This window comes from Hemiscyllium ocellatum, chromosome 10 (assembly GCF_020745735.1).
Source record: "Hemiscyllium ocellatum isolate sHemOce1 chromosome 10, sHemOce1.pat.X.cur, whole genome shotgun sequence".
Taxonomy (NCBI): Eukaryota; Metazoa; Chordata; class Chondrichthyes; order Orectolobiformes; family Hemiscylliidae; genus Hemiscyllium; species Hemiscyllium ocellatum.
The window spans coordinates 48,118,080-48,392,195 of NC_083410.1; the positions used below are offsets into that span (position 1 = coordinate 48,118,080).

A 274,116-nucleotide genomic window follows, 5' to 3' on the forward strand; every position below is an offset into this window, starting at 1 on the left:
TTCTATCAAAATTAAGAAGCAGAACATTCAAGTTACTTGTTGACTGCTCTATTTCCAAACTTTATTTAACAATATGACACTAAGATTAGATTCCCTACAGAATGGAAACAGGCCATTTGGCCCAACATTCCACACCAACCCTATGAACAGCAACCCAACCAGACCCATTCCCTTACCCTATATTTACTCCTGACTAATGCACCTAACACAATGGGCAACTTAGTGTTGCCAATTCACTTGACCTGCACATCTTTGGATTTTGGGAGGAAACCGGAGCACCCGGAAGAATCCCACGCAGACACTGGGAGAATGTGCAAACTTCACACAGTCGCCCAAGGGTGGAATTGAACCCAGGTCCCTGGCACTGTGAGGCAGCAATGCTAGCCACTGAGCCACCATGCCACCCAAAAACCCTGAATTATACCAATATTAAAACTTTAATCCTTTTCCATTTTGATTTTAGGATTGGTGAAGTGCACACAGCAGATCCATTTGCAATGTGATAAAATTTAAAGTTTGCACTTGTGTCCCTCAGAGGTACAGTAGAATTTATGTTATCTAGCACACTCTGAGTTCAATGGTGCTGAGAAATTTAAAATGGTCATTTGTGAAAAACACCGTAAGAGAGTGCAATATATGCTGCTTTCTCCAGTTCAGTTACAGAATGATAGAGTAATACAGCACGGAAACAGACCCTTCAGTGCAACCCGTCTGTGCTGACCAGACATGCCAATCTGACCTAGTGCTATTTTCCAGCATCAGGCCCATATCCCTCTAAAAGCCTCCTACTCACATACTCATCCAGATGCTTTTTAAATATTTTAATTGTACCAGGCTCCACTGGCAGCTCATTCCATTCATGCACCAGCTTCTGCATGAAACGTTACCCCCTAGGTCCCTTTTAAATCTTTTCCCTCTCACCTTAAACCTATGCCCTCTAGGTTTGGACTCCCCTACCCTGGGATTCACTCTACCCCTGCCCCTCTAAAACCCCTCTACAAGTGATAAAACCATCTCTCCATGATGGATATATACGCTGACCCAAATCTACTTTTATGGTGGCAGCATAACAATAACCTCCACTCATTCCCACACCTGGCATCCTTGCTTTATGTGGTGGATATCACTGGTTCTTCATATATACTTGTCATGGTGGGATGGAAGTACAGAATAGTTATTCAAGAGCAATCAAGGTGTTAAGTACTACCATAAGGCTATGCCCTATCAAAGAAAGTTAGACCACAAGGACAACCAGCACTTCAAACAACACCTCAAAATATCCTGTGTTTCATACATTGTCCCAATTTATGACGTTTCATGGAGGACTTTGCTCAGTGAAGCCTAGCAACTTCTCTTACAGCATCTTATCAAGTGGACCTTACTAAATACTGAACCCATCACTGTGTCTGAGCCCATTTGACTTATATGGAATAACTCACCGCTGCTGGGATAGCTCAGAATGGAATGAATCTCTGGTACCAGTGCCATCTTTAAGAGACCATTCTGCACCTTGCCCACTGCCTTTGAATTGGAGCTGCCCTGCCCTGCACTATTCCTGACATTAGCCCCAAAGGTGGCAGACAAAGGAAAATTAGTGCCTCACTTTGCGGACAGGGAGCTAAAGTCCTGTAGGTGGGACGGTGCAGATTTAAGACACCCTCAGGAGCAGTAAAGGAGGCCACAGCAACATTTCAGTCTGATCTGGAGTTACCATCCAGATCACTGCACTCTCAGTGTCTGGAAGAATGCCCAGCAATGTAAGAATAAGGTCAGTGATTTCCTCCACTCTGCCAGCTTAAATATCACCATATTGTCTCTAATGTCCCACTCTATCACTGCTACAGCACCCATGTCCCAAGGCTCATGTTCTACCACTCTCACTTTTAATGGCAACATCTTCCCTCACTCACTCTGAACCACTCTAACGCCCAAAAGCACATGCCCTACATGCCTTCTACGCTGCCTACTTGCTCGCTTGGGGCACCTGCCCACCTACACCAACAGCTAACAGTAGTGCCAACCATTTTCGTCTCTTGTAATATCTGCCTCTCTCTCATTAGATGAGGAAAGCAGACTGCAATAGAGCAGAAAGAGTCAGGATGGGTGGTTGGCTGCCCAACAGTGGGCTCCTCACCCCCTAAGAGGAGGAGGTCCTGCCTCTGGCCTTCACCTCATGTGCTGGGTCCCACTCAGACTATTTCCCTTGATCTGACTGAGGCCTGCTGACAACTTTGACAAGCTTCCTGGCTTTGTGTCTGCACTAAGCAGCACAGTGATATCAGTCTGTTATCACTGGCTACAGTGGGCAAGGCACAAACTGGCAAGGCAAAGCAATGTACTGCAGGGAAGCAGACAGCATCCAGGGAGGCTCTGAGTGAATGAGTGCAAAGCGAGTAAGGAAACAGAATGGAGGTGTAGCCTGGTCCAGTCCAGGAGTTGGATTTGTGTTCCTGAGCACAAAGTGTCCTTGTAACAGCATTATGATGGAAGTCGATGCTGCAGCATTCAAGTACAGAAACATACTGTGAATGGATCGGAGATGTACCATGAGGATTCTTTGACACTGCTACATGTCAGATAACAATGTCTGTGAACAGGGGACTGCATGTGCCATGGAAATGCTATTGCAACCATCAAGGACGCTTTTCATAACCAGTGATAAGCTGATGTCTCCAGGCACCTGCTCTGATTTTCATATCCAGATCTTTTGGTATTCTAGTTTGTTCAAGGCAGATGGTAAGATTGTCCAAAGATGTGGAGGTTAGGTGGATTGGTTGTGCTAAATTACCTTGTAGTGTCCAGGGATGTGTAGGCTAGGTGTATTGGCCATGGGAAATGTGAAATTATGGGAATAAGGTGTTCGGAGGGTCTGTGCAGACTTGATGGGCTGAATGGCCTCTTTCAACACATAGGGATTCTTTGATTCTGTGGTTCTGTGATATTAATGAAGTGGGATCTCCAGTTAATAAGGTCATTAACTAGCAATAATCTCCCTTAATAGACAACTTGCTGATTTCTGGTGAGAATCTCACCTTAAACTTAGTGACAAGATGCAGTGAGTTGTCCCTGACATTGAGATAGACCTCACTGAATTGCTCACATGATTCTGTCACATTTCTCACCACATTGTTCAGCAGCATATAAAATCCCCCCCGAAAATGTGGATCCCACAGGAATAACAGAGTTCACTGTTCCATGTGACCATCAAAAGAAAGAATACAATGAAGTTGGTAAACTAGAGGTATACAGAGCAAAGACATTAGACAACACTGAAGTCCCAACTACTTCTTTCTCTCCTGCAATCTTCCAATGTCACAAAATCCAGATTTTCATTTCTGTCTGGATAAAAATAAAACAAAAATGCAGAATAAGCAGGGCTATTGGCATTGAACAGTCAGCATTTCCCATCATGCCCTCTCTGAATCAGACCACAACGTCAGGATTGAGCGCGAGTGCAGGAATCTGAGGTTGCTGCCTGACATTCACTGCTTCGCCACAGGATACACTGTCTGCATTATGATTAATTACCAGATTTTTTTTAGAAAAGAGTCCCTTATAGAATTTTAAAATTAAGTTTTTCTATGATGTTTCAGCTTTTGACTTAATTCCATAGGTTGGATTTTACAAGACGCTGAGATGACAGGCAAGGAAACGGGGGCAAAGTTGTCCATAAGAAAAAGGTATGCCCCACTGCAATGTAACAGCAGACTGGAAGCAGGATTTCTGCCCCTTAGTGACTGGAAGCTGCCTCAGAGAGTTGCCAGCAGTTTAGACAGCTGGCAACTCTATGGTCCCTGCAGTTACAGACACCAGGCAGCCATTGCTGGGATCAGACACAGACTCTATTGGAGGTGGTTACTGGATAATAAGTGGGCAGAGGGTGCTTTGTTTGCTATGGTCAGGCTGGCAATCCCTGGCAAGGCCAGTGGAAGTTGGGTTTGATAGGTTGGGTTGGTAAATGGAGATGTGAGATCTTGGTGGGATTTGCCTCAAGGGGAACAGGCAGTCTCAAAAGGTTGACACCAACCTGTCTATCTAAACATGCCAACTCCCCTCCTGGTGTATGCCTCCAGCTGCTGTATGTAAAATAGTGGCGGAGGTGGCATGACCTCTTTAATTGGTTATGATATGGCCATAGCATGTTGGGATCTGTAATATTCATATGTCCCAAACGTAGTAAAAGCAGATTCAATACTTAACTATTTTAAGGATAATACGTTTGCAGGGATATTGAAGGGGATCATGGGACTAATTGGACTCTTTCAAACAACCAGCACAGATCCGAAGGGCCAGACACCCGCCTACATTTTTGTATTCAATTATTTATGATACCAGGGGAAATGTAGCAAACATTTAATAATTGGCCATATAAGGGTCTTCATAGACCCATGGCAGTGTGGGCTTTCACTATCCTTTGCAAAATTTCATCCAGGACACCATTACACCTGGTCAGTATTATACTTAGTCAGTGATATACCTGGTTAGTATTATATATGGTCAGTGTTAAACCTGGGCAGTATTATATCTGGTCAGTATTACACCCGGTCAGTGATACACATGATAAGTACTATACTTGGTCAATATTATGCCTGATCAGTAGTCACAGAGTCTCAGAGTCATTGAGTCATTCAACGTGGAAACAGACCATTCAGCCCAGCTTGTCTACACCAACCAATTTTCCCAAACTAATCTAATCACATTTGCCTATGTTTGGCCCACATCCCTCTAAACTTTTCCTATTCACGTACCTGTCCAAATGTCTGATGTTGTGGCTGTATCTGCATTGACCACTTCCTGTGGCAGTTCATTAGACACATGAACCACCCTCTAAGTGAGAAAATTGCCCCTCGGGTCACTACTAAATCTTTCTTCGCTCACCTTAAAATTATGCCATCTGGTCTTGAACTCCCCACCTAGGGAAAAGGCCTTTCCTATTCACCTCACCTATATCCTTCATTATTTAATAAACCTCTATAAGGTCACCCCGTAGCCTCATACTCCAGGGAAAAAAAGTCTCCGTCTATCTAGCCTCTCGTTATAACTCCAGTCCCATAATATCCATGTCAAATTTTTCTGCACTCTCTCCAATTTAACAATATCCTTCCTCTAGCAGGGCAACCCTGTACTCCATTAGTATACCTGGTCCATAGTATACCTCTCAGTGCTATGCCTAGACTCCAGTAGTATACCTGGCCAGTAGTTTACCTGGGCTCCAATAGTATACCTAGCTAGTCGTATATCTGGACTCCAGTGGTATACCTGGCTAGTAGTATACCTGGACTCCAGTAGAATACATGACCAGATGTATACCTGGGCTCCAATACTATACCTGGACTCTAATAGTACACATGGCCAGTAGTATACTTTCCCAGTAGTATACCTGAACCCTCAGAAGGCATTTGATAAGGTGCTGCACAAAAGGTTAAAACACATAGTAAGATCACAAGGGTTGAGGGGTAATTTATTAGCCTGGATAGAGGATTAGCCAACCAACAGAAAGCATAGATTCAGGATAAATGGGTCTTTTTCTTGTCCGCTGGCTGTACCTAGTGGGGTGCCATAGGGTTTAGGGATCGAGCCTCAACTATTTACAACCTGTATTAATGGCTCAGATGCAGGGGTAATAGGTACTGCAACCACATTTGCAGATGACATTAAAATAAGTAGGAAAGTAAATTACAATTTAAAAAAAAGGAATTTGCAAATGGGGTATGGATAAGTTGGATGAATAGGTGAAAATTTGGCAGTTAAAGTTTAACAGAGGGCAAGGGTGAGGTTATCCATTTTGACTGGAGGAATAGAAAGGGAATATTGTCTAACTGGAGAGAGACTTCAGAGTGCTCAGTGCAGAGAGATCTGTGTGTCTTCATGCATGAGTCCTGGAAAGTCAGTATGCAGATATAGCAGGTAATTGGGAAGGCAAATGGAATTTTGGCATTTGTTGCAAAAGGAATAGAGTATGAAAATAAGGAAATGTAACTGAAACTTTACAAGTCATTCCTGAGACTGCCTGGAGTTTTATGTACAATTGTGGTCTCCTTACTTGAGGAGGGATGTAGTTGTATTGGGGACAGTTCAGAGGAAGTTCACGAGATTGCATCCAGAGATGAGAGGTTTGTCTTATGAAGTGAGATTGAGCAGTTTAAACCTGTACTCTCTGGAGTTCAGAAGGATAAGCAAAGATTTATTTGAGATAAACAAGATGCTGAAAGTGATTGACACAGTAGACATTAAAAGGATGTTTCATCACGTGAGGCAATCTGGAATGAGAGGTTATAATTTTAGGATAAGGGGTAGCAGATTTAAAACAGAGATGAGGAGAAATTACTTCTCTCAAAGTGTCCTAAATCTGTGGAATCCATTAGCCCAGAGTGTAATGGATGCTGGGAAATTGAGTCAATTTAAGGAGCAAATTTAATTTGTCATGGATGAAAGGGTAATGGAGAATGGACAGGAAAGTGAAGCTGAGGCCAAGATGAGATCAGCCATGATCACGTTGAATAGTGGAGCAGGCTGAAGGGGCTGAATTGTCTATCCTGCTCATAATTCTTTTGTTCCAAATCAGGGCTGCAGGGTTGGCAGTGGGAAGGCCATATTCTAGATTTTACAAGTTCTTCACCTCAAGTTCAAATCTGCCAGTGAGAAAGGGTAAAATCGAACTCTATTTGTCAGCCCCAATTTCACTCTCAGCAGAATAGTTTAAAGTGGTTTGAGTGCTTTCCACCCTCTGGTTGGCTGTCTGCGAGAAATTTTTAATGTGATTGGCTGTTTCGACGGCTTAACAACATCACCACTGGGTATTTCCATGAAACATTGCAACAATCAATTTCTGGGGTGAGTTAAAATTCACGGCACGATGACAGATCTCGCAGCAACACTTCCTTCGAGGTCAGCAGTGAGCTCACAACTTCACTTTTGACCAAAACCTCAAGGAAAAATTCCTAGTCCTTGGAGATGATGTGGGAACCACATTGTGAAAGACAGAAGTAAACAGAGCGGGAAACAGAAAGAAGAAGGCTGCTGCTTTTTTTTAAATCAGTAGCGTCAATTCTCGGATTACTACCTACAATTTTGTTTTACAACCGCAGTGCCTGAATTGCACTGCTTGGCTGCAATTCTGACTGTCAGATCCAGAGTGGAGTTCTACACAAGCATCTTTATACATATGTGCAGAGCTCAACTCCCAACCGTTTAAAAATTTAAATGTATTGACACTGTTGGCAGGAGTGTCTGCACTGAATAGGTTTGAGTCAGCTCTATGTAAGATTTTAAAAGGATAAATTTTAGGAATCTGCTTCCCTGGCACAGCCTGAATTCTTGATATATACTCCTGATGGGCAAAGCCCATTGCCAATTCATAAAATTGCTTCTAAAGTATCACATTGGCACTATGAATGCTTTATAAATCTGGTGTGATACAGCGCTGCAGTTTCAATGCTTTTTAGTTTAGGAGCTACAGATACCTAAAATAAGATGGTTATAGCCAATTTTAATATTGTTCGATAAGTTTATTAAAAACAACAGTTAGGATATTTAGCAATGGCTAAATAGAAAGAATAAAAACATTACGATGGCAGGAGAGAGCAGTTCACTGATCCCCGAGAACATACAAACCATTGGCACAGAGCGTGTTAATCTTAATAACTTGAGGAGGCAGCATTCTGCTCTCTAGCTGAACTCTTCCACTGTTTTACTCCAAATTGCCAGGTCCATATTCCATCTTATGAAAGCAGCTGCCTGGCGAGCACAGCCCCCTATCTCTGAGCACTCGTTTCATATTTTATCTCCAGCAGCTGGTAGTTTACATTATGTCAATCACTTGTTTATGTCTCTCTGACTCATGAATACAAGAAGCAGACCCAAGATGAGAGTGGTGCTGGAAAAGCACAGCAGGTCAGGCAGCATCCGAGGAACAGGAAAATCGATGAAGGGCTTTTGCTCCAAACTTCAATTTTCCTGCTCCACAGTTGCTGCCTGACCTGCTGTGCTTTTCCAGCACTACTCTAAGCTTGACTCTAATCAGCATCTGCAGTACCCATTTCTGCCTAGCTCCTCTGTTCGCCACTTTACTTAGAGGTCTCTTACTCATGCTGTGGACCATTTGCTAGTTCTTACTGGACACCAGACAAGAGGGTGCAAGACACCACCTGCGGCCCTCACGGTTTTGTCCATCTTAATCAGCAGCTCTTCAGCTTTCCTTAGAGTAGAGAAATCTGAAGAACTGCTGAGTAAGGCGGACAAAATCATGAGGGCCACGGGTGGTGTCTTATACCCTCTTTTCTGGTGTCCAATAAGAACTCGCTTTCTCTGCTCTAAAGAAAGCAACCCCAACCTATCTCGTCTCTGTTCATAGCTATATTGCTTCAGGTCTAGTAGACATAAATGCCTCAACCAATAACGACAATTATCTCAATCTTAACCACCTTAAGGACCCAATCTGTTGCTTTCAAGGACATGTATGCCAAGGTCTCTCTGATTCCTCGTATTTATTTGAGTCCTACCATTCTCCGTATATTCCATTGCCTTGTTGGGTCTCCTACGATGTATCACCTCACACTTTTCAGGATTAAATTCCATTTCCTATTTTTTCTGCCCATCTGACCAGCCCACCTATAATCTAAGGCTTTCTTTTTCACTATGTACCACACCACCAATTTTCATGTCATCTGTGAACCTATCAATCAAATTTCCTGCATTCATATTGAGATCAATAACTCACTGCAAACAGAAAGGGACCCAGCACTGAACCCTGTGGTATGCCACTGACACAGACTTCCAGTCACAAAAACAACCTTTGACCTTCAGTCACTGCCTCCTGCCACTAAGGTAATTTTGAATCCAATTTGCAAAATTTGCCTGGATTCATTAGGGCCTTCCCTTCTTGATCAGTCTCCCATGCAAAACTTTGTAGAAGCCTTACTAAAGTCTAGGTAGACTAGATCTACTGTACTACCCTCATTCACATTTACTGAAGTCGATGTTGACTAGATGCACTACTCTAACTTCATTTACACATCTAATCACCTCCTTGAAAAACACAATCAAATCTATCAGGCATGAACTCACCAGGACAAAGCTACGCTACCTACTTTTAATTAATTCTTGCCTCTCCAAGAGGAGATTAAGTCAGTCCCTCTAAGATTTTTTTCTATAGTTTCCAAGAGTTCACTGGTCTATCTCTACCATCCTTCTTGAGTAACGGTCCCGTATTAGTTATCTACAATCCTCTTGCATCTCTACGATGTCCAGAGAGGAGTGGAAAATTAAAATCAGGACCCCTGCAAACTTTTCCCTTGCCTCCCACAGCAGCCTTCTCAACTGGGCCTGAGAACTTTTCCAATTGTAAGTCCTCAAAACCATTAATACCTGCTTGCTGCCAATGGAATTTGTTCATGTTTTTCATGTCCTGTATGCTGATTTCCACACCAATGTCATTCTTCCCTGTTGTGAATATGGATACAAAGTAATCAATAAAAACCTCACCTACATCTTCCAACTTCACATACAGATTCCCATGTTGGAGCCTAATGGGCCTTTCTTTTTTTCCCTGGTTAACCTCTTGCCCCTAATATTAAATGCCTTTGGATTTTGTTCCGTTTTACCTGCCAGTGTTGTTCTTTGCAACCCCTTCAATTTCTCAATTTATTATTTCTAAACTTTCTCAACTCCCCTGGGGCTTTTGGTGTTCTGAGACCTGTTAACTATCATAAACTTCCCTTTTTTCTCTGTATCCACGTCCGTACATTGCACAATAGTCAGGATGCTTTGGAAGTTTTGATCCCACTCTTCACCTTTACAGGAACACGTTGGCACTGCACTTCCACTATTTGCTTCTTGAAGACTCCCACTGCTTTGAGTTAGTTAAAAATCACACAACACCAGGTTATAGTCCAACAGGTTTATTTGGAAGCACTAGCTTTCAGAGTGCTGCTCCAATCACCTGATGCACTTCAGACTTATAAATTTTCTCCCCATTTAGAAAATAGTCCATGTTTCTACTCTTTCTACAACTTGACCTCACACTTTCCCATGTTGTACTCTATCTGCCACTTCTTTGCTCACACTCCTAACCTGTCCAAATCCTTCTGCAGCCTCCCCGCTGCCTGAGTGCTACCGATCCTTCTACCTATCTTTGTAATGTCTGTAAACTTAGCCAGAATACCCTCAGTTCCTTCATATAGATTGTTAATGTATAAAGTGAAAAGTTATGGTCCCAACACTGAGCCTTGTGGAATATCACTTCTCACCAGCTGCCATCCTGAGAAGGACCCTTTTATCCCCACTCTCTGCTTTCTGCCAGACAGCCAAGCTTCTATCCATGCTAGCACCTTGCCTCTAACACCATGGGCCCTTAACTTACTCAGTGGCATTCTCTGTGGCACCTTGCCCAAGGCATTCTTGAAGTCCAGGTAGATAATGTCCATTGGGTCTCCTTGGTCTAACCTGCTCATTACTACCTCAAAGAATTCTAATAAATTTGTCAGGCATGACCCCCGCTTGATGAAACAATGCTGACCTTGCCCTATTTTACCAACATACTACCAAATATTCAGAAATCTCATCCTTCACACGACTGAGGTTAGCCTAACCTGTCTGTAACTTTCCGTCTTTTGCCTTACTCCCTCATTAAATAGGGGTGTCATGTTAGTGATTTTCCAATCCTCTAGGACATTCCCTGATTTTGACGATTTCTGAAAGATCATCACTAATACCTCCACTATCTCTTCGGCCATCTCCCTTAGAACTCTGGGGTGTAGTTCATCTAGTCCAGGTCATTTATCCACCTTCAGGCCATTCAGTTTTTCTAGCACCTTCTCCTTGGAGATGGCCACCATACACAGCTCTGCTCCCCTCACTCTCTTGAATTTTTGGGATATTACTTGTGTCTTCCACTGTGAAGACTGAGACAAAGTAATCAGTTCCTCAGCCACTTTCTTATTCCCCATTGCTATCTCTCCAGAATGATTTCCCAGCAGCCCAATGTCCACTTTCACCTCTCTTTTGCCTTTTATATATCTAAAAAAACTCTTACAGTCTTCCTTTATATTACTGGTTAGTTTATCTTCATATTTAATCTTCTCCTTTATTTCTTTTTTTGGTGCCCTCCCTTGGACTTTGTAAGCTTCCTAATCCTCTGGTTTCCCACTGCCCTTCACTACATTATATGCTTTCTCTTTTGCTTTTATGCTTTCCCTGACTTCCCTATTCAGCCATGGTTGCCCCATCCTCCCTGTACAATGCTTCCTTTTCCTCAGGATGAATTGCTGTTGTGTATCCTGATTTACTCCCAGAAACTCCTGCTATTGCTGTTCCACTGTTTTTCCTTCTAGGCTCCCCTCCCAGTCAATTCTACCCAGCTCCCCACTCATGCCTCTGTAGTTGCCTTCATTAAGCTGTTACCTCTGATTCTATCTTCTACCTCTCAAATTGCGGAGTAAATTTAGTCATATTATGTCATTGCCTCCTAAGGGTTCCTTCGCCTTAAGCTCCCTTATCAAGTCTGCCACATTGCACAACACCAGTATTATCTGTTCCCCAATGAGTTCCACCACAAGCTGCTCCAAAAAGCCATCACATTGACATTCCACAAATTCCTTTTCTTGCAATCCACTACCAACCTGATTTTCCCAATCTACCTGCATTTTGAAATCCCCCTTTATCACTGTAACTTTGCCCTTCCTGCACATCGTTTCTATCTACCGATGTATCTTGTGCATAAACTGTTGAGCGAGTAGTTAATAAAGTATACAGCATCCTAGACTTTAAATAGAGACTAGGAATTCTGTGGTGAGTAACTCACCTTGTGTTTCCTCAAGAGATTTTCACCATCTACATGGTGTGCATCAGGAATGTGACAGAATACTCCCCACTTGCCTGGTTGTGTGCAGCTTTGGCAACACTTGAGAAGCTTGACACCATCCAGCACAAAGCAGCTCACTTAACTGGCTGCCAATCTAGCATCTACAACAGTCACACCCTTCACTGCCAATGGACAGGGGCAGCCATGTGTGCTATCTACAAGATGCACTGCAGCAAATCATCCAAACTCCTTAGACAGCACTTTCCGAACTCATGATGCCTATGTAGAAGGGAAAGGGCAGCAGGTATGGGAACCTGCAAGGTTCCTCTCCAAGCCAAACACTATCCTCACTTGGAACTGTATTAACATTCCTTCGTTGTCACTGGGTCAAAATCCTGGAACTGTCTCCATAACAACACTGTGGGCATACCTGCACCTCATGGACTGCAGTGGTTCAAGATGACAGCTCCTTGGGCAATTAAGGTAGTGCATTAAATTAATTGATGGAAGGAAATTTGTAAAACAGTAATCACTTTGACAGTACTTCTGTGCTTAGAATCCCAAGGAAGGAAAGAGAGAGTTTAAGTGTTATCTCATTTGCCCAAGTCAGCACATCTAACTTTTCTTCTGTCAATCTCAGCACAGCTCTTCTGCTGTTAAACTCATCAGCTTCTAAGGTAACTAACCCTAAATTAACCTCACTAATCTAATTTACTAATTTCTGCCGTGAATCAGCAAGTGGTTAATACTGAATTATTGAAAGGTACCTGAAGCTACTTCTGTTGTTTATGTCATTAAATCATTTGCATAGTCAATGTTTACATATAAGTGCTACTAACTATGATTTGAGAGTTAATATTATATTGCTAATTCATTACTTTATCTGACCTTTGCGATAATTGGCAAAAAAGGTTAATTAATGCAGTCACTGCATGTGCAGATCCTAAAGGGAGAGCAGTATTGTAAATGCTAATATAACGTGACCCTGTTTCATGTAAGACAGTTCAGCAAGCCAATTTTAGCTATCACCAACTCCTGAGCATACACAAGTAAGCCCTGGACAGTTCTTTGACAAGGAGTCAAGGTGAAGGGGCAATGGATTCATATGGTGGCCAAGATCAATATTCATGTCAGGGTATTAATCTCAGCATTCTTACATTCACCTCTCTCTGCATGTCATGAGTGACCTTCTTTGGCAAGTTTCCTACCATAGACATACAGTACTTGATTTCTTCTGTGTGGCGTTTCATCATACAGGTCAGAGTCAATGAAATCACGGCACTTTCTTTTTGCCTCTGTGTCACATCCTGCTGCTTTCATTGCCTGCCTCTGGCAGATTCTGCTCAGTTAGCCATTCTTGTAGATACACAAAAACAGGGTCATGGGGCACCTCATCCATCTGGCTCATAGGCAGGTGAGTAAGCCAAACTCCATTCCTCACTCATCTGTTGCTTCTCCAGCCAGAACTGCTTTTAAAAACGGATTCTCAAAATCTCCAGCAGATTAGTTCCTGTTTACACTCCTCCAGTGAATGTGGAAGTTGACGGCCATATAAATTTTAGTGCAATATGACCAGGGTGACTCATTTTCTATTGGTGTAAAAACAGTACAACTTACCATTTGGAATTCATAGGCCACCCTCATTTTCTGCGTCTGTTCATACATATACTTAAAAAAAAGTAGAAAGTCTTCAATCTCTCTACTTTATTCTCAAGGCAATTAGTCTGTTGACAAAGAAGAGCCAAAGAAAATGTGGGCTCCCTCCTTCACCTGGAAGACTGAAGAAGCAGTGCAAACCAGGGAACAGGGGACAAGAGGATGCTAGCTGCCCATTTAGTCATACAGCGTGGAAACAGACCCTTCGGTCCAACCAGTCTATGCTGACCATTTTCTAAACTGGTCCCAAATGCCTGCCTTTAGCTCATATCCCTCCAAACCTTTCCAATTCATGTACCTATCCAAATGTCTTTTGAACGTAACTGTACCTGCATCCATCACTTCGTCTGGTAGTCTGTTCCATAACCGAACCAAAGGTTGCTCATGTCCTTTATAAATCTTTCTCCTCTCAACTTTCCCACACTTCAGGGAAAAGATCTTTGCTTTTCACCCTATCTATGTCCCTCATGATTTTATAAGCCTCGAGGAGGTCACCCCTCAACCTCCTATGTACCAGTGAGAAAAGTCCCAGTCATTTGAGTGGCACTGAGAAATAAGAAAGGGGGATGATCACCTTATTGGGATTGTATTATAGACCCCCCAATAGTCAGAGGGAAATTGAGAAACAAACTTGTAAGGAGATCTCAGCTATCTGTAAGAATAATAGGGTAGTTATGGTAGGGGATTTTAACTTTCCAAACATCGACTGGGCCTGCCATTGTGTTAAAGGTTTAGATGGAGATGAATTTCTTGAGTGAGTACAAGAGCATTTTCTGATTCAGTATGTGGATGTACCTACTAGTGAAGGTGCAAAACTTGACCTACTCTTGGGAAATAAGGCAGGGCAGGTGACTGAGGTGTCAGTGGGGGAGCACTTTGGGGCCAGCAACTATAATTCTATTCGTTTTAAAATAGTGATGGAAAAGGATAGACCAGATCTAAAAGTTGAAGTTCTAAATTGGAGAAAGGTCAAATTTGACAGCATTAGGCAAGAACCTTCGAAAGCTGATAGGAGGCAGATGTTCACAGGTAAAGGGACGGCTGGAAAATGGGAAGCCTTCAGAAATGAGATAACAAGAATCCAGAGAAAGTATATTCCTGTCAGGGTGAAAGGGAAGGCTGGTAGGTATAGGGAATGCTGGATGACTAAAGAAATTGAGGGTTTGGTTAAGAAAAAGAAGGAAGCATATGTCAGGTCTATACAGGATAGATCGAGTGAATCCTTAGAAGAGTATAAAGGAAGTAGGAGTATACTTAAGAGGGAAATCAGGAGGGCAAAATGGGGACATGAGATAGCTTTGGCAAATAGAATTAAGAAGAATCCAAAGGGTTTTTACAAATATATTAAGGACAAAAGGATAACTAGGGAGAGAATAGGGCCCCTCAAAGATCAGCAAGGCGGCTTTGTGTTAAGCCACAGAAAATGGGGGAGATACTAAATGAATATTTAGCAACAGTATTTAGAGTCATAGATAGAGTCATAGAGATGTACAGCATGGAAACAGACTCTTCAGTCCAACTTGTCCATGTCGACCAGATATCCCAACCCAATCTAGTCCCACCTGCCAGCACCCGGCCCATATCCCTCCAAACCCTTCCTATTCAAATACTTATCCAAATGCCTCTTAAATCTTGCAATTGTACCAGCCTCCACCACATCCTCTGGCAGCTCATTCCATACATGTACCACCCTCTGCATGTAAAAGTTGCCCCTTAAGTCTCTTTTATATCTTTCCCCTCTCATCCTAAACCTATGCCCTCTAGTTCTGGAGTCTCCCACCCCAGGGAAGAGACTTTGTCTACTTATCCTATCCATGCCCCTCATAATTTTGTAAACCTCTATAAGGTCACCCCTCAGCCTCCGACGCTCCAGGGAAAACAGCCCCAGCCTGTTCAGCCTCTCGCTATAGCTCAGATCCTCCAACCCTGGCAATATCCTTGTAAATCTTTTCTGAACCCTTTGAAGTTTCACCACATCTTTCCAACAGGAAGGAGACCAGAATTGCACGCAATATTCCAACAGTGGCCTTACTAATGTCCTGTACAGCCGAAACATGACCTCCCAACTCCTGTACTCAATACTCTGACCAATAAAGAAAAGCATACCAAACGCCTTCTTCACTTTCCTATCTACCTGCGACTCCACTTTCAAGGAGCTATGAACTTGCACTCCAAGGTCTCTTTATTCAGCAACACTCCCTAGGACCTTACCATTAAGTGTATAATTCTGCTAAGATTTGCTTTCCCAAGATGCAGCATCTCACATTTATCTGAATTAAATGCCCTCTGCCACTTCTTAGCCCATTGGCCCATCTGGTCCAGATCCTGTTGTAATCTGAGGTAACCCTCTTCGCTGTCCACTACACCTCCAATTTTGGTGTCATCTGCAAACTTACTAACTGTACCTCTTACGCTCACATCCAAATCATTTATATAAATGACAAAAAGTAGAGGACCCAGCACCGATCCTTGTGGTACTCCACTGGTCACAGGCCTCCAGTCTGGCAAACAACCCTCTATCACCACCCTCTGTCTTCTACCTTTGAGCCAGTTCTGTATCCAGATGGCCAATTCTCCCTGTATTCCATGAGATCTTTCTTTGTTATTTCTTCAAAAAACTCAATCAAGTTTGTGAGACATGATTTCCCACGCACAAAGCCATGTTGACTATCCCAAATCAGTCCTTGCCTTTCCAAATACATGTACATCCTGTCCCTCAGGATTCCCTCCAACACCTTGCCCACCACCGAGGTCAGGCTCACCGGTCTATAGTTCCCTGGCTTGTCTTTACCGTCCTTCTTAAACAGTGACACCACGTTTGCCAACCTCCAGTCTTCTGGCTCCTTACCTGTGACTATCGATGATAAAAATATCTCAGCAAGAGGCTCAGCAATCACTTCTCTAGCTTCCCACAGACAAATAGACAAAGTCTTTTCCCTGGGGTGGGGGAGTCCAGAACTAGAGGACATAGGTTTAGGGTGAGAGGGGAAAGATTAAAAGAGACCTAATGGGCAACTTTTACACACAGAGGGTGGTACGTGAATGGAATGAGCTGCTAGAGGATGTGGTGGAGGCTAGTACAATTGCAACATTTAAGAGGCATTTGGATGAGTATTTGAATAGGAAGGGTTTGGAGGGATATGGGCCGGGTGCTGGCAGGTGGGACTAGATTGGGTTGGGATATCTGGTCGACATGGACAGGTTGGACCGAAGGGTCTGTTTCCATCCTGTGCACCTCTATGAATCTATCCAGCCTGTTTTTATAGCTCAAACTCTCCATTCCCAGCAGCATCCCAGTCAACATTTACTGAACCTTGTCTTGTTTAATAATCTCCTTCCTATAACAGAGCAACCAGAACCACACACAGTACTCCAGCGGAAGCTTCACCAATACCCTCAACAACCTCAACATGATGTCCCAACTCCTTCACTCAAAGGTCTGCGCAATAAAGACAAGTATGATAAACACCTTAACCAACCTGTCTGTGACATAAATTTCAAAGAGTTATGTACCTGATCCCCTCGGCCCCTCTGTTCTTCAACACTATCCAGGGCCCTACCATAAATTGTACAAGTCCAGCCCTTGTTTGTTTTACCAAAATGTATTGTTTGCTACAACAAACAATGGCAGGACTTAAGCAATTAATGGTAAGGACCTGGGTAGTGTTGTAGAACAGAGAGACCTAGGGGTTCAGGTCCTTGCATTTATCCAAATTAAACTCAATCTACCATTCCTCAGCCCATTGACCCAATTGATCAAGATCTTTTTCTCCAAAGTTCAAGTCTCATGGCTCTTCTGGCTCTCTGGTGCAGATGTCTTGCTTATTGCACACACTACTCATGCTTGAAATGAAACAGTGGATGGAAAGTGCTCTGACTATATTACTGTTTAACTCACCCAGCTTATTCTTTTATCTACCCTCTCAGATGTACCTCAGCAATAAGCTGATGTACAGCCCTGGCCTCGTTGCTACTGGAATACTGTATTGAGCTCCTCTGTACAAATCAAGTACCCATTGAAACACACTCTCCCCCTAGTGGAAGCAAGAATCAATAAATAGGATGAATGTACAACAAGGGATGTTCAGAAAACAAGCAGTACAATTGATTTGGAAGCTCTCTGCAGTCCTAAGAGACTTAATGGAATCAGAAGAAAGATGTCTACTCTTGCTTCAGAAAGCTGAGGACTCAGATGTTAAGAATCCTGCATGTAAATGAATAATCAGAGATAAATGGCTAATAGGTTCAAAGGAATCAAGGCACAAGTCAGGAGTATGATGGAATTCTTTCCACTTGCCAGGACAAATGTGAGCTTTTACCTCTAGCAGGGTATTTGTACCTAATGAGTCAATACTTCATTTAGATCCCATGAACTAGACATGGGTAAAGTAGTACTAAAAGATTCAATAGAAGCTAATTGCAATCTATTATATACATAAATTACAGTCACAGGCAAGCAGACCAATTGCAAACAGTTGCACAATTGCATCAGCATATCCTGCTTCAAGTGGTCCCAGTTAATATGAAGTCTGAGACCTTTATACCCTCAGGTTACATGTTGTAACATTTGATGATATCATGACTATGTCTCTTAAATGTATATGCATACAATAACACAACACCCTTGCTTCCAAAGGAAAAATATAAACACAGATATACATGACTATACATAGACATGTTTTGTCAATTTGATAATTATACAAATAGGTTAAAACTGAGTTAACAAGATTACCAGTTCAAACGTCAATGCAAGACATTGGAGGTTTGACAACTCTCCCTGACCTGGTGACTATAAAGTCGTCTGGAGATATATATTTTCTTCTCATTGGCTTTTGATTGATAACTTGTTTGTCTTGCTGCCAGTTGTCGTGCTGTGACATTGAGTGACAATCTTCATTGTCAGAGTTTTCTTCCTCCCTGTCTAATTGGTGTGTTGCATCTTGGTCTAAGTTGGCTTCTGTACCTTTGCAATTTTGCACAATAATCAATAAAGACTTCAGACAATCTGGGCGAGTTGCATTTTTTTGAAACCCTTGTTAATATCCAAATATTTGTATTTGTATTTCAGACTCATACTCTCTGTCTAATACACAGTTCTCTATATGCTCATTGGTCATTCAACTCTTTCATTCCATCATTGGAAAAGAGTGGTCCTATCAAGGTTACTCACATTTCTCCTTCGATCATAAGTTGTCCTGGAGTTAGTGGTCTCTTCTCCATTGGTGTTCACTCGTACAATGTGAAAATCTTGTGTTGATAATTGATATTTGATGATTAATAAATTGACTTGAAATACCATACACTGATAGATCTTTTGAGCAAGGATAATGGTGTGATATGGGTCACACCTCCATTTAGCACACATTGAACTGGTTTCTATGTGAATTAAAGTCCATTGTCAGACATTAGCTAATCCAGCACACCAAATTAACTGGAAAATCATTCATTGTGTCAGTAAAGGCTGCACCTGTTGCCTTACTTAGTTAACAAGAATGGAAAATTTGGAGAAGTGGTCTGTCTTAAGGATGTAATCTTCCCTATTCATTGTGAATAGACCTGTTGCCATTTTCACTAGGGAGTGGATGGAACATCATGCGGATGTAAAGGCTTCCTCCACTGTTGAGGTTGGTATTTTGGGTTTACCACATACATTCATGAGTCATTATATATCCCAGTGCAATCTTGATCTATGCATAGATTCGTGTGCTAACTTTCTTGTGCATGCTGTATTCATGTTCAGGTGGGTCCTTCCTAAGGGCTTTAATTGATGCCGATGTGATCATCAATTGATGAGTCTCTCTGAGAGCTCTTCAGAGAAATTGCACTCATGCCCTGTGCCTGCGACAAACTCATCAATAGACTCTTGGGCATCCATGTATATAGCATGGTTTGGAGTCTGTTAATCCTGAAATTAATTCATACCTTGAGCAGGTCTTTAAGTCCTTGTTAGGTCCACAGAAAGACTGGATATATTCATTCTGTGAAGCCTCCTCTTGCTGAGTACAAGCAAGATTTTCAGAGATTTATGCTTAAAAATATTTATTGCTTAATCTGTAAAATAATCTCAAAAGTTGCTTAAACAGCTGTAATTCAGAAATGATGACATTTGCTACCCAATCTATAACTGTTAACCTTTAATTTCTCATGAAGATTTTAAAAATAAGATGTAGAGAGCAGAAATTGTTTCCTTCTTTGTTTACTTTCCATCTTTTTCTCTTTTTCTCACATGTTTTTCCACTGTTGCAGCCTCTTTACTGAGTTTTCGTAAAATATAAGCTATTCCTTTAAGAAATATAGGGCTAGGTAACAGGTTCCTACCATCAGCTGGTACTCATGCTGAATATGCAATGATATAATCATTAGGCTTCCCTATGTTGTGCTATCAAATTGGAGAGGAGAAATAGCAGAACCAACTAACCTCTGCACACAGGTAAGCTGTATTATGCTTTGCAATACTGTCTGAGCTCAATATTCATTCAGAAGGGCTCTGTGTTTATGTTAAGACACGTCTTTGACTGCTGCCCTTTACTTAAATTATAAAATAGTCTGATTTTTTTTTAAATACAGAGACAGGATTTTAAGCCTGTTAAAATTTAAATTTCAAACAAAATGTAGGTAAGTTTGTTCTCTGCCTGCTAAATCTACAGATCTCTGCTCCTAGAATTTGATTTTGTTATTTTTTTTGAGTGCTTTGAATTGCAGGGCTGTCACCTAGCTGATCTTCAGTGCGGTCTTGCCACTGAGAAATTGGTTTGTTATAAGAGCAGCTACAGCTGGTTGCCATTGTCCTGTCATCATGATCTGTCACCTATCTTGTGGGCTTTTGCCTTCAACAAGGTATTTGTGCCTGAATAGGTAATACTTATGCTTGATCCATTAACATAAGAACCAGACATGGGCAAAGTGGTGCTGAAAGATTTAGTAGACATATCTTACAGTTCCTGATATCAACATATATTACAGTCACAGACACTTCAGTCCCATGCTATTCAGCTACAAAGAGTAGTATGCTTTCATAAGCGTGCCATGCTTCAAGTGACCCCAGTTCATATGGTGTTCAAGACCGTTATCCCTCAAGTCACATGCTGTCATAAGCATGTATCTTAAAGATATACTGCAAAGTAGCTGGGAGACAGAAACAACAGAATGAAACTCCAATAACATTCAAGAAGCTCAACGCCTTCAGACCAAAGCAACTTGTTTGATTGGCACTCTTTCCACAACATTAAAATTTCATTCCCCTCCCCTCCCACCCCACCACCAGCATACAGTGGCATCAGTGTGTACAGTATACAAGATACACTGCAGCAACTCAATGAACTTTCTTTGACAACATCTTCCAAACCTGAAACCTTTATCACTTACAAGGATAAAAGCCAGCTTATAGGAATGCCACCTATTCCACGATCCCCTCCCAGTCACCGACCTGACTATTTCACCACTCCATTCATTGTCTTGGGTCAAAAGCCCAGACCTCCCTTCCGTCCAGCACTGTGGGTGTAACTACACCACATTGGATACAGCAGAGAAGCAGTCAGCTCACCATTATCTTATCAAAGCATTTGGGAATGAGCAACAGTTGTTGGTCAAGTGAATCCCACAATCCAGAAAAGGGTTTCAGGGCTTTAGCATTCTGATAGCATTCTAACTGTTCAGTGAAGCCTGTCCAGCTGCTGGCTGTGCACTTGTAATGATTGTACTCAGGCCAGACTGACATGTGTGTTTTCTCCACCGCCATCCCTCTTCAATTCTACCCCTATGCTTTACAATCCTTGTATTTACTGGCCAGTAGCAAAGACTCAACCTGCAGCCAATTCAGCTGAAAGTTTTCAGAAGAAATCATTTAAGTTTGACAAGACTTAGAAGAGGTAACATGGTAGAATCAGAGGAGAAAGTCATGTACTTATTTCAGAAAATAATGCTTGCAGTTTCAGATCAGAAGTAAACACTTTTGCAGCTAGTTGAGATCTTGGCTTAGAGAGTGTCTTGGTAAATTTTCCAGAATCAGCTGTTAAAGGGGCAGCTGGAAAGGTAGCAAAATCTTTTTTTAAAATAAGTTACATTTCTGTGGAGCCAGGAGAAGTCTTCACTTCAAGCTGCCCCCTTCCCAGTAGGTTGGCTTTGACAAATTCCATCAAGCCTAAACTGGCAAGCTTCAGTGCAATGCTCAATTGGTTCCCCTCACTTGGCACATTTATCCAATTGAGTCCTGATCCCAAGTTTGTTTCAGGTCTCAGGATGGCATAGGGGTCAGCAGATGCAGGAATCAGTTTGCTGACTTGTCCCTCATTTTTTGGTAAAATCCATTTTCTGCGCTTTGTGTCGTCTTATCTCATTATGTTTTGTGGTATTTTACTGAGCACAAGTTCCCTGTTGTTTTCTCCTACACTGTGAAACACATTGAGAGGGACTGCAGTCATTAAAGGTGCAATAGATACTCATGTTATTTCTTTCTTTCTTGTGTCAGTTATGTACGATCTTATTGTTCCAGAAATAACATAATGCCATGTAATTCAGTGCATCCTCTTTGATTCATCTTCCTTCCCACTTTTTCCTGAAGACGATATCTTTAATACAATAAAAAGGAAGTGGAAGTACATAATGAACAATAGATAAAGGTACAGTTTGAACCAAAATATGGAACTTACTTGTCATTAGCAATAAAACTTACTTAAACCTACAGAAGTCTGGAAGACACAAAACTCATTTGTTGCTTCTTCTAAACAGTACTAAAACAGAACTAGCAATTGTGGTAATTCTTCCTAGTTTTATTTATTTCTTCTACATATATAAAGAACATGACATTTATGAAATTGTAATCTCTTACATGGATCTAATAAATGGTTAATGTGAAAGAATTTTGTACTTTTCAGATGACATATCTCATGTAAACAGTGACAAGTAATGAGATGCTCATTGTTAGCTAATTAACATGCACATTGAAAGACAGACAAGAAGGGAGATATTTATTAATAGTTTTGCTGAGGGCAGAATGAAGATGAGTTCTGAATATTCAAGACTTGTTATTGAAGGACAGTAAAGTCTCAAGGCTTTAGCCATCTTTTGAATAAAAATGGCAGTAAGCAGGAGAAATGAATTCAGAATTTAAGAAGAATAGAAATGGATTTCAGTGCTGAAGTTTCAGCTTTAAAACCTCTGGACCTAGATAATTCTGAGAGTCACTTCCACTTTATGGTTTAAATAAACCATAATTGTTGTTTATGGTGAATAAAATATGACTCAATGAGTCATTTTGGTTCAGTATTACATCATCTTTTTTTTTCAAAATCTTGTGTGGTTGTCCGAGCACAATAGCTTGGGTTTGTGTTACCATGTCGGGTGCACAGAATTCCCGGTTCCCTGAACACGACTTGTAAAATTGTCTGAACATCAGATTCTCATTCCAAGGTGCTGGGATTTCTTAAGAGTCAGACTGAGGAGCCCCAGAACAAACACAGAGTTGTCAGAGACATAAAAGGACTGAGCAGGGTACTGCTTCCAAATGATGGTACTGCTTTGTCATTTCAAAAGCAGCTCTCATCCCTCCACACCCTTACCATGTACCATTCATGCCAGCCACTACATAGCTTCTCCCACACACCATCCTTTCCCCTTAAACCTACCATGCAATTTCACCCAGAATTCACCATGAGTGGGCCACAGACCTTTACAAAGATTAAGCAGATAAGGTTGTAAATATCTATTGCAGACTTCACTCTATAGAATAAAATGTTCTCAGTCATAAAATTACTACATTAATTTTCTTTTAATTTATTACAACAAGCATTTCATTCCAGTGCATAATCCTTGATAACAATGAGCATTAAAATTTGTAGTCCCACTTCAAAGACTCTATAACTATTTGTACCTGTCAACCAGATGCAATGGCACTCAGTCTGCTATGACAATGGTTGTTGTGAACTGTGTCACAGTAATGGAAACATTCAGATTTATCTCAAAGCCAGAGTGAAATAGCAAGCAATGATTCTTTTGAACTCTCCAGACATATTTTTTTCAAAGATTTAAATGCATTTTAAATGTATGACACTTCTACAGGTCTTTTGATACTTTCGATAAATTGCCTTTGGCAGACTTGTTGACAGTTCCATTGGATGTGACAATTAATGAATTTACACAGCTTTTACAAACATTCCTGACTACTTTTAACAATTCCAAAAGGCATCTTAACTCTCCCAAAAGGCAGCTTATCTTTCCCAAACGTGTCTCAATTCAAACGGGTACCTTGTCTCTCCAACAAAGTACCTGGCTATCCAATGAATCCACAAGCTTCAACCTGTCCTTACCTGGTCAAATCCATACACTTTGCGATTCAGATACCCAAATCACGACTGATTTCTATAGGCACCTACCTCTGACAAAATGTGACCCGATCCCATTCTTTTTCCTTGCAAAAGTGGTAGATGCCATGTTTGGGGAGGAGACAGCTGATATTTGAGTGCTTCCATCATTGTCACCTCTTCTTCCTGGCAAATATCCAGGTCAGAGTGTCAAATCCAATACCCAGCGCGTTCTGTTATTTCCCATCTATTAACACAAGGCAAACTATGGCACTGAACCTTCTTCAGACATACTAATCAAATTGTTAGTGCAGGTATGATTATGGTTTCCAGGGTTCCTGTGGGAAAGTGCTGATGAAATGAATGTCGAAATATCTCTGTCCTGTAGTGCAGAGGTCTCCCAGACATCTTGGAGTATAGTATTACACTGATCCCTCAGCATTCTGACTGAAATCTGTAATTCCATACAGTCAGGCTGGAGTCATCATCACCTGACAATAGGGAGTAATTTTGAGTTTTTGCAATTGTGGAAAGCGGACATCGTCAAATCAGCTGCCCATTGTACATCTCTCCTAATTTACATTCCATTGAAATTTTTATGCTCTTGCCAAATTTGAATTTTACCCCTCTTAGGAATCAGAAAAGAATCTGTATGAGTAGAGTTGAGGAACTGCAAAAAAAATGTGAAGTCCTCCCAGCAATAGTCAGGATGTGGGACAGAAAATAAATCAGGAGATGGAAAAGGCATGTAAGGAAGGCAGTATTAGGTTATTCATGGGGTCTTCAATATGCAGGTAGATTGGGAAAATCAAGAAAAAGAATGTGTTGAATATCTAGCAGATGGTAGTTTTGTAACAGCCTCTGATAGACCCCACAAGGAAACAGGTAATTCTGCATTTGGTGATGTGTAATGAAGCAGATTTGATCAGGAAGTTTAAGGTGAGGGAACCCCTAGGCAGGCACTGACCATAATATGATAGAATTCATCTTGCAGGTTGAGAAAGAGAAGCTGGAATCAGATGTAAAAGGTATTAGAATTGAGTGAAGGTAACTGTAAAGACATGAGGCAGCTGGCCAGACTTGATTGGAAGGGAAGCCTAACAGGGAAGATGGTGGAGCAGTAAGGCAGGAGTTTCTAGGGGCAATTCAAGAGGCACAACAAAAATTCATCCCAAGGAGGAAGAAATGTACTCAGGGGAGGACAAGGCTACCATGGCTGATGAAGGAAGTCAGGGACAGCGTAAAGCTAAAGGGAAAGCATGCAATGTGGTGAGGATTAGTGGGAAGCCTTCAAAAATCAGCAGAGGATAACTAAATAAGCAATAAGGGGGAGAAGATGAAATATGAGTGTAAGCTAGCTAGTAATATAAAAGAACGTTTTGAGAGATATTTAGAGATATAAAAGATAAGAGAAAGGCAAGAGTGAACTTTGGACGACAGGAAAATGATCAATAAGGGGATCAAAATGATAGGGAGACTGCAGGAGAATGGGATTGTGAAACACATCAGCCATAATAAAAATGGCAGAACATACTCAATGGGGCAACTGGCCTAAATCTACACTTATGATCTTATGGATTGATCTGTGGATAAAATTATTAGAAAAACCTCTTCAAAAGAACAATAAACCAAGCTCAATACGATAAATAGACGAAGTCTTTTCCCTGGGATGGGGGAGTCCATAACTAGAGGACATAGGTTTAGGGTGAGAGGGGGAAGATATAAAAGAGACCTAAGGGGCAACTTTTTCACACAGAGAGTGGTATGTGTATGGAATGAACTGCCAGAGGAAGTGGTGGAGCCTGGTACAATTGCAACATTTAAAAGGCATCTGGATGGGTATATGAATAAGAAGGGTTTAGAGGGATATGGGCTAGGTGCCGGCAGGTGGGACTAGATTGGGTTGGGATATCTGGTCGGCATGGATAAGTTGGACCGAAGGGTCTGTTTCCGTGCTGTACATCTCTATGACTCTATAATACACTGTACTTTGGAGAGGCAAGAGTCTGGAAAAAGGTAATTATACATGAGGCTTACATCAGTCAACAGGAAATTAGTTCGGTGAGGCAATGTCTCTCAATCTTAAACTTTTTTTTTCAAATATAAGCTTAGTAAATAAAACCAGAAAGACCTGAAAATAATAACTGTCTCTTAATTGAAATCAAAAAATTCCTCTGACAAAGGCCTTAACTAGCCTCAGGAATAAACTCTAAGATCTATCAACCAGAGAAAGATTCTGTTATCAAGAAATTATGCATGGTGCTATTGACCAAGTTTTATTCTTTAGCTTTGGAGTATTACAATGTAGATCCACAAGCCAATTATGAGCTAAGCTCTTGTTCAAATGGAACCAAGTTGAGCATTTTACCATGGAGAATTAATGCCAGAAATCCTGGACAGATTCTGAAATCTGAGTTAATATGAAGTTGTAGCCATAATATGTGGACAGAGCTGAAAATATGTTGCTAGAAAAGCGTAGCAGGTCAGGCAGCATCCAACGAACAGGAGATTCGACGTTTCGGGCATAAGCCCTTCTTCAGGAACGTCGAAACGTCGAAACTTATGCCCGAAACGTCGAATCTCCTGTTCGTTGGATGCTGCCTGACCTGCTGCGCTTTTCCAGCAACACATTTTCAGCTCTGATCTCCAGCATCTGCAGTCCTCACTTTTTCCTCGATAATATGTGGACAGTAGCACATATAAAGGCCAAGAGGGTAATCAAATAATTAAGCAACAATTTAAATTGAATTGACATATTCCACGAAAAAATGGTCTTGGTTTTAGATTAGATTCCCTACAGTGTGGAAACAGGCCCTTCGGCCCAACAAGGCCACACCAACCCTCCAAAGAGTAACCCACCCAGACCATTTCCCTCTGACGAATGCATCTAGCACTATGGGCAATTTAGAACAGCAAATTGACCTGGCCTGCACATCTTTGGATTGTGGGACAAAACCAGAGCACCTGGAAGAAACCCACGCAGAGACTGCACAAACTCCACACAGACAGTTGCCCAAGGCTGGAATCAAACCTGGGAAATCGAAGTTTTTGTTGCTCCTTGGATGCTGCCTGAACTGCTGTGCTCTTCCAGCACTGGTTTCCAGCATCTGCAGTCATTGTTTTTATCTCGTTGATCAAACCTGGGACCCTGGTGCTGTGAAGCAGCAGTGCTAACTGCTGAGCCACATTGCTGTCCTTAACAGGTGAGTTTTTGCACTGCACTAGCTTTTTTTAAAAATTCCAGATTTTTATTTTAACTGATTTCAAATTTCACCTCCTGCCATTGTGAGGTTTGAATCCATAGCTGATCGCAGGAAAAGAACATTAGTTAAAATGCCACACTGAACTCATGCAAAGCACAAATACAGGGGCCCCTGATTCACCGAAGTCCAAATTACAAACACTCGTACTTACAAACATCATCAGGTATGAGGATGGACTAATATTAATTTTAAAGATCCCACACACAAACATTTCCTTGTACTTTCTGTATTGTCATGTATTGAGTTCTGACTTGGTACAAATTGACTTGCAAACAGACTCGAGATGAACCCATTTCCAACCCAGAGGCTGCCTGTGCAAAGGTACTTTGCAATTCTTAAACATATTAGTGTGGAGAGACTTTAGAGATGAGGGGATGTAATGCTTCTTTGGATTATTTTACTGCCTTAAAGGTGTGAGATAAATGGATGTTGTTGAAGTCAGGGCAAGTTAGCATTGTAAGTTCTGAATCACATTATTTACAAAATCAAGAAACAGGTGCCTGTGGTGTAATTTGTAGCGTTAACATGCACGTTAGGTCAGAACAATTTCTTTCTACTTAGGATAGAAAAATGGTTTTGTTTTCAAAAATGGTGCAGGTCAGGTCACTGAACATTTTAGCATTAACTGTGTCGTTGGTAGCAAGAGTCAGCAGTGCAATGAAACCACAGCTACAGCCTGAATGAATAAACTGAATGGTGCAGCTATCATCATGGAAATGGCTACTTTGCATGCCAGCATGACTCACATCATCTTTGTCCTCAGTTTTGCATCTGAGCAGAACAAAGGAAAACAAGCAGCCAATACTTAATAAAAGGATGCATACTTTTTGGCTACCTAACATTAATTGTAATATTAATGTCACTCGTGCCTTTTAATATCGTCCAAAAGACTTTTTCTACGTGATTGAATGAGTGATTTAGTTTGGACAAATATTAAGCAGATTGTTGTTTGTCGTTCAAATGGGTTCCATTGCTTTTGCATGAAATATTCCTTTTAAAAGATTTCTCACTCTTCACTGAATTGAGTCTCTAAGCCGCATCTGTCTTACCACTGGCAACAAAGTCAAGAGGCATGAGGCTTTTTGTAAGTTCTCCAATCCCAAAAGACTTTTTATTACTTTGCATACTGTGAAATGTCACCTTTTGAGCAAGCTGTTGCAATGTTTTCTCTGCGCCAAAATGTGAAACCTCAGAGGACATGAATTAATCCACTGTTCTCAGTGACAGCATTTTAAAGGCATTAGAAGCCTCAGGCATATCTGACACACACAGTGCAATGCAGAACAGAAACTGCTAGTTACAAAGAACTTTTTTCTGAATAGCAAAGTGAACAAAATAACACCTTCTTTTAGATGATTGCTGTGAACATTTCAACCTAATGTAGATCGCATTTTATGCTCTGCTATTGATGTTCATCTGAAGCACACAGAACCATAAGAAGTAATTGACACGGATTTCGCATTATCATAGAATGGTGCAGCACAGAAAAATTCAGTCAAACCCAATCTGCACCACTGCCCTTCTCCTTCAGCCTTTCAGTCTGACCCCAGACTCTCAGTCAATGAGAGGTATTTAATATCCTTTATCATGTAACTATTAAACTGTCTTATAATAGAACTTTATGAATTCTGTTTTAAAAATATCTTGCACCACATTCTAGCCTTTCCTTTCACTCTTTTCCTGGTTATTTTAAAAGTGTCTTCTTTTCACAATGGTTTATAATTATTTATATATTATCAAAGTCTTCAGAATTTGGAAGATGTTTATTAAGTCTTCTCAGTTGTAGGGAAAAACTTAGTTAAAGTGAATTAGAAACAATGACAACCTCTATTCATAACTCGATACAGGATCCTTGTACCTTTCCTGTTACATCTTTCCCATTGGATAAGCAACAAGGGAACAATAGATATTTAGTAAAAGAGACAGTGGGAATGTGACCTAAAATTCGCTTTTTTGTAAGTGATCAAATTGGGAGAAAGTGGGGGCTGTCCAAGGTTATTGGGAAAAGAATTCCAGATGGCAGGGTAGGTAAACCACTGAAATAAGAGTGTCAGCAATGGAACAAATGGAGATGGGATACACAGAACAGCAGAGCCCAAGCACCAATGAATTCAAACAGGAGTTGTGGAAGAAGGCGACATCGTATTGAAAGGGAGGAGTGAAGTGAAAAGCAAATTCAAAATAGAGATTCTGAGGAATTGAGGATTTAAAGATGAGAATTGTATATTTGGCACTTGGGACCTCAGAGTCAATGCAGGTAGTTAGGGCAGAGATGGTGGATGAATGGAAATGCGTGTGGGATAGGTTAAGGACAGAGTGACCTCAAGTTAAAGAAAGGTGAAGGACAATCAGAAGAGTTTTGGAATAACTGAACCTGGAACTGATAATTGCATTTTGAGAGTTTCAGTGGAAGATGAGCTATCAAAGCTGGAGTGAGATTACTTTATAGAGGGAAACATTTGGAACAAAGGGCATGAATTCTAAAATCACCTCAAAATTAAATAGGACAAACCTGGTTCAACCTGATACCGTGGCAGTGAGGAGGAATGGGCTCATTTGGAAGGGGTTTGTGATCAGGGCTTTGGTCTTTCCAACCTTTAGCTGGAGAAATCTTTGACTTGTCCAAGGTGGAGGAGTAATGGTGTGCAGCAGCACCAGGGGCCTCATTATATTAATTAAATGTAAGATGGGCAGGGCCACTACCTTTGCAAGGACTATTACCCCATCCTCCACCATCCATCAAGAGCAGTGGCCCAATCATAGTGGCCTCAGCAGTGCCTCTACTAACAATGGCTATTGCTGGAACTGCGCCTGGAGGATGAGAGCATTGGACGATTGCCATCAAAAAATTCAGGTACGTGGAAGGGAGGGTGAGGAAGCAGTGGAGCACTGAACATAAGCAACATGAATGTCTCAGATGAGCATTCCCATTGGCAGCCCTTATTTGAGCCAAAGAGTGCCCAAAAGGTGCAACACAATGACCATTTCAAATGAAAGAGAATCTGTCATCCCCTAGATGTTCAACACATCAATGAAACTCTTATTTTAAACATCCTGTTGCTGCCACTGACCAAAAGATGAACTAAGTCAGCTGTATGAGTACTGTGGCTTCAAGAATGAGAGAGAGAGAGAGACTGGGAATGCTTAGAGTGAGTAATTCACCTCCTGACTCCTCAAGGCTGTCTATCATCTGTAAGGCACATCAGGAGTGTGATGAAATACTTTCCACTTGTTTGGATGTGTGTGGCTCTACCAACACTTAAGAAACTCAATATAATCCAGGACATAGCACTCTCTCCATGGGAAAGAGAAGGTGGTTGGAGCCCACAAACTGGAAATTCTGAAACTGCCATACAGGGTCAAAGGAATCACGGTAAATGGGAAGGGACAGGATAAGAGATAAAAAATCAAGTCCAGGCAGGAGGCGATAGGTCTGCCTGAACTGTCCTATTTGTGGATTTCGAGAAGGAGATAGAAATGGGCAGAGCGGGGTTGGAGGACCATGAGCTTGGAAGGAGTGGGGGCAGAGATGACTGGATGAAATGAGACGAGTGACCGTTGTGGCCACAATGGCCTGGTGTTCCATGTGGGGACATAGTCCATGGAGAAATAGGAGGAGGTATCTGAGAGCTGGCACTCAGCCTCTACAATGTAAAGGTCAGTCGTGCACTCAGTTCAGAGGGACAAAGGTTTCAATGGATGAAGGGAGCAAAGAAATTCAGGTGACAGATGTCACGTTGACAGTTCTCGATGAACAGGCCAAGTGCAGGCAAATGGTTGGGTCCAGGTGGAGGAAGAGTGTTGGAGGTGGACGAAGGGGTCTGTGGGACGTGGAAGGGACTCTTGCCAAAAGACATGGACATGAAGACAATGGAAGAAGAGTTCAACATCATGTACCAGAAAATTCTCTGAGCTGGGGCATATGAGGCTACGTACTAGATACTAATGCATACCTTGGAGTGGATAGGCCAGATGGGAAGAAGAAGCAGCTATGATTGCTACTTATGAGGAGGTAGTGTTGATGTTGTAAAGAACAACAAGAGAGATGCAGATCAAGTAGTTGTGTATTTATTCAAAATGATTCAAGTTGGGGAATAGTAGGACACGCAAAGTAATCATGTATGTTTGGGTTATGACAGAGAGGGAAGAGTATCTGAACTGAAGGTCTAGGTTACAGGAAAGGGATAAGAAAACAGACAATGCAAAAGAACCTAAAACTAAAAGAAGGGAATTTTTTTTTAAATGGTCATGGTGCAGGAGAGATATCCAAAATGGTAGAGGTGCCTATTGCTGTCCTCAGTCAGCATTTCGGCCCCTAGTCCAGCTCCTGGGGCTGAGCGAGACATCGTGCCAATGGAGGCCCCATTTATGCTGGGACCTGTCACAGAATGTGCCCGATGTTAAAGTGGGCCTGGAGGGCTGCAGGACTGTCCCAGTGCCTGTGATGGGGAGCTCTATGGAGTGGTGAGAGATTGGGGCTGTATGTGCAAGGGAGAATCAGCCATTGCCAGTTATATGCATGAACATTGTGGCTTTCTGACTACTATGCCAGTTTCCTCATTTCCCCTCCCCCCACCTTGTCTCAGTCGATTCCCTCGAACTCAGCACCGCCCTCCTAACCTGCAATCTTCTTCCTGACCTCTCCGCCCCCACCCCACTCCAGCCTATCACCCTCACCTTGACCTCCTTCCACCTATCACATCTCCATCACCCCTCCCCCAAGTCCCTCCTCCCTACCTTTTATCTTAGCCTGCTGGACACACTTTCCTCATTCCTGATGAAGGGCTTATGCCCGAAACGTCGAATTTCATGTTCCTTGGATGCTGCCTGACCTGCTGCGCTTTTCCAGCAACACATTTTCAGCCATGATGTGGAGGGGCAACACTGGATTGACATTGCTTGTCCAGATGCATCTGGCCTTTTAGAGATGGCAGTGCCAGGGAAGGAGGTGGCTTGGCGGATATCTGCTGAGTGGCGAATCCTTCGGGGACAGTGTGTATTAGAATGGGGTTAACATTGAGCAAAAGGGGCATCGTGAGGCAAGATAGGTAGTTAATGACGCAAGTCAGGTATGAAGAAACAAAATCTCCCTCAGCCTTGTGGTGAGTAATCTTCCAGAAAATCCGATGAAACTGCACTTGGCCAAAAAAATCGTAAGATCCAACTCAGTGTGTCATGAAATGCCACAGAGTGAAATGAAGGACATTAGTAAACCAGATGGGTTTTCCAAAAAATCAACAGTGGATTCATGGTCATCATTAGGCTGTTAATCCCAGAATTTATTTTTCATTGAATTTAAATTCCCTTGTTGGCTGTGGTGGGATTCAAAGGAGAAAGTGAGGACTGCAGATGCTGCAGATCTGAGCTGAAAATGTGTTGCTGGAAAAGCGCAGGAGGTCAAGCAGCATCCAAGGAACAGGAGAGTTGACATTTCGGGCATGAGCCCTTCTTCAGGAATGAGGAGAGTGTGTCCAGCAGGCTAAGATAAAAGGTAGGGAGGAGGGACTTGGGGGAGGGTCATTGGAAATGCGATAGGTGGAAGGAGGTCAAGGTGAGGGTGATAGGCCAGAGTGGGGCAGAGAGGTCAGGAAGAAGATTGCAGGTTAGGAGGGCGGTGCTGAGTTTGAGGGATTTGACTGAGACAAGGTGGGGGAGGGGAAATGAGGAAACTGGAGAAATCTAGGTTCATCCCTTGTGGTTGGAGGGTTCCTATGCGGAAGATGAGGCGCTCTTCCTCCAACCGTCATGTTGCTATGGTCTGGCGATGGAGGAGTCCAAGGACCTGCATGTCCTTGGTGGAGTGGGAGGGAGAGTTGAAGTGTTGAGCCACGGATTGGGTTGGTTGGTCCGGATGTCCCAGAGGTGTTCCCTGAAATGTTCCGCAAGTAGGCGGCCTGTCTCCCCAATATAGAGGAGGCCACATTGGGTGCAGCGGATGCAGTAAATGATGTGTGTGGAGGTGCAGGTGAATTTGTGGCAGATATGGAAGGATCCCTTGGGGCCTTGGAGGGAGGTGAGGGGGGAGGTGTGGGCGTAAGTTTTGCATTTCTTGCGGTTGCAGGGGAAGGTGCTGGGAGTGGAGGTTGGGTTGGTGGGGGGTGTGGACCTGACGAGGGAGTCACGGAGGGAGTGGTCTTTTCGGAATGCTGATGGGGAGGGGAGGGAAATATATCTCTGGTGGTGGGGTCCGTTTGGAGTTGGCAGAAATGACGACGGATGATACGATGTATGTGGAGGTTGGTGGAGTGGTAGGTGAGGACCTAGTGGCGATTGGAGGGGCGGGACTCAAGGATAGAGGAGCGGGAAGTGGAGGAGATGCGGTGGAGGGCATTGTCGATCACGTCTGGGGGGAAGTTGCGGTCTTTGAAGAAGGAGGCCATCTGGGTTTTACGGTATTGGAACTGGTCCTCCTGGGAGCAGATGCGGCAGAGACAAAGGAATTGGGAGTATGGGATGGCGTTTTTACAGGAGGCAGGGTGGGAGGAGGTGTAGTCTAGGTAGCTGTGGGAGTCGGTTGGTTTGTAGTAAATGTCCGTGTTGATTCGGTCACCCGAGATGGAAATGGAGAGGTCAAGGAAGGGGAGGGAGGAGTCTGTGACGGTCCAGGTAAATTTGAGGTCGGGGTGGAAGGTGGAAGGTGGGATTCAGACCCAGGTTCCCAAAACATTACTTGGGTATCTGAATTAACAGTCCAGTGAAAATACCATTGGGCCATTGCCTACTTGCTGAGATGGGGACAGCTGTGGATTGGCCAGTGGAAGAAAAGTGTAGCACTTAACAGCAACTCCACGAGTGTTTAGCAGCATGCAGAGCAGGAAGGGATCACTGTTCATCCAGCAAACCAGAGAGATCGGAATAGGTTAAGTACAGCCAGGATTACAAGCTCTATGGAATTTCGGAGTCAAAGCATGGGAGAGTGGTGGAGAAACAGGATTTATCCCTGAAGAAGTCAGGGAATCTGCACAGCATCCAGAACAGCAATCCTGGCAGGAGAAGCCAGTACTGCACGGGTACAATGAATGCAGAAGGTAACATGTGATGGGCTGGGCACTGAATGCTGGTGATGTTAAATCTGACATGATTGAATGGAACAGCAGCCGAGGCACACAGTATCCTCCATCTGAGCAGTGTTGACCTGCTGGCTCAGGAAAATAATCAAACAGGAGTAGAATGCCAGCAATAGTAAAGAGCACAGTCAGAAACATGGAACAAACTGGGGCGAGGAGGATGGGCTGCATTTCAATTGTAGACTGAGCTAAAATGTACCCAAAATGGATCAGGAACACACAGAGTGCAGTCAGGGAGTAGAAACCTCCAAAACTCTCACCTCCAAAACACTACCTGGCCTGCACATGGTACAGGCTGCAATCTGCACATCTCAACCCAGCCTGAGGAAGAGTTACACCAGACTCAAACTCTATCTCTGTTTCTCTCTCCACAAATGCTGCCAGACCTGCTGTGTTTCCATGTTTTCATGTTTGTTTCAAAACTCATCAAACTGGAATAAGTCATCCTCAGTCCAGAGGAGCAACCTCAGCTAGCTGACTCAATGTTAGGAATAAGCACCTTAGAAAGAATAAGAGACTGGATGAGAGGAGAAATAGAAATGGATGAATTCGCAAGTAGAAGAATTCAGGGGACACCTTGAAAGTGGAGTCGCAGGTAGATAGGATAGTGAAGGCGGCGTTTGGTATGCTTTCCTTTATTAGTCAGAGTATTGAGTACAGGAATTGGGAGGTCATGTTGCGGCTGTACAGAGCACTGTTGGAATATTGTGTGCAATTCTGGTTTCCTTCCTATCGGAAAGATGTGAAACTTGAAAGGGTTCAGAAAAGATTTACAAGGATGTTGCCAGGGTTGGACGATTTGAGCTATAGGGAGAGGTTGATTAGACTCAGACTGTTATCCAAGGAGCATTGGAGGCTGAAGGGTGACCCTATAGAGGTCGATAAAATCATGAGGGGCATGGTTAGGATAAATAGACAAAGTTTTTTTTCCCTGGAGTGGGACATAGGTTTAGGGTGAGAGGGGAATTAAAAGAGACCCAAGAGGCAACGTTTTTCATGCAGAGGGCGGTATGTGTACAGAATGAGCTGCCAGAGGAAGGGGTGGAGGCTGGTACTATTGCAACATTTAAAAGGCATTTGGATGGGTATATGAATAGGAAGGGTTTGGAGTCATATGGGCCGGGTGCGGGCAGGTGGGACTAGGTTGGGTTGGGATATCTGGTCAGCATGGATGAATTGGACTGAAGGTCCGTCTCTATGACTATGACTTTATCATCATCTTAAGTTAGCTGCTTTGTCCTGAGACTATAGAGGCGAATAAAAAAAGTGTTACTGCTCACATGATCCAAAAGTAAATAAAGGATACTTGACTGCAATTGACATGCCAATGACTGATGTTAAGGTAAGTTGTAATAGAGAAAGGGATTAGGACAAGGGCTAAGGAATAGCAAATGACTATTGGACGATTAAAAACGAACTAATGCATAGTGAAACAGAAACAGCAAAGAGCATTTTTAATGGGACAAAATGGGTTTGTCACACTGGCTAGAGAATCAGATATCTAAAAGTTTATTAACATTTAACAATGAACACTGATAGGACACCCCAGACTTGTATACAGCCTGGATTATACACTTAGGAGAAAGTGAGGACTACAAATGCTGGAGATCAGGGTCGAGAGAGTGGTGCTGGATAAGCACAGCAGGTCAGGCAGCATCCGTGGAGCAGGAGAATCGACGTTTCAGGCATAAGGCCTTCATCAGGAATGCATTATACACTTACTTTGATGACTACTATATTTTCTATGTTGCTGACTAGCTGTGTAAGTTGGAGACCTTCTATACTACCGCAACACATGTCATGATGTCATCTAGCTATCTTATGCGTATAATGCCTTCCTGAGATCTGCGCAATAATATAATAATTGGAAGGTACAAATACAATGCTAATAGGTCCTATATGCCATCATAGTGCAAGCAATCTCCCCACTCGGTACAGATGTTTGGAATATGTGCATTTTCTAAAAAAAACACAAATGCCATGGTAAATTTTAAAGATCAGCTTAAAAAAATACTAGTTATAGGAAAAGGAAAAGTGTAAAATAGATGATCAAATACTCTATGGAGTAAATTTATTCTGAGACTAGACCATGAAAATGTCATTGTACAAATGCAGTTTTTAAAAAATAGTTTGTAAGTGTCCCTGGTAATTTACCATTTACTATCCAACAAATTTTCTAGATCAGTTAAGAGTCAACCACCTTATGGGTCTGTGAGTTATCTGCAGGTCATACCAAGTAGGAAAGGAAGTTTCTTACCCAGGAGGGCATAAATAAATCAGCTGAGGCTTTACAACAATTTTATTTCCAGGTTTTTTAAATGGAATTTCAGTTCCACAAAATGGTGTGGTGAGATTTGAACCCATGCCCCACTGAATTAGTCAAGGGCTCTGGATTAGAGAGAGAGTCCAGTGATCCAACCACTACATAACCAGCTCACCATTTAAAATAAATGAGACAGAAATCAGGCTTACCTGCCCCAATTTTCTCATTTCTGATCTCACACTCAATGAGCTTTAAATTCTGCCAGATATATTCTATCCCATTCACCAATCACTGTTTCATATTTGCCTCCAAACTATCCCTAAACACCTTAACTTTTAAAGTTTTATCCTTTTATCTTTTATGTGTATGCGTTTGGGGACAGGTATCAGAGAGGTCAACAGCTCCTGGTGACGAAAATCCTCCCTCTGAGATACGGAGGTCCCACTGTTCACCAAACTAGCACAGCGACAGCATGTTATGGCTGAATGCCAGGCACACCCAGAGCAGCACAGCTTCCAACTGGCTCTTCTTCTGGGATGGGGGTGCAACAGCAGTCCACTCCCACTCACCAAACGGAACCTATGCTGTACCTCAAGCATCAACTTTCCCAAGCAACTCCCTCTCTTGGTCCCAAAATCCCAACTCGAGAATATCTTTCCAGACCTAACTCCTCCTAGCCTCTACTCAGATCCTCAAAAATGTTTCCATCAAGCTTCTGAGCACTCTTCCTGCACTTTCCTTTCTTGGTTCAAAAGCTATGGTTTGTAATCCTATCTCCAAAGAAACTTGCGGCATTATTGTATTGAACATTCTTTACGAGTTAAAGCTGCTTTTGATGGTAGGGTCAATTGTTCTTAGTCCATGGCAAGGACAGGCTTTATTGGAAAAGTGGCCTTTTCTTATTTCATTGTTTATGCATGGATGGGTTGGACCGAAGGGTCTGTTTCCATGCTGTACATCTCTATGACTCTATAACTGCAGATCCTAACGTGAAGAAAAGTACAGGTGTAGTCAAGCCATGGTTTTTACCAGCTCAGTCTTCTCCACATTGTATTAGTAAATGGAGTCTCGTCAATGATAGAGGACCCCTGGAGGCATATTCTCCTTTAGTTCAGCATCAAAATTCAGCTCAGCATTGTATTTGACTGTTGCCTTAAGAGACAATTCTTGACCATAAAACTCGGAAGTTATTCGAAATGAGATATTTCAGGTATGACAATTTATTTTGACAATTTTGAAATAGGATTGCCATTCCTATTTTAAAAAGAGCTTACACATAAAAACATAGCTTCAATCAAAAATCACAAAAAGTACTCTGCTGCTGTCAGTGGCAAAAAAAATATGCACAAGATTTGTAATTATCTGTTTTAGTGGAGAGGAAATACCTTAAACGTTCATTGCACTTGATAATTTAAAGAGCTGAGTTTACATCTAATAACCTTTGTTGCAAATATGCTTCTACTTCCCCTGTAGAATACATTCATGTCCCTTGTTGCCGAGGGAAACTTGAATGACACCTGGCAAGATCAGCCGAAACTGTGAAAATACCTAGATTTTGCAGTATCTGAAACAAAGATGTGGGGAATCAAAATCCTTTGCACCTTCATCCATTCCCTTTATCTGTGAGTCAAATATACAGTGATGGGAGCAGTGTGACTGATAGTCAATCTACCCAATTGCATCAGTAATTGTGAAATCAATTTTATTGTCTATTCAGAATATGGAAACTGGTTCTCAAGGTAGTGTCCATTGGGTGTTCTTTCCAGTTGCTTCATCAGGGACCTTCATTCCAACACCAGGTCAGAATGAGGATATTTGCTGACGATTGCAAAATGTTCAACACCATTCACAACTCCTCAGATACTGACTAAATGCTGCAAGACTTGGACAGTATCCAGGTGTGGACTGGTAGATGGAAAATAACATTCATGCCATTGAAGTGCCAGGCAATGACCATCTCCAACAAGAGAAAATCTAACCATCGCTTCTTGACATTCAATGACATTACTATCACTAAATTCCACACTGTCCATATATCAGTGTTACCACACACCAGAAACTGAATTAGACTAGCCATATAAATACAGTGGCCATGAGGCCAGTTCAAAGGCTTGGAATTCTACAGTACATAAGCCACCTCCTGGCTCTCCAAAGTCAAGAATGTAGTGCTGGAAAAGTACAGCAAGTCAGGCAGCATCCGAGGAGCAGGAAAAACAATATTTTGGTCAAAAGCCCTACATCATTCCTAATGGAGGGTTATGCCAAAAACGTATTTTTCTAGCACCTGTTGTGTTTTTCCAGCACCACACTCTTGATTGTAATCTCCCTCCTGACTTTCCAAAGCCTGTCCACCATCTACAAGGCACAAATCAGGACAGCGATGGAATACTCTACACTTGATTGATGAGAGCAGCTCCAGCAATACTCAAGAAGCTTGACACCATTCAGGATAAAAGCAGCCCTCTTGATTGGCACAGCATCCACTCCCTCCACTCCCTCCACTACCAACACTCAGTAGCAGCAGTGTGTACCATCTATAAGATGCGCTGCAGAAATTCACCACAAAGATCCTTACACCACATCTTACATGACCACTTCCATCTAGAAGGACAACAGCAGCAAATACATGAGAACACCACCACCTGCAATTCCCCTCCAAGCCACTCACCATCCTGACTTCGAAGTATATCACCCTCCCTTCAGTGTTACTGGGTCAAAATCCTGGAACTCCCTCCTGATTGGCATTGTGGGTCAATCTACAGCACGTGGACTGAAACAGTTCAAGAAAGCAGCTCACCATCACTGTCTCAAGGGTGACTAGGGGTGGGCAATAAATTGATGCCTCCCTCAGCAAAGTCCACATCCCATGAATAAATTTGAAAAAGGCACAGTGCTCACAAAAGACGCTTTGGAGTCAAAGAATTGTCTACTTCAGAGGCAGCACAAAAAGAATGATTAGTCTAAAGTTAATCTAGGATCCAGTTATTATTTTGCTTTTTCACATCCACTGACCTGAACTTGTGCAGCTAAAATTAACTCACACTCTTATACCCAGTTATATGAAAAATAATCAGCATCCCATTCTAATAGAGACTACACTTAAAATGTATTTTACTGGCTGCTAAACGCTTTGGGACATCCTAAAGACAAGACAGGACCAACAAAAATTCAATTTGTTTTTCTCTTTCTGCCTCCAAACCATTGAATGCTCTTCCAAACCACATCTTTTTTTTTCAAAAGCCATTAACTATTTAGTACATTTTAAATCCACCAAAAATATCCTTGACTACTAATTGCCGATTTCTTCACTATGCAAGTGCTGGTGACTTTACACTCTGTGGCTATTACAGTCAGCTTAAACAGTAGATGATACACATTAAATAAGTGTTCGTATATCATGCACAATAAAAATTAGCTCTACACAAAATAAATTTTGTCATATATTTTCAAAAACAAAGCATAGACAATGTAAACAATATTGAAAATTGCCAATTTCATCATGGTAAATTTGTCAGTAAAAGGATCAGCCAGTTATGTTCACATAGAGCTAAACTTTTCTCACTGACGATTTAAATAGTTAAGTGGGTTGCATAAAAAGTGCAGCAGCCTTCAGGTAGAAAGCACTAACAGCCAGTTTGTCTCTTTTCAGGATTACTCAATTCAGAAATTACAATTACAGAAACATCAATACAAGAGAGTTAGTACAAAATGAAAAAAAGGGCTTTCTTAAATAACAATCAAGAAGAATTTGAACCAAATTAAAAACAAAATATTTTAAATTCTGGAAATGACAAGCAAAAACTGAAAGAACTGGAGATGCTCAGTGTGTCAGGCAGAGCATCTGTGGAAAGAAGCAACCAGATGAAGGGTTATGCCTGAAACGTTAACTGGTCACTTCTCCACAGATGCTCTGCCTGATTCACTGAATGTTTCCAGCATTTTTGTTTTGTTCTGAATTACATGGGGGAGGCATAACAGAAGTGGTCAGATGCAGCATCAATGCTTAAGAAAGAGGAAAGATCTTGAAATATCACAACTGTAGAGGCACTACATTAAAACATGAGACAGAAGACAATAAATTTTATCCTAATTACCGAAAGCAGTATAAAGGAGCAACAATGCTTGTATTTATATACAATGTCCTTATAAATGTGAGTGACTGGGGATGATATTCTTCACATTTCACTTGTTAATCATTTTATTAATAAATTGGCTTCTTCCTAGTCCCTTTGTTAAATACAAAGACAATGCTTTAAAGTAAGCCAACAGTGATTTTTTTTAAAATTTCAGCTTTGGTATAATCAAATAGAAAACCTACATCAGGTTTAATTTTATAAATTAATGGACAACAAAGAATTCTCATTTATTTTTATTGAAATAATAAATGCACTTGCAACACTAACTGGCTACAGTTCTCGTTTTGACATATTTAAACCTTCTGTTTTAAAATACATGAAACTTTTAATTCAAAAAAAGTGGTTTTGATGTTTGATAAGAATCACTTAGCTGCCCTACACTGTAAAGCATTCCCATAACACCTGAGGTGAGAAAGAACCGTTTCTTGAATGGGATTGTTGAGGTTTACAGTGCTGCCTTCACAATTACTCATCCCACACTGACATCTTCCCAAGGTTTGCATCTTCTCCCTTCTTCCCCCATCGTGTTACACATCTACTTACTCGAACATCATCTTCATCACCTTGCTCTGCATTCTACATTGAGAAAAGGCTAAGTCACATAATTACTACACCCATACATGTACAGAAAGTGATCAAGATCATAGAATCATAGACTTCCTACAGTTTGAAGCAGGCCATTTGGCTCATCAAGTCCGCACTGAACCTCAGAAATGCAACAAACCCAGACAGACCTCCCTACCCTAACAATGCATACGCCATGGCTAATCCACCTAACCTACACATCCCTGGACACTACAGGCAATTTAGCATGGCCAATCCATGTGACCTGCACATCTTTGGACGGCTTAAATGTTATGGACATTTGTTGGGATGCATCAATGGTTTGTTTGTCCTTCTTCTCTACAACATTAGCAGAAGTACAACAGAAATCTCACTCAAAACTGTCAGAACAGGAGAAAATTCTTGAGAAAATTCCATGACTGGCACCTAAATTGAACCTGAAAATGACAAAGAGTGTCATTATTTCATTTTCTATTTAATTTGGGGTGTGCTCAAAAACCCATGTTCTCAATTTCACTTTCCAGAGTACGTTCTAATTGCTTTAAAGTTAGTGATGGAAGCTATGGCACGACAAATAGCATTACAAATCAAGCAATTATACTAGTAACATATCCTTCAATGTAATGGAACTCTACAGTACAATTCACATAAACAATATAAAACCACATCAAGGAAATATTAGTTTGGATGACCAAAACCTTCGACAAAAGCATAGGTTTATCCGGAATATCTTAAGGAGAATGGTAAGGAAGAGACAAAAAGGTGTAGGGAAGTTATTCCACAGCTTGGGATTTGAAGGCAAGGCCACCAATGATGAGAAAAGTAATATCCAAGCCTGACTTAGGGTAGTATAGACACCATGGAGGGTTGTTGGGTTGGAAGAGATTATAGGGAGAAAAATGTGGAACTCTGGAGGGATTTGAAAAATAATGTTAGGAATTGCAAAGCAAGATAACCAGACATATAGCTACAGAGACAGCAGTGTAAACTGCCACAGGACTAAAATTTTCTGGACATTGCCGTTAAACAAATGTTCAGCTTGCCACATTGGTGGATAATTTTACCTTTATCTTCTGGGTTAAACTGGACTTTGGTGCTCACTGAAGTGAAACCGATGGCAAATACAATGTGAACATTTCATTGATTAGAGACGTTAAGTCAGTGTTAAGCTCAGTGGCAATGGTGCCAAGTGTTTTCTTAATCATCTCAATATTAAACTCGAAACACAAAAGAGAAAGGGTCATCCTGATGCTGCAGCACAGTACTTTCCATTATCAACCATGACCATCTGGCACCAAAATTGGCAAACATGTGGTGCAGATTTTGTTGTGGATTCCTGCTCACTGAACTGATGCTGAGTCTGGCAGCAGCCGGCTCTGAATGTAAACCAGAACAACAAGCAATGAGATGTGCCGGATTTAAACTCTATACAATACAAACGGTAATTTCACTCCTCCTGACAGGATAGGCTTTGGAGTTGATTTTGACTTTTCAAACATATTTTTAGTAACATCACTACTCATAACAATTACTGCAATTCATTTATCTTGATGGACAATCCCAAGATCAAGCAAGATTGTCCAACAAGTAAATGTTTATGCCAATCATCCTTTAATCGATGATGCGGAATACATTGATTCGAGAGTGTGTTGCTGGAAAAGCACAGCAGGTCAGGCTGCATCTGAGGAGCAGTAGAATCAACGTTTCGGGTATAAGCCCTTCATCAGGAATGAGACTTGTGGGCGGGGCACGGAGTGATGAATGGGAGAGTGGGTGGGCATCGGTGGGGGGGAGAGGTAGCTGAGGAAGCGATAGGTGGATAAAGGTGAGGGAGAAGGTGATTGGCCAGAGGGTGGAGTGATGGACAGGTCAAAGATCAGTTCCAATTGGAGGCTTGAGACTGGGATAATGTGGGGGGAGGGGAACTAGGGAAACTGTTGAAATCCACATTTATCTCATGTGGTTGCAGGTTCCCAAGGTGAAATATGAGGCGTTCTTCCTCCAGGCATCAGGTGGGAACGGTTTGGCAGTGGAGGAGGCCCAGGACCTGCATGGCCTCCTTCTTCCCAAAAGAGTGGAAGGAGGAGTTGAAGTGTTCAGCCATGGGGTGGTAGGGTTGGTGGGTGCCAGTGTCCCAGAGATATTCTCTGAAATGATCCGCAAGCAGGTGTCCTGTCTCCTCGATGTAGGGGAGGTCACATCTGGTGCGACGGATTCAGTACATGACATTGGTAGAGGGACGGTTAAATTTCTGCTGGATGTGGAAGGGTGCCTTAGGACCTTAGACTGAGGTGAGGTGAGTGGTGTGGACGGGTTTTGCACTTCCTGTGGTGGCAGGGAAAGGTGCCAGGAATGGGGTGTGGGGCTGGTGGGGGGGGCATGGACCTGACAAGGGACTCATGGAGGAAATAGTCTCTCTGGAATGCTGACAGGAGTGGGGAGGGAAATATATCTCTGGTGGTGGGGTCTGTTTGGAGGTGGCAGAAGTGGCGGAGGATGATGTGATGTATGCAGAGGTTGGAAGATGAGGACTGGGGGGTTCTGTCCTTGTTGCGTTGGGAGGAGTGGGGTTCAAGGCTAGTGGTACATGCAGTGGAAGAGATGTGTTGGAGGGCATCATCAACCACATGGGAAGGGAAATTGTGATTTGGGAAGAAGGAGGCCATCTGGGACTTTCTGAGGTGGAATTGGTCATCCTGCAAACAGATGTAGTGGAGGCAGAGGAATTGGGAATAAGAGATGGCATTTTTACAGGAGGCAGGGTGGGAGGAGATGTAGTCTATGTAGGTGTGGGAGTCAGTGGGCTTGTAGTATATGCCTGTGGTTAGTCAGTCACTGGAGATGGTGATGGAGAGGTCCAGGAAGGGGAGGGAGATGTCCAAGATGGTCCAGATGAATTTGAGGTCGGGGGTGGGAGGGGTTGGTAAAGTTGATGAACTGTTCAACCTCCCCATGGGAGCACAAGGTAGCACTGATACAGTTACCAATGTAGCGGAGGACCAGGTGGGGGTGGTGCCAGTGTAACTGCGGAAGACGGACTGTTCCATGTACCCAACCAACTCGCAGGCATAGCTGGGGCTCATGCAGATCCCCATGTACATTGATTGTCTACACCCAGTTGCCCTACAATGGGTGGTTTTTGAACTGCCGTATAGTTTATTGGCGAAATCCTCAATGTCCTGCACCTTTTACCTGTCGTTGCTCCACATTTGAGGACCCAAACGTGCCTCACCCATAACTAGAATAAAACCCCACAGGCAGGTATGTGGGACTCCAGCAGGGTCCTCTATGGTCCAGAACATATCTTCATATTGATATATGATCAAGCACATTCCATCCAATCTTTGCCCTTCTCTCATCATCAGTTTGTGGACAATTCGAGACTAAGTTTCCACTATGCGATAGCAATCCCCAGTGTGGAACAACACTAGAGAGACAAGGTTTCTCCTCGGACACCGGATTCAATGTCCTTATGGTTAGTGATTAAAAGACGAGCCAGAAAGAGATGGCACCAACTGGTGGGCCAATGCATGAACTCAATGATGCTTTGTCCAGTGAAGGAGAGAGACCATTCAGATGGCCAGTGTTGGAGATGGTGAATCTGCCATGGTTGAATTAGTATAAGAAATGGCTATTCAGTATAGGAAAGATGGAACAAACATTATGGGAATTTGGTGCATTGTTGAGTATAAAGGAACAGTTACAGATAAGGATAGTTGTTGAAACTTACTTGTGACTGCCTGCATGTTCACAGTGAGCAAGGATTATATGGGTTAGCTGTTCTCATTCCTCCCATAAAATAGCTGCATGCACACCAACCAGAGCTTAATGTTCATCAGGCATCAGGAGGAGGAGGAAGAGATGTTCCAATGAAGAACAATTCCATCTTACAAACCCATAACCCACCAGCACAGATACTGTGGAGTCACTGCGGAAGGATGTCGTGGACATTTAGAATTGACTCTAGATTGGAAAGGACACAGAAAATTTGTTGGACTCAAAGTCACCTGTATATAGACTCCTTGGAGGAAGCAGAGCATTGACAATGATGCTCCGACTGCCAATGAGGTCATGGATCATGAGTGACTTTGTGAAGCACAGGACGTGCAGCAACAGATGTATGGACATCTGGCTGGGCTCTCCGAGGCCAGGGAAGCTCAGGCACTGTCAGTAGAGGCCTCCATCATGGTAATGAGCTCTGGCTTGTCTCAGGGGCTCAGTTGCTTGAGCTCCAAACATGACAGAACTGCCAATCACATGGAGAGACACACACATAGACTGCATGCAAAACCAGCATGGTCTATGGCTAGAAGAGTGGTCTGGAACAATCCATTCAGGGTATAAAATATTGCAGGAGCTACATTTCCATGTCAGGATATTCTCATCAGTTACAGTTATTTCCTGGAATAAATAACTGCTAGCCCCACCCCCCACAGCCCTCTCCATCCTATCCTGCAGAAAGTTAACAGAGGACTGAGGGGATTTGCAGAGGAAGATGAAGGTAAAGTACTGTGAGTAGTTCCATGTTTTCATTCTCCACCATTTCCCCAGCACCTCCTTCAGAACCTTGATCTTTGAGACATGTCCTAGTGACCTCAACGGCCAGAGCAGGTCACTGTCTCAGGTGCTAGGGACAGGTTCTGGTTGAGGTCAACCAAGACACTCCTCAATGCTTTATGTTCCGAGAGGTGAGTGATCTGCTTCCATCAGTTCCGTGGCAACAATGGGCACCACAATGTAGTACTGCCCACAAGCACAAGGAACCCCAGCAACTTGATCACTGATCAGTGTCATGCAAATTCTCAATTTTTAGTGGAAGTCCCAAGGGGTCAGTGTTGGGACCTCTGCTTTTCCTGATATATATTCACAATCTCGACTTTATAGGGAAAAGGCAGGAGAATGGTGCTAGGCGAGATGCTCATTTGGAAAGCCAGCACGCACAGAATAACCTTTCTACACTGCGACAATTCTATCATTCTGTGGTAATTACAATTTCTCTGCAAGAACCAAGAGAAATGCCCACAAATTTTGCGTCTTCAAATGTGTCAATAATGGAATGCCAAACATGACTGCATCTAATAACATGGCAAACTTTGACTCAATGGATGTTCTGTGTAGTTTTTATGTCTTAGAATCTACAATCAGCACAGTTTCTCTATTGTCAACTTTTTGTGGATTGTGTCAGTTTAATTGAAATGATTGCTAAGCTTCTCCTAGTTAATGGGAATAACAACATACCCTTCAAGGGGAATTTACGCTCAGGAGTGAAACATCAGGACTGAAAAGTATTTACTTCCAAATAAGTTATTAGTAACCAATCTGAGTTACAACAACAATCAAACATACCTGACCAGTTTGATATATAATCCGGCTGTTACTCAAAAGCAGAACAAAGCGAGTGCTAAATTGTTAAGGGATGCTAGTATTTGTTCTGCCTAGAACTCACAATTCTTCTGCTCTGGTGACAGCCGTAAACATGCTTGCTTACACAGAGTCAGAAAACTACTCCTGCAGTAATTAAATATTACATGTTTGAACAGTGTTGAAGGGAGCATTTGCAGTGTCTAAACATTTAAATTAATTGCAGATACTTTTTAAACCAGGTTTGAGATTGCAATGGATTTAGTTTCGATGCTCTATCAATTCAAAGCATTGTCAGAGGATCTCAGACGGTGAGGTGTTGAGTTGGGATTGAATTTCCAGCTTGCACAGCCAGCATTTGGGCCTCTTTTCCATTCAGACCTTATGATTCCTAAGCAGAGAACTTTGGGTAAATAAAAAGAAGGAGCTTTGAAGCAAACTGACTTCTCTGTGGAATCATTTTGCTTTTCAAAACCCTACCTCTTATCTGTGATCACAACAGTTGTTGAACAATACTGAGTGAGCTTGCTACAACCCCTGCTTCTGGACTCCAAATGTATACATTTTGGGTTCGTACACTCAATTTCAAGCCAAATAACTTTCTTTTACTGCAAAGCAGAAACGGGTCTACCCTTTCAGTGGTTTAGAGTATTGTGGCACTATTAAAGAGATTTTCTAGAGATCTGATTAACATAGTAAAACCAGAAAATGCTAGAAATACTCCACAGTAATTACTCAGAACTAATTTGATAGCTCAAAATCACCCAGTTGCTTTCTCCACAGTGCTATGTGCATATACTTTTAATTCCATCATCTGCAGTATTTCTTTTTAGATTTTTGTGCTCATTAACAGTCTTCTCTCCATCAATGTCACCAGTAGGCAGTTGTATTATTCATGGAGGTTCATGAACAATCATGAACTTGTGAAATGTCACTCATGTAAAATGGTGATCTTTGTCCATAAAGTAGCAGTCCTTCATGCAAGATATCATGCATTGTTTCAGCACGATACATATTATTTTAGAATTAGAATTAGAATCCCTACAGTGTGGAAACAGGCCCTTCGGCCCAACAAATCCACACTGACCCTCCAAAGAGTAACTCACCCAGGCCCATTCCCCTACCCTATATTTACCCCTGACCAATGCACTTAACCTACACATCTCCGAACACTATGGGCAATTTAGCATCGCCAACTCACCTAACCTACACATCTGTGAACAAGAGCACCCGGAGGAAAGCCAAGCAGACACAGGGAGAAAATGAAAACTCCTTACAGACAGTTGCTAGAAGCTGGAATCGAACCCGGATCCTTGGTGTTGTGAGGCAGCAGTGCTAACCACTGAGCTACCGTGCTGCCCTAATTCACATTTTTACTGCATGAAAAATTAATAAGATTCATTGCAAACTAAATAATTGCCTTTACAAATTTCTGCAGCTTTATAAGGTTTTGTCTTCAAGGTGTCAGATGTTGTTGGGAAAATTAATTATTTTTACCCCGACTCCTTCCGATGCTAAGATTGCGTGTTCTCAAGTAAAGTGCACGTCAAAGCTGCAGTAAAGCTTGCCCTCTGCTTTGCTCTGACAATTTATTCTAATGTCAAACACAGAAGAGTACTTCCCATCATTTATGATTCCCTTCATCCCCTCCATTTCTGATCCTTGTAACACTGAGATTCACTCACCATTACTGAAAACTAAATTGAACATCAAATTTCTGGGACTGCACATACTCAGTCACATGGAAATGCTTTCCACCTGCTCCTCCGAAACGTGTACAGTAGCAGCATTCCCATTCAGGGACTTAGCACTGAAACCCATGGAAAGAATGTCAAGTTGCCAAACTGACCAGGAGAAATCAGGGATAGTACTTTTGAAAATGAACATTTTCAAAAGATGTCGAGAGTGTGGTGCTGGAAAAGCACAGCACGTCAGGCAGCATCTGAGGACTAGGAGAGTAGACGTTTCGGGCAAAAGTCCTTCATCAGGAATGAGGCTGAGAGCTGAGGGGGTGGTGAGATAAATGGGAGGGGAGTGGGGCTTGGGGAATGGTAGCTGAGAGTGCAATAGATAGATGAAGATGGGGGTGAAGGTGATAGGTCAGAGAGGAGGGTGGAGCGGATAGATGGGAAGGAAGATGGACAGGCAGGACAGGTCGTGAGGGCAGTGCTGAGTTGGAAGGTTGGATCTGGGATAGGTGGGGGGTGGGAAACGAGGAAACTGGTGAAATCCATATTGATGCTGTGGGGTTGGAGGTCCATGGTGAAGGTGAGGCATTGGGGGCCAGGGAAACAAAAGGACCCCAATACCTAATACCTCATCTTCACCATGGACATCCGGTCCCTGTACATCTCCATGACCACAGCCTCCCAGCCCTCCATTTCTTCCTCTCCTGGTGTCCCCAATAGTATCCTTCCACCGACACTCATTTTTTTGGCCGAACTGGTTCTCACCCTCAATAACTTCTTCTTCGAATCCTCCCACTTCCTCTAGACGACCTGCATGGGCCCCAGCTATGCCTACCTCTTTGTTGGTTACATGGAATGGACCATCTTCCAGAGTTACATCAGTACCATTCCCCACCTCTTCCTCTGCTACATTAATGACTGCATCGGCGCCACCTCATGTTCCTGTGAGGAGGTTGAACAGTTCATCAACTTCACCAACACATTCCACCCTGACCTTAAATTCACCTGGACCATCTCAGACACCTCCCTCCCCTTCCTAGACCTCTCCACCTCCAACAACAGAGACCGACTCAACACTAACATTTTCTACAAACCCACCAACTCCCATAGCTACCTGGATCACACCACCTCCCACCCTGCATCCTGTAAAAATGCTATCCCTTATTCCCAATTCCTCCGCCTCTGCCGCATCTGCTCCCAAGAGGACCAGTTCCACCACAGAACACACCAGATGGCCTCCTTCTTTATAAAAATCACACAACACCAGGTTATAGTCCAACAGGTTTAATTGGAAGCACACTAGCTTTAATTGGAAGCCTTCTTTATAGGCTGCAATTTCCCCTCCAGTGCATCTCATCCACTTCCCATACCTTCACCCTCAGACCTCACTCCTCCAACCGTAACAAGGTCAGAACCCCCTGGTCCTCACCTTCCACCTCCGTATTCATCACATCATCCTCTGCCACTTCCATGACCTACAAACGGACAACACCAGAGATATATTTCCTTCCCCACCCTATCCACTTTCTGTAAAGACCGTTCCCTCCGCAACTATCTGGTCAGGTACATGCCCCCTAACAAGTCACCCTCCCGTCCTGGCACCTTTCCCTGCCACCACAAGAATTACAAAATTGTACCCACACCTCCTCCCTCACCACCATCCAAGGCCCCAAAGGAGCCCTCCACATCCAAAGTTTTACCTGCATTTCCACCCATGTCATTTACTGCATCTGTTGCTCCCGATGCAGTCTCCTTTATATTGGGGAGGCAGGACGCCTACTACAGAGTGTTTCAGAGAATATCTCCAGAACACCCGCACCAATCACCCCCACCATCCCGTGGCCGAACTTTAACTCCCCCTCCCATTCCACCAAGGACATGCAGGTCCTGGGCCTTCTCTATTGCCACTCCCTAACTACCCAACGCCTGGAGGAAGAATGTCTCATCTTCTGCCTCAGGACCCTCCAACCTCACAGCATGTAAGTGGATTTCACCAGTGTCCTCATTTCCTCTGCCCCCACCTTATCCCAGGTCCAACCTTCCAGCTCAGCATCACCCTCATGACCTGTCCAGGCTGTCCATCTTCCTTTCCACCTATCTGCTCCACCCTCCTCTCTGATCTATCACCTTCACCCTCACATTCATCCACATATTGCACTCTGTTATCTTTCCCCCAGCCCTAACCCCCTCAGCTGACAGCCTCATTCCCGATGAAGGGGGCTTTTACCTGAAACATCCACTCTCCTGCTCCTGATGCTGCCTGACCTGCTGTGTTTTTCCAGCAGCTCACTCTTTACTCTAATCTCCAGCATCTGCACATCTCACTTTCACCCAGTTGATTTTTTAAAAATGCATTGTGTGAGTTACTGCCAAATAATCTTCCTAACCTTGGAATTTTACTTTTCTAAGCAATCCCACGCCTTCAAGTATTACTTTTTAAAGCTTTCCTTCATAGCTGGTAGGCAACGATACCTAGTCTGGAACTTTTTCTCCACCTATAATTGCCTTTGAGAGAGCAACAAGCAGTGTTCATGAACTAACGTAGGTACATACAAATTGTGTGTCGGAAAAGGAGCTGCAAGATATTGATCTAGTGACAGCGAATGAACAACAAAGTTAGGGTGATATGTGGCTTGAAGTTCAACTTGCAGGTTCGGATGTTTCTCTATATCCAATGTGCTTGTCCTAACGGGTGTCAGGAGTGTGGATTTGAATGGTGCTGGCTAAAGTACATTGGTAACTTGCTGCAGTTACCAATGTGCATTGGTGGTAGAGAGAGTGAATGTTGGAGGTGGTAGATGGGATGCTAACTAGGAAGATTGCTTTATCCTGGATGGTGTGAAGCATACGGAGTGTCGTTCGACCTACACTCATCCAGGCAAACTGGGAGTTATCCATCATCTCCTGAGTTGTGCCTTCTTCATGGTGGACAGCCTTTGGAAACACAGGAGCTTCAGACTTGCTCTTCTAGCTACTGTATTTCCATGGCTAGTTAAATTCAGTTTCTCATTAACAGTAACCAACAGCACATTGATAGTTGGGGATTTGATAATGGTAATGTCACTATCTTCTCATAATATTCAGTTAAATTCACTCTTGTTGGAAATGGTCACCATCTGGCACATTTGTGGTGGTAACATTTGTTACCAGATATCAGACCAGCCTGAACACTGTCTACACGCAGCAAGATGTGTCCAGTGACTGTCTCAGTATCTGAGGAGTCACAAATGGTACTTAACATTGTAGATTCAGTGATTATCTTCAATTCTGACCTTACGGTAGAAAGCTCTCGATGGAGCCGATGGAACCGCGGTACGAGGATATTAAATGGAGGTCCTTAAACTGAAGTGATCGACTTGCTACGACCACAGTGATCATCTTCCCACCTCATCACCCACATTTCCTATTCATTTATGTTAGAGCTGCTTGATGCAACTCCCCCCACTAAGACTATATTTTAAACCCTCTACCAGCTGGTTTCTTCCAACTGGTGTTCAACATGGAGGAGTACTGATTCATCAGCTGAAGGTAGGAGAGGTGAATGATGGAGGTAGGTAGCAATCAGCAGGTGGACTTATTACCCAGAGTGGACCTAATGTTACCAGAGTCCATGGGCTACACAGTGAATGTGGATAGCTGCCAAGGTAACACCCTCCCAGCTCGACACCAACTATACTCTGTACTGGCCTGCTGCTGGGAAAAAACAAGGATGGTGATGGTGGTGCTCAGGGAATTATTTGTAAAGTACGATTATCGGGCAATATGATTAATGTTTGGTACCTTTTAAACAAAGGTAAAACATTCAAATTTGTTTTGTCTCCTTTTTCTCTCTCATTCTTTCCCTCACTTTCTGTATCAGATTAGAAATTATATTAAATTATTCGAACTGACATGTCCTACTTCAGACTCTGTGCTGCTCATTAATCATCCTTCAATCTAATTGGTTAAGATCCTTTGTCCTGGTTACACATTTCCCAAAACAACTGCAAAAGATGCCAAGCCCAATTGGTTTCTGGGTTCTCCTCAAAAGACCTTAGGAATCCTGTGGCATGTGCAAGTATAACAAATAATGTTTGCTGCTGACCATAAATGTTGGCTTTTTGTCTTCTTTTGGAATTAAATTGCTGAGTAACCCCCTCCTCTGCACTAAAAGGAGGATTGGCATTGCTAACCTAGTGGATGTAGCCCTCAAACAGACTAAAAGGAAGGAAACCTTTAACCCATCACTCCAGTCTGGATTAAATTTCGACCCTTAAAATGGATTAATCTACTGTACTCTCCTAATATCTTCCACAGCTAGTTTTCTGAGGTCGGGAAAAATCGACAGCCCGTGAAATCTTGGTACTTCCCTCATTACCAGTATTTGTCAAACTTTTTTTTAAAAAAATCATGGGTATCTTACTGTGGGGATTCCCAGCAAATATCAACTCTCTCGAGAGAACCATCCAGTCAAGACAGTTTCAGTTTCCCAAAGATAAATAGTTATTGTTGTTAATTATCCATTAGTGTAATTAAAAAACATGGCATTTAATGAAAAACAATAAAAACTAACAGAAGATGAACAATGGCCGAACATCCACAAATTCCTTTTGCAAACTCCCGCTGGAGTACCTCAGCTTGATACTAAAGTTCTGCCTAGCTTCCATAGTATTCAAATCAAATTGTGAACATTGTGGTTAATCATTGATAACTGGACTAGTTATAATTGTTGAAACTTGGAAAAGTTAAGTTGGCTTGTAATTTAGATGTGTATTTTCATTAGCCACATAATTTTATTGGCAGAAGTACCTTTATACAATTACACATTGGCCAGATACACGTTAATATTAGACAATTAACATGTTCACCCAATCTGAGACGGTCACCTGACTATGTTCATTAATAGGGTAATTACTGACGCTGGCTCGGAAACATAAAATGTGAGGCTCCCTAAGATGACAGAGGGTAATGAAATTGGAGAAGACAGCACGTTTCTAAGTGACCCAGCTTGCTGAAATCAACAATATAGAAATGGAGGAGGAAGTAATCTGCAGATGGACCACATTTGATGTTAAAGGTGGTGAATCGGACTAAGGATTGTATATCGAATTTGAACTTCTTGTGGAGATTTGGCTCTTTTGGTAGTCAAAAACATTGGTCAAATTGCAAAAGCACTGCTGATGAGGCATTTAAAATATTGGAATTGCAGAATCATTTAACTGCATTTCCGTTTCCAAACAACTGATCTGTTAATTCTTTCATTTAAGATAAATTTGGTGATAATACCTGGAGTGTACAATTATTACAAGTGCTAAAGTAATGATGCTTCGTCTGGTCCAACATTTGAATTGTTTTGCAAAACAATCTCCACCACTAATTTTACTTGCAGAAATGCTATTTATATCAGGATAGTAAAAATATTTATCTTTTTAAGAGGTCAGTTAAAAAATGTATGAATACTCTTATATGTTAAGGCAACAAAGAGTTAATCACAAATACGATATATGCCTGAACATGCCTTTACATCAAAGTCATAACTGCAGAATTCCTAAGGGAAGCAATACATGTTGCTTCTGTGCAAATAAATGACTACTCAAAATCATTTAGAAATGGCCCATTATTCTCTGGTTCTGGAAGAGGTTATAAACACTTGAGTGTGCAAGTGAATGACAATGTCAAGGAGAGGAACATTTGACATGGAATGTGATGATCAGTCTGTGAGAGAAGATGGTTTTCTTGGAAATGTTGCTAGTTAAATTTGCGTTTTGGAAGTGACCGAATTGAAACATTAATTTCTGTAGTCTCTTCTCCAGCTCATGTTACAAATCTTAAGAAAAAAGTTTGATCCACCAAGCACCAGGGTTAGTTGGAGCTCCACCAACTGCAGCTGTGGAAATGATGATTCCAGGAAAAGGGTCCAACCAAAGGCTGCAGCTGAAACCAAGACGAATACTGTGTTTTACACTGGTAACTGCTCCCACTTTTACTATGACTGTACCATTTCAATTGACATAGGGATTTGCAACTTTTGGTTACACAACTCTGCTTCAGAGAGTGTAATTTTTAAAATGCCACATCATTACCAATAAATATTGGAACTATTTTTCAGTAGGGCTTTTGATAGTTCTGCAGGAAGTTAGATAGGTTTTTGTTAAAATGAGATTCAGATCCAGGACTGATAGGCCGAGACTCCCTTCTACATTATAAAGGTACTGAAAATGCACTTGAAAACAATTCATAATATGACAGCACCAATTAGTAACCTTACCCAGACAGGACAGAGAATCCAGAAAAATGCTACTGATGTTTAATTTTAGGAGTTAGCATCAAAATACATTTTTAGATCAGAGCAGAACAAGGTTTACATCTTCCACCTCAATGGGTACAAATTTAGAAAAAAAAAGCCTCATTTTCTCGATACTATAAAGATGCATGCAAACATAAAATGATAAAGGTTTGATAGCAAATAAAAGTCTGTATTACACAGAAACCTGATTAAATAAACCACATCTCATTCTATAACTTTATAGACTTCACAGAAGTAGGATTTCTGAGAGGTGCTGACAATATATTACGATGGATTCCTCCTCCACAGGTAGCTTGGATTTCAGCCTGAAAGCTTTGCATTAACTGCTGTAGATCCATGGATGGTGATATCTCCTCAACATGGCTGCTAATCTAAGAGTGAAAACTACTTTTGTCTTGTCATGGTCTGGTTTACATAATGTAGACATTTGATTTTATATGTATTTTTATCAATAATTCATTCTAATTATAACAGAAAAGTGCATTAGATTATTTAGAAAGAAATATAAATTTCCATTCCAGGTAATTTGTAAACCATTTTATTTAGTTGGTTCTAATCCATACCCTGCAATTAATTGGTTCATGTAATAAGAACAGTAATTAGTAACAATAGTCAGCAGAAATTATCCTCATTAGTGACAGGCTAAATCCAATATGTTACTGCACCACAAACTATGTTTTATAAATAAATAGGAATTATGTACATAAAGAATACAATGTTTTGTCTAGAACTGTTGGACTTTGCTATCTTATATACATTTATTCACAGAATGGAGTAATTCCAGACGTAGCAACATGATCAAGAATGCAGTAATTCAAGTGCCTATAACGCAGACATAAACCCAATAAAATAATCCTTCAAAATTCAAGTTGTTCGATTGCAGTTATAAAGTCCACTACTGGAATGGTGGAATCATTCCTGGGATTTGGCATTGCGTGTGCACCCTGAAGTACAATCCTGATTCGTGCAGTAATGGAAGGCATTTCTTTTCCATGAGTTCTTTACCTCTTTACTGTGGACCAGTCCAATGTTGAGAAGAATGGATGTGATTTGATATCTTCAAAACCTGACGCACCAGCACCGAGCCTCTCACTGGGATTATACTGCAAAAGCTAAAGATAAGGAAAGCAAAACTATCACACACATCCTGTAGTGGAAATGATTCTGTTACAGATGCTGCTGAATATATGTTTTCTATATTTGTACTGACAGTAGTCACCCGCTTCACGAGATAACAATTAAAGAATACCCTTTTCTTCCTTTCGCTGAATAACTCCAAAATTAATCTGATTTAAAACTCACCATCATCCTTATTCTCTATCACTGATCAAACAGTAAGCAATATACTCCAAGTTTACTGATTTATTATGCCCATTTAGTCTCCTTGGGTTTATTCTGTAAGGATCTATCTTCGCATATGGTCATTTACATCAGAGTGAAAACAGTTCACAATTGGACAATTCAATGATAAATGTGTTTTAATGAACTTTAATACATCACATTCTGCCTACTTTGTAAAACAAATACCATATAGATGAATTTATTCACATTTTCAATTTTACATGCTCCACCTGTCGATTTCTTTCTGAGCAGCATCTATCTGCTTGAACGGTTTTCTTCAGGCAATTAGATAGCCAGCTTTAATACTGCTGTTGAGGTCCTTTTCAACAATCAGAAGTGATTGGCAAGGGTTCGAAAACTAATTCTTCAGGCCCCTTGCTTGTCACTGTTCCAAATGGAATTACTGCAACTGATATCTAGGAACACTGCTTGTCTAGTGACTACTAATTCAATCGATATCTATCATCTTGGATCCCAGGAGTTTTCACTCAACAGGAAGATTCCTGTGACAGATTCTTTACTTCCTAATGATAAGAAATATAATAATCACCAGCTTACTGCCATTCACCCATGCTGTTGAGTCGTTAGATAGATCCAATTTTTTTTACAGCATGACCTACCTTTCATAAAAGGGTATTGATTTGGATTAATTGCCCTTACACTTGCTAAGTGCTGCTTTTGATCACTTTTCTCCCGAGCGGCCTTCAGTATAAACATCAGAATACCCAGGATTATGCGTTTGACCCATTTAAAAAGTATAGTCATTTAATTCAAACTTTGCAGCCAGCACTTTTACAAAAGATTCTACAATTTTGCACTTTCTAATTCTACCTATTTTGATCTGTATTCTCATCATTACTTCTTCCCCAGGTATCACATTCCAGTGCAGGGAAATCCAGTCATCACTACATATCTGATCTATTTTCCTTAATATAATTATCAACACTTCAAATCAAGCCACAGTAAATCCACCTTCAATACTCTAATATATATGCACTATTAAACAAAAAGGATTTACAGCTTTTCCATGCATAGTGCATCATTTTATAACCAATTCCACTTAGGGCCAAGGAGGAATTTACGCCAGTACAAAGGTTGCTCTTAACACCAACAGTCTTCATTGGGGTTAGACATTTCAGTCTTGCTGTTATGCTGAATCATGCCGATAGTAGCAAATGATTCTTAATTAGTTTACTTTTCTGACAAGTTGAAAATAGAAAACGTTGCTAATCAGCTGATATACACTTAAGCATTTAGAGGCCACAGCAGTGTTTTCCAACTAAGAGCTGTCTAGAAGGAGAACATTATTCTGAATAGGAAAATAAAAGCCAGAAATTAATGGTGCTAAATCCCTACATTGAACATGATCATTTTAAGTGAAGTAGTCTGTAAAGAGAAACACAAGCACCAGAACAAAATAGGTGGCATATCCGATTCTTTCCTGCATCTTTATAAGTGTCCTTTAGCAGCTGGGTCAAGTGCAACTTCCTTTCCTTGCTGTCAAGAGTTTGGAAACATGAGTTCTGTCATTTATTATTAGTCTTCAATCACCAGGATACAGGAGCTCAGATAGCCTTATTTGTAAATTACCTGAAACTACTATCAAATAAATGCATTTGTTGACTGTACAATTATTTATTCTAACGGAGTGAACATTTCTGGTTAACCCAATTTTGCTGAAGATATTGTTCCTTCACACAGCTGTGCTTACTTTAAGTGCATGGCATTACAATTTTAATTTTCCTATGACCATAAAATTTGCAAATGAAGAAACATTTAGGATTCACCAAAACCATTTTAAGAAAAATATTTACCTTCTCTTGAAAGTTGGATAATAAATCAGAAAATTAGAGCTAAATAGCATGCTGAGAAAAATGAACTTTATTTAGAACTGTCATACCTAAGGTTTATAAATTGATAAATTAAATGTTTCATTGTAGCACCAGCCATAATACAGCACTCTAATCTTTGGTTTAATCCCAAGCTAAGATTTCAATACATAAATCAAGTTAACAATCCAGTCCAGTCCTGAAGAAGCATTACACTGTCAGAGTTGCTTTTTTTTCCCCTGAGTGAGATGTCAATTCTATTTCAGATGGGTGCAAAGAAATCCCAAGGCCCAATTTTGAAGGAGGGTATTCAGTCCTTGCCAAACAAAATCACGAAACATTTGATCAGGTCATTTGCTATTTGAAGGAGTTTGCAGTGTATCAAACTGACCCTTTTCCTTACATTGCAACAATGACTACATTGCGAATTAATTACAGAGGTAAAAGCACTCATGTCTGCTGAAGCCATGAGGGGTGTTTGAATAGATGCAAAATGTACCAATCAAGGTTTAATCATATTTTCAATAGATTAATCCACATGAAAAGGAAACTTCATCCATCTACTGTTATCGGAGTGAAAGGATATCCAACAAGCTTCCTCCAGCTCAGGTCCAAAAATTAAAGCCATCAATATTTAAACTGCTCACAGCTACTGTTCTTCTGGGGCTAATTAAAACAAATTGTAAAACCCTCCACATCACCTCTGCTGGAATCAGCTAGCATTGATAGACAGGAACTGAGGAGAGATGACTGAATTTGTGAAGGGGTCTGGTTTCATTACTGTCAACATCGGGGAGCTTGGCCAGTCTCCCCACACGTACACTTTACAAAAGGGAGACTCCAGAGGATGGAACAGTGTTGAAGTCAGCCATGCCTATTCAATCCGTGACCTGCATTATCTGATCTCAATTTGATCCATGAGAAGGGTGCTACAAATGATCTCAATTAGAAGTTTGTCAGATCATGAGGGGCTTGGATAGGATGAATAATCAAAGTCTTTTCCCCAGGGTGTGAGAGTCCAAAGCTAGAGGGCACAGGTTTAAAGTGAGGGAGGGAAAGATTGAAAGTGACCTACGGGAAAGCTTTTTCACAGAGGGTGGTGTGTGTATGGAACAAACTGACAAAGGAAGTGGAAGATGTTGGTACAATTACAACATTTAAAAGGCATCTGGATGGGTATATGAATAGAAAGGGTTTGGAGGGATATGGGTCAGGAGCTGGCAAGTGGGACTAGATTAGTTAAGATATCTGGTCAGCATGTACGAGTTGGACTGAAGGGTCTATTTCCGTGCTGTTCAACTGTATGACTCTATTCTGGGTTTGAAATGGAGGGAAATAAAAGTTGCTGCAGACTCATCCAGCAGCTGCTCCAAGAAACTTCGCAAATGCAGACTTAACCATGGTCTTCTCACCATCAAATAATCAGCTCATATTCCACATATATACTCGTACATGAGGCCTTGTGTGAAATACAGGAAAGCTGCTGATACCCCCAATGTATCATAGCCCAGCATCAGTTATTTCCTTCAGGCCACAATGGAAAGAAAGGAACATTCTCACTTCCCTCACTCAGTTCCTCCATGTATGTATAACAAAAAGGTAATGCTACTTTAAAATATAAATCCGTAATATTTCTCTGCTGCAGAAGTTAATTATAATAACTGATTACCTGCTGCACTACTGATCTGGCTTCCTTCGACATGTGATCTGGCATGTTTAGAGCTGTGTGTGTATTTATTCCAGCTGGATGGCACTGAAACAGAGGCTGTAACAAAGAAAATCAGCCACCATCACTGAATATTATTCAGACATAATTGAAAATTCAAATTTGCAACGCAGCTCCCAACCCAGCTCTACTCACTTTTCCAGTGAAGAGCTCAAACAAAATTGCACCGAGACTCCACCAGTCACAAGATTCAGTCTCTTCTGCTGTCCCACCAATCTCTGTGTGGAAAAGAAGTTACACGTTAACACATAGCTTTAATACAGTTCCAGTCTCTTATAAAAGAATTCTTATAACCAAATTTTTGCACCATAATGGTGGCTGATGCCATGTCTAGTTTTCTGCAAACACTGGTTTTGCTACCCTTTTCCCTTAGTCCACCACGAACACAGTCAACAACAAAGCCCTCATGGACTTTATTAAGATTGAGACAGTCTACTTGGCTACCTATACATTCACGACTGTGGCCAAACTCCGCCCCAACTCCATTTACAAGTTTGCTGATGGCACCACAATTGTAGGTTGGATCTCAAATACGACAACACGGAATACAGGGAAGAGATTGAGTGCTTAGCGGCATGGTATAAAGACAACACTCTCTGCATCAACATCAACAAAATGGAGGAGCTGGTCATAGACTTCTAGAAGCAGAGTGGAGGGCACGTGGCTATCTGCGTCAGTGGTGCTGCAGTGGCGATGTAGAGAAGGTCAAGTTCCTGGGAGTGATGATCACCAACAATCTGTCCTGTCCACCCACATCAATGTGACGGTCAAGAAAACACAAAGTCTCTATTTCCTCAGAAGCCTAAGAAAATTAAGCATGTCCACAAAGAATCTTATCAATTTTTATTGGATACTTTCTATGGTGCATCTATCTGGATGCATTACAGCGTGGTTTGGCAACTGTTCTTTCCAATGCAAGAAACTACAGAGAGTCACGAACATAGCCCAGGTCATCACACAAACCAGCCTGCCATTGACTGACTCCAGCTAAACTCCCTGCAGCCTCAGGAAAGCGACCAACATAACCAAAGACCCCTCCCTCCCCTTCTGTCAAGCAGAAGATATAAAAGTTCGAGTACATCTGCAAACAGATTCAAGAACAGCTTCTTCCCCGTTGTTTTTGAACTTTTGAACAGACCTCTCTAAGATTAATGCTGATCTCTCTCGCTCTCTCTGCAACAGCTCTGAGGCTGTAACCTGTATTCTGCGCTCTGCTCCGTTACCTGATGAGTTTTATTTGGTAAGATTTGCCTGTACAGCACACAAAACAACATGTTACATTGTATCTCAGCACATGCAACAATAAATCAAATCAAAAACCTAGAACCTTCATCAAGTGTCTCCCATATCCTTTATCACAAAGCCGTACTTTTTTTTAATCTTCCCTGACCTTCATATCCTATCGCCAAGCACATCTACTACATGCAATCCATCTGCCGCTTCCTTGTCCACACTGACCTGCTGGACAATGTTTCCACATAGACCTCACACCAGCTGATATTGTAAACATCGCCCTTTCAAAGCTATCATAAATGGCCCCTCAAAAAAAATACAGACCTTTGATTTTTCTACTCTTGCAAATTATCACTCAACCTTAAAACTACCTTCCTTCTTCAAGTCCTTGAAAGTAGTGTTGACTCTGAAAGTGTCCACCTTTCCCGCAACGCTGTATTTGAAACTATGTAATGGGTTTGACACCCTGCTAATAACATTAAAATGTCCCTAATGAAAGTTACGAATGATGTCTCCCACGATCGTATTGTGGTGCATTATCTTCCACATTTTCCTGAATGTCAAATACTGTAAAGATGGTCACTCACACCAATCACTTCCAATGCCTCCCCTCTATTGTCAAGTTTAAAAGATTAGATTAGATTAGATTACTTACAGTGTGGAAACAGGCCCTTCGGCCCAACAAGTCCACACTGACCCGCTGAAGCGCAACCCACCCATACCTTACATATTACCCCTTACCTAACACTACGGGCAATTTAGCATGGCCAATTCACCTGACCTGCACATCTTTGGACTGTGGGAGAAAACCAGAGCACCCGGAGGAAACCCACGCAGACACGGGGAGAACATGCAAACTCCACACAGTTAGTTGCCTGAGTCGGGAATTGAACCCAGGTCTCAGGCGCTGTGAGACAGTAGTGCTAACCACTGTGCCACCGTGCCACCCACTAAAAGGTACTGTCTTTGTTGGATGCTACTCTTTCACCAGGTGAACGTCGCAAAGCATATCCTGCAATGGTTTCTCTTTTTTACCCGCACACCGTTACCTCAGGACAGTGCTTGGGAAATACAGAGCTTCAAAAGATAAATGGATAACATGGATAAATATGCCTAAGGTAGATGAACAGCCATGAACTGGAATGGAGGAACAGGTTTGAAGGGCCTACAACTGTTCCAAAACACAGATTATTTTTCTGGACTCTAGCCAAGTGAAAGTAATATCTGTGCGTTTTTGCGTGCATAAAACTATTCCGCACCACCACAAATCTAGTTGTTTAATTGTCCTATTGGGTAAGATACTGACTTTCACTGATTTAAGTCTCAGCAAATTAGTTTGGCTCAATTAGCAGAACTGTTTCTTTGAAGTGAAAGGATAATTTTGCTCTATTGCATTAAAGAAAAGAATAAGGTATGAAATTAGGTCATAGAATAAACCCTACTATATTTATAGCTGAAAATGTGTGCTGGAAGAGCGCAGCAGGTCAGGCAGCAATTCCTGAAGAAGGGCTTATGCCCGAAACGTCGCATCTCCTGCTCCTTGGATGCTGCCTGACCTGCTGCACTTTTCCAGCAACACATTTTCAGCTCTGATCTCCAGCATCTGCAGTCCTCACTTTCTCCACTACTATATTTATAGTCCATTTTCCTTTGTTAATTTCATACAAAAGGGAATGGTTGGTCTGAGACTCTCCAAGGAGTTATTGGTCTTAGCACTGAAAATGATGAGGTTTGCAAAAACCAGGATTTCAAAGGCTGCTGACGCTGGCTCTAGCATATGCCAAAGGTCCTCAGAATGGCAGCAGGGCACTGCTCACCACATGCAGGACAGGTTGCACAATAGAAGTGTGCATCTTATATCAAAAAACATGCAAGAGGTCAAGTAGCCTCTAGAATTGGTTGGATGCACAGTCTGCAAACATGGTCTGGGCAAGTCTAGTGACTGCAGGTTCTTCACTAACCATTGCCAGTTCGACACGTTCAGCTGCATGAGCTATCACATCCAGTGTTACTTGAAGAGTCAGCAATTCAACTTTTCTATTTGTTTATTTGGTCCTGAGAATACAGTCGTTGGCTAGGCCAACACTTGTTGCCCATTCCTAATTGATTTTGAGAAGACGATCGAAAATCTCCTTCTTGAACCACTGCTGTCCATTACTGTTAGGGAGGGAATTCCAGATTTTGATCTCGTGATGGTGAAAGAACACCAATACAGTTCGAAAGAACGACGATGACAGACTTGAGGGAAGTCTGCAGCTGATTATGTTGGCACACTTCTGCTGCCCTTGTCCTTTGCAGGAAAGGAGTTGAGAGTTTGAATGTTATAAAAGCAGCCTTGGTGAGTTGCTGTTGTACATCCCATAGATGATACATGATACATACCAGTGTCAACTTGTGTTAGTTAGCAAATGTTTATAGTTGTGGTTTGGGCTACTCGAAGAGCTTTTATTTACATTTTGCCCTGCAAAAGTTGTGGAAGGGCATGTGGCTGAATCCTGATCAGGACTACAGAGGAGTGTGTTATAACTGTTCACAAGAAGCTTGTTAGTTATGGGGCTGCAGTTGCAGTTTCTCTTGATCAGTAAAACAATGGGGTGATGGAGTTGAAGCTTCATACACAATAAGCTCTCCACAAAGGAAAGAAGACAGAGTTTTCACAGAAAACCCTAGTCCCCAAGGTTTTGCAGGGTGCATTTCTCTTTATATCAACCAGGAACAAGCCTCCATTTCACCCAAGGAATGGGTCACAGAAATCCCTACAACAGAATGAGGACCGCAGTGCATGGCTTAACTCTGGCCTCTATGCTCTTGTTGACCTGCAATGGCTCCCAACCAAGCAATATCTTGATCTTAAGGCTTGCATCTTTGTTTTCAAATCCCTCCATGGCTCTTCCTCTCTCCCTACCTCAGAACTCTCCACAAATTCCACATCACTCCAAGACATCTGCACTAATTCTAGCCTCCTTAGCATCCCTGGTTTGATCTCTTGACCACTGGAAGCCACACATTTAGTTACTTAAGCCCAATGCTCTGGCATTCTCTCCTTAAACAAATCTACCTTTCTACTTTCATTTCCTCCTTCAAGACATTTCCTAAAACATACACCTTTGGCCAAGTTTTGGTCATCAGATCTAATATTTCCTCATTCGATTCAGTGTCGTGATCTATTTTATAATGCTTCTTATGCGTCTTGGCATGATGCAGTTATTTCCACCACAGAAGGAGGCCATTTAGCCCTAAACTATGCTGGTTCTTCATGCAACAATCCAAAACCAATAGGAACAGACTTTCCTTGTCTAGCTTTTCCAAACTTGTCCTAATTTTGTATATCTCTATCAAATATCCCCTCAGACTCCTTTATTCCAAGGAAAGTGGAGTGTCCCTATCACCAACCCTTAGAAAGCACCACCACCACCTGTCTAGGAAGTGAGCATCACAATTATTCTCGGTTTCCTGTCAATCGGCCAACTTCATATCAATGTTGTCACAGTTCCCTTTTATTCTATGGGCAATGGTTCAATGTCAAACTTTGTGCGATAATGCTCCTGCGAAACAATATTTAATCATATTAAAAACTCTATAAATACAAGCTCTTGTTGATCAAATGGACAGAAGACCATACCTACACAGTATATTTGCAAATAATCTATTTGAAACAAGGAATATTTTGACTGGAAATCATATCGTTCATGTTAGTTTAATTCCATCATTGTTTTAGGATCAGTAATTCTTTTCAGCGAGTTGCTCAGATGATGTGGCACCCAGGAACACCTGAATGGGACAGTCTTGAGGATAGCTGGGTGATTTTCAACCTATTAAAATTAATGGATTGAGGATAAGCAACCTCACACCATTGACGGATGGAATATCCTAATCGGATGATTTCCTGAACACCACACCTTACCAGGAATGACAGATTTCAGAAACACCTCTCAAAAAATTCAAGCATTTTTCTAATCCAGTGATGGCAGCTTTGCTTGCTCTTGTCATGATTGAATATTTTGGTTAACATACCCAGCTCATAGTTTTTAAACTCAATTAATGGTCTGGGCAAGAAAAACTCAGCCCTTTAAACCTGCTCCATCACTGAATAAGATTCTAACTAAATGGAGGCTTAGGGAGCTGGGTAGTGGATGGTTAGTGAACTCTGCTGACTTTATTGAGAGGGTTCAATTTAAATTGAACTTCCTGGTCTCTCACCAGATGCACTGTATGATTCATTGCCTGGACACTGTAGCCAATAGTGCACAGCAATCAGTGGGCTGGAAAGTCTCCTAACAGTGGGAGAAGTGGTGTTTCTTCTAAGACATAGGAGCAGAAGACGACCATTCAGCCCACTTAGGTTGCTTGGCCATTTAATGAGGGCACGGTTGATCTTTTAAACTTTGACTCCACTTTCCTGCATTCCACACCTACCCACCCTGCCCCCGCCCCCAAGATTGTCTTCAATTCTCTTTTAGCCTCAATTATTCTTTTTTGTTAAATATGTAAAAAAAAAGAAAAAATGTTTTTTAATATTACAACAAATACAAAGCCAAACAATTCAAACGAATGCAAAACAAACCATTAATTGCATAAATAAATAATTAAAAAAAAGGAAAATCATAATAATAACAACAATAACACAACTTAATAAAACAAAGCAATAGCCCTCAACCAACAAACACAAATTTATACATATTCATATGTTCGCAGTTCCTTCTCTCTGGATACCAAATTCATTAGACAGAATTGCTAAGGTTATATAAAGGCTCTTATTAATATGGCACACAAATCTGTACCCAAGTAATCCTAAAAGGGCTGCCACATCTTATAAAATTCTCAGTTTTATGGTGCGCCACACTCGTAAGCAAGTTTAATGGGATGCATTCCGTGACTAAGTTATGCCAGCCCAACAGCCCCAGGGGGGTTTTCAGACACCCACCCTAACAGAATGTTCTTTCTTGCACAAAAAGGGAGGAGATTGAAAAGGCTTTTTTTGTGTGCATCTAATGGAAGTGAATTAATAGGATCAAGAAGAGGAGATCTCCACCTCTGTCCCCAAGAGTCTCTTTATTCTGTCTATCACAGCATTCCAGTATGGCCACCACCCGTGGCAGGACCAGAGACAATGAGTCAGTGTGCCGATATTCACTTTGCATTTAGGACACATCGCAGATGCAAGGTGGTCTGCAGCCAAGTGGACCCTGTGGAGAATCTTCAATTGCAAGGTGGGAGTTCTGTTGCAAAGTGAGATCCTTCTTGCATTTTCCCAGATATCCTCCCATGGGTCAGAAGAAATCTCAACAATCAGCTCCCTCTCCCATAATTTTCAGACTCATCCAAGCGACCCTCTCCCAATAGGTGAGAAACATGGCCAACAGAAAGTGTACCCTCAGCACTCTCTTCGCCATTTCGGAGCTATAAGAATCAGATGGAAATGTGGTCTCTTTTTGTACAAAATTTCTAATTTGAAGAAAACAGAAGAGGCCCATACTGGGCAACTCATATTTCCGAGCCATCTGGTCAAAAGACATTAGCATGCCCCCTGCAAATACTCACCCAAGCAAGACATGCCCCTAGTTGCCCATAGTTTAAACCCCGAATCCATTATCCCTGGCTGAAAACCTGGCATACCAACTAGGAGTGTAAAAAATGATGTTTTGTCAAAAAATTGCCCTCATTCTGACACATTGCCCTCCACGCTTTGACGGTTATTAATAAACTATTGGGTTACAGCAATACTCAAACTGTCCTCATTTTGTCCAAGAACAGCAAGCTCGTAAGTTGACATCTTTCCTGAGAAGCTTCGATGTCCAACCAAAATGAGTCAGGGTCCCCCCGGCCCAATCATTCACGTAAAATAACAATGAGCGTAATTGATTATTTCTGATACCTGGGAGGCCTACACTTCCCAGCCTGGAAGGTAACTGTAGTTTAGATCAGTTTAATTAGGGGTCGCTTGCGATACCAGATAAAAGAACTAAACCAGCCATTCAGCCTTCTACTATTTGCTTCGTAAAAAGCAGAGGGCACATTCACATAAGATACAACAGGCAGGGCAGAATGTTCATTTTAATGAGGGCTATCTGACCTAACCAAGAGATCGGAAGCGCCTTCCACCTACAAAGGCCCTGCTTGATCCTGTCGAATAAATGGACAAAATTGGTTTTAAATAGCCAATCAAAGACGGGAGCAATGAACATACCCAAGTAGAGAAAGCCCTCCTACAACTACCTAAAAGGGCAATCGAGATTCGCCCTCAGAATCAGGCATTCTCAAAAGACCATCCATGGGCATGGCCTCTGATTTCTCAAAGTTGACCTTTTAAACCAAAACGCCACCAAATAAATTACTGCATTGTATCAGATGCGGCACGGAAACTGTTGGTTTGATAAGACGACAAGCATGTCATCCGCTTATAATGCAATCTTATGTGACTTTGTCCCCACTTCTGGAGTGGGGATATTGGAACCCCTATATATTGCCATTGCCAGTGGTTTGATCACAAATGTGAAAAGCAATGGTGATAAGGACAGCCTTGTCAACTGCCCCTATAAATGTTAAAGTTGCTTGACCGCACACCATTGGTGAGGACTGTGGCAAGAGGGTCACTACCCATCTGATCAAAGCCTCACCCAGGCCAAACCGCTTTAAAGTATAAAAAAAGTATGGCCACTCGACCCAGTCTAATGCCTTTTCCACCTCTAAAGAGATCACTAATCCCTGTACCAATCGCTGTTAACATACCTGGACCACGTTAGGTAACCTCCTGACATTATTCAACGAGCTGTGTTTAATACACCCTGCCTGGTCCTCATTAATGATGGAGGACAGTACAGTTTCTAACCTTAGTGCCAAAGTCTTAGATAGGATTTTGAAATTGACATTCAGGAATTAAATGTGCCTATCGGAAGCGCAATTTTCCGGGGCCTTCCCTTTTTTTAAGGTGAGAGAGACGTACGCCTCTCCTAGCGATAGTGGGAGGAAGCCATGACTGTGTGAGTCATTAAACATACTAAGCATTGGTCCTGACAACATACTTACAAATTCCTTCTAGAACTCACTGGGGAGCCTGTCAGGACCAGGCGCCTTTCCGTTCTGGAGCTGCCTCAGTCTCCTGCACCTCTTGCTGACAAGTGGGCATTAAGGACAGACACTTGTCCAGGGGTCACTCGTGGAAGGTCCAAAATTTTTATTAAAAAAAGCACTCCATCCTAATCCAGCCATCCTCACAACTTTCAGACTGGTGTAGTTCAGAGTAAAATTTCCAAACTACTGCATTAATCCTTTTAGAATCAGGGTCGAATTTCTAGTGTCCACCCTGATCAAGGTAATGGCATGGGGAGCACTCCTTTTCCTGGCAAGGTACCTTAAGTACTTGCCCAGCTTATCTCCATGCTCAAACAGCCTTTGACTTGCAAATGTAAGCTCCCTCTTGGTTGTCCATATGAGCATGGAGCTCAGTGTGGACCGAAACGCTGTGATCCTCTGCAGTCTAGCCTGTCAAAGTATACCTTTTCAGCTGCTTTTAGGTATGCCTCAAGCAAGCGTTGCTGCTCACACATTTGCTGTTTCTTACTGGCTGAATAGGAAACAGCTAACCCCCTAGCATAGGCTTTAGCAGTTTTTCAGAGAATGGATGGATTACTGGCAGAGCCTGAATTAATGTCTAAAAAAGCCTTGAACTCAGTAAAAAGAATTCAGTAAACTTACAATCTTCGAGAATGAAGGAATCCAGTTGCCAATGCCTCAAACCTACCATAGTATCCTTACTCTTGACCATTAGATCCACTGGGGTGTGATCAGAAATAGTGATAATGCCAATTGTACATGACACCACCATTCTTTCTAACTAGAATGGCCACCTCTTTACTCTTTGTATTGAAAGATGAGAAATAAACTCGGTCATTACCATTCTGTTGTAGTTTCAAATGCTCTGCATCATCTAGTTGTTTCTTGCAATAAGACAACATGCACCCTCTTCTTTTTAAGACTGGAAAGTACCTTCCTCTTGACCAGCGAGTGACTCCCCTCAATGTTCCAGGTGCACCACTTGAACACATCCTCAGCCATAATCTTCTATAGCACCATTTAGACTCCCAAGAGGGAGTATTTAATCTACAGATCACGGAGCTTCAATGCAAGAAAATCCATAAAACCCAAAAACTTCATAAACTAAAATAACTACAACCAACAAAGCTACAAAACTTACAAAAACTATATATACCAAAAACAAAATAAAAATCACCAAAGGCACTGATTCAAGGAATTTACCCCCATTTACAGGGGACACCTACATACCCCACAACCCTACTAATCATCCCAGCCATCCTCTCAATGCCTACCAGCTAGGGTCATACAACATGCACTGACAACCTGGTAGGAAAAAAAAAACAAAAACAAGACTAGTATCATAAACAAGTATAGCTTAGCTTAAGAGTTTAAAAGGTAAATACTCCATCCATCCAGAGCACAATTTAACTCAACTTATTACCAACAGAAAGGAGACTCCACCAAGTCCTCTTTAAAGGAGGACAAACCCGAACAGCTCCATCCTCTATGTCTATTCGATCGCCCGATTTAAGTCAGCACGTCCACAAAGTTCCTTGCTTTCTCTGGCAAGTCAAATAAATGTACAGATCCATTATGATTGATCCGAAGCACCGCTGGATATCTTAAAGAGTACTGGATCCCAAGCTCTCTCAATCTCGTCTTGACACCGTTGTAGGACTTCCTTTTCCGGATCACCGCCGCTGAAAAGTCCTGAAAGAACATGATCCTTGAGCGCCCACACACCAACACCCTTGGATACCTACCCTGACTCTCTGCTTGTCTTTATAATGACGGAACCTGACCAGGACAGGGCGGGTGCGCTGGCCCATACTTGGCTTTGGTGCTGTGACCTGGTGGGCACTCTCAACCTTTATCCTTCCCTTTTTAGCCTCCAAACTAAGAAATTCCAGTAACCACTTCTCAAAGAACTCCACCGGTTGCTCACCTTCCATCCCCCCCAGTGTGCCAACAACATGAAGGTTCTTTCTTCTGCCCCTGTTTGAGATCATCCACCAGATCCAACAAGCTACGGACCTGTGTTTCCAGGGCTTCAATCCAGCTTTTGGAGGAGTCAGTCTCTGCCTCTATTCCTGCGGCCCAGCACTTGAGTTCATCAGTCCTTTACCCCCAGATCTTGCAGCAGAGCAGACACTGGAGCCAATTTCTCATTGATTTTTTTTCCCCCATCGGTCTGCTTCCCCAGGACCTCGCAGACTTGGCCAGTTCCTCAAACAGGAGCTGGTAAGTAAGCAAGCCTGCTGCTCAGTGGGCTAGGCCGGAGCCCAGGCCCCAGGCGAGCTTCCTCCTTTCTTCAGCATTCTCCTCTGCATAAAAACAAAGGTAAATAACCTTTTTCAGGTTCTCTAGCTCTTTTACTGTGTTTTTACTCACAGTAATGTGGATGGGACGGGTTCCGGCTCAGTCCTGTCGATGTCGTGGCGTGAAGCCCAGCAAACACGATCCTATTAGGACCCTGCCATCTTCAATCCCAACCACCCACCACTACCACCACCCCTCCGCCTCGATTATTCTTAACTCTGACAACTCTCTGTGGTAAAGAATTCCACAGATACACTACCCTCGTAAGGAATTCCTCATCTTAGTCTCAAATAAGACTTTGCCATCTGATCCTCGACCCTCCGATTTGGGGAAAACAATCTTTCTGCAACACTTGTGTGTTTCAATGAGGTTTCCCTCATTCTTCTAAACTTCAAAATGTGTGTAGGCCCAGTCAACCCTACCTCACTTCATATGAAACTTCCCCCATTCCCAAGATGACCGAAGGAACATTCTCTGGCCTGCCTCCAATGTCAGTATATCTTTCCATAAATAAAGGGATCAAAATTGTTTACAGTATTTTATTTGCAGTCTAACTAGGACCTTATATAAGTTTAGCAAGACTTCCTTTTTTTTATAGCTGAAAATGTGTTGCTGGAAAAGCGCAGCAGGTCAGGCAGCATCCAAAGAGCAGAAGAATCGACGTTTCGGTCATGAGCCCTTCTTCAGCCCTTCTCCTGCCTGACCTGCTGCACTTTTCCAGCAACACATTTTCAGCTCTGATCTCCAGCATCTGCAGTCCTCACTCCTTCCTTATTTTTATACCCCGCTCCCTTTGAAATAAAGGCTGACATTTTATTTTCCATCCATATTACTCGTTAAACTTGGATGCTAGCTATTTGTAATGCATGTGTGTGGGCCCACAAATCCCTTTGTGCTGTGATTTTCTGCAGTCTTTCCCCATTTAAACAATATTCAGCTCCTCTATTCTGTCTAACAAACTGAATAACCTCACATTTCCCCACATTATATTGAATCTGCGAAGGTTTTCCCCCTCACTCATGTAACATGTCCATATCCACCTCTAGATGCTGTCTCATTCTTACTACTGGCCTTCCCACCTATTTGCCTCTTCTATAAATCTGGTTATGGTACATACACTTCCCTCATCCATGTTACTAACACAGACTGTAAATAATTGTGGTTCCAGCACTGAGCCCTGTGGCATTTGACTTGCTACAGATTGCCATCCTGAAAATGCTCCCACTTACCCCAACTCTGTCCTTTACGAGTTAATCAATATAGTAAGACCCCACCCCAGTATCATAGGTTCGTGTCTTATTATGTAGCATCATGTGTGATATGTTACGGAATATCTTTTGGAAATCCAAACATCTTACATCTACAGTTTCCCCTTTATCAATCCTATTGATTGCCTCCTCAAAGAATTTAAATAAATTGGCCAGGCATGATTGGCCCCTCATGAAGCAATACTGACTCTGCTTGACTATATTTTGGACTTCTAAATACTACAGTATTACAAGCAGATTAGATTCTAACATTTTCCAAATGACATAATAATTCTTTGCAATCCAACCTGAGATTAGCAAGTGCTGGGGATTCCTTCTTGACAGTTCTCAGTTAAGAGATGGCAAAACTGAGGGTTCCCAGAGGAAAACTGGGAAGGCCCAAGGTGGAAACATACTTGATGCTCCTGGCACCCAAGACATTCAAAGGGAGATAAAACTTTTAAAGTTACATTGATCATTTTGGCTGGTCAGCTCCTCTCATATTTCTGTTGAGGTAACACTGAGCACAAACATTCACTTCCTGAATGTTTATTGCAGTGTCTGTAGCACATATTTGTTCTGCAATTTTTTGAATCTTAAGTAGACCTTGCATGCTTTTAACAAGCTCTCTAGAACCAGAATTACAGCTGGAATTACAGCGGCTGAGAGCAGGTTAAAGTCAAGGCCATAACATCAGTGTGTTATTGACAGTAAATTGGAGAGACATCATGAAACACCTTGCCTCAGGTGTTCAGCTTATCAGCAGCAAAAGGGCTTTCAGAACAATGCATTACCAAATGTTTTGGGCACAAGGTAACACTATATGGTACAAGGTTTTTTTGTCCCATCTAATAGACCAATTTAGGATATATTAGTTAATGTGGAATTTCAGCTGTACATTAATTCAGTTCATTCATACTGCTTTGCTCAGAAAGTGCCAAGTCAGGTGCCCACTGTTTACCATTATCAGAATTCACTACTAATTTTTAACAAAGCAGTTTTAATTATAATACTTCTCATTTCTTTCTGGAAATGTGGCGAGAAGACACCATTTAATAAACATCAACTCAGAATTCTGATTGAATTCTCCATGAAAATATTAATTCACCAGTTCAGTGCTTGCTTACAGCAGTACATTTTGATGTTTTGCGCTGAAGTCGCTTGAAGCGCAATAAGAAACCCCAGAAATTAAGATCACATGGAGGCTCCAGAAAACTCCAGAGATTCTCAGGCGTGAATGAGTTAAGTAAGACAGACTCATTATTAAAGTGAATTTGCCAGTGGGTGTATTATATAAATGTAAGTTTGAGAACGAGCCAAAAAAATTCAATGTCAACTCAGAAAGAGGAAGGCTGTTGTTGAAGTAAAACATTTTGTGATTATCAGCATGGTGAGACAGCTTCCGTTTTCATGTGAAGGAGTTCCACCTGTCCTTTAAGAAAAATATTTTCATGCAACGGAAGAAACTGCACACTTCTCAAAAAGATATTGATACTTCCCCAAAAGTGATGAAAGCAAATGAGTTAAGAGACTAAGAGAGATTTTTATTACTTATTATGTTCAACGTTGCCTAATTCAAATAAGAGGAAGAATAGCTATTCATTTCAGAAAAACAACGAACCATTGTTCTTAAAGAGGTGCCCAAGAATAATTTCTCCTTCACAGCAACTTCCTACCACCTTAAATGAACTGTCAAACTCAACCAACTAATCCTATTTCTAAATGAAAATAAAATTATTGCAGAGCTATTTATTACAATTTTGTCTTGAAACATAGAATTTATATATATTTTATTTAAATAATGATTGTTGATAACATTAGAGAGAATGGTTTTCTGTCATAACTTAATCCCCCCCCCCCAATCATAGAGAAATGAACTACAATATTGGTTACAATGGTTATTAATCTCAGTTCTAAGCAATTGTAACTTCAGCTGTGAATGTTATAGGTAAAGTCTTATGTGCAATAAAGAACATTAAGATGAAGAAAACAAAGTGGAACAATATTATCAATCGATTTAAGAGAAATTACTATTTTTCTGCTCTGATGTAAAGTCTACTGAATCACATACAGATGAGGAAGGCCATTTGGCCCATCTTAATTCATCAACAATGATGCCCAGGAGCCTGACATTCCATAATGCTTTCCTTCAATAATTCGAGGATTCACAGCTAGCCTCCTTTGTTCAGGTAACTATTTCAGGTATTGATCACACTGTGAGGAAAACCTTCTGACAACCAATCCCAAAGTTACTTTTAACATGCGTTGTTCAGTGTTCCTTGTCCGACATCTACAGTTTAAATTAACTCTTTCTATACCATTTACTATATCATATACTTTTACCTTCTCAATAGGGCGGCACGGTGGCACAGTGGTTAGCACTGCTGTCTGACAGCGCCTGAGACCCGGGTTCAATTCCCAACTCAGGCGACTGACTGTGTGGAGTTTGCACATTCTCCCCGTGTCTGCGTGGGTTTCCTCCGGGTGCTCCGGTTTCCTCCCACAATCCAAAGATGTGCAGGCTAGGTGAATTAGCCATGCTAAATTGCCCGTAGTGTTAGGTAAAGGAGTAAATGTAGGGGAATGGGTCTGGGTGGGTTGCGCTTCGGCGGGTCGGTGTGGCCATGTTGGGCCGAAGGGCCTGTTTCCACACTGTAAGTAATCTAATCTAATACCTCATTGAGTAATAAAGTAAATTGCATTCATAAAGTGCCTTCAAGGTAATAAAACATTCAAAGATGCTTCACAGATGCCATATCAATGGACATGATCATAATATCATTGGCCGAATAATCCAGGGGACCAGGCAGCATGGTGGCTCAGAGGTTAGCACAGGGTTCAATTCCAGCCTCCCTATGTCTATGTGGGGTTCCTCTGGGTGCTTTGGCCTCCTCCCAGTTCAAAGGTATGCAGATTAGCCATGGGAAATGCAAGGTCACAGGGACAGGGCCAAGGATGGGTCGGCTCTGGGTGAAATGCTCTTTGGAATGTCGGTACAGATTCAGTGGGCCAAATGACATGTTCCACGCTGTAGGGATTCGATGGTCTATTGCTCTGGGGACATGGGCTCAAATTCCCCTAGGGCAGCTGATGGAATTAAATTCAGTTAAAATCTCAAATTAAAAGGTGGTTGTAGTAATAATGACCATGGCATTACCAATTGTCTTAAAAATCCATCTCAAGGGCGTGATGCTGGAAAAGCACAGCAGGTCAGGCAGCCTCCGAGGAGCAGGAGAATCGACATTTTTGGCATAAGCCCTTCATCAGGCTTATGCGTGGAATGTCGATTCTCCTGCTCCTCAGATGCTGCCTGACCTGCTGTGCTTTTTCCAGCACCATACTCTCGACTCTGATCTCCAGCATCTGCAGTCCTCAGTCGCTCCTAGTAAAAGTCCATCTGCTTCACTAAATCTGCTGTTTGTACCAGTCTAACCTACACGCGACTCTCGACACACGGTAACGTGGTTGACTCTTCAATGGCGTAACAAGCCAGTCAATTCAAGGTCAATTATGAACAGATGATAAAAGGATGCCTTTGTCAGTGATGCCCATTTCTCATGAAAGAATAAAGAAAATAAAAATGGACACTGAGCTACATAAACAATACTAGATAAGATGGTCAAATGCATTATCAAAGAGAAACTCCTTTAAGAAGTAGCAATTTAAAATGAGGAAAGAAAACCCAAATAATTTTCGGAGGAAATTCCAGAGCCTAAGGCCCTGGCACTTGAGGCATGGTCACCAATAGTGAAGCAGTTAAAAAAGGGCAAACTCTGGAGGCCTATGTGAAAGCTGTACAAATACCTGAAGATTGTAGGGCCAGATACTGGTCGAGGGGTGAGACCGCAAAGGAATTTGACAGGGATGAAAATTTTAAACCAAGGTATTGCTTAATCCAATATTGGTCAGTGCTCAGGGAGCTAGGTAAATGGAACTGGTGTGAATTAAGATATTGGCAGCAGGTTTGGATGAGCTGAAATTTTATAAAAGGGTAAAATGTGAAAGGCTAGCCAGGAGTGCATTGAAATAGCCAAGTATTACCAAACAAAAATGAAGGTTTCAACAGCACACGAGCTAAGGTGAGGTGAAGAGTCAAGATTCGAGTGGTACTGGAAAAGTACAGCAGGTCAGGCAGCATCCTCGGAGCAGGAAAATCAATGTTTTGGGCAAAAGCCCTTCATCAGGAAATCCTGAAGAAGGACTTTTGCCCGAAACATTGATTTTCCTGTTCCACAGATGCTGCCTGGCCTGCTGTGCTTTTCCAGCACCACTCTAATCTAGACTCTAATGTCCAGCATCTGCGGGCCCCATTTCGCCTGAAGTGAGGTAAAGTCCAGTAATGCTACAGAAGTTGAAATAGGTTTTAATAATGATGTCAGGAAACGTGGTCTGAAGCTCAACCTGGAGCCGAATAAGGCACTTGGAAGAAACAAGGCGACAGCAAGGGAGCATTTGAAGGATTTCAATGTCCACTCTAAGCAGCTTTGTCACACTATAACTGGTACCTGCAAGACCAAACCGACAGCTGTTGGCAAGAGAACCAATGCAATGAATCTCATCCTCACCAGTCTACCTGTTACAGATGCATATCTACAACTATATTAGTAGGAGTGACCAATGTAATGACTTAGTCAAGAGAAAATTCCCTCAGAGGGAACCCTCCATTGTATTGTGTAGCATTACTGCCACATTAAATAAAACAAATTCAGATCAGGTCTAGCAGCTCAAATCTGGTCATTCCCACGTAGAGTAGGCTGTCAGAGACAGGTGGACTTCAACCTAGACTTTTGTTTTGCCGATCTAGTGACACTACCACTGTGCCACAAACTCCAAACGGTAACCTGGCACACCACCTCACCCCACCATTACCATCAAGTGAAGTGTGTGCCAGAATTCAGCCAGAAGCACCTAAAGGATGATGTACTTCAGCCTCCTCCCGGGGTCCTCAACAGCAGGTCAGAGACTACAAATCCAGCAGTGTGTTAATCACCTCCTGAAACCCTGTAGCCTGTCCGCCACCTACAAAACACAAGTCAGAAGTGTGATGGGATACTCCCAACTTGTCTGGATAAGTGCAACTCCAAACACATTCATGAAGCTTGATACCATCCAGGATAAAGCAGCCCGCATGACTGGCACCACATCCACTCCCTCCACCACTGACACTCAACAGCAACAATGTGTACATTCTATATGATGCACTGCAGAAATTCACCGAGGATCCTTTCACACACATGACCACTTACATCTAGAAGGACAAGGGCAGCAGATACATGGAAACATTGCCACCACCAGCTGCAAAATTCTCTTCTCAGTAATTCATTATCTTGACTTGGGAAATATATCCCTGTTTCTTGACGGTCATTGGATCAAATTCCTCTAACTCCCTCCCCGTGACTGTAGTGATTCAAGGCAGTTCACTATCAACTTTTCAAGGACAGCGAGGTATGGACGATAAATGCTGGTCCAGGTGGTGACACACATCCTATGTAGGATAAAAAATAATCGTCATCTAATTCATTCACTGAACATACTAAATACAGAGGAACCTCTAATATGCTGCATTCGATTATCCGAATTTCAGTTTATCTGGCAAAACCGTAAGGTCCCGATGCTCGGCTAAACTACGTTATCTGGCATTCGATTAATCAAATGAAATACTCCCTGCCCGTGTCCTTCGGATAATCGAGGTTCCTCTGTATAACAAAGGTTGTAGGTCTGGACAAAATCATGCTGTTGCTACTGTGAAGACTTGTGCTCCAGAACTAGCTACGCCAAGCTTATTCAATACAACTACAACACAGCCTTGAAACTTACTCAAAGTGGAAAACTGCCCAGGTACATCTTTCAGAAACCAAGGATTATGGTGAGAGGACGGCTCAGTATAGACAAAGCAGAAAATCAACTGTTATCAGATCAAAGGTTTGTATGGTCAACTCCTTCTAATTCCTAGGCTCTTATATAATGTTCTGTCTACAAAAAAAGGGCAAATGGAATCCAGACAATTACTGTTACATAATCCACTCTCAAATCAATGTCATATTAGAGGACAGCAGTAGGAAACAGGCCCCTCTGTTTCCAAACAGGAAGAAACTAATCCTGAGGTTTGGGAAATCAAAATTTGGAAATCTAGGCACACTGAAGCTGATTGCTATAATGTGAATTGTCCTTGCTTTGTTTAATGTGTTCTATACAAATTAATGTCTTTTGTTTTATTCAAACTAAAAAGTTAAATTTAGTGGCACAGGTCTATTGGTTAAAACAAACAAGGTATTCAGGTTTCTCTGCTCCATAACAATGGAGAAGAGGGCTGAATCACAGACAGAAGGTGGAAGTACTTATCCTCGACATCAAAGCAATATTTGACTGAATGAAGCATTAAGCAGCCCTACCAAAATGAAGTTAAATCAGAATCAGGGTAAACTCCCCAATGCCTGGAGTCACAAGGAAGGTGGTTATGGTTATTGTAAACCAATCAGCACAGCCCTAGAACATCACTGCAGGAGTCTCTCAGAGCATCACCCTCGACCGAACCATACAGTCATAGAGTCATAGAGATGTACAGCATGGAAACAGACCCTTCGGTCCACCCGTCCATGCCGACCAGATTTCCCAACATAATCTAGTCCCACCTGCCAGCACCCGGCCCATATCCCTCCAAACCCTTCCTATTCATATACTCATCCAAATGCCTCTTAAATGTTGCAATTGTACCAGCCTCCATCACATCCTCTGGCAGCTCATTCCATACACGTACCACCCTCTGCGTGAAAAAGTTGCCCCTTAGGTCTCTTTTATATCTTTCCCCTCTCACCCTAAACCTATGTCCCCTAGTTCTGGACTCCCCAACCCCAGGGAAAAAAAAACCTGTCTATTTATCCTAACCATGCTCCTCATAATTTTATAAATCTCTACAAGGTCGCCCCTCAGCCTCCGATGCTCCAGGGAAAACAGCCTCAGCCTATTCAACTTCTCCCTATAGCTCAAATCCTCCAACCCTGGCAACATCCTTGTAAATCTTTTCTGAACCCTTTCAAGCTTCACAACATCTTTCCGATAGGAAGAAGACCAGAATTGCATGCAACGTTCCAACAGTGGCCTAACCAATGTCCTGTACAGCCAAACATGACCTCCCAATTCCTGTACTCAATACTCTGACCAATAAAGGAAAGCATACCAAATACCTTCTTCACTATCCTAGCTAGCTGCAACTCCACTTTCAATGAGCTATCACCCTGTGCTCCAAGGTCTCTTTGTTTAGCAACACTCCCTAGGATCTTATCATTAAGTGCATAAGTCTTATTAAGATTTGTTTTCCCAAAATGCAGCATCTCACATTTATCAAAATTAAACTCTTTCTGCCACTTCTCAGCCCACTGGCCCATCTGATCAAGATCCCATTATAATCTGAGGTAACCGTCTTCCCTGTCCACTACACCTCCAATTTTGGTGCCATCTGCAAACTTACTAACTATACCTCTTATACTCACATCCAAATCATTTATAAATGATGAAAAGTAGTGAACCCAGCACTGAACCTTGTGGCACTCCACTGGTCACAGGCCTCCAGTCTGAAAAACAACCCTCCACCACCACCCTCTCCTTTTACCTTTGAGCTACTTCTGTATCCAAATGGCTAGTTCTCCCTGTATTCCATGATTGCTAACCAGTCTCCCATGGGGGAGTTTTGTCGAACGCCTTACTGAAGTTCATGTAGATCACATCTACTGCTCTGCCCTCATCAATCCTCTTTGTCACTTCTTCAAAAACCTCAATCACATTCATGAGTGAATGTTTTCCCACACACAAAGCCATGTTGACTATCCCTAATTAGTCCTTGCCTTTCCAAATATATGTACATCTTGTCCCTCAGGATTCCCTCCAACAATTTGCCCATTACCAACATCAATCTTTAATTACTTTATCAATATTCTTCCCTCAATCAAACTATAAATGGGGATATTTACCAATGGCTGAAGAGAATTCTATTTCACTCTTCTGGTAACGAAGTAGTTTATGTTCATGTGCAGCAAGCCCTGGTCGACATTCCACTTTGAACTCAGAAGTTGTCAGTGAATACATTAGAGCCAATGAATACTGCCAAGGTGATGGGATCTATCTACACCCCCGCCTCACCCTGAATTAACATTTAACAATATTATTACACAATCCTGCATTATCAACATCCTAGTGTCATCATTGACCAGAAGCATACATCCTGCATTTACAAGAGCAAGTCAAAGACTGGGTATTCTGTAATGAGGACCCCATCTCCTGACTCCCAAAGCTTGTCAACATCTTCAAAGCACAATTCAGAAATTCAACATCATGAGCAAAAAGCAGTCCAAGTGACTGGCACCCTGCCCACCACAGGCACCCAATGGTTTCAATGTGTGCCATTTATAAGGTGCATCAAAGCAGCCTGCCAAGGCTATCTGACATCATCAAAACTCACAACCTTTACCATCCAGAAGCTCAGGCAGCAGACGCATGGGAATACAATCACCTGAGGCTCCCACAGTTGTTGAAATGCATTGTTGTACCTTGATCATCATCCAAGTCAAAATCCGGAATCTCCTTATCCCACAATATTGTGGGAATACCTTCACCACATGGAATGCAGTGATACACAAAGTCAGCTCATCACCACGTTTTTATGGGCCTGCTAGCCCATGGACAATGAATGGATTAAAATTAAACTCTTCTGAGACAGGTTTGAGAATATTTTATTGAAAATCTAAATATACCCCTTCCCTAGATCCCCTTTACAACTTTGAAAAAGTTAACATTCGTTAAACATGATTTCCATTTTACAAATCCATGTTGACTCTGTCCAATCATATGATGATTTTCTAGATGCCCTGTTACCAGTTCTGGATGTGAAAGCTGCGGTTTTCAGTGATTAAAAATTCACTGCTGATGAGAAAACAGACTGCTGATCAGCAGCTTCCTTCCAGCTTTGAATCCCAACATGGAAGGTCTCCAGCATGCTGCTGGCATGGGACAAAGAATGAAGATTTCTCTTAATTCAAAAGGCTACTACATATTCAAAGCTGGTTGCTACTTCTTTGCTCTCTTGTCTTCCCCCAGCTACTACAACCAAATAATAATCCCTTTCAATTTAGTTCCTTTCTAATACCTTTCAGAACCCCAAACATAAAACTGCTATTGCAAAAAATTGATTTTCTAACATATTGCTTCTTCCAGACAGACTTTCATGAGTGTCTTGGATTCTCAACACCCCGACATCTGTATGATGCAAAATAGTCTACACCCACATCACAGCAGTGCTCTCATTGACACGAGTTAATGCACCTTGCTCCTTCTTTTGTCCTGGAGCTCTCGAAGCCTGAAACATCTGTCCACCAGAAATCTGCCTCAAACCAGAGAGAAGAGGTGGGACCAAAACTCATTCCATTCTCTGTAACTAATACTGCTCCATTTTCAGACACAAACATGGCAATTACAAGGCCAATACTGGCTCTGACATTTTCAAATGCAGTGTAAGTGGAGAATTTAGGTAAACAAAACCGATTTGATCAAAATATGGTGGTGCTACATGGATAGCTGTACAACTTGGATCATTCTCCATTTGAAGAGAGGAAAGCAGCCATTTATTCTTATTGGTCGAACTGCAAGCTAAAGAATGGAGGCCTCTGAGAAGAGAGCATGTTCCCAACACAGAGATATCAGAAAGGGAACAATACAACTCTCAGGGTCTCACCTTTGATCATTATTAAGTGACTTGAATTTCGATTGCTGTATGAAAATCATCCCACAACACTGGCCTCTCAATGTGTGACAAGCCACAGTTGCTGTTGCTTGTGACAGAGTCATTAATACTGCAATTCTGAGTTGTTTTTAAAAAGGGTGTTTTCGCTGATTTAAGTGAAATGATTCTCCTGCTATTTGCCATTTTTAATGTTGGCAGTGTGGTCAGCTTGCACTGTTAATTCTACTGACCCTCTAACCCATCTCTTTTCCCAGGTAGTTGACTAATTGTGATCTGCTTGTCACTGCATTTAATCTAAAAGTAAACTGGATAACTGGGTGAGAGAGTGTGTGTGTGTGTGTGTGTGTGTGTGTGTGTGTGTGTGTGTGTGTGTGGTGGCGGGATGGGGAGGAAGAGCTAACATCTGGTAAACTCTGTTAATATAAATTCAACCCTATCTTCTAAATGAGAGAAGTGTTATAGTACCTTTTTTTTAAATCATGGAACATCATTGCTAAATGTTGCCTGTTCAAAGAAATAAATCCACAAAACAAATGGATTTACAAATAAAGCACATTGAGCAACTGAACAGCACCTCACCATAAGATGCTAATTATGAGGATTGATGCCTTTGAATTAATCAAAGTATTCTCATCTTTTACAATAACACACATCTGGTGATTTTTGTTGCGTGAATATGGGTCATTGTCAAATTATTAATAGTACTGACTACAGGACTAAAGGGTACAAGGTCACCTTAAACACAGAATGTGCTGTCATCTGAATAGTAGTCATTTAATGGGGGAGGTGCAGTTAACATATGTAGAAACTTCACATAAGATAGTATCAGGCTGCATACATGGTCTTACAAATATTCGGCTTTTATTCTCTGCCTTATTTCCCTGTCCAGATATTTGTATCTCTGTATATAACAGCGTAGAAAAAAAAATTCATGACATAAATCTGCAAGATGGATGTGAACACGATTCCTTAGAATTGCTATGGATATGGATTTCAGCACTTGTTGGGAGTTTTAAAAAAATAAACCAGATTTAATACAACATTCCCATTTGGACAAGGAATGAACCTTCTGCATTTAAGTATTTAATCCCAAGTCAATCTGTAACTTCTTTAGTCCAGTCAATCATTTACTTGAGGGCTATTGTACTTGTAGTTCTTTTCAGAGGACACCATTTGTGTGCACTGCTGCTCAGGATTTCATCAGCAGTACATGACATCTCCTGCAGGTCAGTTGCTTATATTACAGTTCTTTCTATAGAAGTATGCTGACTCTGATTCGTGTTAACATACTGTCACGTTTGGCAACAAGACCCTATTTAGCTGTCCTCGCCAATTATCAGAAAATATTCCTCAAAATCAGTTTCAATCCACCTGTGCGCACAGATGAAATTGATGAGACTCCAGAAAAATCAATACTGCTGACAAATTTCAGACCAGTTTAAATGAAATTTTAACTGATATCACTAACAGTGGACTGTTGAATGGCACAAAACAAATGTAGAACATGCAAATTAAACAAAATACTGAATAAATCTGAATAATAGGCCAATTAGCCAGTAACTTAATACAACCCAAATAAACTTGTCAGTATCACAAATCCTGAATTACTATATAATACCTGGCCAATGGCAACATTTTGGGGATTAGCATTAACCAAAAACTGAACTGGACTAACCACAAACTCAATGGCTACAACAGCTGGTCAGAGGCTAGGAATATTGCAGGGAGTAATTCACCTCCCAACTCTCCACTACCTGTCCACACCTACAAGGGTCAAGTAAAGAATATGATTGAATACTTCACACCTACCTGAATGGATGGAGCTCTAACAAAATTCAAGCAGCTCGACACCATCCAGGTCAAACCAACCCACTTGAACAGCATCACATGTATCACTGATGCTCAGTGGCAGCAATTTGAACAGCAGTAACAGACCTAGGGCCCTCAGATAGCACCTTCTAAACATGTGACGTTCACCAGATAGAAGGACAACAGCAATAGGTACATGGGAACATCACCACCTGCAGGTTCACTATCCTGACATGGATATAGACTGCCATTCCCGCAGAGCTACTGAGTTAAACATCTGGAACTTCCTTTTCCAAGCAGCAATATGGATGTCCCTAAACACCTAGGACTCCAGTGGTTCAAGAAGGCAGGTCAATACCACCTTCCTCATGGCAGTTAGGAATCGCTAACCACCAGCATTCCATGGATGAACAAAAACAAAAGGACTGTTTTTGATCATATGACTTTTATTTGGTCTTCCAATAGCTGGAGCAAACAGAAGTCTTGTTACCTTACAACATAAAAGTAGCCAAGAGAGGATAGTGTTTTTAGGCAATCAGAGCATTAAGTGATAATCAATTAGAACAGAATAAATGGAAATGTAATCAACAAAATAATGTAACTGATCCAGTAACTAAAATGCTGCCTGAAACACTAAAGCACGAGAGACAGAGTTTTCCGACAGCTCTAGGACACCGACATGGGGAAGGGGGAAATCACACACAGTGGTGACCTTCTCTGAACAGACACTTCTGTGATCCAAAGGTAGCTCACAGTATGGGTGAGGATAGCAAGAGGCCTCTCACATCTGGGAGGGAGCACAATAGGAAACATGTTAGCATGAGAGACACTGCTCTTCCAGGTAAGTGAGGGAGAAGATATCTCGAGATGAAGATTTGCGCTCTCCAACTGTGTAAGCTCTTCAATAAAAACTGAATCAGAAGCCAGGCCCTCAATGCAGAAAGGGAGCCTGAGCTTGCGGCTGTTCCTAAAGCCCTGGACCAGGAACCTCCTACCTCAAGAACGATGGGTAGTCTCTCAACAATGTGCCTTACGTTGTTCAGTGACCCACGTTAGACTTGGGAGCAGTGGGCTGACAATTGTTTGGAAGTAATAAAATAAAAGGGCACATTTCTAAAAAGGGGTTCTGCAAGTAGAGTATGCCCCAAGGTTTTTGTGCACAAATCATTCACAGAACAGCTGGAGAAAGAGGTTAAAATGACATGTGCAAAGTGGCAAGGGGCGTGCATGTGTGCGTTTTTGGGTAGCGTGGAGACAGAGGAGGAGAAGGAGACAGCGACAGCAAGCAGGAGGATGGACACTGTGGGCAGGTGGCAGGGAGAGATGTGGGTGCGTATGGATCTGTGTGGGTGCAGCAGGCAGACAGGAGAAACACAGTGAACAGGGGAAAGGGAGGTGGCTGGGCTGAAGCAGCAGCCAGAGGGGACAGAGGCAGCAAATAGTGGAATAGAAACAGCAAGCTGGGGAGATATTGAGCTGAAGGCTGGAAGCAGCAAGACAGAAGTCAGTAATTGATTAGGAGTTTGTAAGAGGACATCTAGGCCAGACAACATCTAAGCTAATGATTTTACACAATTAAAGGAAGGTCTATCCCAAAGACATTCAACACATTAAAAAACACAAGTGTGTTTTTAGGAAGTTTGAGAAGAGTTTTGGTTTCCTAGCCCAGACCTCCAAATCATAGAGTCGAGTTTCTCCAGTAAACTGTTTCAGATTTCCAGCAAGTGCAGTCGTTGGCCTTTATTCCCCAAATAATAAAGGAAGTTTATCACTTGCAAACAGTGCTACAAAGTATCTGTACAGTGTTCCCACCAATGTTTTTATTGTCGACTAACTCACCATCCTCTCAAGCATCACTTCAGTTCATATTTGTTTTTACAAGGTTATTTGTGTGTTCTGAGACTCCTTCTTCCTTATCCTCTGCTTAACCCATTTCTTATGTTCTCTTATTATCCCAAAGGTTCCACATGTCTGTATTCATCAAACTAAAATGAAATTAAAACATCCTAAAATCTGTGTATTAGATTCCACCTTTCTCATTCACACCTTAATTATAAATTGAAAATAATTGAAGCATTGAGGCCATTTTGCTTTTAGATGACAGTGAATGTAGAGACGGGGACAATACTGAAATCAGCCACCCATGGCATCTCAAGTTAACAGAAAATTAGATTAGATTAGATTACAGTGTGGAAACAGGCCCTTCGGCCCAACAAGTCCACACCGACCCGCCGAAGCGCAACCCACCCATACCCCTACATTTACCCCTTACCTAACACTATGGGCAATTTAGCATGGCCAATTCACCTGACCCGCACATCTTTGGAATGTGGGAGGAAACCGGAGCACCTGGAGGAAACCCACGCAGACACGGGGAGAACGTGCAAACTCCACACAGTCAGTCGCCTGAGGTGGGAATTGAACCCAGGTCCCTGGCGCTGTGAGGCAGCAGTGCTAACCACTGTACCACCGTGCCGCTAGAAATGACAAATAATAAGTGACTGATTCAACATTTTACACTATAACTCAAAGTCAAAATCACTCTAGTCATTACATTCAAAATACTTAGAACAAGATATTGTGACCAATTGACTAGCCATTCAACTTAAAGTGGTGTCAAATCCAAACCAAACACATGAAATCACAATCACTAATCTCTCAGGTAATCCTCTCCGTGATTCTAGCTGAGAAAGATCCTGTCACACTCCCCTCGTGCACCTCTTTACCCAAAGCAAACTGCTCCCCAATCACCTGATGAGCAATTCTTGACCAAATGTTCCCAATAAATAATCTTATTTCCTATTCTTATCTATACACTGGCTTCTAATCCACTGCCATTCACCTGCAATGCTGTAGTTCATTGAAAATATACTCAATTTCCCTTGCAAAGCAATTCCCAAAATCAGCCCCATCGCACCCAACAGATAACTTTAGATTTTTTTTTAAATCAGTCCTGAGACATGAGAGCCACTGGCTGGCCACCATTTATTGCCTGTCCCCAGTTGCTCTTAAGGTAGTGGTTAGCTGCCTTGAACCACTACAGCCCACATGCTGTAGGTTGATCTAAAATGCCTTATAGAAGGAATTCCAGTGACAGTGAGGGAACAGCGATATATTTCCAAGTCAAGATGGGAGTGGCTTGAAGGGGAACTTGAAGGGGGTGGTGTTCACATGTCATTCAGAATAATGGCATCATTAAGCACTAGAAGCTATTACTGTGGGTGAATTCACATGCGGCTTCAGACAGGAAATGAAGATAATTAATTATAGGATAAAACGCCCACACACTTAATTGGAAGTAAGCAACAGCAAAAGATACCAACTACTCTTGTCCTTCTAGATGGAAGTAATCATAGCTTTGGAAGTTGCTGAATGTGAATTTCTGCAGTACATCTTGCAGATAGTACACTCTGCTGCTCCTGAGCATCAGGAGTGGAGGGAGTGGATGCTTATGGATGTAGCGCCAATCAAGCAGACTGCTTTTTCCTGGATGGCATCAAGCTTCTTACATGTTGTTGGAGGCAAGCGGGGAGTATTTCCTCACACACCTGACTTGTGCCTTGTAGATGATGGACAGACTTTTGGGAGTCAGAACGTGAGCTACTCGCCACAGTATTCCTAGCCTCTGACCTGTTCTTGCAGCCTCTGTGTTTGTGAGGAAAGTCCAGTTGATTTTCTGGTCAACACAGTAACCCCCAGGATGTCGATAGAGTGGGATTCAGTGATGGGAACACTAGTGAATGTCAAATCTGGCCATCTGCTTTTCTGGTGAAATTTGAATTGTTTGGGCCTAAGTGTACATAACGAATTGATCAAGTTTCTGGTCAGTGACAGAGATCTCCATTAGCTCCTGAAAGTGATTCATGAAAATTGAGTGTTCTGATCTTTTGTTTCCTTGACTTACCTGTAACTTAATTTTAAGTACAAATACAGTTTTATTCCTCCAAATGCAACATTCTTTTCAGAGAATCTGAGAGTACTCAAAGTTGTCTTCAAATTATAAAATCACAACTTAATACAAAATTTACATAAGAAGCAAATGGTTTGGGGGAAATAATACATTCTAACCATGTCACAGTTTTTAATTGCAAAGAAATGTTTTGCATACCAATGAACTGCACACATAAAGAAAGGTATGTGGGCTGCATAATAGACAGAAGAGAAGGCTTACAGAGTACTTTATATGCAACTAAGTGTTCTAACCTGGGGCGCAGTACATTTTCTCTATGGCACTGCTGTCACAGGAATCGTCTACCTCACTCCATCTGCTAAAATACGTCAGTTGAATGTGTCCTAAAAACAAAATGACATGAGAAATCAAAACAATTTTTTCCTACATTTTCTGTAGAAGTGAACTGTAATTATTCTTTTGTAGCTAAAAAACAGTATCATTAAGAATAATGGCATCATTAAGCACTAGAGGCTATTACTGTGGGTGAATTCACTGCACTGGAAATGCGGCTTCAGACAGGAAATGAAGATATTAATTATAGGATAAAACGCCCACACACTTAATTGGAAGCAAGTAAGCAACAGCAAAAGACATCAGGAAAAAAATGCATTTGCTAAAGTTCCTGACCTTTGTCATTCAGCAAGATGTTGTTTGGGTTCAAATCATGGCATATGATTCCTTCTTGATGAAGTGCATCGAGGGCTACAGCTATCTCTGCTGCCCAGCGCTGAATGGAGCTCTCTGGAATATGAGCATTGGAAGCTTGCACAAAACTTTCTTCCAGCTCTTTAAACAAATGTGAGACTAACTTGTCCCCATCTGTTTTTGTGGCAATGTGGCTTTCTCCCACTGCCTTTTCACTTGTGCCTTCACAATGTGGAACACTGTCTTGGTCTCTGCCTTTGTAGATTTGCTCCTCTTGTGAAATACCTTTTTCATTTGTATATTTTTCTTGCATAGTTAGGGACACCTTCTTGTGACCAGAATAAATTGAACTCTCTTCACCTGAATCTCTAACGCAAGGGCTGACATAGCCATGTAGTTGAGGAATATGGCTCAGATCCTTATGAATGGTTGCCAAGTCGGAGGTGTCACCAGATGCAACAGTCCAACATGAAGGCATATTTTCAGCATGGGTAATGGCAAACAAGGAATTAAGTTCTTTTTCCTCAACACACAGGCTGGCATTGATTTGCATGCAAGGGCTTTCTTCCTCTCTATTCTGAGGAGGTTGTAATTGTTGTGATGAGGTACTTTCTACACTTGCATCATAAGAGCCAGCTTCCTTTGGTAAAATTTGTCCCTGTGTTCCGAGTGAATTCACACAATCATCAATATTGTAATTAATTTGTAAAACGTCAGGCTTTTCATAGAGTCTATTCTCTGTATTATCAATGTTGGTCACACTGTACTTATCTGAAGAAATAAATCCAACTTCCTCATCTTCCTCGAAAGAACCTGGTAAGTTCACTAATAGATCAGGCCTACCCTCCTCACAACTGCTGGTTTCTCCACCTACTGCATCTTGAAAGGAGAGGATTGGTACAGAATCACTGGAGGATCCTCTGCTGCAGGTCTCTGGGGCCAAAAGACTAGCTGAATCCAGTCTAGATTCAATCATATCAAAACTGCTCTTATCATCAACAACTTCAGGCACCAGATGCAAAATTGGCATTGATTCTGTTTTTCCATTTTGGAAATTTTCTGCTGGGTCCAGGCTTAGAAGTTCATTTGCACTATCTTTGCTATCGATTCTGAAAAATTCCATTGGGCTATTTTTGGACAGATTTAGAGACTCAGAGGTTTTCGTTGGGCTAAAATCGTCAGGGTTGATGTCCTCTGTGAAGAACCGAAGCTCTTGGCTTGTAGTAGGAGAACAAAGACTATCATTACTAAGAAGGGAATGTGACCTTGGGGTCACACCCATGTTCGTGGGTACATTTTCACTAATTGTCGAAAAGGTTTCAGAAGTTAGACTGTCAGGTTCTTCTTTCTCCTGTTCATATTCATGGCATAAAGTAAGATAGCTACTAGTACATTCTTCAACGACGTCAGAGTCCGATGATGGCAATCCCAATAATTCAGTAGAATTGTCCTTTGTATCTTCATCCGGGGCACTGCTATCATCCTGTGAGCTTGAAGTCAGGTTACTCTTCCAAGGGAGGCTCTGCAGCATATTTCCAAGGTCACTCCCCAATGAGCCCACACTGCTGCTCATGCCTTCAGTGCTTGACTGGTCGCCAGTGAAACTATTATGTACAGTGACTGATTTGGGGCCATGTCTGTCCATGTCACGAGATTCAAAACTTTCCTCTGTTTTTTTCTGGAGGAATTTACTTAGATACGACCACAGCTTACCTCCTAAATTCACACATACAAAAAAAATTAGTAAAAATGTTTTAAGAAATACTTCAGACAACCTATTTAGTAGGCTTCTTTTTGATTCACTATGTTCAGTGAGTAAGCTACCAACTTATTCATACCATTAAACAAAATATAAATTTAATCCCGCATTAATGATCTTAAACATATCATGTGGAATAATCTAGGCTGTAACAGTCATAATGTTTACCATTGGAGGGAAGGCCAGTTCACAGGCCTTCTGAGTCAAATCATTTACAAGTAGTTTGCTGGGAAATCCTGCAGCTGCCCACATAATTGTACATTTTAGCGGATTAGAGTGATAAGCTCTTCTCTTGCTGGACTTTTATCAACTTTCTCAACAAATGGACAACATCACAAGTAACATTTAATATATAATTTTGGATAAACTTAATTCTGTCAAGATACGATCTGAATACTTCAATAATTACCATTGAAGTATTTTTGCAATAATGCACAAGGATCTTAGAATGGACAGGTGCCATTTGGCCCATCGGTGTCTGTGCTGGCCACCCGAAGAAGCAATTCACGAAGTGACACCATGCCCACCCAACTCCCCTTTCCATAGTAGCCAGCAAATTTAATTCTTTTAGAGAATGTGTTGTGTCCACTACAATCTATTGAAGGAGATTCTCAGTAACATTTCAAAGAATCCACGATGTACCTTTATGCAAATTTAAATCATTTATATATGAAATAAAAGTGCAAGCAATCTGCTTACTTTAATTCTGTTAATGTATCTAAAATATTTTGTTCTATAAAGCCTATTATTATCTGCTTCGCTAAGGTACTAAAATCATATGAGCATCTGCACAAGTAGCGACAGCCCACATGAACATCTAGGGGCTATTATCATGTTCAATTGATTGTGTTTACTGTGCCAGATTGGAATGCAGGTACAAACTGGCAGCCTTTACTTAGTACTCCTCTAAGTGCTTGAATTGTAATGATTTAATTACTACTTTAAACCCAAGTGCACATCACAGTTTCCAGCATATCAAACAGCGCCTTTATTACAAGGTTTTGCTAAAACTAAAAGATGTCATTCCAAATGTCCAGGTCCTCATGAGCAGAGTGCTTATAATATTTGGTAGTTGTATCACAGGAGACATCGGTTTCCATTTTTTTAAAGCTTTCAATTATTCCTTCGAAGCCTGTCTCTACATTCCTCTTGAAGAGCAGCTTGTATGAGGCAAGACAAACATTTTACTGCAGATCATTCAAGATCTCCTACGCCAGACAATAACTAAAGAAAATGGACTGGATTCTATTGGAAAAGTAATAGCTATTAATGCTGCCCACCATTATTAATGCACAAATCAACTGATGGACTCAGGGGGTTAAGAGGTACAGCAAATCTCCAGAATTTGCTAATTAATTACATCACTCCACCATTTGCTTTACACAAACAGCATCTTACACTCGATATCCTTTTTTAAAATTTGTAAGATTTGCAAATTAATTACCTACAGAATTTGCTACAGAAAGTGAAGTCTAACAATTAAGAATAAGCATCTATTTAACAAATGGTCGTTATTAATGCAACACCAATCAACCTCTGGCTCAAAATCTGAACAATTTAAATATTCAAGTATCAGTTCTTCAGGCAGCAAATTCTTCAGTATTTTAGAATGGCTTTTTTAAAAAAAAATTTCCTTACTCCTCTTCTCTCTGTCTCCTTTCTCTTTACCTTAATCAAATCTGTTTCCGACCTCTTTATTTCTCTTCCGGTACCCAAGTTGATTCTAATTTGCTGTCCTTCTCCAACATATCCTTTTCAGTCGTTCAATCAAAATTGGATTTTGGATTGGATCCATTGTCAGTCCTGCCAATCAATGAGGCCTTGGCTGACTCCCTTACCTTTGCCACTCCATTATCAACTCGCACTTGCAAAAAGTTACTTTGCACAACATCTTTAAACTGCAAGATTCTGAAAAAAAGGGTTTGTAATGAACAGGGTCACCTTGAGTTGGCCCACTCCAGCAAATTGCAGGCCAAATGCTCCGTTGTACAAGCTAATGCTATCGCTAATACTAACATTAATCTCCCTCCAGTACAGAGAGGATGTTACCATGAATTGTGTTGTCTAACACATTTGAAAGCAACAGACTAGAAAAGTAACATTCAGCTCTGGAGTATTTTAATAATTGAACGTTGAATGAGACTAGAATTCAAATCTGCATTTTGTGAATGGTGTTTCGTTACTCTACCAACAGAGTTAAAAATTGTTGAACGCAAATAGTTTTATTGAGTAATATGGCCAGAGGATGAGAAATAGCACTGCAGAAACATCATGTAGACACTTCTGTCAAGTGGATATTGATCAATATACTTCAGTATTTGAGGACATCTGCATAACCTAAAAATTAGATCATTAATTGCAAAGCAATAAAGTTTACTTTCTACTTCTGTTTCACATACTGGATGTAATAGAATTTCAGGAAAAGTGCTTTTGGAGGTCACTAAGTTTACAAAATGTTGTTAAAATTATTTCACATATTTAAGAAAAGATTAGAAACAGACCTTTCTCGGCCATCTGCAAACCTGCTGCAAGGGACAGAATTTAGACCAGCTAGATTCTACTTAGCATTTTAATCGTACACAGATATTTATAAATGACAAAAGATTTAATGAGTCTTCGGTGTTAAAAGTTCATTGGAACAACTAATAAATGTGTGTCTATGTATTTGGAGATGGTATGCTTCTGTTAATAAGGTAGTATTTAAGCAGATTATGTGAACTCCCCAAGGTGGCTCATTCATCCTCAGGACTTACTCAACTCCCTCAGCCATTCCCTCAGGACCTACTCAACTCCCTCAGCTGTTCCCTCTTCTTACATCTTCGGCCTTTTAGAATCGGAGCATGATCTCACTTGATCAGAATTCACTGGTTACTCAGTCTTCTCTTATACCTTGCAAAATTGGGCTTTCTACTTAATAATAAAGGCAAGATGACAATAGACAGATTAGATCGTATCCTTGCAGATGTGCAGCACAACACTTCCAATTTTAAAGATAAAATCCTTTTTCATGAGTTTGTGTTCCTCTTTGCCAAACAAGCAAAACCGCAAGAATTAGACAACTTAAAACTCCGTCATGCACTTAAGGTGGCAGTTCTTGCTACCCAAACCGCTGCTAGAATTTCATGTGTGGACACAAGTAAAGGTAGGGGAACACTCTTTGTCCCTGCCTCCAACACCCTCCACCCACCCTGTTACCTATCTCCCTCACTTATATTTGGCCTCAGGGCCTTTATTGATTCTGGGGCCCTACTGGGTGATTTGACAACATCTGCCGCTGTTCCTGACGATATTGCCTGCACTGCAGACCTAGCAGCTTCAAACTGGCCAGCATTTCACAGTTTGGCCCCAGGGTCCTTAAACTCAGGGAAGACCCATACGTGGACATTTAACTGGTTGGACCCACCTCACAAGAGACAGTGAGTGACTCCCGCCAGCTCTCCAGCCAGCAGGGTAAGATCCCTTTGCAAGCATTCAATTCTATCCAATGCCTTTGGGAGGCAACAGAATACAAAAATAAACAGAATTTACTCTTCTGAAAACAGCCTCGATGTATTTCCAGTAGAGTCCCTACAGTGTGGAAACAGGCCCTTCAGCCCAATAAATCCACACTGAACGAAGTATCCCACCCAAACCCATTCCCCATTACTCTACATTTGCCCCTGATTAAAACACCTAATCTTCACATCCCTGGACACTATCGGCAATTCAGCATGGCCAATTTACCTAACCTGCATATCTTTGGATTGTGGGAAGAAACCAGAGCACCCGGAGGAAACTTACACAGACACAGGGAGAATGTGCAAACTCCCAGTTAGATGCATTAGTCAGAGGGAAACGGGTCTGGGTGGGTTACTCTTCGGAGGATCGGTGTGGATTGGTGGGCCAAAGGGCCTGTTTCCACACTGTAGGGGATCTAATCTAATCTAATATATTATAGAGTTCCAATTACAATGTGTACTACCTGAGCAACATACATGCATTTTGACTTCCTTTCCAATATGCAAAAACAGGATGGGGAAGGAGGTTAAGTAATAGAAAAGGTCCGATCTTATCAGGAATGCCCCATTGACCATGTGTGAGGTGACAAATGTCTTGTACTTCGGTTGTGAAGGCTAAAATAAATGTTACCATGATGGACTGCTCCCTACTAATTTATCCTGGTTGTGAGTGATATCAGTCTGCGGGATTCCCACTATAACTGGCTTACTGATTTTTCCCACAAGGGCAACCAAGTGAAGACCTCCTTACAGGGAGTATCCTTCTATCAACATCCTCCAGGTCACCACTAACCAGAAGCTGAACTGGATGTGCCATATAAATGCTGTGGTTGTGATGATAGGTCAGAGGTTCAGACTACTGCAGCAAGCAGCTGACCTGCTGACTCTCCACAGGAAAAAAGTGAGGACTGCAGATGCTGGAGATTAGAGTCAAGAGTGTGGTGCTGGAAAAACACAGCAGGTCATGCAGCATCCGAGGAGTAGGAGAATCAACGTTTTGGGCAGGAGGCCTTCATCAGCAACGAGGATGGGAGCCTGGGGAGTGGAGAGGTAAATGGGGGGTTGGGATGGGGAGAAAGTAGCTGAGAGTCCAATAGGTGGATGGAGGTAGGGGTAAAGGTGATAGGTCAGAGAGGAGGGTGGAGTAGATAGGACGGAAGGAAGATGGACAGGTCATAGAGACAGGAGTAAGCTGGAATGTTGAAATTGGGGTAAGGTGGGGAGAGGGGAAATGAGGAAACTGGTAAAGTCCACATTGATGCCAGAGTACAGAGGTAGATGAGGCATTCTTCCTCTAGGCGTTGAGTGGTGTGGGAGTGGTGATGGAGGAGGCCCAGGACCTGCATGTCCTTGGCAAAGTCGGAGGGGGAGTTGAAGTGTTCGGCCATGGGGTGGTGGGTTGATTGGTTCTGGGCCACCTCCATCGCCACTCCCTCACCACCCAATGGTTGGAGGAAGAACACCTCATCTTCCACCTCAGGACCCTTCTACCCCAGGGCATCAATGTGGACTTCACCAGTTGCCTCATTTCCGCACCTCCATCTTACCCTAGTTCCAACCTTCCAGCTCAGCACTGTCCCTATGACCTATCCATCTTCCTTTTATATCTATCCGTTCCACCCCCCCCCGACCTATCACCTTTATTTCCACCTCCATCCACCTATTGCACCCTCAGCTACCTTCTCCCCAGACCCACCTTCCTCCCGTTTATCTCTCCCACCTCCCCCACCCCGAGGCTCCCAGCCTCATTCCTGATGAACGGCTCCTGCCCGAAATGTTGATTTTCCTGCTCCTCGGATGCTGCATAACCTGCTGTGTTTTTCTAGCACCACACTATTGACTGCTGACTCCCCAGCGCCCTTCCGCCATCTATAAAGCACTCGTTTAAAAAGGAAAGTGCAGCAGATAACATGCAAACACCACTTCCTGCAAGTTCCCTTCCAAGCCGATCACCTTTCTGACTTGGAAATATATCACCATTCCTTCACTGTCACTGGGTCAAAATCCTATAGCCCCCTCCTGAACGACACTGTGGTGTCATGCTTCAAGATGGCAGCTCACCATCAGATTCCCAACAGCATCTAGGGATGAGCAATTAATGCTGGTCCAATCCAGTCAGCAATATCCACATGCCATGAAGAATGAAATAAAAACCGTGACACAACAATCTGGCAAACTCTCAAGGAGCACGGAGACTTCAGTTCAGTTTTCCAACTTCATCAAATTTGGGGAAAATTTTGTTCTTTTGTCAGCATGTTTGAGTAAAGAATGTGTTTACTTGTGTGAAATAAATGGCATTCTGACTGGGCTGCATTTTTGTTTGAGAGTTTGGATTTTGGCATCATTTCAAGAGTTTAATGAAGGGGAAATTATATTTTCATCAACTTATTTCATTATTAAAACAGTTGCCTTAATAGTGCCCGAAGAAGTGAAGGTGCAGCAAAGTTTTTGGTGATGCTAGAAGACAAAAACAAATGCAATATCATTACAAATTCTTTTATGCTTTTTTTTAAAACATTCCTGGAGCAATTAAATACATCGACACAGGGGAAACAGAATTCAAATAGCCTTAAAGCAAAATATTCCAATTTGAGGTTAATCTGATGAAATTCTACTGCGTTCTAACTAGTAGGTGGCTAGTGGCTGCATCAACAAATAGAGAAGCATGCTTTGCTCACGGGTGAACACAATCTTTGCTGTGAAATCTTTAAAAAAAAACTCATTGATCAAAATATATTTTTAAAGATCAACAATTTTAAATGGTCACTGGAATTCTGTGAGCAACGCGATCATTTTGTCCTATTGGCAGGAAACCTTTATCTACCTTTGAATCAAGAGTTATTGAATAACTGAGTATAGGATAGGGTAGGACAGGAAGGCCCCCTCCGCCCACCCCACCCCACCCACCCCCCCACCCATCAGTGTGTGTTTTCCTTCATTTTGTCAGCTGATCCAGAAACCAACTCCATTTAATTGCATGTGCTACACATCCCTCAATGCCCTTAACTAATAAAAATTGATCAGTCTTCAAAATTCTCATTGATTCTGTACATGCAACATCTGGAGCAGATTGATCAAACTGCATACATTTTAAAATGTATTTGCTTGCCAGTGTGTGCAACTACACAGCACCAACAGAACAGAAGGAGGTCTAAGGCACGATATTGGAGCTGCCTCAGACTGTGTTCTTCAGGCAAACCCAGGTACTGCCAAAAGCAATATGTTGGTGATACATGTTGTAACAATTAGATAGTAATGTGGTTTCTTCCACATAAAACACTTGGATTTTTTTTATTCTGGAATGAATTTACTAAACTGGATGACAAATTAAAGTGAATTTATAAATCAACTTAAATTGACAAGACCAACACATACCTTCTGCATACTGAAGCAAAAGAAAGATGGAGTCTTCAGAGATGATTTGTTTCTTCAATTGCACCATGTTGGGAACACAGTGGGGAATGATGGTCTTTCTGTTTCTGCTGCACTCACTGCTTTTCCTCAGACTCTGACAGAGAATAGAAAGGTCAGTTGTACTCTCTGCTGCTTTAGAACATGCTGCGCGCTGCACTTATCAAATACACTAATCTGTTTGTGTTATTCTGTGCTTCAGAAAGCCAGTTAGTCCTCTTCATCTCCTCCTCGGTGCCCCGAGCTCCCCAAGGCCTAACTGATGGCACTTGGCTGCTATCCAGCACACAGAGGATGGCACTGAGCTGCCATTAAAATCAATTACATGGGTCAACGTTTTTATTAGGCTCTCTCTCACTCTTAACTAAGTCATCAGAACAATACTTTGGTTACTTTCCTCACAGAACAAATGCAACAGAATTTTAGATTTTAAAAAAAACTACACAAGCTAATCAAAGGTTAGTGTCAATTTTCAGACTGTAGATTGTGGGAGCATGTTGAGTTTTATGAAATTTATGCTGCATTAATACACTGAAGTACTGATGATTACCTTCGTACTTAAAAGGTTATTCAATTAGAAGAGAGTATAGTAGCAAGATCACAGCCTAATTATCAGGGTGTCTGAATAGTAAAGTCTGAGGCAGCCTGATAACTGAGTTTGAGTTGGCTACGTGAGAACAACGAATGGACAGCAGTGGATAACGCTGCAGGGTGAGGAAACCTGAGCTCACATTTTCAAGCTTATGTCAGAACAGGGGCAGGGATTAAAAAAAATGGTAGATAGGGATTCTTGATACCTGCAATCTTTGCTGGCATAGGATAATGGCACTGCTAGCAATGTCCACCCTACAGCACCCATCAATCTGGCTCCATTGCAGGACAAGCAGCTCCCAACTCCTCACAATTTTGTGGAGTTGAGGCAGCTTCACTATGACATATTTACGAATCTCAGAATACTCATGAACCATAGTCAGGATTCAAGAATCTTTTGAAGGCAAGTTCAAAATGTCTTACCCATTCCTTCTCCGTGCCACCATGTACCCCACCCATCTCCAATGGACTCCATACCCTTCATGGCAACTCCACCTCCTTCCACATTATGGACAGAACCAGTGAAGCGATCAGTGACCACAGCATTTACAAAGTTGCTTAGAAAAAAGACAAGCATGCATAATGGAGGAACAAAATCAGGGATTGCTGGAAAAACCCAGCAGGTCTGAGCGCATTGGTGGAGAGGAGTAAGTGAGCACTGCAGATGCTGGAGATCAAAGTCGAGTGTGCAGTGCTGGAAAAGCACAGCAGCATCCGATGACCGGGGGGGAAAAAAAAAAATCGACATTTCCTGATGAAGGGTTTATGCCCAAAACATCGATTCTCCTGCTTCTCAGATGCTGCCTGACCTGCTGTGCTTTCCCAGCAGCACTCTCTCTTGACCCAGCATCTGTGGAGGAAGCAGAGTTAACATTTCATTCTAGAGACCCTTCCTCAGAACTGATGGTAGCTAGGAAAGGTTGGCATGTACAGTATATGGAGGCAGTGGGGGCATAGTAAACAACGGTTGGAGATGGAGTCCAGATGGAGAGAAACACAATTGTCAGCCTGAAGAAATCATTAGCAACTAATGGGTAACATTAGTGGCTGACTTTGGGTTGTTTGTAGCAGTAACCCACGTGATAGTAAGGTGTATGGGGTTAGAGTAGAAAACACTGGTGGACATAGGGGAAGTGAGGACCAGGGGGACCCTATCGGTCTTGTTGGAGGGAAGAGAGGGTGGTGAGGACCGAGGTGTGGAGGCTGGGTCAGGCATGGCTGGAGGGCCTGTCAATCATGGTGAATGGGATTTATCAGTTGATGAAGGTGGTGGAAATTTCACAGGCCCCCTTGTCAAAAGTAGCATCATTGGAACAGTGGCAATGGGGAGTGAGAAACTGGGAGAACGGAATAGAGTCTTTCCAGGAAGCAGAGAGTGTGGAGAGGCATAGTCGAGGCAATTCTGGGAATCGGTGGGTTTGTAGTAGTTATTGGTGGCCAGCCTATCCCCAGAAATGGAAACAGATTTCGAGGAAGAGAGGGGAGGAGTCAGAGGTGGACCGTGTGAAGATGAGAGCGGGTTAGAAATTGCAAGTGAAATTGATAAACTTTCCCAATTCAGGATGAGAGGGGGAGGCTACAGCAGGACCAGAACAAGGAACGTTTCACATTCCTCAAAGAGACAGGCATAACTGAGGCCCACGTATATGACACCCATACACCCACGGCCATACCTTTGGTGTGAAGAAAGTGAGAACAGTAAAAGGAGAAATTGTTCAGGGACAGGACGAGCTCAGGCAGGTGGAGAAGGATGGTGGTGGATGGGGACAGTTCAGGCCTTTATTCCAGGAGGAAACTGTGAGGCCTGAGACCATCCTGATTGGGGTTGGACATGTAAAGGGATTGCACATGCATGGTGAAGAGAAGGCAGCTAGTGCCCGTGAATCGGAAACTCTGAAACTGATTAGAAGTATCAGAAGAATCACAGATGGGAGTGGAGAGGGACCAGACGAGAGGAGAATTCACTGGCTGAGTTCAGACTCATAGCAGGATCAAGAGAGCTACGGTTATTTACACAGCTGGTCAGAATTGTTGACTTTGCTTCACTGACATCTTTGTGGTTCTACCACTTTTCCTTCTGCTATGTACTCTGTTGTCAATATTTCAATATTTATCTGCATACAACTAAGTAGGGTAAAGTATTCAAAGTTTCTATTATTTCTATTAAATAGACCATTCAAATATAAAAGAAAGATTATCGAAGTGTCAAAGGGTTACTTTATTTTTTTTCTAAGCAGATTGATACACACCATTTTTACTATCAGGCTCATTGATTCTGTACATAGGGTGAATGGACATGAAGACCCTGTGCTCACTCATGCTCTGTTAAGGGACTAATGGGGTGATGGGACATGAGTCGGCATAGGTGGGTTGGGGAGTAGCATGGCAGACTATGACAAACGAAGTACGAGGGTGAGAGGGCCTGAAATGTAACCAAACGATTGAGCCAGAGTCTGAGAGAACCATGGCATGCACTCCAACCAGCCCATTTTGGCAACCCCAGTGGCCATCTGTTTCTCGGATGGTGGGTCCCACTCTAACCTGCACCTTTACTCCAGAGCGAAATAGGTCCTTACAAGGCTGCCCTAGATGAGGGGATTGAGTCAAGGGGAGTGGAGACCTAGAGTCGCAAAGATGGGAAATTAAGAGATTGGGGCTAGGAATGGGTGATACCTGATCGAGAAATAGCCAGGGTTCATCATGGAAACTGAGGGATGAGTGCTGAAGCAGTATATGGGTTGATGGTCAAATTAGGAGTCAAGATAGGGAATATCAAAGGTCACTAGCTGTGTTCAAGGATAGTGAATATTTGGAGTCAGACACAGGACTGGGAGAGTGATTAGTCAGGATCAGGCTTAGCTGGATTAGAACACAATGACTGTATGGCTGTGAGGCAATGGTACCGACTAGAATGAGCCCATAGAAAGTACCAAACATTCTGTATTGATTTGTTTTAAAAAAAATTATTTCAGCTCAAAGACTCTAAAATCCACATTATCCACCCCTTGACTGGACTATTGGAAAAACAGTGACAAATAAGCTTCCTGTCCTTTGCCATCTCAGCTACTGGGGAACCGTACTTATCAATCTATCCAGTGATCAGGAGAGCCCCAGTATTCCTTTGTTTTAGCTGTCCACAGAGCCGATCTCAACAGGGCTAATCAACAGGATCACTACAAATGGCATCAGTAGCTGCAAACTATGCAGAGGAAAGAGGACAGTCAGTTAAGTTTCCAATGTTGGTCAATAAAATGAGCAACTTTAAGTTTGTTGAACTAAAGAATGTCCACCTGAGCCAGATATCAGAGAGCATCTTATGTCTCTTCAACAATAATGTAATACAAGGCCATGGCCCTAACCTCCCAGTTCCACCTTCACTCTGCTATACCTCAGCTGGAAAGTGAGGGAAATTTCTTTTGAAGCTCCTCTGCTGGTTTCCAACTCTCTACATTTCCAACATTTTGCATTTAAATTATGGACTGGGGACGGTGGGGGGGAGCTGGCATTAGAAGACTTTCTTTGGGCTACCACAAAGACTGCAGGCATGTTCCACTCCCACTCTCACCAGAGGTAATTCCCTTATAAAAATCCAGGAAATATGTCAATAATGTATAGGGACCTGACTCCAGAAAATCTACAGCAGTTGGAACTCCAAATCAAGGGTACTCCTGGCAGAATAGCAATGTGGAAAATCTGTGCTGGCATCTTTGGGAAAAGAGAATCAAGAGGTGTTGGGTGTGAACATAATAACAGAATCAAATTTTACTTTAAGGACACACATAAACCATTGTGTACGCTCAGAGTGGTTTAATTTAGAAAGCACAGAAAGATAACTATTACTTTAGGAAAGCAATTTGGAAACAGGTTAGAAATCTACCACCATCTAAATCATTAATCAGCTGAATTTCAAAACAAACACAACATTCTTGACCGAACAGATATTCAAATAACATGAACAGTAAGTGGATTGACTCATCATTTCATCGTCTTACTGAAAAAATAGGAACTAACTAAATACAATCTAGAATCAAGTGCCAAACGGTAAATAGGCACAGGGTGAAGATGTATTTTACTCATGCTAGAAACCAAATACTACACAAGCTGAACCCAGTTACAATAACACAACGTATAGCTAAATGTAAAAGGATACCCCTACCTGACTAGTCTGAGATTTCCGTTGCTGAAACCAGTCATACCTCAGAGATCTTTGAATGAGATTGCCCAATTAACGTCAATTGGTGAGGAATTATGGGCAGTTTTGTGCTGCTGAGAATAGGTTGAGTACCCAAACTGTTTTCACTTGTGATAACAGCTGCTAAAACAAAGATAGAAGCAAAGATTCTATCCCATCTGTCTAAACTGTATTTACATTGGGTTCAACAGGTGAACAGCCTCATTCCTTCCGTCACCCCCAAATCACCCACAAAGTCCAATATACGGTCAGCTCAGTTCCATTCTTGTAAGCATACACTGGGAGAGGGGTGAACATTTAGTAGCTGTTTCCCTGCTCTTCTGCAAAGTGGTACCATGGGACCTTTATACTCATCTGAAGAAACAGACAAGGCCTCATCTGAATGACAGCATAGCAGCACTTCCTCACTGCTGCTCCGGTAAATTGAATACTCCAGTCTCGGGAGTGGGATTTAAAATAACTAACACATCAAACCAACTATGGAGTTGTTCCATATGTTCTCATCCAGGCTGTTTAGGGAGCAAATGAGTAGAGTATAGAAAAGTTGTAATCACTCTGGCCTTACCATGGTCAGTCTGAGCAAACAAGGTCTCACTAGCAATCAGCTAAAGCAAACACTGGCACTATTATCCTCCTTTCCCTCCAATATTCCAGCTCTACAACTGAGACAGAGGAGAATGTTCAAGGGCCACCTCGACGGGTGGGGCCCTTGACATCTTCTTAATTAAGGGCACTCCTCTGAGGAGATCGCGTGTAAAACAGTGGTAGATCCCTAGGAGCAGGTCAAGGAGTCAACTGAGTCAGATGCACCACTCAGTGGGGAATGTCAAGCCAATAAGACAGACATTTTTTAGGCCCTTCTTATATCCCTTATTCATGGCCAGCAAACAGGAAAATCAGGAATGAAAGTGGTCTTATGTTTCCATATAGTTAGTTAAAAATCACACCCCTGCCTATAGTCCAACAGGTTTATTTGGAAGTACTAGTATTCAGAGCATTGCTCTTTCATCAGGTAGCACACCAAATGCTAGTGCTTCCAAATAAACCTGGACTACAACCGGGTGTTGTGATTTTTAAACGTTGTCCACCCCAATCCAACACCAGCTCCTCCATTCCATACATTTGAGCAGCGATCGTCTCTGACAGTAAGCCATCAATTTTTCAGTCCAAAATGGTCTTCTGCTCACCCTCAAAAGACAGTTTGTCAACCTTAATTCCCAGAGAGCTCTATTTCCTCCTCCAGAACATTCTCTGGATATCGCAACCAACATTTCCACATTCCCATCTTCCAATTCATTCCAAGATTTTAAGAGATGGTTCTCTGAATACACACATAAGACTTAAAAATGACGAAATGACAAAGTTGCATTTTTAGGATTCAGCCATAAAATTGAACAAAGCACAAAGAACAGCAGATGTGAAACAAAAACAGAAGTTGCTGGAAAAACTGAGCAGGTCTGGCAGCATTTGTGGAAAATCAGTTAACATTTTGAGTCTAATATGACATTTCTTCAGAATCTTCTGAAGAAAGGTCATTAGATCTGAAACATCAAATCTGCTCTCTCTCCACAGATGTTGCCAGTCCTGTTGAGCTTTTCCAGCATTTTCTGTTTTTGTTTATTTTACACTTTGAAAAGCTGCTTACTTTTAAAATGAACGTCTCCTGTGTCCTGGAATCCAACACGAGTAAAACCTTTGGAAAGAAATACAACCACAAGTTAAAATCAGTACTTCTTCAACACCGGTTACGCAACTCGGCTGTGTACACATTCAGCCCAAAGGTGCATCTTAAAATTGAATCAGTGATAGCAGGATGTAATGGCTACAGAAATCATACGCAGCCCAAAACTGACCTCTAGAGAAACACCTGAAAAAGGAAAGACAAAACAAAAACTGAACAAAACTGCCTCGTCTTCTTTCTCCTCATAAAGCCGGAGAATATTTACAGTGTGCTGACACGAAGAAAGCACATCTGTGAATTTTTTTTTAAATTGGCCGTCGGCAAATAGTTTTCCCAAACAGGTGTTTTATAAATGACTGCAAATCAGCCCCTGGAAACACCTCCTCTAAGCCAGGCGAAACCAATGATAATATAATTAGAGCCAGATACATCAGGCGGCTAGATAGTCTCCATCTGTTCAATGTCATATTTAATCACTTTTACTTCTTTAAATCTGTGGCAATTGAGCTTTCATAAACTTACTTACTAAAACATGAATATTTCTACTGCCAAGTCCTGTGGAATATGCATGGAATACAGCTGGGTTGTCTCTGACCCAACTGGTGCTCTATGATGTAAACAGAAATGCAGTATTTTGCATTTTAATTATTCATCTTTCTCAGTAAATTCTTCCTAAAGGGTGGAAAGTCTCTTTACGAAACCTGTTAACTTTTTAATGCAAGTGACTTGCCTACTGTCCCTCTTCCTGTCACGAAGCAAAGATAATTGTCTTTTTATTCACTCCTGGGACGCAGCTCGACCAGTATTTGTTGCCCGTCCCTACTTGCCCTTGAGAAGGTGGTGGTGAGCTGGCTTCTTTAACCACTGCAGTCTGCGTGTAGGTTGACTCACAATGCCCTCAGGGAAGGAATTCCAGAATTTTAACCCAGATTCCTCCTTTATCCAACGTACATATTTGTTACAAAAGGCCATATTTTATACGCAGTGCAAATGACCATTTATGTTTGGGTGCCATTTTTTTATAGCTGGTTTCACAGCTTTGGTCGCTACAGTGTCCTAAGAATAAGTCACAACATCAAATTACAAAGACAGAATTTCAAAAGGTTTGAGGAAGGAAATAGCACTGAAGAAAATATTGACTTCAAAATTACACAGAACAAGCCAGCAGAGTCAGTTATTTTAAGTGTATTTGGAAGATGGTGGAAGACAACATTTGAAATTGGGATGAGAAATGTAAGAAACAGGAGCAGTATGCGACCATCTGACCCCTCCAGCCTGCTCCACCATTTGATAAGATCATGGTTGATCGTTTCATGGACTCAGCTCCAGTTACCCCCACCATAACCTTACTGTTCAAAAATCTACCTTTGCCTTAAAAAATATTCAATGAGGGAGCTTCAATTACTTCACTGGGCAGAGAATTCCACAGATTCATGACCCTCTGGGAGAAGTTTCTCCTCCACTTAGTCCTAAATCTGTTCCCCTTATTTTGAGACTATATCCTCTAGTCCTAGTTTCACCCACTAGTGGAAACAACCTCCTGCTTCTTCCTTACTTATTCCCTTCATACGAGTTGGAGTCAGTAGCCATTATAATTCACCAAGGATTCTTCAACAGGTCTGGCATTTTAGGTCTACACTAGGAGACAGTTTCAGTCATTTGTGCCATTCCCTTGATATCAGCAGCAGTGACTGTTAGTTCCCATTCCAATTCATGAGTGACCTCTAGCACTAGAAAGATTAAGAATCCACAGTTAACCTGGATGTGGCTGTGACTTAAGTCGATTGCACTGAGTGAATTTTGAAAATGACGAGTTTTAATTAATCATTGTGCAGAGATTTTCTTGCAGTGGAAAAATTGCTAAATGAATAAAAGTACAGCTGCTGTAAACTGAAAAGGTTTCCAGTTATGACTAGTGAGTACTTTCCTGCCAAACAAGGCACAGGTTTGATCTTATGAACCAAAGGATTACAAACTTTGACAATTTTGTCGTCAATTCCAATATCTGTTGAGGTTTACCATTAAAATAATAATTGGCATTATGATTATATTCAAATGAAGTTTTTTCTACATCTGTTGATCACTCAATTTTCTTCTGCGAACATGAAATTTGGATGGTATTACCATAAAAATTAGATATCAATCCAGGTTTTAAAAATTACAATCAAATGAGGGTATTTTAACTCATTCTAGCAAAAGCTAAATTTTGTTAACCTCTAAATTTCATTAATTGTCTTGAATTTTAAAGATTTCAAATTTTGTCCCAAACTGCAGCTACCAGGATATAAAATATACTACATGAAAAATCGGTGTTATCCTGGACCCAAGCTGTCTTCAGTGGAAAATACTTCCCATCTCTGAATGGAGTCACCCTGCACATTGGTTTAGATCGAAATATTTAGAAACTGGATGAAGAAACTTGATGTCTATCTCTGAAGTGAATATTTTGAAAATTTAAATATCGAAAAAAACTGCGAATGCTGTAAAATCAGAAACAAAAACAGAAGTTGCTGGAAAAGCTCAGCAGGTCAGGCAGTATCTGTAAAGGGAAATTAAGAGTTAACATTTCAGGTCTAATGATCCTTCTGAGGGAGAGTCACCTGACCCAAAACATTAACTCTGATTTCTCTTCACAGATGCTGTCAGACCTGCTGAGCTTTTCCAGCAACTTCTGTTTTGATCTTGAAAACATGTTGGTAAAGCCACTATTTCAGAGATAAGTGGTCTCCACTGACCAACATATCAAACTTGTGCCCTGTTTGACTCATGCTGGTCTTAACCGTAAACTTTTCCAGTTTACTTCAATTGCCTTCCTATTCTTTCAGCATTTCCACTGAAAGGAAAATTCTCCATAACTATTAATTAAAACCCTTTGTTTTCGAAACTCATTCCATGCAATTTACTTAACTCACAGCCGCATCACGAACCAATTAGAGTGGCTGGAACCAAGCAATGGGAACACTATATTGGCCTCTATGACTGATCAGTGCCCTTTGTGGAATAGGGGGAACAAATATGCCAAGTGGGCCCTCATGGCAGAACGGCAATGTCCCTACGTCTGAGCCAGAAGACCCAGGCTGGAGTCCCACTTGGCCCAGAGGTTTTTCATTTCAATAATACGAACAAGGGCAAGACTTATACAGTTAATGGTAGAGCCCTATTGAATGCTGTCGAACAGACAGACCTAGGTACATAGTTCCTTAGAAGGTACATCACAGGTATAGAAGGTGGTAAAGGCAGCCTTTCGAGGTTTGCCTTCATTGCTCAGACCATTGAGTATAGGAGTTGGGACATCATTTTGTGGTTAGAGAGGACACTGGTGAGGCCAGCTTTGGAGTACCGCACACTGTACTGGCTGTCCTGCTACAAGAAGGATATTACTATGTTGGAGAGGGTGCAGAAAACATTTATAAAAAGATGTTATCAGGAATGTAGGGTTGAAGTTTATAAGGAAGGCTGGATAGGCTGGGACATTTTTCACTGGAGCATAGGAGGTTGAGAATTGACCTTTTTAGGGATTTATAAAACCATAAAAGGACATAGATAAGGTGAATAGCAAAGATCTTTTCCGGTGGCACAGGGGAGTTCAAAAGTATGGGGCATTTTTTAAGGTGAGAGGAGAAAGATTAAAAGGGGATCTGAAGGGTAATTTTTTTTTAAAACAGAGGCTGGCTCAGATGTGGAATGAAACGCTAGAGGAATTGGTAGATCCTGGTATAACTACAACATTTAAAAGACATTTAGACAGGCAGGTGAATAGGAATAGTTTAGAAGGATGTGGGCCAAATACAGGCAGTTTAGTTTGGGAAATTTGGTCACCATGGACAAAGGATCTGTTTCCATGTTGTATGACTCTAGGAGGTACGCCATAAACATGTCTATGCCAATTGATAGGGAACACTCAGTAAATTCACCAATGTACATTCTCCCCCTCTCCATTGCTGGTCTGCATTATCCTTCAAATGTAAATTACTCCATAACACCATAAAACATAGGAGTGGAAATTAGGCCATTTGGCCCATCAAGTCTGCTCCCCCATTCAATCATGGTTGATGGGGTTGACAAACCTGTATTCCTACTTTCTCCCTGTAACCTTTAATCTCCATGGCAATCAAGAACTTTATCTGTTTTAAATATCCTCAATGACCTGGCCTCCACAGCCTTTTGCAGTAACAAATTCCACCGATTCAATACTCTCTGGCTAAAAAAAAATCTGCTTATCTCCATTCTAATGAGTCTTCCATTTACTATTCCCAATGTCCACACTGTCCAGTATTCTCTAAGTTTCAATCAGATCCCCCCCCCCCCCCCCCCCCACCTCCGTCTAAACAACGTGTATTGTTCTAGAGTCTTCAAATGTTCCTCCTACGTGAAATCATTCATTCCTGGAATCATTCTCATGAACCGCCTCTGCTCCAGGGCCAGTAGATCCTTCTGGAGGTATCGGACCCAAAATTCTTCAGAATACTCTAAATGTGGTCTGAGCAGAGCCTCAGAGATACATTCCTGCTTTTATATTATAGTCCTCTTGAGATGAATGATGATATTGTATTTGCCTTTCAAACCACAGACTCAATGTGCAGTTTACCTAAAGAGAAACCTAAACTAGGCCGTCCAAGTTCCTTTGCACTCCAGATTTCTGCATTTTCTCACCATTAGAAAACAATCCATACCTCGATTCTTCCTACCAAAGTGCATGACCTCACACTTCCTCACATTGCATTTTATCTGTCACTTCTTACCCCATTCTCCTAACCTGTCTAAATCCTTCTGCAGCCTCCTTGCCTCCTCAATACTACCTGCCCCTGTCCCTAGCTTGGCATTATCTGCAAACTTAGCCAGAATGCCGTCAATTCCTTCATCTAGATCATTAATGTATAAAGTGAAAAGTTGCAGCCCCCAACACTGATCCTTGTGGAACATCACCAGCTTCCATCCTGAGAAGGACCCTTTTATCCCCACTCTCTGCCTTCTGCCAGACAGCCAAACTTCTATCCATGCTAGTATCTTGCTTCTAACATCTTGGGCCCTTATCCTTCTCAGCAGCCTACTGTGCAGCACCTTATCAAAGGCCTTGTGGAAGTCCAGATAGATAACATCCATTGGTTCTCCTTGGCGTAACCTGCTCATCACCTCCTCAAAGAATTCTAGCAGATTGGTCAGGCATAACCTCCCCTTGATGAAACCAGGCTGACTTTGCCCTATTTTACCATACACTTCCAAGTATTCAGAAATCTCATCCTTCACAATGGACTCCACAATCTTACTCATGGCTGAGGTCAGGCTAATCAGCCTGCAATTTCTTGTCTTTTGCCTGACTCCTTTCTTAAAACGGGAGTTACATTAATGATTTTCCAGTTTTCTGGAACCCTCCCCGACTCCAGTGATTCCTGAAAGAACACTAACATCTCCATCATCTCTTCAGCTATCTCCTTCAGAACTCAAGGGTGTAGCCCATCTGGTTCGGTTGATCTATCCACTTTCAGACTTTTCAGTTTTTCTAGCACCTTCTCCTTGGTGGTGGTCACCATATTCATCTCTGCGCCCCCAACCCTCTTGAATTTTTAGGATATTACTCATGTCTTCCACCGTGAAGACCGATACAAAGTACTTATTCAGTTCCTCAGCCATTTCCCTGTTCCCCATTGCTATTTCTCCATCATCATTTTCCAGCAGCTTAATGTCCATTTTTGCCTCTCTTTTTTCCTTTGTATATTTAAATAAACTCTTGTAATCTTTCCTAATATTACTGTCATATTTAATCTTTTCCCTCCTTATTTCCTTCTTTGTTGTCCTCTGTTGCTCTTTCTAGTCTTTCCAATCCTCTGGTTTCCCAATCCCCATTCGCCATATTATATGTCTTTTTTGGCCTTAATGCTATCCCTGACTTCCCTGGTTAGCCACAGTTGACTCATCCTCCCTTTCGATTGCTTCCTTCTCCTCGGGATGAATTTTTGCAGTGTCTCCCGAATTACTCCCACAAACTCCTGCCATTACTGTTCCACTGTCTTTCCTTCTAGGCTCCTCTCCCAGTCAATTCTGGTCAGCTCCTCCCTCATGCCTCTGTAGTTGCCTTTATTAAACTGTAATACTGTTATATCTGATTCCAGCTTCTCCCTCTCAAATTGCAGTGTAAATTCTATCATATTATGGTCACAGCTTCCTAAGGGTTCCTTCACTTTAAGCTTTCTTATTAAGTCTGCTTCATTGCACAACACTAAATGCAGAATTGCCTGTTTCCTAGTGGGCTCTGCTACAAGCTGCACCTACGTCGTGTAGACTTTTCTTGCAATCCACTATCAACCTGATTTTCCCAGTACACCCGCATGTCAAAATACTCAACTGGAAAACATGGGCGACTTACTGATGGTGGTTAATATATTTTAAAAATATTACGGCTGATTTGGTAGGGAAAACGTTCAGTTGGGTGTACCAGCACTTTTGGATATAATAGTAAAAAAAATTATTATAAAATAATCTCCATTGTTAACAATCACCAGGCAGATACATGAAAACAAGCTTTGTTTTTAAACTAACAAATATCAGTGCATAGTTGATGCCCATACTGTTTGTGGAGATGAGGGAGAAATGTTGATAAAATTGGATTTTAAATGTAACAGGGAATGCCAAAGTGGAGTGCAGTGAAACCTGGAACTTAACAATCTGCATTTGTGCAGCAACATTAACTTAAGGCCCAAGATGCTTCAATCCATATAACTTAGATTGCAAGCAGAAGGATTACAGTTACGTCACTAGGCTATTGCATAATTAACCTTGTAACTATTTAAGAGAGATAAGGGTCAACTGTGGAACAGCTCATGTTAATCTTCTCATATGGACAACTACTATTCAATGCTTATCAAAATAAACTAAATCGTTTTTTAAGTTATAATCACAAGTCATTTTCAAAATGCAGCAAAACCTCACAGTTGAATAAACTTACTTGTACATACATTAGATCCAATGTCCGAACCAAATACCAGTAACATGTAACTGCCCCAGGAGTCAACCATCTGCTGCCACCCAGTATTCTGTCAGACAGCCTTACTGCACTGGTGTTCAGAGTGAAAAGGCACAGTCAGAATAAAGATGAGCAATGACTAAAGGGAAAAGCTCCACTAGAGAAGAATTGATTATGTTAATTCGGGGACAAGTTTAAGGAAGATTGCCAACTAGGACATGACACCATTACATATCAAGGCAGATAAAGAACAATGGGAACAATAAAGACAGATAAAATGACAACAAAGCTTATAAATAGTTGCATTTAGCCTAATAGCATCTTCGTGAAAATGTCTGACTGTGATATTAACACTACACCTGACAATGCGCTTTGCACAATTGGGAGCTAAGTATTCATGTTGTAGAATGTTTAGAAAGGACAAGGACATTAATCTTCAATAAAATGAGAGAATATGAAGCATTTCACCTTGCACACATCAGAACTAGGATGCAAGAAATGGACTTAAACAAAAACACATCATTTTGTACAGCACAAAAAATGGGTGCTGATTGCCAAGAGATGCAGTAGGGACAGTTAACTGTCATTGTTAAATCACAGGCCAAGCTGATAGATTCTGATTGGCCTGGTCATTACCATGGGGATACAGCAGCAATTGGCCACCTCTATGACCTTCATTTTGAAAAAGGTGTACAAGTATGTACAAATTCATTGCGCTGACAATGAAAACAGGGTCCTGTTATAGCGCACACACATGCATCACACAGCAAGTCCGGCTGATCATTTTAAATTGGTTTTCAATGCAACTCTTACCACATTCCTGATTATTTAATAAATGGTTTCCAATTGTAAAATCACATCGAATTATGGATACGCTTTTCTGTGGCTCGACATCACAGGCAGCGTTGTGCTTGGTACGAATTGTCAAAGGGACGTGTTGCTTAAAAGGTTCTACCAGTCACTGGGACAAACGGACTACATACCTAACATCACATTTCTCTACCCAGCTTAATCAACTTTATTCTGTGCTCAAACTAACCATTAATCTATTAACTGAGAAGTCTGACAATGAGTTCCTACCTATGGCCTACTTAAAGCCTACATTCATGGCCAATATGTACGTAGGAATTTCTACAGTTCACACACTACAACCTTATGAATTGGGCCTTAGCTTTCTGCTCACTGAGATAGGGCCTAATAAAACTAACTTGTGAGATAACTGACACCATGATTGAGTTATCAGTCACTGCAGACTGAAAAAAACCCAAGCCACCACTTTGGGGTCCCGAGCTGTACCCAGTCTACTTCATATTACACTAGATTTTAGATTAGATTAGATTACTTACAGTGTGGAAACAGGTCCTTCGGCCCAACAAGTCCACACCGACCCGCCAAAGCGCAACCCATCCATACCCCTTCCCTAACACTAGGGCAATTTAGCATGGCCAATTCACCATACCCGCACATCTTTGGACAGTGGGAGGAAACCGGAGCACCCGGAGGAAACCCACGCAGACACGGGGAGAACGTGCAAACTCCACACAGTCAGTCGCCTGAGTCAGGAATTGAACCTGGGTCTCAGGCGCAGTGAGACAGCAGTGCTAACCACGGGGAAGTGCTCTCAAAATTCTGAACATGAAAAGAAGATGATGATTGGTTGGAAATGCAGCAAGAACAGTGAACAGTCTCTTGTTCTATGTAGCAAACACAAGTGGTTTCTCCACAAACAGGATGTTGCCAGCAAGCCAAAAAGCCATTGTGCCTTGCATGCAACTTGGTAATCTGATGTTTAAGTTTTAGAACAAAGAGAACAAAGAAAATTTACTACCCAGGTCTGAGCCGATCCAAATGTGCTGTCTAAACCTGTCAGTCAATTCCTAAGCATCTGTATCCCTCTACTCCCCACCTACTGGGTGGGTTACCCTTCAGAGGGTCGGTTTGGACTTGTTAGGCCGAAGGGCCTGTTTCCACACTGTAGGGAATTTAATCTAATCTAATCTTCCATACCAGGCAATATCCTCGTAAACCCTCTCTGCACCCTCTCCAAAGCAAACACACCCTTTTGGTAATGTGGCGACCAGAAGTGTACACAGTATTCTAAATGCGGCCGAACCAATGTCTTGTACAATTTTAACATGATTTGCCAGCTCCTATAGTCAATACCCCGTCCAATGAAGGCAAGCATACTACATGCCTTCATGACCACTCTATCCACCTGTGCAGCAACCTTCAGGGTACAATGGACCTGCACTCCCAGATCTCTCTGCCCATTAACTTTTCCCAAGGCTCTTCCGTTCATTGTATAATTTGCTCTAGAATTAGTCTTGCCTAAATGTAGTGATGTCAGGTAGGTTGATCCAATGGTTGTATGAAACAACACGCCCCTTCTACCATTTTCAGTGAGCATCATCCTGCCCTTGCTGAACCAGCTTATGCTTGCAAGCCCCAGAAAAGTACATCAGGCATTAGATGTGACTCTATGAGAAATCATTTATTAAATAAAAGTGGCCCATTAAGGGAAACCACTTAATTAAAATCAGACTGTGCAAACTGGTGCTCTAGACATATACAAACAGGACCCTGTTTAAATAGCCTACAGGAATTTGTACAGACATTGCATCTTTTTCAAAATAGTGGTGATGGAGGCAGCCAATTACAGATGCATGGCAACAGCCTGACCAATCAGAATCTATCTGCCTGCCCCAAGAAATACAAATGACAGTTCACTGTTCTTGCTGCATCTCCATCCAATCATCAACCTCCTTTCATATTGTACAATATGGTGCCTCTTTTCTCAAGTCAGGTTCTCGTATTCTAATTACGATGAGTGCAAGATGAAAAGCTGAGAAGGTTAAAAACCTTAATGCAGTTAAGAGCAACAGAAAAAGGGATTTCTTTCAGGTTGATCAGGCAGTTGGAACCCTGAAGGTAAAGGTGAAGGACTGCAAAGGGAAGCAAGATTCTTGTAATCTCGTGGAGGATTAGATAAATAACCAGCGCTCAATTAGCTGGATGACTGGTTTGCAATGCAGAGTTACACCAGTTTCAAATCCCCCACTGGCGGAGGTTGCCATGAAGGTCCCACCTCCTCCACCTCAACTTCACCCCTCCCCCAAGATGTGGTGAACCCCAGGTTAAACCACCACCAGTTGCCTCTATCGAGGGAGCAATATTTTTCAGGGACGGAATATTTTTTGGAATCATGGGGAGAACAGATCTTTATTTAGAAACTGGATGGCATGATGAGTAACAAGCCAAACAGTTTACAATCCAACAGGAAAGGTACATTAAAATGATGGCCATAGCACGATACAATTGATAGTTGGATCATGAGGGATATGACACCAAGATGAGTGAGCTATTGGGAAGATTGGAGAACCAGTGAAGGAACACAGATGACTTGAGTGAGTGAGTGAAAGTTTAGCAGATGTAGAGTGTAGGAAAATGTGGGCTTGTCCACTTTGATAGGAAGATTGGAAGAGCACAAAAGTTGGTTTGCTGGTGTAGCAGGTGATTGAGAATACCGATGGAGTGCTGACATCTATTGCACGGGGAATGGAATATAAAATCAGGAAAATATGCTGGAGCTGTGTACAGGCTTGCTGACACTACAACTGGTGCACTACATACAATGTGATCTCTTTATGTGAAGGATATATTTAATTTGTTATAACCAGTTTAGAGAAAGTTGAATTAGATCCTTTCTAGAAATTAAAGATTCGTCTTATGAAAAAATGTTGAGCAGGTGGGGATTTGACCCATCGGGAGTTGAGAAAATGAGCGGTGGACTTACTGAAATATGGCAGATCCTGGGTATGTCCTCTGCGACCCTGACTGTGATCATAAGAAATGGGAGTGGGAGTTAGCCATTTGGCCCCTTAAGCCTATCCCACCACCCCATTTCAAAAGATCATAGCTGATCTGCTCCAGGTCTCAATTCCTCTTCTGTCCCCGCTCAATACAACACTCATATTTCCCGGATATTTCAAAAATCTAACTCTTTAAAGACTTTCAGCAATCTAGCCTCCACAACTTTCTGAAGTACAGAATTGCACATATTCACTATCCTCTGGGAGAAGCAAGCCCTTCGCAACTTAGTTTTAAGTAGGTTTCCCCTTATTCCACAGCCATGACCCCTTGGTTCAAGACACCCACCACTTCTCAAAACTTCTTCTCTACATCTACCCTGTGGAGAACCTTCAGAATTTTGAATGTTTCAATAAGATCACCCCTCATTCTTCAAACCTCTAATGAATAACTGATTAATTTATTTAGGCATTTTTCCTTAAGTCAGCCCTTTTATACCAGGAATCAGTCGAGTGAAGCTGTCCAGCTCCACAACTGCAAACAGTATTCCTGGTGCAGGCTCACCAACAAGCTGTAGCTTTATCAAGACTTCCCCTGTTTTTCAACTTCAAGCACCTCAGCAAATAAGAGCAAAATTACTTACTGAATTTGCATGCTAACCTTTTGGGTTTTAAGCACAAGAATACCCATATGCTCTTTTTTTTTGGAGTCCCTTTCCATTCAAATAGTATAATCTGCCTTTTGATTCTTCCTACTAAAGTACATGACCTCCCACTTTCCTATATCAAACACCATCTGCCAAATTTTTGCCCACACTGTCAACCTATCTAGATCCCTTTGCAGTTTCCTCATGCCCTCATCTCTATATGCCCTAAAACCTATTCTCAGATCATCAGCAAATTTAGGATACATTACACACTGTCCCCTCCTCTTGATATACGTAAGAAATCATTCAGACCCCAAGACTGATCCTTGTGGCACTCTCCCAGTGATGGCTTTTCAACCTGAAAAAGACCCATTAATTCCTACTCTGTCTTCTGTGTGTTCACCAATCCAAGTCATGTTAATACGTTCCTCTCAATACCATGAGCTCCAAACTCATGCAAAAAGCTTTTATCTGGTACATTATCAAATACCTTCTGGAATCCAAATACACTACATCAACCAGTTACCCTTTGTCAATTATATTTGTTCTATCCTCAAAGAATTTCAGCAAATTAGATAAACACAATTTCCCTTTTTCAAAGCTATCTTAACTCTGATTACATTAAACTTTTCTAAATGTTCAACTACTTATTCCTTGAGAATGGTCTCTAGTATGCTCAGCAATGTCAGATGTTAGACTAACCGGGCTATAGTTTCTGGATTTCTGTCTCCCTCCCTTCTTGTACAAGGGTGTCACATTAGTAGTTTTCCTAACCATTGAAGCCACTCAGAATTCAGGGAGTTCTGGAATATTACCATCAGTATTTCCAATACCTCTTTTAAAAGCCTTGAGTGCAGGTCATCAGATCCAAGCAACCTGACTACTTTTCATCCCATTCATTTGTCAAATACCTTTGTCCCACATGCTGGAGACTGTAACAAGATGTTTCCTGTTGTTAGTGCCTTATTTATTATCTTAGACCATAAGACTATAAGATATAGGAGTGGAAGTAAGGCCATTCGGCCCATTGAGTCCACTCCGCCATTCAATCATGGCTGATGGGCATTTCAATTACCCATTACAATTGTAGTCCCCTTCTTACATAGATGCATACAACATAGAAACAGGCCCTTTGACCCACCATGTCTACGCTGCCACCAGAGAGGGGAGGAGGGGGGGGGAAGGAAGGAGGATGGGGGGAAGGAAGGAGGAGGGGGGAGGAAAGAGGAGGGGGAGGAAGGAGGGGGGGAGGGGTGGGGAACGGAGTTGGGGGGGAGAGCGTGCGCGGGAGCAGGGGGTGAAGACGAGAGAGCGCGCTTAGGAGTGAGGGGGGAAGAGAGGGAGGGGGGAAGAAGGGGGGAGAGGAAGAATGGGAGGAAAAGAGTGGGGAAAGAGGACGAGACAGACAGACAGAGACAGAGAGAGACAGACAGACAGACAGACAGAGAGACAAAAAAAGAGAGAAACAGAGAGCAAGCGAGCAAAGAGCAGATTAAAAAAAGAGAAGAGTTTAAAAAAAAGAGAGGAAGAAAAAGAGGGAGGCACAACAGACCAGAAGATTGAATTCAATTTCAATGCAAAAGTGAGACATAAAATGTTCTTGAAAACGTTTTATAAGCAGCTTTAAAGATATTTATTGATTCATTTTGCACCCACTCCACAACTATCTTTTTTTCAGCCAATTCTGTTACTTATCACATTTTATTAACCACACTGCTGTTAGAAATCGAGATATACCTGATTGAACAAGATGTAACTTATTAAGGGGGTTCGGACATCGATATGGGGACAGTGGAGTTGACATTCTCACTGATTTCAATTTCTGTCAGGTCGACAAGGCCGCAGTGCAGCCTGTGCTCGAATCCCAAGTGACAGTGACTCCACTGTCTGTACATGTCTCATATCCTGAGATTACACCAATTTCCCAAGGTTGTAATGGGGCAAATTCTGACAGTTTGCCACTGACCCCACCCCTCAATCCTGCTTCTCTAACACCAAAACAACTGCAATGTCCAGCCCATACAGTCCCTGTAATATTTTTGAAGTCAACATGGAGATATATAAATTGATTTTTTTGGTCAAGTAAATATAATATCTTGTGATCCTAATTTCCATTTTGTCAAAGCAAACAGGTCCAAAATTAAAATAAAGAAATTTGAACAGGGAAGAGCTAAACCTACGTTAATCTGCTAATTTAATCAAGCTTTTGCCTTGTAATTTACTCTCAGCACTCCTGGTGTTACATTAGAAAAGGGAGCTGCTGAAAATGATTCACTGTTATAGTTAAGACAACCCCTCAGGAATCTCCTTAGTCTCTGCAGAATAACATAATTTGTGAAAGTGCTTAAGAAAATTAATATAGTTTGGCACATCTGTTTAACACAAGGTCACTAAATAAAGTGTCCTTTGAAGATATGATTGGAATGTCAAGAGGTTTACATTAATTCTCTCTGTATAATTCTTTATTTCTTTCTGGATATCAGTTCTTTTCAAATATGAATCCAAGGATTAAGAAAAATAAATCCATGCACATGCTTTCTGTGAGAGGAAGAAAAAGAATGAAATAAAGCACCATAATAATTCACTCTTAAGAAAATAAACCTTTTCATATTATGGTGTAATAAGAGATGATGCTGCACTGTACTTTCAACACTTACATCTTCACAAACCTTGATCTACACCACAATTATTCGGTTTCCACCATGAGCAATGGGAAAGCAGTAAAATAGCAGTTAAACAAACTGGAAAAAAATCGTAAGAGTCGACAGTGATACTTGAATTTTAGTTTAACTTCAGTTTTCAGTTGACATCCCCCCCCCCACCCCCAAACAAACTTCATGAGTTTTGCTCTCAAGAGTTAGATGTCACAATAACACTTGACTGAATTACTGGAATTCATCTATCATTCTGCATCACTTACCTCATTGTGTAAACTTGGAGTAGTGTTAAACATGTGTGGGATAAGACTGAACCCAACTACACCTGTCACTGTAAAACAGCCTCAGGGTCTTGTTGGATTTAACGAGGCAATCATGTAATTATAAATGCAGCATTACCACAGACCTCAGAACATTGGACTCAAAGTCTTGCACCTGCAAAGGTCATCATATTCCGCTAATTTTGTCAAAAAAATTTTCTTCTCCCTAATAAAAATTGTTTACATTTTGATTTTACTGCAATGGCTTTATAGTGGTAGCCCTATAATATGCAAGATTTTACGTAAAGCTACAGTACTTCTGATCTTATTGGTCTTCTCAATTTCTGTGAACTTTTCAGCATTCAATCTCTGGTTTTAAACCAAAAAAACCCTCCTTTTTCATACTTCTGTAAGCAATGCTTTGGAGCTGCAGCTCATCTTAATTACAACTTGTCTAACAGGAGTCTAGTAAGTATATATGAAGGGGCTCAAGCTTATGTATTCTTCGCCGTAAAGATACACATTAGTACTTGGAACAATATATATTGAAACAGCAAATTTAATGTGATAAAACATTGTACTCTCCAGCAATTATTGTTTCTATATTACAAAAGGTCTAGTTGAATTCTTGCCACCAATTTACAACATGCAATACAACCACACAAGCTTGCAATTTTGATTAAACAAACTCACATCCTCCTCGCCTTGATTTCTGCAAAACACAGGTAAACCAAGTCATTTTTCTTTTTTCTAGCTGTCAAGGCCAATAGCTTCAAAAGCTGCACCCTCAGCTGGTGGCTGATTGATAGTTAAACCCATGAAAATGATGCTGAAGAATTACCTTGTCAATCACCCCAAGGACTCTGAAGGCCTTCAGCTCCTCTGCAGGATTCCTCAGGTTCCAAGCAGGCCTTGAACTTAGTGGTCCCGGAGGCTAATAGAAGATATCAAAGGTATCACATCAATCACAGGAACACTTAAAGGAAGATGGCCTACTGGAGCAAATGCCAAGTTATAGAAAACTAAATTTGTCACAGAACAGTTGTGGACAAGATCAAAAGGCAATTTCTTTCCGCTCCAAGCCTGTGTGTAGTACTGAGGAGAATCCCCGTAGAAGTATTTATTTGGTCAGGATACAGAGTCATTATTAAGTTTAGAGTGTGGCAGCTGTTCACAAATATCAGCAATGCAATATTAACAAATGCGGTTTCTGGTGCGTGAATAAAAGAGTGGCATCAGCCAACAGAATCTTCAGGACCTAAAAATTTAATCTACATCAGAATTAAAATTACTGATGATTGACTATATCACAGGATTAGAGCTTCGAACCTGAAAATTTACAGTTATTTAGTCAAACGCCCACCATAACTTCATCAGGGTGGTGGTGGAACTACTTGAAACTCAGCTGAGAACTGAACATGCAGGGTCCCAGTATTATAGCCAAGTGTCCTATACCAGGCCGACGGACTCATTGTATCAGGCATCCCTACACTCTGGGCCTACAGCGAGACTATGCAAATAGCCAGTTACACCAGGCCTACTTACCTAGCCATCAATAGGAGTGCCTCTCAAAGAAGGGAAGGTGATTTGTTTTTTAAAACATTAATAAGACCATACATTTTCTGGGCTTACTGTGTTGTCTCTGAAGCTCGAGAATGAAGAGTAAGGAGGATCGGGGAAAACTATCCTCTTGCCAACAAAAGTCACCCAAACTTTGACCCCAGTGGCACTGCCATCCCCAGGTTAACGAAAGAGTGTTTCCACCACCTATTGGGGTCAGTAGGTTGTCTATATAGAAAAACCACAAGTAAAGGTCAACTGCAACTTTACGATTCTGGGCCCAGATCTTCAGCTTAGTGTTGGTGCTATGCACTTCAGTTATCTGCAAACATCTCAGTGCTCTCAACAATAATGCAGCAGCAATGGGTGAGCAAAGTTTTTCAAAGGCAGGAGCAGCAGGCAGAGGAGAAATGGACACAGAAACAACAAACACTTATTTTAAAAAACATCTCGGACAAGTTTGTTTTAAAAAGTGCTCTCAAGTCTTAGGCAGAAAGATGAGGGACTAGGTGTGGGATGAGGAGTGAAAGAGCACAAGCAGACATGAAAGAGTATGGGCATTAAGGAAAACAGAGCAAGACAGGAGGGGGTGGTGGGATGTTGAGGGTGCAAGTGTGGGAGAAAGAGCGAGTGAGAGATGGGATGGAAGTCATCACATCTAGCTGGTTTGGGGAAGGTAGTTGATTCTAGTACACAGTCCATTTATTCTGGCTAATAAGCAAGTAGCCAGGGAAATCCCACAGATCTGGGTTTGTGACTCTAAACTCAGTGTCAGGGACTTCAAGCAATGGAAATCAACCTACTGGAATTTTTGCCGAGAGCAGCAACCTACTGGAATTTTTGCCGAGAGAAACCAGAATTAACGTTTCGGGTCCAGTGACCCTTCCTGAGAACTGGACCCGAAACATTAACAGTGCTTTCTCTCCACAAATGCTGCTAGACCTGCTCGACTTTCTCAACAATTTCTGTTTTTGTTTCTAATTTCCAGCACCTGCAGTTTTTTCGGTTTCTTTTTAATTATTTTTGGAAGTATGGTTTCACTTGCAATGTGAATATTGAGGGAACAACAGCTACAGTCTTTCAAAAAGATCCCTAAAATGTATTACTGGTCTCCCATTAAGAATATCTTTGCTGTTCAGTTTGATAACGAGACAGATTAGTGCTCTTTGGAAATGGATTTGTGTCTATTCCCTTCAGTTTTGTCTCTGCTTTCCTGAGCTCAGCCCCACCCTCCACATGTTCAATCATAATGCTTCTCAATATCACACTTGTATATTTTGTTGTATTTTCAGGAAAAAGTTGGCAGAACTAGTTAACAGAAAACATTTTGGTCAAGCAGGACACAGTCCAGACACTAAATTATTCTGATTAGCTGCAATAGATTGCCAGCTCTGTATAAAACAGAGACCACAACAGCAGATGTGTGCATAAAATCACATCAGAAAATCTCCACAAACAGAGAAATACTACACAATAAAACTAAAAAAAAACAATTAATTTCCAGTTTTTACTTTGCCTTTCAGTAGGGCAAGATGGAACCCCAACCAATGTCGACAGCAATGGAAAGACGCTGATGGTGATAATGGAAAGGAGCATTTTTACACTAAGCACAGATCATGTGACTTCCTGTTAGCAAAGAACAACATCATTACAATTTCCCTAGCTGCAAGTACACATCTTACCCACAGCATGTTATAGAACAATGCAGCTGTGATTTAATTAGGTATTATTTCAGGTAAAAAGTATGCAATCTGCTATGATAGGGACCCAGTCAGACCAAAAACTTAAAGGAGTATGTGGAACGAGCTGCCAATTACAACATTTATAAGGCAGCTGGATGGTTGTATGAATAGGAAGGATTTAGAGGGATATGGGCCAAATGCTGGCAAATGGGACTAGGTTAATTGGAATGTCTGGTTGCCACAGATGAGTTGGACTGAAGGGTCTGTTTCTGTACTGTATGACTGAGTCTAAGTAGCAGTGATTTTAACAATTTTGAATAAGGTTAATAATTGAGGAACTTTGCAAAAGACTCTCATTTAGAAGGCAAAAGCTAAGAAACCAAGGTAAATGCAGATATGTGCTCCCTATTGTGAATTTTGAGGGCTTTTTCCCGAGGAATCTCAAGTTGAGCCAAGTGAACAGTAAGCAAAATTTTCAAATCAACTGAAAACATATAAGTTGGATATATGGAATACTCTATATTTGCATTGTTTAATTGTTCACATTCAGCACAATACTGACAGACCAGAATTAAGTGCTGCAGTAACTTAAATCAAACAATATGATACATAGTGAACAAACTCCATTTGAAGATAGGCACTGACTTTCTGTTTCCTTTTTACCCTTAAACTGTGCAGGGATAATCTTCAACAACCAGATTTAAAGGAAATGAATGCTGGATTTCACCATAGTTCATTTTCGGACAAATTATAGGCTTATATTTCTCATTAACTGAATAACGTACAAGTCTTATCTGCTTGAATCTTTGGAAATTAAACAAAAGCTTGCACCTGAATATAAACATATACCACAATAATGCAAAATATTTTATAATTAAGAACAGATATTTGATCTAACATACTTTCACAAACAACACGCTTTATATATGGATGATATAGCAGTACAGGATTGGTTCACTCAATTGTCTACATTGTTTGAGAACGTGCTGCCAAATCAAGCCAGCCACCTTGGGGGTTCAATCCCAGTCTAGGCTGTGGGTAGCTCATGGAGGTCCTGCCTCCTTATCTTGCTCTATGTCCTGCAGAGTCTACATATTTTCTAATCAACCTGTTCAGAGATGCAATGTAAGAATCAGTAGCACTTGAACCCAGGTCTCCTGACTTAGAGGTAGAGATAATACCACTGCACCACAACAATCATCCCCTCAAAGTCAATGGGTAAATCCTGTATCAATGAGGTTTAATTCATCCAGGCCAGGGCATCTATTAGGACTCCAACACACCTATCGACACTACAGCTATCAAATAATAGGAATAAGTCATGTGCTGAAGCTGTGCACAGTTCAGCTGTTCATTTGATCAAGTTCCAATACAATTAGCAGAGCCACATACTCTTAAGACAGAAGTATTCTCAAGAGGTGCATCTAGAAACAAACAACTTCCATTTTCACAGCATAGATCAAAAGTACTGCCGATATAGCAGAAGTGAAATAAATGCAGAAAGTGGAGAAACCCAGCAAGTCTGGCAGCATCTATGGAGAGAGAAACAGAGTTAAGGTTTTGAGCTGAACAGAACTCTTCTTCAGCATTTCCACTTAGAAAGAACCTTCATCATAAAAAAGCTTATGTTTAATCTTTGCAAGAATTTTTTTTGAAAAAAATGTTTGCATTTATACAAAATTTTTGCCATAATGAAACATCCAAGTTTCACAGAGGTATTTTAAAATAAATTGGATACAGCCACACAAGGAGATATTGGGGTGGTTAGCTAAAAGGTTTGGTCAAAGAGGTAGGCATTAGAGAGTACCTTATAAAAGGAGGAAAGCAAAATAAAGAGTATAAGAGGAATTTAGGGAGAAAAGTCCTACATTCCATTGCTGGCTAACAGATAGCTGACCTGCAGACGGTAGAGATATTAAATTGGGGATAGTCACTAGGCCAGAACGAGAGAAATAGATATCGCAGACGATTGTTGGGTTTGAAGAGGTTACAAAAATAGGAAGGGGCCGTGCTATGAAAGGAATCTGAAAACAATGATGGGAAGTGTTATTTAATGATAGACAGCTACCGCAGGGGCACATATTTAGTGCAAGTTAAGACATGGGGAGCAGAGGTTTGAATGACCAAGTTTATGGGGTGTAGACTGCAGATTAGAATAGTCAAAGTTGGATGCAACATAGTCATTGATGAGGATTTCAGCAGCAAGATGGATGTAGCAGTAGCAGAGATATAAGTAGCATTAATAACGATATGGATAATGTGGTTGACAACTCACAGATGGCACCAAAGGATGCGAACAAACTGGTTCAACCTTTGTCAGTGACCAAGGAGATAAAATGAATCCGTGGTTACAGAAATTAAATTGTGAGCCAAAGACAATGGCTTCTGTCTTCCCAAGGTTGAATTTGAGAAAATAGGGAGGAGTTCATTTGAGAAGTGACATGTTGAAGTACTATTGAGTATTTGACTTTCAAACAAGCAATAATTTTAAATGTAATAACAATTCAATGCTTAGAAACAAGATGGAAAAGAAAAACTTGCACTTCTATTGTTCCTTTTTCATCCGCAATACATCTCAAAGCCCATGAAGAATTTGGAAACCATTATCATAATTTAGCAATGCACAAGCTAATTGACACACAACTAGCTCCCAAAAATAAACATATGATCATCAGATTATAACCAAAGTCATTAAAACTGATAAAGCAAATTCTTATAGATGACATTCTAAAAATTGAACAGAAATATATCCCTATCAATGAGTTGTCAAAACATTGCATAATGTTTTCAAAATCAAAAGGTAGATTTCAAAACCCCTCAACTGTGAGCAAAGGTCAGAGAGAAAAGTGTTTTCTTTATGAAATGATCCTTGACGCCATCTCCTGATAAGATTGAGAATGAAACTGATTAATCTTTTATCCTTCAGAGCATCCTTCATTCTGGGAAACCATTTCTTACCATCCACTCAAAAGTAACAAATTAAATTTGAGAATCTTCTCTCACAAGGTGTTTCCAAAGAATAAATTTTGGATTTAAACACTGATCCACTAGAAATAAAGATGGAATTAAAGAAAGGAGTACACTAAATATATGTGAATATATAATGACACCTTGACCCTACCTCAAAAGACCTTTCCAGATTTATTAAACATTTACATTTACTTTTTATTTTACAATTCAGTTTGTTTGATCGTGAATTTCTCGACATTCCAGTATAGGGTTTTATTTTTAATGGTTTTAAAATGCTAAATAATAATGGGAATTTGGCAGCACAATATCACTAATTATAAAATGGCAAATTCTGCAAATGGCAGTTTGGCGCTCGCTCTCAGTGGGCAAATTAGTCAGGCACCTTCCCAACAGAAAGCTACAAAACAGTGTTGGCAGAGACTTCGGAACAGGTCGCCTGCCTTCCACACAGCCAATAAATAGGAGACACAGCAGACTGAGAACCTGAGAAAGATTCTGAGAACATTAATCTAAGCATGGAGAAAACAAAGTTTTTATAAAAATGACATTCACTTTAATAGTTAACAATTTATAACTAAGCATTGTATCTACATAAACCATACACTAAGATGTATACCGAAGAAAGAATAATCACTGGGACACTTGTACATAAAGAAAATTACCTTGGCAAGTTATAGGATAGATTTTGACAGACATTAAAAATTTAATCGATTATTTAAATTGACATATTTTGACACTGCTCCCTAATACAAAGGGAGTGCAGACATACCATTGAACCAACTGAACCATTTTCCATGGAGGTCCTGAGATACTGCGTGGAAATCTGTTCTGCACGTATTAAATACTCTGCAGTCTTCCTTTTCACAGCTTCTCGGCGACTGGGGCTTGGTTCACCTAGAAGTAAAGATGGATGGATTAAGAAACAGTTTAATAGGCTGTAAGAGTTAAAACATATACCCCAAGTCTAGGAGAGGTTGAAAATTAACGGCAGTTATTAAAGTAGTAGAGTGGCTTATATACGGGATTATATGGTATTCAGTTTTCAAATTGAAGCTAATGTCACAAATGGCACAAGTAATTACCATCTGTGGAAACAATATACTTTTTGGCCACATCACCACACGTTGGCTACAGTACTCAGGTTTATTAATGCAAAACTCAAAGGTTTCATCTGTCAATCATTGCAGTAGAACTTTCTTTATGCTATACTGCCTCTTTTCAATTACAGTCTCAAATGGTAGAAATATCAATTGCTTATTCTGTGGCTAAGTGTTTCTAACCATTGTCTAATGGGACTTATCAAAAGGCTACAGACATAATCTGTTCTTTTCTGTCTTGTCTAACAGTTCTGTAAAGCAATTTCTGAAGCAAGGCATCACATGTTTTATGATGGGCAATATCATTAATTATCCAAAGTTTTTACTTTTTTTATTCATGGGATATAGGCATCACTAGCTAGGCCAGCATTTACTGCCCATCTCTAATTGCTCAGAGGGCAGGTAAGAGTCGACCACACTGCTGTAGGGCTGGAGTCACACAAAGGCCAGCCCAGGTGAGGATGGTGGATTTCCTTCCCTAAAGCGCATTAGTGAACCAGATGGGGTTTTCTAACAATCGCCAATGAATTTATGGTTAATGGACTCTTGATTACAGATTTTTAAAAAAAATCAAATTCCACCATCTGTCATGGCAGGTTTCACACCTGGGTCCCCATGACATTAGCTGGGTTTTTGGATTATAGTCGAACAATAATACCACTAGGTCATTGTTTAGCCTTGCACACAAATCAATTCACTTTTTTTTTAAAACCACGAAAGAAATGCCCCGGTGACTGTGAATTCTTCTTTGCTAACAGTAAATCTGTACTGAATGCAAGCAAATAGTAATTGAGAGTTTTTCGTAACTGGGCTCTTTGCAGGCAGGAGTGCATTTGGAGTGAGCCAAGTTTGTACAAGTAGCCCCCATTATAGATGTGAAAGACAAACTATTCACAAACAAGAAAAATCTGCATTTACATAGCAACTTTTGCAACTATGCATGCTTCAAAGTCTTTTACAATCAACAAAGTCTTTCTTAAATTAAAAAGAGAAAGTGTAGTCACTATCGTAATTTAGAAAACATAGCAGTCAATATATGTAAAGCAAGGTCTGACAAACAGCATGTGGTGATCAAATGATCAGGTTGTTCAGTACAGCTACAGCACTAGTATTTGCTCAGCAGTGTGGAATGATGGCTGTTGTCTTGTGCCAACTTAAACACTGTGGTGTCAAGGAAATATAAGCTTATTGGGGCTTTAGGTTTAATGGAAGGTTGATCATTATTGAAGATATTAATGAATTATTCCAATTCTGTTTCTGGGAGTGCCAATATCCCACATGTCAATACAAATATGGGAGATAATGTTACTAAGTGCTTGCATCTCACCTAATGAGCAAATTGGTGAGACAGATAAAGACCTAAGCCTAGATTAGAGTCCTGGTGGAAAAGCACAGCTGGTCAGGCAGCATCTGAGGAGCAGGAAAATCGATGTTTCGGGCAAGAACCCTTCATCAGGACTGATGGGCTTTTGCCTGAAACGTCGATTTTCCTGCTCCTCGGATGCTGCCTGACTGACCGTGCTTTTCCAGCACCACTCTAATCTACACTCTGATTTCCAGCATCTGCAGTCCTCACTCTTGCCTCGATAAAGGCCTAATCTGAATCCTTCCAACCACATCTCCACCCAACCATAATACAGTTCTGTACAAAGTCATAAATGACTTTTTAATCTGACAAATACAAACTGTTCCTTCTCTGCCTTTTTAATCCACCTGCTGTCCTGGACACAGGTGATCACAGCATCTCCCTGCACGGTTGTACAGCTAGACAGATTGCTGTTCTATGCCAATCTTCTTCATCAGAGCCAGAGAATCACCTACAGTGGCTCTGGTCACAAGTGTGTAGTTATAATATTGTTAAACTGTTAAACATATGTTGCAAAACAAAAAGTTAATTTGGGTTTAAAATGGATAAGCAGTCATACAAAATGGCACCCAAAAGCCATATGACTTATCTTGCCTGCTGTGGCTGCAATCAATGTTATCATGAGAAACAAATCAGAAAAAGGTAATTAAATAATTAAAGGATTCCACCACTATTCAATGAATCCTCAAAAGATGTGAAAATTCAAAGCTCCTGTAATGTTCAACAAGAGGCTAGAGAGACATCACAAGGAATTCTAATATAATTGATTTTGCTTTATAGAACAACGATTCATAAATTTTACATTTACATGCATTTCATTTGATTTTGATAAAAACAGACCAAAAATAACTTAAGAGAACCATCTTAAAACATTAGAAAAACATGTTGAAATTGGAACTGCTTCTCAACAGGGACACGGAAGCAGGCATCCACACAAACCAGTTAAAGGACACTGTACTGAACTAGACTACCGAACATGTGATGCTGCAAAATTGAATCAAAAGAGCCTTGACTCATTCCCAAGACCTGTTCTGCTTTGTCTGCATGTCTTAGCAGCCTCCAACTATTCAACTGCAAACGTCATTGCAGCTTTGGAATCTGACTTCAACCAATTCACTTCAGAAAAGAAATCTTCAAACAAGCCCCGTCCACAATGACATTCGGGACTGATCTAATTTTCATGCACAACTTTTACCCTTATTTAAAGTCTTTTGTATCTGCATCTTTTAGCTAATAACATTACCATCTTTATTCAAGAATCTTTCATTAACAGTTGTACAATAAACGAACATTTTGTTTGATTTAAATCATAAAGCTAGACCACTAGTTTATTTTTGAATTTCTGAATTGACAATTAAGAGGTAGCTACATACAAGTTCATTCAAGTTAGTCGGTCACACTCTGCGTAATTATTTCTGTTGCCCCCAAAGGCCTATCCTTGGCTCCCCTATTTCTCATCTATTGCTGTCTGCCTGAGGCCCAGTCAGATCTTTCACAACCCTGCTGTCATATTTGACCTAAGAGAAGCTTCCAAACATAGGCAAAAGTGAGGACTGCAGATGCTGGAAATCAGAGTGGTGCTGGAAACGTACAGCAGGCCAGGCAGCATTCGAGGAGCAGGAAAGTCCACGTTTCGGAAGGGCTTTTGCCTGAAACGTCGATTTTCCTGCTCCTCGGATGCTGCCTGGCCTACTGGACTTTTCCAGCATCACTCTGATCTAAACTTTCAAACATGTCCACCCCAACAGCAAAATCACCTACTAATGTAGCATGGAACATTAAAAACAACAAATATGAAAAGAGTAATTTAGACCCTCAGACCTGCCTGTCATTCAACAAGGTTGCGGCTGAGATGTTACAGATTTCAACTCATCTTTCATCGTTCCTTATAGTCCTCAACTCCTTTATAGCTCAAAAATCCACCTCATCTTTAAATACTTTATAATCTAGCCTTCACAACTCCCTGGGGTAGAGAATTCCAGACATTCATTATATCTAAAGGGAAAAAGCTCCTTCACACCTCAGTTTTAAATAACCATCCCCTTATTCTGTAACCATTGTCAACAGTTCAAGACTTCCCTTCTCAACATCCAAACCATCAAACCCTCTCAATCTTGCACGTTTCAATAAGATCATATCTCATCCTTCTAACCTCTATTCATTAAAGACCTAACTGTTAAACCAATCTTGATCAAGGTCCCATTGTACTCATATCTTCTTCGCTGTCCATTATGCTACCTATTTTGGTGTCATCTGCAAACTTGCTAGCTATACCTCCTATATTCACATCCAAATAATTTATTTAATTGACAAAAAGCAGTGGACCCACCACCGATACTTGTAGCACACCTCTGGTCACAGGCCTCCAGTGTGGAAAGCAACTCTCTGCCACCATAGTGTCTCCTACCTTCAAGTCAATTTTGTATTCAACTGGCTAATTCACCCAGGATCTCATGTGATCTAACCTTGCTAATCACTCTACCATGCAGAACCTTGTCAAACATTGCTGAAGTCCATATGGACATCTACTGCTGTGCCTTCAATCATCTTAATAACACCCCAAATATATCACACAGACAGCCTCGACCCTAACTTTTTTTTAAAAGGCACTGTGATCCAGATAATGATTCCATTGGTCCACCACTAAGGTTCAAGCAAAACATACTTTATTCTTATAACGCAGTTAAAATACAACAAAATGAATTGACAATAACTTTACTGAAATACTTAACAAGATAACATTATTTAACAACTAATCATCAACTGTTCCAACATAGGCACTATCCCAGAAGGAAAAAGGGAGGTCTGCAGATGCTGGAGATCAGAGCTGAAAACGTGTTGCTGGTTAAAGCGCAGCAGGCCAGGCAGCATCCAAGGAACAGGAAATTCGACGTTTCGGGCATAAGCCCTTCATCAGGAATGAGGAAAGAGAGCCCAGCAGGCTAAGATAAAAGGTAGGAAGGAGGGACTTGGGGGAGGGGCGATGGAGATGTGATAGGTGGAAGGAGGTCAAGGTGAGGGTGATAGGCCGGAGTGGGGTGGGGGCGGAGAGGTCAGGAAGAGGATTGCAGGTTAGGAGGGTGGTGCTGAGTTCGAGGGAATCGACTGAGACAAGGTGGGGGGAGGGGGAATGAGGAAACTGGAGAAATCGGAGTTCATCCCTTGTGGTTGGAGGGTTCCCAGGCGGAAGATGAGGTGCTCTTCCTCCAACCGTCGTGTTGTTGTGTTCTGGCGATGAAGGAGTCCAAGGACCTGCATGTGCTTGGTGGGGTGGAGGGGGGGGGGGGGGGGGGGAGTTAAACACGGGGTGGTTGGGTTGGTTGGTCCGGGCGTCTCAGAGGTGTTCCCTGAAGCGTTCCGCAAGTAGGCGGCCCGTCTCCCCAATATAGAGGAGGCCACATCGGGTGCAGCGGATGCAATAGATGATGTGTGTGGAGTGCAGGTGAATTTGTGGCGGATATGGAAGGATCCCTTGGGGCCTTGGAGAGAGGTAAGGGAGGAGGTGTGGGCGCAAGTTTTGCATTTCTTGCGGTTGCAGGGGAAGGTGCCGGGAGTGGAGGTTGGGTTGGTGGGGGGTGTGGACCTGACGAGAGAGTCATGGAGGGAGTGGTCTTTTCGGAACTCTGATAGGGGAGGGGAGGGAAATATATCCCTGGTGGTGGGGTCCGTGTGGAGGTGGCGGAAATGAAGGCGGATGATACGCTGTATAGGGAGGTTGGTGGGGTGGTAGGTGAGAACCATTGGGGTTCTGTCCTGGTGGCGGTTGGAAGGGCGGGGCTCAAGGGCTGAGGAGCGGGAAGTGGAGGAGATGCGGTGGAGGGCATCATCGATCACGTCTGGGGGAATGTGCAGTCTTTGAAGAAGGAGGCCATCTGGGCTGTACGGTATTGGAACTGTTCCTCCTGGGAGCAGATGCGGCGGAGACGAAGGAATTGGGAATATGGGATGACGTTTTTACAGGGGGCAGGGTGGGAGGAGGTGTAGTCTAGGTAGCTGTGGGAGTCAGTCGGTTTATAGTAGATGTCTGTGTTGATTCGGTCGCCCGAGATAGAAATGGAAAGGTTTCGGAAGGGGAGGGAGGAGTCTGAGACGATCCAGGTGAATTTGAGGTCGGGGTGGAAGGTGTTGGTAAAGTGGATGAACTGTTCAACCTCCTCGTGGGAGCACGAGGCAGCGCCGATACAGTCATCGATGTAGCGGAGGAAAAGGTTGGGGGTGGTGCCAGTGTAGTTGCAGAAGATGGACTGTTCCACATATCCTACGAAGAGACAGGCATAGCTGGGGCCCATGCAGGTGCCCATGGCAACTCCTTTAGTTTGGAGGAAGTGGGAGGATTGGAAAGAGAAGTTGTTCAGGGTGAGGACCAGTTCAGTCAGTCGAAGGAGGGTGTCGATGGAAGGGTACTGGTTGGTACGGGGGGAACGGAAGAAGCAGAGGGCTTTGAGTCCTTTGTGATGGGGGATGGAGGTGTACAGGGACTGGATGTCCATCGTGAAGATAAGGCGTTGGGGATCAGGGAAGCGAAAATCATGGAGGTGGTGGAGGGCGTGGGTGGTGTCCCGAACATAAGTGGGGAGTTCTTGGACTAAGGGGGACAGAACCGTGTCAAGGTACGCGGAGATGAGTTCGGTGGGGCAGGAGCAGGCTGAGACAATGGGTCGGCCGGGGCAGTCAGGTTTGTGGATTTTGGGCAGGAGGTAGAAGTGGGCGGTGCGGGGTTGTGGGACTATGAGGTTGGAGGCGGTGGATGGGAGATCCCCTGAGGTGATGCACCAACTTCCGTACACCTACCACCCCACCAACCTCCGTATACAGCGTATCATCCGCCGTCATTTCCGCCACCTTCAAACGGACCCCACCACCAGGGGTATAGTTCCCTCTCCTCCCCTATCAGCGTTCCGAAAAGACCACTCCCTCCGTGACTCCCTCGTCAGGTCCACACCCCCCCACTCCCGGCACCTTCCCCTGCAACCGCAAGAAATGCAAAACTTGCGCCCACACCTTCTCCCTTACCTCTCTCCAATGCCCCAAGGGATCCTTCCATATCCGCCACAAATTCACCTGCACCTCCACACACATCATCTACTGCATCCGCTGCACCCGATGTGGCCTCCTCTATATTGGGAAGACGGGCCGCCTACTTGCGGAACGCTTCAGGGAACACCTCTGAGACGCCCGGACCAACCAACCCAACCATCCAGTGTTTAACTCCCCCTCCCACTCCACCAATGACATGCAGTTCCTTGGACTCCTCCATCGCCAGACCATAACAACACGACGGTTGGAGGAAGAGCACCTCATCTTCCGCCTGGGAACCCTCCAACCACAAGGGATGAACTCCGATTTCTCCAGTTTCCTCATTCCCCCTCCCCCCACCTTGTCTCAGTCGATTCCCTCGAACTCAGCACCACCCTCCTAACCTGCAATCCTCTTCCTGACCTCTCCGTGACCTCTCCGCCCCCACCCCACTCCGGCCTATCACCCTCACCTTGACCTCCTTCCACCTATCACATCTCCATCGCCCCTCCCCCAAGTCCCTCCTCCCTACCTTTTATCTTAGCTTGCTGGACACTCTTTCCTCATTCCTGATGAAGGGCTTATGCCCGAAACGTCGAATTTCCTGCTCCTTGGATGCTGCCTGACCTGCTGCGCTTTAACCAGCAACACTATCCCAGAAGGGCATTGCTGGTCACTGGATACTCGGGTGTTTCCTTTCCTCCTGGTGGTGGGAACTGAATAAAGATTTACACTCATGTCATCTTTCACTCTGTCTCACACCTGCACACACATGGGTGCTCGGGGGAAAATATAAACACTGCCGCTGTTAGCCACCGTGCCACCTCTCTTTACCCCCACACTACAACTGTTAGGTGGTAGTGTGGGGGTAAAGAGAGGTGGCACGGTGGCTCAGTGGTTAGCACTGCTGCCTCACAGCACCCGGGTCTCAGGTTCGATTCTAGCCTTGGGCGACTGTCTGTGTGGAGTTTGCACATTCGCCCCGTGCCTGCGTGGGTTTCCCCCAGGTGCTCCGGTTTCCTCCCACAATCCAAAGATGTGAATTGGCCAGGATAATGTGCCCATAGTGTTCGGTGCATCAGTCAGAGGGAAATGGGTCTGGGTGGGTTACTCTTCAGAGGGTCGATGTGGCCTTGTTGGGCTGAAGGGCCTGTTTCCACACTGTAGGGAATCTTAAAAAACACAGGAGATTTAGAATCCCCTCAAAAAAAATATAGGCAGCATCCTATAAACACTCTTGGGAAAGGTAATTCAGCAACACAGACATGATTCACACATGCTATCTCTCTCCAGTCCAGTAGGAAGACGACCAAAAGAAATAATTTTAGATTAGTTTCCCTACAGTGTGGAAACAGGCCCATCGGCCCAACAAGTCCACACCAACCCTCTGAAGAGTAACCCACCAAGACCCATCTTCCTCTGACTAACGAACCCAACACTATGGGAAGTTTAGCACAGTCAATTCACCTGACCTGCGCATCTTTGGACTGTGGGAGGAAACCGAAGCAGCTGGAGGAAACCCACGCAGACACGGGGAGAATGTACAAACTCCACACAGACAGTCACCCAAGGCTGGAACTGAACCTGGGTTCCTGGTGCTGTGAGACAGCAGTGCTAGCCACCTAGCCACTAGTCCGCCCTCTACCCTTTTGATTTTTTTTTTAATAGAAGCCTCTTAAAGACTTCACTGTAGCAGTGAGAACTCAGAATTTCAGCTCCAGCCAGCAAAAAAACAATTCAACTAATTGAAAGCAAAACCAAAATTCTTTGTGGGTCAGTGCGAATCTATCCCATCCACTCATGACTCCTTTCATCCACAGAAAAAACAAAAACACCCAGGGAGTACTCAAAGCTGTTTATCACCTGCTTGTCTGAAAGAGATGCTTTGGTACCACTGTGACGACACCCCCCTGCAAAAGAAACACATCTCTTAAAGGCACCAGTATTATCACACTCCATTGCTTTACCCTCAAACCCCACAATCCCGAGACACGTACATTATCCAAGTTAGGTGTATTAGCCATACCAAATGTCCATAGTGTCCAGGGATATGCAAGCTAGGTGAGCTAACAATGGTAAATGTGAGGTTATAGGGATGGTGTGGGATGCTCTTCGGAGAATCAGTACACAGTCAATGGGCCAAAAGGCCTCTATCTGCACTGTAAGGATTTGAAGTCTGGCCTGATTCCAGATTTTACTTGCTTCACCACTGAAGGTTGGGTCTTAACACAATAAGAAATAGGCCATGCAGCCTCCTGAGCCTGCTCCCCCATTCAGTTGGATCACGGCTGAACCAACATTCCTTCTGCTCACTTTTTGTATTTTCCCATAGCCCTCAATTTCCCTATCTATCTTGGCCTCAAATATACACAAGGACACTCAAACCTCAGAAGAACTTTTTCCTCATCTCAGTCTTAAATTGGCTCCTCATTGTTATGCCCTCCGGTCCCAGACTCTCCTATGAGGAGGAACATCCTCTCAGCACTTAAAACTCTTGAAGAGGTTGGCTGGGTATGTTTTAATGAGGTCACATTTCATTCTTCTGCATTCCATTTCGTCCCAACTTGTTTAGGTTTTGATCATAAGACAATCCATCCATATCCACCTGAGTGAAACATCTCTGAACTATCTCCAATGAAATTACATCTTTCCTTACATAAGGGGACCAAAACGGTTCACAGTACTCCACACATGGTCTCACTAGCACCTTGTACAGTTGCAGTAAGGCTTCCCTACTCTTGTACTCCAACCCTCTTGAAATAAGGGCCGGCATTCCATTAGCCTTCCTGATTACCAGCTGCACCTGTGTACTAACTTGAAGTTTCATGTACAAGTGTCCCCAGATCCCTTTGCATTGCAGCTTTCTGCAGTTTTTCTCCATTTCTGTGCAGTTGTTCTCCCTTCCAAAATAAACAACTTCATATTTTCCCACACTACGTTTCAATTGCCAATGTTTCGCTTGACCTATCAATGTCTCTCAGTAAACAGTTTGTAGCCCTCTTACAACCTGCATTTCCACCCATTTTTGTGTCATCTGTAAATCTACCCTGCAGTACATTCACATTCTTCCATCAGTACATTATATATTGTAAACAAATTGTGGTTCCTTTGGATCCCTGTGGGCCCATTAGTCACAGGTCACCAACCTGAAAAAGAACCCCTTAGCCCCTCTCACTAGTCTATTCTCTACCCATGCCAATAACCCAACACCAACACAACGGGCTCTTATTTTAACATTTAGTAACATACTTTGTCCAACCCATTCTACACACAAATACAACACATTTATTGCTTCCCCTCTATCCACTCTGGTTGAGATTTCCTTGAAAAACTCTAATAAATTAGTCAGACATTATTTCCCTTTCATGAAGCCTTGCTGACTAGTCACATTCATTTCCCAATCATCTGGTACTTCTCCAGAATCCAACGAATTTTTTTCCTTTGGACTCCAAGCTCTAGAATTCCCTCCCTAAACCATACCATCTCTCTAACTCTGTCTCTTTTTCAGGCACCCCTTAAAATTTGTCCCATTGGCAAGCTTTCACTCTTCTGCTCCAATAACTCCCAATGACACTCTGTTTGATGGTGGAGCAGTTGTGTGGCAATGGGATGGTATGTTCCATTAAAAAGATGCCAAGTTGCTACTGTTGTGTTACCAGAAACTACACTGGGCTTACAGTGCTTCCATTAGAATGGCTGCTGAGGTTGATGCGAAACAAGTAATAAACTTATGCTTAACCAGCAACACCCACATCATGGGAACAAATAAATAAAACAAATAAAAAAACTCAGTGGGAGCAGGGGATATAGACATATTCACAGGTTTCTCACAGAGGCAGATTTATTACTGAACCGATTTAATTATTGAAAATACTCAATATCTATTGCAAGTATCAATGGAAACGATATCATATAAACAACATTTAACACCATACAAACACATTCCAATAATAGCAAAGTGTATGGCATGGACATAAAAATGGATACAATTTTGATTAAGCTTCAGTTGTCATATTGAACAAACAGAAACCAGGTGGTGAGCTGTAAAGTGAAAATTGTTGCCTAACCCACCACAACAGAACATAAAAATTAGGAGCAGCAGTAGAGTCATTCGGACCCTCAAGCCTGCCCTGTAATTCAACTAGACAGTTTCTTCTTCACTCATGAGTGTCACTGGCTGGTCAGTGTTTATTGCTTTTATCCAGTGTTTATTGCTTGTTCCTGGTTGTCCTTGAGGTGGTGGTGGTCAGCTGCCTTCTTGAATCACTGCAGTCCATATGCTGTGGGTTGACCCACAATGCCATTACAGCGGGAATTCCAGGATTTTGACGCAGCGACAGTGAAGGAACAGCAATAAATTTCCAAATCAGGATTGAGTGTGGCTTGGGTGGTGGTGGTGGTGGTGGTGGTGGTGGTGTTCCCATGGATCTGCAGTCAGTGTCCTCCTAAATGAAAATGACTGAGAATTTGGAAGGTGCTGTCTAAGAATCTTTGGTGAATTTCTGCAGTGCATCTTGTAGATAGTACATATTGTGACTACTGAGTGTCAGTGGCGTTGGAAACAGATGCTGCACCTATCAAGAAGGTTGCCTTGCCCTGGATGGTGTCAAGCTTGAGAGTCGTTGGCGAGTTACCCCCATTCAGGCAAGTGGGGAGTATTCCATCATATGCCCAAACACAGACTCCAGGAGGTCTAAGTTTGAAGGGTTTTAGGGTCAGTTTGATACTGCCTCAGGCAAACAGCTTGTAAGTTTAAAAAAAACACTTGTACAATTAGAGGGGAGTGGCCAGTTTCCCCCAGCTCAGCTTTTCTCTGGTTTGGTTTGGTTTTAACCGGTAGTCTGTTGTGAAGCGGCTGAACCCAAAGAAGCAGGTCTATGCTGATCCTCCCTCTCTCTGACATCTCTCCTGTAAGAACTTGTAATAATTCCCATAAACATTCAAAACAAGTATTTGGAACAGCATCATTAAGTTGGGATAATCTGTTGGATTTTCAATAGTTTAAGTCAGTCTACATTCTATTCTCCTTTTGTATCACTCTGTAATCTTGTAAATAAATTCTGTTTTGTTTAAAACTAAGTGGCTGGGGCAGCTGCATCCCTCCTGGAATATCCACTTTACACCTGCTTACAACAACTGGCAAAGTTAGGGTCCGGGCTACTTTATTGAAATGTTTTGAGGGGGTTGGTCTGGTCCATAACAAGAGTCATAGAGCACAGAAACAGACAGTTTGGTCCATCTCATCCAATCCAATCAGATATCACAATCTGACCGAGTCCCATTTGCCAAAACATGACCCATTTCCCCTAAACCCTTCCTATTCATACAACCATCCAGATTGCCTTTTCAATGTTCTAATTGTATGAGCCTCCACCACTTCCTGTGGCGGCTCAATCCATACACGCATCACCCTCTGCATGAAAAAGTTGCCCCTTAAGTTCCTTTTCAATCTTTCCCCATGCCCTCTAATGTTTGACTCCCCCAGCCCAGGGAGGTGATCTTGTAAATCTCTATCTACACCCCTCAGCCTTTGACATTCCAGGGAAAAGTCCACAGCCTATCTGGACTCTCCCTATAACTTAAATCCTCCAAACTCAGCAATGTCCTTGTCAGTCTTATCTGAACCCTTTCAAGTCTAACAACATCCATCGCATAGAAGAGTGACCAGAATTGTAAGCGGTATTCTAAAAGTGGCCTGAGCAGTGTCCTGTACAGCCACATGACCTCCTAACCCTTACACTCAATGCACTGACCAATGAAGGCAAGTGTTCCAAACTTCATCTACCTATCTCATTCTCAGCCACCTTCCACCCCAGCTCCACCCCCTTCCCATTTATCTCTCAGTCCCTTTAGGCCACCCCCTCATTTCTGATGAAGGGCTTATGCTCAAAACATCAGTTGACTTGCTCCTCGGATGCTGCCTGACCCGCTGTGCTTTTCCAGCACCACACTCGTTGAACGCTACCATTAAGTGTATAAGTCCTGCCTTGATTTGCCTTATCAAAATGCAACATCTCCTCATCTATCAAAATTAAACTGTACCTGCCACTCCTCAACCCATTGACCCATCTGATCATCATCCCACTGTACTCAGATAATCTTCTTCACTGTCCATTACATCACCTATTTTGGTGTCATCTGTAAACTTACTAACTATTCCCCCCACATTCACATCCAAGTCATTTATATAAATGACGTAAAGTAATGGAACCAGTACCAATCTTTATGGCGCACCGTTGGTCACAGGCCTTCAGTCCGAAGAGCAACTCTCCACCACCCTCTGTCTCCTATTTTCATCAATTTTGTTTTCACTCAGTCTGACTAACTATATCCCTTGCAGATTCCTTATGCCCTCAGGATAACATGCTCTCAAACTTACAAATGAGTGGCATGGTGGCTCAGTGGTTAGCACTGTTGCCTCACAGCACCAGGGACCTGAGTTCGATTCCCTGCTCAGGCAACTGTCCTCAATAATTTGTTTTCAATCCTATCTACAATCCTTCACTTTGGAACCAGATAGGCAACAGCCTACAGGATTCTTGGCTGCCGAGATCAGAAACCTATTCCCCCTAACTATGCTGTCCTCTGGATTCAGGACAGTCTCCTTGGGTATCTCAGGGCAGATCTCTCTTTGGGTGAAGAACTGAAGAGAAAGAACTTCCAATGATTTTCAAAACTCCCAATAGTTGAGGTGTATTTAAATCTCCATTTTAACTAATGAAACTTATATAAAGCAGGAAAGTGAGAAAGAAGACAACCCTTCCTACTTTAAATGCTCCTCCAGGGAAATGCCAAAGATCTTCATCCAACACAAGGGCATCATGAATCTCCAATTTCCTTTCTCCTGCACAGTGGCCAGCAGCCAAAAGAAAGTCAACTCCCAACAGGAGATTTAGTTATTCATTAAGACCAATTTCATAACTGCTATTTTTGAGTGGAGGGATGAGTTAAATCAGAATATTCTATTTTAAGATTAAGAATTAAACTCTAGTTAAATCATCTATATGACAACATATAAACTATTACATATTAGATATTTTTCTACAATCTCTACATCTCCAAATTAGAACACTTCATAGAATGACAGTATTTCTTGGAATAAGGCTATTTCCATGTATTTCTGCATCACCATTCTGTATTCCTACGCACAAAGTATTCAGCTCAAGGAATAACAAAAGGAAGAACGCAAGTTGATAACTACACTAACAGTGATATGAATCATTCAACATTTATCAAATTATGATTATCAGAGGGTCAGTGTGAACTTGTTGGGTCAAATTGCCTGTTTCCTCACTGTTGGGATTCTGTGAAGAATAAGGGAGATAAAACATCAGCAACTTTAGAAACCTCAACTCGTGCTCACCTTTTAATGATGTTACTGATGGGTGATGTCAGCAGCTTAGGTATAGTCTAGCAGCTAGTGATAAACTCAAAGCAGGCATATTGTATAGAATTCATTCTACATGTTTTTAACCCCTCTGCTACATGCTTGCAGGAACTGCTTCTGCTCTTGGACATACTTAACCTGAAATTCACCTGCTCGTATTTCTAACAATGTCACAATGATGGTGACATCACACTGGATGGAGCTATTCAGATGATGGTGTACATGAGGCATTATTCATCTAATGAAGGGTTTCTATGTATAAATAGAGCTTGAATTTTCAATTCCAAAATCAGGAAAGCGTTCTGCTTCTCAAACTCAAGTGAGGATACAGTGCCTCAGACAGGCAAATTTTCGTTATGGAATAGGTATTAACTTGAGTCAGGACCGCCACGCTCAGAAAGAATGCAGAGACAATAATTAGAGCTGCCAACTGCAGAGGCAGGCTATAAGAAGCACTCGTCTCTGATCTGAGGCTTCACTACTCTTGGAGTAACAATAGAAGAAGAAAAAAAGCCCTCAGATCTATACCACTACCCCCGTCCTGACCAAATATTCCTCGTGTCACCTAATCCTAGTCCCTCATGCTCTCTTTGCTAATATATGCTCCTCCATCAACTCGGATAGCCCCTACTGTCAACTCATCACGGAGTTCCCACAAATGATTGATCTTACATCCTTTATAACAACTCACCTCAGAATCAATCTCAGGATCCACGTCATGTGAATTAAAAGTTCTTAAGTATCTGGATGTAACTCTGCTCAGAGGCAGATGGTTTGTTTTCAGACATTTTATCACTATACTAGGTAACATCATCAATGAGCCTCTGGTGAAGCACTGGTGGTATGACCTGCTTTCTATTTGTGTTTAAGTTTCCTTGGGTTTGTGATGTCATTTCCTGTTCTTTTTCTCAGCGGGTGGTAAATGGGGTCCAGCTCAGCGAACAAATTTACATCCAGAACCTCAACCTGAGTTACAAATCTTCTCAAAATTCTTAAGTATCTATTAAGAATTCACTATTTAAAAATTCTTTGCATAAAATAAAGCGTTTATTACATAGTTAACATACTTCAGTTACTTAATTCTATATGAAAAGAAGCACGTGTTCATAGCTCCACCTCAAAAACTCCATAACACTTAGCCATCAATCAAACTTTGAACTGATGATATGCATCACACTGTGATAATGGTAGATTGTGAAATTAGCGATACAGCACAAATTAAAAATGATATCCATAGGCTAACAACAGATAGAGTGAAATAGCAAACAAATTTTTTAAATACTGCAAGCAACCTTTTCAAAAAATTAATGCTTGGAAATTTGAGTGCTTTAACTGTTTATTTGGCAGCTTGACCATTTCAATGCCATTATCCACATTTTAATGCACACGCATGCCTACTTCTAATAATTCCAAATGGTACCCTACCTCTTCAAATAATTGTAGCATTTTTAGATAGTCACCTGTAAGGTCTGTAAATTCTGTTTTGTAAATTCCATTGTTGAAATTTGGATCTGTTTAAAGGCAGCTGCAATTTAATGCCTTCATAAAATGCAGATGCACAAAGTACAGCCCATCTCCACTTTCCCTGGTGAAAACAATGGGCTCAGAGGTCAAGGATGTTACTTCAACAATCAGGACTCAAATGCATTTTGACTAAGCCAGAAATATACTGTTGTTAAGGATATTCAGGACTTTTGCATCAGCAGATAGGCTAAATTTGGTTTGCACACAAATAATTTTTAAACTGATCTACAAAATTTATAATTCTAATTCTAAATCAAAATAAATAATCAATTAATGAACTTAATTAAAAAGTATTCATTATAAACTATTTAGAACTATTATATCGATAGGAAGGAATACCCTTTACTAAGCGAATTGAAAAGTTCTGATAAACTGTAATAAACGGTACACTGGATTATCATTTGGATTTTTGGTAGACATCAGGTGAATATATTAAGGATATAAATAAATCATCCAAGATGCAAGCCATTATGAAACAGTGCATTCATTATGTTGTAAGGGCACTTATGCTAAATGGGTGAAACAAAAAAAGCCACTAATATGGTGATAAGAAGGCACATTCATGCATATTAAGAAGCTCAGAGATTGAAAATCGGAGATTGATCGCTTTATTTGTAAAATAAAATCTAAAAGAGCAGATATTATATCATTCTTAAAGCAGAAAACACACACCTGGAGAGCAAACCCTGCCCCTGCAGGTCTGGCCAGCTATTAGAAGAATAACAACAATCTGAATCACAGTTCCTCAGGAAAGCAATAGCTGATTGCAAGATGGGGATCAGCACACGGTGACCAATATTAACTAGAGACTGCAGAATCAAACATGTGCAAGCTGATGATTATATAGATTACAAAACAATGAAAAGAGATTTGAATATTTTGGTGCATTCAAGTCTGAAGACAATCATCAATTGGTATCTTGCCTGAGATCAAAACAACAGTAAGTCGTATGATAACATCTTATAATGACATAGCTGGATACAGTTTATCCCACAATGACCCCTTTATTGCCTATATGATGCCAGTTATTTGTCAGTTTTCCTTTTAGAAAATCAAACTGACATTTGTGACGCATAAATATCAGAACATGAACACTGATACAAGGGGAAGAATGCTTCATGTGGGTTAGCAAATTCAGGAATGGCAAAGATGCAGAATGTGAAACTTAACTGTAGTGCATTACAATAATAATATTCTGCATTGTTACCTAGATTCCTGTGGATTTGAAAATCTGAAGGTAGAATAAAGGGCATTCTGAATTTTCCACTTTTGACCATTCCCAGACTCACTGCCTGGGGACAGCTCTCCTCTCCAATCAGTGAATCAGGAAGTTATTGAAATTTGTCTCCTCTTATAAATTTCCAGGGTGATTGAAAGTGAAATTTTTGCAACCCCAAATAACCACTGTAGCAAACAATAACAAACAAATGAATAAACGACAAAACAAATACCAACTGCTCCAAATAGATAAAGCTTATTGTACAGAGCTATAGAGAGGCAGACTCTTAGAGAGAATGGGATTCAGCACAAACAGCCAAGAGTGCAAAATCAGAGGTTAATTTTGATTTCAGCATTGCATCTAATTTAAAATATTCAATCTGAATTTAAGAATAACTAATTCTGACTGCAGAAAACACTTAATATACAAGATTGCTGCCACTTGCCATAATTAAAGATTCAAAACCAGAATTTCAATACACTTTAAAGTGCTGGAAGAAAAACTTAACAGCAAGGTTTTTTTTAAGAAAATTTATTATTATACATCCAAACAAATCTACCTGGAAAGAAATCATATATTGCAGCCTATTCCCACAGCAAAATGTCAAAAGTTGCTTCTTTATATGCTTTGGTGATAACTTCATCGTCCAATACATTTAATGTAACAATGGGGGAGTGCTGCAGCTTAAATTACAAAGATTATGATGCACTTTAATCCCTTTGTAACTAATTATTTTCATCGATAATAGGTGGTCATGAAGTTTCAGTTTTTGGAAGAAATCAAACTGAGTTGCAGAACGTGATGTCACAACACTAGTAAAAACTAAAGAATTTCAATGGTCTTTCTAATAATGTTTAAACTATTCAGCTACCTTGGTCAAAGGATTTTATTCATGTTCCCTCTCCCACAGTTGTGATTTTTTTTGGAGTTGACTGCTGGTCTAAGATTTCAGTTAGCTCTGCAGATTTTGTAGGTTGACGTGACGCTCATTACAGAGGCAGGCTATTAGTAGCAGGTTGTGCAGAACAGACAACAGATTTTTCCAAGCACATCAACCACAAAACATGACCAGTAACAAGATAGTTATCTTTGCTTCAGCAGTCACTTTTACTTGTTTGAATTCTGCAAACAAAGCTCAGGCTGTTCTGTGGTTCAGAAACACAAAACATACTTGACTTGCTGATTATGGACTCTTTACTGCCATCTACAGGAATATGTGACTCAATGCATGCATCTCCAAACAACTGGGATAGAGAGCAAAAAGCAACATTGTTAGGAAGTATAAAACCATAAGACATAGGAGTGGAAACATGGTTTTCAATTAATTTCTGGTGGTTAAGATGTAATGTTCAGTATATTATGCTGTTGCTTTAGCATTATCAATTTTCAGTATTTGCCATTACAACAGAAAATCAGGGAGGGTCCCAGAGAACTGGAAAACTGCTAATGCTGCCCTCTTGTTTAAAAAGGGAGTAACACAAAAGACAGAAAATTCCAAGCGGATTAGCCTGACCTCAGTCAATGGCAAGTTTTTGGAGTCCATTGTCAGGGATGAGATTTCTGAATACTTGGAAGTGCATGGTAAAATAGGGCAAAGTCACCATGGTTTCATCAAGGGGAGGTCATGCCTGACCAATCTGTGACCATTCTTTGAGGAGTCATCGAGCAGGTTAGATCAAGGAGAGCCAATGGGTGTTAGGAAAGTGGGCAAAGAAGTAACAACAAAATACAGTGGAATCTCCAAAAGAAATCAAAACTGTGGGAGAGGAAGCCTGAATAAAATCCAGTGACCAATTTAAACTTTTTTTAAAAAAACACAGAAATTCTTAGTTTTTAATGGTGTTGTGACATCACATTCTGCAACTCAGTTCAATATCTTCAAAAAACTGAAACTTCACTTTGGTAAGAAGAAGAGAGGCATGGACTGTTTTCTAAATGGGGAGAAAATTCAGAAATCTGGAGTGCCAAGGAACCTAGTCCAGGATTCTCTGAAAGTAAACTTGCAGATTGAGTCAGTAATTAGGAAGGCAAATACAATGTTGCCATTCATCGTGAAAGGACTAGAATATAAAAGCAGGGATGCATTTCATAGAGTCATCAAGGTGTACAGCATGGAAACAGACCCTTCGGTCCAACCCATCCATGCCGACCAGATATCCCAACCCAATCTAGTCCCACCTGCCAGCACCCGGCCCACATCCCTCCAAACCCTTCTATTCATATACCCATCCAAATGCCTCTTAAAACATTGTAATTATACCAGCCTCCACCACTTCCTCTGGCAACTCATTCCATACATGTATCCCCATTTTGTGCTACCTTGAATTTTGTAGTGCCTCTTACATTCTCAGGACATCCCTGTGTATGTGATGGTCACACACAATAATGAGATAAACAAGCAGTTGATCTGCTCTGCAAACTACACTCCTATAAAAGAAATTGCCCACGTCAGAGTCAGAGAGATGTACAGCACAGAAACAGATATCCCAATCCAGCACCCGGCCCATATCCCTCCAAACCCTCCCAATTCACATATCTATCCAGATGCCTTTTAAATGTTGCAATTGTACCAGCCTCCTCCACTTCCTCTGGCAGCTCACTCCATACACGTATCACCCTCTGCACGAAAAGGTTGCCCCTTAGGTCTCTTTCATATCTTTCCCCTCTCACCCTAAACCTCAGCCATCTAGTTCCAGACTTCCCCCATCCCGGGGCGGGGGTTGGGGGGGGAGGAGACACCTTGTCTATTTATCCTATCCATGCCCCTCATGATTTTATTTCTGAGGCTTTATAAGACTCAGACCATATTTAGAACATTGTCCCTGTAGCGGGTCAAGAGGAGGTTCAAGAAAATGACCCCAGGAATGAAAGGCTTAACAATAGGAGGAACATTTGAGGAGTCTGGGACTATACGCAGAGTTTGGAAGGATGTGGGGGGGATCTGATTGAAACTCACCGAATACCGAATGGCAGAGTGGATGTTGGGAAGATGTTTCCACTGGCAGGAGAGACGAGGACCCAATGGCACAGCCTTAGAGTAAAGGGAAGGTCCATTAGAATGGAGATAAGGAGAAACTTCTTTAGCTAGAGTGGTGAATCTGTGGAATTCATTACCACCGCAGGCTGTGGAGGCCAGGTTATTGCGTATATTTAAATCAGAGATGGATAAGTTCTTGATTGCCATGAGGAATCCAGGATTACAGGGAGAAAGTGGCAAAATGGGGTTGAAACATGATCGAACGGCGGAGCAGATTCGATGAGCTAGTGGCCTAATTTCAACTTTTATGGAAAACATAACGAATTGAATCTAGAAACATGGATGAAAGGGACACAACTAAAACAACCTCAAATCCTCACCTTATTTCATTAACACATGTATTGCATCATTTATTCCAGAAGACTTCACAAAGAGAATAAGACCCTGAACTGTTGGCAGTTTAGTCTCTGCAAAGAAACCAGTAAGAGAGGCAATTAAAACAGAAGAAATGGGACTAGTTTAGTTTGGGAAAATGGCCAGCATTGACTCATGGACCAAAGGATCTGTTTCCATGCTGTATATGACGGTCACTGTTCAGTGACTGCTGCTGGAAACAAAAGCCATCAGAGAGAAAAACAAGAAGGAAAAAAAAAAGAGATTTCACCACTGCAATCTACCTTGCCACATAATCAAAGAATCTTTTTCCAATATGCTCTCTTTCCTAGCTTTTAGGATTCACCATTTAGCTCCAGAAAGATGCTAGGTACTTGTCTTTCTGAATTTTAATCTGATCTAGTGGCTGACATCAATCCACTAAAACCTGACAAGTTCTTACTTACATACGCAGGGTCTTAATGAAATAATCAAGATTTAACTACAATCTTCAGTAAAGGCCTGGATGAAGCATCTTTCATAATTTTCCTCACCAGTTCAGAGAACACCCAAACAGGTAGATTTATTAACTGTCCCCACAGACCAAATAAATGGTAGAGTTGCTCCTGCAGGAACCCAGATGGAAACCACAAGTTTCCTCTGCTCAGAGTCTAGTTCATCCTTTATAATACGGCCCTCAAATCCAACCTTAGTGATTGCTATCAAGGCTATCACAAGGTTATTTACTAGAAGTTATTGTTAATTCTGCTGACAGGAAATGTGTTGTTAATAACACTGACAAGCTACTGAAACACCATTTAAAAGGGGAATATTTTGATCTTCACCCCTAGGGTGGTAATAATCAGATGAAAATATAAGTCTTTCCAAGGATGAATAACTCTTCTTGCTGGATTATAATCCAGCAGAGGAGAAAGTGAGGACTGCCGATGCTGGAGTTCTTAGTTGAAGAGTGCGGTGCTGGAAATGCACAGCAGGTTAGGTATGATCAGAGGAGCAGAAGAGTCGACATTTCGAGCATAAGTTCTTCATCAGGAATGAGGGGGAGGCCTATGGGGCTGAGAGATAAATGGGAAGGGTGTGAGTCGGTTGGGGGGCGGGGGGGTGGGTGGGGGTAGCTGGGAATGCAATAGGCAGATGAAGATGGACAGGTAGGACAATTCAAGAGTGCAGTGACAAGTTGGAAGGTTGGATCTGGAATAAGGTGGAGGGAGGGGAAATGAGGAAACTGGTGAAATGCACATTACTCCCTAATGGTTGGAAGGTGCAGCAGAATGAATAAAAATGATAGCCCGTCTCCTCAAATGTAACTGGTTGAGAATTTGTGCTTAACCTCTGTGTGAAGAAGACTTCAGTCGATTGAGCCCAGGTAGAAATCTAATTTATTTAGGACAGCACTGAAAGCATTCTCAACATTAACCAACTGTTCTACAGTCATGTAGCTCAAGTCTTAAAAGGAGGAACGTTTTCCAAAAATATTGGCAAACTCCCAAGTACAAATTCATAGAACAAATTGTTCACTTTTTTTTTTACAAGGCCTCAAAGATCCATTTCTTTCTGGAAAGAATGGATATAACTAGAAGCCATTTATACCAAAACATAAAATGAAAAGAAATGACAAGACAAAGTATTTAGACACAACATCCAAATAAATGAGGAACACATTGGCCTGGATTTTAAGTTAACTGACTGCTTTGGAAATAGGGCTGGAGGGAGAGGCTGCCCATTCTGTAAACTCATAAAAGTTGCTGGAATGTGGGAAGTTGAGATTCCCCCAGGAACTGAATCCCTGCCGAGCAATCAGATAGCTTGATTAGTGCATGCTTGGTTAAATATGGAGCAGGCAATAGAACGGCTGTGCTGCGTGCGTAGGGAGAGCGTGATGGGGGAATGGGTGTGTTTGGATGGGGAAGAGTGTGTGTGTGTGTGTGTGTGTGTGTGTGTGCGTGTGTGTTTGAGAGGGTATGGGGTGGTAGTGTTTGGAGAGGTGTGAGGAGGGTGCAGTAAGGGTATGGGGATTGGGGATTTGAATTGGTGGTTTGGGGGAAAGAGGGGTGTTTCACCATTATGCTGACTCATGCCAGTGGAAAATCACTGACCAAAAGGAGGGTTAGCAATTCCACCCTGGGTTCCATAGCATGCAGATTTTATGGGAAAGTAAAAACAACTACTGAAGCATAGAGCAAAGAACACAAAAAAAACCCAGACTTTCTAGTCAAATGTTATTTTACAGAATATTGTCCATACCAAGTAACATTGTTAAACTGGAATAGAGACCCAAGTAACACCAAAATATATTATACTTGAGAAAATGGACAGATTCTGAGCAACATGCACCCATTTATTCACTTCATTTTACTGCATTCTACTTCTGTTTTAAAATCAACTGTAAAAAGAAAAAAAGCTTGCAAGTGCAAATAAAACAGATCGTCACAGTAATATTCTATCTTCTTGCACATCTTGTTCTTTACACTGTCAATGGCCATTGTGCCTCAAGTCTTCTGGGTTTCTAGCCCAACCCCACCGTTTTCTGGCCTGCATTAAAATCCACCAATTTGCCCAACCTGTTGGTCTTAATTGTCCTAATTCTCTGCTTTGCTGCAGCAACCACTTTATTGATGTCTGATGTTTTTGCGATGAGAAAGGAGCTATTGAAATGAATGATGTTGTTGTTTCATACCAACATAGACATTACTGAAGCAATTGCCTTAAAAAAATGCCTACTAGAAGCCATAGGTAGAAAATTGTCTTAAGAAAATAGTGCTTTTATGGTCTTCCAAATATAAAAAAGCAGTTAAAACAATTAGCTTACAGAGTGGCACACTTGAACTTTAGAATGTACAAGAGAACAGATTACAGGAGTAAATGACACAATATCAGTTATTTGCATACAGGTGCCTTGTTCAGCTCATCACATTCTAGGGGAACAGGTTTCCGTAAGAAAATTAGCAGGGTTAAGCATCTTAATATATTCAAACTAAGTTACCCTGGTGCAAATTAAGGTTTGGCTATACTAAAATTTACAAATTCATAGGCACGCATGGCTTGTGGATAATGTATCATTACATATGGTTTAAAGACATAACCATAAAAAAAAAACCCAGATTCAATTCCCAGTTTGTGCTAATTTGATGATCTTGGCCAGAAAGATCATGCAGAACACTACACCAGTCCTTTAGCACCTTTGGGCTCACTTAAGAAAAAGAATATCAGCTTAGATTCCTATTCCAAATTGTCTTCCAGTGACTACTACTGAAAAGCACTGTGCATACTCAACAAGAGCAGGTCAGAGCGTGTCACTGATTATCTTAATAATCAAATAACTTCAATTCTAGAGAGGTACCAGAGGATTGGAAAACTGCTAAGGTGACAGCCCTATTCAAAACGTGAGGTGATGAACGGGTAACTGTAGGCCGATTAGCCCAATTATAGTTATATGAATGACTTGGAGGAAGGAAGCTCATGTACTGTAGCCAAATTTGCAGATGACGAAAATAGGTACAAAGTCAGGTTGTGAGAGGGATACACACAGTTTACAGAGAGATATCCATAAGTTAAGAAATAGGCAAGAAATTAGCAAATGAAGTTTAACTTGGAAAAATGTGAAGTTCCTTCTTGAAGGGTTAGCAAAAGAACAGATATTACTTAAATGGAGAAAAGCTACAGAAAACTGCAACACAAAAGGGACTTGGGGATACTTACGCACAAAACACAGAGCTAGCACACAATTGCAGCAGCAATCAGGAAGGCTAATGGAATGATGGCCCTCATTTCAAGGGCATTGGAGTATAAGAGTAGGGAAGTCTTACTGTAACTGTACAAGGTGCTGTCAAGACTACAAGTAGATTACTGTGGACAGTTTGATCCCATAATTTAAAGAAATGTATCATTTCATTCGAGGCAGTTCAAAGAAAGTTCACGAGGATGATCCCTGGTATGGAGGAATCATCTTGTGAGAAAAGGCTAAACATGTTGGGATTCTACTCAATGGAGTCTGGAAGAATGAGGAATAATTGCATCGAAACATATGGATTCGTAAAGGGCTTGACTGGGTAAATAGTGAGAGGAGGTTTGGTCCCCTGGGAGTCTAGAACCAAAAGGCATCGCGTCCGAATAAAGGGATGCCGATTTAAGACTGAAATGAGGGAAGAAGTTCTTCAGTCAGAGGATTGAAAGTCTTTGGAACTCCTTGTCAGAGAGAGCCATGGGAACAATATCCTTGTGTATATTTAAGGCTGAGATAGATAGATTCTTGATCCCAAGGGAAATCAAGGATTATATGCAAAGGGCAGGAATGTAAGTGTGAGGAATGTCAGAACAGCCATAATCCTAAATGGTGGAGCAGACCCGAAAGGCTGAACGGCCTTCTCTGTTCCTATTTTTTACGGTCTAACTTGCTGACATCGGTAGCTTTGGCTCTTGTCAATAGAAATGCCCATTTGGAGAGGGTACCTACGCGTTTAATGTAACATCCAGAGGAGCTCTTAGTTGTTTAGAATAACCTTCGCTTTGCCATACAGATGTGGCCAAGCGGAGTACAATGATGTTTTACTGTAGCTCTGCCAAAATTTGCATCTCTCTTCCCAACAACATTGTGAACATATGTAGAACACATGGACTGCTGTAGTTCAACAAGGCTGCTTACCACAAGCATCTCACAGGCAATTAGGGATGGCCAACAAATGGTAGCCTTGTTAGAACACCCTCATCCCTTGGAGGAATAAAAGCAATCTATCCAGAACTAGGTGGAGATTTGTGTAATTACATTTTTTTTTAATTATTCCCTATGATACAGGTCATGCAGCAAACTTCAAAGCTGTTAAAAATTAATTCACAAAGCAAATTGAACAAGCATTTATATTGGTTTCAAACTCTGCTGTTCTATCCCCCTGCAAGCTTCATATTTTACTACAAACACACGCGAAGTAAAAACAAGGTCTTTGAAATCATCTCAGAGAGTATCTGCGGTGGGGAGATTGAAATAAATGTACGATAGGATGAAATCGACTGGGGACACATTTGGACAAAAGCCTCCTAATGGCAACTTGTGTTGTTTCTGTAACAATTCACTTGCATTAGTGTCTGTGCAGCTGCGACTCATATGGTTTCACTTGAATGAAAATATTAAGGCAAGAAACCACCCGCTTATTTTGTTTTTATTCAACTTTACTATAATTATTTTGTAAACTGCGTGCACAACAATACACTAAACATCTGGAGAAGCAGGTAATTAACGTGTCATACTAAATTAACGCATTTAATACTGAGCCCATGCATGTGATCATAATTATAGCTGTTTTCTTCTAAATGATGATACTGTAGCTTTATGTTTGATATAGTGCGCAAGTAATGATTTTCTGTGTATTCGGCACAAAAAAAGGGCAGTCATAACTTGCCATGGTTCAACTAATGCAGTTCTCACACAACTGAAGTTTCACAAAGTGCACACAACAATGTTTCCCTCTATCATTACTACAAGCAGAATTACTAAAAGCTCCAGTAAATTCTATGAAAGTGCGCCCATTTACTTTCAAGTAGTTATACTAATGATTACAATTAGTCTATTAATTGAAAAACATTTTCTGAAATGTACTGTACTGCCTGGTGCTCCTATTAAAATGGGACCCATTTGGTTAATTTATGTGCAAAGTACACTTATATTTGCATACCGCAACTGTACTGTATATTTAAACCAACTTTCATCATCAATAACCAGATATTCCACTTACAATTGAAATAAGTATTTCAGTCATTTTTCTTGGATTTGCAAAGATACAATAATGTAGAACATAAATGGGTGCTTTATGAACTAGCCCATAATAAGTTCCATTCATATGATAATACTATGCATCAAGTTTTACTGTGTACTCATTAGATACAACTTGCACTGCTGAACTAAAGCATTGCAAATGTATCCAAATAAAATTTCATTGGCAAAACTAAAAACAAATTTGACAAGAAAACATGATAACTACTGAGGCTACCCAAATCCTCATTAACTCTGCAACCTTCACACCCCAGCTCTCACACTCAGTCTATTGCCTATGCCACCCACCTCCTTCCAATTCATCATCATTTGCAGAGCCTTCAGCCAGCTTGACACCCATCCCACTCTCCAAATCCACAATTTCTCAGCTCAAGCCCCCACAAAACCTACCCCTTCAACATAAACCCAAAAGAACTGCAGATGCTGTAAATCAGAAACAACACAGAAATTGCTGCTGTGCTCCAGCGATGCTCAGTGCAAGCTGGAAGAGCAGCGCCTCATATTCCAATTGGGAAGCCTGCAGCCTTCTGAACTCAATATCAAGTTGAGTAATTTTAGAACTGAACAGTGTCTCCCATGTCCTTACCCCAACCCTCACACATCAGGCCTTGTTATCACAGTCTTATTACATACAAGCTATTGTTAGCCACCAACAGTCCCCACTAACAGCTATTCACCCTCCTAGCCAGGTGTTACTCACTCCTTTGCCTGTCCAACTGCTCTTCTTCTCTTCTCTCTCTTTGGGTTCTATCCCCATCCATACTTTCCTCCTTATGCCCACCCCCTCCCATCATCCTATCTTCTGCATATAAACCAACATTTTCCTAGCTACAATCAGTTTTGAGCAAGGGTCACTTAACCAGAAACATTAGCTCTGATTTATCTCCACAGATGCCGCCAGACCTGCTGTGCTTTTCCAGCAATTTCTGTTTCTGCTACCCCTTCAATCTCACCCTTAGACTGGTCCTCCTATCACAACTCGCAAGTGTCCAAATTTTCCCTTTGAATCTTATGAAAAACTTTGGAATGTTTACACATGTGAAATGCACTATATATGCAATTGCACATTGTTGTGCTGTGGAATCAACTCTTCTTTGCTTCATCAGTTATAACAAACAATGTGCTGTTTCTGGGCAATCCAATCAAGCAACCAATTCTACTTGAAAACAACTCATTACAAGATGGTGTCAAAATCATAAGAGAACATTTGATGCCAGGTTATCAAAACAGAAACAGAGAATAGCAGTAGGCCACTTAGCCCTTTGAGCCTGCTCTGCCATTCAATAGGATTGTGGCCGATTCTGTGAGGTGTTGTATGTTGGTATTACAAACAAGGGCAGGACTTATACAATTAATGGTAGAACTGGGTAGTGTTGTAGAACTGAGAGGTTCAAATACATAATTCTTCGAAATTTGCTTCACAGGTAGATTAAGAAGGCATTTAGCACATAGGCCTTCATTGCTCAGGCCTTTGAGTATAGGAGTTGGGGCATCTTGTTGAAATTTTCCAGGACATGGTGAGGCCTCCTCTAGTGTACAGTGTGCAGTGCTGGTCACCCTGTTGTAGGAAGGATATTCTTAAATTAGAGGGGTTCAGAATAGACTTACGAGCATGTTGCTGGTATTGGAGTGTTTGAGATATAAAAATGGACTGAAAAGGCTGGGACCTTTTTCACAGGAGCATAGGAATTGAAGGGTGACCTTATTGAGGTTTATAAAATCATGAGGGGCACAGATAGATGAATGACAAGCGTTTTTTTCCTTTAGGGTGGGGGAGTTTCAAAAACAAAAAGGACTTTTTTTGTGAAAAGCAGAGTGGTTCATGTGTGGAATGATGTGCCAGACAAAGTAGTGGATGCAGGTACAGTTACAATGTTCAAAAGACACTTGGATATATACACGAATAGGTAAGGACATAGAGGAATATGAGCAAAGTGCAGGCAGATAGGAGCTAGTTTAGTTTAGAAACATAGTTAGCATGAACTGGTTGGACCGAACGGCCTGTTTCCACACTCTATGGCTCTCAGTCAATGACACATTCCTACTTTCACCCCAAACCCATTTATACCTTCAAACTTTAAAAATGTATCTCTCCCCTTCTTGAATATTTACAATAACTTGACCTCTATGTTAGCGAATTCCATATGTTCAATACGTTTTGAGTGGGGAAAAAAAAACTTTTCCTCAGCTCAATTGCCTACCTTGTATCCCAAGACTCACCCAGTTCTAGACTCCCCAACCAGTGAAAACATCCACCTACACTTAGACTGTGTAGCTTTGTTCGAATTGTATACGTTTCAATCAAATTCCATTTCATCCTTCTAAACTAGTGAATACTGGCCCAGGATCTCTCCTCATAAGACAATCCTACCACCCAATAAACCTTCACTGCACTCCCTCTATGACAAATATGACCTTAGGTAGGGATGCCATACTCCAGGTGTGATCTCACTAGGGCCATGAAGACATTCCTGCTTCTGAAATCCTTTTGCAAGGAGGACCAGCATACCATTTGCCTTCCAAATTGCTTGCCGCACCTCCCTGTCTACTTTCATTGACTGGTGTACAGCGACATCCACTTCCCTTTGTACATTCACATTTCCTAACATACCCTTGTTTAAATAATACTCAGCCTTTCTGTACTTCACATTTAGCTACATTGTTCAGCATCTGTCATATATTTGCTCACTCACTCAATGTGTCTAAGAAACCACAAAGCCCCCTGGTTACCAACTCAAAATGTTAGATGGAATCACAACTGAACCAGATTCAATTCAAATGCAACATTCATTTGGGACAAGATATGAACACCTGTCCACACCTGAAACATTAAGTAGGACTGCAGCTGCTATCATGAAGAACTAAACTGAACTAAACTGGGTATAAAAGGAATTTTAAATGGAGACAAAAGGAACTGTGATAATTCCCACAAGGTTTCCAGCTGATGTTCCAAATTAGCACTCCGAAAAGCAACAGGATACCAAAATGATTTAAATGAGAAATAGTATTCAGTAGTGAAAATAGGGACCCTACAACAGGGAAAATAGAGACTACTTTGAAAAAGAAGTCTCACCTTAAAGTGGAACAAATAGATATTCCTTTCCAGGAACTATAACCAGACTGGATTATTAACCAGCAAGCAACAAAAATATTTTTTAAAAAACTACAGTCAGAAATCAGTGTTGATATTAAACAAATTGAGGCTCATAATATAGTGGGAAATGAAAATCTTAGCCATTCTTTTTTTTTAGATTAGATTAGATTACTTACAGTGTGGAAACAGGCCCTTCGGCCCAACAAGTCCACACCGACCCGCCGAAGCGCAACCCACCCATACCCTTACATTTACCCCTTACCTAACACTACGGGCAATTTAGCATGGCCAATTCACCTGACCCACACATCTTTGGACTGTGGGAGGAAACCGGAGCACCCGGAGGAAACCCACGCAGACACGGGGAGAACGTGCAAACTCCACACAGTCAGTCGCCTGAGTCGGGAATTGAACCCGGGTCTCAGGCGCTGTGAGGCAGCAGTGCTAACCACTGTGCCACCGTGCCGCCCACTAAATCCATTCTGAATGGATGATTTCCACAGTCAAAGTGTTGACAACTATATACATGCTAAGAAATGAGTTTTTAAAAATATCTTGCAAGGCCAAGGCACTAGTTTGAATGCAAGCAGCGGAGCACTCATCCACTGGCTGAAGAATGGCAAAAAGCCCATGTCACCTAATTTGGTGGGTCTTCCGCAAATGTCAGCATCATTCAGACAACTGTACGGCAGAAAGCCTTCCCCAGGATCATGGGACCCAGGGGTAAAAGTCATATGTGCCAGAAGCTGCCAGCTGAACAAAGGCTGGTATTAGGGAGATAGTGGTTAAAGCCAGTATAGCATCTACTGAAGTCTAGGACCCACAGCACAGCTGAGGATGATGGGAGGGAAGGGGGTGGTGGGGTCAGCAATGGTAGGGTCCCACTTGCTGATGCTAGATCTCTTGATCAGGCACCAAGTGGCTTTGAATGAGGAATCTGATGCATACACAACTGCATGTAGTCAAACTGAGTAAATCACCTACATAACAAACGAAGGGCACAGCAGAAAAGCAGTTCTACTGACCCTCCCATTATTAATTTAATTGTGGTAGATGGAGGAAATAGATGGGAATGCTCTACCGTCACCTTCCTACTTCAACACCACATGGAGGGCATTAGACTGTGCCCTAGAAAACAGTGAACAAGAAACAGATTTTTAAAGCACTAATGAAGCTTCTGCTGTACAGTATGTACAATCCACCTTTCCCTGAAATTGCCCTTCCTCTCTTTCAAATCAAAGAAGGAAACATTCTACAAAATTTCTCCCAAGACTCCAGTCAAATCAAGCAAGTCTTTACAATTCGCAAGTTTTTCCTCATGATCGAGCAGCAAAGGGGTGAACATTTTACACAAGTTATTCTATTAACTACCCTATTATACATTTATCAAAAAACAGAATAAAATCAAAGCATGGCAAATACTAGAAATCTGAAAACAAAAAAATGCTGCAGAAACTCAACTGGTCTGGCAGCATCTGTGGACAGAAAGCAGAGTTAATGAATCAAGAGATATTTACTTAGCTCAATGCTAGGTGCCACAGACAATTTTCATTGAAAGATATCAGGGTCATTACAATTGACAGGTAGAAATCAGTTTACTGCTGGTTTGATTTCTCAATAACTCTTGAAATAGTCACAAAAAATGGCTCTCTGATGTAGATCTGTTAATACTAAAGTATCCCATTACAGAGGAACCTCAACGATCTGAAGGACACAGGCGGGAAATATTTTGTTCGGTTAATCAAATTCCAGATAATTGAGGGCCAGATAACACTTTTTTTAAAAACAATAATCGGGACCTTGTGATCTTGCAGGATGATCTGATATTCAGACAATTGAATATCCGATCATTGAGATTCCTCTGTATTATGGCATTTCACCTTGAAACCATAACATCTTTTGTGATTTTCTCTCTCCTGTCCTACACCATATGGAAGACTTTTCTGATCTTCCGACACACCATCCTTTCATTTGTTCAAAACCTGCTGTATTTCTATAGATATTAGTTATGGCAAAAGGGGAAAGATCTGAAATGTTAACCCCAGTTTATTCGCCATCAACGCAGTCAGACTTGCGTATTTCCTGCAGTGTCTATTTTTATTTCAAAATTACCAGCAACTACAGGCAGCACAACAGTATCTGCTAGCACAGGATTTCAGGACATGTCATTAATTGGGGTGGGAATTAGGAAGCATCAGATAGGTTTCATAGAAATCCTAAGTTTCAAGAGGATACTAAATGGGATGGAAAAAGAGCCAGGAGTAAAACTAGAAGTGACAAGGGATGAGGATGCAAGGTACAGGCTGGAAGTGAAGAGCATGCCCAGAATTACAAAGGCACTTTTCATTCTAGACTTTTACAGAGGAATTCTTAACACTGAAATGCTCTTCAAAAAAAAATGAATGAATACAAGAAATGCAAGTCTGACATATAAAAAAAAGTCCCTCATTTGACACTAAAATTGTTGATCTCGCCCAAAGAGGCCACATGCTGGCTGATGTAATTAGAGATGCTGTTTCCCAGCGAGAACAGAGACATTTGCTGGAACTGAAGAGGTGTTTTACTCTGTCTTATAACATAATGATATATGCAGCTAGTTAGTGTACAGCTGGTTTCTAATATATAGTGACACCACCACAGTGAGTTCAATTCCCAGACCAGCCAGGGTTACCATAAAGGTGCCACCTTCTTAATCTCGCCCCTCACCTGGAAGCACGGTGAGCCTCAGGTTAAACCACCACCAGTCGTATCTCTCCAATGGAAGAATAGCCCTAAAAGGACAATAGTGACTTCACGTTTTTACTGTACATACAGTGTCCACTGGAGAAGTAAGACAGCTACATTTGCAGAATTTTAAACCTTGGCCTGTGTAACATGTTGACAATTTTAGATGCTTTAAAACGGTCAGAAGTTAAGGTAAGGTATCTCTAGAATTCATTGTTGGTTTTATACAGAAATACCGAAGGTATACATGAAAATCAAAAATCCTCCAAAATCTTTGTTGATCGTTACCTTGAACTCCTTGAAGTAGTAGATCAACTCCATTCCTGTAGAAATTGAAGGCAGCTTCGTAATCTTGTTCGGCTTCCTTCTGCAGTGCCAGCTTTATCTGGTCACCTGCCTTTGTCAAGTAATCACCTTTCCCTGTTCTACATTTGAGACTTCCAACTGGTTGTGACCACAAGCCTCTGCCTCCTTCCGCGCCATCCTGGCTCCTCTCCTGAGGAAGAACGGCAGCTGAGCTTGTAGGTTCAGGGGAGGAACTATGCTTCGTAAATCTGCTTGGGGAACTTCTATTTGATGCCATTCCATCATCCCATTCAGTGAGTGAATCCCCGTCCACTGTCAGTGACAGCAAGTCACTATCACTGGATAAACCTGGCTGATCACTTTCTACAGGTAAATGAAGAAAGGAGATAGTGAGAAAAGTTTCAGTAAATATACTGGCAGAATAGATCACATTACTTTCAATAAAATTCAAATGTTTATTACCCAGCATTATCATTTGTACCAAAAGGTTTAATGAAACTTAAAGACCCAGACGTCTAACAGTATTTATAATTCAGATTCAATTCACCTGAATAAATTTATCAAGTTTTGTTATTAAAAAGATGTATAAGTTCCTTACATGTAGAACAATACATCTGAGAGAAAGAAGCAGGGTTGCTCCTTTTCATTAAAGACTCACTCGACCCGAATCATTAACTCTGATTTCTCTCCACAGATGCTGCCAGACCTGCTGAATTTTTCCAGCAATTTGTGTTTGCTCCTTTTCATCGTTCAATCACATGGAGGTACCAAAAAGCCTCCAATGTTGAATAGGAAAATAATTAGTAATGGCAGGTCCATGAAGTTTTACATGTCAAGGTGACTATAACCTGCAGAATGTCTGTTTTTTTTTCCCAAAGCTAGCCTTTTGTTTCGAATGAAGCACTATGTTGCATCCGGAGTGCTATTGGAGTTTTGAGGGAGAGAAGGTGGAATCAGATGTAATGGCATTACAGGTGAATAAAGGCAACTACAGAGGCATGAAGGAGCTGACCAAAATTGACTGGGAGAAGAGCCTAGCAAGAAAGACAGTGGAACAGTAATGGCAGGAGTTTGTGGGAGTAATTCGGAAGACACTGCAAAAAATCATTCTGAGGAAAAAGAAGCATGTACATGGAGGATGAGACAACCACGGCTGACTCAGGAAGTTGTGGATAGCATAAAAGCAAAAAAGAGAAAACATAAATGTGGCGAAAGGCAGTGGGAAACCAGGGATTGGAGAACCTACGAAGAAGAACAGAAGACATCTAAGAAAGAAATAAAGGAGAGAGAAGCTTAAATATGTGGGTAAGCTACGCAGTAATATTAGAAAAGATTGCTAGAGTTTCTTTATATATCTAAAGGGCAAGAGAGGCAAAAGTGGACATTGGGCAGCTGGAAAACGACGCTGGAAAAGTAGTAATGGGGAACAAGGAAACGGCTGAGGACTGAATAAATACTTTGCATCAGTGGAAGACATGAGTAAGATACCAAAACTTCAAGCGCTGGGGAGCAGAAATAGGTATGGTGGCCATCACAAAGGAGAAGGTGATAGAAAAACTGAAAGGTCTGAAAGTGGATAAATCACATGGACTGGATGGGCTATCTGTGAAGGAGATAACTACTATGCTTTAGTAGTGATCTTTCAGGGATCACTGGAGCCAGGAAAGGTCCCAGAGGACTGGAAAAATCACTAATGTAAACCCCTGTTTGAAAAGAGAGGAAGGCAAAAGACAGTGCATGGTAAAATAGGGCAAAGTCAGCACGGTTTCATCAAAGTGAGGTCATGCCTGACCAATCTGTTAGAACTCTTTGAGGAGGGAATGAGCAGGTTAGACCAAGGAGAGACCAAGGGCTTCCAGAAGGCCTTCAATGAGGTGATGCACAGGAGGCTGCTGAGTAAAATAAAAGCCCATGGCAATAGAGGCAAGGTACTAGCACAGATAAAAGCTTGGCTGTCTGGCAGAAGGCAGAGAGTGGGAATAAAAGGGTCCTTCTCTCGATTGAAGCCAGTGACTTAGTAATGTTCCACAAGGGTCAGTGTTGGGACCACAACGTTTCACTTTATACATTAATGATCTGAATGAAGTAACAGAGGGCATTCGGGCTAGGTTTGCAGATGATACAAAAATAGGTGATGGGGCAGGTAGTACTGAGGAGACAGGGAGGCTGCAGAAAGATTTAGACAATTTAGGAGAGTGGGCAAAGAAGTGGCAGATCAAATACAGAATATGGGAAAAATTGTGAGCTCATGCATTTTGGTAGGAAGAATAGAGGCATGAACTATTTTCTAAATGGGGAGAAAATTCAGAAATCTGGAATGCAAAAGGACTTGGGAGTCCTTGTCCAGGTGTCTCTTAAGGTAAGCTTTCAGGTTAACTTGGTAGTTAGGAAGGCAAATACAAATGGTTATCATTCATCTTGAGAGGACTACAGCATGAAAGAAGGGATGCATTCCTGAGGATTTAAGGCTGTGGTCAGATCATATTTAGAATATGGAGAGTAATTCTGGGCCCCCTACCTCAGGAAGGATGTATTGACCCTGAAACGGGTCCAAAGGAGGCTCACGAGAATGATCCCAGGAATGAAAGGCTTAACATATGAGGAACATTCGAGGACTCTGGGACCAGACACAGTTGAGAAGGATGTGGGAGGATCAGACTAAAGCTTACAGGTTACTCAACGGCCTGGACAGAGTGGATGTTGGGAAGAGGTTCCCATTGGTAGGAGAGACTAGGACAAGAGGGCACAGCTTTAGAAGAAAGGGAAGACCCTTTAGAATGAAGATAAGGAGAAACTTGTTTAGCCAGAGAGTGGTGAATTTGTGGAATTCAGGCACAGATGGCTGTGGAGGTCAGGTCATTGAGCATATTTAAAAACTGAGATCAATAAGTTCTTGATTGCCCAGGAGATCAAAGGTTATGGAGAAAAAGCAGGAAAATGGGGTTGAAACACCTATCAGCCATGATTGAATGGCAGAGCAGACTCGATCAGCTGAATGGCCTAATTTCTGCTCCTTATGGTCTTATGCTTCACCGTTTCCATTTAGAGTCTCAGCTATCCCTTTTCACATCTGCTGCACATTTTTACCCACTAATCTTAATCTTTCACCTAAATGAGTTGTGAGGCCTAGAAATGTGTTTAATCAGAAACATTATTTCCATATTTTGATATTAGTTTTGTGGAAGACTATCTTGAATTCTTTTGCTTTTAAAAAGGAAGCTCTGTTCATAACTAATCCTTTATGTAGGACATCGATATCTTCTAACACTTCCAGTCTTGCTACCACCATCATACTACTGCACATATACTCCACGAAGCTCCTTTTCCAAAAGGAAGTGCCTGTTTCCCCACTGAGAGTTCAGAAGATTAGGTCTATATGAACTTAGCAAGGTATTTGACAAAGTTCCACGTGATAGACTTGTTAGCAAGGTTAGATCACATAGAATCTAGGGGGAGCTAGCCAATTGAATACAAAATTGGCTTGAAGATAGAAGAGAGGATGGTGGTGGAGAGTTGTTTTTTGGACTGGAGGCTTGTGATCAGCAGAGTGCCACAAGGATCAGTGCTGGGTCTACTGCCTCTTGCCATTTTGTATAAGTGACTTGGATCTGAACGTAGGAGGCATGGTCAGTAAGTTTGCAGACAACACCAAAATTGGGGGCTTGGTGAAGACTATCTCAGAATACAGCAGAAACATATCAAATGGGCCAGTGTGACACATGAAGTTTAATGCAGACACATGTGAGGAGTTGCATTTTGGTCAGGCAAACCACCTCTGGGACTTTATACTCTTAACAATAGGAGCCTGGGGAGTGTTGCCAACCAAAGGAACCTGGGGTGCCTTCATAGCTTTTTGAATGTGGAGACACAGTCGTGAAGGCACGTTGTCTTTATTGATCAGTGAGTGATTATAGGAGTTGGGAGGTCGTGTTGCAGCTGTACAGGACATTGGTGAGGCCACTTTCTACTTGCTCTGCAATAGAAAAGATGTTGTTAAACTTAAACGGTTTAGAAGAGATTGACACAAATGTTGCCAGGGTTGGAGGGTTTGAGCTATAGGGAGAGGCTGAATAGGCTTGAACTACTTTTTCCTCTGCAGCACCGGAAGCTAAGGGGTGAACATATAGGTGGTTTATAAAATAATGGGGGGCATGGATAGGATGAATAGCCAAAGCATTTTCCCTAGGGTAGGGGAGTTCAAAACTAGAGGGCACAGGTTTAAAGGTGAGGGGGGAAAAGATTTAAAAAGAACTCAAGGGACAACTCTTTCTCGCAGAGGGTGGTGAATGTATGGAACGAGTTGCCAGGAGGAAGTGGAGGCTGGTACAATTACAACATTTAAAAGGCATCTGAATAGATATAAAGAGGAGGACGGGATGTAGTCAAATGCTGGCAAATGGGACAACATCAGTTTAGGACTGAAGGGCTTGTTTCCGTGCTGTATAGCTTACTGATTCTTACCTGGCACTGTTATCACATTCAGCCACTTCTGCCCTTTATCCTTCTCTTTATGCCAACTTCTGTCCAGCCTACGAGCCCCTCATTCCATTGACCAGTCCAATCATCTACAATTGTCTGATCATATTCTACTCTGCCAGCCCAAATAATTGCTTTGGTACTAAAATATTAACAAACTGGCTATAACAAATAAGTGAGAAGTGGATTAAGCACTTATGGACAATTAAAAACTAGTTGCCAGCTAACACAGAAACTTTACCATGAAGCATAGCTTTACAGGCACTACCACATGGGGGAAAGAGGAAAACAGGTTATTACCCTGAACATCAAGAAGTGAGTGACTAATGTTTACACATTTGGAAACTCACTACTGCCACCCACAAGCACCACCTGGCTTTAGCTCCAAATCTCTGAGTCTGCGTAATCTTCACTCTCCGTACAAGTATAACTCAATAAACTCGGTTTGGATAAATCTGAGCAACATCCAAACCAGTATCAAACCCAAAGACCGCTCATAAAATTTCACAATGCAGTCAGTCCTCAAACTTCTTGGCTTTAAAATACCAATTCTGAGGATTAGCTTCAAAACAAGTTCACAGCCATCTCTGATGTTCAGTATGTTAGCACCCTTGCTGGTCAGTGGACTATGGTGGTAATGTCTTTACTGAGTTTGTAGATAGACCCATGTAGATGAGTCAACTTTTCAAGCTAGAGCAGATGGTCTATAACATCATTATTTGTTATTCACTACTGCCCTAGGGATGCAACTGACACTCAGATCAGCAAGGAGTGCATAGTATTCACTGTCCAAAAACAAGCAGGTGGAGCATACTGGTGGCTTTAGGGTAACAAGTTTTCCCATGGTTCAGGATACCATTGACTAGACATCACTTTGCCTGCCCCACATTTAAAAGCAGAATTGTACCAGAACTGCGAAGAGTTCCATTCTGAATCCTTCAGTTAAAATATAACCATACACACATGATAATACAGGTACTGCATGTGTGACTCACAGCCACAGACTGTAGCCACCAAACAAACTACTCACTCACCAACTAATTTATGGTGTCAATACTCAAACCAATGACATGCACATAACAAAAGCCATGTTGTCACAAGAAGCTTCACCGAATAGGCTATTAGAATATTTAAACAAGTTACCCATTGCCTAACCCATTCTAGAGCAACCCTGTTGTACCAACCAGAGCCAAGTGCCATGACAAACAGCAAATAGGGGGAAAGCGGTGGTGGTGCAGATCAAAATAACCCCTTTCAGGGCAGTCAATGAACCAACTTCAATGAAACAAATGCAACTCCTTTAAAAAAAATACAGACTATAGAAAATGCTAAAGGGGATTGACCAAGTTGATGTGCAGAGGATATTTCCTCATGTATGGCAATCTAGAACAAGAGATCTTAATTTTAGGATAAGGGGTAGCAGATTTAAAACAGAGACGAGGAGAAATTACTTTTCTCAAACAGTTGTTCATTACCACAAAAGGATGCCAGGACAGAGGGTAAATTTGAGGGGACAGATTTTTAATTCATGACAGATGGAATTGTTATGGATAGTGAGCAAGAAAGTGGATTTAAGACAGATGAGATTAACCATGACATTAAGTGGAGGAGAGGCTCAACAGGCTGAATTGCCTACTCCTGGTCTAAAGTCTTATGTTCAATATGGGAGTCATTAGCATTTTTTGGACAATCCCAACTGTCCTTTAATGAAGTGACTGCTCGACCCCTTCAACAGGTAGAAGAATTAAACACATTTCTGTGAAATACGATTCACATTAGCCCAGAATGAATAAAGATAGCTGATGTCCTTCCCTAAAACGGGGAAAGTGAACCTGATGGACTTTAACAACAATGACAATCTTAGGTCATGGTTACTACTAGGCAGAGTAGGTTTCAATTCTAGAATTCTTCATTGATTTTTTTTCATTCCATGAGCTGCTATGTTTGGATTTGAAAAGCACTCCTGGTACAACCAATACAGCGTCCACATTAAGAGATTTCCAATGGCAGAAACAGCACTCCAGCAGGTCAGCATTCAGGAACAGGTGCCACTATCAGCTAAACCAGAGGTGTTTACTACTAATGGCATGTAATAATACTGAGCCATGCTCAAAGGATGCTTCAGAGCACCTCAAGAGGAGATACTACCAAACGAAAACCCACAAATTTATTGTGCTGTCATTTTTTTCCCCCAACTGCTCATGTGACATGTGCCTCATTGACTGTTATTCTCAGCTCACCACTGTATTTTTGGGCAACTATCTTAATGAATCTTGACCACTTGCCTAATCGGGGATGCCTGTGGCCATTTTAACTCAGCATTTTGGTCCTCTTTAAACCATATCAGTTAATGAAGATTCATTCATCCATATTTTATATCATTGTGATGTACTGACTGCAGTTTACTTAGAATTCAGCCTGCACAGGCGTTGCTTGGGTATCATATAAGCTACAGTAATCCATTTTAACCAAATTAAGAATCCCACAAAAGCAATACATTAAAGCCTTCCTACAACATCCAGGTGCATCTACAGAGAGCATTGTGTTAGGCAGAAGGCTAATTGTAAAGGCTGGTCAAAGTAATGCCAGTTATATATAAACAGAACAGGTACACAATGCTTTATCCAAAATTCAAAAATCCAAAAAGTTCCGAAATATCTTTCGTAGCGTGTGGGACATCATTTTGGCGTGCAAACTGGTGACCCAACTCCACACCCACTCAGATATGACATGGCAGCGTGGCCCAGCGCTGACAGGCATCAACTATGTCTCAGCAGTCGTATCATTCACATGTGCATCTGCTTAGGTATTTTTTTTCCCCACTGTGAAAATGTCATTTATTTCGAAATGTGAAAAATTCCAAATTCCAGAAAACAACTGCAACCCCCCCCCCCCTTTCTATTGTTTGCACTCCAGCCAGCTTAAAGTCTCCTTTTCTTCACATACCAGAGAGAGAGAAAAATAATTGAACAAATCTTCTGTGAAGCATTGATCAATCTTGGAGTTTAATTAGCCTGCACACAGCACAAAATGATGGAGTCCAATTTGATTGTGAGAGATTGGAGGTGGGGGTGGGGTGGTGGTGTTTGAGTGGTCAGCAATGCCCAACAAGTGACTGAGCCTTTGGTTGCCCACTTATTGCACACTATTGCTGTAAAATCCATGGTTCAGAGAGATGAACGACCCTAGAAAACATGAAAATGTCAAAGCAGAGAAGGTCAGAGAAGACTTAGCAGAGACAATCAAATTTCCAATAACCCTGAAACCAAGCAAATACATGGAGATCCCGTTATGACAATGTACAGAGACCATATTTTGAAGGTGTTGCAGCAAGTCCAACTTTTAAGGAAATAAGTATGGCTGTACATAAAGGTAAAAACACGCAGGAAAGGCTACTTTTTAAAGATCAAAGATGATCTAGATCAATAGATTAACACATATGGTGGCTGGAAAATGTAGAGATCCAGGCCAGTGTTCTCAGTACACAGGTTCAAATTCCATCAACTACTAATTAGCAAACAAAAAGAGAGTCAAAATCTATCCTCAGTAATGGTCATTGGGAAACCTGTTGTTATTTTAATGATTAACTAAAGACCACTGATGTTCAGCTTCCATCATCAGATATTCATACCCAAGACCTTCACGAACTAAAGCGATTATTTAAAAAGGAGAAATGCTGACTGAAAATTGCTGCTGCAATCACCTGACCACAGATTAGGGTGAGCTTTGAGAAACCAGCAAGAGATACATAAAAGTTTGCATTGAAACGACACTGTGTGCAAAGACAGTGAAATCAGACAATTAAATCAGCATCTGGAAACTGGATTCTTGTTTAATTCACATGTATGATAATTTCACATACTGGGAGACGAAAGGCTCATCTGCCAGTTTGGAAAAACAATGAGCAGACTCAGGAATATACAAATAGACTTTCATCAGCAGCTGCTTCTGAGCAGAGGAGACAGGAAAAATTGATTTTGTAAAGCAAGAGCTGAAAGACACTTCCCCACCTGTGTCTCAGCCTCAAAAGCCAATGCCTGGTTTAAAAAAAAACTTGTAACAACAACCATTTACTGAAAACTCAAGATCTACAAACTTCACTGCTGCTGAAAAACAAAGCCTTTGGCTAAACAGTCAGAACACAAATTGAAAATCTAATTCCTCACTGACTTGAAGAATTTTAATTGCAAATGCCTTTACCTTGTTTTCCACATTTATTCTACCTGTGTGTGGGGGTAAGTGTGGGGATAACTATTTTCCCTCCCAAAGGGTAATTAATTCCCTCTTTCACTTAAGAAAACCATCTAATTAATAGGCCCCCTCAATTTGATTGAGTTAACTGAAGTGTGTTAGCTCTGCAGTTACGTAGACTTGCTCCAACTGCCGACGGGATTAAGAGAGGGGAATCAATTATCTCTCATCTGCTTATAAAAAATAAGTTATTGTTAAAAAATTCAACTAGTTCACTCCTACTCTTTAGGGGAAGGAAAACGGTTATCCTTACCCAGTCTGGCCTACATTTGATTCCAAACTTACAACAATGTGGTTAATATTTAACTGCCTTGTGAAGTGGCTAAGCAAGCACTCAATCCATGTGCAATTAGGAATGGGCAATAAACAATGGCCTCATCGGCAATAGCTTTATCCCACAAAAGAATAAGTTAAAATTAATCACCATTTCCTCCAAGCCAGGAAGGTGTATATGCATTAGGTCCACTCACACGAGCCTTTTGCTCATCCCTCGCACACCGACTTACTGACATATTTCTTATCTAGCTGGAGTTACAGAACAGCTAGTATTAGCAACAGCACCAACAGGTTTCTCTCTTTCCTAAAACGCAGGTGGAGAGGTCAACTGAAACACCATTACTACTACCACCTCTGCAGAGCTCAGTTACTAAGAAGATAGTCTTGCTGAGTAATATGGTTTAATGATAAACTGGGCAAATCTTAAATAAATGAAAATTGTGGAGTCCAAGACAGACCAGTGTCAGGTTGAATTTCACAGTACAGTAATCAATTCATCATGTTCTGGACTATTGAAATGTTGCTGGAAGCAGATTCAATATTATCTTTCAAAAGAAAACTGAATACACACATGAAAAGGAGGAATTGCAGAGAAATTACAAAATTGTGCAAAGCACTGGATTAACAAGTAACTTTTGCAAATCCGACACAATTACAATCGGCCAAATGTCCATCTTGTTGCTGTATCATTCTACAAAACGTAGAAAAATTATAAAATGGTTAGTTCTGAGCCTCTGTGGTACTCTGAATTTACTTTTCTACTAATATGGTTGAGGGAGGCAATTTGGTTTGAATATATTCTTTTGTCAGCATAAATCTATTTCCTTCAAAGTTCCCTGGATCCTATTTTCTGATGATTGACGATGAGGAAGCAGCCTACAGAAAGCAAAATTCTTTCTCTTTGTAATGCAAAGAATTGGGAGCAAAGTTAACCTCAGCTTCCCTCAAACATCTCCAAACACCAGTTACAAAGGCACAAGAAAATTGGTTCCAACTACACTTCAGAGGACAATGGATGGGGAGGAAGGAGAAGCGGCAGAAAATAACTGCAGAAAAACAAGGAAGCATTAAAATAAAAAAGCACCTCAAAATTGAACTACATTCAACTACAGTTAATTAAGGACGGTCAAAAAATGATTTAAGCTCAGCTCAAATTTATGCAGACTAATTGGTCATCAGTTAATCAAATCATACCCAGTCCATCAATATGGAAACATGCTGCTCTCTCAATTAGATGGACTGTAATTATGAGTCAAGGTCTTCTGCTCCATATGCTCATTAATAGGATATAGAGAAGATGCCATTAGAAGATGCTTGCACAGTATTCTCAAGCACATTGATGCAATAGAGAGCAGCAAAACACTCTGCCATTTAGCAGCAAACAGCAGCTCTTTTTAATTTACTTTATGTTGAGAGCATGATGACTTACAGAGCTGCTGAAACATTCTGGCAAGCAGGGCAGGAAGAACGGCTAAGAGTTACAGCTGGATGTACACTCATTCGAAGAGATGCACAATTAATTTGGTGCTGCTGTACTTATTGCACTGGTTAAGATAAATAAACACTGATGTTTCCAGAATTACAAACCGTTTTGATACATCTGGAAAAGCCAGGTGCACACATCACTCAGTCATTAGCAGTGAAGAGGGCTGAACAAGGTGACTTTAAAGTAATTGCCATTCCAGATATGTGAGCTGCGAGAATGGCCTTTCAGTTCTACAAATGATTCCTGAAACTACAACTAATTATTTTGTCTTAAAATACCTTGTCCCTGATCCTAATGCATACTCATCTCAAAAAAAAAGCAATTTCCCTGGCTTGCTCAGGCAATAGAATTCCACTGAATTCAGCTGAAGGTCATTTTAAATGGATACCTTCAGCATTTGGAACACTTAATTTCTTTGAATTTGGCATGGGCAGGTACTTTGTGCCATCAAAACATGCAAAGCAACCCCCACCCCACCTTTCCAACTCCCGGAACCCAATTCCTTTCAAACTCAGAAGATAACAGGGCTTTCTTTGTTCAATGGGCTGCCTGTTAATGCTACAGTTTCCTAACACCTATTCCTCAGTGGGAAGGGTGGATAGTATGGCCTTCACCATTCCCTGCACACAATTCAGACTCAAAAACCGCATTTATCAAAGTCATCAATAACAACCTCTTTGTGATTTAGACTACAGATTGTTATTTTCCTCAAGTTCTCTGCAGCATTACGCTGACTATCCATTCCATTAACCTGGGCATTGACTGGCATTCAGTTCCACTGTTAACTGTGGCTCAAACTAGTCTCAAAGTCTGTCTTGACAAATAATGGTGACACTCCATGCAAGACTGAAATGCTTTACAAACAAAGTCTCTTCTGCCTGCAGGTAGAGCATTATTTTAAACATGAGTAGGGGAATTATCCATAGTTCCCTGGCCAAAATTTAATCCCACATTCAGCATCATAAAAGAATAGGGTATCTGACTTGTGGACAGTGTCACATCACTGTTTGTGGGAATTTTGTGTCCAAAATTAATTTCCACGTTTATTACTTGAACAATGACTCCATTTCAGAAGTAGTTCATTGACTATGAAGTCTTTCTAGACATCTGGAGGTCACGAGGAGTGATCTATGAATGCAAGTCTTTCTTGTTTCCCTTTTTACTTGTCCCAGATATACAGAAATAGCTGCATCTTCTAAATTTTATGATCACCTTGTAAATATCCCAAGGATTTGGTGCTCTCCTTTTCCTTGTTTATATTTGGCCCCTCAGAAACATTATCTGTAGAATGAGGCTTGTTCTTATTTTCATCCACTGATGAAATCCATCTCTACCTCACCAGTACCTGCACACAATTCCTGAATTTAGAGGTTTAGTCATTTACAAAATGGAAACAGGCCCTTCGGCCCAACTTGTCCATGCCACAATTATTCTAGTCCCATTTGGATAGGTTTGATTAATGGTTTCGATGTCGTCAGACTTTCCAATATCTAAGTACCGACTGAGACAACACCCTCTTCCCATTAAGCACTATGAAGACAAAAATCATTGTTTCCTGTGTTACATCAGGTGACTAACTTCAAAACTACTTCATTGGTTGTAAAGTCCTTTGATTTTTCACTGGGCATATCAAAGCAAATCTTTCTGGATTTTTCAAATCAATTCTGGTCATTGCTCTTGCTCCACTCCTCCAGTTGGCTCCATGGCCCCAGCTCAATGAAATCTTTACCTTCATTTAGAAATCCCTCTAAAGGTCTTGACCTTCCAAATTACACAATTCCTCCAGAGAATCAGTCAGTCCTCCAATTATTGTCTCCCTCACTCATGACAGTTCAGCTCTTTGCAACTCTCTCTCTCTCTAAACCCAAATTAATTATTGCACTTGTCCCACCATACAACATTCCTTAAAAAAAACCTCTCCAAAGCCTTTTATACTGCTGTTCTTATTTCACTATCCCTTCAACGTATCCAATGCTTATTTTACTTTACCAACACTTTAGCATCTAATTTAAAATGCTGTTTTTAGATTACTTGCTGGAATAGAAAATTCAGAGTGGGCTTTGTTTACGCCGCTACCAACAAGTCTATTAAATGTAATCCACAAGTTAGTAGGAACAAATATAAACAACATATCAGTGGTAGCCGACTGCAGTCCCTCTTGAAATACATCAAAAAATTAAACAGGACTATTGTAATATGTACAGAACACATTCAATCATTGAGTGAGACTTAATCTCTCCAAATTGTTCTTCCAACAGTTCAGCAACATAACAGTTAAAATAAACAAGCATTGGATTTTAAAAAGAAATCAATTAAAGGTTCATAATATTGGGGGAAAAAAAATTGAAACACAGCTTGTCCTTTCAGGAAATACTTCATTTTTCTACCCTGCCCTATCTTTAACCAAATTACATTTAGGAATTCCAGATGGCTCTTTATGATGCTCATATAACAAAACTGATGACTTGGAGAAGCAACTGAGCACCATTAACATTCACAGGGTGAATGGTTGTGATGGACAGTTTACTTGTTAAATGCACAATAATTAGGGTTTCGGTTCATCACTGTTTCATATTTCAGTAGTGCAATCAAGATGTGTGTAACTAAGTTTTAATCATTATCATGTCAATTATGTAATAATGTCATTAACCAGCTAGTGATCACCAGATTAGTCCAAATTAGCAGAAAGGACAGCAATAAAATATAAATAACTATTACAATGATTTAGATTTATGTTATAGATGTCAACACAAATCTATCAAAAAGACTCTTAGGAAGTGATGAACATTCTAATGTTATACTCTATGCTTCAGGATAATAGGAAAAGCAGGATTTACACACCACTAGTTAGACAAGTACACACATACTACATAGATGTCCTTTTGTAGTAATTTTCCATGTCACCTCAATACAAACCCAATTTACCTTTTCATTGCACAATACCTTCCGCTTTTAACAGGATCAAATTCATGCTGTCATTCTCTCTATAAATTATATTTATATATATCTTAACCTTGGATTTTAAAATAAAATGCATACAAGTGTCGACAAGCCGAAAGAGAGAGTTTGGTCCTTTAGTTACGTTGTGGTTAGCTGTGAGTACCACGTAATGATTTAATACAGGAATTAGCGATATTTGAAAAGATTTGTAGCTCAGATTGAGGTTCTGGATGTAAGCTTGCTCACTGAGCTAGAAAGTTTGTTGTCAGACATTTCGTGAGCCTCCGGTGATATGCTGGTGATATGTCCTGCTTTCTATTTAGGTGTTTAGGTTTCTTTGGGTGGGTGATGTCATTTCCGGTTCTTTTTCTCCGAGGATGGTAGATGGGGTCCAAGTCGATGCGTTTACTGATAGAGTTCCGGTTAGAATACCATGCTTCAAGGAATTCATGTGAGCGTTTGTTTGGCTTGTTCTTGGATGGATGTATTGTCCCAGTCAAAGTGATGTCCTTTTGGTCTGTATTAAAGAATACTAGTGATAGTGGATCATGTCTTTTTGCAGCTAGTTGATGCTCATGTATCCTGATGGCTAATTTTCTGTCTATTTGTCTGATGTAGTGTTTGTTACAGTCCTTGCAAGGTATTTTGTAAATTCATTTTGCTTGTTGTTTGTACAGGGCATTTTAAATTCATTAGCTGCTGTTTAAGTGTGCTGGTAGGTTTGTGGGCTACCATGATGCTAAGAGGTCTGAGTAGTCCAGAAGTCAAACTTTGGGTCCGCTACGTGGTGACACTTTTGTCATCACCAAACGAAATAAATCAGAGAAAACCTACAACACCATCAATAATACCCTTACTGGCATAAAATTCACAAAACAGGGAGGAGAACAACAAACTGCCATTCCTAGATGTCACAGTAGAATGAACACTCAATGGGGAACTTCAAACCAGCATCTACAGGAAAACAACACACATGGACCAAATACAGAACTACAGAAGCGATCATCCCAACACCCACAAACAAAGCTCCATTAGAACATTATTTCAATGAGCCACTACACACTGCAGGACAGGGGAAGTACGAAGAGTAGAAGAGAAATACCTATACAGCATATTCAAAAACAACAGTACCCAATAAACACAGTCCGCCGATTCCTCAGCAACAAACCCAAACAAATAGCCACAATGCACCCAGAAACCCTAGCCACTCTACCATACATCAAAGACATCTCTGGAATGACTTCCAGACTACTCAGGCCTCTTAAGCATCATGGTAGCCCACAAACCTACCAACAGCAACTAATGAACTTAAAATACCCTATGTCATTTACAAAATACTTGGCAAAGACTGTAACAAACACTACATCAGACAAACAGACAGAAAATTAGTCACCAGGATACATGAACATCAACTAGCCACAAAAGGACCTGACCCACTGTCACTAGTATCCTTACATACAGACCAAGAAGGATACCACTTTGACCGGGTACAACGCATCCATCCTAGGCTAAGCCAAACAGAGACACGCACAACAATTCCTTGAAGCATGGAGTTCTGGTTGGAATGCCATCAACAAATACATCGATTTGGACCCCATCCACCATCCTCTGAGAAAGAAACGGAAATGACATCATCCACCCAAAGAAACCGAAACACAAATAGAAAGGAGGACATACCACCAGTGCTTCACTGGAGGCTCATTGATGATATTACCTAGTATGGTGGTGAAACGTCTGAAAACAAACCTTCCAACCCAGCAAGCAAACGTACAGTATACAGAAGAAGTGCAATACAATAAGAATGTAGGATTACAAGTCGAAGTCCTGTTTGTTCATGCAATGTTGTTGATTCAACTTTTTCTTTCTCCCCACTTACACAGAAGTTAAATTAAATCTTCTTTAATTTGTAAAGCTGGTATCATATCAGTTAAAGTTCTTTCTTTTCATGTCACAAGTGATTATTAGTTTTGTAAGTGGTTTCTTAGTAAATTGAAGTTTCATGTAGGATTCCCTCTCAGTAACATGTATTTTCCTCTAATTTTGTTCATCTTTTCCTGACCTACGGTAAAAGCGCAAAATACTGCCGATGTTGGAAATTGGAAATAAAATGAGGGAATGCTGCAGAAACCTATTTGGTCTGGCATCAATCAGCAGAGAGTGAAGCAAATTTAATGATTTAAGTCCAATACAATAGCCTCACAGAGCAAAAAGCAGCTGGAAAGTGGTGGGTTTTATGTTAAAGACCAGAGGGGGTAATGGAACATATTGTGAAGGAAGGTAAGGGTGCCAAAAGCAAAAGAAAAAGTGACTACTAATAGTTAAACTCAACATCTTCTTCCTGAGGTTGTAAGGTGCCTTAGCAGAACACAAGGTGCTGTTGCTCTAGCTTGCATTCAGCTTAACCAATTCAAAGCATGACCTGTGACCTCCATTTTGATTATAAACTCCACAGTCTTCTTCCATCAACTCCCCCCACAAACAATCCGCAGAACCAGACGTGTCTTCTTGGCTTTGCTCTCAGAACAGCAGATCCATGTTCTCTTTTCCCATAACTAACAATTGCACCTACTTTTTATCTCCACCCCTCCCTTACCAACATTCACCATTGTCTGCATCTGCAGTTGGATTTGCTTTTCAGAATTTGTGCTTTAGCCAGATAAAGTAGATCTCGCTTTGGCACCGAACACAGATCACAGTAAAAGCACTTGTCCTCACACTCAAAGCTCAGACTGGCTACAGTTGAACTCCATACAGAATTAAATCAACTTTTCAAGAGATGTCCAGCAGCCTTTTAACTTTGTAAAGAAGTTTTATAATCATTAAAAAGGGTATGATGAGGAAAACAGCTTACTATTGCTTTCAGTATAAAAAGTCAAGAAAGCAAAGTACCTCATGTGATCCAAATCACACAAACACGCACACCCTGACATTACTGCACCTAGGTGGTGGCCAACTAAGGGGTGACTATGAATCAAAACAGGATTAGCTGATTATACATGACTGCTAATGATTACCTTCAGCTCATTGACTCAAGTATTACTGCATCCTCAATTAGAAATCTGGGAAACTACTTCATCAAGTTCCCTTTTTTAAAAAAAAGTCCAGCAGATCTCCCATGGAGTTGCACATTTACATGAGCAGGTACAGCGTTTTAGAAGAGTAAGAACATTAAGCCACAATCTATAACACGTTATTCTGCCTGAATGTAACTGTGCCTGCGAGAGGTCACAAGGCCTAATTGATGTGTCATCATGCTCTGACATCAGTGAAAGGATAAACATAAATTAAAGCAAAATACTGCGAGTGCTGGAGTTCGGAAATAAGAACAGAACATACTGGTGAAACGCAGCAGGACTGTCAGAATCCGTGGAGAGAGAAACTGGAAACATTTCAACTCCAATAATGACATTTCTTTGGAACTGGACTTCCGTTAAAAAAAGAGTCATATCAGACCTAAAAGAATAACTGCTGATCGGTAGCTTACAGACAAAAGAAAGTAATATCTGTCTGGCATCTTACCTCCACATTCTGATTGACTACTAATAGTGGCATCATCAATGTTACTCAAATCTCTTCGAGCTAAAAAGAACAGAAAAGAAAAGCCAGTGTTCTTGCACACAAATCTTACTGATCATGATATTTCATAGGTTATTAAAGACAATTGTAAAATACACATTTCACAACTTCTTCTCATTTCCTTTCTCTCCTTTTCTGAAAAGAGGAGTCTTTTAACGCGCACTCTGTATTCTTGCTGGCAGCACCGGCTTCTCGTCAACCAGTTAACATCATTACCATGTAAGACTTTCCCAAATAAGACAAACAGATCGAAAACACCATTCCAAAATCCCACCCACCATTAAATTCAAGAGTTTAGTACACCATCATCCTACTACAGTGATGATTTACTGTCACCTACGATATATCTTGCAGTCCAACCTAAACCTCTGCCCCTCCAAACAACTAAGAAGCAAATGTGCATTGTGTAAAAATAAACTGGAGATGATTAGTGATGTTATTGTTATTCTTTCTTTCCTGTAGTTTCTCCCTTTCACAAGCCAATTGGGATCTTAAATCCTCACTTTGAGCAAGTGATGTGGCCCAATCTGAACAAGTATCAGCAATACATCACAGGAGCAATTTAAAAACAAGATCTACATTAGCTCACTGACTGTGTTAAAATCGCTCTTGGGGCTGGACAGACAAACAAGTTATTTTCATGAAACGTGTGTCCACACAGTAAACGGAAGGAAGTCTTGTAGCATTGAGGGTAACAGCTGAGTCGGATGTTCTTCATTTTCTCACACTCAGATGACCAAAGGAGGTGTGTATTCATAGCACAGCCTAACAAGGTGAATGCCAATGAGAACCCTTCCTACATTCACCAAAGGCAGGCACCAAGCACTGGAAAAACTCAGCCATGCAATGGCAAGAAATTGGGGCCATTAATACTCGTAGCTCTGGACCACATTATGCATATAGAGGCGAATGTTATCACATCAATTTGGATTTCTGGGATGGCCAGACTGGATGAATGATGTGGATCAGCAAACCCGCATCCCTGATAGGGTGACTTCAGGACCTGCCTCTTCGCCTTCCCCATGTGGAGACTGTGGCGGTGTGGGTCAGGCAATGAAGTCAAGAAGAGGAAGATATTAAACAGAACATTAAGTTATGCAGAGCTCTTTTAAATGCTCAAGATCTGCTTGCATTCATTTACATACAAGACTGTACCCAACATTATAAACCTGGGTAGGGTGGCAAAGGAGAGAGAAAATCAACAGATATTTGGCTGAAAATCTTTGTATGCAAAGCAGCTTGAAGCAAGAGTGGAAAACTGACTTTGAATTGACTGGTTTCAATATTTCTGTGCTAGTTGCACAGATCATCATGCCTATTGTCAAGGAAGCAACAGCTTACTGGTATCTAGGAGAAGGCACTGAGCTGGAGGAGAGGAGAACCACTGACAAAAGCATCATTTCGATTAATCTCACGCCACAAAGTTCATTTGTTTCATTAAACCTTGCGCTATTGACCACTCACAGCTGCAGTGACACAGGTCTGAGGCAGGAGCTAGCAACACCATTTCTGATCATTATCCCTTGGCTTTCGTAGAAGGAGATGTTGAATACAGTTGCTTTGCTAAATAAGTGGAGCAAGTATTAACCACAACCTGATTATATGTAACAAATATGAAGTCAGTTGACCTTGGTCAGTATCCATGATGAATTATGAGATCTGTGCAAATACAAACAAAGAACTACTGGCTTCTGGAGAAAACAGGAAATTGGTGAGGAATTCGCTAGATCATTCAGGGTTACAAAACATACTGGGTACGATGGATCCAATCTGAAATATCACACACCATTGAGTTTTCCCTCCAAGGGATTCCAAGTCTGGCTTGTCCAAATATGGGGAAACCATGGGGATATCCACTCAGTGCAGAAGAGAATTGCAGTTGAATCACACCCCTTTTTTAAATGTCACCTTCTGTCATATTTCAAAAGTTAAAAGGTCCCATAGATGCTCTGGCATTGAATGAGGATTAGTAAGTGTGCAAGGCAAGTGAGGGGGCTGGGTGGCAGACGGATAGACTACCAGTGAATGAGAAGGGATAGGATGCCAGAGGGGAGGTGGTAAGGTGCCAGCTAAGTGGATGAGTGCTTCGGGAGATCAAGGAGTCAATGTTGGGTCAAGGGTGTTAGTCATGAGTTCACTTTAATAGTTACATAACAATTAGAGTTTGTTTTTAAATTTTCCTGGGTAACTAATAAACTTAAATTAGTCACCACCTTCTGTATTTCTCATAGTTTAAGGGGTTTTCTCAGAGCATTCTAGATGCAGGCAATGACCCATCACAGCTTTCCATTTCCCATATGGTCCTGATATACAAATACACTCTACAGTACTGCAGTGAGAACCCGCCCATCAGACTATCTGCTCCACTGTTACAAGTCACTTAGCAAGATGAGCAGTCATGGCCATACTTTGACTCTATGACTTTACTGGAATTACTGACAGTCTAGGGAAAACCATCTAAAGTGTACCTTAAAAAGTCAGGTAGGCAATACCACAAATAATTATTTTACAAACTGTATTCACTAATCCCAAACGGTAGAACAGATTATCAATATTTTAGGGGAACTTCAGGTCTCCACAAGAATATAAAACAACTTAAAATTCACACTGGGATTAAAGGCATTGAGGTGTCAGTTGTAATGCTTTGACCATTGCAGTGAGGCCACTGGAAGGCTCCAGTAGCAGGACATGAACATTCAAGATTTAGGTAATGTTAAAGTGAACCCATCAAAAAAGGGAATGGATATGGTTAAAATGGTAAGTTGAGGAAACCATTGCTACAAATACAAAGCAGGAAAGAAAACAAACCTATAGGATATTATCAAATCAAAGGAAAAAAAGATTCTGATAAATCTAAACAAGAGGACTTTTTCCAACCAGCAAAAAAAGACTTAGTGGGAAGTCTCAGGATAGTAATTTCTTGAAAAGTGAATGATTCTAAGCACCATCAAAAACTTGGAAAATGTCCAAGTAAAATGAACATTAATTTACTGAGACGTGTTCAAGAGTAGGTTTCCAGAGGCACAAAATGTCAGCAACAAGCTCCACAATTAAATAAATATATTTACATTAGGGATTATACACAAAACTAGAACTCTTCCAGGAATGCACAATTCAAGTTAAAATAACAGTCTAAAAAAGCAAAGTAATAACAGTAGGATGATCGCTTGACAATAAAGTACAGAAAAAACAGAAAATTTCCAACAAATTCTGGGACAGAGGTAAGAGATGGGGTAAGAAATTGTACAAGACAATTTTGGGAGAAGGTATAAAATCTTTACGACGGAAAATTACAAAAAGCAAAGCTGTTCGGTTCAAGTGCTCCCTTTTCAGGCAGATCACAGACTGAAACATTAGGCCCACTTAGTGGTGTCACAGCCCAAAAGAACTGAAGGGAAATAACTTCATCCTCTCCATTTCAAAACAAGAATAGAGAAATGGTGGAAAATTATTTACCAGGTTCTTCAAGATTAGTGTTAGTGAGAAAAGGTGAGGCATAAAGTTCAACTTTGCTATTTAGAGTAATTTGCAACAGTATAAGAACAGCTAAGTAACTTCATTTGAGGTTTTGTTTGTGCGGAGCCAGTTTTTTTGTTGCTAATCCATCGGCGGATGTAAAATATTCTGAGGTAGCCTAAGCCATTGCTTTGGTTATTGAAATTTACACCAGGAGGAATAAACAAGTTCCACATCAAGTTGGTGGTGCAACAAATTTCTCTCCTTTCCACATGAGGGCAGTAAAGTCCGATGTCTGCCCATCCAGCTGTCAAGTGACAAAAATTCTTAAAGAGATGTACATTTTTGTACAGCAAAACATGAAGAAGAAGATTTGTTCCTTAAAATAGAATAGAATAGAATCCCTACAGTGTGGAAACAGGCCCTTCAGCCCAACAAATCCACACCAACTCTCCAAAGATTAACTCATCCAGATCAATATCCTACTTTTCAACATTTACCCCTTACTAATGCACCTAACCTTCGCATCCCTGAACACTGCGGACAATTTAGCAAGACCAAATCACCTAACCTGCATATCTTTGGATTATGGGAGGAAACTGGAGCATCCAGAGGAAACCCACGCAGAGGGGAGAATGTGCAAACTCCACACAGAGAGTCGCCTGAGGTTGGAATCAAACCCAGGTCCCTGGTGCTGTGAGACAGCAGTGCTAGCCACTGAGCCACCCATTCTTTCAAGGGATTTAATGGATTAACCCTGTCTACTGCAGGTTGCTGCCAGTCTTCATGTGCTGCAGCTTTAACAGGTTGACCCCTCATTTTTAGGTTTGCCTGGCACTGTTCCTGGCAGGCCCTCCTGCACTCTCCATTATAGCAGGTTGATCACCTTGTTTACTGGTAATGCTAGAGTAAGGAACATGCCAGGCCATGAGGTTGCAGACTGTTTAAATACAGCACTGCCATTGCTGATGGCTCTCAGCACCTTAGGGATGCCCAGTGTCAAGTTGCTAGATCTATTTGAAATTGGTTTCTTTTAGCACAATATTAGTGCCACACACATGAGGGGGGGGGAAAAACACATTCAAAGTGAAGGTGGGACTTTTGCCCCCACAATGATTGCACAACAGACATTCTTATCAATATTGTCCACATGGGCAGATTTGTAACTCACTCTCTTTCTCTTCACTATTTTAAAAGACTCACTTTAGCACCTGAAACGTTTCTGTTTGTCAGCAGCCTGTGACATTTCCTTTATTGATCACTGGTTAGACTGCTGCACTCTCAGTGCCACTGGATGGAGTGCATCATCACCTGCCCCCCAATTATGGACACTGCACAAAGGCTTCTGTAACTGCTATGGGAGCCGAACTGCTTAACCTTTCAGCTGGGAGTTGTTTCTGTTGGAAACACCACCCACCTTGAGGCCCAAGTGAAAATCACATCATGTGGTCCCCATGGCCAATTTGGAAAATACTGAGCGATGGTTAAAATTAATCCTGGATTTTTACCTTGGGCTGAAATTTCAAAATTGCACTAATTGGGATTTTTAAGACAGACACATTGGAGAGAATTGGACCAAGTAAATTTTTTGCCTCTAGTCAGTTCCTTCACCACCTGTTGCAAGCCAGTCTATCAGCTCAATCCTGGAGGACTTGACCAACTCAAATCAGTAATGAGAGACGGTGATAGACAGTGAAATCCCCTACCCAGAGTGTGCTCTGTCACACTGCCTTCCTTTTTCAAGTTGAATTCAACAGAAGAATGCTGATTCATCAACCAAGAGGGGAAGTAGGATGGTTGTAGGCACAGAAATATAGAAATTCGGAAAAGAGAAAAGGCCATTCAGTCTACTTAGGGCAGTTGAAGACAGACAACAAGGGATAGTTCATTATGCTTATATTTATCACTCTGCTAATAGCCAACCTAGTGTTTTGGCAAAATATATTGTTTCTATTTCAGACTCCTGCCATCTGCAATGTTTCGTGTTCATTAAAAATCCCAATTAGTGTAACTTTGAAATTACAATCCAAGGTAAAAATCCAGGATGAATTTTTACCATCGTAGGAGGGAGGGCTTCAGATATGTGGATCATTGGGATACCTCCTGGGGAAGGTGGGACCTGTACGAGGAGGATGGGTAGCACCTGAACTGGAAGAGTACCAATATCCTGGGCAGGAGGTTTGCTAGAGCTTTTTGGGAGGGTTTAAACTAGTTTGGCAAGGGAATGGAAACCGGAACTGAAAATGTGTTGCTGGAAAAGCGCAGCAGGTCAGGCAGCATCCAAAGAGCAGGCCTGCTCTTTGGATGCTGCCTGACCTGCTGCGCTTTTCCAGCAACACATTTTCAGCTCTGATCTCCAGCATCTGCAGTCCTCACTTTCTCCTCAATGGAAACCAGAGCTATGGATCACAGAGTGGGATGTCTGGTAAACAGGCAGATACAGCGTGCAGAGAGTCTGTTAAGAAGGATAGTTGATAGGGCAAAGTTGCAGTCAGCGTGAGGGGTTAAAGTGTGTCTATTTTAATACAAGAGCTGTCAGGAATAAGGGTGATCAACTTACAGCATGGATCAGTACTTGGAGCTACAATGTTGTGGCCATTACAGGGGCAGGAATGTTTGTTGGACGTTCTAGGGTTAAGATGTTTCAAAAGGAATAGGGAAGCAGGTAAAAGAAGGTGGGGGAGTGGCATTGCTAATCAGGGATAATATCACAGCTGCAGAAAGGGGAGTCATCAAGGGGGATATGTCTACTCAGTCAGTATGGGTGGAAGTCAGAAACGATAAAAGAAGCAGTCATTTTATCGGGAATTTTCTACACACACCCTAAGAGCAGCAAAGACATGGAGGAGCAGACTGGAGACAGATTGTGGAAAGGTACAGAAGTAATAGGGTTGTTGTCATGGGTGACTTCAAGTTCCCTAATATTGATTGGAACCTCCTCAGTGCAAATAGTTTGGATGGAGTAGATTTTGTCAGATGTGTCCCAAAGGATTCCTGACACAATGTGTAGATCGGCCAACTGGAGGGAGGCCATTTTGGATTTAGTATTTGGCAACAAACCAGCTCAGGTGTCAGATCTCTCGGGAGAGCATTTCGGTGATTACAATGCCATGACCTTTACTATACCCATGGCATCCAGTGGCACTGAGAGTGCAGCAGTCTAACCAGCGAACATTAAAAGGAAGTGTCACAGGCTGCTCGAGTGAGTCTTTAAAAGTAGTGAAGAGAAAAGATAGTGAGTTACAATTTCAGGCATCATTTTAAAAAAATATATAAAACGGTGTCAATAGCAAGAATTCTATTTTTAAACTTTCATGCATTGCCTTAACTATTGGATGGTCAATACCTTCATTACTGCCGTCTGATAGACCATCAATCAGGGACTCTGAAGAGGGATCCACTGGCCCAATAAGATCTGATCCGTCATGAACTTCACCATCCTGAAAAATACATTTCAAAACATAATGTGGCAAACAAAACTCCAAACATTTTTCCACAAAACATCATTTAGGTTAACTGGGAAGTGATTATGGATCTTGGCATGTGAAGAGGTGAGGATCTCCATCAAAGCTCTTCTATAATGGCAGAGACGAGGAAGGTTGGAATGTAATGAGTCTTTTGATGGTTGAAAATGAAAAAAAAAACTTGTATAGGATTAATTGAAGACTGTCCTCTTCCGTATAATAAATTTTCAGTGATGTTACGATTACTAACATCATATACAACAAAAGCTGCACTGCGTAAAGTGTTGACACAGCTTACTCATGTTGACATGCTTGGCCTTTCATACCTCATAAACGGGGAAAGTTTTATACTTGATCTTAGACACACGATATTGGGACGCCACCATGTTTCTGTACTCAATAAGAAAACAGCTGTCTATTGCAAGCAGATAGGTTTCTTTTCTATCATCTGCTTAAAACCAAATTTATCAGCTTAAACTCACAATAACGTGCAGTCTACCTCATTCTGTGAAAACAAAATCACACACACACACACACACACACACACACACTCAACACAAACAGAAGAAATTACAGACATGAATATTATGTTTTCAGACAGGGAGGAAAGCAGACACAGACAGACAGAGGGGGGAGGAATGGAGACACAGACAGACAGAGAGGAATGGAGGGAGTGAGACACAGACAGACAGGGAGGGTGGGGGGAAGGGAGGGAGGAAGACAGGCTTTCTGCTTTTGTTTTCTTTTTCATAAGCCAGATGTTTCTGCTACGTTGTTTCATTCAGTTCCCTTCCAGCTCTGACCAACTCTTTAATGAGAACAAGTTGTAGACACACAGGTTCTCAATCTTTCAAACTTTAAAGGTGATTTTCCCTATTTCCCTGGGAGGATGATAGACAGGGCGTGATGAAGGCAAACAGGGAGGAAGACAGAGAGACAGACACCTAGAGGGAAGGAGGGAGGGAGGAAGACAAGTAGACAGACACAAAGGGAGGGAGTGAGGGAGACTGACAGACAGAGGGATGGAGAGACACTGACAGACACAGAGGGAGAGAGTCCGACATGTAGACAGACACAGTCACCCTACCTCTGTGTCTATCTCAGAGGACGGGATGGAGAATGACAGAGAGATAGACAGAGTCACCCTCCCTCTGTGCCTGTCTGTCAGGGGGAGGGAGGGAGGCTGACAGGCAGACACAAAGAGAGCAGGGAGGGAAAGACAGACAGACAGACAGGCAGGCAGTCAGACAGACACAGAGAGGGAGGGAGGGAGGGAGGGAGACTGACAGACAGAGAGACAGAATGGGAGACAGACACAGAGGGAGGAAGAGAGAGACAGACAAACAAACAGACTGACAGAGGAACGGAGGAAGATAGACTAACAGACAGAGGGATGGAGACAGACAGACAAACAGGAAACGGAGGGAGACAGACACAGAGGGAGGGAGGTAGAGAGATTGATAGACTCATCGAGGGACGGTGGGTGACTGACAGAGAGAGAGGGAGGGAGACTGATGGACAGACGCTCACACAAAGGGAAGGAGACTGACAGATAGCCATGGAGGGAGGGCGACTGTGTCTGTCTGTCAGTCAGTCTCCCTCCTTCTCTCTCTCTCTCTCTGTGCATCTGTCCATCAGGATCCCTCCTTCTCTCTCTCTCTGTCAGGATCCCTCCTTCTCACTCTCTCACACTCTGTCTGTCAGGATCCATCCTTTTCTCTGTGTCTGTCAGTCTGTCTCCCATCTTCTCTCTCTCTTCCCCGCCCCCCCCACCCCCGGGATCCTGCCTTCTCTCTCTCGCTCTCTCCCTTGGCGTCTGTCTCTCTCTCTCCCCGTGTCTGTCCGTCAGTCAGTCAGTCAGTCTGTCTCACACCTCTCTCTCTGCGTGCCTGTCTGTGTCTCTCTCTCTCTGCATCTGCCTGTCAGTCTCCCTCCTTGTTGTGGTTCTGTTCGCCGAGCTGGGAATTTGTGTTGCAGACATTTTGTCCTGGAGCTGTTCGTATGTGGCGCTTAGGCGGTTGGCACAGGATTCCCATTTCCTGGCTTGTCTTAGCATCTCTCGCCCATAAGTGTTCAAAGTTTGTGAGAAGATTTGTAGCTCGGGTGCTCGTTGTTGTGGTTCTGTTCGCCAAGCTGGGAGTTTGTGTTGCAGACAGAACCACAACAACGAGCACCCGAGCTACAAATCTTCTCACAAACTTTGAGTCTCCCTCCTTCTCACTCTGTCTGTCAGGATCTATCCTTTTCTCAGTGTCTGTCTATCAGTCTCCCTCCTTCTCTCGCTCTGCGTGCCTGTTGGTCTGTCTCCCACCTTCTCTCTCTCTCTCGCTCTTTGACTGTCAGGATCCTGCCTTCTCTCTCAGTCTGTGTCAGTCTCCCTCCTTCTCTGTCTTTGTCAGTCTCCATCCTTCTCTCCCTCTGTGTGTCTGTCTGTCAGGATCCCTCCTGCTCTCTGTACTAGTCTCCAACCCTCTGATTCTGTCAGAGGGAGGGAGACTGATAGATAGACAGACAGACAGACAGACAGACAGAGGGACGGAGGGACGGAGGAAGACTGACAGACTCACAGACAGACACAGAGAGGGAGGGAGACAGACACAGAGGGACTGGATGGAGTGAGGGAGGGAGGGAGACTGACAGACAGACACCAAGGGAAAGAGACTGAGACAGACAGACAGACATAGAGGCAGATAATCTGCCAGACAGACACACAGAGGAAAGACTGACACACACACACACACACACACGGGGAAGAGACTGACAGACATACACAGAGGGAGGGAGGGATAGTGTGCGACTGACAGACGGACACAGAGGGACGTTGGGAGACTGACAGACAGAGGGAGGGAGAGAGATGAAGAACAAAGAAACTTTATAGCCCAGGAACAGGCCCTCCAAGCCTGAGTCAATCCAAATCCACTGTCTAAACCCATCGCCAATTCTTAAGCATCTCTATCCCTCTGCTCCCCACCTACTCATGCAACTGTCCAAAAGCTTGTTAAATGAATCTACCGTGCCTGCCTCTACTACCCCTGCTGGCAACGCATTCCAGGCACCTACCGCTCTCTGCGTAAAGTACTTTCTGCGTAAATTCCCCTTAAACTTTCCACCTCTCACCTTGAAAGCGTGACCTCTCATTATTGAATCCTTCACCCTGGGAAAAAGCTTATCTCAATCCACCCTGCCTCTACTCTTCATGATTTTGTAGACCTCATCAGGACACCCCCAATCTCCTTTTTTCTAATGGAAACAATCCTAACTTACTCAACTTCTCCTCATAGCTAGCACCTTCCATACCAGGGAACAGCCTCGTAAACCTTCTCTGCACCCTCTCCAAAGCATCCACATCCTTTTGGAAATGTGGCAACCAGAAGTGTACACAGTATTCTAAATGCGGCCGAACCAATGTCTTGTACAATTTTAACATGACCTGCCAGTTCTTAAACTCAATACCCCGTCCGATGAAGGCCAGCATCCCATATGCCTTCTTGACCATTCTATCCACCTGTGCAGTCACCTTCGGGCTACAATGGACCAGAACTCCCAGAGCTCTCTGTTCATCGACTTTTCCCAAGGCTCTTCCATTTACAATAGAGTTCGTTCTAGAATTAGATTTCCCAAAATCACCTCACATTTGCCTGGATTGAAAACGCCATTTGCCACTTCCCCGCCCAACTCTCCAGTCTATCTATATTCTCTTGAATTCTTTGACAGTCCCCTGTGCTTTCTGCTACTCCACCAATCTTCGTGTAGTCTGCAAACTTGCTGATCATACCAACAATGCCCTCTTCCAGATCATTTATGTATATCACAAACAACAGTGGCCCCAGCACTGATCCCAGTGGAACACCACTAGTTACTTTCTCCATTTCGATAAACCCCCTTCAACTACTACTGTCTCCTGTTGCTCAACCAGTTCTTTATGCACCGAGCTAGAACACCCTGCACATCATATGACCTCACTTTCTCCATTAGTTTAACATGGGGAACCTTACCAAATGCTTTACTAAAGTCCATGTATATGACATCAACAGCCCTTCCTTCATCTATCAACTTGGTTACTTCCTCAAAAGAACTCTATTAAGTTGGTAAGATACTATCTCCCACACACAAAACCATATTGCCTATCACTGATAACCCCATTCTTCATCAATATAAATAGATTTTATTCCTCAGTACCTTCTCCAGCAACTTTCCCACCACTGTCGTCAGGCTCACTGATCTGTAGTTACCCAGAATAGCCCTACTACCCTTGTACAGGGGGACAACATGAACAACTCTCCGGTCCTCCGGCACTTCACCTGTATTTAAGGATGCCACAAAGATATCTGTCAGGGCCCCAGAGATTTCCTCTTTTGCCTTCCTCAGCAACCTGGGATAGACCCCATCCGGTCCTGGGGATTTGTCCACCTTAATAACCTTTAGCCTACCCAACACTTCTTCCCTCCTTATGTCAATGTGATCCAGAGTAAACAAGCTTCCATCTCTAATCTCAACATTCATCATGTCCCTCTCCTCAGTGAACACTGATGCAAAGTAATCATTGAGAATCTCACCCATTTTCTCAGGTTCGACACACAGCCTTCCTTCCTTACCCTTTAGTGGACCAACCCTTTCTCTAGTTACCCTCTTGTTCCTTATATAAGAATAAAATGCTTTGGGATTCTCTTTAATTCTGCTCACTAAACTTATTTCATGATCCCTTTTAGCCCGCTTGATTCCTCGTTTAAGATTGGTCCTACTCTCCCAATATTCATCCAAGGCTCGTTCTGCTCTTAGCTGCCTGGACCTTATGTACGCCTTCCCTTTTCCTCTTGTCTAGTCACACAATTTCTCCTGTCATCCATGGTTCACGAATCTGGTTTTTCCTATCCCTTGTTTTCAAAGGGACATGCCTATCTTTGAAAGCCTCCCACACATCAAATGTGGACTTGCCTTCAAATACTGTATCCAATCCACATTTCCCAGCTCCTGCCGAATTCTGATACAATTGGCCTTGGCCCAGTTTAGTACTCGTCCCTTAGGGCCACACTCATCTTTGTCTATGAGTATTCTAAAACTTACAGCATTGTGGTCACTATTCCCAAAGAAATCCTCCACTGCAACTTCTATCACCTGGTCTAGCTCACTCCCCAGCACCAGATCCAATATGGCCCCTTCCCTTGTCAGACTACTGACATACTGCTCTAGAAAGCTTTCCTGGATGCTCCTTACAAATTCTGCCCGATCCAGACCTCTGACACTAAGTGTATCCCAGTCAATGTTGGAAAAATTTAAATCTCCCATCACCACCACCCTGCTGCCTCTTTCCATAATCTGTTTACCCATTTGTAGGTACCTAGGCAGACAGAGACAGAGGGAGGGAGGGAGGGAGGGAGACAGACAGACACACACACGCGTGCGCGCGCGCACACACAGACAGGGAGACTGACAGACAGACACATGGAGGGAGACTCAAGATGAGAATGAGGAGCAGGAAAATCTAAGTTTCAGGCAAAAGCCCTTTCCTGATGAAGGGCTCTTGCCTGAAATATTGATTTTTCTGCTCCTCGGATGCTGCCTGAGCTGCTGTGCTTTTCCAGCACCACTCTAACCTCGACTCTCATCTCCAGCATCTGCAGTACCCACTGCTGCCTACATGGAGGGAGATGACAGACAGACACATGGAGGGAGACTCAAGATTAGCGTGGTGTTGGAAAAGCACAGCAGTCACCCTCCCTCCCTCTCTGTTTCGGTCTTTCTGCCTCAGTCTCCCTCTGTAGCTGTCTGTCAGGGCGTGAGCTTCAGGGCAGAGGAGATGACCCACCCTCCCTCCCCTCTCCGCTCACCTCCATCCAAGGCCCCAAAGGAGCCTTCCATATCAGATTTCACATCATAGATATGCATCACAATGAGCTCTGGCAACTTCATTTTCTAAAAATGCCAACGTCTACCACCATGATCCCTTGATGTAAAATACTATCTTTTCCCATTTTTAAGTACAAAGCCCCCGCAGGAAAGGTGTTCTTTACAACTGTTTCTCTCCCTTCGAACACCGTCTGAGCTGCTGTTTAATTTCCAGAATTCTCCTGTGTTCTCATTCGGCTTCTTGGGGTCTTCTACATCCAACTGACAAAGCACCTTAAAATTAAACATCCTCCTTGTGTAGTTGATGGATTCCAACACTGTTGCATTAAGTTGGGTGGCAGAGGAAGTCTATAGCAGCAGAGGCATCTCTTCCACATTGTGGTCATTACAGTCAGAAGCCCAGTTTCAGTTTTACACATTTCCTGAATAAGCTTTAAAATGTTAATATTTGCAAAAGAAGTGCTAATAATGGAAAATAATGTGGAATTGATGGGACCAGAAAAAAAGAGAAGCTGAGTAATATCAGAAAAGAAAAAAATATTCCTTCCCTCTAAAAAGCAACTTGGAGGTCGAGCTGGATTCCAACAGAAACAGATGGCTACAGTTTTTCAGGACAATGAGAAATGTCATATCAATCTGTTAAGAGTTCAGGGCCCCCTTTAAAATCAGTGTTAACTCAACATTCCATGTTTCATATTTCCTGTCTAGCATGAGACCTCATCGAACGGTGTCACATTAATAACCCCTGGCCTTTTGCAAATATAAACAAATCTTCTATGAAGATAGAGAATCATGAGAGTCAAGCGCCACCCTATCCCATTATCAGTGCAGCGGATTGAAAATAAGGTCTTGGTCTTAGAAGGAACGAAAACTAACCTGTACATGGAGTTGGGCAAGGAAACTATGGTCAGCTGATGTCGTCAGTAGCTGGACCATGGCCCACTGGCCCGAACGGGGTTAGACAAATGATTGATGCTGCATTGATAGGCAGCCCCCAAAACAGGGTATATTAACAGGGACAGGAAAGGAGAAAGGAGCAAAAAGATCCAGAGGTGGAGTGCTGACCGACTCTCTCTCTGCTGGAACACAAGGAGTTCCCTGTACCAGGCCGAGCGAAGAATAAAGACTGTCGCAGGACCACCACGATGGGGTGTAGGGCCACAGGGACATGACAGTGTGCCATCTACTCCTCCATTCTACAAAACACCTCCAGGATCAGTAAAGCATTCATATCTATCACCTGTTATACATTCCCTTGTCTTTGCCTAATTTACTGCACCATATCAAAACCAATTGCTTCTCAATAAGGTGTCAAAAAATTATTATAAATTAATAACTGCGTATGTCAGTAAGCAGTGACCATAAGGCCCATAAAATCAACACACCCTCCATCCAGCATAGTGTTACAATCGTGTTCAGATGGTGGTAAAATGGCCTGTTAAATTTAAGCTTCCATCATCTGATTGATAGACCACTTTTTTTTTTAACTAAGACGATTTTTCAAACAGAGCAAACATGGACTTAAAATGTCTACAAAGGTCAGCTGCCACAGATCGAGGCAAGGTTTCAGAGACTCACGTGGAATTTTAAAAATTGCCTCCACTGAGTTTAGCATTTTAATCAGAAGGTATCAAAACAAGGGAGAAACGGTCAGCATCAAGAAACTTGCATCTTCTGTTTACTTCATGCTTGTAATGATAATTTCACAAACACAACCAGAAACAGAAGGTTTAAACTCAGTAGGTCAAGCAGCACGAGTGGAGAGAAGACAGAGTCCACTAAGCCTTCTTCACAATAGCTATTGAGAGAATAAAGTTTCACTCGTTAAACAGACAGCTTGGAAAGATAGTAGAGTTGAACTCATTGTACATTAAATACATACAGTATATTTCAAGCTTTGCTTTTGAGCAAAGCAGTTAAAAGGAAAAATGTAGTTGTGACAAGCCCTGGAACACACTCCATATGAGTTTCTCTAATCATCTCCGAATACAGCGCCTGGTGAAAACAACTATTCACTGAGAACTCATATCTTCGGATTTCACTACAGCTAACCATACAGGTTAACTGTAAAACAACTGCAGTTTCAAGGTAAAAAATGAATACTTTAAGGATTTTAACTGCATAGCCTTCATTTTCCCTGTCTATAACAGGCACACTCCCTTTTAAAACTTACTATGTTTGTGCACATCATATTCAATTATTTTTCTCCTTAGGGTTAGAAGAGAATTTTAAAATTGTTTTTCACTCAGGATAAATGCTTATAATTGGCTCCTTCCTTTTCTAGAAAGCTATGTTTTAGTTGAAGTATGCTAGCTATGTGCTAAACAGAAAAATCAATATATTTGCGGCAACTGAGCAGGAGGGTGTTAAAAAGGGAACAGGTTCCCCTCAGTCATCTGGACTAATTTCCTCCACAAAGAAATTCTAACTTCCAGTTCACTAACAGCAAAAATAACGGCACAAGGTTCCACATATTAAGACTCTTACTGTAGCAAGGAGAAAGTGAAGACTGTAGATGCTGGAGATCAGAGCTGAAAATGTGTTGCTGGAAAGGCGCAGCTGGTCAGGCAGCATCCAAGGAGCAGGAGAATCGACGTTTCGGGCATGAGCCCTTCTTGGATGCTGCCTGACCTGCTGCACCTTTCCAGCAACACATTTTCAGCTCTTACTGTAGCAAGCAAACTCAAGCCAAACAGTGTGTACATAATTTGTACTTTAAATAAGAAATAGAACTTCTCCTTTGTAATCCAAACTGCAAATATTCCACGCCACAGTTAAACTTTACACTTTTGCCTTAAGTAATTCTCCTCAGACCAAATCAAAATAATGTGTTGTTTATTTATTTAGTCACACAGCACGGAAACAAACCTCACAGTCCAACCAATCCATGCCAAACATAATCCCAAACTAAACTAGTCCCATCTGCCTGTTCCTGGTCTATATCCCTCCAAACCTTTCTTATTCTTATATCCGAATAAATGTATTTTAAATGTTGTAATTGTGCCCCCATTCCCTACTTTCTCAGGATGTACATTCCACCCTGTGTAAAAAATTTGTTTCTGTCTTTTTTAAATCTCTCTCCTTTCACCTGAAAAATGCGCCTTCGAAATACTTTTCCTTTCCCAGCCCAGTGACTTCCAACACCAGAATTGTTCTTCAATGAGGGTGTTCTTCCAAATTCTCCCTCTACTGCAAGGTAGGCAAACTTCCCAAACCGGTTTCAAATTCTCACAAAATAAAATGATCACAAGCTCCCACCTGTATCCATGGATATTGAACAATAAGAGATTTCGGTCTCCAGCTGATCTCTTTCTCCCAGATCCTGACAGAATGGTGGTGTCTTTGAATTCTCAGAGATATCTTGGAAATCTTGCTCTGTCAAAAATCTAATCTCCATAGCATCAAGAATCACATTGGCCTAGAAATATTGATTAGCCATCCAGGAGTCTCAACTTCCTTTTTCTATTTGAACAGACAGACAGTTTAAAGTGGAATGGTTTACAAACCAACCTTCTCAACACATTCTTGGGACTTGGAGACTAGTAGTCTAACCATTGCAAAGACAGTGCCATTGCTACCAACCAGGAGTACCTCACACACTGCCTTTCCAGCAAAACAGAAAATCTTTAATCTTTAAAAAGCATATCACCCAAACCTATTGCTAGGCAAACCTGTGTACAGGTCATTTTTATCCTAAGCTGAAGACAGTTCTGAGCCCATCTTATAAACACCATATTTGTAAAAATAAAATTGTTTTAGAACATAATAAATTGCCACTGAAACTTTAGTGCCTGCAATAATAATAATAGTCACCTGGTGGCACCCAAGTACTTTCCATTAACCAGGCAGAGCTCAGAAATACAGCACATGTAGCTTATCTTATTTAGAGTTTCTTGGTCCATTTTCTCCAATTTGGGAACAATACTCAATCACCAGGATAAATTAAACTGCCATCAGGGACCAGGGTTCATTTCCACCCTGTAGCAACTGACTGCGTGAGTTTCCTCCAGGTGCTCTGGTTTCCCCTCACAGTCCAGGGATGTGCAAGTTAAGTGGATCGGCCATGATAAAAGCCACTCTCGGAGTTATGGAGATGGGGTGGGTCTGCAATACTCTTCAGAGGGTCGGTGTTAACTTGATGGACTGAATGGCCTCTTCCGGCACTGTCGGGATTTCATGAATTTTGATTTTAGTGACCTCAGTGGTAATATAAAACGCATAATAGGGAATTGCCAGCTCGTTTTATAAATCTGCCAATTTTCACCGTATTCCACCATGTCAATGTTAAGTTAAAACTCAGAGCTGTAAAACAGATTATTGATTAGCTATCATTCATTTTACACAACTATAGTCAAAATTGTCACCAAATAGTCCAAAGTCAGAGTGATATGCAGTTAGAAAGGAATTTCCTTGAGTCCGCAACATTGGCTCTGACACCATGAAGTCTCATGGCATCACGGGCAAGGAAATCTCTTAAGTTACCACATACCACCACCCCTCTCAGATGACGACTCAGAACCTCTCAATGTTGAATACTACTTGGAGGAAGCACTGAGGGTGCCAAGTTTGCAAAATGTTCTCTGGGGAGGGACTTCAATGTCCATTGCTAAGAGTGGCTCAGCTGTTACAGTATGATCAAGGTGGTCGAGTTCAAAAGGACATAGCTGCTAGGTCAGGTCTGCAGCAGGTGTGTGGGAACCGACAAGAGGGAAAAGCAGACTCCACTCACTCTTTACCGATTTGCCGGTGGCAGACACATCTGTCCATAGCAGTAAGAGTGACCACTGCACAGCCGTATGGAGACAGTCCTGTCTTCACATTGGGAATACTTCCATCAAGTTCGGTGGCACTCAAGTGGATTGACTTTGAACAGATCGAGCCACTCAATGCTGGAAGCCCATGAGGTGCTGTGGGCCATCAGCAACAGCAGAACTGTACTCCATCACCATGCTTAGCAAGTCCCACACTCCACTATCTCCACCCAACCATGACATCAACCCTGGTATACAATGTAGAGTACAGGTGGGCATGAAGCAGCAGTGGCAGCCATACCTAAAAATGGTGTGACAACCTCGCAAAGCTGCAAAACACTCACGTGCTAAACTGACTATCCAATCAGCAAGTGACAGACAAAACAAAATAAGATCAGATCTTATCTGATATGTCTAGTGGTGTTTGGTGATGGACAATTAAACAACCAATTCAAGACTGGAGGAGTATGCATCACTGGGAGAGTGGACCTGCACGAACAGGGGATCGGCAGGGGGAAGACAACACAACCAGCAGAGTGTCACATCAACACGTTTCTACCTGTCAGAGCCAAAGTGTGACACCATAGGAAAAATGGTAGCTGATTGGTGGGCAATTCCTCTTTTGATTGGCAAGTGATTTAAAGTCAGGAGACATTATTAGGGTGTGATCCATGGTGACCACATCAACAGCAATCGTCAGGCTGCTCGAGAAACATCAGCACAGAATCGAGGAGCTGGAATCGGAGCTGCGGACAGATCAGGGAGGATGCTGTTTAAGGAAACACAGTCACAGCCTTTGGGTTAGCTGCATCAAAACAGATCAGTCGCCAGCAACAGAAGAATGTGGCTGCGAGTGACATAGGTATTGGGATCCACACGGAACTCTGGAAGAGCCTCAGTCAGTGCCCTTATCCAAGGAGGTACCAGGTTCTTGCTCCTGTTATGGATGAGGAGCAGGGAGAATATTTGAACAGACGAAAGCACCATGGCACAGAGTACCATTCAAGTGGGGAAAGAATAAGAACAATTTGGTAGCAATAGAAGACAGCAGCGTTAGGGTAATGGATACTGTACTCTGTAGCAAAGACAGAGTCACAAAGGCTGTAATGCCAACTTGATGCCAAAGTGATGAGACTAAATTAAAAAGCAAAACCTCAAGTAATAATCAATCTCAGGATTACTATCTGGGCAACATACAAATTGGCACTGGGTAAAAATGATTGGGGGGGAAATGTTTGGGACAAAAGATTGATGTGGGAGAAATAGGTTTCATTCATGGGAACTGGAACACAGCAGGCAAATCATAATTGGGTAGTAAACGGGGATCGAAATTAATTAGTGGGGATAAAGTTCAACTGAAAAAAAGCTGAAAAAAAAATTCAAACTTGTACCTGGACTTTCAGAAAGGTTTTGATAAAGTCCCACATAGGAGGATAGTGAGCAAAATTAGGGCGCATGGTATTGGGGACAAAGTACTAACTTGGATTGAAAGTTGGTTGGCTGATAGGAAACAAAGAGTAGTGATAAACGGCTCCATTTCGGAATGGCAGGCAGTGACCAGTAGGGTACCGCAGGGATCAGTGCTGGGACCGCAGCTTTTTACAATATATGTTAATGATATAGAAGATGGTATTAGCAATAACATTAGCAAATTTGCTGATGATACTAAGCTGGGTGGCAGGGTGAAATGTGATAAGGATGCTAGGAGATTACAGGGTGACCCGGACAAGTTAGGTGAGTGGTCAGATGCATGGCAGATACAGTTTAATGTGGATAAATGTATGGTTATCCACTTTGGTGACAAGAACAGGACGGCAAATTACTACCTAAATGGAATCAATTTAGGCAAAGGGGCAGTACAAAGAGATCTGGGTGTTCTTGTACACCAGTCAATGAAGGTAAGCATGCAGGTACAGCAGGTAGTGAAGAAGGCTAATACCATGCTGGCCTTCATAACAAGAGGGATTGAGTAAAGAAGCAAAGAGGTTCTTCTGCAGCTATACAGGGCCCTGGTGAGACCACACCTGGAGTACTGTGTGCAGCTCTGGTCTCCAAATTTGATGAAAGACATTCTGGCTATTGAGGGAGTACAGCGTAGGTTCAGGACGTCAATTCCTGGAATGGCGGGACTACCTTACATTGAAAGACTGGAGCGACTGGGCTTGTATACCCTTGAGTTTAGAAGACTCAGAGGGGATCTGATTGAGACATACAAGATTATTAAAAGATTGGACACTCTGGTGGCTGGAAACATGTTTCCGCTGATAGGGGAGTGTCGAATCAGAGGACACAGCTTAAAAATACAGGGTAGACCATTTAGGACAGAGATGAGGAGAAAGTTCTTCACCCAGAGAGTGGTGGCTGTGTGGAATGCTCTGCCCCAGAGGGCAGTGGAGGCACAGTCTCTGGATTCATTTAAGAAAGAGTTGGATAGAGCTCTCAAGGATTGTGGAATCAAGGGTTATGGAGATAAGGCAGGAACAGGATACTGATTAAGATGATCAGCCATGATCATATTGAATGGTGGTGCAGGCTCGAAGGGCAGAATGGCCTACTCCTGCACCTATTGTGTATTGTATTCTATTGTAACAAAAAAAAGTGAGGTCCGGAGGCAGTCCAGAGGCAAAGCGCATCAAGAGAAGAACGAAAATGTAAGCAGAAAAGGGCATCAGAATGAGAAACAAATGTGAAAAAAGTCAATGCTTAGGGTTCTTTATCTGAATGCACACAGCTTTTTGAACAGGGTAGATAAGTTGATGACAGAAATAAGTAAATTAATACCATTCAATAGCTATTACAGAGATGGGGTTGCAAGGTGACCAGGACAGGGAACTTGAATATTAAAGTGTATTGATGATTTGGAGATGCCTGTGTTGGACTGGGGCGTACAATGTTAAAAATCACACAATTGTAAGACACAGAGTTTATAGCAAAATTGTGCACTCCACAACCACCTGATGAAGGAACAGCGCTCCAAAAGCTAGTGCTTCCAATTAAACCTGTTGGACTATAACCTGGAGTTGTGTGATTTTTAACCAAGTGTATTTAGCATTTCAACACAATGAGCAAAAAGGAAAGAAGAGGTGGGAGTAGTATTGTTAATAAAATAATTGTGTCAGTGCAGTGAAAGAGCACAGATAAAGATGCAATCGATCATAATTTTTAATGAGTTACAAGGTGTCATCGTTAAGGATCCTCTGAGGAGAAGCGATCACACCATGGTAGAATTACAAATTCAGTTTGAGGGAGAGTAACTCCAGTCCAACTCAAATCTTCTCAATGCTAGTAACTCCAGTCTCAAACCAGTGTCCTCAATTGAAATGAGAGCAAATACAGAGGTATGAAGAAGGTGTTGTCTAAAGCAGATTGGGAAAATACACTAAAGGGGAAGGTCGGAGTTGAGAGCATGCTGCTGGAAAAGCACAGGTCAGGCAGCATCCAAGGGGCAGGAGAATCGATGTTTCGGGCATGAGCCCTTCTTCCCTCTACTTTTAACCTACTGCGAATTCTCTTGCAAGGATGCCTTCCTTGAAGAAGCTCTCTTCCTCCCTCTACTGATTCCTGAAGAAGGGCTTATGCCCGAAACATCGATTCTCCTGCTCCTTGGATGCTGCCTGACCTGCTGCGCTTTTCCAGCAACACATTTTTCAGCACTGATCTCCAGCATCTGCAATCCTCACTTTCTCCCTTCACCAGGAGTCTTGATGAAAGACTCTGGCCCGAAATGTCGATTTTCCTGCTCCTCGGGTGCTGTTTGACCTGCTGTGCTTTTCTAGCAACACAATCCCAACTCTGATCTCCAGCTTCTGCGGACCTCACTGTCTCCTAAAGGGAAGGTCTGTGGATGGCAGTGGCAGACATTTAAGCATTATTTCATAACACTCATCAAAAGTATATTCTAGTCAAAAAAAATCTCCAAGAGAAGAATGAATATTACTTGGTTAATAAAAGCTGTCAGGGGAGTATCTAATCAAAAATGAAGGCAGTCAAAGCAGCAAAAACTAGCAGTAAGTCAGAGAGCTGGGGAAATATTTAGGGAAACAAATGACAACTAAAAAGCTATTTAAAACAAAAAGGAAGAAAATGGATTGTGAAAGCGAATTAGCAAGAAACAGAAAATCATACAAGAGCCTGTACAGTTATATAAAAAGAAAGCAAGCATCTGAAGCACTATTCACAACTCCTCGGATCCTAAAGCAGGCAGTGTCAGAGCACAGCAAAACCTAGACAACATCCAGTGTGGGTTGACAAGTGGCAAGTAACATTCATGCCATACAAGTGCCAAACAACAACCATCTCTAACAAAAAAGAAGAGAACCTAAGCATTGCCCATCAACATTCAATGGTGCTCCATCTAAACTGGACTAGCTATATAAATACAGTGGCTCCCAGAGCAAGTCAGAGGCAGCCTGCAGTTACTAACTCAGCTGCTGTCACCACAAAGCCTGTCCATCACCTAAAAGGCACAAGTCTATAACGTGGTGGAATACACCCCAATGGCCTGCAATTCTAACAATGCTCAAGAAGCTTGACATTATCAAACAACAGAAGCAAAGGAAGAACTAATTGAAGGTCATATTGACTGTATTCATATAAATTGATGATAGCTAATCATCAGTTCATTTCACTTCTCCTAATTTTAACTTATTTTAAATTCAAAAAGAATTCAGTGAAAATAGAAAGAGATATAAAACAGGTTGCTAATTCCTTGTTACCCATTTAACTCTAAAATTGCAACAGTTACAGTATAAAGTAGTGATAATGAGGGGCTTGAATTCTAAACATTTAACTGGAATAGTGCTACTATTCGGGGCAAAAAGGGAACAGGTGTCCACAGATTGTCTTCAGAAGAATTTTCTAAACCAGTACAAGTCCAGTCCAACAAGAACCAAGGCACCACAACACCTGGTTTTTGGGAACAAGGCACATTAAGTTGATTAAGGGTTGACCGGAGAACATTCAGGGGACAGTGGTCATTGAATTATTAACGTTAGGATGGTGGATAGGGATAATGATCAATCCAGAGAAAGAATAATAAAAAATAATGAAAAAATATTGTGAAGGTAGGCAATGGCCTATTGGTATTATCACTAGACTATCAAGTCAAAGACCCAGGTAATGTTCTAGCAGCCTGGGTTCGCATCCCACCATGGCAGACAGTGGAACTGGAAAGCAATAATAATCTGGAAATGAGTCAAAATGGTGACCATGAAATCTTTGCCTATTGTCAAGGAAAAACCCATCTGGTTCATTAATGTCCTTCAGTGACAGAAATCTGCCACCCGTACCTGGTCTGGCCTATGTGTGACTCCAGGTCCATAGCAATGTGGGTGACTTAAGTGTCCACTGGGCAATTAGGGTGGGCAATAAATGCTGGCCCAGCCAGTGATGCCAACATCCCATGAATGAATAAAACAAACTAGAGACAGTCCATTTCAATGAAGCACATATCAAGCTCAGCTGGAACCAGAAAGGTTGGCAGGAAGAGCCACAGCTGAACAATGGGTTACCCTTAAAATAAGGGGCAACAATTAAGAAGAAAAAAAAACTGTGCTTATGACAGGCATATATGTGGACAATACAATCAAGCTGAATACAAAATGTTTAGAAGGAAATGAAAAAGCAAGCAAGGGAAACAATGAAGGAATAGGAGAAAAGACTGACATAACCGAGAATCCCTCAGCACATTCACAGTAATAGGCTGGTAAGACAAGAATGTGAGTCAGAGAGCGTAGAAAGGAGATTTCTTGTAGAGGTTGGAAACATGATCACACTATTAAACAAATAACTTACAACTGACTTTATTAAGCCAGCCAATGTTACTAAGGCCATAGTGACAGAGCAGTAATCTCAGCCATGAGAAGGATTCAAAATTGATAGAGATTAAATAAGCAAATTGTAAAAGGCACTGGCCATAATCTTTTCATCTGCCCTGAACTTGGGGGTGGTGCTGGAGAACTGGAGAAATGTAAATATTACAACCTCCAACAAAAAAAAGGGAAAGTCAAGCAATTACAGACCACAGGAAAAATTGAATATAAAACTTGGTATATTTTGCTACAGTTGTACAGGGTATTGATAAGGCCACTTCTGGATTACTGGTTATGATTTTGCTCTCCTTATTGAGAGAAGGATACCAATGCATTTGAAGCAGGTCAGAGAAGATTTGCTGAATTGATTCTTCAGATGATGGGGTTATATTATGAAGAAAGGTTGGGCCTGTATCCTTCGGATGCAGTTTTTCCTTTAAAGAATAGGAGGTGATCTAGTTGATGTAAGCAAGATCCTGAGGAAACCGGATAGGTTGGAAGTGAAAAGGAGGCTGTCCCTTGTGGAGCAGACTCAAACTGTAGCACACTTTAAAAGGAGTTCTCCTGTCCAAATCTATTTTGATTTAACCCCTGCCCTACCCTTCACTGTTTGATCATGCAATATTGCCCTTTGATGTGTAGGGCACTGCTTGTCACTGGCCTCTTGGGTGTTTCTTTTCTTCCTGGTGGTGAAAATTGAATAAAGAATCGTACACCTTGTGTCTTTCACTGTGTCTCACACCTGCACAAAGAAAAAGAAAAGGAGTTCGCCACTCAAGAGAGAATTTTTTTTTCCCTTTCAATGGGTCCTTGGAACTCTCTTTCCGAGACAGCAGTGGAGGCAGAGTCACTGAATAGTTGGAAGGTAGAGGGGAATAGAGTCTTAACTAAGAAGGAAGTACAAATTTATCACAGCTAGAAGGGAGTGTGGAATTAAAGCCACTGTCAGAATAGCAATAATCTGACTTAATGATGGACAGATTCAAGACATCAAATGATGAATAGTGTGGCGATGCTGTGGCTTTAAGTGGTTATTTTGTCCTGGTCTTTTTAAAGACAGAGGTTTTAAGACAGAGGTGTATAATTGCCCACTTGGAGAGCCAGTAAACAGCTTCTGAGGCCTTGTGTTTTTTTTTGTAACTTAACAATAGAAGCAGCCTGGCTGAGTGGGGCCAGCACTAAGACCAGGATTTCTAGTTTTTGTGTTTAGCTTTTAAATATTGCTATTAGGGGCTTGAAGAAGTGGAAGCTATTTTTCTCATTATCAATTACAGCCAAAAGCTGGGTGCTCTCTTCTTCAGCTGCCAAATTGCATGTAAAACAAAATCGTTTTTTCTGAATTTGCATTCTTGCCAAAGGGTGTGTTTATGGATTGTTACTAGATTGGAAAAATTAATTAGTAATATTTACTATATCTATTAACTCTGTTAGGATAACTTACTCTGTTAAGTTTTCTAAGTACTTCTTTCCTTTGTTGTATTTTAACTATAGTGCTCAAATAAATTAATTCACTTAATATTGAGTAGTTTGACTTGTTGCATTGCATCTGGAACACAGTATGTTACATTTGCCTTAAAAGTATGAAAAAGTTAGGGTCTAGTCTACCTTCATGGAATATTTTGAGAGGGTCTGGTCTGGTTCATAACAGTCAACAAGATGCAGTCAAACTGGTCTCATAAGACATGTTTACAAAATAAAACATAGGTTATGTCACCTGCAACTTCACAATGCAGTAACTAGATTACTGGTACAAAGGTAATGGTCTTAGCTCAACCAGAGGCTTAAGTACAGAATCCCAGCTGCTATCAGTGCGGTGCTGAGAGAACATTGCATTGTCGATGTTAAACAGCAGTCCCACGTGACTTCATACACATAAAAAGATTCAATGACATTCTCTGAAGAATACCAGGCAATTCTACCACAACAAGGGAGAGACCACAAATGGGATTGCTAAAATCTAATTACTCAATGAGTCCTCATAAACCTTGTTAAAATGAAGCTCCATTTACAGTCTCATAAAAGGAGCAAAGCAGAGAAACAATCTTGGTGCCCTGACATTTATCACTGAAAGCCCACCACCAAAAAACAAATCATCTGGACATTTTACTGATGTTTGTGGGATTATTCAGATCATACATTGACTGTCACATTTCCCCTCATTACAACAGTGATGAGTTGACCGGTGAAATTCTGTGGGGCAGTGAAAGGTGCTATGTAAATGAAGTCTTTTCTTTATGAAGTACTGGAATTTAGTCTTGGATTTGTTTTTTAAATTCACTCACACACTCTTTTTCCAATCCCCTAACCAGATAAAACTTACCAGGAATCATCAAGCAGTAAGTACTTACTATTTGTGTCTCTTTCAAACTCCAGCTACCTGGTGGTAAACAATTATGGCGAGTCAGAAAAATAATAAGGCTTTTAGAATACAGCTGTTAAAATAGTCAACCATGACAACTTTTAAAAACCTCGTTCTTGGGCAGGCTACATAAGAACAAGGAACAGGAGTTGCTCCCTTTGCCCCTCAAACTGCTCTGGTCATTTAATAAGATTGTAGTTACTCTGATCACTATTCCTGCCTATCCTGATAACTTTTCACCACGTTGCCTACCAAGAATCTAACCACCTCTGCCTTCAAAACATATTCAAAGACTCAGATTCCACCTGCTTTTCAGTCCTGCCCTTCCTTGAGTCAAGTTTCAGTCACAGCTACAACATCCCCACCCAAAATCCACCAGTCCTATTTTCCACATGTTCAAATGCATACACGGCAACCTTAACTTCAATTTTATTTTCCCCCTTTCTCAACTCAAACAATAACTGACTAATGTTGGCTCAGTGGTTAGCACTGCTGCTTCACTGCACCATGGACCCCGGTTAGATTCCAGCCTCAGGCAACTGTCTGTGTAGAGTTTGCACATTCTCCCCATGTCTGGTGGGTCGCCTCCGGGTGCTCCAGTCTCCTCCCACAATCCAAAGATGTGCAGGTTAGGTGAATTGGCCAGGTTAAATTGCCCATAGTTGTCAGGGTGTGTAGATTAGATCTACACACCCTGGGGAATCAGGGGAAACATAGGCTAGGGGAATGGGTCTGGGTGGGTTACTTTCCCCGAGTGTTGGAGTGGACTCGTTGGGCCAGATGGCCTGTTTCCACACTGTAGGGATTCTATGATTCTATAATTCTGTCTCTACTCTAGTACCATTAATCACTTCAAGTATCCTGCGCACCTTGATGTTCCTTTTATCCTTGGTTTCTTTGAAGAGAGCTCTTAAAGTCAGAGATGCTGAGGAGTGTAGGGAGTTTAACAATGGAAGGGGAGTGGCCAGTTCTCCCAGTTCAGGTTTTCTCGAGCTTGTTTTAGCTGTAGCAGCCACTAGATGTTGGAGTCCAGAAGCTTGCAATCTTCAGTAATGGATTCCTCCGACTTTCCCCGAAATCCTGGCTGTAAGAATCCGTGTTTGAATTTATCTTTTTGCCGGGGGGGTTGTGTTTACGGGATGTTACTGTATTAGAACAGTTATAGTTACTGCATCAGTTCGGTGACATTTTCCAAAAGTTAAGTTATTCTAAATTTATTCTAAATTCCACTCTCTTTTGTTCACGTTTCAATTGTAATGTTTAACTAAATTCTGTTTAGCTTAAAGCCAAGTGGTTTGACCAGGTGCATCACACACCTGGGAATACCCACTTCACATCTATCATTAAAATAAGGGGGAAAAAAAATTAAGATCTTGGCTATCTTCGTAAAATATTTTGAGGGGTTCTGGCCTGTCTTATATAATCTCCTGTCTTCCACATTCCTGCCAAAGTAATTTAATCCCTTCTTAACAACACTAGCAAATCACAAGGAAATTTGTCCCAGCTCTGTATAGTGGAGGAGTTTTTGAGCACTCAGCAGAGCCACAGGATACATTTCACTTAATATACTGTTTTAAAATCTGCTAGATCGCTTGAAATAGCCACTGGGAAATTAATGACATTTCCAGTAGATTTCCACCAATAATCAAGAGGACTGTGGAATCAGTCAACACTCACAGTTGCAACTTCATATTGGAGGGAAAATAATTACTAAAAATGCTGTGACAGGGCAGCCTCGTGTTAGTGTTCCTGCGAACAGTAATCAAAAGGACTGGACTAATACTCTAGAGAGAAGTTCAATTCCCATCAAAGCATCGAGTGACATTTAAAATTAACTTAAGTAAATTTGAACTAAAATGTTAGACTTAATAATAAATAATGACCATCAAACTGTCAGATTCTTCTGAAAATATTAATGCTCAGGCAACTTGTGATCTTTATCTGCTCCAGTCACACCAACTGTCCTCTGAAGTGACTTGGCAAACCACTTAGTTCTACTAAACTGCCAAAGAAATGTGAAAAAGGACAATCTGGGCACAAGAAATGACAAGCACACAAACTGCTCAGATAACCTTACAAAGTCCTTTCTAGCAATTGGATTTACACCAAAATTGGAAGAACTGTCCCACAAACTAGTCAAGCAACAGCACAACAGTCAGTAATACTCATTTGAAGCTTACCTTACAGAGAAGGTCTCAGACTCTTCCCTCATCTTCTCTGGATACATCCTGACCCATCAGCAGGACAGAGGGACCAAAGATATGGGGCAATGGTATACAGTCAGCAAGGAGTGGCCATCTTATCTCAACATTGACTCTGCATCCTACAAGTTCTTGTAGCTGCAGATCAAACATGGTCAAGGAAACGTCCTGCTGAATACCACCTACTTCCTTTAGCTGATGAATCAGTGCTTCTCCTTGTTGAACAGCACATACAAGAATCGTTCAGGATAGTAGGAACACAGAGGTAGTCAGGCAGGATGGGATTGGGAAATTCAATGTCCATTGCCCAGTACCACTCCCGAACTGAAGGGTGGACATGACAGCGCAGGCCTGTGCCAGGTGTCAAGATAATCAACAAGACGGAAACTTCTACTTGACTTTTCCCTTGTAAAGTTTTTTGATGCCAACAATGCACAGCGAGTTGTAGTGAACAGGTCTTAAGAAATGCCTTGGGATATTACCCACAGCCATTGCTGTATCCAATTGCCAAACAGTGACATCCACAATGTTAAGGAGCTTGAGAGAAAATTTAGTTGAATCATTTTTGGCTGATGATACTTGCAAACAGTTCACTTTATCTCTTGTATGAAAGTGTTGGGCTCAAGTACAATTGAGGTTGAGGATCTGAGTACAAGAATTTGCTTTGATCTGTTAGTTGTGAGACTATACTGAACACTAAAAGCCTGTTACTTTAGTTTATTAGCATGCAGAGCGCCCTTTGTGGTGTAGCAACATGACTAAATTCATACCTCATTTCACACAAATTAAATCGAGGAATAACATTGAAATCATTACTTGACAAACCTCTTTAAAAGCATCCACAGTCTCTTCAAGTTAAACAGACCACAACTTCAACATTCACCACTGAACAAGTAGGTTTTAAAGGGCTCTTAAATGTGAAGCATCGCAGCATGCAGCACTAAAACATTTTCTGAATATCATATCCAAACCAAAACATCCACAAGATAAAGGATATTTAAAATGTAATGCTTTTCACAAAATTAATGTATCATAAGATTAGAACTAAACACTGTTATCCATTAATCAAACGATTACAATTCAGTATTCAACATGAAATTGAAATTAAGTCATACTAACCCACAATATACAGCCCAGCATCAGAACTAGAGCTCTCAGTTGTACACTTCTCTTGCAGCTTTCAGTCACTTCCTGTCAGTCACACATTTCTCTTCCTCACTTAAACACCGTCTCAAATATAAAACTTCCTACACTATAATGCAATAGATTATGAAGCAGAGTCAAATTCACCCCATGTATATCTTTAAGAAACAAGTTTTTTCACTACTGGGATCTTATTTATTTACCAGCTGAAGTGGCTACACCTTTAACCAGATCATACCCCTCTCCTACCCGTACTATAAAATAGATTGGGATAAGATCAACCAAAGGCAAATTCTAAATGTAAATTTTTGAATACTCCTGCAATTGTTAAAACGGAAAAAAAAATTTTCAAAACAGACTTAGAACATGTACAAAAGCAAAAACAGACATTCTTGGTCCACCATATATGAACAGTAACCTCAAGGGTTAGAAGTTAAAAGACAAATTAGTAACACTCCCTCATAAACACTGCCAGGTTGAGTGACAATAGTCATATAGGCACACATACTATTCAGAATACATACTACAGCACTGCTGCTGTTATCTGCATACAAATCCGAACACAGAAAGAATATTTATAATATAGTGTCTGCAGCATCCTGCTACCTCACTCTTCAGACAGAACTATTTCAAGATTACTTTATCTCAAAATGCTAATTGCCTTCAAAATGGCTGGTCTTTAGTCCTAACGTTAAGCAAAAAGAACACTTTTCTGACTCCAAGCTACCAAAAAAAAGTTACAGCATTCCTCCCCTAGATCGGATTGCCAATTTTCTATCAGTAAGAGCAGTTTCTGCACCCACAGGTTTCTGCATCCCCTCGTTTGCAGCCCATCTCTTAGCTCAAAGCTTCCCACTTTAAATTCAGCAGAAACAAAAAGCCTCCGGTATTGTTTATTTTTTAATTGCTTAGTTTGTAAAACTGAACAAATTACTTTTCTGAAAACAGAGCGTATAACCGAACATACCTTAAAGAATTCTTCAAGCTGTTTACTATTGTACAAGGCTGGAATATTAGCAGAGAACTGCAGGAGATCTTCAGCACACTGTCTTCTCTCCTCAATCACTGTCTCATCGAAACGACCTGCAACCAAATACAAAGTTACTTTTTTCTCTAATTTTCTTTTGCAAATTTGATAGACTAGCTGTATTTTAGAAAACAAATCAATTGAAAATTTATGTCATAAAGTCTACACACTTGACAAACACTTATTCTCAAGTACAAACACGAGTGAAATTGTTCAAATTCATCTAAGTGTATTGCAGTCACAGGGCTGTGTTTTGACAAAAATAAAAATTGGAAGAGCTGGAAAAATTCAACAGGTCAGGCAGAACCAAAAAGAGTCATCAGACTCGGTTTCTCTGTCCAAAAGGCTGTCAGATCTGCTGAGTTTGTCCACATTTGGTTTTTGTTTGAAATTGCCAGCATCTGCACTATTTCACTTTTTTTTCTTTCGGTACCATAGTCCAATCACCACAAACATAAAAATAGCAATGATGGAATTTAACCAAACAGCATTCATCCAAGGGATACTGGCCTCGACAACACTGCCCATGCTCAATAAAGAAAGTGAAAGTCACTGTAATCTCAGAGGACCACAGGGCTGTTCTCTCAATAGAGTTCAACCCAAGGCTCACCCCTCCTCAAGGCTGAGTAGGCTGAACCTTGGTGATCTGATCTCATACAGTAATTGAATGTTGCCGACATTACTCTCCATTGCAAAGCAACCTCCTAAGCAACTGATCTAACTGACCCCACTGGCATATCAACTAATAATAATCCTATTGCTGCCCTGGGTTGCAAGCTGTGGATAACATACAACAAATCAGAACACAGGTTCTCTCTCCCTACTCCAGCAGTCTTGGAACTGGGTCTTGGCCAGATTAGAGAATTTGCCAAACCACAGGATACCACATGTCAGGGACAGCTCTGGAATTTTTTAAAGACCATTCATTTGTCTCCCCTTTACTGCTATCCTGAAGAAGCTGATTCATACAAAGACATTTTCCTTGGTTCAAAATCAACTGGTACATAAATTCAGATCTGTACTTAGGCTTAAGGGACCATGACTGCAAGATTGAATCAGCAGTTAAATGCTGGAGAAACCTCCTTGTTGCACTGTGTAGTGCATCTTCTTCAGAAAACAGAGTTACTACGGATGCCCAACGCAGAGGGCCAGAATACGGAGGTTTGGCCTATAGTTCTTTTGCATAATTATTCTCAATTTTTTTTCAAAAAAAAGGTGTACAATGTATTGCATTATTTATTTTCTTCATACATTGCACATCAAGCCCTACAAAAACCTTCAGCATATTTCTTTGCGAAATGGTAAATGGGAGAACTCTGAAATTAATCTTTGCAGGAATACATGCAATGCCATTATTGGTTACTGAAGCAAAAAAAGTGGAATGTTGGTTCCGTATCTTAAATCATCCAGAGCCTGTTTCCCCCACCATCCCCTTCCTCCAGCCCCAGAGACCAATATGGAACCTCCCAATACCTTTTTGAAATCAGTAGATTGGCTTTCAAATGGGCCTCAAGTTAAAGCACTACCAACAATTGAACAGAAAATAGGAAGACCAATATATAGACAAAACTTTCGCAAATTATTACTCAATTCTTCACACCAATTACAAACAAAGTAAATACAGACCCTGCTGTAATGATGATTTTAAAATGTATTCCAGGGTGGCTGTGTGCAAATCACTTCAATTTCTTTGTGAATATTCTACGTCCTTTAGAAAAGTTCTGCACCATTTCAAAACTTCTAATTTATTCAGAGTTTCATTTATGGGTCCATAACTGATTGTCCTCAAGGCGGAGTTGGGCAGATGGTTACTTCATCGGGGAATCAGGGATATAGTGACCAGATGAAAAAAAAGTGATGATGAAGCAGAAGATCAGTCATGAACCAATGAAGAGCAAAGCAGGTAGCGAAACAATGGGACTACTTGCATTTGCAGCCTCACAGTAAATTATTTCACTCATGTCCAGTACATGGTCACAAGATTAATATTTCTTTTGCAGTCTTGCACTTTAATCTTGGACCTAATTCAACAGAATTTCTTTCTAAAGTCTATGTGCTACCTTGTTCCACAAAGAGGATCCTTCCTAAACTAACACGATTTGTTAGTATCCTCCATTTTCAGAAACCTTTCATGTTTGGAAGTTGGAAAAAGGAGCTAGACTGAAGTGCAGCGTCATGCCAGAAAACAAATGTTTGAATTTAATTTTGATACATTTCCATTGTAGTTCTAGAAGGTTCTGCCAACTGTCTGGTTTTGTTTTTGTTAAAATGCCCTTCCAGGGAATGTTTAACTAGCTTAAAAAGTTTGGTTTAAAAAAAAGGGGAAAATTGGCTGTTTTCCCAACAGGAAAACCAGAATGTCTTGCCACCTGGGTCCACAGGCTTGGGACAATCAGGATCCAAGGGGACAACTGCCGAAAGACCGTCCCCTGTACTTCCTTATGTTACATCACAGCAGTGAACCCTTCTGCTAATTAAACCAAACACACAGAAAAGCTCACCTCCCCTTATAATCTGTTAAGGTATGAGTGACAGAGAACACTCCAAATTCCACTATTTAAAGAAAAATATCAACTTTATTCTTTAACTCTAACTTTAAAAGTGAACATTAAACAACAACTATTTACAACTCTAAGCCTCCTTTATCTTAAAAAGGTCCGCTCTCTACTTCCAACTCTATAACAATAGATTGATTCAATGAAAACCCTTATTAAAATTACATCAACCAGACAGCGACTATCATCATCAACATCTGTCTTCTTTCAGCTGAAGATCTCCCTGGGCCATCTTCGATCTTTTGCTGATGTTTCACATGAGAAAGGTACATTTGATACAGAGTCTTTGGCTGGCCTTTACATCTGATGATAGCCAGAGAGAAAATGCCAACTGCCAAGTCTCCAAATGCTGGCTTCTTTTATACCCCAAACATCGGATCATCTCATTGGCTCGATGTCATCATTACACAGTAAAATTCAAATTTGGTTGGGTTTTTAGTATCCTGGGGAATACTTTAAACTGGGTGGTTAAATTCAAACTGTTGGGAAAACATAGCAACCAAAAGTGAGGTATTTGTTTCACAGCCAAATGTTACATATTTTCAATTTTCCAGTGCACTCAAATGGCTAGTCAGTCACATGACATGTGCCTGTAAGCTCTCCATGCAAAACAGCCTTCACTCTCTCTTACAGGTACAGTACATGCCTTCAACTTCATAACACTTGGACACCAGCCCTCCCTATGACCCTTGCCCTGCAATCCACACCCTCCTTAAATAAAAAGAGACAAATGCACTCGCCAGTGCTGGTCATCATGGATGACAGCCTGGGCCTTCGGCAATGCTCTCCAACCAGAACCCAGGTGGTTTAAATGGGTTTTCACAACTAACAAGTTCTTTCTACAAAACCGAATCTCAAGGCAAAAGATTCAAATGTTTATACTTGAATAAATGTGTGGCACAAATCACAGAATGCGCCAATCAGATAAAGGAGAAATTGCTTGACTGCTTAACTCCTGTTTGCACTGGGAACAGACTTTTGCCCTAAAAGCATTTAAAAGCTATGGCTAATTATGACCAGGTAATGCAGATATTGGTTAGATAATGCATGACTGTCTGCTAGGCACGTGAAATCCAAAAAGGCAATGCAGCCAAAGTCAGATGAAGTCAATGAAAATGAAATCTCTACTGTAAAAACAAAATCAGTAGAGAAATAAGCTATTGAGGCAGGATCTGGAATCAAAATTACAATTTCAATTATGCCACACAGCTCCTTTCAACAGATGCAGTACTACATTTGCTTTACAATGCTAGAGTTTTAAAAGGGGAGGGAATTAGTCACAACTGATTCTGTGCTATTCACAACATGGCCCTTAAAACAGTCTCCATCCAGTTACTACATTTGACCCAAATGTGCAGATCTCAAAACTGGAGACATAAAGATATGGTCACAAATAGCATTTGCTAAACATTAACATTACCCTTAAAGCTGTTGTTTTCATTCCAAGGCACATTCTATATAGAGCTTTGTAAAAATAAATACATACATTGCAATGTACAAGTCAAATCGACAGATGACAGCTCTGTTTTTCTGGCCCAAAAAACCATGTGGATGTACCTGGTATATAAGCCAAACACACGTTTCAATATTGACCAAACTTTTATTTGCATTAGTAATTAGCCTCACCCTGCAAATGCACATCTGACTTTAGAACTGGATATAAAGGATCAAACAGGTGACATAGGTTTGGTTGTGAAGATGTGCAGGAGTTTAAGGTACACCCGCTTTTTGCGATCAGGTGTTGATGAGACTTCAAAAATAACAGACACCCAAATCTACATCAGAAATTCACTTTCATATTTAAATGTATTACTTGATTCCCAATTTTTTTTGGGGGGGGGGGGGGGAAGAGACGCTTTTTCAAAGATTAATTTGATTCAATTAATTATTGTCATATGTACGAGATACAATGAAAAGTATTGTTTTGTGTGTTTTGCAGGCAAATCATATCTTACATAATTACAGCAGGTAACAGAACAGAACATATCGTAGAATTGTACAGAATTTGAGCGACTTCTACATCATGTACAGTATTAAAGGGTAATAACTGCAGCACCTTTAAAAACTGACTAAATTATACTGAGATTTGATGTATTGTCGGATGCTGGTTAATGGTAACTCAGACATACCATCTACACAGTCTAGTATGTCTCTATCAAGTCACCTTTCAATCCTCTTCTCTCTAACAAAAATAGCCTCAAGTCCCTCAGCCTTTCCTCATAAGATCCGAAACAACGCGCTGAACTCAACACTGCAGTTTTTGAATACGGTTCTCTCAAATGTATTGAGATGATGTACGATACCAACAAAAGAAGGGTGAATCTGCAAGCAATAGAGATTTATCCTTTGAGTGGTAAACATTAGTGGAGAGATTATAAAAGAGAAAATATTATGTGAAAAACTCTAGTGCTCATCTTTGCATTGTTGTTATTTAGAATACTTTCACCTAGATGACTTTATCTTGACTTAAATTTATTTTCTCAAAATTTAGAATTTAAACAATTAGCAGCTATTTAAAAATCTTGGATTAAATGAAGATGATAGACAGTAAATGAAACAAGTGCTCAAGTCCTTACATAATTGTCTCAGCACAAAAATGTTTTCATTTTAATGAATATACCAGTATCCAGGAGCACAAAGGACTCATTTATTCCATCAGCTTATTTTTGACCATCATCATCTCATTGACCTGACAAAATAAGCTTTGGAGACCAAGCAAATGGATATTGATTTTTGTATCTTAAAAGATCTGCATTCATTACAGGAAAGCTGATGGGAGGGGTAAACGATGACCTTGTATAAAATAGCTTATGCCATTTTGTTACTGGCCAAAACATTCGTCACAATTTTTACATACCAGACTAGTCAGCAAGAAAACAGAACAGATAGCAAGGAAGCTGTAACTAAAGAAGGAATGAGGCAAATAAAACAGAAGCAGCTGAAACATAAGGAATAGAAGAGATAAAAGATTCCATAAATAGTCATTAAAAGAGAATAGCACTGACCGTAAAGTAACCCAGATCCAACTAAAGATTTGGTTTAAAGCAGAAAGAAGTTAGTCACAAGAAATTAGTGTTCAGTTCATTTACAGCTTTTCTCAGACATTTATTTTTTAAGATCCACTCTGAGGATGTGGGCATCACTAGTAAAGTGGGCATTTTGATCCATCATTGTCAGTGACCTGGCCAATAATTACAGTGATGTTTGATTACACATTGCACTTTTATGTCGTCTCAGGAATAAACAAAATAATTCATGGAAGCTGAAATAAATGAAAGTATGAGTGATCATGTACTGGGATTCTAGATGCATGACTGGTCTTGGCTGAATAGATCGCTGGCCGCCATTAATTACAGAGCGAAACAGACACTAAAAATGTTCTTTGGCAGACTGTCTTCAAAGAAATGACAATTCTCAAGCAATGACAAGTTCTGAATGATGATCTCAACACCACCTCCCAACTGATCTTGTTATTCTGGAAAAAAAAGGATATAGCAGCGTAACCAAGTTTCAAGTACTGCCTTTCCAATGTTATGTTGAGTACAAATAAGCAAAGCAGCCTGTCTGCCTCATGCGAGCAACAGCAACATAACAATGCCTCATTACGGATACCAAGTGGACCACTCCCTTAATCCTGAAGCTGTATAAAAATGAAATAATCATAGGACAGACCAAGAAATGGAGATATTAGAACGGAAACAGAAACAAGAAGTTAAAAGCCCAATGATCACAAGGCAAAGCAGGAATATCAAGATGTAAGAGATCTTGGTAGCTAGAATAAAGCCACCATAAGACAAAAATAAAAATGAATGCCAAAGAATTTAATATTTCTTATAATTTTTATTCCGGTCTTTTCTCTTGTAAATATATAGATTGATTGCTGACATGTCAGAAGTCCTGTGATATGTCATTGTTGCCATCTTTCATGCAAGAGTTCAAAACAAATGTCAGCCAGTTATTGGACCATAACTGACACAATCAAGCTGAATTCAATCAACACAAATACACATATTTCACCACTCACTGAATAATAAACAAGAATGGGGATACTGACTTCATTTCCATTAGATGAACTGGAAATTCCAGGGGCAACTGGTGTCCTCATACTCTCAGGGTTAACACCAAGATCAGCTCATACAGAGTAGACTGGAGGAGCCTGCAATCTTCCTTATTAAATATATAGGTCAGCTCCTTGGTGACTTAACCAACTGCTGAAAATGTGTTGCTGGTTAAAGCACAGCAGGTTAGGCAGCATCTCGGGAACAGGGAATTCGACGTTTCGAGCATAAGCCCTTCTCGAAACGTCGAATTCCCTGTTCCTGAGATGCTGCCTAACCTGCTGTGCTTTAACCAGCAACACATTTTCAGCTGTGATCTCCAGCATCTGCAGACCTCATTTTTTACTCGAAGACTTAACCAACTGAACCATCAGAAGCTCATAAGGCTTTCTCAGTTTCCTAACTCCATTATTGTACCAAATATTTAGAGATTCTCCGACAGCTGTATTTTTACATCCACATAAGCACAGAAAGGGTGATCCTGGATAATTTTCTTTTCAGAAGATAAAATTTAAGAGACTTCAGGTATTCAGATCTACGATAGTTTATTTTTCGTTATTTCCACTGGAACTCCTACTGAGCCCCAGAAACAGCTGTAAACCAGGAAGTGGAACAGAGGTAGGAATTCAATAAAGTGCTACCAAGCAGATTGTTGGAGCTGTGGGTGACAAGTTGCAGAATCCTGATGACCTTCATCCTAGATATCAAATGAAGTGACGAATGAAATATTTGATACACTAGTTTTAAATTTCCCAAACTCCCTAGATTCAGGGAAAATTCCATAGGATAGTAAAAAAAATGTGAATGTAACTCCTTTATTCAAAAATCAAAGCTCACAGAAAGCAGGAAACTACAAGCCAATTAACTTTAACATCTGTCACAGGGAAGATGTTATTATTAAAGACATTATACAGGTTTTTAGAAGAATTAATTGGCAAAGTGAACATGGTTTTATGGAAGTGACATAATGTTTAACAAATTCTTTGGAACTCTCTGAAGGAATAACTTGTACTCTACTTGGACTCCCAGAAGGCATTTGCCAAGGTGTCAGATTAAAAGCTATAATTCAAAGCCTTTGGTCAGGTCAACAAACAAACAAACAAACAATGTAGGGATCCTTGCTCGGTTTCCAGCACTTTGCTTGAACTTGATCACATTGCTTCTCATCAGCACGAATGCCAAACTGGGATTCTGCATACAGAGTCTGTAAGGGGAGTGCTGAAAATATGTTGCTGGAAAAGCAAGCAGGTCAGGCAGCATCCAAGGAGCATGAGAATCGACGTTTCGGGCATGAGCCCTTCTTCAGGAACTTCCTGCTGTGCTTTTCCAGCAACACATTTTCAGCTCTGATCTCCAGCATCTGCAGTCCTCATTTTCTTCTGTAAGGTGAGTGACAATCCTGTGGAGAATTACCATTGCATGAATTTGCCCCCACTGTGAAGAAAAGTAAAATACTATGATGACTATCACAACTGACGTGTTTCCTTTCCACTTGTACAAATTCAAGACAGAAGATAACCTTGTTAATCTTAGAAGGTTCAGGCCTCCCTCAAATATAGACCCTCAGCAGGAACACCAATCCTCCACAATCACTTAGTACACTTCTCAACTCAAGTCAGAAAAGTTTGCGAACCTGGAATGTTCCTTTCCAACTACATCATTTTAAACGTAACCGGCAAAGGCAAGTTTAGCACTCAGCAGACTCAACCATCAACTTTGGAACTGGTCTCAAAAAGATCCAAGTCTACGAGGTTGTGGTTCTTGCATTACATCTCCAAGGCGGAGTTTTCAGACAATGCATTGCTCCTTTACTATTTAAGATCTAGCTGCAGCATCAAATGCATGGACAAATTCCTGAACTGCAAAAGGTCCTGAAATCTGTTGCATATCTGATAACGTTTGGAGTGCAATTCCACTGGGGTGGCCATATGATTGGCATGAAGGAATCCTATGTACCAAGGAAACCATTCTGCCAATGCCACAAGACATCCCAAAATCAGATACAAAATGTTCTGAAAGCCAATTTCAGAGCGTGTAAAGTTGAACCCCACTAAATGGGAGTAAAACAATCCTTAACCTTCCAAATTGAGAAATCAATCTTGGCATTTGAAGAGAAGAGATACAGGTTCCTAAAAGACAAGGCAACTGACTTCACCCATCAATAATGGCTTCGTATTCAATATTTATAATCAGATCTTCAAGTTACAATTTGGTTTCGCATCACACATGATTATACCAACACATACAGTAACCAATTTAATCTCCTCACTGAAACAGCAGGGGAGACCATCACTGTTCCTCCTAAACCAATCATTCACAATGAAATTGAACATTTAAATGGATTGCAAAAGTCTAGAATGATTTAATTAAAAACTTAGGATAGGCACAGGCTCATGAAAGAATGTCAATTAATGTGTTAACATCTTCTTTGTGTTTTATCGTTGAGGTTTGAATTTTGCTATTCAATAACCATCAGAGTCTTTTTCACTTCAGAGACCAGACTCTAAGAGGGTGGTTTGGGGTCAGTAATTCTAACCTCTTTTCTACTTTATTTCTGATTTAAGTAGAAAGAACAGTTATTTATAGATGTAACACATAGCCCCAAATGAAAACACAACAGGAACGGATGTGCAAGTGCACTGAACCCACATTGGCAGTCAGTGTCAGGAGCAGATGCAAAATCTCTGCAATGATATTAAGGTAACAAAATGACTGCATCCATAGAGGGAATAACCACCCCACTCCCACTGATTAAACTGCCGCAATCTACAATAAAGCAGACCATGAAAATACATAAAATAAAAAAGAAGTTTATTTACAATATATGTTTTTTTTCTCTCCTATGTGGTTAAGGTTTTGTGCAGTAAACTTCCCACACCACAGGTATCACAGATGGATGGTGTTTGTTCCCCTAATCCCAGGAGTAATGTGTCTAATACAACATGATTTAAATATATTTCTTAAGTATTTCATTCACAACAATTTAAATTGATTTTTGCCAGAAGAAATCACATTCAATTTTCCAAGTCTTTAAATTCATTGGAAATTCAGAATCTCATTTGCTTAATTTTCTGATTGGAGATCTTCAGCACCCACTGAATCATCAGAAACATGTTTAAGAGAGGGAACAGTTGGTAAATGATAAGCAGAGTGGATAAAAGATCCTGCAATTGTTTGAGGACTGCACAGCATTGCAAGTCCATGTCAAGGCAATTTGTTAGCTCAAAATACAGTAACAGCTGACTCTGAGATTTCCATTGCACATGTGCAGGAAACACTCCCCATAGGGTTGCAGCATAAATAAACACAGCCTGATTTATATAACATATTTAAATACCTCAGCACATGGCAAATGACTTCAAAGTCAATAAAATAAAGTTTAATCATTGTTGTAATGTGGGAAACATGTCACAAAATCCTACAAACAGTTACACAATAATGGGCAAGGTTATAAACAAATGGCTCAAAATAGTGATGTCATTTAAGGGGTAAATGCTGGACAGAAAAGGGCAAACACCCTTTCACGACTTCTGAGTGTGATGGAATCTTGTGTAAGAGCCCAGAGGGAACATAGGATCTCAATTGGTTGACACCATTGAAAGTTGGCGCAGTACTGAAATGTCACTATAAATGCTCTGGACTGAAACTGAACCCATGAGCTTTTAACATACAAGTGAAAACGCAAATGGGAGATTCATATTACAAAATGAATAACTTGATTTTAGCCTCTAATAATGACTAGCCCATTACTCCTCTAGTACCTTTTAAAAAAAAAACCTTAAGTTTATTGTAAATGCTACTGGTATGAAGAAATTAGAAAGGGAGTACAGGTATTATTAAGGTAATAATTCTTTATATTTATTTGAAGGAAGGTAAAGGTGAAGGGTAAAATGTATGCTGGGCGGTGGAGAAAAGCAAGAGGAGAAACAGTAAAGCCTTTGGCCATCTTTCTCCAATCCTTTATAGCTACAGGTGTGGTGTCAGATGATTGGGTAACAAGTAACATTGGTCTATACATGTGTCCTTTTTAATAAAATAATACAATCAGCATAACCCCTCAGGCAGAAAAATCATTGGAAAACTTTCTGATGAACAAGTGAACCTTTATTTAGAAAAGGTACAGATCAATCAACGACACTCAGCACAGATTTCTTAGGTGAAGGTCATGACTAACTCAACAAGGTGATTTTTTTTTCCCTCGGTGGTAGCAAGTTAATGTATTTGGTGTTACCTACATAGGTTTTTGCAAGGCTTTTTGATAAGGCTGACTGGTCACAAAAGTAAAGCCTTTGGGAGCCAAGACAAAACAGCACATCAGTCCAAAATTGAATCACAGGCAGAAAAAAAAGCTTAGAGAGTATTTATGTGACCGGAAGACTACTTCCAGAAGACCTCCAAAACAGGCAGTATCAGATCCCTTGCTTTTTTATGATACGTATCAATGATTTGTAAGGTGTGCAGTTAAGAAGTTTGTAGGTAATACAGAAGTTGGCCATGCTGTTGATAAAGAACAAAAATGCTGTAGAATGCAGGAAGTCAATGGACTTCAAGTGGGTACAAGTGGCAGATTAATTTCCATTCAGAAAAATATGAAATAATGCATTTAAAGAAGGCTAACAAGGCAAGAGAATGCATTACAAATTGTTAAATACAGAAGGACACATGTGCATAAGGTCCCTGGGCAAATGGCTAGAAATTCCTGGAATCATTCACGCTCTAAAGTACATTACTTGTTGTATGAATATCCTACAATAACACTACATTCAATTAGGGACAGAACAAGGGATAAAAGTCATCTCCTGAACCAGAAAGTCACCCCCTTTAACACGATCAATTTTATCAGCTAAGAAAAAGGGCTTCCTCACCACACTCCCTTCATGGAGATCAAATTGGTTCTGACCCAGAACCATATAACCTTTCATCACCAACACTATCCCCCTTCCCAAATCTTCCTTTTCACTTTACCCTGCACATTCCTTCTCCTGAGAGAGAGATACCTAGTCTAATCATTTCTTTCATTACTTCTTCTCCTCCATCCTCCTTTTGATCCCCATCTCTTCCTGGGTTTTTCTCTGGCATATATTCTGACCAAATATTTAATTTCCATCATTTGATTTTAATATCAGAGGTGTCCACAGATTGAACTAACTTGTAAAAATAAAAGGACAAATACGAACTCAAAATATCTGCAATCACCTGACCAGATTGAACCAAGCTCATGAAATCATCAGTTATCACAAATTATTCTGGGCCAAAATTACTATTGTTTTAAACAGGCACCAAAACACAGAATGACATCTTATGATTGATTCACACTTTTACAGATATTACACATTACAGCAGAAGTCAACTTCAAATTATCCAGTTTGAAAACAAAAAACAATAGAATCCAAAATACACGATATGCTATACTTCAACAGCTGCTTTTGAACACCAAAGAGATAAGGAAAATGAATATATTAGTTAGAATTGGAATCAGAGTGCCTGGTGACAAAGCAACTCGGAAAAACAACAAATTCAGTGAGAACTCAATGATATCTGCACAGACAATAGCCCAACTTCCTTTCAGGCAATATATGAACGTTTGTGCTTGTACATGATGCTGCACTGTCATCTTTTTGAGGTAGAAGACAATAAAATTCCTCTTTCTTTCACCCAAAAAAACCTTGCCATTTGGTTTCTTCCTTTTCATATAATTAATTACATTCTAATTGAACGGTGTTAGCTGCATACCAACAAAGAAATATTTGTTCTGACTGACTGAGGGGATGGTTTTAAAACATGGAAGCTGATATTACTCCTTGCCTAGTCTTTTCTTTAACCACTTCCTAACTCATCCCCTCTATTGCCCAGTCCCATTTTTTTTGCCAACTCCTCAACCTTAACATTGAAATTGGCATCAACACCCCATACACAACATAAGTGATGCAACTAGATTTCTGAACGGTATTTTTTAAATGTAACTGAATGTCCAAAAAACATTTTAAAAAAAACAATCCGGTTGTTTGTGTCATAAAGTGAAGCCATTCATTTTTAAGACTCTAAAATAGTGTTTCTAAAGGAAAAAGTAAACTCATAACTGAATAGGCTGGATCTCCGTATAAACTCTCGCTGTAAAAGATGGCAGTGTTACCAAATAATTGATAAGTAGAGTAAGAATAATAAAGTGCTTAACGCACAGTGCAAGCCCACCTTTAACATTTATAATGTGCAACAGAAATGTATTTCTTCTTGACCAACGTAACTAAGGAGAAAACTGGAGACTCAAATATTAAACTTAATAGTTTAAGAATCTTTCAAACCAAATTAAGGGAAGTCAAAGAAATTAAACAGCTTTATCTGAAATTCACTTGAAGCTTTTCTTTTTTACAATTCCAAGTGAACATCAAAAAGAAACAAAGTTGATGGACTGTTGCAGACCAGTGCAGCCAAAATACCTTATCTATAGGGTTGGGCTGAAGACATCGAAGGGAGGGCGAGTGACTGAGTGAGGTCAAAAGTTATTATTTTAGGGTTGTGAACCTCCCTGCTTGCCACCATTTTCACAGGTCTGTCTCCCTCTCCTGCTCTCACAGGTCTTTCCCACAACCCCAGCCTTTCAGTTTTCAATGAAGAGTTGTGATCATTTTCAAGTCTTTAAAGTGAGTAACAGTAGATACAACTTTGGGAAGTATTGGTCCCATCCCAATTATGTTTGGACGTGGTTATTGAGTGCAGACTACAATTCAAAACTACTGTAATCCTGTACTAATAAGCATACACAAACAAGCCACAGTTACCATTGAATAAGTACTGCAAGAAACTAAATGCATCACTCTGGTTCAAGAGGTCTTTTTTTCTTCTTGAAGCTGGAGTTAAGGTACAGTTAGTTTCTGGAGTGTATAAGTCTGCACACACCAGTACTAAATCCTGCCTCAACTAGGTACCAGCCCTGCAATAAATGAAAATGTTCATTTTGCCAGTAGATACGTCACTATTCTTTCCAAGATTAAAGATACTCAAGTTTAGATATTTCAACTGCATTTCACCAAGCAGTTGAGCACCCCTGAAAGTCAACCTTGCCATAAGCTTCAGCATTAAAACAAACTTTTGTCTTTTTTTGTTGCAATGAGCAATATGGCATCAGACCAAATTATTTTTGAATAAATGGAAATTGCAGCTAGTCCAGACTTCAACTGCCCAGTCAGAATGCTCGAGAGTGATTCAGAATGATTTACCTTATTTCTTCCTGCACCCCCTTCCCAACCTTGCACAAATCACTTCATTTCCTTCTATTCCTTTCACCTTCACACATTTATCCAGATTCCTCTTCAACACACCAATGTTCTTTGTCTCAACTATTTCAAGTGGTGGCAAGATGCACATTCAAATAATTTTTTAAGAGTTTCTCCTGATTTTTTTTAAAAATTGGACCTGGGCAGTACGGTGACACAGTGGTTAGCACTGCTGCCTCACAGCGCCTGAGACCCGGGTTCAATTCCCGCCTCAGGCGACTGACTGTGTGGAGTTTGCACGTTCTCCCTGTATCTGCGTGGGTCTCCTCCGGGTGCTCCGGTTTCCTCCCACTGTCCAAAAAGATGTGCAGGTCAGGTGAATTGGCCATGCTAAATTGCCCATAGTGTTAGGTAAGGGGTAAATGTAGGGGTATGGGTGGGTTGCGCTTCGGCGGATCGGTGTGGGCTTGTTGGGCCGAAGGGCCTGTTTCCACACTGTAAGTAATCTAATCTAATCTTACTGGTGACAACTCACATTCTTACCCTAACTAATGAAGAAAGAATGTTTTAAGCAGCCAATAAACGTTCGGGCTTTATTGCTAGGGGTTGGACTTTAAAACAGGGAAGTCTTGTTCTAACCAAACAGGGTGTTGGAGATACTACATCTGAAATACTGTAGATAGGTTTGGCCTCTGTATTTAATAAAAGGATATACTGTTGCTGAGGGCAGTACAAGAATTGATTCACTGAGCTAATTCCTGAGAATGAAAGGATTGAACAGGACAGTTAAACAAGTTAGATCTTTTGAATTTAGAAGAATGAGGGGTGATTTGTTGAAACACACAAGATTCTGTGCTTGACAATGTAGTTGTTGAAACAATACTAAGATAAATCTCAAACTAGGGCACACAGTTACAGAATAAGGAGACACTCATTTAAATCTGAGGATAACGGATTTATCCATTATAAATGGATAATGCCTGGATCACTGAAAGTATTTAAAAGGAGAGGTAAATAGACTTTTGAAATAGTAGGAGGCTAAGGACTATGCTGAGCTGGCACGAAACAGGAGTGAGGCCTGGGGCAGATCAGCCATGATGTTGCTGAATGGCAGGCAGGCTTGAGGGGCTCATGTCAAGATTAGAGTGATGCTGGAAAAGCACAGCAGGTCAGGCAGCATCTGCACAGCAGGAATAAAATTCATGCTTTGGGCAAAAGCCTTTCATCAGGAAGAAGGGCTTTTGCCAAAAGCATCAATTTTCCTGCTCTGCGGATGCTGCCTGACTTGCTGCGCTTTTCCAGCACCACTAATCTTGACTCTGATCTCCAGCATCTGCAGAACCCACTTTCTGCCTTGAGGGGCTAATGGTCTAGTCCTGCTTTTTTTTAATGTTCTTATGTTCTAAAGGAAATACCTTCTCTAAGTCTACCTCATCAAACATCTCCGTAATTTTAAAGATATCCAGTAGATTCCCATCAGCATGAAGAAAACAGCTCACTCAGTCTCTATTGATGGATATAACCTCTCAGCTCTGGTATCAGCTTTGTGAATCTTTTATGAAACTTTGCCAATATCTCTATACCAGTTTGCATCATGGAGGCAGTTTTGAAAGTGTGGTCAAACCAAGTTTCTAAACATTTCATGCAATGTTGTGTTTTCAATCCTGTTCCTCTAACAATGAGCCCCAATGCTTTGTGTGCAACTTTAAAGGCTTTGTTAACCTGCATTTCTGCTTGGAATGATTTCTGAACCAGTCTCCTTGGATCTTTTCGACCTCTGCTCCACATACATTTATAGTCTCCTGATCCTGCTCACTAAAATGCACCAGTCACACATGTCCATTTTAGAGTTGTTTGCCAATTGCATACACAAGTTTATTTTTATTTTTGCGATCTTCCTTTGGATTAATTATATTCCTCAAATTAGTACAATCTACAAACTTTGAAATTGAAATTTCTGAATGCACTATCTAGCTTGTTTACTTAACTGGTGCTGAGCCCCTACCTCTACTGTATTGTACACAACTTTCCATCAATTCTGCCACTTTGTCTCTAACACCACATCATCTGACTTTACTAGATTGTTAATTCATACCACACAAACAAATTTGAAAACTTAAAAGCATATGCAGGGGTGTATGCGTAAGTGAAGAATTGTGTACTTCCCGCATATGCAGCAGCATATTTCCCATTGTAAACTGGAGTGTCAATTCCACTGACACTGTACATTTTGCAGTAAAAGCAGAAACAATTCTGGCACTGCATTTTTGCAAACAGTTAGAAAGAAAACATAACTGCCTTACCAAAAACTTTTCCTTTAGCAAAAGGTGGAAATAATTCTGGATGCCTGTATAAAGTTTTATGAAGCTGCCAGAGCTCTTTGTGAAGTTTCTTAAAATCACTGTAACGTTTCCAAACTACTATCTGAAACAAGGGGGGAAAGTGAGTTATTAGCAAACCAATATGACTATTTCCACTTCAACACAGTTAAAGTAGCTACATTGACAAAGAAAATAAAAATACTTTAATACAGGTTCTGGAGTTATCCGGTCAGTGGCTAAATCTACTACACAATGCAGTACTAAGTCAATCAGACCAGTGTCCACAAGTTCCATTTCTGGTCTGTGTCAAGTCAGTTAGTTAATTGTAACCGGCTATCTATTACAATTGGGTTCAATGCCCTGGAGTGTAGGGGAAGAAACAATTCAGGAATCTTGGTTCTTTTGTCTGTGACACCCCCCCCTCCACCGCTAACAAATATGGATGTCTGGTAGACACAGTGCCTTGGCCAAGATGTCTTTCAAAATCAAATAGTCTGTTGGCATTGGATGTCCAGACTCAGTCAGCAAAGCGTATTCAGTCACACCCCAGCATGACACCTACAGGGAGAAGTGAGAAAATCCAGATAATATCTATTCCCAAATCTGTAATATGAAGTAATATGCAACTAGAATACAAACAAAAATGAAACTCAAAAATATTGCACTACAAAATTTAATAATCCAGCTAACAGTGCAAAGTCCTGTTTTTTTTTCCAAATTTACTATTCCCAGTCTATAAACCTCAGCATGCCAAAAAAAGTCCCTTGGCAACAAACTGCACCACATACTTTAAGAATTCAATTATAATGATTAACAAATTCGCTAAGAGGCAGTTCATTATTACCAATCAATTCTTTATCTTTAGTGTTCTCATTGATTAAAAGCTAGAAACTTAAGTTTTTGGTTTGTAATAAGTTACTTGAATAATTTAAAACTACAATACCTGGTGGTGTAGGAAATATCAGGAATAGAAGGGTCTGCAAATGATGGGTAGGAAAATTGAATGGGAAAATATGGATAAAAAATTTGTTATATATGGTATTTAAGTTAGTAAATTAGTTCAATTCCAGATAGTGGATTGCAAGATAAATACTAGTTAAGAATGCAACTTTAAGATTCAACATGAAAATTAACTAGACCACATGGTACCACAGTTTGTACTTTACATCAAAGAAAATTGCATTGTATTGTTGTTGCAAACTTATGGTGAATTAACTATATAAAATATTCTGACATATTATGAAGCTAAAGAGCAATATTTCTGTATGAAACAATCAAAACTATTTTTAAAGAAACAGTAATAGTGTTTCATGCATAAAATATGTGTAGAATGCTACAATAGTGCATTGGTCTGTAAAATAATGGACAAGATAGTTTGTGTCATTCCCCACAAGCTGGGTTTATGATTTCAGCCAGATCTGCAAGAAGCAAAATCCAGAAATAAGTCAGCACGTCCTCAAAAGGCACAGAGAAAACTGGCATGCACTGATTCCTGTGGAATCTCCATCAGCTCCCGTTGGCTGGTTACAAAGTTGCATGAACTTAAAAGGTTAGGATGATTGTTGATTGATAAAGAGACAATCTATAAGGGATTCTACAGCTTATAGGTTAATAAACTATGCAGTTAAAGACCTAGACTTATCATAGTAGACTTATCACACAAGATTGATTCTAACTCATTAATTGAGAAGGAATTTACAGTCAAACTAACATAGAATCCACTTTATTGAACAATTATAAAGCACAGGCCAAAATTACCGAGTTTAATTTAACGTGTGCAGTCAGTGAAAAAAAACATTTCAAGTTTAGTTTGACTATTCTGTACAGTTTAAGAATCACATCTAAAATCACCTTTCTTTTTCCCCCCAAAACTAAAAATAAAACTGACAGCTTAACTGTAGTCTTTCCAAGGTTTAACTTTGTCCTCCATTTAATCGAAGACCAGAACAGATTTAAACAAAATACTACAGAGATTAAGAAAAACATTCTGTAGTTTGTATTGCGTTTTCATTTCTTGATTTGCTTTGTTGATAGGTTGACTGCAGTGACTGGATCAACCACTGAGTCAACTGACAAACCTAAATTCCACATATTAACACATTTGAAAAAGTATGTACAACTCCATTCTTTAACCTTTGTGAATACTTTATATTTCTCCTTGTGAAATTTAAATCAATCACGAGTACCTATATACTTTTGTCAATCTTTAGCCATTTACTTAGATTCAACTGTTCTTTTGCCTTTCTGTCCCCTTAACCTATTCACCATCTCCCACTCACTCCTGCTCCTCACTCAGACACACACTAATCTGTGAATTGATCGGATTGCACCAACTTCTGCATCCGAGATGTTAATCCAAGCAAGAAGTAATTAGACACTACAACAATTTCAACACCAAGCTTAAGATTTAGCATTTCCTTTTCTAACATGCCATTTTTCCACCAAATCTGCCGTCTTTTTTTGTTTAAAAATTCTTTTCCTTTCCTCCTTTCTTAGCTAAGACAGTAAACACATGACCTGCTCCTCATCTTTGCCAATATGCCTCCATAAAAAAAAGCAACACTTGTGATACACCACAGTTGCTTGGAGTGAGTAACTATCCTGTTCATTTTTCTATTCAAATTTCAATAGTCTCACATTACATTATATCTTAATGTTCAGTATTGCAAAACAACAACACTAAAGGGCACTTTTGACAAATTACATAATTGTCATCTTCAGTTTTGAGTTTAATTACTGCTTTGGTGCAGGGATGCAAAGACATCATGAAATATTATGATTTACTGTTTTCCTGATGATTAAGATCCAGTAATGATAAAACCTAAAGCTGTGTTTCAAAAAAAAAGGCAAAAAAGTAAATTCCCTGATGAAAAGCCTGACTCAAATCTCACTGACAACACCCAAATAAATTACATTTTTCACCAAGACCACCTACTAAAGAATGAAATAAGTCAAGATTAGAGTGGCGCTGGAAGAGCCCAGCAGACAGGCAGCATCCGAGGAAAATCGAAAATGAAGGGCTTTTGCCTGAAACGTCAATTTTTCTGCTCCTCAGATGCGGCCTGACCTGCTGTGCTTTTCCAGCACTATTCTAATCTTGACTCTGATCTCCAGCATCTGCAGTACTCACATTCGCCTAAAGAATGAAATAAGCTAACTGGAACGGAGATAGTAAAATGCCGTCAGAATACAGAACTTTATTGTCCTTCAGGGCCCAAAGGAAGTTTGACAATGGAGATTCTTGCATCAACGCTGAAGATCAAGTGAGAAGAAGCTGTGCATTTTTAATCCAACCAGATTCTTTGAAAGAATTATCATAGATTATCAAGTCATTATCACAATGCCATTTGTGGGAGCTTGCTCAGTATAAATTAGCTATCTCCTACATCGTACATCAAAATATACATCAAAAAGATAGTTTGAAATGACCACTGGTCTTGAAAAGATTGATACAAATGCATGGTTTTTTTTCGTTTTAGGATTGAATTGGATCGTAAATTGTTTTTTCTTCCCCAAAAGAAGTGGATCAGGACAAGTTCTGACATTCTAGAGATGTTTATAAGTTGCCTAGAGATAATAAATTTCACCAAATATGTTAGAGGTTTAGTTTATTGTGGAAATCAAATTTGAGTAACTTGAAATTAGGGAAATTATTGTTTTCTTTAAGAGATCAGCGGACATCCAACCTCTCAGCTGGGAAATTTCATACAAAAAGGAATTAAATAAATTCTTAACTAAATCATACGAGGAATGAATGCAGAGTACAAAATGTAGGAAGATAATTTGAGAAGTGAATTTACACAATTGAGTTAAAATGCAGTATGAGTTATCTAACAATATGACAACTTTATCACTTCCACTGAATATGGTGCACAAGTTGGCTGGCAATAAAACACCAGTTGAGGCTGATGTTGAACATTTAATATGAATGAACTGGAGACCACATATCTCCTCAGCAGTTTTCCTTCAGGAAGCAGGTGCAAAGGCCTGGAGTTTGCTGTAGTCATAAGGCTACAACTGTCAGCATCCATCATTATACCCTCTCTGAATCTGACAGCAACTTCCTGAATCCATAAGTTTGCAATTAACCAGACTTGCCTTCAGTGGTTCTAAGACTTCTCCATCACGTGCTTTTCTTGAACTGCCTCAAACTGTTACCAATTAGAAATCACTGAATTGGTGTCAACTTCCTTGTATTATTTTGTATAAAAAACCTCGTTCAATAAGCTGTAAATGTTTCATTGTTTAGGAATGTCTCCAGTCTTGAAAGACTAATTTCCCATTTGTGCACTATCAAATTTCTCCATTATAATAAAAAAAACACAAACTCCTTTGTTAAACTTTGTAAGCAATATTCCAGCTTCTAACTTAATGCCATGCATACATCCTGTTAACCTTACTCTCTGAAAAATGTAATTAATAGTAAAGACAACATTTTAATATTCTTGTTTCCTGCCTTTTAGTGCACTTCAATGTTATCGCCCACTTACCCCTTTAATGATCTCACTGTTGCTGTGCACAAGTAGATTCCCTTGGTGCCAGATTCAAACCAACATTGGGAAGGGGAAAATCCATGTCACATATACTGTACAATGTTTCCTGGCAGCTAATTATGGATAGTATCCTAAAATTTGTTAGATTGGCCAAAATGATGTTAAACTAAGTAGATCATAGATATGTACAGCATGGAAAGAGACCCTCCGGTCCAACCCGTCCATGCCGACCAGATATCCCAACCCAATTTAGTCCTACCTGCCAGCACCCGACCCATGTCTCTCCAAACCCTTCCTATTCATATACCCATCCAAATGCCTCTTAAAATGTTGCAATTGTACCAGCCTCCACATCATCCTCTGGCAGCTCATTCCATACACGTACCACCCGCTGCGTGAAAAAGTTGCCCCTTAGGTATCTTTTATATCTTTCCCCTCTCACCCTAAACCTATACCCTCTAGTTCTGGACTCCGCGATCCCAAGGAAAAGACCTGGTCTATTTATCGTATCCATGCACCTCATAATTTTGTAAACCTCTATAAGGTCACCCCTCAGCCTCCGACGCTCCAAGGAAAGCAGCCCCAGCCTGTTCAGCCTCTTCCCGTAGCTCAAATCCTCCAACCCTGGCAACATCCTTGTAAATCTTTTCTGAACCCTTTCAAGTTTCACAACATCCTTCCGATAGGAAGGAGACCAGAATTGCATGCAATGTTCCAACAGTGGCCTAACCAATGTCCTGTACAGCCGCAACATGACCTCCCAACTCCTGTACTCAATACTCTGACCAATAAAGGGAAGCATACCAAACGCCTTCTTCACTATCCTATCTACCTGCAACTCGACTTTCAAGGGAAAAGAAGAAATCATATTAAGTCTGGAGTTGACCTAATGATTAGAAATTTCATTGGTTTCAAACTGTGTTTGTGTTTCACTTACAGAATGTTTATATCAAGTATTGTAACTCAGCAGTAACAAACTGAGTTGTCGCAGTAACTCTGAAAAAACTGAAGATTCATTTAAAACAGACAGTGAATCAGATGTGATAATGTAGACTATTTAATGGCTGAATTTGAGATTGTGCAATGTAAATATCACATAGCTGATCAGATGACAAAGTGAAAGCAAGTTAAAGCTGAGGTCAAAGTTAATTGAAAGCTAGTGATAATCGTCTTTCCAAGGCGATACAAGCAAGTCTTAACGAGTGTTCAAACCACTGGTCAAAGTGAAAATTGTCTGAAAACTGGATAGTGTCTACATTTGGATTTACAGCTTCTTTGTATGGAAAAAGTATATTAAAAAGCTTATCTCACAGGACAATTAGCCAGCTTGGGGAAGAGGTAGTCTGGTCAACTACTTGAAGTCAAGACAGAGCAAACCATTCATCTTTCATCAGATCTTCAGACAGGTCCATGTAAACAGGTTCATTTGTGATTGTATGCATTTGATGGGTAAACCTTCTGCAGTATTTTTGATTTAATAACAGCCATTGTTAGATCTGTCCTAGGTTATTGATATGGAGAATACACCCAATGGAATACTGAATGGCCTGGACAGAATGGATGTTGGGAAGATGTTTGCATTTGTAAGAGAGACTCAGACCCGAGGGCAGAGACTTAGATAAAGGGAAGACCTTTAACGGCGATCAGGAGAAACATCTTCAGCCAGAGAATGGTGAATCTATGGAATTCACTGCCACATAAGGCGAAGGTGGCCAGGTCATTGAATGTATTTAAGACCGAGGTAGATAGGCTCTTGATTGTCTAGGGGATCAAGGATTACAGGGAGAAGATGGGACATTGAGAAACTTATCAATGGAGCAGACTCTATGGGCTGAATGATTAGAGTGGTGCTGGAAAAGCACAGCAAGTCAGGCAGCATCCAAGGAGCAAGAAAATCTGTGTTTCGGGATGCTGACTGACTTGCTGTGCTTTTCCAGCATCACTTTAATCTTCAGCATCTGCAGTACCCACTTCCATCTCGATGGGCTGAATGGCCTAATTTCTTCTGCTATGTCAGATGACCAAAGAAAGTAGGAATAACGACTGCACCTTCGGAGGTCAGCGGCGAGCATCTTTGCTTTACCACTGACCATGAAATTCAGATTATTATTAAAGTCTACTGCGAGAAGAAATAAGGGTCAACTTTACACCATGTTTCAGCCATGTCTTCTATGTGTTGCATGTTTGCACTAGTAAATGACATGACGTCATAGAGTCAGAGATGTACAGCGTGGAAACAGACCCTTCGGTCCAACCTGTCCATGCCGACCAGATATCCCAACCCAATCTAGTCCCACCTGCCAGCACCCGGCCCATATCCCTCCAAACCCTTCCTATTCATATACCCATCCAAATGCCCCTTAAATGTTGCAATTGTACCAGCCTCCACCACATCCTCTGGCAGCTCATTCCATACACGTACCACCCTCTACATGAAAAAGTTGTCTCTTAAGTCTCTTTTATATCTTTCCCCTCTCACCCTAAACATGCCCTCTCGATCTGGACTCGCCAACGCCGGGAAAAGATTTTGTCTATTTATCCTATCCATGCACCTCATAATTTTGTAAACCTCTATAAGGTCACCCCTCAGCCTCCGACGCTCCAGGGAAAACAGCCCCAGTCTGTTCAGCCTCTCCCCGTAGCTCAAATCCTCCAACCCTGGCAATATCCTTGTAAATCTTTTCTGAACCCTTTCAAGTTTCACAACATCCTTCCGATAGGAAGGAAACCAGAATTGCATGCAATGTTCCAACAGTGGCCTAACCAATGTCCTGTACAGCTGCAACATGACCTCCCAACTCCTGTACTCAATACTCTGACCAATAAAGGGAAGCATACCAAATGCCTTATTCACTATCCTATCTACCTGCGTCTCCACTTTCAAGGAGCTATGAACCTGTACTCCAAGGTCTCTTTGTTCAGCAACACTCCCTAGGACCTTACCATTAAGTGTATAAGTCCTGCTAAGAGTTGCTTTCCAAAACGCAGCACCTCGCATTTATCTGAAATAAACTCCAGCTGCCACTTCTCAGCCCACTGGCCCATCTGGTCCAGATCCTGTTGTAACCTGAGGTAACCCTCTTCGCTGTCCACTACACCTCCAATTTTGGTGTCATCTGCAAATTTACTAACTGTACCTCTTATGTTCACATCCAAATCATTTATGTACATGACAAAAAGTAGAGGACCCAGCACTGATCCTTATGGCACTCCACTGGTCACAGTTCTCCAGTCTGAAAAACCACCCTCCACCACCACCCTCTGTCTTCTATCTTTGAGCCAGTTCTGTATCTAAATGGCTAGTTCTCCCTGTATTCCATGAGATCTAACCTTGCTAATCAGTCTCCCATGGGGAACCTTGTTGAGCGCCTTACTAAAGTCCATACAGATCACATCTACTGCTCTGCCTCAATCTTCTTTGTTACTTTTTCAAAAAACTCAATCGAGTTTGAGAGACATGATTTCCCACACACAAAGCCATGTTGACTATCTCTCATCAGTCCTTGCCTTTCCAAGTACACGTACATCCCGTCCCTCAGGATTCCCTCCAACAACTTGACCGCCACTGATGTCAGGCTCACCGATCTATAGTTTCCTGGCTTGACTTTACCACCTTTCTTAAACAGTGGCACCACGTTTGCCAACCTCCAGTCTTCCGGCACCTCAACTGTGACTATCGATGATACAAATACCTCAGCAAGAGGCCCAGCAATCACTTCTCTAGCTTACAATAGAGTTCTTGGGTACACCTGATCAGGTCCTGGGGTTTTATCCACCTTTAACCGTTTCAAGACATCCAGCACTTCCTCCTCTGTAATCTGGACATTTTGCAAGATGTCACCATCTATTTCCCTACAGTCTATATCTTCCATATCCTTTTCCACAGTAAATACTGATGCAAAATATTCATTTAGTATCTCCCCCATTTTCTGTGGCTCCACACAAAGGCCACCTTGCTGCTCTTGGAGGGGCCCTATTCTCTCCCTAGTTACCCTTTTGTCCTTAATATATTTATAAACACCCTGTGGATTCTCCTTAATTCTATTTGCCAAAGCTATCTTATGTCCCCGTTTTGCCCTCCTGATTTCCCTCTTAAAGTATATTCTACTTTCTTTATACTCTTCTTAGGATGCATTCGATCTATCCTGTCTATACCTGACAAATGCTTCCTTCTTTTTCTTAACCAAACTCTCAATTTCTTTAGTCATCCAGCATTCTCTATACCTACCAGCCTTCCCTGTCACCCTGACAGGAATATACTTTCTCTGGATTCTTGTTATCTCATTTCTGAAGGCTTCCCATTTTCCAGCCATCCCTTCACCTGTGAACATCTGCCTCCAATCAGCTTTTGAAAGTTCTTGCCTAATACCGTCAAAATTGGCCTTTCTCCAATTTACAACTTCAACTTTTAGACATGGTCTATCCTTTTCCATCACTATTTTAAAACAAATAGAATTATGGTTGCTGGCCCCAAAGTGCTCCCCCACTGATACCTCAATCACCTGCCCTGCCTTATTTCTCAAGAGTAGGTCAAGTTTTGCACCTTCTCGAGTAGGTACATCCACATACTGATTCAGAAGATTGTTCTGCATGCACTTCAGAAATTCCTCTCCGTCTAAATCTTTACCACTATGGCAGTCCCAGTCAATGTTTGGAAAGTTAAAATCCCTGACCACAACCACCCTATTATTCTTACAGATAGCTGAGATCTCCTTACAAGTTTGTTTCTCAATTTCCCTCTGACTATTAGGGGGTCTAGAATACAATTCCAATAAGGTGATCATCCCTTTCTTATTTCTCAGTTCCACCCAAATAACTGCCTTGGATCTATTTCCGGGAATATCCTCCCTCAGCACAGCTTTAATGCTATCCCTTATCAAAAAGGCCAGTCCCCCTCCTCTCTTGCCTCCCTTTCTATCCTTCCTGTAGCATTTGTATCTTGCAACATTAAGCTGCCAGTCCTGCCCAGCCCTGAGCCATGTTTCTGTAATTGCTATGGTATCCCAGTCCCATGTTCCTAACCATGCCCTGAGTTCATCTGCCTTCCCAGTCAGGCCCCTTGCATTGAAATAAATGCAGTTTAATTTAATAGTCCTACCTTGTCCCTGCCTGCCCTGATTGGTTGACTCACTTCTGTTCTCAACTGTACCAGTCTCAGATTGATCTCTTTCCTCACTATCTCCTTGGGTCCCACCCCACCACCACCTTACTAGTTTAAATCCTTCCAAGCAGCTCTAGCATATTTCCCTGCCAGTATATTAGCCCCTTTCCAATTTAGGGGCAATCCGTCCTTCTTGTACAGGTCACTTCTACCCCAAAGGAGATTCCAATGATCCAAAAATATGAATCCTTCTCCCATACACCAGCTCCTCAGCCATGCATTTATCTGCTCTATCCTCCTATTCCTGCCCTCACTAGCTCATAGCACTGGGAGTAATCCAGATATTACTACCCTTTAAGACCTCCTTTTTAAATTTCTGCCTAACTCTCTAATCTCGCTTCAGAATCTCAACCTTTTCCCTAGCTATATCGTTGGTTCCAATATGGACAATGACCTCTTGCTGGCCCCTCTCCCCCGGGAGAACATTCTGCACCCTCTCTGAGACATCCTTGATCCTGGCACCAGGGAAACAACACACCATTCTGTTTTTCTCTGCTAGCCACAGAAACATCTGTCTGTACCTCAGACTACAGAATCTCCTAACACAATTGATCTCTTAGAAGCCAACGTACCCCTCTTTGTATTACAGTCAGTCTCAATACCAGAAACCTGGCTGTTCGTGCTACGTTCCCCTGAGAATCCATCACCCCCTACATTTTCCAAAACAGCATACCTATTTGAAATGGGTATATCCACAAAAGACACCTCCCCTAGCTGCCTACCTCTCTTACCCTTCCTGGAGTTAACCCATCTATGTGACTGTATCTGAGACTTTCCCCCCTTCCTATAACTGCCATCCATCACATACTGTTGCTGTTGCACATTCCTCATTGCTTCAATCTGTCTCTCCAACCGATCCACTTGATCTGATAAGATTCGCATCCAACAGCATTTATGGCTGATATAACCCGCAGTAACCCTTAAACTCTCTTTAAACTCCCACATCTGACAAGAATACATATTACTGCAAAGGCCATTTTTGCTCCTTCACAATCTACAGACCCAGAAAATAACATCGTCTTATTCCTGTACAAAACACTGCACCAGGTTAAATTAATAGCTATGGCTTATATTTTAAGTTTAATCAAGAGACTAATCTCCAAAAACATATAATCAAGAAAGAACCCACTAATACAGCCTTTCTCTTGGACAGACTTAAAACAACAATTAACTAATCTGATCTTGCGTTGTGAACTTCACCCAAACCGGTTCCTCCAAGAAGGTTGTGAAATTCACATTCACTGTTTGTTAATTTTGACTGAGGAGAAAGTGAGGACTGCATGTGCTGGAGCTCAGAGTCGAGTGTGTAGTGTTGGAAAAGCACAGCAGGTCAGGCAGCATCCGAGGGGCAAGAGAATCAAAGTTTCGGGCATAAGCCCTTCATTAGGAAGGGGATGATGTAGTATCAACTGCTTCTCAATAGGAAAGCATTATAAAACTAATGATTTTAAATAAATGGTTATCACTTTTAAAGGAAGTAAATTTACAATGCCAAATTTAAGGGGTCATGATTTCCACTTTTGTAAGGTTCATTTGGGGCTTTTGTAGCAGGCAGTCTGTATTTTTTCATACAGTTGCACATACAACATACTAAACTTCCATGACCAAGGATTTTCATGATATCCACCTTCAAATGCAATCAAGACTATTTTCAATTTGTTCTTGTATTATTGTTATTTCTAATCTTTTATGCAGAATCCTTTCATGAAAATTAATTTTATCAGATATTTAAAATACTAATCAGCCACAATATTGAATTCAGCAACAGTCAATCTTCAACAGCTGATTACCTCCTGAACTTCTTCCGGATTTCTTCTTGAAACAATCTATTTTAAAAAAACGAAATGGATCTGAGAAATGCCATAAATCCAGTAGATTATTAAATATCAAGCATCAATTAAATATTAATTTTCATACACTTGTAGGGACTCTGTGAATTAAGAAGGTTGTGTTCAAAATACATGACTAGCTAGCGATTTTTGGCTAGATTTGTAGCTCAAACTTACATGCTTTACCAGTCATTCATCATGATGCAGAACAGCACAACCTTATGTGGATGAACCCGTACAATTACAGATAAGCAAATGACATGAATTTTAATTCAGCTGCAAAAATTAAATCAAGCTAATTATGGAATGTAACATTATAAATGACGTAATGTTGCTGTACAATAACACGGAAACGCCAAAACAAAAACGACTGTGCAAAGGCAACACCAAGTGCTTTTGCCGAGTCTGAAACACAGTTAAAAAACGCTCTTTACAACCAAATTCACCTTAATCTCCAACTGTTGAAGCCAGAAATAAATGAATTGTGTGACTTATTTCTGTGATTGCACAGATTGTTTTGCTGCAATATATGGCAGTAATATGACCTGCCCGCCTGTTGGGAGTCAGGCGGCTGCACGCGCTCCCCAGGCCGGTGTTCGAATTGTCCCGGGCTCGTTCTCTTTTCGAACTCGGGCTGAAGCCGGTGCAGCGTCGCCCGGCTCGCGGCCAGGCTCCCCCGCCGGCGGCTCTCAGCTGCAAACAGCATCCCCGCACCAAACTCCAAGACAGGCGGCTGCCTTTCCACCACCCACCCCAGGGCTCACACGACCAACTCACCCGCGCTGTCACTTTATAAACCGTGTAGCCTTTCCTGTGTCTCTTTGGATCGGTTATAGTGTAGAAGCGAACCAGGTCCCCTTTGTTTTTCTGTGGTAACATGATCTGTCAACCCCCAACCACTGCACCCGTACTCGGGTACTCTCTTTTTACATCATTTCCTCGTCCACTTATTCACACCGCCTACTTCCTATACGTCTATTCCGTGGCCTTTCCATGTGGAGACTAGTTTTCATTGTTATAAATATTCAGTTCTCTATGTCTTCAGCTTCAGTTTAGATAAATCCGATTTTAAAATTTGCAACCTAGATAATTATAGTTCACAGTCTCGATTTGTTTGTGTGCAGAGGAAACATCGACAAACTGGCACCAACACAAAATTCCTGATGAAGGGCTTTTGCCCGAAACGTCGATTTCGCTGCTCCTTGGATGCTGCCTGAAATGCTATGCACTTCCAGCACTACTAATCCATAAACAAATTGAATACTGCTGTCCATGTAGTTGCACTTTCATAGCTAGGTTGTTTTCTCCAGGTCGTGCTTCTCTATGCAAGTGATAAAATGTTTAGTTATGATCCTATCTCTTTGCTACTACTACTGGACAAGTCAGATCTCAGAATGAAGCCTGCCTTGACGTATCTTTAACTGTATGTTTAATTATTTCTGTTTATTTAGTTAACGTGGTGGCCTGTCATAAAGCACGGAAACATCCTTCAGTCCAGCTCGTCCATGCCGACCAGATATTCTACATTACGTAATCTAGTCCCGTTTGCCAGCATTTGATCCATATCCCTCGAAACCCTTCCTCATCATACAAGCATGTTGTAATTATAACCACATTCACTATTTCCTGGCAGCTTATTCTACACACAAGCCACCCTCTGCTTAAAAACAGTTACCCCTCAGATCCTTTTATAAATAATTACCTTCTCACCTTAAACTTTTGCCGTTTAATTTTGGACTTTCCCAGTGTAGGAAAAGGATCTTGGCTATCCAGGACCCTAACCATGACCCTGATGATTTTATAAGGTCACCCCTTAGCCTCTGATGCTCCAACCTAGTCAGCTTCTCCCTATAAGCCAAATCCTGCAGTCCCAGCAATATCCCACCAACATTGTGGGTGGCACAGTGGTTCGCACTGCTACCTTACAGTACCAGCGGCCTGGGTTCACTTCCCACCTCAGGTGACTGACACTGTGGAGTTTGCGTGTTTTCCCACAGTCCATGGTGAATTTGCCGTGCTAAATTGCTCATATTGTTAGGTAATGGGTAAATGTGTGGATTGTGCTTCGGTGGGTCGGTGTGAGCCGGAGGGCCTGTTTCCACACTGTAAGTACTCTAATCCTTGTAAATCTTTTCTGGACCCTCTCAAGTTTAATAATATCTTTCTTAGAGAAGTCACTGAAGCATATTCACGAAACAGCAGGGATCATTAACAACAGAACATATATTTATTACTTAAATGAAAGAAAACAAGCAGCATACATTAGTTAGGAAAATCTTAACACCCATTAAAACAAAGTTCCACACTGTTCCCAAATATTATCCATGCCAGAGATGGAAATTCAGAGAAATTATATTTGTACTTTTTAAATTTTATTCTTTATATCTTTATTGAGAAAATTTTTCTTTACAAAATTATAAAATTACAAAAATAAAACAATTTAAAATTATAACAATTATAATGAACAAACTACTACTCTATGAAACAAATCAAAACTACACTCACTACAAATCTATAAATAAATAAATAAAGTCACTCCGTGCAACCACACCAAAGCTCCCAATCTTCGGGAGCATTAATTAGTACTCCCGAATTTCTTCGGGATTCCTCCTCCCAGGGCACAAGGTTCATTAAACCTGATTATCACTGCTAAACAAATGTCCTAACTAAAATGGCAGACGAGTCCGCATCCAGGTAATTCACAAAGGGCTGCCATGTCTAATAAAATAGTTCCATTTTATGGTGCACCATGTTTGTGAGGAAATCTAAAAGGATGTGTTCCACAATTAACTTACACCACCCCAACAGGCCCAAAGGGATCTCAGACACCCAGCTCATCAAAATGATCTTCCTCGCACAGTAAGTGAGAATGTTAAATAGCTTTTTCTTATGTGCATCTAAGGAAGGTAAATTCAGCAAACCCAAGAGAAGAGAGACTGGGTCCACCTTCACTTCAGTCCCCAAGACCCTCTCTATTACTCCTGCCACAGCACTTCAGTACCTATGAAGCTTGTGGCATGACTACAAACAATGAGTGAGGGTACCTATGCTTATTTGCACTTGGGACATATTGGAGAGGCTCCCTTTTTGACTTTCACAAGACAATCTAGGGCCGAACCTTCATCTGCATGGCGTGTGTTGTGTTACAGATCGAGATCTTTCTCGCGTTCTTCCAAATGTCCTTCCAAGTCTCTGAGATGATCTTCACTCCCAACTCTTGCTCCCAGACCTAACAAAGTCGCTCAGTGTCGTTTGAGGCACCCCCCACCCCAGTAGGTGGTAGAGAGTACTAACCGAGAGTGTGCTTGTGGCATGAAGCACTCTCCTGTCTGTCAGAAATAGAGGGGTTGGTCAATAGCGCCGTTTTTTTTTTGGGATGAAGTCCTTAACCTGAAGCAACAAAAAAGATCTCTGATGGGCAATCCATAGCTGCGGCTCACTTGGTGGAAGGGCATCATGACCTGTCTCCCAAACAGGTTTCCCAAAAAGGAGACTCCCCAAGTTGCCCACCATTTGAATCCAGGGTCCATCATCCTTGGCCGGAATCACAGTGTACCAACTATAGGGGTAAGAAAGGAGGTTTTAGATAAACTGCCCTTGCTCTGTCGCAATGCTCTCCATGCTTTGACTGTATTAATAATTATTGGATTCCGACAGTATTCCATAACTGTCCTCATTCATAAACAACGACTAGTAAAGTGGCACTTTGTCTGGGAGGCCTCAATATCCAACCATATTGATCTCAGCTCCTCACAAGCCCAGTCAATCATGAAGGACAGAAGGGAGCTTAGTTGGTATCTCTTAAAATCTGGAAAGTCTACTCTCCCCAAACCTTGGGGTAACTGCAATTTGGCAAGTTTAATGAGAGGCCACCTGTGACACCAAGATATCAAATAAAAGAACTAAGCCAACCAGCGAATCTGCGCAATGTTTGCCTGGAAAACATCAGAGGGAGCATTCACATGGGATATAACAGACGAGGAAGGACATTTATTTTGAGAAGGGCTATTCAACCTAAGCAAGAGATTGGAAGGGCCTCCCATCTTTGAAGGTCTTGTCTAATCTTGTCAAGCAAGTGAGCAAAGTTAGCCTTAAATAATTGATCAAAGGTGGGAGTAACAAAAATACCTAAGTAATGAGAACCTCCGTGACCATTTAAAGGGGAATCATAATTCACCTTCAGTATCAGGTATTCCCTTAGGACCTCCACTGGCCTAGCCCACTGGCAGGGCAGCTATATTAGGGTCCTTATGGATAGCCTGTGCCAGTGCCTCAATCACTGTGTAAACAGTAGTGGTGAAGGAGGACAACCTTGCCGATTGCCCCTACCAATACTGAAACGATTGGATCTTATACCATTGGTAAGAACCCAAGCCAGAGGGTAATGATACAGGACTTCCACTCATCTGACAAAGACTTCATCTAGACCAAACCATGCCAGAGTATAAAAAAGATATGGCCACTCCACCTGATCGAATGCTTTCTCTGCATCTAAAGAGATGCTGACACACTTGGACCAGATTCAGTAATCTTCTAAAATTATTAGAGGACCTCTACGGCCCTTTATAAAATCTGTCTGGTCCTCCTTAAGAATACAGAGCAACACCTTCTCCAATTGCAATGCAAGTGTCTTAGATAAAATTTTAAAGTCCAAATTTAACAGCGAAATGGACTTATACGAAGCACAGTCCTCCGGGGTCTTCCTTGAGAATGCAAGAGCTGTTATCCTCTCTAGGGGATGGCAGGACTCCGCCATGACTGTATGATTGGTTGTACATGTCCAGCATTGACCCTGACAGGAAATTTGTAAATTCTTTGTAGAAATCACTCAGGAAACCATCAGGGCTGGGCGCCTTCCCACTTTGGAGCTGTCTTACTGCTTCCTGTATCTCTTGCACTATCAAGGGGGCATTAAGAAGAGACGCCTGTTCCAAGGTCAAACCTAGAAGATCCAGGTTCTTAAAAAAAACTTCATCTTAGCCCACCTGTGCTCACAGCATTCCAACCGATATAGCTCAGAGTAAAAACTCCAAAATGCTGCATTGATCCTTTTAGAGTCACATGTAAGAATCCAATGCCTTCTCTAATTGATGTAATTAATTTTTCCTAGCCAGATATGCCAGGTATTTGCCTGGCTTATCGCCGTGCTCAAACAGCCTTTGTTTCGCAAAACAGAGTTCTCTCTTCGCTGTCTGAGTGAGCACAGAGTTCAAAGCAACCCGGAGAGCTGTGACTCGCTGAAACTTAGTCACCGATGGCCTATCAAAATATGCTGTCTTGGCTGCCTTCAACTGTACCTCGAGCAGACGTTGCTGCTCTCCCTTCTGGCTAGCCAAATTAGAGACAACTATCCCCCTATCATAAGCCTTAGCAGTCTCCCAGAGTATAGACGGATCACTAGCCGTACCTGAATTGATATCCAAGGATGCCTTAAACTCTACTCGAGAAGTACTCAACAAACTTACTGTCCTTAAGAATGAAAGGATCCATTCACCTGTTCCGTTGCCCTTAATCTCAAACTCCAAATATACTGCCGCCTGATCAGAAATGGCTATGTTTCCAATTGTACAGGACCACCAAATCCAGAAAACCCAAGGGGGCTAGAAAAAGGTCAATCCTGGTGTGACGCTTGTGTGGATTAGAGAAAAAAGTGAAATCCCTAGCCGTCGAGTGGGGACATCCCCAAACGTCCACCAGCCCCAATTCCACACATAAATAAACTAATTGCTTTGGACTGTGGAGAGAGATTTGGGGGACCTTTGGGCATTCTATCCACTGTGGGGTTCACTATTAAAATTTCTCCCTATGATAATATGTCGCTTTCCAAGGACAAACAACTTAGAAAGTGCATCAGTCAGGAACCTGAGGAGGTATGCCGGGGGCAGTAAACATATGAGATACCAAACTCTTCACCATGAATTAAAGCTTTAAGAATTGCAAACCACCCATATTCATCTGTAGCTTAATTTAATAACTTAAATGGGAGATTTGTTTGGATCAGTATGGCCAGTCTCCTGTTCTTAGTGTTAAAAGACGGCTTTAACGTTCCTTTGGCGATATGATTTAATTTCTTAAAGCTTTTATTGTAACAGTAAAATCTAAAATCAATGTAAAATTAAGAATGAAATTAACAAAGAAAGGGTATTTCATTCAAAAAGAAGAATTTCACTTTAAATAATCACCACAGCTAAAATATCCATCAAAAAATTACAATCACCCGCGTCACTTTCTGTGAAAATGTGGCACCGAGTGAAGTTTCACAATTTTCCAATTCAGCCAGAGGTAAAGGATTTCCCATTATTTCACTCAATGGATTTGGACTTCAAGTTGTTCCCACCAGTAATGTTTTATACCCAACGTCCCCGATATGGTTAACACCCATAAGGAGCATCGTCAAGCCCTCTCACTCAGTCTTTAACGTGTAATTTTCTAAAGTTCCTTTACAACCAACGAACCAACAATACCTGTCTGTCCTCCTGATTGAATCAATCAGGTCTTTTGCATGCCTGAGTTATTCATCATACTACACGATAGCTAGTTATATCTTAATACATGATAGTTTCTTGTGAGACATCAGACTGGCCTTGAGAGTAAGTTCAAAATACTGTTAGTTACATAGACTTGGTACTGAACAGGAAATGCACCAGAATACCTGTTACTTCCTCCCTAACAAAATTCTTTATGTCCTGATGGGTGGAGAATTGCCTTTTTAGGTAGTAACTACCTTGTACAAAATCACCACTCAAGCATTTTTATGGTTGTTAAATCTTTAAGGTATTGCTTCAAATAAAGAAAGTAGGTTTACCACTAACCTAGCTCCCCAAATCCTCTGACTACATAATCTTCTGACAACTTGGTTTGTTTGACAATCTGTTGCTTAGGGACAAAACGTTTAGTTCAGTTCATTGCTATTGGGGAACCTTAGTGGATCTTTTATTTCATTTCCTGGTGGCACTGATGTTGTTGTTGAACAACTTTGTCCATTGGACGTTCCTTAGTTTCCTCGAGTTGTGTCAGAAAACATAGTTGTGTTTCTGAAAGAAATAATCTTCTCCTGTTGGCATTGTTATCTTGCATGTGAACCTTCTATTGTTGTATGTATACTTTTGAATAACATTATCATTTTATCAGTTTCAAAGTTAAACAGCAAAGCTGATCATGCTTCTTTGCTGCTGATTTTTCAAAACAACTTAACTGACTGCATCAAGAAGAAGAAGGACTGTCACCAGCTCCTGACAGTCACGGTGTCAAAAATGTCCAATGATCAGCCTTTGAAGATTAATTTGAAGTTTGGAGAGAATTGAATCATTTCTCCAAACTGTGAAATCAATAGTGTCTTCCCTTCTCAGTCGGAAAGTGCTGTGGTACATCAACATAATTATCCTGAGTGGTGTTCTACTACTTTCTTTTGGGTTCAGTAAGTATTCTTCTTCGACCTATGAAGTTTTTCGATTATGGAGTAGAGTTACACTGATCATTGACATTTGGCTTCTAAATTGTTAAGTTGTCAGCATATTGTACAATTTTATGAGTAAGCTATGTTTTTCTGCATAGAAGTGACAAGAATTGCTATTATGACAACGATGAGCAGGGAGATCTCGGTGTCCAGGTACATAGATCCTTGAAAGTTGCCACCCAGGTTGACAGGCTTGTTAAGAAGGCATATGGTGTTTTAGCTTTTATTAATAGAGGGATCGAGTTCCGGAACCATGAGGTTATGCTACAGCTGTACAAAGCTCTGATGCGGCCGCACTTGGAGTATTGAGTACAGTTCTGGTCACCGCATTATAAGAAGGATGTGGAAGCTTTGGAAAGGGTGCAGAGGAGATTTACTAGGATGTTGCCTGGTATGGAAGGAAGGTCTTACAAGGAAAGGCTGAGGGACTTGAGGCTGTTTTCGTTAGAGAGAAGAAGGTTGAGAGGTGACTTAATAGAGACGTACAAGATAATCAGAGGGTTAGAGAGGGTGGACAGGGAGAGCCTTTTTCCAAGAATGGTGATGGCGAGCATAAGGGGGCATAGCTTTAAATTGAGGGGTGATAGATAGAGGACAGATGTCAGAGGTAGTTTCTTTACTCAGAGAGTAGTTAGGGTATGGAATGTTTTGCCTGCAACGGTAGTAGATTCGCTAACTTTAAGTACATTTAAGGTGTCATTGGACAAGCATATGAATGTACATGGAATTAGTGTAGGTTAGATGGGCTTCACATTGGCTTGACAGGTCGGCGCAACATCAAGGGCCGAAGGGCCTGTACTGCTCTGTAATGTTCAATGTTCTATGTATACCTGTTCTACACAACATTGGTCCCTATTTTTAAACAAATCCCAAAGTTCCTTTAAGTTCCTCGAGGGGTGTGCTGCTTGCATCATGCAGCACTCTGTCTAATGGTTGTACTTCTTTCTCATCAGTGAGAGTTTTTTTCCAATATAATGACACTTGCCCTTGCCTCAAGTTTGAAATGAGATGGATGAACATGATCCTGTATGTTCTATGTCAAATCTGGTTTTTAAAGGAGATACCTATTACCTCAAAAAAGGTTGAGTTGCATCTGCCAAAGGTGGCAAACATCAAATAATGATACTATTTTTCTTTTTTTAACATATATTTTTACAAAATTATACTCTTCTTTACAAAACAAATCAAAACTACCAAAAGAAAAAGAACAATCTTCCCACACTACATTTCAATAAATAGTTGGACATAATAAATTAAATTAGTTTGAATTGCGCTAAACTAAACTTACACCACTCCACGCCAACCCACCAAAGCTCCGATCATTGGGAGCATCAGTTAACATACCTGTATTTATTCAGGTTTCTTCTTCTCAGGGTCCCTGGCCTGCCAAATCCAGTCTTCGTGACTATACAAAGGCCCTAATCAGCATGGTTGACAAGTGTGCATCTATGTAATTCAAAAAGGGCTGCCATGTCTCATAAAAATGTTCTATTTTCTGGTGCTCCATACTTGTAAGGAAGTCTAAGGGAACATAGTCCATCACGAACCCACGCCATCCCATAAGGCCCAGGGGTTTTTCCGAGGTCCAACTCATCAGAATGGTCTTCCTTGCGCAATATGTGAGAATGTTCAACAGTTTCTTCTTATGCTCATCTAGCGAAGGCAAATTCGGGAATCCCAGAAGGAGGGATACCGAATCTGTCTTAGCTTCAGTCTCCAAGATCCCCTCCAGCACATTTGTGATGGAGCCCCAATATCTACGAATCTTATGGCATGATCACAAGCAATGTGTGAGAGCACCAATGTCTGTTTTGTGTTTAGGGCACTTTGAAGATGCTCCTTTTTTTGAATTTTGCATGCCGCTCTGGGGCGAGGTGGGCCCTGTGGAGAATCTTTAATTGCATGCCCTGTGTTTTATTACAAATCAAAACCTTTTTCACATTCTGTCAGATATCCTCTCATGCTTCTGTCAAGATTTCAGCTCCCACTTGCTGATTCCAGATTCTGTAAAGTCTTACTTTACCTTCCAAGGCACCCCATCTCTTTAGATGATAGACGGTACTAATTGAGAGAGTGCCCGTGGATCGAAGCAGTTTCCTCTCTACATCGGACTTATAGGGCTGATCCAGCAGCGTGGTCCTTTTCTGTATATAGGCTGATCTGAAAATAGCAGAACAGGTCCCTATTGGATAACACTTATTTATGACTCAGCTGATCAAACGACATTATGACATCTCTCTCAAATATATCTCCCAAACAGGAGACTCATCGAGTCTTTCATAACTTAAAGCCAGAACCCATCAATCCTGGCTTAAATCATGATATTTCTACTATGGAGGTGAGCGGAAAGGTCTTAGATTACCCTCACTCTACCGTATCATTCTCCACGCTTTGACCATGTTTATGACAATCAGATTTTTACAGTACTCAGCAGCAGTTCTCATCCTGTCCATGAATAGCAAATTAACAAGGGGACATTTTGCCTGGTAGGCCTCAATGTCAAGCCATATCGACCTTGGATCCTGGCATGCCCAATGAAACCCCCCGCCTGCCCTCATTCCCTGTGGAAGCTGCAGCTTAGCAAACTTAATAAGAGAGGACCTGCGGTGCCAAATAAAAGATCTCAGCCAGCCATTAAGTCTACGCAGCACTTGCCTAGGTAGCACCAGCAGAAGCATTCACATGGTGTATAGTAGGTGAGGAAGAACATTTATTTTGATCAGAGCTATTCGACTTAACCAGGAGAGTGGTAGCCCCTCCCATCGCTGAAGATCTTGTCTTATCTTCTCAAACAATTTACAAAGTTAGCTTCGTACAACTGGTGAAAGGCTAGGGTGGGTAATGAAAATACCCAAATATAGAAAATCTCCCTATAATCACAAAAGGAAATTGAGTTCCATCTTCAAGGTCAGGTCCTCCCACAAGACCCCGTTCAGGCATGGTCTCCAATTTCATAAAATTAAGTTTATACCCTGAAAAAATGCCAAATAAATTAATATTTTGTATTAAATGGGGCACAGATATTACCGGGTTAGCCAGAAAGAGAAGAACGTCATCTGCATAAAGAGTGATTTTATGCTCTCCCATTCCCACTTCTGGGGCAATTATTTCAGGCTCCTTCCAAATAGTCTCTGCCAGCAGCTTGATCACTAAAGTAAACAGCGGCGGTGAAAGGGGGCACTCTTGTTGGCTGCCTGTACGAATACTAAAATTGTCTGATCCTATGCCAGTCGCGAAAACTGGTGCTGTGGGATCGCTTTACAAAACTGCCACCCACCTGGTGAAGATTTCCCCCCCCGGCCAAGAATAAACCGTTGCAAGACATAAAAAGGCTATGCCATTCCACCTTATCAATCGCTTTTTCCACTTATAGGGAAACTACCAAGCCCGGGATTGACCTCTGTTGGCACACCTGGACCATATCCAACACGCATCTCATGTTGTTAGAGGAGCTGCGACCTTAATGAAACCTCTCTAGTCCTCTTTTACAATAGAGGGCAGTACTTTCTCCATCCTCAAGGTTAAAGTTTTAGACAGAATTTTAAAATCTACATTTAGCAGCGAGATGGGCCTGTACGAGACGCAGTCCTCAGGATCTTTCCCTCTCTTAAAAACAAGGGAAAGATTAGCTCCCCTGAGAGAGGGTGGGAAGCAGTCCTGACTGTACGAATGGTGATACATGCCCAACATTGGCACAGCCAACATGTTTATAAACTCCTTATAAAACTCACTTGGGAGTCCATCTGCCTCATAGTCTGAAATGGCTATCTTCCCAATCCTACAGGATAGTACCGAATCCAAAAACGTTGGTAGAGCAAAAAACATATCTCTCCTTGTGTGGTACTTGTGTGGTTGGAGAAGAAAGTAAAATCCCTACCTTTTGGGTAAAGACATCTCCACGCATCCACCAACCCCAACTCCCCACATCGGTCCACCAACTGTTTGGATTGCAGGGAGATGCCCGAAAGACTTCTCGGCATCCTATCCACCTTGGGATCCACAAGGCAGTTGAAGTCTCCCCCTATAATTGTGTGGTCCACTCCAAGAGTGGTTAAAAGTTTGAGGGTTGTGCTGGGGAGGGGTGGGTAGACATTCACAATGCCATATTCCTCTCCATGTATTAAGGCTTTGAGGATCACAGATCGCCCATGCTCATCCTTAATTTCATGTATCAACTGGGATGGGAGATTCTTCTGTATTAGTATTGCCACTCCTCTACTTTTGGAATTAAAAGATGAAAAGAACACCCGGCTGAACCTTCCCTGCTGTAATTTTAGATGTTTCCTATCATTTAAGTGTGTTTCTTATAGCAGAGCAGCACTGACCCTCTCCTTTTGAGATTCGAGAGCACTTTCTCCCTTTTAACCGGTGAGTGACTACCCTTTATGTTCCAGATGTACCATCTCAACGAACAATTGGTCATAACCATCTAAAGCGGCCTGGGACCCACCAAGAGAAAGAACCATACTCATAATGTGTCGAGTGGAGACAAGAAAAGATTCATAAAATCTAAAAAAAATACAACTACAAACACTACCAAAACAACAATTCTAATAGTTACTCCTAAAATAACCAAAAGACAAATAACTGGAGACTTTCCCCCTTGCCCACAGGAGGCACTCACCCTACTCACTAACACCTCCATGGCTCCTTCTGGTTGAAGCCATGCCCCAAACCCAGGCAATACAGTAACAAAGAAACCATATGTCTTATACACATGGAAATTAAAAGTGGGCATCCAACCTATCCCACCCATACATCAACCCCACTTGTTATCAATAAAAGAAATGACCACTCCAAACCAAAGCACAATGGGAATAACAGGGACTAGCAAAAATAACAAGAAAGGAAGAGAAGAAAAAAAGAGCCCATTACAAGAACAAAGTCAGGCAAACAAGATAAACAACAGAAAGAACAAAGGACACACTATTGTCCGTAGTATTTGACCAAACAGTATATTTTAAAGAATCTAGGAAATCCTTTGCCTTGACTGCTGAATCCAAATTGTACACGGACCCATCATGGCTGAAGGGTAACACTGCTGAGTACCTTATAGAATATTGAATATTCAAGTCTCTCAGCCTCTTTCTTACTTCATCATAAGATTTTCTCTTTCTGATCACAGCCCCAGAAAAGTCCTGAAATAACATGATTTTCGACGCCTTGTAAATCAGGGCTTGTGGATCTTTCCCCAGTGTTCTAGAAGCTTCCATAACCCTTTGTCTCTGTAACATTGAAATCGAGCTAAGACTGGGCGGGTGCTGGTCCAGTGCAGGCCTGTGCACCATGATCCGATGAGCCCCCTCCCCATGCATCCAGCCCAATTCGGTTCTCAGTTCCAGGAGTTGCAGGACCATTGCTCCAAGAAACTGACCAGCTGACCTCCTTCCTCTCATTCTGGCAGCCCGATAATGCGTACATTCTTTCTTCATCAAGAATCTCGAGGTCATCAACCTGATCGATGAAAACCTGCACCTGCTTTTCCAGGACCTGAATCCACCCCGCCGAGGATTCTGCTGCGGTCTCTGATACAGCAGTTCACTGTTCAACCTCCTCCACGCGCTGCCCGAGATGTTGGATCTCCTGCTCATGGCCAAGATCGGGTCCAGTCTGGTCTGGAACCTGCTCCAGCGGGTGCGCCCATTGCTACAGGGGAGTACCCTGTATATTGCGATCCACGTGGCCCCTTCCCTTTAGTCATCTTCCCCGAACATTAAAAGTGATAAGTACATAAGTTAGTCGCTGAGCTTCAGGGTTTGTCTTCAGACGTTTTGTCACCATACTAGGTAACATCGTCAGTGAGAGTCTCCAGTGAAGCACTTTGTCGGAGATTCTCACTGATGATGTTGCCTAGTATGCTGATGAAACATCTGAAAACAAACCTTCAAGTTCAGCGAGCTAACTTACGTACTTATCATCAACATGAGCTACAAATCTTCTCAAAAATCGTTAAAAGTGCTTTTTAAAGATTCTTCGGATTTTACACTGTCAATTTTTACAAAAATGGCTAGTAAGGGGAGGGTAAAAGCACCACTTTGCCTAGATTGTGATGCAGAGCTCAGCAAGGCAGACCTGTTAGATCACCACCATCTTGAATCCTCCATGATACAGTTTTTAATGAAAGTATGTCTTGGTACTCTAACATTTCTTCCAATGACATTTACTGTAAGTGTTAACCTCATTGTGCAAGTAAGCATGCTTAATTCTTGCACACTCTGGAATTGTCCCATTTTCATTTGGGGTTTGTGTGTGTGTGTGTGTGTGTGTGTGTGTGTGTGTGTGTGTGTGTGTGTGTGTGTGTAGCTCTATATCTGGAACAATGAGTTCCAGCATCACTTGATTCATATTAAATGTTAAATCCTCTTCATAAAGTTTTTAAATATTGTAATAATATTTTTAATTGCTGGATACTGAAAATGAATTTCTCATATAGCTTTATCATTCAGAAGCTTTGTTATACAGTCATAGACACAGAGATGTACAGCACAGAAACAGACCCTTTAGTCCAACTCATCCATGCTGACCAGATATCCAAAACTAATCTAGTCCCACTTGCCAGCACTTGGCCCATATCCCTCTTAAATCTGTCTTATTCATGTACCCATCCAGGTACTTTTTAAATGTTATAATTGAACTAGCCTCCACCACTTCCTCTGGCAGCTCATTCCATACATGCACCACCCTCTGCAAGAAAAAGTTGCCCCTTGGGTCCCTTTTAAATTTTACCCCTCTCATCCTAAACCTATGCCCTCTGGTTCTAGACTCCCCATCCCAGGGAAAAGAACTTGTCTATTTACCCTATCATGCCCCTCGTGATTTTATGAACCTCTATAAGGTCACCCCTCAGCTTTTGACACTCCAGGGAAAACAGCCCCAGCCTATTGAGCCTCCCTATAGCTCAAACCTCCAACCTTGGCAACATCCTTGTAAATCTTTTCTGAACCCTTTCAAGTTTCACAACATCCTTCCTACAGAAGGGAGACCAGAATTGCACACAGTATTCCAAATGTCCTGTACAGCCGCAGCATGATCTCCCAATGCCACTGACCAATAAAGGAAAGCATACTAAATGCCTTCTTCACTATCCTATCTACCTGTGACTCCACTTTCAAAAAATTATGAACCTGCACTCCAAGGTCTCTTTGTTCAGCAACACTCCCCAGGATCTTACTATTCAATGTATTAGTCCTGCTCTGGTGTGTTTTTCCAAAATGCAACACTTCACATTTGTCTACATTAAACTCCATCTGCCACTCCTCAGCCCATTGGCCCATCTGATCAAGATCCTGTTATACTCTGATGTAACCTCCTTTGCTGTCCTCCAATTTTGGTGTCATCTGCAAACTTACTGACTGTATCTCCTGTGTTCTCATCTAAATCAATGATTCTTTCCTCTTTTGGCGTATTTACTTTTTCAGATCTCTTGCATTTCTCTCAATTAAAGTTGAAATAAATTCCATGTTTCAGATGTATCCTTTTATTTTTCACTTTAAAATATTTTTATGTATTTAAAGATCATTGAAATGCTTAAATTTGAAAAAATCTGTATTTTCATTTTTTTCCCAAAGTGGAGGAAAGGAATGTTTATTCAAGCAGTTTTCTCTTCCCTTCATTTCCATTTAAACAACATGGATGAGCCATAAGCTTTCTGATTCACAGCCATGCAATTTACATCCTTTTGAATTTTAAAGAAACAGCATCATGCTGGTTTTTCACCCTTAACATTCTTGCAGAATCATAGAATCCCTGTAGTGTGGAAGGAGGCCATTTAGCCCATCAAATCCACAGCTACCCCATGAAGAGCATCCCACCCAGACTCATCCTGTTCTCTATCACTATAACCCTGCATTCCACATGGCTAGTCCACGTAACCTACACATCTCTGGACACTATGGGCAATTTAGTATGGCCAATCTACCTAACCTGCACATCTTTGGGCTGTGGGAGGAAACCACATGCAGACAAGGAGAATGTGCAAACACCACAAGGACAATGGCCCAAGGATGGAATTGAACCTGAGTCACTGCTGTTCTGAGGCAGCAATGCTAATCACTGGGCCACGAAAATAAATTATTTATACATCAAAATAATGATTTTTACTAAGCTCGCTTTTGTATTTAACATCTTTTACTCCAGTGAGACAAACTACACTGCTGATATTTTAAATTTACATAGAAACAGTATAACACAGGCTTGTAGTTCACCATGCCTATGCCGACCATGATGGCATTCTAATTTAATTCCATCTGCCTACACCTGGTCCATATCCTTTTATTCCCGTTTGTTCATGTGTTGTCTAAATGCCTCTTAAATGTTGCTATTGCATCTGTTTCGACCACCTCCCTAGCAGTGCAAATACTGTCCAATCCAGGCAACATTCTCGTAAACCTCTTTTGCATCCTTTCCAAAGCCTCCATGTCTTTCCTATTGTATGGAGACCAGAACTGCACACAATACTCCAAATATGATCTGACTAAAGTCTTATATAGTTGCTCCATGACTTGCCAACTTTTATACCCATATGAAGGCAAACATGCTGTATGTCTTCTTTACCATCTCATCTGCTTGTGTTGGTACCTTCATGGAGCCATGGACTTGGACACCAAGATCCCTCTATATATCAATGCTGCTAAGGATCTTGCCATTTATTGTATACTTTCCCCTTGCATTTGACCTTCCAGGATGCATTATTTCATATCTCATATCTATCCAGATTAAACTCCATCTGCCATTTCTCCATCTAACTTTTCAACTGGTTTATATCCTTCTGTGTCCTTCACAACCTTCCTCACTGTCCACAACTCCACCAATTTTCATGTCATCTGCAAACTTACATGTCAGACCACTGACATTTTTATCACAATCATTTATACGTTTTGAAAACAATAGAGGTCCCAGTACTGGTCCTTGTGGAACAGCACAGGATACGGGCCTCCAGCAGAAAAATACCCATCCACAATTACCAAGATTACAACCCTAGAGGTCCTGTTTTTCAACTTGCTGCCTAATTCCCTAAATGTTCTTGGCAGGACCTCATTTCTCTTCTTGCCTATGTCGTTAGTATCAATATGAACCACAACCTCTGACTGCTCATCCTCCCCTTTCAAAATATCCAGTACCCACTCAGCGACATCCTTGACCTTGGCATCAGGGAGGCAACACAACATTCTGGAATCTCACTCACAGCCACAGGAACACCTATGTGTGCCCCCGACTATTGAGACCCCTATCACTACTGCTTGCCTACACTTTGACCCTTCCTGCTGTACAACTGTTCATGCTGTGGTACCACTGACCTGGTGACTGCTCTTGCATCCCGTTGAAAGGTTATCCATCTCAACAATATCCAAAATGGTATTCCTGGTTGTGAGGGGAATGGCCAAGAGGACTCCTGTACTGTCTGCTCACCCTTACTGGTTTTGGAAAGATGGCATCAAAGTTTAATGGTTATGATTAGAGTTTATTGTCTGGATTGGTTAGCACTGCTGCCTCACAGCGCCTGAGATCCGGGTTCAATTCCCGACTCAGGCGACTGTGTGGAGTTTGCACGTTCTCCCCGTGTCTGCGTGGGTTTCCTCCGGGTGCTCCGGTTTCCTCCCACAGTCCAAAGATGTGCGGGTCAGGTGAATTGGCCATGCTAAATTGCCCGTAGGTAAGGGGTAAATGTAGGGGTATGGGTGGGTTGTGCTTCGGCGGGTCGGTGTGGACTTGTTGGGCCGAAGGGCCTGTTTCCACACTGTAAGTAATCTAATCTAATCTAATCTTATGTCCTAATGTTTAATATAAGGGAATTCTCTTTTTACTGTGCATGACTGCGGATGCCCCGTATTAGTCCACCAGATTCGGTCATATTAGGTGAAAAGACCCCCTAAATTGATTGATGAGACAGTTATAAAGCCAAGCTCAGAGCTTAAACTTCTGACCCAATTTCAGAAAGAAACTCACGAAAGCAAATGAGTTAACCTGAGAGAAGTTAAAAATTGCTCAATGAACAGTGAAGAACTAGAGAGGATAACAAGGCTAAAATTAAACATTCTTTTCATATTCTATATTGTTAAGTTCCAAGAGGCCAAAATATAAACAGCAAGTGCTTTTTATGGAGGTATTTAGAGTCAGCAAGCTTAGGTAGAGCTGTTTTTGCCCAAATTGTGATGTGGAGGACTGGGGTGGACAAAGTTAAAAATCACACAACACCAGGTTTTAGTACAACAGGTTTATATGGAAGTACAAGCTTTCGGAGCGCTGCTCCTTCATCAGGTAATTAGTGGAGCAGGATCACAGGACACAGAATTTATATGAAAAGATCATAGTATCATATAACTGAAGTGATATATTGAATAAACTTAGAATGCTGTTAAGTCTTTCATTTTTTAGAATGTGTTGCAGGTTTCAATTTATTAATATGTGAATCACAGAACTTCTCAAGCTTCCACCCGAAACATAATAAAACATCCATCCCCTACGGATAAGCCCAACGCATGCACAAGATCTGTTCAGATGAGGAGGAACATGATGGACACTTGAAGGTGCTGAAGGATGCCCTCATAAGAACAGGATACGATGTTCAACTCATCAGTCATCAGTTCTGACGTGCCACAGCGAGAAACCATAATCGCCTCCTCAGGAGACAGACACGGAATACAACCTATAGGGTTTCCTTCGTTGTGCAGTACTTCCCGGTAGTGGAGAAACTACACCATGTTCTTCACAACCTGCAACACATTATTGATGAGGATGAGCACCTCACCAAGACCTCCCCTACGCCTCCACTTCTCATCATTAAACAATTGCCAAACTTTAAACAGATCATTGTTCGCAGTAAACTGTCCAGCCTTCAAGAATTTACATCAACCACAACACTCTACAACTCTGTCATAGCAAACACTGCAAGATGCGTCAGAGTGTTGACACGAACACCACATTACATGTGGGGATGCCACCCAACATGTAACTCAGCCAACATTGTCTATCTCATGCACTGCAGGCAAGGATGCACTGACGCATGGTACATTGGTGAGACCAAGCAGTCACTAAGACAACAGGTGAATGGATACCACAACAATCACCAGACAGAGATGTTCCCTCCCATTTGGGGAACACTTCAGTGGTCAGGCACATTCAACTTCGTACCTTCGGGTGACCATCCTCCAAGGCGGACTTCGGGACAGGCAACAAAGTAGAGTGGCCGAGCAGAGGCCGATAGCCATGAGGATCCATGAGAATGGCCTCAACCTGGACCTTGGGTTCATGTCACACTATAGGTGACCCCAATACACTAAAGACACACACACACACACACACACACACACACACAACTTTCTCACAATCTCTTCTTCCCTCACATGCACACACACACACCTAGACGTCTATGGGGTGAATCTGCACTTGCAGAATTCTGTTTGCAGATACATTCTATTTTGTTCAAAAAGCACACAACCTGCAGGCAGTCAATGCAGGCTGTCAATACATGTGACATTTTAAATTCCTACTTTGGAAATAGAACCAGCCTGACTTAAGATTGGAAACATACAGACTCTAACCTCACACCTTTAACGCATTGTCTGAGCTGAGATGTCATTTTTTTTTATAAAGCCTTAAGTTACCTCAGGAATGTGAGTTGAAAGACGTTCTGGGGTTTACATATTAATGAAGCAAAATCTACAACCCATTCAAAAAGATGAAAGACTTAACCCCAATCTAGGTTTGTTCAATATACTGCATCAGTGTATGATACTATGATCTTTTACTATAAATTCTGTCTTGTGATCCTGCTACCTGATGAAGGAGCAGTACTCCAAAAGCTTGTACTTCTAAATAAATCTGTTGGACTAAAACCTGATGTTGTGTGATGTTTAACTTTGCCCAAACTGACCAATGGGACATCATCATTACAGCATACGATCAGACTATTAAAGTGACGGTCAACCATACTTACACAAATACACAAATTCCCTCTCCCATCAGTGGTTCTTCAATGAAAACATTCGCAATAGTCACAATCATAAGTATAACAATCAGTCGGTAAGATGTTCCAGAGGGCGTTGTTTCCTGTGTGGCTGTCAGCACACCTCAGGCGTCTGTTTATTTTTTTCTCATTGGTTTTAACTTCTGGTGTTTTAGCTGTACCAGGAACATCGTCTGTCATTGTCTACTCCAGAGATGACTGAAGGCAAATAGGCAAACTGATGTCAAAAAAGTCTCCAAGGCTTGTTTTAGGATGGCAGAAGGTAAAGCAATAGTTTGTGGCTTTAGAGTACATTATAATATCAACAAGAAAAGTGGGTACATGTTGCTGAAGGATACAAAACTGTGTCGACAATCAGAGGTGAGCTGGAAAAGCACAGCAGGTCAGGCAGCATCCGAGGAGCAGGAAAATCTATGTTTTGGGCAAAAGCCCTTCATCAGGAATAGAGGCAGGAAGCCTCCAGATTGGAGAGATATTTGGTGGCGGGGGTGAGGCGGTGGGGGGGGGGGGGGGGGAGTGGGGCTCAGGAGAAAGTAGCAAAGAGTACAATAGGTGAATAGAGATGGGGATGGAGGTGATAGGTCAGAGAGGAGGGTGGAGTGGATAGGTGGGAAGGAAGATAGGCAGGTAGGACAGGTCATGGGGACAGTGCTGAGCTTGAAGATTGGAACTGGGGTAAAGTAGGGGGAGGGGAAATAAGGAAACTGGTGAAATCCACATTGATGCCCTGGGGTTGAAGTGTTCCGAGGCGGAAGGTGAGGCGTTCTTCCTCCAGGTGTCGGGTGGTGAGGGAACGGTGGTGGAGGAGGCCCAGGACCTGCATGTCCTCGGCAGAGTGGGAGGGGGAGTTGAAATGTTGGGCCACAGGGCGGTGTGGTTGATTGGTGTGGGTGACCCAGAGATGTTCCCTGAAGCGCTCTGCTAGGGGGTGTCCAGTGTCCCCAATATAGAGGAGACTGCATTAGGAGCAACGGATACAATTAATGATATCGGCAGAAGTGCAGGTGAAACTTTGATGGATGTGGAAGGCTCCTTTGGGGCCTTGGATGGTGGTGAGGGAGGAGGTGTGGGCAGAGATTTTGCAATTCCTGTGGTGGCAGGGGAGGATGCCAGGATGGGAGGGTGGGTTGTTGGGGGGTGTGGACCTGACCAGGTAGTCACGGAGGGAACGGTCTTTGCGGAAAGCGGAAAAGGGTGGGGAGGGAAATATATCCCTGGTGGTGGGGTCCGTTTCCCTCCCCAATCTGCTGAGGACATGCAGGTCCTGGGCCTCCTCCACTGCCGTTCCCTTACCACCCGATGCCTGGAGGAAGAACGCCTCATCTTCCACCTCGGAACACTTCAACCCCAGGGCATCAATGTGGACTTCACCAGTTTCCTCATTTTCCCTCTCCCCATCTTACCTCAGTTCCAACCTTCCAACTCAGCACTGTCCTCATGACCTCTCTTACCTACCAATCTCCCTTCCCACCTATCCACTCCACCCTCCCCTCTGGCATATCACCTCCATCCCCACATTTACCTGTTGTACTCTTTACTACTTTCCCACTTCCCCCCATTTATCTCTCCAATCTGGAGGCTTCCTGCCTCTATTCCTGATGAAGGGTTTTGGCCCGAAACATTGATTTTCCTGCTCCTTGGATGCTGCCTGACCTGCTGTGCTTTTCCAGCACCACTCTGATCGAAACTCTGGTTTCCAGCATCTGCAGTCCTCACTTTTGCCTCAACAATCAGAGGTGGTCTATGCAACATACACAGCTAATACACTGCAATGAATAAACAAAATAGTGATATGTGAACAGGAAAAGGGAGGCATGGTTAACTGGTTGAGTGTAGAACACACTCAGTCAGGAGGTACTGCCAGAATTAGTCCAGGAGCTTGACCAATTGTGATCCAAGAGTTTGGCCAAAGTCAGATGATTGGTCCATTTCATGTCCTTGGATCAACATCCTTTCAGTCTCAGGGATTGATTAGATGATTAGATTCTCTACAGTGTGAAAACAAGCCATTTGGCCCAACAAGTCCACACTGACCCTCCGAAGAGCAACCCCCCCCCCCCCCCCAACCCAACTAATGCACCAAAGACTACGGGCAATTTAGCATGGCCAATTCACCTGACCTGCATATGTTTGGACTGTGGGAGGAAACCGGAGCACCTGGAGGAAACCCACGCAGACACGGGGGAATGTGCGAACTCCACACAGAAAGTCGCCCCAGGCTGGAATTGAACCTGGGACCCTGAGTGCTAACCACTGAGCCACCGTGCCGCCTCCTTCGACCATGGTAAATCCTGGAAGTCAAACAACATCAGCTCAGGCTTGCTGATCAGTCATAGAGTCATAGAGATGTACAGAATGGAAACAGACCCTTCGGTCCAACATGTCCACGCCAATCAGATATCCCAACCGAATCTAGTCCCACCTGCCAGCACCCAGCCCATATCCCTCCAAACCCTTTCTATTCATATATCCAATCAAATGCCTCTTAAATGTTGCAGTTGTACCAGCTTCTACCACTTCCTCTGGCAGCTCATTCCATACACGTACCACCCTCTGCATGAAAAAGTTGCCCCTTAAGTCTCTTTCATATCTTTCCCTTCTCACCCTAAACCTATGCCCCCTAGTTCTGGACTCCCCAGCTTCAGGGAAAAGACTTTGTCTATTTTTCCTATCCATGCCCCTCATAATTTTGTAAACCTCTATAAGGTCACCCCTCAGCCTCCGACGCTCCAGGGAAAACAGCCACAGCCTGTTCAGCATCTCCCAGTAGCTCAGATCCACCAACTCTGGCAACATCCTTGTAAATCTTTTCTGATCCCTTTCAAGTTTCACAACATCATTCTCATAGGAAGGAGACCAGAATTGCATGCAATGTTCCAACAGTGGCCTAACCAATGTCCTGTACAGCTACAACATGACCTCCCAGCTCCTGCACTCAATACTCTGACCAAAAAAGGAAGCATACCAAATGCCTTCTTCACTATCCTATCTACCTGCAACTCCACTTTCAAGGAGCTATGAGCCTGCACTCCAAGGTCTCTTTGTTCAGCAACACTCCCTAGGACCTTACCATTAAATGTATAAGTCCTGCTAAGATTTGCTTTCCCACAATGCAGCACCTCGCATTTATCTGAATTAAACTTCATCTGCTACTTCTCAGCCCATTGGCCCATCTGGTCCAGATCCTGTTGTAATCTGAGGTAACCCTCTTCGCTGTCCACTACACCTCCAATTTTGGTGTCATCCGCAAACTTACTAACTGTACCTCTTATGCTCGCATCCAAATCATTTATGTAAATGACAAAAAGTAGAGGGCCCAGCACCGATCCTTGTGGCACTCCACTGGTCCCAGGTCTCCAGTCTGAAAAACAACCCTTTGAGCCAGTTTTATATCCAAATGGCTAGTTTTCCCTGTATTACATGAGATCTAACCTTGCTAATCAGTCTCCCATGGGAAACCATGTTGAACGCCTTACTGAAGTCCACATAGATCATATCTACTGCTCTGCCCTCATCAATCATCTTTGTTACTTCTTAAAAAACTCAATCAAGTTTGTGAGACATGCTTTCCCACGCACAAAGCCATGTTGACTATCCTGAATCAGTCCTTGTCTTTCCAAATACATGTACATCCTGTCCCTCAGGATTCCCTCCAACTTGCCCACCACTGAGGTCAGGCTCACCGGTCTATAGTTCCCGGGCCTGTCTTTACCGCCCTTCTTAAACTGTGGCACCACATTTGCCAACGTCCAATCTTCCGGCACCTGACCTGTGACTATCGATGATACCAATATCTCTGCAAGAGGCCTAGTAATCACTTCTCTAGCTTACCACAGAGTTCTCAGATACACCTGATAAATCCTGGGGATTTGTCCACTTTCAACCATTTCAAGGCATCCAACACTTCCTCCTTTGTAATCTGGACATTTTGCAAGATGTCACCATTTATTTCCCTACAGTCTATATCTTCCATATTCTTTTCCACAGTAAATACTGATGCAAAATATTCATTTAGTATCTCCCCCATTTTCTGTGGCTCCACACAAAGGCCACCTTGCTGATCTTTGAGGGGCCCAATTCTCTCCCTAGTTACCCTTTTGTCCTGAATATATTTGTAAAAACCCTTTGGATTCTCCTTAATTCTATTTGCCAAAGCTATCTCATGTCCCTGTTTTGCCCTCCTGATTTCCCTCTTAAGTATACTCCTACTTTCTTTATATTCTTCTAAGTTTTCACTCGATCTATCCTGTCTACACCTGACATATGCTTCTTTTTTTTTCTTTACCAAACCCTCAATTTCTTTAGTCATCCAGCATTCCCTATACCTACCAGCCTTCCCTTTCACCCTAACAGGAATATACTCTCTCTGGATTCTTGTTATCTCATTTCTGAAGGCTTCCCATTTTTCAGCCGTCCCTTTACCTGCAAATATCTGCCTCTAATCAGCTTTCAAAAGTTCTTGCCTAATACCGTCAAAATTGGCCTTTCTCCAGTTTAGGACTTCAACTTTTAGATCTAGTCTATTCTTTTCCATTACGATTTAAAAACGAATAGAATTATGGTAGCTGGCCCCAAAGTGCTCCCCCACTGACACCTCAGTCACCTGCACTGCCTTATTTCCCAAGAATCAAGGTTTGCACCTTCTCTAGTAGGTAAATCCACCTACTGAATAAGAAAAGTGTCTTGTACACACTTAAGAAATTCCTCTCCATCTAAACCTTTCACGCTATGGCAGTCCCAGTCGATGTTTGGAAAGTTAAAATCCCCGACCATAACTACCCTATTATTCTTACAGATAGCTGAGATCTCCTTACAAGTTTGTATCTCAATTTCTCTATGACTATTGGGGGGTCTATCATACAATCCCAATAAGGTGATCATCCCTTTCTTATTTCTCAGTTCCACCCAAATAACTGCCTTGGATGTATTTCTGCAAATATCCTCCTTCAGCAAAGCTTTAATGCTATCCCTTATCAAAAAGGCCATTCCCCCTCCTCTCTTGCCTCCCTTTCTATCCTTCCTGTTGCATTTGTATCCTGGAACATTAAGCTGCCAGTCCTGCCCATCCCTGAGCCATGTTTCTGTAATTGCTATGATATCCCAGTCCCATGTTCCTAACCATGCCCTGAGTTCATCTGCCTTCCCTGCTAGGCCTCTTGCATTGAAAGAAATGCAGTTTAATTTATTAGTCCGACCTTGTCCCTGCCTGCCCTGACTGTTTGACTCACTTCTGTTCTCAACTGTACCCATCTCAGATTAATTTCTTTCCTCACTATCTCCCTAGGTCTCATTCCGCACCCCCCCACCCCCCTCACCACCCCCCGCACCTTACTAGTTTAAATCCACCCAAACAGTTCCAGCAAATTTCCCTGCCAGTATATTAGTCCCTTTCCAATTTAGGTGTAATCCATCCTTCTTGTACAGGTCACTTCTACCCCAAAAGAGATTCCAATGATCCAAAAATGTGAATCCTTCTCCCATACACCAGCTCCTCAACCATGCATTCATCTGCTCTATGCTCCTATTCCTGCCCTCACTAGCTCGTAGCATTGGGAGTAATCCAGATATTACAACTCTTGAGGACCTCCTTTTTAAATTTCTGCCTAACTCTCTGTAATCTCCCTTCAGAGTCTCAACCTTTTCCCTTCCAATGTTGTTGGTTCCAATGTGGACAATGACCTCCTGCTGGCTCCTTCATGAGAGGATTCTGAACCCTCTCTGAGACATCCTTGATCCTGGCCCCAGGGAAACAACACACCATTCTGCTTTTTCTCTGCTGGCCACAGAAACATCTGTCTATACCTCGGACTATAGAATCCCCTACCACAATTGATCTCTTGGAAGCCGACGTACCCCTCGTTGCATTTGAGCCAGTCTCAATACCAGAAACTTGGCTGTTCATGCTACGTTCCCCTGAGAATCCATCACCCCCTACATTTTCCAAAACAGCATACCTGTTTGAAATGGGTATATCCACAAAAGACTCCTGCCCTTGGTGCCGACCTCTCTCACCCTTCCTGGAGTTAACCCATCTATGTGACTGTATCTGAGACTTCCCCCCACTTCCTATAACTGCCATCCATCACATACTGTTGCTGTTGCAAATTCCTTAGCGCTTCTATCTGTCTCTCCAACCGATTCACTCGATCTGATAAGATTCTGATCATTCGGGACACCTTGCAAACTCAGTCCAGGGAGTGTTCCACAGTCAAATGGAATATCATATAAATTCGGTCCGCAGAATAGGTCAGAGATAAACAGGGTGTTTGACGAGCCCATCCATGGCATTATTGAGGCTACAATCAGCTCTATTTTAGGGATTGGCATAGTTATATTATTTAGGTGAGGGAATAATTAGAGTTAGATGGGGCAATTATATGCAGTGGGGTAGGATCTGGTAAGTTATGGGAGGAAGGTATATCATCTTGACAAGAGGGAGTGAATGAATGAAACTAAGGGTCTCTGTGGTCTTGGTATAGGGAGAGCCAGCATGAGCATTGTCACCTTATGAAGAGCTCAAGGACCAAAACGGGGATATTGATTGTAATATAGGAAACCTCAACTAGAACAAGTGGACAGTGAAGGGTCACGGATGAAACTGATTACAAAAGAGCTGGGAACGTGAAGAATGGAAGACGATGAGGATCACAGGGGAAGCATGCAACTCACTGTAGCAAAACTAACTTCTGAAACTCACCAGCTTTATCCAATAATCAACTGCACATTAAGTTTTCGATTTTGAGAAGGTTATGCCCAAAGTGGGAGGAATAATTGTAATTTTTCCAGAAAGGCCCAGAGTTGGAATGTTTGGCCAACTGAAGGGCCACTCCCGTAATCAAGAGTCCAGTGATCATTCAATGCTAACCAACTGCCTTCAATTTCCAGTATGTCATACCATCCAACTATAAGCTAATCTATGAAGAGATGTTTGATTGCCAGCATGTAATACCTCAGGTCTAACAAAAATGAATTACTACTACGAGAGCGATAGACGACACATCAGTCCCCTTCAAATTCAAAGCATTCTCCCAATTTTCCCCATCCTATACTGCATGACATCTTCAGATTGGGTAGAACATGTCCAACATTAACATTTTCAGAACTGTTCCTTTATACAGGGAGAAAGTGAGGACTGCAGATGCTAAAGATCAGAGTCAAGAGGGGGGTGCTGGAAAGGCACAGCAGGTTAGGCAGCATCCGAGGAGCAGGAGAAGCCTTCTAATTCTCATTTATGTGCTGTGCAACAACAGCATCTGAAAGTACAGCAGGTATGAAGTTGATGACATCCACCTCCATCGGATCGTGACTGGTTTTACCAGTAGTCAAGCTAATATTCATGCAAAGTCATCACGCATGACTTTGCATTTTTATGCCGTCTTTCTCTATCTTGTACCTGCCACAAACTGGAGTTCATGCAAAACTCTGCTACCAATGTCCCAGTTTGCTTCCTGTCCTGGAAACCCATTCTTCCTTTGCTCACTGCACGTCACTGAGATTCTGTCCTGGAACTCCATATTTTAAAATTCTTACACATTTTTAAATGTATCCATGTTCTTAACTTTTCCTGCAGTCCAATAATCCTCAGAGATATTTGTGGTCTTTTGATTCCTCCCCACTTGTCCATCTCAAACATCTTTCACCTTGCCTTCTGGTAGTAATATCTGTAGCTATATGGGCCGAAGAGTTTGGTGCTGGAAAAGCACAGCTGGTCAGGCAGCATCCAAGGAGCAGGAGAGTCGACGTTTTGGACAAAATTCCTGATGAAGGGCTTATGCCTGAAACGTTGATTCTCCTGTTCCTTGGATGCTGTCTGACCTGCTGTGCTTTTCCAGCACTCCACTCTTAACATTGCAAGGGCCCATCAGTTCATCAATGTTCACTTTGATGTAGGGCATTAGGCTTTGCTACCATCCCTGGTGGAGACGGTGGGGATATAGCAGAGGAATGACTTGAGGAAGAGTGCTGTGTAGGGGCTTCAGGACACTGTGGGAATGAGCAGGCACATCATTGAGCATAAGTCTGTATGTAGGCAAAGTTAAAACACTCATGTCTTTTTTCCCATCGTTCTAAACATTGATTAAGATTAATGTACATTCTCTACTGAATTATTTAGATTAGTCATTTTCACAAGATTTACTGTGACATAGCAACTGCACGTACACAAGCACATCTTGACAAAGAAGGCCATGTCTCTGCAAAGTAATGTCGCCACTCTGTCAGGGCACATATTGTGCTACTTTTCAATTGCCACATCTTGGTAACTCTGTCATACTCACCAAAGAGGGCGACTAGAGATCAATTCAACATCAGGGAACCACACACGTAGTTGGGAATGGGACTCAAGGAACTACAAATAACTCTCAGGGAAATTGATGTTAATAATAAGGTTCAAGGGCGGATCTTGGATCTGGGATGTCTGATTGCTGGACACCGATAATGTGTCATATGAGACTGATGACAGAGTGTGTCATGCTCAGTAAGTTCAAAACAAGAAAACATTTCTCGGGGTTCTCAAAGCCATGCAAGAAAATCTAAGAGGATGAGGCTCGAAACGGCAATATTACATATCAAGGTGTCATAATTTTCAACTTGAATGGAAAGAACAAAATTTTGTAAGCCGAGGTATGGAAGCTAAGGCATTGCAAAGATATAGTGAAGGTTAGTTGCATTCTGTAATACCACAGGGATAGACAATAGACAATAGACAATGGACGATAGGTGCAGGAGTAGGCCATTCTGCCCTTCGAGCCTGCACCACCATTCAATATGATCATGGCTGATCATCCTTAATCAGTATTCTGTTCCTGCCTTATCTCCATAACCCTTGATTCCACGATCGTTGAGAGCTCTATCCAACTCTTTCTTAAATGAATCCAGAGACTGGACCTCCACTGCCCTCTGGGGCAGAGCATTCCACACAGCCACCACTCTCTGGGTGAAGAAGTTTCTCCTCATCTCTGTCCTAAATGGTCTACCCCGTATTTTTAAGTTGTGTCCTCTGGTAAGGCACTCACCCATCAGCGGAAACTTGTTTCCTGCCTCCAGAGTGTCCAATCCTTTAATAATCTTATATGTATCAATCAGATCCCCTCTCAGTCTTCTAAACTCAAGGGTATATAAGCCCAGTCGCTCCAGTCTTTCAGTGTAAGGTAGTCCCGCCATTCCAGGAATTGATGTCATGAACCTAAGCTGCACTCCCTCAATAGCCAGAATGCCTTTCCTCAAATTTGGAGACCAGAGCTGCACACAGTACTCCAGGTGTGGTCTCACCAGGGCCCTGTACAGCTGCAGAAGAACCTCTTTGCTTCTATACTCAATCCCTCTCGTTATGAAGGCCAGCATGCTATTAGCCTTCTTCACTACCTGCTGTACCTGCATGCTTACGTTCATTGACTGGTGTACAAGAACACCCAGATCTCTCTGTACTGCCCCTTTACCTAAATTGATTCCATTGAGGTAGTAATCTGCCTTCCTGTTCTTGCCACCAATGTGGATAAACATACATTTATCCACATTAAACTGCATCTGCCATGCATCTGACCACTCACCTAACTTGTCCAGGTCACTCTGTAATCTCTTAACATCCTCCTCATATTTCACCCTGCCACCCAGCTTAGTATCATCAGCAAATTTGCTAATGTTATTGCTAATACCATCTTCTATATCATTAACATATATTGTAAAAAATTGTGGTCCCAGCACTGATCCCTGTGGTACCCCACTGGTCACTGCCTGCCATTCTGAAAGGGAGCCATTTATCACTACTCTTTGTTTCCTATCAGCCAACCAACTTTCAATCCAAGTTGGTACTTTGCCCCCAATACCATGCACCCTAATTTTGCTCACTATCCTCCTATGTGGGACTTTATCAAAAGCTTTCTGAAAGTCCAGGTACACTACATCTACTGGATCTCCCTCGTCCATCTTCAGAGAGAGTGTGAAATACACAAGAAGACATCTGAGGACATGTACAGCTCAGTGGTAATCACCAGGAGTAGATTTTCCATTATGATATACGTTGTTGATATAGGGACCATTTTAGTGCAAACATCAAGGTGATGTGGTTGCAGAAATGTTTGATGTATTGCAGTTGTTGTCATGCTGACATTGTTAGCCCAGATAAGGTTTGTACATGTACTTTAGATGTTGTGGAGCTGATGACAATAGACAATAGCAATAGGTGCAGGAGTAGGCCATTCGGCCCTTAGAGCCAGCACCACCATTCATGATCACGGCTGATCATTCACGATCATAATGAATGGTGGTGCTAGCTCGAAAGGCCGAATGAGATCAGAACCAGAGTAAAAATGATAAGTCACCATTTTATTGTGAAAATGAAAACCTATCTCAAACAAAGAGTTAAATACAGCAAACATAGACTTGAGAGCAACTGTATAAATGCAGCCTAATATGAACAGAAAAGTCTGTCTTTCCTGTGTCGAATTTGTACATTTCCCAAGTTTTTAAACGCATGGACAACAGAAACCCATTAATCTGACAGACCACTCACAGTAAAGCAGCCTATACTGTGAAGCTGGCCCCCTTTCCATTCAGAATTTGTAGCAACTGGGAGACAAGAAAGGGTCTTAGTAAAATCAGAAGCAATTTCTTGACAAGAAACAACCTTTGAAGAACTCCTTTCAAAATTCTAAATATCACATTAAAATGCTTTTAATGATCATAATAGCAGGAGGTGAAATGTCTGTTGAATACAGTAAGCTAATGGTCAGGAATTTGGCTGCGCCCTGCACTTATATGGGCAATGCCAGCTTTGCTCCAGACACTGCCAAGCTGTATGTGTGTGCGCGTGTGTGTGTGTGTGTGTTCATGTGCATGTCACTCTGCCACCTAGTGGTGGCCTTCACAATAATCACAGCCTTTTCTGCTCATGTTATGCTTGCATTGACACAATTGGTCTCAGGCCTCTGTTTGTTATATTTAACATTCCTCTTTGAGATGGGTATTTACTTGCTTCATCTATTCAAAAAAAAGTGGTGCTTTATCATTTTAACTCTTGTTCTGATCTCACCAGCTCCTGTAAAATCTAAAGTGCATGCACAAACCTTGCCCTTGACCAATGTCAGCGCCACAACATCTATAAGATATTGAACACTTCTTTAACCACATCATCCTGGATGTTTGCATTGAAATGGGTCCTTGCATCAAAGATGCTTTAAAAACCCCAGAGATGGGTAGACCTGTTGGAGTCTGCCGAAGCATGATACATTATGCCATCATAGATTATCTCATAGATAAAGAGCTCCATGCCCAGATTGGCCCAGGGTCGATCAGGAAATTCTGTATAAATAAGAGGTGCCTGTCATTCGTTTCTGTGTTTATCAAGTGTATCACAATTGATCACTCATTCCACTAACTGTTTCAGAATCACTGGCCATAAACATTTCCACAAGCTCTCGCTTTGCAATTGGTTATGCTAAAGTGTCCTTGGTGAATCCGCTGAAGAATGTCAACAATGAATGAGGAGTTACCAGTGGGTCATCAAAAAACCCCATGAAATTGTGAACAGTAGAGAAGTGCTGTTTGTCTTTGAAGTAAACCTTCATGGTACAATCCATTAGCTGAGCTCCAGGCTATCATTGGATGCAATATGTGCGTGCAACAATGTATTCAGGATCTTTCTTTTCACCTTCTTTGGTTGGTCAAACATTTCTTTGAGGCTGGCCAAGATATTGTGGTTGTCTGAGCATAAGACAGTACTTTAGCACCAAAAGCATTGTTATCATGTATCTGTACATCAACTATGGGTCTAGAAAGAGCAACTGCCAATGTCTGCTCCTTTGCTTGGACGCATGGAGTCTTGTGTAAGAATCTCGTAAGTATTAGACAACAGGACATGGAGGAATTTTCATTCACTTTTTTTCATCCATCTTGGACTGAACATTTATGTTCAGTCCCAATCATGACTTTGAGGTCCAGAGTATAAACAGAATTTGTTTAACTGCCTGTGTATCCACTAAAACCTCCTTGTCAATGAAAGCATACTGGGTTTTCATATTTGATAACATCCTAGAAGCAGAATTAAGTGAGTTTTCAACATCTTTCCAGCTGTACCTGAAAAAAAATTTCCCCAATGCATGTGACCGAGGCATTCACAGGAATAAGTGTGTGATATGATGGGCAAAGACAGCAGTGGAGGTCAGCATGTCCTTAATCATCTGAAAGACCTGAGTTACTCTGCACACCAATACAATGCTTGACACTTCCTTAGAAAATTTCTTACAGGTTCCATCACAAATGCAAGGTATGGTAACAATGTAGCCAACTGATTCGGCAAACCCAGAAGCCGTTATGGATTGTGCACCAATTTTGGAGTTGAGAAGTCTTTGACCACCTTGATTTCCTGGGGATTGGCTAGTACCCCAGCCTTGCTGAAATTAATGGAACCCCTAACCTTTACATATTATCCAGCATAAAGGCCGAGTCTTTTCATAGAGCTGGGTAATTTCAGCATTTGCCAGTATAGAATCTATGTGGCATACCATATCATCTACTCCCTGTGAAATGTTGGAGATTCTGTATTGAAAAATCTCTAGGGCAGAAGCAATACCAAAGGGTAGTCTACTTAAATGATATCAACTGAATAGGGCAATTAAGATAGTTAGGTAAAAACAATAACCGTAGATGCTGGAAACCCACCCCCACCCCCCACCCTCCTCTAGCTTATCTCTCCACGCTTCAGGCTGTCTGCCTTTATTCCTGATGAAGGGCTTTTGCACGAAACATCGATTTCACTGCTCCTCGGATGCTGCCTGAACTGTTGTGCTCTTCCAGTACCACTAATCCACAATTAAGATAGCGTTGAGAATGTGGTGCTGGAAAAGCACAGAAAGTCAGGCAGCATCCGAGGAGCCAGAAAGTTGACGTTTCAGGTTGGAACCCTTCATCAGGAATGAAACTGAGAGCCTTGGGAGTGGAGAGATAAATGGGAGGGGGGGTGGAACTGGGGAGAAGATACCTGAGAGTGCAATAGGTGGTTGGAGATGGGGGTAAAGGTGATAGGTCAGAAAGGAGAGTGGAGCCGATAGGTAAGAAGGAAGATTGACTGGTGGGACAGGTCATGAGGGCAGTGTTGAGCTGAAAGATTGGAATGGGAAAGGTGGGGGGAGGGGAAATGCGGAACCTTGTGAAGCTCACATTGATGCCCCAGGGTTGAAGGATCCCGAGGTGGAAGACGAGGTGTTCTTCCTCCAGGCATCAAGTGGTGAGGGGAGTGGCGATGGAGGAGGCCCAGGACCTGCATGTCCTCGGCAGAGTGGGAGAGAGAGTTGAAATGTTCACCACTGGGAGGTGGGTTTGATTGGTGCAGGTGTCTCAGAGAAGTTCTCTAAAGTGCTCTGCGAGAAGGCGTCCAGTCTCCCCAATGTAGAGGAGACCGCATCGGGAGCAACAGATACAATAAATGATATTGGTGGATGTGCAGGTGAAACTTTGATGCATGTGGAAGGCTGCTTTGGGGCCTTAGACAGAGGTAAGGGGGGAGATGTGGGCGCAGGTTTTGCAATTCCTGCGGTGGCAGGGGAAGGTGCCTGGAGGGAGGGTGGCTTTTGAGGGCGTGGACCTGACCATGTAATCGTGAAGGGAACAGTCTTTGTGGAAAGGGGATGGGGTGGGGAGGGAAATATATCCCTGGTGTTGGGTCCATTTGTAGGTGGTGGAAATGTTGGCGGATGATATGATTTATGAGGAGGTTGGTGGGGTGGAAGGTGAGGATCAGGGATTTCTGTTCTTGTTGCAGTTGGAGGGGTGGGGTTGAGGGCGGAGGTGCAGAACATGGATGGGATGTGTTGAAGGGCATCTTCAACCATGTGAGGGGAAATTTCAGTCTTTAAAGAAGGAGGCCATCTGGTACGTTCTGTGGTGGAACTGGTCCTCCTGGGAGCAGATGCAGCGGAGGAATTGGGAATAAGGGATAGCATTTTTTGCAGGAGGTAGGTTTGGGAGGAGGTGTAACCCAGGTAGCTGTGGGAGTCAGTTGGTTTGTAGAAAATGTCAGTGTTGAGTCGGTCATTGTTGATGGAGATGGAGAGGTCCAGGAAGGGGAGGGAGGTGTCAGAGATGTTCCAGGTGAAATTAAGGTCGGGGTGGAATGTGTCAGTGAAGTTGATGAACTGTTTGACTTCCCACATCAATGTAGTGGAGGAAGAGGCGAGGAGCGGTGCCGATGTAACTCCGGAAGATGGACTGTTCTACGTAGCTGACAAAGAGACAGGCATAGCTTGGGCCCATGTAGGTGCTAATGGCTACTCCTTTTGTCTGGAGGAAGTGGGAGGAATGCTTTCACGTATTTCCAATTCCTCCGCCTCTGCCACATCTGTTCCTTCCGTGACTACCTAGTCAGGTCCACGTCCCCGAACAAGCCATCGTCCCTCCAGGCCCTTTCCCCTGCCACCACAGGAATTGCAAAATCTGCACCCACTCCTCCCCACTTACCTCCGTCCAAGGCCCCTAAGGAGCCTTCCACATCCATCAAAGTTTCACCTGCACTTCCACATATGTCATTCACTGTATCCATTGCTCCCGATGCGGTCTCCTCTACACTGGGGAGACTGGATGCCTTCTCGCAGAGCACTTTAGAGAACATCTTCGGGACACCCACACCAATCAACCCTACCACCCCATTGCCGAACATTTCAACTCCCCCTTCCCACTCTGCTGAGGACATACAGGTCCTGGGCCTCCTCCATCGGCACTCCCTCACCACCCGACACCTGGAGGAAGAACGCCTTATTCTCTGACCCTTCACCCCAGGACATCAATGTGGACTTCACCAGTTTCTTCATTTCCCCTCCCCCCACTTTACCCCAGTTCCAACCTTCCAGCTCAGCACCGCTCTCATGACCTGTCCCACCTGTCCATCTTCCTTCTTACCTATCCACTCTACCCTCCTCTCCGACCTATCACCTTTGCCCATACCTCCATCCACCTATTGTATTCTCAGCTACCTTCTCCCCAGCCTCACCCCTGTCCCATTTATCTCTCCACCCCCAAGTCTCCCAGCGTCATTCCTGATGGAGGGCTCCAAACCGAAACATCAATTTTTCCTGCTCCTTGGATGCTGCCTGACCTGCTGTGCTTTTCCAACAACACAATCCCAACTCCGATCTCTCGCATCTGCAGATCTCACTGTCTCCTAATTAAGATAGTGAGCAGTTGGGAGTTCTCATCCAGAGGGACATACCAAAATCAATATTAGCATACAACCTTGTAAATATTCTACTGGACCATGTCCTCTGATTGTTCTTTTTACATTTTCTGTTAGTGGGTGAGGGATTTTCCTAGCTGTAAAGAGACATACAGATTTGGTGTCAGTCTTATAAGGAGTTTCTAGCTTTCTCAGTCCAGCAAACAATTTGGGATATTGTGGTTGAAAAGCACTTTTCATAGCGTTTGTGTGAGTTCCTACACTCTGTGCATGAGATTGAGGGAAATGCATATCTCAATAAAGAAGATTGCTGTTAGCTGTTAATGTATGCTTTCTCCTCATATGTGTGATCTTTAAGTTTCAGTATGATATGAAATGTGTCTTTAACCATAGGAATCATACCTCTGGCTGCACATAGCTTTAAGTCAGGCGGTATAATGTTCATCTCCACCATGAGATACCAACTAAGATGAACATGACATTGGCAGGAATAAACAGTTTAGATATGATGGTTTAAGCTTTCACATAAATGACTTCTGTCAAATCTACATCAGGTGACTGTTTAATTTCTCCTGTGGATTGCAATGTAGTTTTTCTAGATAGCTGCACTTTGGTCAAACAAACAAGGGCAGGACTTATACAATTAAAGGTAGGGCTTTGGTGTTGTAGAACAGAGAGACCTAGGGGTTCAGCTACATAATTCTTTGAAGCTTGCGTCATATGTAGAAAGGGTGATTAAGAAGGCATTTAGCACACTTGCCTTCACTGCACAGACTTTTGAGTATAGGAGTTAAGATATCATGCTGAGGTTGTATAAGATATTGGTGAGGCCTCTTCTGGAGTACTGTGTCCAGTTCTGCTCACCCGGTTATAGGAACGATATTATTAAGCTGGAGAGGGTCCAGAAAAGGTTTACCAGGATGTTGCCAAATGGAAGGTTTGAGTAATAAGAAGAGGCTGGACAGGCTGGAACTTTTTTCATTGGAAAACATAAGAGGTCAAGGGTGACCTTATTGAGGTTTATAAAATCATGAGAATTACAGATAAGGTGAATGGCAAGGGTCTTTTCCCTAGGTTGGGGATTTCAAGACTAGGAGGCAAATTTTTAAGATGAGAGGAGAAAGATTTAAAAAGACACAAGGGGCAACTTTTTTACTCAGAGTTCTTGAGTGGAATGAACTTCTAGAGGAAGTGGTGGATGTAGTATTGTTACAACAGTTCAAAGAGATTTGTATGAGTACATGAGGGATGTGGGCCAAGCTCAGGCAGGTGGGACTGGTTTACTTTGGGATTATGATCAGCCTGGACTAATTGGACCAAAGGGTCTGTTTCTGTGCTGTATACTCTCAGATGATTAGATTTAGGAACAGAAGTAAGCTTTTGAGGCTGTTCTGCTATTCAATGAGATCATGGCTGGTGATAATCCTCAAATCACTTTCCAATCTTATCCCAATAAATGCTGATTCCCTTAAAGACTAACAATCTATCACAGCTTTGAGTAAGGTTCTCTTGTGGCCCGGTGGTAATGTCCCTACCTCTGAATCAAGAGGCCCAGATTCAAGTTCCACCTTCTGTGGAGGTATGTTAATAGCATCTCTGAACAGGTTAATTAAAAAAAAGTATGTAACAATCCAACCTCGACAACCCTCTCTAATCTGATAAAGAATTCCACAGATTTACAATACTGAGAGAAAAGAATCTCTTCGTTTCCATCTCAAAAGGATAGCTCCTTATTCTGAGTTTATAACTTCTGGTCGTACAACTAGAAACAGCATCTCTGTATCTATTGTGTCAAGCCTTCTAAGAATCTTATGAATTTCAACAATTACTCATATACTTCTAAACCCCAATGAATACAAGCTCAACCTGCTCAACCTCCCATCACAAGGGAATCCTTCATACCCAGGATAAACCCAGTGAATTTTCTATGGACTGCATCCAATGTCAGTACATATTCCTTAGATAAGGAGACCAAAACTGTTCACAGTATTCCAGCAGTGGTCTGACAAGTGCCTTGTATAATTTTAGCAAAACTTCCCTATTTTGTATTCCATTCCAATAAACTTAAAGGCCAGCATCTATTTGCCTTCCCTATTACTCATTGATCTTGAATTCTAACTTTTTGTGATTCCTGCACTAGCATGCCCAAATCCTTCTCTGGCCCATCTTTCTGCAGTCTTACCCCATTTAAATAATATTCAGCTCTTCTATCCTCCCTGCCAAGGCACATAACCTCATATTTTCTCACATTATATTCCATCTGTTAAATTTTTGCTCACTCAATTAACCTCTCCATGTCCCTCTCTTGACTAGTGCCATCCTCATTAATTTGATTCCCATTTTGTTACATCCACAAATTTGGTGATAGTACATTCACTTCCATCGTTCAAGTCATTAAATTATATTGTTAAAATTTTACCTCAGCACTGATCCCTATGGCACTCCATGAGTTACAGGTTGTGATCCTAAACTTTATCCCAACTCTCTGTCTTCTGCTAGTTAACTAATCCTCTATCTACACTAATATACCACGCCCAAAACCATGGGCTCTTATCTTGTTACGTGGCCTTATATGCGATACCCTACATACAAATGTTTCTTTTGGAAATCAAAATATATGTTACATCCAATGGTTCCCTTTACATCTAGTGGCTCCTTGCTTGTTTACCTCAAAGAACTCTAATAAATTATTCAGACATGATTTCCTCTTCACTGAGTCATACTGACCCTTCTTGAACATATTACATCTATTATCTATATCTGTTCTATTACATCCTTTGTCGTGACTCTAACATTTTTCCAAAGACTAAACTAACCGGGCCTATAGTTTCTGTGTTTTGTCTCCATCCCTTTTTGAAAAAGGGTGTTATGGTGGCACTTTTCAGCCCTCATGGACTTTTCCAAAACTTAAGAACTCTTGGAAGGTTATTACCAGTACATTCTACTATATACAACCCATTACGACCAGGGGACTTATCAGCCTCAGGCCCATTATTCCTTCTCTAAGATTTTTTTCTCCAGTGGTGGTTATTTTATTTATTTTCTTCTCCACCCCTCTTTTGTCCTTAAATATTTAGAATCTCTAGAATGCTGTTGATGTCATCTTCCTTGAAGACATATGCAAAGTATTTGTTCAACTCTTCTGTCATTTCCTGGCTCATCATTATTATTTCCCCAGCCTCATTTTCTAAAGGGCCTATGTTTACTGTTGCCTCTCTCACTTTTTAAATATATTTAAAGAAGATCTGACTGTCTGTTTTTATGTCACTTGCTAGTTTGCCCTGATACTCCCTTTGTATTAATATTTTCAGTCATCTCATCCTTGCTTTTAAAATTTTCCCAAACCTCTGATAAGCAGGCTTGGAGTGGAAGCTGGTATAGGGCAGCAGTTCTGGAGCAGAGGCTGGCGCAGGGAAAGGGATCCCAGAGTGGAGGCCGGTGCAGAGGAAGCAAGCCCTGGAGTGGAAGCTGGCACAGGGAGACGTCCCAGAGTGCAAGCCAGCGCATGGAAGCGAGTCCCGTAGAAAAAACATATCTTGGAGTAGCTGAAAACTGGTGCAGAGTGGACTGGAGGCTTGGACTGAAACACAGACAGTTGTTGGACTGAGTCTGGCACGGGTGGTCAGACCATGTGTGAAAGGCCCTGCACTGAGCTATTGCAATGTAATGTTTTTTGTAATTTGTTTATCTGACAATAATATCTATCCATTTAACAATGTCATGTTTCTTAATTATACTATTATTCACTATAAAGTAATATAACCACTTTTTTATTCCTCTTTTTGTATCTAAGATGTGTACCTAGGTACTTTGTACCTAAGATAGTGCCATAAGCTTTTCACATTGCGCCTGTATTTCTGTATTTGTATTTCTACGTCTGTATTTCTGTACTTCAGTGTAAGGGACAATAAGGGATATTCTATTTTTAATTCAATTCTCTACCACTAATCTTTGCCACATTGTATTTTTCTTTTCCTTTTAAATTGATTTTGTACTTAACTTCCCTGGTTAACTATGATCAGTTTATCTACTTCCTAAATTTCTTCTTCCTCAGTTGGATATATCTTTGCTGTAAATCATGAACCATTTTGTTTTAAATGCCAGCCAAAATCTTCTTGAAAAGAAGTTTGTTCCCTTGCTATATTGAACTATTCTTAAAGGCTTTATTCCAAGACACGAATGTATGTATTTTGCTGGAAATTATTTGATTTCTTGCTTAGTCTGTTCTTCAAACTTTAGCACATTTTCAAGAGGTGAAATTGTGTTTCAATGAGTACATCATTGGTGGAAGTTTGGACAGTTTTGTCTTCACGAATTTGCACTTTTAGAATCACGCCTGTGGTGTGAGATTGCTAAGGATTTCACGTTGACCTTGCAGCGTGTGATATATTGGTCAGATGAGACATTTGTTTCCTCTGGTCAGATGGTTTATTGGAATTTAAGTAGTCAATACACTGTGTATAACGCTCTGCATTAAATAGAATCTTCACTGTATAAACCTTCTAGAATCCTTCCCAACTCTGAATTTGACCTAGTATCCAGTCTAGAAGTTGCTCAAAAGCTGAGGACTCATGTTTTCCATGACTGCCAATTCACTGATCTTACCTCTAAAAGCTAAAAATTTTCTGCAGGATAGATTGGTCTCGGGAAATGTTGATGCATTGTTTTAACCTTGACGGGTACTTAAGTTGTTGATTATTTTCTTAATTTTTTAGGATGTTGTAAGGATGCTGTCCCCTTTGTATGAAACTCATTTAGTTGTCTTGTCAAATTCTTGGCTGATTTAAGATTTTGTTGAATCTATTGCTGTTAACATTGTTATTGCAGAACTAAAACAGTAAACTGTTAAAGTTATGATTTTTAAAATGTAAAGTTCAGGTTTCCTTTACCAATATGGTGTCTTCATAGAAATGAATGAAGATTTCTCTTTTCCAAGATGGTTGAAGGATTCCCAAAGATCAATAGGTGGAAACTTGATCAAACTTGCTTCACTAAAAAAAAATCAATTATTTCTTTAATTGCATCAAAGATGGCTGTTGTGATGTCATTGGCATTAAGTTTTTCTGTCCATGGTATTTTCATGCTAAATTTGACATCATGTGATCGGGTTCACAATCTTTCCCTTTATCTGATTTTTTTTATAGTTTAATTAATAAAATTGATAAAACCGGGAGTTGCCAAATAAAACTTTTTACAAAAACAAAAGAATATGAATAGGAAGGGTTTGGAGGGATCTGGGCCGGGTGCTGGCAGGTGGGACTAGATTGGGTTAGGATATCCGGTCGGCGTGGATGAGTTGGACTGAAGAGTCTGTTTCCATGCTGTACATCTCTATGACTCTATAATTGTGGATACTGGAAATCAGAAACAATACCAATGCTGAAAAAACTCAGAAGGTCTGGCAGCGAATTCAGAGTTAATGTTTTGGGTCTTGTGACCTTACTTCAGAGTAGACTGATTTCTTTCCATAGATGCTGCCAGACCTGCAAAACTTTGTGTTTGTCAAACCACTGAAATAATAATTATTTTACTGCCTTCACTGTTTAGGCTTAAATGGGCAATGATGATTTTTATTCACCATTTATTTTCCGTTTCACTTGATTTTCTTTAAGCATGTACCTGGAGAATTATCTTAACTTGCTATTGTTAATTTTTTCATCAAGTAAATGGTTTCAGACATTTCTTAACTCACTGTTAGAATTCTTAACTATGCTCCACAGCCTAGACTTATAGTAAAAATAAAGCTGTATTGTTTCTTCCCTTAAGGGATCAAATTTACTCTGAATGTCTAGTAATTAGCGTCTTTTCATCTGTACTTCATTTGATTTTCTCCACTTAACTTGAAATGGGCTTTTACTGCTCTCATCACTTTTTTAAAGGTTTGTTTCCCTCATTACTGGCTGTTTTAGCCTTTTTGAGATTTACAGTGTCCTAATTGTTCTCTGGAGCATTTTCTATTCCATAATATTTTCCTCACAGCAGCTGTTCTGCTCTGTGTTGTTTTTTGGCTGCGAGCTAGTGTTAAACCTATCAAAAAAAAATTGAATTTTTGTCTTCTCCAGGTGAACTTTGGTCTGTTTCTTGTTCGTCACTGCTGCCATGATTTTTCAAAGCTGACAATTCCATAACTGGCATCATCTTTTATTGTGTCCTTTGATGCCAAATAGTGAGTTTGAATTCTTGACAGACTGATCAAGGAGAAGGCAAAATCAAGAAATGTTTTCAAGCTTAGACTTCAAATTAATATTATTTATTAGACTTTTATACTCATTCTTTCATACATCATCTCAGGGTTGCTCCAGCATCCTGAAGCTCTTAGACAATGCAAGTTCCTATCCCAATTCTTAACATTAACATCAGTGTTCCTGCGACTAATCTGAAGCAGTTTGATTCCAATGCCCAGGTAGTATACCTGCAGTTCCCCAACGATGAGCCAATCTCTAGTCACCTACTTTGCAATTATGAGAGAGGTAGCAGGATGTAGTAACTGAAAAGTAGCACATCCTTTTGATGGTTACGTTCCACAACTTTCATTTCCAATCACCTTCCCAGCTCCTATTTGCATAATAAGACTAGAACCCACATTAGAGCAGTGCAATTCAGTATTTTTAATAAATGTGCGGAGTGTATAGCTTCAATCCATGTGCTACTGATTCGCTGTTAGAAGTTTTCTTTTCCTTTCCTTCATTCCAGCTACCCAAACATTTCCAGCCAAGTGGAGGGAGTCTAGAGAGCGATGTGTCCTGAAGGCTTTGAAGACTTCAGTGCGTGACTTCCAGGTGATCTTTGAGTTGAGAATGATGGTGGGGGAGGGTTCTTACCAGACCTGAACTGGTAAGCCCCACTAATGGGAGTGAGGGACATGGAAGCCAACAGTGGCATGTGGGAGTGGAAGACCCTTAAATAAGTCAGCCTACATTGGGCCAAGGATGCCCAGGCTCCTGGAGCTCTTACACAAGTTCCTATCCTAAATGTTAACGTTAACTTCAGTGACTGGCAATAGGCAAGGGCCCTTGCCTATTACCAGTTCAACAATGCAAGTTCAGGCCTGCATCTCTCTGACCACTGGTTAAATCAATTGACCCTAGGCCTTCCACCACTCCCCCAGAACTAGAAAATGGAGTTTCCAGCAGGAATGGGTAGGTCGGTGGGAGGATCAGCACATGTAGCACTTCTGCAAACTGTTCAATGTGTTGTCGTTTGCTGCCACCAGCCTCTTTCTGTGACTGGGACAAAGGGCCTACTTGGTTCCCAGTGTTAAAGAAAAATGCCACTGAATCTTAACAAGAGACTCGACATAAACCAGATCCACGTTTTAACACTTGGGAGGATACATTTTGAAACTAAGATGATTGGGAAACTGAGAATAACATGCCTATCTTCTTCAAGATCCTGAGTTCTGTCTTTCTCCACCCAAGTCCTTATGACATAACTAAATTGGGTAGAACTTAATGCAGTCTCCAACATTGATCCATTCAAAATTATAAGATTATATAACAACAACCAATTCTGAAGGGCAGCAAAATTTAGCCGTCAGGCTGGGATTTTGCATTTTGGAGGAAAATATGGTGCTCAATAATCCTTAAAGATCGCCACTTCCACTATGACCCAGGGCGGGTTATCTTGTGTGACTACATGCTTTTCATTGTGATATTGCATAGGTGACCCCTGGTGAGACCTGTCAGGGTATTGATTTTAATGCAATATTCAAAGGAGACTGCTCTTCCACCACCACCACACACCATCTCCAGCCCAAACAGAAAGCAGAGCTTGTGATGGGGGCTATAAGTAGGTGAAAATGGTTTAGCTGTGCTGAAGGTACCCTTTGCCAGAACAGGACGAGGGTAAAGGATTATTTCCTCTGCTTAGGTATTCCAAGAAAATGGACAGAAATTTGAATTTACTAGGCCATATAGAAACAAAATGCTATTTCATGGGAGGTAAGGCTAGGGAAGTCAGTAAGGCATTGTAGATGTGTGAATTGTAGGACAAAACAAAAGGACAAACCTTTCAGAAGTAGCATTATATCTCGATCAAAGTAACTGGTAATTTACCAATTATTCATTACTTTTGGAGCACGTAATCTGAAAAAACCGTTTTCCTGTTATTTGCTAGTTGGTTCATTGACATAAGAAAAAAAATACTGGTTTTGCTTCACTTGGCCTTTGTCATGCTTTGTATGACTTCACTGATCTTTGTTACACATCATTACAGGATGTGATTGTAGTGTTATGAGCATACAATATTGCACTGGTTGAAATATATCAAAACATCTTACTGGGCTTATTTAATAATGCAAATCAGAACTCAAATCACGTACATTTGATTGTAATAATCAGCCGGCATTCGTTTGGAATGTAAAATACAAATTAATGTAAGTCGTTTAGGCACGATTTTAAAGTGGTTAACATAATTTGCGGGAAAAAAAACATGTTAGCGTGAGTATTTGATTTAAAAGAATATAATGTAATGATGACTAAGCCTGCACGGAAGCGAACATAGTGCAAGTTCCTCAGTGATAAGCCCGCCCTTCTAACAGAAGGCACCTTTTCAACAGACTTGGGATTTCTTGGGAGTCTAATACTGGTTAACGTGATACAGGAAAGATTCATTCAAATTTCATCAACGATCAATAATATTACATCAACATTTATTCAGCCAATATGTACTTGCACGTGTAAGTTAATTTAAAAATGATATCTTCATTTAGATTCTGATTCTTAAGTTTAAATCAGAATCTTCCTGATAATGGTTTGTACAAAAGCCTGAATTTCTTTTTGTTTCGATGAATAACGGAATGCGCTGCGATTTGTTTTCCATTATGTTGAACCTTGTGGTTTGCCGTAGGAATGATCGGTGGATTGGTGTTAATGCGTAGTTGTAGTGTTTAGGGTGGCACCGCCCTATTGCTCGGAAGCGGCGGTGTGGGATTGTTGAACTACAACTCCCAGAAGGCCGCACGCGCGGTCGTTGTGCGACCCCTGGACGGAGGTGGGAGGCTGAGACCTGGAACCGGCCTCATTTAAATTCTGATTTTTAAGTTTTT

General features: G+C 41.5%; 1 protein-coding gene across 3 annotated transcripts; it reads right to left on the reverse strand.

Annotated features, from left to right (window-relative positions):
- Positions 1-54,937: 54,937 nt before the first annotated feature.
- rps6kc1 (ribosomal protein S6 kinase polypeptide 1) lies at positions 54,938-231,421 on the reverse strand. Of its 3 annotated transcripts, XM_060831473.1 has the most exons (16): positions 231,264-231,421; positions 230,448-230,483; positions 218,986-219,106; positions 202,796-202,911; positions 179,600-179,693; positions 172,741-172,800; positions 155,775-156,155; positions 123,695-123,819; positions 117,555-117,647; positions 102,347-102,394; positions 95,883-96,015; positions 87,234-88,967; positions 86,858-86,947; positions 59,414-59,496; positions 59,222-59,317; positions 54,938-55,494 (listed from the first exon to the last, which is right to left on the reverse strand). In XM_060831473.1, the coding sequence occupies exons 1-16, from the start codon at positions 231,363-231,365 to the stop codon at positions 55,384-55,386; spliced, it is 3,423 nt and encodes a 1,140-aa protein (XP_060687456.1). In that variant the 5' UTR covers positions 231,366-231,421; the 3' UTR covers positions 54,938-55,383. The 3 variants fall into 3 exon arrangements, with proteins under 3 accessions (XP_060687456.1, XP_060687457.1, XP_060687458.1); XM_060831474.1 differs by lacking the exon at positions 230,448-230,483; XM_060831475.1 differs by lacking the exon at positions 172,741-172,800.
- Positions 231,422-274,116: the final 42,695 nt, after the last annotated feature.

Excerpts from the sequence above, each read along its gene's own strand:
- rps6kc1 (XM_060831473.1), bottom strand. The coding sequence starts at position 231,365 with ATGTTACCACAGAAAAACAAAGGGGACCTGGTTCGCTTCTACACTATA. Across the intron at positions 219,107-230,447 it reads ATCCGGAAGAAGTTCAGGAG|ATAGTAGTTTGGAAACGTTA; the intron begins GTAATCAGCTGT and ends CCCTTGTTTCAG. Across the intron at positions 86,948-87,233 it reads CATCTTGCTGAATGACAAAG|GACACATTCAACTGACGTAT; the intron begins GTCAGGAACTTT and ends TTTTGTTTTTAG.